Genomic DNA, 288,358 nt, shown 5'->3' with positions numbered 1-288,358 from the left:
AATCGTGCAGCTCTATAAATTGCCTTACTTTACCTTATCAGATCCATGTAAAGATTCATTTCAGTTTTGTCTTAGGTACACTGTAAAGCCTGTATTTTTAGGTAACACACAATGTATAATAGGCAGCAGATCAACACTCATTTTTATTTGGCTCTTTAAACACTTTGTGAATTATTGGGAAGTGATTGACAGCAGCATTTTCCTGTATTTAATACTTTTACAACAGCACTATGAATATACAGTTTGTGTCAATGGCTTGTTCTGGGGAGCGCTCCATTAGCACCCCCAGAACTATGACCAAACTGTCACAGACAACTCACTGTCAACAATTGACAGTCAGGAGCTGGTAGGGTTCCCTATGACATCAGCACTATGCAGCCAATCACAGTGCACAAGATAGTGGGCTTTGCCTACTGGCTCCAGGCATCATAGCCTATTTTTTTTTCCTTCAAGTATTTATTTTCAATAGTTTTAACAGGCAGTTTTCAAAGTAGCATTGAATATACATTGAGTTTATAGAACGTACAACTTCCCTAAACTACAAACCTTGCTAAAAGGCATAAACTGGGATAAAATATTAGGAACAAAGAATACGGAGGAGAGATGGGTTTGCTTTAAGAGCATATTAAATAAGGGCATTAGCCAGTGCATCCCATTGGGTAATAAATTTAAAAGAGCGAACAAAAGTCCTGGATGGCTTAACTCCAATGTAAAAATGCATATAAAAGCAAAGCAGAAGGCCTTCAAAAAATACAAGGTTGAGGGATCATCCTCAGCATTCAGACTTTATAAAGAATGCAACAGGAAATGTAAGGGTGCAATTAGGACGGCTAAGATAGAACATGAAAGACACATAGCGGAGAAGAGCAAAAAAATCCCAAGAAATTCTTTAAGTATGTAAACAGTAAAAAAGGGAGGACAGACCATATTGGCCCCATAAAGAATGAGGAAGGACATCTGGTTACAAAGGATGGGGAGATGGCAAAGGTATTGAATTTATTCTTCTCCTCAGTCTTCACGAGTGAATCAGGGGCCTTCAGTAACCAAAACTGCAGTGTTTATCCTCATGACACAACACAGGAAGCACCTCCATGGTTAACAGAGGACGGAATTAAAATTAGACTTGAGAAACTTAACATTAATAAATCACCGGGACCAGATGGCTTGCATCCAAGGGTACTTAGGGAACTCAGTCAAGTGATTGCCAGACCGTTGTTCCTAATTTTTACAGATAGTCTACTGACTGGAATGGTACCAGCTGATTGGAGAAAAGCCAATGTAGCACCAATATTTAAAAAGGGCCCAAAATACATCCCTGGGAATTACAGACCAGTTAGCCTAACATCAATAGTATGTAAACTCTTGGAGGGGATGATAAGGGACTATATACAAGATTTTAGTAATAAGAACGTATCATTAGCAGTAATCAGCATGGATTCATGAAGAATCATTCTTGCCAAACCAATCTATTAACCTTCTATGAGGAGGTGAGTTGCCATCTAGATAAAGGAGGGCCCGTAGACGTGGTGTATCTGGATTTTGCAAAAGCATTTGACACAGTTCCCCATAAACGTTTACTGTACAAGATAAGGTCCATTGGCATGGACCATAGGGTGAGTACATGGATTGAAAACTGGCTACAAGGGCGAGTTCAGAGGGTGGTGATAAATGGGGAGTACTCAGAATGGTCAGGGGTGGGTAGTGGGGTTCCCCAGGGTTCTGTGCTGGGACCAATCCTATTTAATTTGTTCATAAACGATCTAGAGGATGGGATAAACAGTTCAATCTCTGTATTTGCAGACGATACTAAGCTAAGCAGGGCAATAACTTCTCCGCAGGACGTGGAAACCTTGCAAAAAGACCTGAACAAATTAATGGGGTGGGCGACTACATGCCAAATGAGGTTCAATGTAGAAAAATGTAAAATAATGCATTTGGGTGGCAAAAATATGAATGCAATCTATACACTGGGGGGAGAACCTCTGGGGGAATCTAGGATGGAAAAGGACCTGGGGGTCCTAGTAGATGATCGGCTCAGCAATGGCATGCAATGCCAAGCTGCTGCTAACAAAGCAAACAGAATATTGGCATGCATTAAAAGGGGATCAACTCCAGAGATAAAACGATAATTCTCCCGCTCTACAAGACTCTGGTCCGGCCGCACCTAGAGTATGCGGTCCAGTTCTGGGCACCAGTCCTCAGGAAGGATGTACTGGAAATGGAGCGAGTACAAAGAAGGGCAACAAAGCTAATAAAGGGTCTGGAGGATCTTAGTTACGAGGAAAGGTTGCAAGCACTGAACTTATTCTCTCTGGAGAAGAGACGCTTGAGAGGGGATATGATTTCAATTTACAAATACCGGACTGGTGACCCCACAATAGGGTTAAAACTTTTTCGCAGAAGAGAGTTTAACAAGACTCGTGGCCACTCATTAAAATTAGAAGAAAAGAGGTTTAACCTTAAACTACGTAGAGGGTTCTTTACTGTAAGAGTGGCAAGGATGTGGAATTCCCTTCCACAGGCGGTGGTCTCAGCGGGGAGCATTGATAGCTTCAAGAAACTATTAGATAAGCACCTGAATGACCGCAACATACAGGGATATACAATGTAATACTGACACATAATCACACACATAGGTTGGACTTGATGGACTTGTGTCTTTTTTCAACCTCACCTACTATGTAACTATATGTAACTATATGTAACTTTGGCCAACATAGTAGTAAAACAGTAACTTGTCCCACAGACCCCCAAATGGAGGAGAATGTCACCACACTGGGCCCAAACTATTTACTTTTCAATCTTAAAAAACAGAGCAAACATCCAACAGCCTTACAAACCCAAACACACACATACACACTCATTGACCACTCAAACCACACCACTACCCGCTCCCTCACCATTAAACAGGAGAATCAGGAAGCCTACAACATGGCATTTAGCCAACCACAGACACAGTGGTATGGATAGATAGATAGCTAGATAGATCACTAACTAGAGGGTGCTACACTTTATTTCTTTATTTTGAATTGGAGTAAGGGAGGGTTATAACCCCTGTATTTTTTTTGCCATCTGTGTCCCATTGGGGGGGTATATCTTCACTTCCTCTGTCATAACTCAAAAACAGGAAGTGAGAAGAAATCCATCCAGAGTAAGAGAATCCCTGGTTGTCACCAGAACTAGTGTCCCCATTGGAAGATTTTCCCTTTATTCCTGTTTTTGGATCAACACAAAATTTAGGTTTTTCTTTCACTTTCTCTCTCTCTGATAATGGCAAACAGGACAAATACAGAGGGTGAATCACTCTAACAGGGGCAGACAGCAATGAAAAAAATGACAGGTGTTCTATCCAAAACTAAGAAAAAAGTAAATAAATCTAATTGGTGGGGTCTCCCAATGATGTCAGCATTGTGCAGTCAATCACAGTGCAACAAGATGGTGAGCTACAGTATATGCGTTCTTGGCTCCAGAAGCAATTTAAAACAACTGGTGTAAAAGGGTTAAAAGATAACTAAACCCAATAACAAAAATTGAATATATTACAGATTGCAGTCCTTAGATGTGTTGGCTGCATTGGTTTTCTTTTTTTCAAGCTAAAAATATTTTCAGAAAATACAGAAAATACCTGTTTATTGATCTTGCCAGAAATGTTGTTTAATTGTCACTTCCTGTGAGCTGTACAGAAGAATATTTTCTTCCTGGCTATCTTCTGTAAACTACCAATCCCCCTGATCAAAAGATATGAACATAATTGTCACCCATATCAGGAGAGCTGCCTAAGGTGACCATCATGACTCCCTCCATAGATATAGTTGGTGGAGTGATGTAGCCACTCAGTTAAAGGAAGTGTGTTATTTGCAGGATTAACAGGTAAAAATAAAGCAAAAAACAAACTTGAAAAAAGAAAATGAATGCAGTCACCACACCAAGAACTAGTGAGCTGCAACATATTACATTTTTAGTTTTGGGTTTGGATAAACTTTATCCTATGGGGTGCTGTAATTCTGCTCAGGGTGAGTTTTTAGAGAGTCCTTTAGGATGTCGGTCACTGACAGTGGTGGTGGAGCCGGGAGGAAATGTACTCAAACACAGCATGGACCTGAGTGGGATGATTGTGGGATTGTTTGACACAGTCCTTACCTCCTACCTCTAACTCCCATCATCTGCTTACCAAGCTTTACTTTTCTTTTTATGAAACTTTCTTGTAAAATAATATAAACTAATAACATAGAATGGTCTCTTTATTATTAAAACTTTGATATTAATTGGAAGAAATACATAATTGAATTGATCTGGAGTGCAAGGTTTTATTCTGCTGGGCTTCACTGAGCTGAAAAAAAATAATTTGTATCTCCCGTCTCTGGCAGGTGACAGCCGACCACAGAATTTGTATGTTTCCATCTCCCCGGTATTTGCATACACAGTGTGTGGGGGGAACACCTCCCCTGTCACTCTCTCTATATATCTCATTGTACAGGAGACGTCTTCTAGTTTGGATCTGACCCTCCAGAAACATCAAGATGCTTTCTCCCAGTTATCTGCTGGCTGTCATCTTCATTTCTATTCAGGGTGAGAGATGAGGCTCCTTCCATCATCCTCTGCACATACATCTATACATTGTACAATAAATACACACATCAGGATTGATAGGAAATCAATAATCAATATGTCTCTTCCATCCTCAGGATCCTGTGGACAGATTGTGATGACTCAGACTCCGGATTCTATCTCTGTGTCCCCGAGACAGACAACCTCCATCACATGTACATCCAGTACTGATATTTATAGCAGCCTAGCCTGGTACCAACAGAAGACCCATCAGGCACAGTGGTGTAGTGGTTAGCACTTTCACCTGGCAGCAAAAGGGTCACTAGTGCAAATCCCAACCATGACACTACCTCAGTGGCGTAACTAAAACCTTCAGGGCCCCGATGCAAGAAATCATGAAGGGCCCTCCTGCCCCCTGGACAGCGCTTTACCTAGGGGGATGTCTGATAAGAGGAGGAGCCGCGAGGGACCCCAGAAGTCGGTGTTCGGGGCCACTCTGTGCAAAACTAACTGCACAATGAAGGTGTGACATGTTTGTTATTTTTTTTAAAAAAACCTTTACAATCACTTTAAGGGGTTAAAACAGGTGGTCAGGAGGCAACATATTGCCTCTTTACCGGTGGTCAAATGCCTCTAAAAAGTGATCTGAGCATGGATCGCTTTTCAGAGGAACAGCATTTTGTTGCTGGTACTTTGAACGAGCAAGAAAAAAAAAGATCAGTCCTGATTGTACACACTATGCCCATCAAACGCAGCCACTGTGCCCATCAAACGCTGCCAGTGTGCCCATCAAATGCTGCCAGTGTGCCCATTAAATGCTGCCACTGTGCCATCAAACGCTGCCACTGTGCCCATTAAATGCTGCCAGTGTTCCATCAAACGCAGCCACTGTGCCATCAATTGCAGCCACTGTGCCAAATGCTGCCACTGTGCCCATGAAACGCAGCCAGTGTGCCCATCTAATGCTGCCCGTGTGCCCATCAAATGCTGCCCGTGTGCCCATCAAATGCTGCCAGTGTGCCCATCAAATGCTGCCAGTGTGCCCATCAAATGCTGCCCATGTGCCCATCAAATTCTGCCCATGTGCCCATCAAATGCTGCCCGTGTGCACATCAAATGCTGTCCGTGTGCCCTTGAATGCCCCCAGTGTGACCCCCGACCGCTCACCGGCACTTACCCTGTCTTGGTGGGGCAGCGGGTGACTGCGATGAGTGGGGTCCTCCATGCGTCTCCTGCTGTCCTCATCTCTCGTCCTCTCCTCCTGATAGGCGTCCAATAGCGGTGCCTGTTGTTTCAGCCAATCAGGTGATGGGTAACAGACTCGAGCACCTGATTGGCGGAGAGGCAGTTTAGTGTTAGTAGAGCGAATAGTCATTCGCTTTTCTAACACAGCTGAGTGACCTGTGAAGTCACCTTTTTTGATGCCTATTAGAGCCTATGGCTCTAATCCGGTGCTTCAAAAACACCCCCCGCCGCTGTAATTCAGGTTCCCTGTGCCCAAAAAGGGGCTGGGCGCCTGAATAGGGGGTGGCAGCGGCGGCCATAGATAGATTCATGCAATGCATGAATCTATCTATTGGTGATAGAGGGGTGGCAGGAGAGGGGGGGGGGGTGGCGCCCGTGCGCCCTTAATGCACGGGCCATCACAGCATCTAAAACACACACATAATATACACACACATATACTGTATATACACACACAAACACATATACATATATAAATACACACATAAACACATGCAAACACATACATGAACACACATATAAGAACACACACATATAAGAACACACACATACATGAACACACATACATGAACACACACATACACGAACACACACATACACGAACACACACATACATGAACACACTTACAGAAAGCCTTTTCAAAAACGGCAGTACTTTACCTTACCTCTTCCTGCCGGGTACTGCACTGTAGGGGGAGACAAAGAGCACAGCACACACACTGCTTTCACTGATCAGTGTGACAAGCTCCCCGCACAGTGCCGACTACAGTTCGGCTGACGATGGGGAGATCGATCTCAGCCGCTCATCCTTACAGGATAAACAGGGGGGCCCTCAAGGGCCCCCTGCAGCATGGGGCCCAGTCGCCATGGCGACCTCAGCGACCCCTATACTTCCGCCACTGCACTACCTGCCTGGAGTTTGCATGTTCTCCCTGTGCCTGCATGGGTTTCCTCTGGGTACGCTGGTTTCCTCCCACACTCCAAAAGACATGCTGGTAGGTTAGTTGGATCCTGTCTAAATTGGCCCTAGTAGGTGAATGTATGTATGTGAGTTAGGGACCTTAGATTGTAAGCTCCTTAAGGGTAGGGACTGATGTGAATGTACAATGTATATGTAAAGTGCTGCATAAATTGACGATGCTATATAAGTACCTGAAAATAAAATAAATAATAGTTGCATTCTCTGTAATAAATGAAATTAAGGAGAGTGGGACCCCCTTATTATGACAATGTAAGGTGTGTAAACTTGGGGATGCAAAAAATCTCCCTACTGAAGTCTCCTAAAGTGTGAAGACACTGCTGAGTTTAACCACTTGCCTACTGGGTGATTTTACTCCCTTCCTGCCCAGGCCAATTATCAGCTTTCAGCACTGTCACACTTTGAATGACAATTGCGCGATTAGAACATAGTATGTTCTCATATAAGCTTTTCCTTTTTTTTCCTCTACTTCATCACTTTCTGTTCTAGAGACAGTGGTCACCATGTCCAATATAGAAGGTGAATCTCCTCAGCAGGAGCTCCAACAGCAATAAAAACCTGACGGAGAATCTAATCCTTCCACATTCTACCTAAAGCCAAAATTCTTGGTTTATATGCACTTTAGGTAAAGACAGAGATACTGCTGTGGCCAAAGCAAAAATTGTTTGTGTTCAAAAGGAGTGCAAAAGTGTGAGTATAGCAAAAACTTTTTAGGGGAGTAGGGAAGGGTTAGAACCCCTGGCAAGGTATGTTTTTACCCTGGGTCTATGCCCCACTGGGTTGATTTCCCTTTACTTCCTGTTCTGGAGACCCAACATCAAATAAGAGGAAATCTTACCAAAGTGAAGGGAGTTCCCATCTTGAACAATTGTCACTGGAACATTTCCCTCCATTGGAAGATTGACCCTCAACTGTTCCTCTAGTGACACAATTTTGGATTGGTCACAGTACAAATAGAGAGGGTGAATCTCCCCAGAGAAGACACATAAAGAGGGTCTAACCCTCTCCCACCATATCTAAACTGAAAAAAATGTGTTACCTTTACATACATACTTTGCAGGTGAATCATCCTGGTGCATGAGTTTAACCCCTTCCCGCCGACCGAACGCATATATGCGTCCTCGGCTTTCCGGGGTTATACCGGGATGATGCCCGCAGCTGCAGGCATCATCCCGGTACCGTTGTTTTCAGCGGGCGATCGGCTACCCGTATATAACAACCGATGCGGCTAAAAGCCGCTCGGTTGTTATACCGGAGGAGCGGGAGGGGACATCCCCCCCCTCCCGCCGCCTTCCGCCGCTGTTACCGGGCCTCCCGTGCGATCGGGAGGCCCGGTGTCCGTTCCGCTGCCTTCGGCGGCTGGGGGCGGACTGGAACGAAGCTGCGAGCGGCTTCGTTCCAGCCTTCTTCTTGTAAATGCGGAAGCGACGTCATGATGTCACTTCCCGTTTACTCGGCTGCCAATGGCGCCGAATTTAAAAAAGTACACAGTATTCAGAATCGCCGTTTTCGGCGATCTGAATACTTTGAAGTGTAAAGGAGGGATGGGGGGTCTTTTAGACCCCCGATCCCTCCATAAAGAGTACCTGTCACCACATATTACTGTCACAAGGGATGTTTACATTGCTTGTGACAGCAATAAAAGTAAAAAAAAAAAAAAAAAAATTTAAACACAATTTATAAAGTACAAAAATAAATAAATTAAATAAAAAAAAAAAAAAAAAAAATTTTTAAAGTGCCCCTGTCCCCGCGAGCTCGCGCAGCGAAGAAAACGCATACGGAAGTCGCGCCCGCATATGTAAACGGTGTTCAAACCACACATGTGAGGTATCGTCAGAGCGAGAGCAATAATTCTAGCCCTAGACCTCCTCTGTAGTTCAAACCTGGTAACCGTAAAATTTTTTTAAAGCGTCGCCTATGGAAATTCAAAGGTACCGTAGTTCGTCGCCATTCCACGAGTGCGTGCAATTATAAAGCATGACATGTTTGGTATCTATTTACTCGGCATAACATCATCTTTCACATTATACAAAAAAATTGGGGTAACTTTACTGTTTGGATTTTTTAAAATTCATGAAAGTGTCACTTTTCCAAAAATTTGCGTTTAAAACACCGCTGCACAAATACCGTGTGATAAAAAATATTGCAACAATCGTTATTTTATTCTCTAGATTCTTTGCTAAAAAAATATATATAATGTTTGGGGGTTCTAAGTAATTTTCTAGCAAAAAATATGGATTTTAACTTGTAAACACCAAATTTCAAAAATAGGCTTAGTCATGAAAGGGTTAAAATAACAGTGAATGATTTACCACCAGTGAATTTGTTGTAAATATGCCCCTTTATTTTACTAAAGGCATAACTCCTGTCATTTTTTGCCATCTGTGTCCCATTGGGGAGATTTTCCATCACTTCCTGTGCCATAACCAAAACAGGAAGTAAGAGGAAATCCCTTCATAGTGAGGGAATTCCTGGTTGTCACCAGAATTAGTATCCACAATTGAAGGTTTTCCCTTTATTACTGTTATGTTAACCTAAAATTTGGGATTTTTTTTTTTTACTTTCACTCTCGTTGTTAGCAGTAAACAGAACAAATAGAGAGGGTGAATCTCCCTAACGGGGACATAGACAACAATAAAAACTTGACAGGTGATCTAATCCCTCTCCACTCTGCACAAAACGAAGCAATAAGTTGCTAGAGCTGCACGATTCTGGATAAAATGAGAATCACATTTTTTTGTTTAAAATAAAGATCACACGATCCTGACGAACATTTTATTTTAAAGATTTATAACCCCTGAACATTATGTCATCAAATAAGATGGCAATAAAATAAGACTTAATACTCTTTGCTTCAATCAAATTTAAAGAAATGTAATGAAAAATAATGTAATGTGTAAAGAAAAAAAAAATTACCATTAAGTTATATTAGGGTCTTTTTTTTTGAGTACTCGCCGATACCAATTACTATCTTTGCACCGATACCACTTTTTTAAGACCGAGTACAAGTATTTGCCGATACCAATTACCAATACTTTTTTAATGTCATGTGACAGTGGCACTAATATGCAACACTGATGGGCACTGATGGGGTGGCACTGATGAGGAGGCACTAAAATATAGCACTGATAGACACTGATGGGTGGCCCTGATGAGACGGCACTGAAGGGCACTGATGCACTTATGAGGAAGCTCTAAACTTTTTTTTTTATTTTTATTTTTTTTTACAATTTCTTTTTTTACAATTTTTTTTTACAATTTATATTGTTTTGTTATTTTTACAATGCTTTTTTGGGGGGTAAATATTTATTATAATTCGTTATAATAAATTAGGATGTTTTACGATTCTTAGTTATGAATGGACAGAGGCAGTGATCACTGACTCTGTGCATTTGGAAAAGGAAGGAGCCGGTAAATGCGTTATTTACCGTCTCCTTCCTCTGCTTTCCATCCTGACAGATCTGGGGGGGCCGGAGCAGGACCTGGAGTGAGGACCATACGGGGGAGCCGGAGAGAGCGAGGACCATACGGGCAAGCTGGAGGGGAACCTGGAAAGAGCGAGGACCATACGGGGAAGCCGGAGGGAGTGAGGAGATCATGGGGGAGCCATAGGGGATTTCGGAGAGCCAGGGAAGGAGGACACAGGGGACGATTGGTGCGGTGGTGGGGGGAGGTACAAGCACCGATCTCCCTGTGTGGCTTTCAATAAAGCATTTGACAGCTGCGGGAGGGAGAGGAGGAGAAGCGGCTGTCAAATGCTTTATTGAAAGCCACACAGGGAGATCGGTGCTTGTATCTCCCCACCACCACCGCACCAATCGTCCCCTGTGTCCTCCCCACCACCACCGCACCGATCACCTGTGAGGCTGCCCCCCCGCCCTTCCTGCTATGCTGAGGATGCCTGGCCTGATACAACATGTATCGGATGAAGCATCGGAGCATTTGCATGAGTACTGATACTAATGTAAATGCTTGGTATCGGCACCAATACCAATACTAGTTTTGGTATCGGTGCAACCCTACCAATTATGATACCTATCGCAGCTTCTTGTTTACACCTCAGCTGTAAGCAATGGCACAAAGCATTGAAAAGTTATTTTACAAATGAAATAAATAGATATTTTTTATTTTCTGCACTTTTTTCAATGAATGAATGAATGGAGTGACTTGTATAGCGCTACCTATGCAAACTGAATCGCCTCAGGGCGCTTTTTGCTGCCAGTGTCCATCTGCAGTCCTTTGCCCCATGGGGTCCTGACACGCTTACAAACACATACACATACACATATTTGGCCAATTTTTCGACAGGATCTAATTAACCTACCAGCATGTCTTTGGAGTGTGGGAGGAAACCGGAGTACCCGGAGGAAACCCACGCAGACACAGGGAGAACATGCAAACTCCAGGCAGATGGTGTCGTGATCAGGATTTGAACCAGCGACCCTATTGCTACTAGGTGAAAGTGCTAACCACTACACCACTGTGCTGCCCAGTCAATGCGAAACGTGTAAATATATGTTAAAGGTGTAAAAATATTAATGAACAAAGCAAACAAAAACGTTTTAATTATTAATACTTTATAAAATAGAAGTAAATAGAAAAAAAATCATCAGAAAAATAATAATTAAATGAAGAAGGAGAATAAGGAGTTAATAAGAATGATTATAGTAAATTAAGGGTTAAACAGAGAAACAAAAACAAAAAATAAAATACATTTTTTTACTTGACAAGGTTGCTTTAAACTGACTTAATTTGCAGACCGAAGTTCATCCCTTTGATCTGTAAATGAATAAACAGAAATATACACTGTTTCTTTTTATCAGTCTCTTTCAGCGCTGAGCAATGTTGTTGATAAACATTGCCGGCTGCTTTTTTTTGACAGCTGTGAGCAGAGAAAGGCTCTGCACTTTTTACATGACTCATGCTGGATTAAGATCGAGTGGGGGGGTCGAATCGAGATCGCAATATTTTAACAATTAATTGTGCAGCTCTATAAGATGCCTTACTTTCCATCATCAGATCCCTGTAAGGATTCATTTCAGTTTTGTCTTAGGTACACTGTAAAGCCTGTATTTTTAGGTAACGCATAATGTATGATAGACAGCAGATCAATACTCATTTTTATTTGGTGCTTTAAACATTTTGTGAATTATTGGGCAGTGATTAACAGCAGCATTTTCCTGTATTTAAAACTTTTACAACTGCACTATGAATATACAGTATGTGTCAATGGCTTGTTCTGGGGAGCGCTCCATTAGCACCCCCAGAACTATGACCAAATGGTCACAGACAACTCACTGTCAAGAACTGACAATCAGGAGCTGGTAGGTGGGGTTCCCTATGACATCAGCACTGTGCAGCCAATCACAGTGCACAAGATGGTGAGCTTTGCCCTACTGGCTCCTGGCATCATAGCCTATTTTTTTTTTTAAGTATGTATATATTAATTTCCAATATATAGTTTTAGGGGCACTTTACAAAGTATCATTAAATATACACTGAGTTTATAGGCCATACGGCCAAACTTTGGCCAACATAGTAGCAAAACAGTAACTTGTCCCACAGACCCCCAAATGGACGAGAAAGTCATAAAATAACATAGCAAAATTGCCTTAGGTGGACCACACCGGGCCCAAACTATTTACTTATCAATCTTAAAAAACAGAGCAAACATCCAACAGCCTTACAAACCCAAACACACACATACACACTCATTGACCACTCATTCACCACTCAAACCACACCACCCACCCGCTCCCTCACCATTAAACAGGAGAATGAGGAAGCCTACAACATGGCATTTAGCCAACCACAGACACAGTGGTATGGATAGATAGATAGCTAGATAGATTACTAACTAGAGGGTGCTACACTTTATTTCTTCATTTTAAATTGGAGTATGGGAAGGTTATAACCCCTGTAATTTTTTGTCATCTGTTTCCCATTGGGGAGATATATCTTCACTTCCTCTGTCATAATTCAAAAACAGGAAGTGAGAAAAACTTGGTTGTCACCGGAACTAGTGTCCCCATTGGAAGGTTTTCCCTCTATTCCTGTTCTTGGATCAACCCAAAATTTAGGTTTTTCTTTCACTTTCTCTCTCTCTGATAATGGCAAACAGGACAAATACAGAGGGTGAATCACTCTAACAGGGGCACAGACAGCAATAAAAAATGACAGGTGTTCTAATCCCTCTCCATTCTTTCCAAAACTAAGAAAGACAGTAAATAAATCTAATTGGTGGGGGCTCCCAATGATGTCAGCATTGTGCAGCCAATCACAGTGCAACAAGATGGTGAGCTACAGTATATGCGTTCTTGGCTCCAGAAGCAATTTAAAACAAATGGTGTAAAAGAGTTAAAGGATAACTAAACCCCATAACAAACATCAAATATATTACAGATTGCAGTCCTTAGATGTGTTGGCTGCATTGGTTTTCTTTTTTTTTTCAGGCTAAAAACATTTTCAGAAAATACAGAAAATACCCGTTTGTTGATCTTGCCAGAAATGTTGTTTAGTTGTCACTTCCTGTGAGCTGTACAGAAGAATATTTTCTTCCCAGCTATCATCTGTAAACTACCAATCGCCCTGATCAAGGGATATGAACATAATTGTCATCTATATCAGGAGAGCTGCCTAAGGTGACCACCATGACTCCCTCCATAGATATAGTTGGTGGAGTGATGTAGCCACCCAGTGACAGGAAGTGTGTTATTTGCAGGATTAACAGGTAAAAATAAAGCAAAAAACAAACTTGAAAAAAGAAAATGAATGCAGTCACCACGCCAAGAACTAGTGAGCTCCAACATATTACATTTTTAGTTTTGGGTTTAGATAAACTTTATCCTATGGGGTGCTGTAATTCTGCTCAGGGTGAGTTTTTAGAGAGTCCTTTAGGATGTCGGTCACTGACAGTGGTGGTGGAGCCGGGAGGAAATGTACTCAAACACAGCATGGACCTGAGTGGGATGATTGTGGGATTGTTTGACACAGTCCTTACCTCCTACCTCTAACTCCCATCATCTGCTTACCAAGCTTTACTTTTCTTTTTATGAAACTTTCTTGTAAAATAATATAAACTAATAACATAGAATGGTCTCTTTATTATTAAAACTTTGATATTAATTGGAAGAAATACATAATTGAATTGATCTGGAGTGCAAGGTTTTATTCTGCTGGGCTTCACTGAGCTGAAAAAAAATAATTTGTATCTCCCGTCTCTGGCAGGTGACAGCCGACCACAGAATTTGTTTGGATCTGACCCTCCAGAAACATCAAGATGTTTTCTCCCAGTTATTTGCTGGCTGTCATCTTCATTTCTATTCAGGGTGAGAGATGAGGCTCCTTCCATCATCCTCTGCACATACATCTATACATTGTACAATAAATACACACGTCAGGATTGATAGGAAATCAATAATCAATATGTCTCTTCCCATCCTCAGGATCCTGTGGACAGATTGTGATGACTCAGACTCCGGATTCTATCTCTGTGTCTCCGGGACAGACAGTCACCATCACATGTACATCCAGTAGCAGCTTAACTAGTGGAGGCTACAACTATCTATCCTGGTACCAACAGAAAACCAGCCAACCTCTAAAGCTTCTTATCTATGGTGCCAGCACTCGGCAATCTGGGATCCCCAACAGGTTCAGTGGTTCTGGATCTGGAACTGAATACAAATTAACTATCAATGGAGCAACTGCAGAAGATGAAGGAAGATATTACTGTCAGCAGGGTTGGACTCCTTTCACACAGTGATACAGAGCCGTACAAAAACCTCCTTCCTCTTTTCTGAGGTGATATGAAGATAGCTGTGAAGAAACCTTATTGAGAAGTAAAATGTTTTTATTGATAACAAGCAAAATGACATGTGAAAAGTGTTTCTGCCAGTAGATATCTATGATGACTTTATAACCTCCAGGCTCCTGCTATAGAGGACACAGAAACCATCCACCACCATTTTTAGGATCTACAAATTATATTAACCACTTAAGGACCGCCTCACGCCGATGTACGTCGGCAGAATGGCACGGGCAGGCAGAATCACGTACATATACGTGATCTGCCTCCCGCGGGCGGGGGTCCAATCGGACCCCCCCCAGTGCCGAGGCGGTCCGCTTCTGACCAGCGACGATCAGAGATGAGGGGGAGACCATCCGTTCGTGGCCCCCCCCTCGCGATCGCCGCCGGCCAATCAAATCATTCCTTTGCTGCTGTATGCTAAAAAGGAAATGATGTCATCTCTCCTCGGCTCTGTATTTTCCGTTCCGGCGCCGAGGAGAGAAGACATCCGAGTGAGTGAAAACACACTACACACTCAGTAGAACATGCCAGGCATACAAAACACCCCCCTTTACCCCCGATCACTCCCTAATCCCCCCTCCCCCCCCCCGTCACACTGACACCAAGCAGTTTTTTTATTTATTTTTTATTTTTTTCTGATTACTGCATGGTGTCAGTTTGTGACAGTTACTATGTTAGGGCAGTTAGTGTTAGCCCCCTTTAGGTCTAGGATACCCCCCTAACCCCCCCTAATAAAGTTTTAACCCCTTGATCACCCCCCATCACCAGTGTCACTAAGCAATCATTTCTCTGATCGCTGTATTAGTGTCACTGGTGACGCTAGTTAGGGAGGTAAATCTGTAACTGTAGTATCTGTAGAGATCAATATCTGATCCGATCAGATCTATACTAGCGTCCCCAGCAGTTTAGGGTTCCCAAAAACACAGTGTTAGCGGGATCAGCCCAGATACCTGCTAGCACCTGCGTTTTGCCCCTCCGCGCGGCCCAGCCCAGCCCAGCCCACCCAAGTGCAGTATCGATCGATCACTGTCACTTACAAAACATTAAACACATAACTGCAGCATTCGCAGAGTCAGGCCTGATCTCTGCGATCGCTAACAGTTTTTTTGGTAGCATTTTGGTGAACTGGCAAGCACCAGTCCCAGGCAGTGTCAGGTTAGCGCCAGTACCGCTAACACCTACGCACGCACGCACCGTACACCTCCCTTAGTGGTATAGTATCTGATCGGATCAGATCTATACTAGCGTCCCCAGCAGTTTAGGGTTCCCAAAAACGCAGTGTTAGCGGGATCAGCCCAGATACCTGCTAGCACCTGCGTTTTGCCCCTCCGCCCAGCCCACCCAAGTGCAGTATTGATCGATCACTGTCACTTACAAAACACTAAATACATAACTGCAGCGTTCGCAGAGTCAGGCCTGATCCCTGCGATCGATAACAGTTTTTTTGGTAGCATTTTGGTGAACTGGCAAGCACCAGCCCCAGGCAGCGTCAGGTTAGCGCCAGTACCGCTAACACCCACGCACGCACCGTACACCTCCCTTAGTGGTATAGTATCTGAACGGATCAATATCTGTTCCGATCAGATCTATACTAGCGCTCCCAGTAGTTTAGGGTTCCCAAAAACACAGTGTTAGCGGGATCAGCCCAGATACCTGCTAGCACCTGCGTTTTGCCCCTCCGCCCGGCCCAGCCCACCCAAGTGCAGTATTGATCGATCACTGTCACTTACAAAACACTAAACGCATAACTGCAGCGTTCGCAGAGTCAGGCCTGATCCCTGCGATCGCTAACAGTTTTTTTGGTAGCATTTTGGTGAACTGGCAAGCACCAGCCCCAGGCAGCGTCAGGTTAGCGCCAGTACCGCTAACACCCACGCACGCACCGTACACCTCCCTTAGTGGTATAGTATCTGAACGGATCAATATCTGATCCGATCAGATCTATACTAGCGTCCCCAGCAGTTTAGGGCTCCCAAAAACGCAGTGTTAGTGGGATCAGCCCAGATACCTGCTAGCACCTGCGTTTTGCCCCTCCGCCCGGCCCAGCCCACCCAAGTGCCGTATCGATCGATCACTGTCATTTACAAAACACTAAATACATAACTGCAGCGTTCGCAGAGTCAGGCTTGATCCCTGCGATCGATAACAGTTTTTTTGGTAGCGTTTTGGTGAACTGGCAAGCACCAGCGGCCAAGCACACCCCGGTCGTAGTCAAACCAGCACTGCAGTAACACTTGGTGACGTGGCGAGTCCCATAAGTGCAGTTCAAGCTGGTGAGGTGGCAAGCACAAGTAGTGTCCCGCTGCCACCAAGAAGAAGACAAACACAGGCCCGTCGTGCCCATAGTGCCCTTCCTGCTGCATTCGCCAATCCTAATTGGGAACCCACCACTTCTGCAGCGCCTGTACTTCCCCCATTCACATCCCCAACCAAATGCAGTCGGCTGCATGAGAGGCATTTTTATGTCCTCCCGAGTACCCCTACCCAACGAACCCCCCAAAAAAGATGTTGTGTCTGCAGCAAGCGCGGATATAGGCGTGACACCCCCTATTATTGTCCCTCCTGTCCTGACAATCCTGGTCTTTGCATTGGTGAATGTTTTGAACCCTACCATTCGCTAGTTGCGTATTAGCGTAGGGTACAGCATTGCACATACTAGGCACACTTTCACAGGGTCTCCCAAGATGCCATCACATTTTGAGAGACCAGAACCTGGAACTGGTTACAGTTATAAAAGTTAGTTACAAAAAAAAGTGTAAAAAAAAATATATATATAAAATAAAAAAAAATAGTTGTTGTTTTATTGTTCTCTCTCTCTATTCTCTCTCTATTGTTCTGCTCTTTTTTACTGTATTCTATTCTGCAATGTTTTATTGTTATTATGTTTTATCATGTTTGCTTTTCAGTTATGCAATTTTTTTATACTTTACCGTTTACTGTGTTTTATTGTTAACCATTTTTTTGTCTTCAGGTACGCCATTCACGACTTTGAGTGGTTATACCAGAATGATGCCTGCAGGTTTAGGTATCATCTTGGTATCATTCTTTTCAGCCAGCAGTCGGCTTTCATGTAAAAGCAATCCCAGCGGCTAATTAACCTCTAGACTGCTTTTACAAGCAGTGGGAGGGAATGCCCCCCCACCGTCTTCCGTGTTTTTCTCTGGCTCTCCTGTCTCAACAGGGAACCTGAGAATGCAGCCGGTAATTCAGCCAGCTGACCATAGAGCTGATCAGAGACCAGAGTGGCTTCAAACATCTCTATGGCCTAAGAAACCAGAAGCTACGAGCATTTCATGACTTAGATTTTGCCGGATGTAAACAGCGCCATTGGGAAATTGGGAAAGCATTTTATCACACCGATCTTGGTGTGGTCAGATGCTTTGAGGGCAGAGGAGAGACCCCAATTTTTTCAAAAAAGAGTGCCTGTCACTACCTATTGCTATCATAGGGGATATTTACATTCCCTGAGATAACAATAAAAATGATTAAAAAAAAATATGAAAGGAACAGTTTAAAAATAATATAAAAAAGCAAAAAAATAATAAAGAAAAAAAAAAAAAAAAAAAAAAGCACCCCTGTCCCCCCCTGCTCTCGCGCAAAGGCGAACGCAAGCGTTGGTCTGGCATCAAATGTAAACAGCAATTGCACTATGCATGTGAGGTGTCACCGCGAACGTCAGATCGAGGGCAGTAATTTTAGCAGTAGACCTCCTCTGTAAATCTAAAGTGGTAACCTGTAAAGGCTTTTAAAAGCTTTTAAAAATGTATTTAGTTTGTCGCCACTACACGTTTGTGCGCAATTTTAAAGCATGTCATGTTTGGTATCCATGTACTCGGCCTAAGATCATCTTTTTTATTTCATCAAACATTTGGGCAATATAGTGTGTTTTAGTGCATTAAAATTTAAAAAAGTGTGTTTTTTCCCCAAAAAATGGGTTTGAAAAATCGCTGCGCAAATACTGTGTGAAAAAAAAATGAAACACCCACCATTTTAATCTGTAGGGCATTTGCTTTAAAAATATATATAATGTTTGGGGGTTCAAAGTAATTTTCTTGCAAAAAAAAAAAATCTTTTCAAACAAAAAGTGTCAGAAAGGGCTTTGTCTTCAAGTGGTTAGAAGAGTGGGTGATGTGTGACATAAGCTTCTAAATGTTGTGCATAAAATGCCAGGACAGTTCAAAACCCCCCCAAATGACCCCATTTTGGAAAGTAGACACCCCAAGCTATTTGCTGAGAGTCATGTCGAGTCCATGGAATATTTTATATTGTGACACAAGTTGCGGGAAAGAGACAAATTTTTTTGTTTTTGTTTTTTTGCACAAAGTTGTCACCAAATGATATATTGCTCAAACATGCCATGGGAATATGTGAAATTACACCCCAAAATACATTCTGTTGCTTCTCCTGAGTACGGGGATACCACATGTGTGAGACTTTTTTGGAGCCTAGCCACGTACGGGACCCCGAAAACCAAGCACTGCCTTCAGGCTTTCTAAGGGCGTAAATTTTTTATTTCACTCTTCACTGCCTTTCACAGTTTTGGAGGCCATGGAATGCCCAGGTGGCACAACCCCCCCCCCCAAATGACCCCATTTTGGAAAGTAGACACCCCAAGCTATTTGCTGAGAGGTATAGTGAGTATTTTGCAGACCTCACTTTTTGTCACAAAGTTTTGAAAATTGAAAAAAGAAAAAAAAAAAGTTTTTTCTTGTCTTTCTTCATTTTCAAAAACAAATGGGAGCTGCAAAATACCCACCATGCCTCTCAGCAAATAGCATGGGGTGTCTACTTTCCAAAATGGGGTCATTTGAGGGGGGTTGTGCCACCTGGGCATTCCATGGCCTTCGAAAATGCGATAGGCAGTGAAGAGTGAAATCAAAAATTTACACCCTTAGAAATCCTGAAGGCGGTGATTGGTTTTCGGGGCCATGTACACGGCTAGGCTCCCAAAAAGTCCCACACATGTGGTATCCCCATACTCAGGAAAAGCAGCTAAATGTATTTTGGGGTGATTTAGTGACAACTTTGTGCAAAAAAAAAAAAATTGTCACTTTCCCGCAACTTGTGTCTAGGGATGAGCTTCGAGTTCGAGTAGAACTCATGTTCGACTCGAACATTGGCTGTTCGCAAGTTCGCCGAACAGCGAACAATTTGGGGTGTTCGCGGCAAATTCGAATGCCGCGGAACACCCTTTAAAAGTCTATGGGAGAAATCAAAAGTGCTAATTTTAAAGGCTTTTATGCAAGTTATTGTCATAAAAAGTGTTTGGGGACCTGGGTCCTGCCCCAGGGGACATGGATCAATGCAAAAAAAAGTTTTAAAAACGGCCGTTTTTTCAGGAGCAGTGATTTTAATAATGCTTAAAGTCAAACAATAAAAGTGTAATATCCCTTTAAATTTCGTACCTGGGGGGGTGTCTATAGTATGCCTGTAAAGGGGCGCATGTTTCCCGTGTTTAGAACAGCCTGACAGCAAAATGACATTTCGAAGGAAAAACTCATTTAAAACTACCCGCGGCTATTGCATTGCCGACAATACACATAGAAGTTCATTGATAAAAACGGCATGGGAATTCCCCACAGGGAAACCCCGAACCAAAATTAAAAAAAAAAAAATGAAGTGGGAGTCCCCCTAAATTCCCTACCAGGCCCTTCAGGTCTGGTATGGATATTAAGGGGAACCCCGGCCAAAATTAAAAAAAAAAAATGACGTGGAGTTCCCCCTAAATTCCATACCAGACCCTTCAGGTCTGGTATGGATTTTAAGGGGAACCCCGCGCCAAAAAAAAACAAAAAAAACGGCGTGGGGTTCCCCCAAGAATCCATACCAGACCCTTATCCGAGCACGCAACCTGGCAGGCCCCAGGAAAAGAGGGGGGGACGAGAGTGCGGCCCCCCCCCCTCCTGAACCGTACCAGGCCACATGCCCTCAACATTGGGAGGGTGCTTTGGGGTAGCCCCCCAAAACACCTTGTCCCCATGTTGATGAGGACAAGGGCCTCATCCCCACAACCGTGGCCGGTGGTTGTGGGGGTCTGCGGGCGGGGGGCTTATCGGAATCTGGAAGCCCCCTTTAACAAGGGGACCCCCAGATCCCGGCCCCCCCCCTGTGTGAAATGGTAAGGGGGTACTTACCCCTACCATTTCACTAAAAAAGTGTCAAAATAGTTAAAAATGACAAGAGACAGTTTTTGACAATTCCTTTATTTAAATGCTTCTTCTTTCTTCCTTCATCTTCTTCTGGTTCTTCTGGCTCTTCTGGTTCTTCCTCCGGCGTTCTCGTCCAGCATCTCCTCCGCGGCGTCTTCTATCTTCTTCTCCTCGGGCCGCTCCGCACCCATGGCATTGGGGGGGAGGCTCCCGCTCTTCTCTTCATCTTCTTCTTCATCCTCTTCTCTTCTTCCTTCTTCTCTTCTTCTCTTCTTCTCTTCTTCTCCGGGCCGCTTCGCATCCATGCATGGAGGGAGGCTCCCGCTGTGTGACGGCGTCTCCTCATCTGACGGTTCTTAAATAACGGGGGGCGGGGCCACCCGGTGACCCCGCCCCCTCTGACGCACGGGACATGACGGGACTTCCCTGTGGCATTCCCCGTGACGTCACAGGGAAGTCCCGTCAAGTCACCGTGCGTCAGAGGGGGGCGGGGTCACCGGGTGGCCCCGCCCCCGTTATTTAAGAACCGTCAGATGAGGAGACGCCGTCACACAGCGGGAGCCTCCCTCCATGCATGGATGCGGAGCGGCCCGGAGAAGAAGAGAAGAAGAGAAGAAGAGAAGAAGGAAGAAGAGAAGAGGATGAAGAAGAAGATGAAGAGAAGAGCGGGAGCCTCCCCCCCAATGCCATGGGTGCGGAGCGGCCCGAGGAGAAGAAGATAGAAGACGCCGCGGAGGAGATGCTGGACGAGAACGCCAGAGGAAGAACCAGAAGAGCCAGAAGAACCAGAAGAAGAAGAAGATGAAGGAAGAAAGAAGAAGCATTTAAATAAAGGAATTGTCAAAAACTGTCTCTTGTCATTTTTAACTATTTTGACACTTTTTTAGTGAAATGGTAGGGGTAAGTACCCCCTTACCATTTCACACAGGGGGGGGGGCCGGGATCTGGGGGTCCCCTTGTTAAAGGGGTCTTTCAGATTCCGATAAGCCCCCCGCCCGCAGACCCCCACAACCACCGGCCACGGTTGTGGGGATGAGGCCCTTGTCCTCATCAACATGGGGACAAGGTGTTTTGGGGGGCTACCCCAAAGCACCCTCCCAATGTTGAGGGCATGTGGCCTGGTACGGTTCAGGAGGGGGGGGGCGCACTCTCGTCCCCCCCTCTTTTCCTGCGGCCTGCCAGGTTGCGTGCTCGGATAAGGGTCTGGTATGGATTTTTGGGGGAACCCCACGCCGTTTTTTTTTTTTTTTTTGGCGCGGGGTTCCCCTTAAAATCCATACCAGACCTGAAGGGTCTGGTATGGAATTTAGGGGGAACCCCACGTCATTTTTTTTTTTTAATTTTGGCCGGGGTTCCCCTTAATATCCATACCAGACCTGAAGGGCCTGGTATGGAATTTAGGGGGACTCCCACTTCATTTTTTTTTTTTTAATTTTGGTTCGGGGTTTCCCTGTGGGGAATTCCCCTGCCGTTTTTATCAATGAACTTCTATGTGTATTGTCGGCAATGCAATAGCCGCGGGTAGTTTTAAATGAGTTTTTCCTTCGAAATGTCATTTTGCTGTCAGGCTGTTCTAAACACGGGAAACATGCGCCCCTTTACAGGCATACTATAGACACCCCCCAGGTACGAAATTTAAAGGGATATTACACTTTTATTGTTTGATTTTAAGCATTATTAAAATCACTGCTCCTGAAAAAACGGCCGTTTTTAAAACTTTTTTTTGCATTGATCCATGTCCCCTGGGGCAGGACCCAGGTCCCCAAACACTTTTTATGACAATAGCTTGCATATAAGCCTTTAAAATTAGCACTTTTGATTATTCATGTTCGTGTCCCATAGACTTTAACGGTGTTCGCGTGTTCGAGCGAACTTTTTTCCTGTTCGCATGTTCTGGTGCGAACCGAACAGGGGGGTGTTCGGCTCATCCCTACTTGTGTCAAAATATAAAATATTCCAAGGACTCAACATGCCTCTCAGCAAATAGCTTAGGGTGTCTACTTTCCAAAATGGGGTCATTTGGGGGGGTTTTGTGCCATCTTGGCATTTTATGGCCTTCAAAACTGTGATAGGTAGTGAGGAGTGAAATCAAAAATTTACGCCCTTAAAAATCATGAAGGAGGTGCTTGGTTTGCGGGGCCCCGTACGCGGCTAGGCTCCCAAAAAGTCCCACACATGTATCACCATACTCAGTAGAAGAAGTTAAATGTATTTTGGGGTGCAATTCCACATATGCCCATGGCCTGTGTGAGCAATATATCATTTAGTGACAACTTTTTGTAATTTTTTTTTTTTTTTGTCATTATTCAATCACTTGGGACAAAAAAAATAAATATTCAATGGGTTCAAAATGCCTCTCAGCAATTTCCTTGGGGTGTCTACTTTCCAAAATGGGATCATTTGGGGGGGGGTTTGTACTGCCCTGCCATTTTAGCACCTCAAGAAATGACATAGGCAGTCATAAACTAAAAGCTGTGTAAATTTCAGAAAATGTACCCTAGTTTGTAGACGCTATAACTTTTGCGCAAACCAATAAATATACGCTTATTGACTTTTTTTTTACCAAAGACATGTGGCCAAATACATTTTGGCCTAAATGTATGACTAAAATTGAGTTTATTGGATTTTTTTTATAACAAAAAGTAGAAAATATCATTTTTTTTCAAAATTTTCGGTCTTTTTCCGTTTATAGCGCAAAAAATAAAAACGGCAGAGGTGATCAAATACCATGAAAAGGAAGCTCTATTTGTGGGAAGAAAAGGATGCAAATTTCGTTTGGGTACAGCATTGCATGACCGCGCAATTAGCAGTTAAAGCGACGCAGTGCCAAATTGGAAAAAGTCCTCTGGTCCTTATGCAGCATAATGTTCCGGGGCTAAAGTGGTTAATGTACAGTCTACTAAAATGTGTTGTTCAAAGGGTAACTCTACTTTTGTGGGAAAAAAAAATAGCAACTAGAAAAAGTGTATATCCACTTCAGCTCCAAAAGGTTTACCCCCCCCTTGACCAGGCCATTTTTTGTGATACAGCACTATGTTACTTTAACTGACAATTGCGCAGACATGCAACACTATACCCAAATAAAATGTTTGTCCTTTTTTTCCCACAAATAGAGCTTTCTTTTGGTGGTTTTTGTGCTATAAAAAAAAAGCTGACAATTTTGAAAAAAAAAACAATATGCTTTCTCCTATAAAATACATCCAATAAAAAAAATCCCAGTAAGCGTTCATTGATTGGTTTATGCAAAAGTTATAGAAATTGTGGGATTCTTTTACTATTATTATTTTTTTTTATTCATAGTGGGACTGTGATATTGCGACAGACAAATCGGACACCTAACTGCACTTTTGGAACTTTTTGGGGACCAGTGACACCAATACAGTGATCAGTGCTAAAAAATATGCACTGTAACTTTACTAATGACACTGGCAGGGAAGGGGTTAACATCAGGGGCGATCAAAGGGTTAAATGTGTTCCCTGGGAGTGCTTTATAACTGTGTGGGGGTGCTGGTACTGTGGACCCCAATGTGATGAGTTGCCTGCTGGTTTCATATATCTCCTGGACACAAGGTGAGATCTGCCTGCAAAAGATCAGGCACAGTGGTGTAGTGGATAGCACTTTCACCTGGCATCAAAAGGGTCGCTGGTGCAAATCCCAACCATGACACTACCTGCCTGGAGTTTACATGTTCTCCCTGTGCCTGCATAGGTTTCCTCTGGGTATGCTGGTTTCCTCCCCCACTCCAAAAGACATGCTGGTAGGTTAACTGGATCCTGTCTAAATTGGCCCCAGTAGGTGAATGTATGAATGTGAGTTAGGGACCTTAGATTGTAAGCTCCTTAAGGGCAGGGACTGATGTGAATATACAATGTATATGTAAAGCGCTGCATAAATTGACGATGCTATATAAGTACCTGAAAATAAAATAAATAATAGTTACATTCTCTGTAATAAATGCAATTAAAGCGGGGTTCCACTGTCTACAACATTTTATTTTTTTGCCAAAATGACAAAGATTATGAGATTGAAATATTTAACTCACTTGTTCCGTTTTTCTTGATTTCAGATGTCCGTTTTTTCCCAAACAGTAAACTTATACATTTTTATACTGACGGTTCTCATCTTGCCTTTGGGCATGTGAAGTCCACTGGCATCCTCTTCCGGGATACTGTGCTGCTGATCGACCAGCATGCACCGCTCGTTCTATCCACGATCTTGTGCATGCGTAGTAATGCGCCGTATCGGCGCTGTAAAGAATACAGGTTGCCGTAACAACGGGCGTCATCGTCAAAAGTGCCTGCTCCGTTGTTATGGTAACCTAGCCCTCGCCGCAGCCCACTGACTCCTGGGAAATGATGACACACATCTCCCAGGAGCAGTAGCGAGCGGAGGCGCCGAGGGAAGTGACGTCATGAGCCCAGGCACTGGAAGAGGCAGATTTCGAGGGACCGCATAGCAACAGGGAAAAAAGGTAAGTAAAAAAAATGTTATCCAATTTATTTTTTTCTATTCATTTCATGAACAGTAAAGAATTTACTTTTTTTTGGGTGGAACACCACTTTAAGGAGAGTGAGACCCCCTTATTATGACAATATAAGGTGTGTAAACTTGGGGATGCATATGCACAAAATCTCCCTACTGAAGTCTCCTAAAGTTTGAAGACACAGTTGAGTTTAACCACTTGCCTACTGGGTGATTTTACTCCCTTCCTGCCCAGGCCAATTTTCAGCTTTCAGCGCTGTCACACTTTGAATGACAATTGCGCGATTAGAACATAGTATGTTTTCATATAAGCGTTTCCTTTTTTTCCTCTTCTTCATCACTTTCTGTTCTAGAGACAGTGGTCACCATGTCCAATATAGAAGGTGAATCTCCTCAGCAGGAGCTCCAACAGCAATAAAAACCTGACGGAGAATCTAATCCTTCCACATTCTGCCTAAAACCAAAAGTCTTGGTTTATATGCACTTTAGGTAAAGACAGAGATACTGCTGTGGCCAAAGCAAAAATTGTTTGAGTCCAAAAGGAGTGCACAAGCGTGAGTATAGCAAAAAGTTTTTAGGGGAGTAGGAAGGGTTAGAACCCCTAGCAAGGTATATTTTTACCCTGGGTCTATGCCCCACTGGGTTGAAATCCCTTCAATTCCTGTTTTGCAGACCCAACATAAAATAAGAGGAATTCTCCCCGAAGTGAAGGGAATTCCCATCTTGAACAATTGTCACTGGAACATTTCCCTCCATTGGAAGATTGACCCTCAACTATTCCTCTAGTGACACAATTTTGGATTTCCCCTCACTGTCTCTCTCTGTGACAATGGTCACAGTACAAATAGAGAGGGTGAATCTCCCCAGAGAAGACACATAAAGAGGGTCTAACCCTCTCCCACCATATCTAAACTGAAAAAAAATTGTTACCTTTACATACATATTTTGCAGGTGAATCATCCTGGTGCATGAGTTTAAAATGACAGTGAATGATTTACCACCAGTGAATTTGTGGTAAATATGACCCTTTATAGTACTAAAGTCATAACTCCTGGCATTTTTTGCCATCTGTGTCCCATTGGGGAGATTTCCCATCACTTCCTGTGCCATAACCAAAACAGGACGTAAGAGGAAATCCCTTTATAGTGAGGGAATCCATGGTTGTCACCAGAATTAGTATCCACAATTGAAGGTTTTCCCTCTATTACTGTTATGAGGTCAACCCAAAATTTGGGATTTTTTTTTTACTTTCACTCTCATTGATAATAGTAAACAGGACAAATAGAGAGGGCGAATCTCCCTAACAGGGACACAGACAATAAAAACTTGACAGGTGATCTAATCCCTCTACACTCTGTACAAAACGAAACAATAAGTTGCTAGAGCTGCACGATTCTGGATAAAATGAGAATCACATTTTTTAGTTTAAAATAAAGATCACACGATCCTGAAGAACTTTTTTTATTTTAAAGATTTACAAACCATGAACATTAGGTCATCAAATAAGATGGCAATAAAATAAAACTTAATACTCTTTGCTTCAATCAAATTTAAAGAAATGTAATGAAAAATAATGTAATGTGTAAAGAAAAAAAAAATTACCATTAAGTTATATTAGGGTCTTTTTTTGAGTACTCGCCGATACCTATTACTACGGTTGCACCACTTTTTTAAGACCGAGTACAAGTACTCGCCAATACCGATTACCAATACTTTTTTAATGTCATGTGACAGCGGCACTAATATGCAGCACTGATGGGCACTGATGGGGTGGCACTGATGAGGAGGCACTAATATGTAGCACTGATAGACACTGATAGGTGGCCCTGATGATACGGCACTGAAGGGCACTGATGAGGAAGCTCTAACAGGCACTGATAGGTGGCACTGATGGGGTAGCACTGATGAGGAAGCTCTAATGGGCACTGATGAGGCGGCACTGATGGGGTAGCACTGATGAGGAGCCACTAATATGTAGCACTGATAGACACTGATAGGTGGCCCTGATGAGACGGCACTGAAGGGCACTAATGTGGAAGCTCTAATGGCCATTGATAGGTGGCACTGATGGGCACTGTTGAAGTGTGGACTGTGTCAGTAGTTTTTTTATTTTTATTTTTTTTACAATTTCTTTTTTACAATTTTTTTCTTACAATTTATATATTTTTTTGTTATTTTTATTTTTACAATGCTTTTTTGGGGGGTAAATATTTATTATAATTCTTTATAATAAATTAGGATGCTTTACGATGCTTGGTTATGAATGTACAGAGGCAGTGATCACTGACTCTGTGCATTTGGAAAAGTAAGGAGCTGGTAAATACGTTATTTACTGACTCCTTCCTCCGCTCTCCATCCTGACAGATCTGGGGCAGGCGGGACCGGAGGAGGACCCAGAGAGAGTGAGGACCATACGGGGGAGCCAGAGAGAGCGAGGACCATACGGGGGAGCCGGAGAGAGCGAGGACCATACGGGGGAGCCAGAGAGCATGAAGACCATACGAGGAAGCTGTAGGGGGACATGGAGAGAGCGAGGACCATACAGGGGAGCCGGAGGGTGGAGGAGAACACGGGGGAGCCGGAGGGGGACTCAGAGAGCCAGGGAAGGAGGACACAAGGGATGATTGGTGAGATGGTGGGGGGAGGTACAAGCACCGATCTCTCTGTGTGGCTTTAAATAAAGCATTTGACAGCTGCGGGAGCGAGGGGAGGAGAAGCGGCTGTCAAATGCTTTATTGAAAGCCACACAGGGAGATTGGTGCTTGTATCTCCCCCCACCACCACACCAATCACCTGTGAGGCTGCCCCCCCCGCCCTCCCTGCTACACTGAGGATGCCTGGCCTGATACAACATGTATCGGATCAAGCATTGGAGCATTTGCATGAGTACCCATACTAATGTAAATGCTTGGTATCGGTGCAACCCTACCAATTACCGATACCTACCGCAACTTTTTGTTTACACCTCAGCTGTAAGCAATAGTACAAAGCTTTGAAACGTTATTTTACAAATGAAATAAATAGATTTTTTTTATCAGATATTTCACCTTTTTCAATGTGAAACGTGTAAATATATGTTAAAGGTGTAAAAATATTAATGAACAAAGCAAACAAAAAACAGTTTTAATTATTAATAGTTTATAAAATAGAAGTAAATAGAAAAAATAATTAGCAGGAAAATAAAAATTAAATGAAGAAGGAGAATAAGGAGTTAATAAAAATGATTATCGTTAATAAAGGGTTAAACAGGGAAACAAAAAAATAAAATTAAAAAATGTTGTTTTTTACTTGACAAGGTTGCTTTAAACTGACTTAATTTGAAGACCAAAGTTCATCCCTTTGATCTGTAAATGAATAAACAGAAAGATGCAATGGGGGTCATTTACTAAGATCAATGCACTGCGCTGGTTCAGACCTTAATTGGTGCGCTGGATAGATCCTTAATCCAGCGTGTGAACCAGCGCACACACAGGAGTACCTGCACGTGAGAATGTTTCCAGCGTGATGGGATCGCGCTGGTTCTCGGCGAGGTACATCTCTTGCTCGCTGCAATAGGAAAAATACATCTTCCTGTTAAAGCAGTGCGAGAAAAACCGGCATAGGTCCCCCTTCGGGTGCATGCCAGGCCCTTCGGTCTAGGTATGAATATTAAGGGGAACCCCCTACGCCAAAAAAAACAGCGTGGGGGTCCCCCCAAATCCATACCAGACCCTTATCCGAGCACGTATCCCGGCCGGTCAGGAAAAGGGGTGGGGACGAGCGAGCGCCCCCCCTCCTTAACCGTACCAGGCCACATGCCCGCAGCGCCCCCCCACCCCAAAGCACCTTGTCCCAATGTTGATGAGGACAAGGGCCTCTTCCTGACAACCCTGGCCATTGGTTGTCGGGGTCTGCAGGTGGGGGGCGTATCAGAGATCCGGGAGCCCCCTTTAATAAGGGGGCCCCCAGATCCCGGCCCCCCACCCTATGTGAATGAGTATGGGGGAAAAAAGTGTCAAGAAAATAACACACTAGACAGGTTTTTAAAGTAATTTATTAGGCAGCTCTTGGGGTCTTCTTCTGACTTCGGGGGTCTCTTCCGTGCTCTCTGGATCTTCTCCCGGTCTCTGGCTCTTCTCCGTGCTCTCCGGCTCTTCTGCCGGGCTCCTCCGCTATCTTCTGCTTTTTTGCTGCTCTTTTGCTAGCGGAGGAGCCCGGTCTTCTTCCGCTGTCCGATTCTTCCATCACTGTCCGGTTCTTTTCTGCTCTGGTTCTTCTGGCAGGCTCCCCGCTATCTTCTTCCAGCTCTTTTGCTAGTGGTGGCCCAGTCGTCTTGTTCTTCTTCTTATTCTTCGTCGCCACCGCCGCTGCCTTCTCCCCTCTTCTCTTCTTCCGATGTTGACACGACGCTCTCTCCCGCTGTACTGCCATCTGCGAGGTGTGTGGCGACTTATATAGGCATGGGGCGTGGTCACTGTGTGATGTCACCGGGTGACCCCACCCATTATGACGGCACAGTCCCAGGGCATGCTGGGACTGTGACGACATAAGGGGCGAATCACCGGGTGACATCACCCGGTGGCCACGCCCCATGCCTATATAATTGGTTACAGACTTTGCTCACAGCATTACAGCGAGAGGGAGCATCATGTCAACATCTCAGGAGGAGAAGAGGAAAGAAGACGTATCAGAGTACCGGGCTCCTCCGCTAGCAAAAGAGTGGCAAAAGAGCAGAAGATAGCGGAGGAGCCCAGCAGAAGAGCCGGAGAGTGCGGAGAAGAGCCGGAGAAGAAGATACAGAGAGCGTGGAAGAGACCCCCGAAGTTGGAAGAAGACCCCCAGAGCTGCCTAATAAATTACTTTAAAAACCTGTCTAGTGTGTTTTTTTTAATTCACACTTTTTTACTAGGTGAATGGGTAGGGGTATGATGTACCCCATACTCATTCACATAGGGTGGGGGGCTGGGATCTGGGGGCCCCCTTACTAAAGGGGGCTCCTGGATTCCAATAAGCCCCCCACCCACAGACCCCGACAACCACGGCCAGGGTTGTTGGGAAGAGGCCCTTGTCCTTATCAACATGGGGACGAGGTGTTTTGGGGTGGGGGGCCCACAGGGCACCCCCCTTGCCCCAAAGCACCAACCCCCCATGTTGAAGGCATGCGGCCTGGTACGGTTCAGGAGTGGGGGGGCGCTCGCTCGTCCCCACCCCCTCTCCTGACCGACCGGTCTTCGTGCTCGGATAAGGGTCTTGTATGGATTTTGAGGGGGACCCCACGCCGTTTTTTCGGTGTAGGGGGTTCCCCTTAAAATCCATACCAGACCGAAAGGCCTGGTATGCCCCTGGGGGGAAACCATGATGGTTTTTTATTTAAAATTTGGCGTGGAGTTCCCCCTCAAGATTCATACCAAACAGTGCCGGGCATTGGCGGGGATCCAAGTCCGGTTGTTATGGAAATGCAAACCGCAGCTAAATGCAACCGCAGCTAATCGCACTGTACCAATGCAGTTGATCGCAGTGCCTGGAGTCTTAAATTTCACAGAAAAAAAACATGCTTTTAACTGCGGCAGCATAGCCGTCCGTGCGAAAGGCGCCTAAGACCCCTTTCACACTGGGGCATTTTTCAGGCGCTATAGCGCTAAAAATAGCGCCTGAAAAATGCCCCAAAGAAGTGGCTTTATTCACTCCAGTGTGAATCGTGCTTTCACACTGGAGCGGTGCGCTAGCAGGACAGTAAGGCTTGATTCACATCTATGCATGTTGCTTTTGAGTGTTTCTGCAGTGCTTTTTGCGGTGCTTGCTGCGTTTTTGGACCGGCGTTTTTACCGTTTTTACCTTAGTTGCTAAGAAGGGGGCCAGGAAGCCGGCTGCCACGTCCTTAACAACCGATGAGTCATCAGCTGACTTCCCGCTCAATGTAATAATTTAAAGAAATGCCTGGTCTTTGTCGTCTTCTCCCCTCTTCTCTTCTTCCAATGGTGACTTGTCGCTGTCTCCCGCTGTAATGCCGTGTGCGCCATGCCCAATGACTTATATAGGCATGGGGCAGGGTCACTGGGTGATGTTATCCAGTGACCCCGCCCCCTTATGACGTTACAGCCCGGGGCATGATGAGTTTGTGACATCACAAGGGGGCGTGGCATTCTGAGGATGTAATCCGCTTGCCACGCCCACATCGTTATTTAAGAAATGCAGGACATCGGCGCCTACAGATCAGCGGGACGCAGCATCGGAGGAAGGTCGTCGGCGGGAGCGGAGGAAGAAGAACACCGGACAAAGAAGACAGAAGAAGAGCAGAAGGAGAAGCAGGGGGAGAAGGAAGAGTGGAGGATGAAAATGTGGGAGAAGATGGAGGAAGTCCGGAGGAAGAAGCGGAGAAGATTTGTAATAAAAGACTTGTCAAAAACTGTCTACTGTATTTTTTAACACTACACTACTTTTTTTACAGGTGAATGGGTAGGGGTACAATGTACCCCATACTCATTCACATGGGGGGGCCGGGATCTGGGGGCCCCCTTGTTAGAGGGGGCTTCCAGATTCCTATTAGACCCCCGCCCACAGACTCTGACAACCACCGGGCAAGGGTTGTCAGGAAGAGGCCCTTGTCCCCATCAACATGGGGCAAGGTGCTTTGGGGCAGGGGCAGAGCACCCCCTGCCCCAAAGCACCCATCCCCCATGTTGAGGGCATGCGGCCTGGTATGGTTCAGGAGGGGGGGCGCTCACTCGTCCCCTCCCTTTCCTGACCTGCCAGGCTGTGTGCTCGAATAAGGGTCTGGTATGGATTTTGGGTGATCCCACACCATTTTTTTTTTAAATTTTGGCATGGGGGATCCCTCCGAATCCATACTAGACCCAAGGGCCTGGCATGGACCTGGGGGGGACCCCACGCTGTTTTTCCTTCACGATTTTTTTTTTTGCCAGCTTTTTTTTACATTGAGAGGGAAGTCAGCTGACAGCTGATGACTCATAGGTTGTTAAGGATGCGGCGGCCAGCTTCCCGGCCCCCTTCTTAGCAACCAGCTATATACCGTGTAAAAAAAAGAAATTAAAAAATGCAAATTGCGGTAAAAACGCGGTAATTGCTTTTTAGACGCAGGTCCATTGAAATCTATTACAAGCAAAAAGCTGCATTTTGCAGGGAAAAAAGTTCCCGACCCTTTCCAAAAACGCAGAGGCACAAAAATGGATTGATGTGAACATGTTCCAGAGGAACCCATGTTAAAAAATTCCCATGCATTTCTGCAAAATGCAAAATGCATCAAAAAGCACATTAGTGTGAATAGAGCCTAAGGCCCTTTTCACACTGGGGCGGGGGGCATCTGCAGTAAAGCGTCGCTATTTTTAGCGCCAATATTCGGCTGCTAGCGGGGTGGTTTTAACCCCCCACAGGGCGGTTTTGACCCCTCTGTTAGCGGCCAAAAAGGGGTTAAATCCACCCACAAAACGCCACTGGATCAGCATTTTGCCAGCGGTATCACAGCGCTGCCCCATTGATTTTTATGGGGAGGAGCAGTGAGTTCACCGCTGCAAAGAAGCTGCTGGCAGGACTTTTTGTGACACCCTGCCAGCGCACCGCTCCAGTGTGAAAGCACTCACTGGAGTGAATGGAGCCGCTTCTTTAGGGCGTTTTTCAGGCACTATTTTTAGTGCCGTAGCGCCTAAAAACACCCCACTGTGAAAGGGGCCTTAAAAAAAGTCCTGCTAGCAGCATCTTTGGAGTGGTGTATAAACTGCTCCTGCCCATTGAAATCAATGGGACAGCGCTGCTATACAGCTAGAAAAAACGCCGCTGCGGTGGCGTTCTGCGTGCGGATTTAACCCCTTTTCGGCCGCTAGCGGGGGGTTAAAACCGCTAGCGGCCGAATACTGCCGGTAAAGCAGCGCAAAAAATAGCGCAGTTTTAATGCTGCCGCCCGCACCACCCCAGTGTGAAAGGGGCCTAAGTCTCCCCTCACACAGACGGACCTTTCAGGTCCGCCTCGGACCTGAACAGACACTCCATAGACCTCTATGGAGCTTTAGATGTCAGTGGTGACATGTCCGCTGACATCCGACCCACTCCAATCCTAAAAAGTGTAACGGAGGAAAAACCTATTTTTCCATCCATCTGCGGATCGGATCGGGTGACGACGGACTCTACGGTCCATCATCATCCGATCCCCATAGAGGAGAGTGGCACTCTGACATGTCCGTCCCTGCACAGTGTGCAGAGACAAACCTGTCATCTGCCTGCCCAGCGGGGATCGACGGAGTTGCGTGATTTACAATGTGCTTTTTCGGCTTATTTTCCACTATTACAACTTGTCATGCTACTAGGGACTGAAAAGTTGCATCACAAGTTCTACCCCATGATTTACAATGAGTACCGTTCATATGTGTGCGTTTTCAAGTCGCAGCAACTTCAAAGTAGTCCCTGCACTATTTTGGTCCCACTTTGATGCGACTTGAGGTCCATAGACCTCAAAAATACACAGGCATTGCTTCAAGTTTTGGCAAAAAGTTGCGGGAAACTCGTGGCAAAAAACACGCAACTTTGGGCTTGCAATAGTGGAAACCGAGCCTTAATGCCCTGTCATGTGACTAATTTAAAACATCTGAGAAAAAGTCGCACTGAAGTTGGAACAAAGTAGTGCAAGAACTTTTTTTGGAGTTGCACCAATTAGAACGGGGGAACATTGAAATACATGTGTTTTGACTTGTCCTGCGACTGCACGTGTCAAGTCACACAACAACTCGCAGTAGTGGAAAGAGAGCCTAATGCCGCGTACACACGGTCGGATTTTTCGTCTACAAAAGTCCAACGGACGCTGACGGACTAAAGCTGGCTGGTAATCCGATCGTGTGTGGGCTTCTCCGGACTTTCAACGGACTTTTTTAGCCTCAAATCCGACGGACTTTAGATTTGAAGCATGCTTCAAATCTTTACGTCATAACTACGACGGACCCCGAAGTCCGCTCGTCTGTATGCTAGTCCGACGGACAAAAAAACGACGCATGCTCATAAGCAAAAACTAAACGGAAGCACTCGGTCTAGTAAAACTAGTGTTCGTATTGTAGGTAGCACATTCATCACGCTGCAAAATCTGTGATCGTTGAATGCAGCGCATTTTATTTCTTCTTTACGAATGCTCTAAAGAACGAAGGTGTTTTGCTGTTCATAATCAGAGTTCTCCCAAACTGATTTCTGGATTCTTTTTCTCTTTGATCTCATGAATGATATAGTATGCATTTTAAAAACAATGTTTCCATACTAATAATACTTTTTCCCCTTTTTTTTTTTTTTTTTTTTAGGTTTGTAAAGTTACCACAAAGAACCCATTATTCTGTTTTTTTTTTATAGTGATTATTTTTTAGTTTTTAGATAAAGTTAACCCAAAGCACCGTTTTTGGTTATGTAAATTTTTTTATTTTCAAGACTTACCACTTGAACATTATTAACATTAGTAATGTATTTTTGGTGTGTTTTTTCCAAACTCAATGAGATTGTTGTCCCTTGTTAATTTAACATTGTGTGTAAAATCAATGATTTCAAAGAAAACACATAGTCTTTTGCTAAACTCAAAAAAGATCCATTTATTCATGGTCAAAATAAAATAAAGAGGAAGTCAACGCTGGAAAAAGTAGGTGTACCAGAAAATTGGGATCTTGCGGAGTCCATATAAGAGGGAGCACAATCTGGTCCAAGAATCCCAGAGATCAACAGCACCAGCAGATGATCTAGATGTCCCCAGACTGTGGTCCTACAACAGCCTGCGTCTTCTGTCAGACCAGACTGAACCCAGGTCATCACTTTCTTCTCTTCCCTGCAGCCTTTCCTCCATGCTGCCCTGCAGCCTTCCCTGTAGCCTTCTTTTGAGGCTGTGGCTCTGGTGTTTCAGTTGTGGCAGGAGGAGGAGGAGGAGGAGGAGGAGGAGGAGGAGGAGGGGGGCTGCCTCATGTAGTTGGGTGTTTTGTGTTAGCGTGCCCTGCAGCCCCTTATGGATTGTTTCCCCAAATAGGCGCTCACAAATGAGGCGCTGCTCCCAATCCATCTGAAGAAGCCTGCTGGCTAAGTAGCAGCCATAGGATTCTTCCGCTTCGGGGGGGCTCCTTAAAAAACGGGTGGCCTCTTGCATGAGGCGCAGGGATGCGTCCTGTGTGACCATCCCCTTCCTGGCCCTTTTTTTGGGAAGGTGGAGGGGAGGCACTTGGGATTCGGTCAGGCTCCTACTGGGCCCAGCCACCTCACTTGGCCCAGCCACCTCACTGGGAGCAGCCACCTCACTGGGAGCAGCCACCTCACTGGGAGCAGCCACCTCACTGGGAGCAGCCACCTCCTGCCTGACACTGGGCCCAGCCTCCTCCAGGATGATGGTGAATCCGGCCTCCTCCAGGCTGTCCATGGGCCCGGTCTCCTCCTGCCTGCCACTTTCCCCACATTCCTCCTGGATGGACTCATCCTGTGTATAAAAAAAGGACAATAGTTTGAGTATATTTTTTTGGGTTCATCAATGACACACAGTTTGCTTCTCATGAATAGCAAATTCAATGTGAATACATCTCTTTAATAAAAGAGTCTAATCAGACACCCTAATTATTTCAAGCAGGTGCCAAACATATTTAGCCACTACTGTCAATTGATATGTATACACAATTTTGAGTGCCAAATTATTTTAGACAATTATAACATCCAGTTAACATCATTAATATTAGTACAGTAAATATTTGTTAAAATAATTTACCTGACTCCAGATGGTCATATCTGGTTCACCCAGGATGGAAGACCCAGCTTGCTCCTCATCAGCCTCTGCTGGGGTGGAGGGAAGGGTGGAGGGAAGGGTGGAGGGAAGGGTTGAAAGTGATGGCCTGGCTTCATTCTGGTCATCCAGAAAACGGAGTTGATTGTAGTACCACAGCCTGGGTACATAAACATCATCTGCTGATGCTCCTGATCTCCTTGATTCCTGGATCTTCTTATGCTCCCTCTTATACATGTTCCTCAAGACCCCAATTTTCTTGAGCAATGTCTCCATTGTTGCTTCCGGGATGGTCGCCTGGACAAAGGCCAGAAGTCTCTCCAGCGTTGACTTCCTCACATGCTTTGCATAATACTGAGGGTGTTTCACCTCCCACAAATTCCTCATCTCTCGATATTTCGAAATAAAAGCTGTAAGGAACTCTGGATCCTTAAATAGGGGATTCATTATATCTGGAAAAGATGAAGTCACAAGACAAAAAACACTTTTATTATAGGTTTCTGCTAACCCCTCATCATCTTCTCCCTATGTAGGCCTCATCAATCTATCAAGCCATATAGGCCGCTTGCTACAAAGTCATGACCATAAAACCCAAAAAATATATATCTAAAATTACCTTCGTTTTGTAACGTCCTGGTCCACTATCACCTACCACAGAACGTACGTACGACACGTGCGCAAGGGCCCTCTTTATACACTACGCATGTGTGAAACTCCGCCTGCGTCGCCCGCCCCTGACGTTCGAAATTAACTCATGTTCTCCGCCCCCTAATTCGACGCACAGAACGTACGTACGACACGTGCGCAAGGCTCTTTATACACTACGCATGTGTGAAACTCCGCCTGCGTCGCCCGCCCCTGACGTTTGAAATTAACTCATGTTCTCCGCCCCCTAATTCGACGCACAGAACCTACGTACGACACGTGCGCAAGGCCCCTCTTTATACACTACGCATGTGTGAAACTCCGCCTGCGTCGCCCGCCCCTGACGTTCGATTTTAACTCATGTTCTCCGCCCATTTTTTGTTACGGCGCGTAGTGGAGTTAAAGAATGGCGGAGACACCTGAAATGTTGACGACCTCAGGTAGTGGAGACAGCCCGGAGGCTGGAACGTCAACGAAATCTATGAGGCCTAGATTTAAGGCCTCTAATATGAGTTTTAAAGAGATGGTGGAGATGGTGGCCATTCTTCACAAAGACGACTATGATGGCAATTATGGGCCGTACGCACGGCCAAATTTGCGCAAGGCCAAAATAATGGCGAAGGTCGTGGAGACTTTGAAGGCATCTTTTGGGGTCCAGCGCTCCAAAGATCAATTGAGAAAAAGATGGTCTGACCTGAAACTCAGGGAGCCGGATCAATACCGACGTATCCGGAAAGTTCTTAAAAAAAGTAAGTATTTGTCGTGTTTTTCTCTTGTGTTTATTACCTTGTATACTGCTCCATGTGCTTTTCCTTCCTATACGATTTTTTGTTCATCGTTTTAAACGATCTTTTAATAAACCTCGTTACATATCTATAGATAGATATCTATATCTAGATATATATATATATATCTCTATATATATATATATATATATATATATATATATATATATATGTATATATATATATATATATATATATAGAGATATATATATAGAGATATATATATATATATATATAGAGAGATATATATATATATATATATATAGAGATATATATATATATATATATATATCTATATATATATATATCTCTCTATATATATATATCTCTATATATATATATATATATATCTCTCTCTATATATATATATATATATATATATATATATATATATATATATATATATATATATATATATATATATATATATATATATATATAGAGAGAGAGAGAGAGAGAGAGATATATAGAGATATATATATAGAGATATATATATATATAGAGAGAGATATATATAGAGAGAGATATATATAGAGATATATATATAGAGATATATATATAGAGATATATATAGATATAGATATATATAGATATAGATATAGAGATATATATAGAGAGAGAGAGAAATATATAGAGAGAGAGAAATAGAGATAGGTAGATAGATAGATATAGAAATGTAAAACATTCTTTTTGAATATTTGAAGTTATCTTAATTTTTTTGCTTTACATTTAGTTAGATATTTAGAGATTTTGTTCCAGATATAGAGAGAGATCAAAAGATTATTAACTATATTTTGAGATATTGATATCTATCTATCCGATATGTCTTTATAATTTTAAATATTGAGGTAAAATAGGAACTCTACACAAACCACTTCACTACAAATGTTGGAAAATTACTATGTACTAAAATATCTGTGTGCTAATTAGATTAATAATTTTTTGTTTCACATAGGGGAAAAATCACTCAGCCAACAACAAGAAGACAGTCCACCCCAAGCAAAACATGATTGGGCAATCAGCCCAAGTCCCATTGAGGATGTGGAGGAAGGAGAGGTGGGCGACATGGGCACCCCACCAGGTGAGTGTCTGACACACCAGCTTACGTTAATCTATGCATGGCTGCCTTTTGTTTAATGTAATTTGTCTACTCTATTTTAGGGGATCTGGTTGTGCTTCATTCAAGCAACAGTGCCACCCCCGAGGATGTGGAGGAATTAGGCTACATGGGCACCCCACCAGGTCAGTGTCTGAGACAACAGCTTTATTTATGGTAAGGTAAACTATGTATGTGTGCATATTTCTAAAGACATTTTTTGGTTTCATTCCACTTTAGGTACAACAACAAGAAGTGACTATTTCACCTCTGAAAGTGCCCAACGGCTAATTGGTCAAATAATGGCCTGGAATAAAGACATTGATGAAATGCGTAATCGGCTGGATCGTATGCAGCAGGAAATGAAGGACATGATTGATGTTTTGGGTCGAATCTAAATGCCCTTTTTTAAACCCCAAAACATCAATCATGTCCTTCATTTCCTGTTTTGCTGACCCCATTCTGGGCCTTCTCTTTTTTTTTTTGGCAGAACATAAATGGCTGTTTAACCTAATGTAAAAAAGGAGGGCTGTTTCTCGTAAATACCTCAAAAATCCACAAAAAAATAAAACTTGATTTTCTAAAAAACACACAAAAAAAAAAAGTGATTTTAAAAAACCAAAAAAATCAAAAAATTGATTTTAAAAAACCAAAAAAATCAAAAAATTGATTTTCAAAAACCAAAAAAAAAATAAAAAAAAATGATTTGCAAAAACCAAAAAAAAAAATCAAAAAATTGATTTTAAAAAACCAAAAAAATAAAAAAATTGATTTTCAAAAACCAAAAAAAACTAAAAAACTTGATTTTAAAAAACCAAAAAATACTAAAAAAACTTGATTTGCAAAAACCAAAAAAAAAAAAAAAAACTTGATTTTAAAAAACCAAAAAAAAAAAAAAACTTGATTAAAAAAAAATAAATAAATAAAAAAAATTGATTTTCCAAAAAAAAAAAAAAAAAAAAGCCTGTTTGCGAAAATCAAAAAGCCAAAAATATTTTTTTGTGGATTAGGTAGAAATATTTTAATATAATTATATTTTGCTACATTATTAAGATATCATTATATTTTTGTCTATGTGCATTTTATACTAAATGCAGAACTGAATGCATAACAACCATTAATAAAAACATCTCCTTATAGGAATTAAATAAATGTGTGGTTTGTTATTTCAAGGCTCAGTATCAGTTTGGTTATAATTGTAAAAAAGTTGTTTACAGTGGCAATGGAGCTTATTTAGACATTTTTAAAATTCAAATACAGTTGGCACTACAACTGCTCGACCATAACCTAGGAGACAGCCCAAAAGAAAGGCAAGCAATAAATATAATGCCAGATTTCAGCAATATTTTTTTTATTGTAAAAAATTATATATCCTGGCCCATTGCAATGGCCCCCCTACCCATAAAATAATTAACATATTGCTGTCTAACTTGACGGGCACTTTGGGGGGCCAAGCCAGTACGGACAGTATCCAGGCCTGTAAGGTTGGCTTCTATTTGTCCGGCCTCAGGCCCAACTGTGCCTATATAATTGGTAGAATGCTTGTTTAAAAAGTTGTGCAGAATGCAGCACGATAAAATGATAAAATTAAGTTTGTATTCCGCCAAATTAATGGCTGTTTGAAACAGGCGGAACCGGCTGGCCAGAATTCCAAACGCATTCTCAACCACTCTTCTAGCTCTGGCCAGCCGGTAATTAAAAACCCTCCTCTCCGGGGTGAGGGTTCTTTGGGGGAATGGCCTCATGAGGTGCTTGCTGAGAGCGAAGGCTTCATCGGCAATGAAGACAAAGGGGAGTCCTTCCACGTTATCCTCATCAGGTGGCAATCCCAGGCCACCACTCTGGAGACGCTGGCAGAACTCCGTCTGGGCAAATACTCCTCCATCCGACATCCAGCCATTCTTCCCCACGTCCACATATAAAAAAATCATAGTGTGCCGACACCACCGCCATTAAAACAATACTGTGGAACCCCTTATAATTAAAATAATATGACCCCGAATGGGGTGGTGGCACAATGTGGACATGTTTCCCATCTATAGCCCCTCCACAATTGGGAAAGTCCCAACGGCTGGCAAAATGGGATGCCACAGTCTGCCATTCCTGTGGCGTTGAAGGAAACTGGGGAATCAAACAAGAAAACCAAAATCAATTAATTTGGAAGCTAACATTGCAAGAAAATTAGACAATTAAAAACATTATTCCCCAGCATCAGTATAACATTCAATAATTTAATTCTTCTGGAATAACTAATATGGAAAGGCACACTTATCAGATTGCTCACCCCCTCTGATGGAACATTGATTACATTTTAGGGGGTTGTGAAATCCCTAAAAAAAATTACTTTTAGGACACGCAGGAATTTAGGGACTAAAAAGGCTACAAGACTGCAGTTGTCGCACTCTGCAGGTGCAGTTGCTAACCAGCTTACAGTAAATGAGGTAATGTAAAAAGGCATTCATGTTGCAAGGAGTACACAATCACATGCAAGGGCAATTAATGAAAACACTTTGAGGCTTGCATATGATTTGATGATGGAAATCAGCAGAGCTTCTGCTCATTTACTAAAGCACTGGAACAAATGCACTTGTAGAGTGCACATGCATTTTGCAAACTGCAACATATATTTGCTTTAGACAAATCAACACCATAGAACATTCAAGCAAATTTGAACGAGGGTGGGGTGGGGGGGTTGTGAAATCTAGATAATTGCTCATTAGCAGCACACTATTTGGAGTGAGTTTAGGTGGGGGGGGGGTGGGGGGGTTGTGAAATCTAGATAATTGCTCATTAGCAGCACACTATTTGGAGTGAGTTTAGGTGGGGGGGGGGGTGGGGGAGTTGTGAAATCTAGATAATTGCTAATTATAAGCACACTAAATACACTCAAACAAAATACATTCAAAATGAGTAGACTAGGTGGATATGTTCCCATCACTTCATGCTGGGAAGGTTATTGAAGGAAAATATACATGCATGACAAAAAATAACAGGAAAAAATTCCAGCATGTGTGAGGATAAAAAGGGGACATTCACACTATATTGCAATGATGGTAAGTAGTGTTTGAAGCAAGAAATACATCACATTATCAAAGATTACATAAAAGAACATGTGATGCTAATAAAAGAAAAATATCTTACCTTAATATAGTCCTTCTGCAGGACCTGTATGATGGCAGAACAGGTCTCTGGGATAATGATCCCCAGAGCCTGGGGGGAGATGCCTGTCGAGAACTTAAGGTCCTGCAGGCTTCTCCCTGTGGCCAAATACCGCAAGGTAGCGACCAGCCTCTGCTCCGGAGTGATGGCTTGCCTGATGCAGGTATCCTGCCTGCTGATATAGGGGGTCAGCAAAGCCAACAAACGGTCAAAAACGGGGTCCGTCATCCGGAGAAAGTTCCTGAAATCCTCAGGATTATTCTCACGGATCTCACGGAGCAAAGGCATGTGACAGAACTGGTCACGCTGAAGCAACCAATTCTTGGTCCATGAACTCCTCCTCGCCCTGTTCATGGACTGGTCTTGGGCTGAAGAATAAACTACAGCACCAAGCACATACAATGCACGAGCTCTACGACGAGTACGTACAGGTAACATGGCTTCAAAACGGTCGGCTGGTCAGAACGCACTAAACAGAACGCACTGAAGAACAGCAAGGCCTGTGAAGAAGGACCTGAAAATCAGGAACGAGCGGCCAATAAAACAAAGATTTCTCAATGCCAACTGACCAAACGCACTGAAAAGCAGATACAAACCTCACAAGCACAGACTGAACAACAGTTAAAACGAACTGAAAAATACGAGTCTCACAAGCGCGAATCGTCTCTCACCAAACTTCTACTAACACGAGATAAACACGAGATTAGCAGAAGGAGCCCAAAGGGTGTCGTACGGGCTATTGAACTTCCGTTTTATAGTCTCGTCGGACTTGGTGTACGTCACCGCGTACTAGGCTGTCGTACTTTTGTGTGGTCGTGTGTGTGCAAGTCCGTTCGTAAGAAAGTCTGCCGCAAGTCCGCCGAAGGTACGTCGGAAGTATGTCGGACAGGCTGTCGGACTTTTGTAGGTGAAAAGTCCTACCGTGTGTACGCGGCATAAGGCCACTTGGGACTGAAACGTTGCATCACAATTTGTACCCCATACAATGAGTACCGTTCATATGTGTGCGACTTGCTTTTGCACATGCCGTATACACAGCGTGCACACATCTTTATTACAGAAATCCATAGTTGGCATGGAAATTAACCACTTGCTGGGCACTTACACTGATAGGCAGCACTGCTTGGGATAACTGGTGGGCATTGATAGGTGGCACTGGAAGGTGGTACTGGTGGGCACAGATGTGGCAGAATTGCCTCTTCGGGACCAATGTCCCTTGCACCTAAGCCGGTGATCAGCTTTTATTTTTATCCTCATGCTGTCAGCATGAGGAGAAAAAAATAAATAGATCGGCCCTTACTTTGATCTGTGATCACCCGAGTCTCAGTGCGCATGCAGCAGGGAGCATACAGGGAGCCCGTCCTATGACAGCCTCCCAGAAATTCAGGTCCACGCTATGGCTGTCGTTTGGCTATAGCACAGACACCAAGTGGTTAATAGAAAAACAGATGAAGATTTCTAGGACTGGCCAAAAATAATGTTTAGAGTCAGAGACAACTGATGACTTTCTATTAAAGGTCTAAATGGGCCATTAACATGCATCACAATTAAACTTAGGAATGTGTCTTTGCAAAGTTAAACTCATTAAAATCCTTTCTTATTTTTGCTTGGGGATAGACTGCAGAGGGATTATAAGTTGAGGGAGATATCTACACCCCTGATAGGGTGAAGACACCTCCCAAATTTTGCCAATTTCTCATTCAAAATTATTCACGTCCTGTCACATAGCCAAACAGGAAGTGAGGGTAAAACCCTACCAATGTGTGTCCTTAGGGACACACAGGTCAATCTAAATAGTTTCCCCATTCGAGAAATTGCACTCTAGCATTTTGCCATGTACATCCCAAATTATTATGTATCTTGGGGTTTATTTACTAAAAGGTAAATCCACTTTGCACTACAAGTGCACTCAGAAGTGCAGTTGCTGGAGATCCGAGGGGGACATGCAAGGAAAAGAAAAAAACAGCATCTTTGCTTCTATATGATTGGATGATAAAATCACCAATGCTACCCTTATGCTTTTCATCAACTACACTTGTACTGCAGAAAGGATTTGCCTTTAATAAACACCCAAAATACCTAATAATTTGGGGTGTACACGACAAAGTGCTAGAGTGCAATTTGCATAATGGGAGCATTAGTTAGATTGACCTGTGTGTCCCCAAGGAAAAATATTATTAGGGTTTTACTCTCACTTCCTGTTTGGCTATGTGACAGGAAGTGAAGCCAATTTTAAGAAAAGGGACACAAAGCCCAACCTTTAAAAAAATAAAAATCTTGATTTCCCTCAAATGTCCACAATTAGAATAGGATTGTCTTCAGTTTGATTTTAGTTCAGTGCTCTAAATCAGTGCTTCTCAACTCTGTCTTCAAGTACCCCCCAACAGGCCATGTTAACAGGTTTTCCTTCATCTTGCACAGGTGCTTTAAATCAAAGTCAATGGTTTTGTATCTTGGACAGCTATTTTAGATAAGATAAAATTTCCTAAACATGTCCTGTCAGGGGGTACTTGAGGACTGAGGCTAAAAACCACTGCTCAAAAAGAGAATTGAATACTTACCACTCTGAAATGTTACTTTCCTGGCCACTATCCATGGCAGCATAAGCACACTCCATGCATGTGCTACCATGAAGGCACCAGGAAAGTAACTTAAAACTAAAAAGAAAAAAAAAATTGAAAAAGGGATTGGTCTAATGCCCTGTACACACGGTCAGATTTTCCGATGGAAAATGTGCGATAGGACCATGTTGTCGGAAATTCCGACCATGTGTGGGCTTCATCACACATTTTCCATCAGAATTTCCGACACACAAAGTTTAAGAGCAGGCTATAGAATTTTCCAACAACAAAATCCGTTGTCGGAAATTCCGATCGTGTGTACACAAATCCGACGCACAAAGTGCCACGGATGCTCAGAATGAATTAAGAGAAGAAAGCTATTGGATACTGCCCTGTTTTATAGTCCCGACGTACGTGTTTTATGTCACCGCGTTCAGAACAATCGGATTTTCCGACAACTTTGTGTGACCGAGTGTATGCAAGACAAATTTGAGCCAACATCCGTCGGAAAAAATCCATGGCTTTTGTTGGCGGAATGTCCGATCAATGTCAGACTGTGTATACAGGGCATAAGACATGCCAATCAGCCTAGTTAAGCTGCAGCTGGGAAATCCATTGCATGAAAAGAACACACATAAAACATAACAAATTTGAAACAATTGTATTGGTCCAAAAAAAAAAAAAAAAAAAAAAAAAAACACCACACCAGACTAGGACTTGGAAAAGAAGCAAGGAAAGCAAAATACACCCATGTATGTTAATTTGAGAGACTAAAAGAATAGTTTTGACCCTTTTGCAGTGTAAATTAACAGGAGTTAAAAGGAGTGCACCCACAAATGGACATCTATTAAGGATTAAAACAACATTAGGCACAATATCTTGAGAAAGAATTGTAAAAATAAGGCAGCACAGACAGTTAAATCAACGTGAACAACGTAAAAACAAAAATTGCCAACATAAAAAAGATTTCACGGTAAAATAACCACCACCCAAAAAAAAAACAACAAACCAAAGTAACAAATAAATTGCATAAAACACATCTGTTTTGCAACAACATAACAAACAAAATACAAATAGAAAATACATGTGTTAGAAACTCGATAAGGACACCCAAATGTACTCTCTTGCCGGCCCCACACACAATCTTGGCTCTTTTCAGGGCAAAGTAAAGAATGCTATCTGCAAGCTTTATATAACATAGGTTTGTGTGCTAATGAGGCAATTGCAAACACATGGACAGTCCATGAAACACACAAAATGCAAGTTCACCCAACGTAGAGACAGAACTTCAAAGTGGATACACCTGTTAAGGATGTCCTTAAATTACTAACCCAAAAAACACACTCTGAGCATGCCCAGAAACATCCAAGTGCTGTTCACACACAAAAAGCACCACCGAAAAAAAACAAAAAAAGTCCCTGAGCATGCCCAAAACAACCCAAATGCAGCTAGCAAAAAAATAAGCCACCCCCTGTCCAGAATTAAGCACATCATCCAGCATGCACCAAAATTACAGATGGGACAAAACACCCCCCAGTCCAGGGGGGCAACTATAGAGCCTAACATGTGCAAAAGTTTTACAACAAATACCATTGCAGTCTAAGGGAACTGACTTGGCAATTTTACTAGTCCCCACTTGGCTGGCTTATCTTCTAGTTATTGGCTTTAAAATTAGTATGGGGCCCAGGTCCCACCCTAAGGGACATATATCAATGTCACCAATTGGACAACCCCAAAAACGAAACAAGGAGAAATGTCTTTAAATATGCCAAATTGCTTAAGGGCCAGTTCACACCAATGCAGTCCACTGCATATTGTATGCATCAAAAATGCATGTAAATTTGGTTATATAGTTTGCAATGGCATAGTTCACACCAGTGCTTGCCGTTCCAGTGCGTTCCAGTTCCAGAAAAAAAAGTAGAACATGCTGCATTTTTTCTGCACTGGACTGTATTGGAAAGCTGTAAAACGCATCAAAAAAGCACTGGAACGCACTTGTCCTTATTTAAGGTTAAGAAAAAAGAAGGGGGGAAAAAGCACTGGACTGCATCAAAAACGCACCAAAAACACACTAGAACGCATCAAAAACGTGCATGTAGAAAAGCACCTGGAACGCGTCCGGACTGCGTTTCTGTGGTGTGAACTGGCCCTAAGGGCTCTAAGGGCCAGATCACACCATAGAAACGCAGTCCGGATGCGTTCTAGGTGCTTTTCTGCATGCACATATTTATGCGTTTTAGTGCGTTTTTGGTGCATTTTTGATGCAGTCCAGTGCTTTCCCCCCCCTCTTTTTTCTTAACCTTAAATAAGGACAAGTGTGTTGCAGTGCATTTTTGGTGCATTTAGGTGCGTTCCAGTGCATTTTTGATGCATTTTACAGTGTTCCAGTACAGTCCAGTGCATAAAAAATGCAGCATGTTCTACTTTTTTTTGGGAACTGGTGTAAACTATGCCATTGAAAACCATGTAACCTACTTTCCGTGCGTTTTTGATGCAGAAAAAAAACACACTGGACTGGATGTGGTGTGAACTGGCCCTTAAGGAATAAAAGTTATTTAAAACTACTCGTGGCTATAATGAAATGTCATCCGGCAATTAGGGATGAGCTGAACACCCCCCTGTTCGGTTGGCACCAGAACTTGCGAACAGGCAAAAAATTTGTTCGAACACGCGAACACCATTAAAATCTATGGGACACGAACATGAATAATCAAAAGTGCTCATTTTAAAGGCTTATATGCAAGTTATTGTCATAAAAAGTGTTTGAGGATCTGGGTCCTGCCCCAGGGGACATGGATCAATGCAAAAAAAGTTTTAAAAACGGCCGTTTTTTTGGGAGCAATGATTTTAATAATGCTTAAAGTGAAACAATAAAAGTGTAATATTCCTTTAAATTTCGGATCTAGGGGGTGTCTATAGTATGCCTGTAAAGGGGCGCATGTTTCCTGTGTTTAGAACAATCTGACAGCAAATTGACATTTCAAAGGAAAAGAAGTCATTTAAAACTACTCGCGGCTGTTAATGAATTGCCGGTCCAACAATACACATAAAAGTTCATTGATAAAAAAGACATGGGAATTCCCCACAGGGGAACCCCGAACCAAAATGAAAAAAAAAAATGACGTCTGGTATGGATATTAAGGGGAACCCCGGCCAAAAATTTTTTAAAAAATGGCGTGGGGTCCCCCTCAAAATCTATACCAAACCCTCCAGGTCTGGTAAGGATTTTAAGGGGAACCCCGCGTCAAAATTATAAAAAAAATTGGCCTGGGGTCCCCCCAAAAATCCATACCAGACCCTTATCCGAGCACACAACCTGGCAGGCCACAGGAAAAGAGGGGGGGATGAGAGAACGCCCCCCTCCTGAACTGTACCAGGTCACATGCCCTCAACATTGGGAGGGTGCTTTGGGGTAGCCCCCCAAAACACCTTGTCCCCATGTTGATGGGGACAAGGGCCTCATCCCCACAACCCTTGCCCAGTAGTTGTGGGGGTCTGCGGGCAGGGGGCTTATCAGAATCTGGAAGCCCCCTTTAACAAGGGGACCCCCAGATCCCGCCCCCCCATGTGAAATGGTAAGGGGTAACAAAAGTACCATTTCACAAAAAAACTGTCAAAAATGTTAAAAATGACAACAGACAGTTTTTGACAATTCCTTTATTTAAATGCTTCTTCTTTCTTCTATCTTATATCTTCTATCTTCCTTCGGTTTCTTCCTCCATCTTCTTCTTCTTCTTCTTCTTTTGGTTCTTCTAGTTCTTCTGGTTCTTGCGGTGTCTTTTTATCTTCTTATCCTCGGGCCGCTCCGCATCTATGATGGCATGGAGGGAGGCTCCCGCTGTGTGACGCTTCCTCTTCTGACGGTTCTCAAATAACGGGGGGCGGAGCCCCCCGGTGACCCTGTCCCCCTCTGACGCACAGGGACTTGACGGGGACTTCCCTGTGGTATTCCCTGTGACATCAGAAGGGGGTGGGGTTACGTAACGGGGGACCCCGCCCCCCATATCAAGGGATATTAACATAATTGTCACCCATATCAGGAGAGCTGCCTAAGGTGACCACCATGGCTCCTTCCATAGATATAGTTGGTGGAGTGATGTAGCCACCCAGTAACAGGAAGTGTGTTATTTGGAGGATTAACAGGTAAAAGCAAAAAACAAACTTGAAAAAGGAAAATGAATGCAGTCACCACACCAAGAACTAGTGAGCTGCAACATGTTACATTTTTAGTTTTGGGTTTGGATAAACTTTATTCTATGGGGGTGCTGTTATTCTGCTCAGGACAGTGGTGGTGGAGCCGGGAGGAAATGTTCTCAAACACAGCATGGACCTGAGTGGGATGATTGTGGGATTGTTTGACACAGTCCTTACCTCCTACCTCTAACTCCCATCAACTTTCTTGTAAAATAATATATATATATATATATATATATATATATATACTAATAACAACATAGAATGGTCACTTTATTATTAAAACGTTGATATTAATTGTAAGAAGTACATAACTGAATGGATCTGGAGTGCAAGGTTTTGTTCTGCTGGGCTTCACTGAGCTGAAAAAAAATAATCTGTATATCCCGTCTCTGGCAGGTGACAGCTGACCACAGAATTTGTATGTTTCCATCTCCCCGGTATTTGCATATACAGTGTGTGGGGGGAACACCTCCCCTGTCACTCTCTCTATATATCTCATTGTACAGGAGACGTCTTCTAGTTTGGATCTGACCCTCCAGAAACATCAAGATGCTTTCTCCCAGTTATCTGCTGGCTGTCATCTTCATTTCTATTCAGGGTGAGATATGAGGCTCCTTCCATCATCCTCTGCACATACATCTATACATTGTACAATAAATATACACATCAGGATAGATAGGAAATCAATAATCAATATGTCTCTTCCCATCCTCAGGATCCTGTGGACAGTATGTGATGACTCAGACTCCGGATTCTATCTCTGTGTCCCCGGGACAGACAGTCACCATCACATGTACATCCAGTAGCAGCTTAAATAGTGGAGGCTACAACTATCTAGCCTGGTACCAACAGACACTCCACCAACCTCCAAGGCTTCTTATAAATTGGGCCAGCACTCGGCAATCTGGGATCCCGGACAGGTTCAGTGGTTCTGGATCTGGAACTGAATACAAATTAACTATCAATGGAGCAACTGCAGAAGATGAAGGAAGATATTACTGTCAGCAGACAGGGTGGACTCCTCTCACACAGTGATACAGAGCCGTACAAAAACCTCCTTCCTCTTTTCTGAGGTGATATGAAGATAGCTGTGAGGAAACCTAATTGAGAAGTAAAATGTTTTTATTAATAACAAGCAAAATGACATGTGAAAAGTGTTTCTGCCAGTAGATATCTATGATAACTTTATAACCTCCAGGCTCCTGCTATAGAGGACACAGAGACCATCCACCACCATTTTTAGGATCTACAAATTATATTAATGTATGGTCTACTAAGAGGTGTTGTTTAAAGGGTAGCTCTATTTTTGTGGGCAAAGAGAAAAAAAATAGCAAATAAAAAAAAGTGTATATCCACTTCACCTCTGGAAGGTTTACCCCCCCCCCAACCAGGCCATTTTTTGCGATACAGCAATATGTTACTTTAATTGACAATTGCGCAGACATGCAACACTATACCCAAATAAAATGTTTGTCCTTTTTTTCCCCACAAATTGAGCTTTCTTTTGGTGGTTTTTGCGCTATAAAAAAAGGCTGACAACTTTGAAAAAAAAAACAATATTTTATGCTTTCTCCTATGAAACACATCCAATAAAAAAATGCAAAAATCTAATTTCTTCATCAATTTAGGCCAATATGTATTCTGCTACATATGTTTTTAGTTAAAAAATCCCAACAAGCGTTCATTGATTGGTTTACGCAAAAGTTATACAAACTGTGGGATTATTTTATTATCATTTTTTATTTTTTCACTAGTAATGGTGGCAGTCAGCAACTTATAGTGGGACTGCGATATTGCAACAGACAAATTGAACACCTAACTGACACTTTTGGCACTTTTTGGGGACCAGTGACACCAATACAGTGATCAGTGCTAAAAAATATGCACTGTAACTTTACTAATGACACTGGCAGGGAAGGGGTTAACATCGGGGACGATCAAAGGATTAAATGTGTTCCCTGGGAGTGCTTTATAACTGTGTGGGGGTGCTGGTACTGGGGACCCCAATGTGATGAGTTGCCTGCTGGTTTCATATATCTCCTGGACACAAGGTGATATCTGCCTGCAAAAGATCAGGCACAGTGGTGTAGTGGTTAGCACTTTCACCTGGCAGCAAAAGGGTCGCTGGTGCAAATCCCAACCATGACACTACCTGTCTGGAGTTTGCATGTTCTCCCAGTGCCTGCATGGGTTTCCTCCGGGTACGCTGGTTTCCTCCCACAATCCAAAAGACATGCTGGTAGGTTAGTTGGATCCTGTCTAAATTGGCCCTAGTAGGTGAATGTATGAATGTGAGTTGGGGACCTTAGATTGTAAGCTCCTTAAGGGCATGGACTGATGTGAATGTACAATGTATATGTAAAGCGCTGCATAAATTGACAATGCTATATAAGTACCTGAAAATAAAATAAATAATAGTTGCATTCTCTGTAATAAAAGATATTAAGGAGATTGGGACCCCCTTATTATGACAATGTAAAGTGTGTAAACTTGGGGATGCAAATCTCCCTATTGAAGTCTCCTAAAGTTTGAAGACACTGCTGAGTTTAACCACTTGCCTACTGGGTGATTTTACTCCCTTCCTGCACAGGCCAATTTTCAGCTTTCAGCACTGTCACACTTTGAATGACAATTGTGCGATTAGAATATTGTATGTTCTCATATAAGCGTTTCCTTTTTTTTCTCTTCTTCATCACTTTCTGTTCTAGAGACAGTGGTCACCATGTCCAATATAGAAGGTACAGCAAGTAAATGGCGCAAAAGAGACAAACAAATCCTAATTTAAAATGATGCGCATAAACAATAAGGAAAAGAAATTCCATAACAATTAAATTAAACATGAAAATTATGAGTCCATGTAATAACACTGCAGATGAAGGAAGCAGGAATAGGGTGTAAAATCCACATTCAGGGCAGCCTTCTAGTGGGAGTGAAAGCCATGTCCCAGTAGCACTATAAAACAAGGAGAAAGAGGCGCCTCTGGGTGCAGACGTTTAAAACAATTTATTAAAAAGATATAGCAACAGCTGGTGATGCACTCACATTTAGTAGAAAAAAGTAGGCAAAGGACTGTCCCAAAACAATCAAGGGGATCCGTGGGGTCATCTAATCCTGGCTGATGGATGACAGAGATACTGGGCAGTCTGTAAACGCTGGATGTTTTTCGGCCGAACAGCAAAGACAGGCTCCAGAGAGAGGCTTGAATGGCATCCGATCAGGCGAGGGATGATGACGTCACTCGATATGCGACGCGTTTCCTGAGCTGGCTCACCGTGAATGGTGTGACGGCGGCGCTCCTTTGTCAAGCTGATTGGCTGGGAGCTGAAGAGGAATTTAAGTAGAAAATGCTGAAGGGGAAGGGGGCGGAGTGGGGGCGGAAAGGGGGATGGACCTGGAATCTGATGTGTGGAAGTGTCAGCAGAGGAGGAAATCAAGGAGAAGGACGATATGAGGGGATGTGGTGTGCTGATTTGAAAAAAAGGGGGAAAATAAATAGAAACTAAAAACTATTGGTTACAATGGGAAGGACATAGAAGATACATAGAGGGTGGCACAGACCCCCACAGTGTATCGAAACATTTTGCTGCAGTGCATAAGGGCTCTACCCTTGGGCTCTCAGTTTGGGTTATAGAACAGATCCCTAGGTCTCTCCCGCCTGCCGAGAGGTTCAAAAAATTGTGTGCAAGAGAGACCTATTGGATCTACCGTTTAGATGCCCTTTCGCCCGGGGGAATCAATGAATGTATTGAAACCTCTACCATTTTGTAAGGCGGATATGAATATTAACTTACATGGTACCCACACTCTTCTGGTTTACTTATCTTTTTTATCCCATTGATTGTTATATTCCTTTACTCATAGGTTTATTGATTTTAACTTTATTGATTTTAATTCTATTCCTTTCTGTTGCATTGTATAATGGACGTATATATTGGTAAATGCATATATACTACCAATTTTTTAGCTAGATTTTGTATGTCACGATACGCTAGGTCTCACTTTCTCCTTTCCCCGCCCCCCCCCCCCCATACACACAATTTTTTTCCCCCATTTCCCCCCCCCCCTCCCCCATTTTCCTCCTTTTTCCCAATTACCTTCCCCCCCCCCCTTTTCTTTCTTTCCCGTTTACCTCCCCTTTCCCCCTCCCCACACATACACGTATGTATATGTATACATCAATATCAACACTATATATGGATGCACAATAATGCATGCATGTATTGTACATATTATATATACATATACTCCTACATGTTATCCAATTCATGTAGCGACCATGTTATTTGTATTTTTTGTATATTTATTTTTATTATATATATTTTTCCTTTATAATATACCATCCATATCCTTTTGTCACTTATGGGGGTTCGAGCTCATCGATCCATATGCAGCGTGTGTCATGTTGTGGTGGCGCACATACGTGTGCGCACACATGTGCCTGCTTGCACGCTTGCTTTTATGCCCAATAGGTGACACATGTGGTCACCATCTATCTGTACATATATATATGGGTGTATATGCAATTGACTTTTTGTATATGCACACAGGTGCATGCTACCGTTTATATGTGTACACACACATACACATGATTTTTCCTTTTTTATTTTAATTTATTTTTCCTCCCATAGTTGTGTTGCAGCCCTCTGCCCCCGTCCATTCCATTCATTACACTTGTGCATATTATGATAAATTTTCCCTTCCTTTTTTACATTGTCCCCCTCCTACCTTCCCATTGTAACCAATAGTTTTTAGTTTCTATTTATTTTCCCCCTTTTTTTCAAATCAGCACACCACATCCCCTCATATCGTCCTTCTCCTTGATTTCCTCCTCTGCTGACACTTCCACACATCAGATTCCAGGTCCATCCCCCTTTCCGCCCCCACTCCGCCCCCTTCCCCTTCAGCATTTTCTACTTAAATTCCTCTTCAGCTCCCAGCCAATCAGCTTGACAAAGGAGCGCCGCCGTCACACCATTCACGGTGAGCCAGCTCAGGAAACGCGTCGCATATCGAGTGACGTCATCATCCCTCGCCTGATCGGATGCCATTCAAGCCTCTCTCTGGAGCCTGTCTTTGCTGTTCGGCCGAAAAACATCCAGCGTTTACAGACTGCCCAGTATCTCTGTCATCCATCAGCCAGGATTAGATGACCCCACGGATCCCCTTGATTGTTTTGGGACAGTCCTTTGCCTACTTTTTCTACTAAATGTGAGTGCATCACCAGCTGTTGCTATATCTTTTTAATAAATTGTTTTAAACGTCTGCACCCAGAGGCGCCTCTTTCTCCTTGTTTTTCCAATATAGAAGGTGAATCTCCTCAGCAGGAGCTCCAACAGCAATAAAAACCTGACAGAGAATCTAATCCTTCCACATTCTGCCTAAAACCAAAAGTCTTGGTTTATATGCTTTTTAGATAAAAACAGAGATACTGCTGTGGCCAAAGCAAACATTGTTCGGGTTCAAAAGGAGTGCACAAGTGTGAATATAGCAAAAACTTTTTAGGGGAGTAGGGAAGGGTTAGACCTCCTAGCAGGGTATATTTTTACCTTGGGTCTATGCCCCACTGGGTTGATTTCCCTTCACTTCCTGTTCTGGAGACCCAACATCAAATAAGAGGAAATCTTACCAAAGTGAAGGGAATTCCCATCTTGAACAATTGTCACTGGAACATTTCCCTCCATTGGAAGATTGACCCTCAACTGTTCCTCTAGTGACACAATGTTGGATTTCCCCTCACTGTCTCTCTCTGTGACAATGGTCACAGTACAAATAGAGAGGGTGAATCTCCCCAGAGAAGACACAGAAAGAGGGTCTAACCCTCTCCTACCATATCCAAACTGAAAAAAAAAATGTGTTACCTTTACATACATACTTTGCAGGTGAATCAACCTGGTGCATGAGTTTAAAATGACAGTGAATGATTTACCACCAGTGAATTTGTGGTAAATATGACCCTTTATAGTACTAAAGGCATAACTCCTGGCATTTTTTGCCATCTGTGTCCCATTGGGGAGATTTCCCATCACTTCCTGTGCCATATCCAAACAGGAAGTAAGAGGAAATCCCTTTATAGTGAGGGAATCCCTGGTTGTCACCAAAATTAGTATCCACAATTGAAGGTTTTCCCTCTATTACAATCATGAGGTCAACCCAAAATTTGGGATTTTTTTTTTACTTTCACTCTCACTGATAGCAGTAAACAGAACAAATAGAGAGGGTGAATCTCCCTAACGGGGACATAGACAACAATAAAAACTTGACAGGTGATCTAATCCCTCTCCACTCTGTACAAAACTAAAAAATAATTTGCTAGAGCTGCACGATTCTGGAAAAAATGAGAATCACATTTTTTTGTTTACAATAAAGATCACACGATCCTGACGAACATTTTATTTTAAAGATTTACAACCCCTGAACATTAGGTCATCAAACAAGATGGCAATAAAATAAGACTTAATACTCTTTGCTTCAATCAAATTTAAAGAAATGTAATGAAAAATAATGTAATGTGTAAAGAAATAAAAAAATTTACCATTAAGTTATATTAGGGTCTTTTTTTTGAGTACTCGCCGATACCAATTATTAGGGTTGCACCGATACCACTTTTTAAGACCGAGTACAAGTACTCACCGATACCAATTACCAATACTTTTGTTAATGTCATGTGACAGTGGCACTAATATGCAGCATTGATGAGCACTGATAAGGCGGCACTGACAAGGAGTCAGTCACTAATATGTAGCACTGATAGACACTGATAGGTGGCCCTGATGAGACGGCACTGAAGGGCACTGATGAGGAGGCACTAATGGGCACTGATAGGTGGCACTGATGAGGTGTAGACTGTGTCAGTAGTTTTTTTTATTTTTCATTTTTTTTACAATTTCTTTTTTTACAATTTCTATTTTTTTTCTTTTTTTTTTTGCTTTTTTTGAATGTGGGGGAGGGGGAGAGTGGATGGTTTCAGTGTTTTTTTTTTATCTTTAAATATTTATAATTCTTTTTTTTATCAGCCCTGTTGGGGGAGAGGCTTTGGTGAGATATCAGGGGTCTAAACAGACCCCTGACATCTTCCCTTTGAGACTGAGAAAAGGACTGAAGACACGGATTCTCCAGTCACTTTCTCAGCAGCCTCAGCTGCACTGAAGATGAATGGACAGGAGACAGCGGCTCCTGTTCATTCATAAACTGAAGCATCATAAACACAGTTTACGATGCTTAGTTATTAATGGACAGAGGCAGTGATCACTGACTCTGTGCATTTGGAAAAGGAAGGAGCCGGTAAATACGTTATTTACCAGCTCCTTCCTCTGCTTTCTATCCTGACAGGTCTGGGGCAGGGGGGACCGGAGGATGAACCGAAGAGAGCGAGGACCATACGGGGGAGCCAGAGAGAGCGAGGACCATATGGGGGAGCTGGAGGGGGACGCGGAGAGAGTGAGGACCATACGGGGGAGCCGGAGGAAGTGAGGTGAACATGGGGGAGACAGAGGGGGACTCAGAGAGCCAGGGAAGGAGGACAAGGGATGATTGGTGCGGTGGTGGGGGGAGGTACAAGCACCGATCGCCCTGTGTGGCTTTCAGTAAAGCATTTGACAGCTGTGGGAGGGAGAGGAGGAGAAGCGGCTGTCAAATGCTTTATTGAAAGCCACACAGGGAGATTGGTGCTTGTATCTCCCCCCACCACCACACCGATCACCTGTGAGGCTTCCCCCGCCCCCCCGCTACGCTGAGGATGCCTGGCCCAATACAATACATCATCGGATGAAGCATCGGAGCATTTGCATGAGTACCGAATGTAAATGCTTGGTATCTGCCAGAGGCGTAACTAGAACCTTCTGGGCCCCGATGCAAGAAACCATGGAGGGTCCCCTGACTCCCAGACAGGGCTCTTTTCTCCGAGCCCGATGGCGGAACACTAGGGCCCAGTCACAAGTGGGTGGCTGCATATGAAGGAATTGATTTCTCCATCCCCCCGCTTCTCCTCCTCTCCCTCCCACAGGCATTCAGCGACTGCAAGAGGAAAATGGAGAGATGGGTTCCTCTATGTCGGTCTTTCTCAATCTTTTTCCAGTCAGGGCACCCGTGAAGTATACCTCTAGGTGAATGGGGCTGCACTGCAACCACCCTGCAACTGTGTGCATTGCATGAAGTTGCAGCATAGTGATGATGCATTTAAGGGGTTAAAACAGGCAGTCAGTAGGCAACATATTGCCTCTTTACCAGCTGTTAAATGCCTCTGAAAAGTGATCTGAGCATGGATCACTTTTCAGAGGAACAGCATTTTTTTGCTGGTACTATGAACAAGCAAAAAAAAAAAAAAAAAAAACGGTTCTAATGGGACACATATAGGGGGTCAGGATTAAAAGCGCATACATAAAATGTGCATATGTAAACACACATACATACACATATATAAATACACACACACACACAGATATATATATAAATACACACACACACACACACATATATATATATATATATATATATATATATAAATGCACATATGCACACACATAAACCAGTGGCAGCTGATGCTCAAAATTTTTTGGGGGGGCGCAAGCAAACTGAAAAATTCTTTAAAAAAAAAAACGCATCAATTGCAGCCTCACTGTGCTCATCAAACGCAGCCACTGTGCCCATCAATTGCCACCACTGTGCCCTCAAATGCAGTCACTGTGCCTATCAAATGCAGCCACTGTGCCAATCAATTGCCACCCCTGTGCCCTCAAATGCAGTCACTGTAGTGCCCATCAATTGCCACCACTGTGCCCTCAAACGCAGTCACTGTGCCTATCAAATGCAGCCACTGTGCCCATCAATTGCCACCACTGTACAGAACAAAATAGAATAGAAAATAAAAGAATATAATTAAATATATTAGAAAATAGAGGAATCGAATAGAACATAAAATATAATAGATTAGAAAAGAATAGAATAGAAAATAAAGAAATAGAATATAATTGAGTAAAACAGAACAGAATAGAATAGAAAGTAAAAGAATCAAATCAAATATACTATAAAATAAAGGAATATAATAGAAAAGAAAAGAATAGAAAATAAAAAAGAATAAATTAGAAAAAGAATAGAGTAAAACAGAATAGAATAGAAAATAAAAAAAAATAATATAATAGAGAAAAATAGAACAGAATAGAATATAAAATAAAGAATATAATCAAATATATTAGAAAATAAAGGACTATCATAGAAAAGAATAGAATAGAAAATAAAATATATTAAAAAAGAATGGAGTAAAACAGAACAGAATAGAATAGAAAATAAAAAAATAGAATATAAAAGAAATTAAAGGAATAGATTAGAAAATAATAGAATAGATTAGAATAGAACAGAAAAGAATAGCATAGAACAAAATAGAAGAGAATAGAATAGACTATAAAATAAAAGAATAGAATACAAAAAAAATAGAATAGAATAAATACAATAGCCTCTGCTATGACTTTCCCTGAATGGACAGCCCAGAGTTCTGGGAAGACGTCACCCTGTGTGGAGCCGCACAGTACTGTTACTGAGACTTTACCGAAAGTTGCTAGTTCACTACAGACACCGGCTAGGTCTATGGTGAGCAAATCATTGGATTCCTGTGTGCCTCCTGGTATAGGGAAAGACAGATCTTTGCCCATACTTGCACGTTTGCAGAGAATGTTAAACAAGCGTGTGGCTGCAGAGTATGGTTTGGAATTCCCCTATGTGCCCCAGGACATAATGCAAGTGATTGAACTTAATCGGGAACTTTGGTACAGTGAAGCTGTTTGGGACTATTTGTCTGTGCCTAAGCCTTTCCAAAAGACTGGATATTCTGTCAAAATGGATGAACGCTTTAGTGGATGTTTTATGCACTGGAACTTCGGTCGGCACATCTATGCTGACAAAGTGGTCATCTGCAGGCCCGGAAAAGATGACGTTGTCTATTTCATTACCACAGTGGATAAAACGGGAAAGACACTGACCTTGCCAGATTCCCGGTTTTATTGGTGATTATGGACAAAAGAACTTTGAAGTTAGATAGTTAGTTAGTGTCAGTATAAAGAGATCTTCGTGGTCAAGATCTGCATATTCTGTTCAGTGTTTCAAATCCAAGGACTTCTTTTTTGCTAGCCGGATTTCCTTTAAAGAAATTATTATACAGGGATGGACTCCTTAAGATTATTTTGATATAGGTAAAAAGGAAGAGAAACTCATTTAAAAAAAAAAAAAGAGATGAGGCTTTGCTCCTGATATTTTACAGTATATGTGTGTTTAATACATTTTCCTTTTCAGGAACTATTGGATCTCCTATCAAGCTGGGAGGCTTTTCAGCTAGATAGATAGTGAGGTTATGTACAGTCATAGGATGGTTTTGTTCACGGACGTGAACATAATGTTTTGTAGATGTAAGTCTTATAATGTCTTTCCACTGTCTTTCTTTCTTCTCTGACTATCCAAGTTATTTTAAAGCTCAAATACCCACTCCCAGGCTTGGGAGTTACTGTCATTGTTTTTGGACAGACGTTGGGGACAACGTCTACGGTAGTGGGAGGAGTATGTAGAGCTGGTAGATTTGCGATCTACCATCTGATAGGTAAATTTAGTAAATTGCTAGTTGGGGGAAGTTAGATTTGCCTCTGTTCCAGCTGGGCTGGCGTGGCATGTGTTTCCATACTGGGCCAGTGGGTGTCGTTGTTACTATCGGCTAGTGTTGGAAAGGCAACGTGTCAAAGCATATGGATGCTCTTCTGTCCCGGAGACAACTCGGTGGAGGTGGTCCTCCGAGTGGGATTCTGGGAGAGGGTATTTATGGGACAGACGCCATGTTTTAGGGTCATTTTACAGCCACCTGCTGGCCCTCCTGGCCGACATTTGTCAAGAATCCTACAGAAAGGTATTTGAGCTTTCCCTGCAGTTTCCCTTCTGCCTCTTTCCTGCTACTTCCTTCGTTAATTGTTCAATAAAGCATTGAAAATGTACTCAAGTGTTGGTGCTTGTATTATCCAGAGGTAAACTCAAGGGAACCCTAGACCCCGTGCCGGTGAAACAGAGGGAAGGAGAGTGAAGGTGGCAAGCCCGCTTAAACCAGCAGCTCCACCAAGAGTTATTGCTACATACCCTACATGTAAAACCTTAAAATTGGATTCACTCATGAAATAGCGACAAACGGGCAATGTAGTGGAAAGGATTACTGTGGGTACATGGAAGGAATTGGGTGGATGTACAGCCGGCTGTTCACTTCCACCTGACAGTTGACAGTAAGCTTGTCAGATATACACACATTCCCAATTGCTGTAGCAGCTAGGCGTGTGTGTGTGAAAATCTGCCTGCTGCTGACAAACTATGACATACAACAGTGGCAGCAAAAGGGGTAAACCCTCACCTTGAAAAACAACCCATATAGTTTACAATAGAAAGGAAAGGAAAAATATTTGTGTTTACAGTAGGTAAAAAACTTTCTTATAAGTCATGATATTCCCTCTGTTCTTAGCTACATAAGAGCTGCGGGAGCAGAAACAGTAGTACACTGGTCGTCCCAGTGAAAGGCTGTACAGGGGGTGTGTCAGGACAAATCTGATCATTGGAGAATAGCAGGCTTCCCAGCATAGCTAGAGAACTGATCATGCTGTGTTCTCTTGCCTAGTGTGGTCAGTTTTTAATAGGAAAGCAGAGGGACTGGCAAAGGAAGCAATACAAAGAGAACAGGATACTTTTCCATGCAAGTACATGGTACAGCAGGCACAGATCAGGAATATGAAATTTGGGTTTACATATTCTTTAATAGAAGTATAACATATAACTATGGTACAGAATTCCTATATTTTACTCCGGGAATGTGTCTACAAGTTATATAACATTTCTATAAGATACAATATATTTACATGAAGCACTTGGAGAAGAACGCAAGCAAAGCTCTCTGGCAGGAGACTATTCATATAAATAGTTCTACCAGTCACATGGCAATATGCCCTTCACACATCATAACTATGTCTGGGACAATCACAGCTAAAACAACATTGGCATAGTATACTAGTACATTTTCATTAATCAGAGATTTGGATGTATCCAAATTTCTGAATTACAATAGTAATAAATCTGAAATAACAAAACAGAATTTCATCCGAAATAACTTTTGCATAAAATAAATTTCCGTCCAAAATCTTAATTCTAATCAAATTCAAAAGCAAAATCGAATTCGAAAACGATTTTTAAATTTAAAAATATTGTTGACTTTTGCTGATTTCCTTCAAACGCTGTGTATATTAGAATATAGCTGTCTTCCAAAATTAGAAAAGAATAAAAAAGAATAAAACAGAATCAAGTTAGTATAGAAAATAAAAGAAAGGAATAGAATAGAAAATAAAGGAATAGATTAGAATATAATTCAAGATGTGGACGTGAGGTGTGTGCACGTCTGAGGGGAGTGGCCTGACGCGGAGTCTGTGCGAGCTCATGGAGGAGCGTCCGGTGAACAGCCGAGAGCCGAGTGGGGTGTGAGACCGTGGAGCCCTGGCGGATGAAGGCTGCTGGGAGCGCTCGCATCGGCCTCCGTTGGCACAGCGTTCCACATAGAGGGGGTGAGGATCGGAGGCAGTCTGGCGGGATGAGCGGCGGACGGGCATAGCTTACGGCGATGCCCTCCGGAGCTGTTGGCTGCTGCTGACATGTCTCCCCACCTCCTACCTTCCCCTCCCTCATTCCACCCGCCTCTCAACCCGCCTTTCCCTGCTTCTCTGCCCAGAGTGACAAGAATCTGCAAGTAAGAAAAAGAGCAACAAAGTGAGCTGACCAGCGAGCCACTCAACTACGCCAGAAAGTGATGGAACTTCAAGCTGGAAGGAGATCTTAAAGGGGGGTCAGGTAATATTGTCTGATACTGTGACGAGAAGAAAGAACACATCTCTCAGGTAATAGACCCCCGAATTGTATGGAATCTATATGTGCGGTGCAGATGGAAATTGAAATATATACACATGGTTAGATGAAGGATACAAGCCGGTCTGTTATTGACCAATACTATATAAGGAACTAACTTGTAAATGTTAATTCTTAAAAGCGCTTCCTGCTTTGTTGGCTGCATCTCAGCTGGGGAAAATAAGTACTTGGGTTTGAATAATTAAACTGACAAGTGCATCCATCTACCCTTCCTGTCCTTTGTTTGTGCCCCTTAGTGGACAGTAGACAAACAGTTATCTAAGAGACTTTTTCTGGAGGTAAGGGGATTACTACGCTACAGAGCCTGAGGTAAAGATAATATCCCCCTTTGAGCTATACCAGGGAAATCATACTCTGGGGAATTGAAACAAGAAGTATGAGAGGGAGGGGTTTCTGGATGGAAGGTGACACGGGAGGGCCCCTCTGGTATTTTGCAAATAAGTATGTTTACCCCTGAGAAAGTCAAGTAAAGAGTCCCCTTACCCCTTTTGGAGTGCACGTTGGTGAACATATATGCCCCGAACAGGAACCCAATTAAGTATTTAATGGATATTCTAGGAAAGTTGATGGAATTTAAGAGCGGGTATGTGATCCTGATGGGAGATATGAACTTCTGTATGGATCCAAGCCTAGATAGTACGTCCCGGGTACAGGAGACAAACAGCGTACAAATAAAAAGGATAAAACAAAAACTGCATGCGTGTCGACTAGTAGATATCTGGAGGATCCTTAACCCTAAAAAAACAAGATTTTACGTTTTCTTTCCTGTACATGGGACCTACTCAAGGATAGACTATATTTTGGTCGAACATAGATTGATTGAGTGGGTGAAAGATTCTGGTGTAGAAATATCAACACTATTGGATCACTCCCCAGTAAAAATGAAGATGGTTGTCCCGGGTATCCGTAGACAGTCATATGCTTGGCGCCTAAATGAAGATCTTATTCAGGATGTGGAGACCTCAGAAGTTGTGAGAAAGGAATTAGAACAATATTTTAAAATTAACAATACAGGAGAGGTTTCGGGGTCCACTCTGTGGGGGGTGCATAAGGCCTATATAAGGGGGATTCTGATAAAAGTAGGATCAAGGAGAAAAAAGAGAGATCAGAGAAAATAAAAAAACTAACGGAAGAGATTTTTAGAGTAGAGCAGGATCATAAGAAACATCAGGGTAATCATACAGAAATATATCAAAAGTTAGTAAGGAAAAGGGAGGAACTGAAGGATCTTATGGAACAGGAAACAACAAGAGTATTTAACAGAATATCCAAAGAAAGATATCAGTGGGGAAATAAGGCAAGTAAAAATCTTGCCCGAATGCTGCAAAAGAAAAAATCCTCAAACTATATAGATAAAATTCAAACAAAAGGAGGGGAAATGGCACACTTTACCAAGAGTATAGCGGAGACTTTCAAAAATTATTATCAGGATTTGTACTCAGTAGCCTCTGATGGGGGCCAGGACAGGAGATAAAATAAATAAAATAAAAGATTTCCTTGAAAAGGCTGGACTACCCAAAATTCCAGAGAATCTGAGAGAAATACTAGAGTCCCCAATAACAGAGGAGGAAATAAGTAAAGCTCTTGTGGATTCGGCTCAAGGAAAAAGTCCGGATCTGGACGGGTTCACAACGTACTATTATAAAAAATATAAAGAGATTCTTATTCCAAGGTTATGCCAATATATGAATGGCTTGGGGGTAGAATATGAAATGGGCAGAGAGGCTCTGTCTGCTACTATTACAGTAATTTTGAAGGAGGGGAAAGACAGGACGATGTGCTCCAGCTACAGAACAATCTCGCTGTTGAACGCAAATACAAAATTGTACGCTAAAGTACTGGCAAGTAGGATTAAAGGAGTGATGACTCTTCTGGTACATCTGGACCAGGTGGGCTTCACACCAGGAAGGGAGGGAGGAGACAATGGGGTGAGAACACTCCTTCTCCTCCAGAGGATAAAAGAAAGTGGGCCCCCAGGTCTACTTCTGTCAATAGATGCCGAAAAGGCCTTTGACAGGGTAGACTGGGGGCTCATGATACAGACTCTGGAAATCATGGGAATTGGCCCAAGAATGATCCAGTGGATCAAAACCTTATACCATCACCCAACAGCAACTATAAGAATAAATGGTTCACTGTCCTTACCCTTTGAGATGAAAAATGGGACAAGGCAGGGATGTCCTCTATCCCCGCTCTTGTTTGTACTATCTCTGGAACATTACTGGCTATGGTACGAACGAACCCTGACATAAGCGGATTTAAGATTGGAGAGGAGGAGCACAAACTTGCAGCATTTGCGGATGACGTATTGTTCTATGTCTCCAATCCGCGGATCACAATGTCCAACTTTAGAATAAACCTAGCAAAGTCAGAAATCCTTAATATAAGTATACGCAAGCCAGAAGAACTAACATTGAAAATGGAATTCAAGTTTGTCTGCAGGAAGGAACTGAATTATTTGGGAATCAAGCTAGCAAACACTATGAATAAGATATATAAAATAAATTTTAGAACATTGTTATATGAAATTAGAACTGAATGTAACAGAATAATTGGGAGACCTATATCATGGATAGGCCGTGTAAATATTATAAAGATGGTCCTTCTACCAAAGATTTCTTATAAGTTTCAGATGTTGCCGCTGGCTCTGCCCCTATCTTACTTCAGAAAACTAAAATCAATAATTATGAACTCAATATGGAAATATAGAAAACCGAGAGTCTCTTTTGCAACCCTAAGACAGGAAAAGGAAAGAGGAGGTCTAGCGGTTCCAGACACCCACAGTTATTATAATGCAATTGTGTTGTCGAGAGTGGTGGAAAAAAGATGGGTCAAGATACGAAAAAACACTTAGTAGGGCCCAACTAGGAAACATAATCTGGAATCCACCACAGTATAGAACGATTGATGTAAATACACCCCCACTTACACGGAATGTATTAAAAATTTGGGATAAATTGTATAAACAATTAAATGGGAACTATAATTCTCCACTAATTGGGTTAAAGGATAACAAATTTTTTGCACCAGGGGAAAAGGTAATAGGGGGGAATTGGATAAAAAAAGACACAATACAGTTAAGAGATATCATTAAAAAAGGAAAAATTCATTCACTTTTAGAGTTAAAACACAATAACAATTTTTGGTTGATTGATGAGTGGCGGTATCTCCAGCTGTATCACTTTATTCAGAGTCTTCCTCACCCTATTAGATCAGGGGAAGAGTTTCATGGAGCTGAAGGAGACGTGAAGCAATACAAGGAGTCACTGATACCACATCTGTTAAATGCGGCCAAAAAACGTATCCCTAAGAAATGGCAAGAGGAGGAAAGCCTGTCAATATGGGATTGGATCGACTCTGTTGAGGAAACATTTAAAATGGAGCGCTTGAGAATAAATTTTGAAGATAATAATGAAGGGTTTAGAGCGAAGTGGGCTTGCTGGAGGGAGTTTAAAAGATCGTGGAGTTATGCCAAGGAACTGAGACTATAGCTTTTTTATGGAGGTAGAAGAATTAAAGTTTTCTTTTAGGGCGAATACGCAGAGGTGGGGGAGGTGGGAGGGTGGGGGGGTAGATTGGGCTCGAGATTGGGTATTATGGACGGTTATCCTTGGGGAATACTTGTTTGTATAAAATTCATTAGCGCATACACTAAGCTACAATGATGTGACAAAGAATTGGGACAATAATGAGCTGGAATGGTGATTCAAGTTTCCCAATTAGAGCTTGCTGAGGTGGCTAAAAAAAAAAAAAAGAATATAATTCAAAATAAAAGAATAGAATAGGATAGAAAAAAATTAGAATAGGATTGAATAGAATAAAATAGAAAGTTTATAGCCATCTTTCGAAACTCAAATTTTGAAATTTGAATTTCAAATAGAATAGAATAAAATAGAAAAAATATGGCCATCTTACGAAATTCTAATTTATAAAAATATTGAATAGAATAAAAAAAAGAATAGAAATTAAAGGAATAGATTAGGAAAAAAAAGAATACATTAGAATAGAATAAAATAGAAAGAATGTAGCAGTCTTTTGAAATTCAAACTTTGAAAAGAATAGAATAGAATAAAACAGAATTGAATAGAACACAATAGAAAAGAATAGTGTAAAACAGAAAAGTATAGAATAGAATGGAATAAGAAACTAGAATATAATAGACTATAGCCATCTTCTGAAATTCGAATTTCTAATAAAATAGAACCAGCTATTCTTCACAATGAATTTGGATCGATTCAATATTTTCGATTTGCATTTGATTAGATTAGAATACAATACAATACAATACAATAGAAAAGAATAGAGTATAACAGAAAAGAATAGAATAAAATAGAATGGAATAGAATAGAATAGAATAGAAAATTATAAAAAAAACTAGAGGAGAATAAAATAGAATAAAACATCCTCTGAAATTGGCTGACAGCTGATCACGTGGTAAGGGTTCGGGATCAACTCCTTATTCCGATCTGTGATCACCTTAGTCTCATTGTTGGTCCATATCTTAAAGTTTTTAAGATATGGACCAACAGAAAGGTAAGTATATGTGGGTGGGTGCATCGTGGCGTTGTGGCAATAACACACACAGTCCCGGGTGCAATGTAAAGCACTTGCATTGAAGTAAAGCACAGACAGTTCACATAAACTCAGTTGCAAGATAACCAAGCTGGGAACACTCACGAATTCCAACAGTGTTTGGTTAAGCAGGTTCCAGTCAAACTTACAGCGCCTGTTAGGAGGGGCAGAGTGCAGCCTGGCTGTCTTGTGCCCAAGCAGGAAGAAGTACTGAACCCCACACTTTCCCTCCTCATCTGGAACCTTTCCTTGCTGCTAGTACTGACCCTGAAAAATGGGGAACCTGTCCCTACACTACAAACTCGCCAATGCCTGCCAAAACCTGGGGAGCGGGGACTTAAAAAGACTGTGCCAACCTATGATGGCTGCCAAGGGTCACCTGGCTGCGGCGCAGCCAACTGGGACGCTGTCTCCAGGGACCAGAAAACCACACAGAACCAAGCTTCCTCTCCAGGCTCCACCTACAGTGGAGGAAGCAGTCTGCACCTACCTACATATAGATGTGTGTCTTTACAGGGCTGGGATTTTTTAACAGTGACAGGGTCTCTTTAAACTCTGGAATTTTGTAAGAAAGGGAACTTATACTGTCATCTACATGTGTGCAATGCTAATACTATTTCCGCCCACTTATGTACATACAAATATGTTGAGTATATACACACAAGCTGAAATGAAAAATAAGACTTATGCCCTGTACACACGGTCGGACATTCAGACGGAATATGTGCAATCGGAGCTTGTTGTCGGAAATTCCGACCGTGTGTGGGCTCCATCGGACTTTTTTCCATCGGAATTTCCGACACACAAAGTTTGAGAGCAGGAGATAAAATTTTCTGACAACAAAATCCGATCCTTTAAATTCCAAACGTGTGTAGACAAATCCGACGGAAAAGTGCCACGCATGCTCAGAATAAATTAAGAGATGAAAGCTATTGGCTATTGCCCCATTTATAGTCCCGACATACGTGTTTTATGTCAACGCGTTCAGAACAATCGGATTTTCCGACAACTTTGTGTGACCGTGTGTATGCAAGACAAGTCTGAGCCAATGGAAAAAATCCTAGGATTTTGTTGTCGGAATGTCCAATCAATGTCCGACCGTGTGTACAGGGCATTACAGTGGTAGTTTCTGTACTGGCCCCTAAAACTAAAGCCCAACTCATGCTCCCTCTTCTTAAACCTCCCCCTTACTCCTAACCTTTTGAGAGTGCAAACTTCCGTAGATGTGGACTCTGCCATTCAGATAAGCTAAAGTATAAGTCTTTAGTATTAGACCCCTTTTACATGGGGCACGTCCATTTTGACACACTCCGCTTGCTCAGTGGTGGATCGATCTGCTGATCTCTGCTGAGAGATGAGAGATGACAGGTCCGTCTCCGCTCACTGTGTAGAGACGGACCTGTCAGAGGCCCACTCTCCTCTATGGGGAGATTGCATAAAAACCGATCCGCCTATCCATTTTCATCCGATTGCATCCGATCCACCAGAAGGATGGGAAATAGGGTCTCCATCCATTTGGATTTGGCAGACCGGATCAGATTGAATAGCAGCGGATGTCAGTGGACATGTCACAGCTGACATCAGTCATTCCATAGAGCTAAACAAGCATCTTATCAGGTCTGCCTGAAAAATGGACAGGCGGACCCGATCAGACAGCATGTGTGTTGTGTGTGTGTTGTTTTTACTTCTAGAATTTGGTTCCTACCAGATCGCTAGCAGCACAGAACTTTTTTTTTTAACTTTAATGCATTAGACCCTCTTGAGCTATATGATATCTATCTATCTATCTATCTATCTATCTATCTATCTATCTATCTATCTATCTATCTATCTATCTATCTATCTATCTATCTATCTATCTATCTATCTATCTATCTATCTATCCATTGATCTATCTATCCATACATAGTTATCTGTGGATGCTTTTGGTTATTGCTTTGCATGCTTTGTGCATACATTTGTTTCACATTTAGTTGTAGTTTTCAGGCCTTTAATTAGTTCATCTTTGTAATGTAGTAAATGTGACATACATTTATTATAAGGAGATTACATCATTGACCATAACCATTAATTACGTTTCCATAAGTGTGCCATGCCTCTCACTGCTTTATCACTTTCATACACACCACTCATCCCGGCAAGAGTTGGTGGACCCCCCACCATGTTTACCGGACTCTGCACTTCCATCAGCAGACCTGGGATCGGCATGGCGGGTGACTTCAGATAGAAGGGAGGGAGATCAACGAACGTCCATTTGCTGATTTCCCCTTCCGTCTATGAACCTGGGAACAACATGAAAAACATGACTTCTGGGTTCAAATGGCACTTTTCCCAAAATTGTTCACCTAAACCATTTAGAATATACCAGAGGAAAATGTTACACCCCGGAACCTGTGTATGGAAATTGTAGGGAGAAGGAAGCATGTAAATTATGTTACTGATTGTATGTTAGAACCTTAAACAGTAATTTCACATCCCATTATTACAAAGAATAATCCCACCTATATATACTCAAGTGGAACAAGTACAGGACATTGATAAATAGACCCCTATGTCATCTCTGATGTTGTATTTGTAATAAACGTGTACATTATATCATTGCAGTATTATTCCGATAAACCTGTCAAAGCATATCCAACATTTCCTATCCATAACATTTTTTTCCTTTTCTGTGAAGTCAATCCTTAGTCGTGTATACTGTAGGTAGGTGATTGGTGTGCTAAAAATATACACAAAAAGAGAAATTTATATGTAGCTGAGTTCTACTGGAGTGTTTCTAGCACAGATCACTGAGATCACCCATGAGACATTGCAAGACCCTGACAATCACAGACATGACTCCTAGAGGCAGAGGCATGATGGGATTTGTAGTTTCCCCACAGCTTGAGGGCCGAGGTTGCCTACCCCTGAGCTACAAGATTGTTGCCATAGGAGACAGCGGACCTACCTATACAGAAGTGGCATCTGGCTGGAGGCCTTCACCAGTATAGCTGTCTACCTATAGAAGTCTCGGAGTCTGCCAATTAACATTGCATCTACCTAAGGGTGTCCTGGCCCTAATCCTCTCTCCCACAGTTCTGTTTAAGAGACAATAAATCTCTTTGCATTCAAAAAGTGTCTGGCGCCCACCTGTTCATCTTGCATTACACCCACCATGCCTTATAACCCACTCTACACAGAAGGATGTCAGCTCTCCCTAACTCTGGAGGTAACTATTAGGCCTAAAGAGGCCCAGGATTTTGATACCTACATATATAGGTAGGTGATTGGAGTGTAATAAAAATATACACAAAAAGAGAAATGATTTATTATGTAGCTGAGTCCCATTGGAGTGTTTCTAGCACAGATCACTGATCTGAGAATTCTAATTTCCATCTCCCCGGTATTTGCATACACAGTGTGTGGGGGGAACACCTCCCCTGTCACTCTCTCTATATATCTCATTGTACAGGAGACGTCTTCTAGTTTGGATCTGACCCTCCAGAAACATCAAGATGTTTTCTCCCAGTTATCTGCTGGCTGTTATCTTCATTTCTATTCAGGGTGAGAGATGAGGCTCCTTCCATCATCCTCTGCACATACATCTATACATTGTACAATAAATACACACATCAGGATTGATAGGAAATCAATAATCAATATGTCTCTTCCCATCCTCAGGATCCTGTGGACAGATTGTGATGACTCAGACTCTGGATTCTATCTCTATGTGTTTCATTCTTCATCATACCCGGGATATCTACTAGACTCTTGGTGGACAGATCTAAGTGTGTTATTGCTAAGACTTACAGACCTACAATATAAAACGCTCAATTCTGCAAGTGTTATAATTTACTATCGCTGTTTTCTAGCTGGTCTAAAACCACTTTTGACATAAAGGGACACTTTTTGGTTGCTATGGACAATCTCAAGTTTCCAGGCAGAAAGAACAATCTATATAATATAAAACTGCATGCAGGGCATGGGCCAAAGCACTGGGGACAAAAGGGATGAGTACTGTAATCTTGAGTACTGTAATCTGTAAGATTACAGTACTGTATGTGTTATGATTTTTACATTTTTTGAATTTGCCGCCAGGCTCCGCCCCCGTGCGTCACAACGCTCGCAGGGAACGGAGCCTGGCACAGAGAGGGCAGAGGATGGAGCCCACAGACAGCACAGGGAGAAATCGCAGGATCCTGGGGACAATGTAAGTATACCGCACCAGGATCCCGAGATGTAATCCCGAGTGTGGCTCGGGGTTACCGCTAATGGTGCTGAAATTTAACCCCGAGCCACACTCGGGAATACCGTCAGGGGGGCTACGAGGAAAAAAATTCTATTCCTTCTGGAGTGTACTATCCGTGGGTCGCTACACCGTCACCTCATCACTGCGTGACTAGCCCCCCTTTGGATATAAGCTTACCAGAGGTAAGATTTAGACAAGCCTATCTTATCCTTCCTCCCTTGGATGCGCTCCTCCACCGCCAGAAAACCTCCGTTCTCCTCAGTCAGGATAGTACAATATCATGGTTGTGTCATGTAGGAAATAGAAGGGGAGGCTAACCATAGTGTAAAATCATTTATTACAAAAGCCCCAAAACCCCCCTTATACAAAAGTGCTTACAAGGTAGATAATAAAAAGCAGCATAACAGATTCAGTGTCGGCTCACCGCTGGTCGGATTTCCGAATGCCCCGCCTAAGGCGATGAGTCCTGGGATGACGCTGTCTGGCTCTAGCTAGTAGGTCGCGTAGTCACACCCTGACGCGTTTCCTAGAGGGCGTTGCCACGCAACTCGACTCTACTTTAAATAGCACGGGAGCCGGGCTCCTTAAGCAACGTCACCACCAGTATCATCGGATTCGTTCCCGCCCCTTTGTGGAGGGTAAACAGCTGACATACAGCGTCCAATCCATCCACAATAGGACACTCTCTGTTAGCACTAATTACTAGGCTAGTTATATCCATGCGTATCAAATACATAATGTATTGTTTAAAATCATTAACATTAAAACTAAATAACATTAAAAAGAAACCCTTATATTAAAACATTAATAATGACATCCAATCATTACTCCGTCTAGATAAAAGAGGTTAAATTAAACAAGTACTACTAAAGTGCCTGGATAGTCGTAACTGTTACGTTATATAGTGTCAGTCTAAGATAAAAAAATTATCAATATGTTAGTACCCAAATCTAATCGGGTTATAGTAACTAATTCGCTGGCACTGCAGAACTATATACTACACTTTTTTTCAAAAGTTGGCATGTAATCTTGTGTATGCAGTTTGGAAGGAAAAATCTTCCAGCATACTGGAAAATTTACATAAATTATCCCCGATGACCTGTAGCTCCATAATATATGCATCGGGTAGACAAGGTGACTGTAACTGTAGTATTATTCATAAGTCCTATACATATCATAGTAATTATATGAACACAATAGGAACTGATTTGTTGGTTGTTATGACACTTTGCCTTATACATCTAATACAATTACTTTATTGCTAATTACTATACACAATGGTATTGATTTATGATTTTGTTTGGTACTCGCTAAAATTTGTAGTATGCATCTCTGATTTTTTGGTCCTTTATTTCTAATGGGACATGTGTTGCCCTCATGCATGATTCAGGGATGATACATACCATATACAGGTTACTCTGTTTGGGTTTACATTATGTTTCTAATTACCCTCACTAGATTAAAAAAGCTGTTACCAGTATATCACCATACTGCAGGGGCTGTTTTTTGCATTTATCGAATAATGATTTTTATTTAATGTTTATTTATTTCATTTACACAGATCATCCCTGCAGGTCTGTGTGCACTGGATGAGGGCTCTGTCTGCTATACTGGTCAGCTTTATATGTGCTGTGGTACGTGCGGCGTGTGATTTTCCGCTGGTCTTCCTTCGCTGTATTTGACTGTCTTTGTTTTTCAAAGCTAGGGTGTCTGGTGCGCGTGCGCGCCTCGTCTGCTGCGATGTCTATACGGACATTCCTGCATGTTCCCCTCGGGTTTGTTGTGCTGTTTGCACATGCTCACAAACGTATAAGGCATCACCCTTGTCCTACATTGCCCATAAGCCTTTGCTGGGATTGTGTCACATGACTCTCATGACGCTCAGCTGTTATATTGTTCACCATATAAACAGCCCTCAGACTTAGCTAAGTTTTGAGTGCAGGATTTGTTTGTCTCCCAGGGGCATGCTTTTCATATGAACTGCTGACGTAAGTACTTTATTACCCAGATTTAGACACATACTTCTCCCTACCTTATTAGTTTGTTTGATAATTTTATATTTATTTATATATTCGATTTTATATTTATAGACACAGCGACCAGCTGTCAAGCTTTATTTGGCTACTAGCACTGCTGAAGCCTAATTAAGCACATATGCCTCATGTATTGCAGATGCCACTCTTGTTGGCCTCTTTCTGACCAGGAATACAAGCTTTCTCTGCCCCTGTGCACAGACTTAGCCAATTAAACCGTTTTTGAGTAAGTTTTTTTGCCCTTACAAAATATATAACCCTGCCATATTATATTATAAATGGTTGTTTATTGGCTGTACTTGTTTGTCTTTAGCTAGTACTTTAAAAAAACTCATCGCCCATCTAACGCTGGGTACATTTTAGAATATATTCCAAACTAAGGTACCTGTTTGTTGTTCGTCCATGCTTTCAATATCTGCATGCGCTCAACACATGTTCTTTTTAAATTTGTCTTTGTATCAGCTGTGATTTTAATGGCATTGTATTTCATTTCAGATAGAGATATATTCCTCCTGAAGAAGCCTAACGGTGAAACGCGTAGACATACAAGGGCTCACTGCACCTAAACACAGATGCATATATGCAATGCTTTTTATCTCATTTTGATTCAATTGTATTATTTTCCCTCTCCATTGCTTTCATAGCCTATAAAGTCTGCCTTTTTGGGTAATACTCAGTACTACCCCTATTTTTGTCCCCAGAATATTTTGGATGTGGCTATTTTAGTGCACTCTTCCTTCATTTTATATTCTCATAATGAATCTCTCCCTTTTGTCTTGCCTTCCGCAGGATCATATCTCTGTCTCTGCAATTCAACAGTTGCGCCAGCAGGGGTCTAGGGGGGAGCCCTGGTTTTTGTAACACTGCAGGCACCCTGTGTGCCCTTTCAACTGCAAATGCTGCTGATACCTCCATATCTGGGAATAAATTCTTCAACCATTTCTCTATAAAGTCCCCAGGGTTAAACCCCTCCACTCTCTCTGGTAGACCAACTATTCTTAAGTTATTGCGGCGCATGCGATTCTCAAAATCATCTGTTTTTTGTTGCCATGTAACTATCTATTTTTCTGCTAATAATATCCTTTTGGGCATAGGGGTAACTGCATCCTCCTATATCTCATACTCTGCATATCCTGCCTGATCAGTCCTATGTCAGTTTTAATCTTGTCCATTTTACCTGTCAGAGCTGCCTTGCTTAATTGGATGGCCTCCATTAGCTGCGAGTTCATCTGCTCCAGTGTCAGCTCGGACTGCTTCTCCCACTTTTCAGACTTTTCAGGCTGGGGCGTTCTAAGCTTCTGTGTATCCAGAGCTGATGGTCTGCCGCTTCGTGTCTGTGGAGGGCTTCGCCCGACATCTTGTCTGTCTGCCCTTGCAAATTCCTTGAGGTGGTCTGCTGCCATCTGTTTGTTGCTCATCGCGCCATTGGGGGTGTTCGTTCGATCGTTTGTTTGTCCATCCATTTTGCAGGTTATGGGTCTCAGTAGAAGATACTACACAGGATGCTGACGGAGACTCAGGCTGATCTCAGAGCTCCCGCTAATCACATCCGGCCGTGTCTGCTTAAGGACCAGCAAGCTGAAAGAATCAAATGAAAAAGTGGGCATTGATTAAAGTGCCCACCGCATGGGATTGTGGCAGGCAAAAGAAATTAAAAAAAAAAAATTTTGGTTACTGTCCCTTTAAATGGACGAATCTGAAAGGCATGTGGCTTCCAAGCGGGAAAAACGTGATTCCAGGCGGGAAAAACACATGTATTGTGGAAAAATACACGTGTTTTTAGGGCTATATAAGACCCTTGCATCCAGGCTCCTGTCGCAGTTGACCCCACAGCAGCTTGACGAGCTCCATAGGCTATAATACAGAGCTTTAATACAGGAGCTCATCTGCCGCATAAGGTCATGAAGACGCTAGTCAGAAGGGTCCTCGAGAAGGCGGCGTCTGAGGGAGGAGAAGAGTGACTGAAGAAATGCCTGGCGGAGTTTGAAGAGGAGCCAGCATTGGAAGTGGGCTTGGAAGATCCCGCGGAACATTCGTCGGCCCCGGATGTGGATGAATCACAGATCCCACCGCCGCCAGTTACTCACCCAGTGACTCACCTCAGTCAAGCCTGCAGGCAACAGCGAAGCCGCCTGCTGGAGCGTCCTTCTACGTCAGCTTCTATGAAGAGAGATGAGTCCTGCCCATGTGAGGATGTCGTCACAGATGACGTCATTGCGCATCAGTGCAGTGGACGTCATATTAGTCAGAAGAAGAGGGCGTTCTCTCCGTCCCCTCTTCGTGTCGGAGAGGGTGGGGAAGCTCTCAACCATCCCCGCCTGCCGGAAAAAATCTCTCTTTCTCTTCACAGGCACCCGCGTCATCCGTTGCCATGCCGAGGCATTGCGTGTGTCCAGGCTTTTACAGCTGGGCAATAGGTTGGATCCTCTGATTCTGGAATCTCCTACAAGAACAGCTGCTTTGCATACGGACGATCAACACCAAAATTGATCTGATATTCAGTCTTCTACAGGAACCACCCCTGCTGGTGAGTCAGTTGCTAACACAATTGCTTGATTCCTTGTCAAAATTTACAGATGCTTTAGGTCATAGACAATTATCTACACCTGTCCCTTCACCTGCTAATGTTTGATGACAAAATCTTTCCTTGCCATTTGATTCACATGCTTCGCTTAATGCAACTTCTGTTGAGCATGCACAAGACTCTACTGTTATGGCACATATGTTATCTCCTGTGCCTGAAACTTGTTTTAAAGAAGTATTGCCATGTGAGATCTCACCGTTAGGTTTTCATTTAGCTTCAAACATAAAAGAGAAAATATGGAAAGGTGAGTTCATTGATCTTTTGACGTTGCTGCCTAGTTCTAAGGAGTTATCTATTCAAAATTATAAAAGAAATGATGATGAGGATAGACGTCGTACAGCCCCGAGGTCTTTTCATAATTGGCTACAAGCCTTTTGTATATTTTCAGCAATTATGGGTGAGAAGTTCCCTGAAAAATGTAGTGGTTTATTTCAGCACTTTGAACATATTCTCGAAGCTTATAAAAATGTTGGCAGTTTTGGTTGGTACAATTATGATGAATCATTCCGTCAAAAAATGGCTGTTTACCCTACTCTCAAATGGGGAATGAAAGATGTTGGTTTATGGTTAAACCTAATCCTTCCCCAAAAACAAGTGGTTGCAAAACAACCTCTTGGGAATCAAAACACATTATCTGTATATAAAAAAGGTATTTGCTACGCTTTTAATGAGTCCCAGTGCAAATGGTCCACTTCATGCCGTTATAAGCACGAGTGTTCATTTTGTTTTGGGACTCACCCTTTAGTGAAATGTTTTAAAAGGAACTATTCCCATGTGCAATCCCGGGATAATTCAAAAAGCTCACACACCAGTGAAGCTGGAAAGAATGTACCCGTGGCTGCTCCTCTATCCAGACAAGGAGAAAGCAGTAATTTTAATTGATGGTTTTTCTTTCGGTTTCAAGCTCCCTGTTTTTTCTGGATCCGGGTGCCATATGGTTGATAATCTTAAATCAGTTTTTCTTCATAGTCAGGTGGTTAGAAAAAAGTTGATTAAAGAAATCGCAGCTGGACGAGTGGCTGGTCCTTTTGTATCTCCTCCTTTTGAAAATTTTCGCATATCTCCATTAGGTTTAGTGCCAAAAAAGGAACCTAACTCTTATCGTCTTATTCATCATCTTTCTTTCCCTAAAGGTAGTTCATTGAATGATGAAATTGACAATTCTTTATCTTCAGTTAAATATGCCAGTTTTGACGACGCTGTCTCTCTGATAAGGAGATTTGGTGTCGGCGCTCTGATGGTTAAAGAGGAGTTTCACAAAAAAAAAAAAAATTTAGATGTCAGCAGCTGCAAATACTGCAGCTGCTGACTTTTAAAATAAGGACACTTACCTGTCCCGGGGTCCAGCGATGTTGGCACCCGAGACCGAGCCGTCCCTCGATCCTCGGGTGCTGCCGCCGCCATTCACACTGAGGGAATCAGGACGTGAAGCGTTGCCGCTTCACTGCCCGGTTCCCTACTGCGCATGCGCGAGTCGCGCTGCGCTTTCTCAATGGTCCCCGTTGTGTTGTGGGAACTGTGTATTTCCCACAACACAACGGGGGTGGGCGGGGAGTCTGCGGCTAGCTGCGGCTAGCTATACCTGGAAGTGGGTGCAGATACCTGTATTATACAGGTATCTGCACCCCCCTCCCCCCTGAAAGGTGCCAATTGTGACACCGGAGGGGGGGAGGAATCCGATGAGCGGAAGTTCCACTTTAGGGTGGAACTCCGCTTTAAATCGGATATTCAGGCTGCTTTTCGATTGTTGCCTATTGCACCCGAATCTTTTAATTCTTTAGGTTTTTGTTTCGAAGGTAAATTTTTCTATGACATTTGTTTACCAATGGGTTGCTCTTTATCGTGTCAGTATTTTGAAACTTTTGCTACCTTTTTGCAATGGGTTCTTTTGCATGAATCAGGCTGTGAAGGAATAATCCATTATTTGGGTGATTTCCTTTTTATAGGACCTCCTGATTCACCTTTATTGTTGAAATTATTCTTAGCCATTTCTCACAATTTTGGCATTCCTATTGCATATGAAAAAACGGTTCTTCCTTCTCCAGTCATCGAATTTCTAGGTATCAGAATTGATACTATCTTATTTCAGTTTCAACTTCCTTTATTGAAAATTAATCGGATTCAAGAGTTAATCTGCCTCTTTTTGCGGAGAAAAAAGGTTTTATTAAAAGAACTTCAGTCATTTTTGGGTTTGTTAGCATTTGCTTCTCGAGTTATGCCGGTAGGCAGAATTTTTTCTAGGAGACTGTCTATGGCAATGTCGGGGTTTAAATCTCCTCTTTCCCATATTCGTCTTACTGAGGATCTCAAAGATGATCTTTTGGTATGGTCGCAATTCCTTTTGAATTATAACAGTCGTACCTTTTTTCAGGAAGAACTGTTTTTTTCGGCTGATATGGAATTGTTTACAGATTCTGCAGGTTCATTGGGTTTTGCAGCAATATGGCGCACTCATTGGTGCTGTGGTGCTTGGCCTCCTTTTTGGGTTTCTAGAAAAGCTACAAAAAACATTGTTTTATTGGAATTGTTCCCTATCATAGTGGCTTTTGAATTATGGGGTGAATTTTTTGCTAACAAACGGATTTTAATTCATTCTGACAACAAAGGGGTGATTTTTGCGATAAATTGTCTTTCTTCTAAATCTATATCTGTCATAAAACTGCTGCATCATTTTGTATTTTTATGCTTAAAATGTAATATTTGGGTTAAAGCAAAATATGTTCCTGGTAAACAGAATGAGATAGCTGATGCATTATCTCGTTTCCAGATGGCTCGTTTCAGGCAGCTTTTTTTTTTCCCGAAGCGGACCTAGTTGGTTACACATGCCCAAGTCATCTATGGGATTTGATTTAACCCCTGTATTTTCAGCTATTCAGAATTCTTTAGCTCCTCGAACATGGACCGAATATTTGGTTGCATGGAAAAATTGGCTATTGTTTAATGATGAATTGGGTTTCTCCGGTTTTTCACCGTCAGAACAAACAGTTTTAGCATATTTTTGTTTTCTTATGCAACAAAATTTTTCTTATAATCATATTAACAAAAGCTTGGCTGGAGTTTCATTTTTCTTTAAATTCCATAACATACCAGTTTGTACTAGCTTCTTTACCGTGCGTCAATCGCTTAAAGGTTATAAGAAAAAAACGTTTACACCAGACATGCGTAGGCCCATTTCTCTGGATCTCTTGCGGAATATTTATTTAACTACTCTAAAGGTGTGCTGTTCAGAATACGAAGCATTGTTACTTCATTCAGCTTTTGTTTTAATTTTCTTTGCTGCGCTTTGTATTTCTGAGATGGTACCGGCTAATAAAAAAGGTAATTCAGGTCTACTTTTTAATGAAGTATTGATTTCCCAAGGTAAGGTACAAGTTTTTATCAGTCACTCAAAGACAGACGTTAATGGTATGGGGAATTGGCTGAATCTATATACTTGTGGCGACTCTATTATTTGTCCTTATGAAGTTCTTTCTACGTATCTTTCTGTTCAGCCTTCGTGTTTCGGTAATTTTTTGGTTCATCTAGATCATTCCCCACTTACTAAATTTCAATTTTCAGTTTTATTACGGCGTTGTTTATCCCATTTAGGCCTTTCTCACCTTAAATTTTCATCACACTCTTTTCGCATTGGAGCCGCCACTGAAGCAGCTAGATTGGGCCTTGATGATGCAGTTATTATGAGGCTGGGAAGGTGGGAGTCCAAGAGGTTTAATCTTTATGTTCGTCCTAATTTATTTGTTTACTTTCATAGGTGGCAAGTCTTACATTTGGATTATTGGACAGTTGTTTATTTATTGGGCTCAAAAGAGAGCGTGCCAACGCTGCTATACTTCCAATTTATCTTATCTCCCGCTTCCTTTAAAGTTCTTTGGAGGGGCATTCGTGGGCTTCAATGGAATAACCTTTTCTTTCATCTTTCTGCTTTGTCTCAGCTCTGGCCCTCTTCTCCGGAGACAAAACCTTTGGAGAAGATTAGAAGGCGTGTGAACTATTCTATTGAAAAATTCATGCCTTTCTTGGACAGTTTTTCTTTCTGACATGTTGATTTGGAAGGAGGTTTTTCCGGCCTTTATCGACAAGACGGTGTTCACTTGTCGGATGTAGGCCTGGATATTTTTAATTTAGGTTTACAAAGCATGATAGAGATGAAGAGCATTGATTAAAGTGCCCACAGCATGGGATTGTGGCAGGCAAAAGAAATAAAAAAAAAATATTTTGGTTACTGTCCCTTTAAATGGACGATTCTGAAGGCATGTGGCTTCCAAGCGGGAAAAACGTGATTCCAGGCGGGAAAAACATGTGTATTGTGGAAAAATACACATGTTTTTAGGGCTATATAAGACCGTCGCATCCAGGCTCCTGTCACAGTTGACCCCACAGCGGCTTGACGAGCTCCCCATCCCTCCCACCCTGTCGCAGCACCTGTTATGTGGTTTGTCACCCTTGGATCAAGGGGGAACATTGATGAATGTTTTTATTTATGGTACTCGCTCAAGTTCTATAACTGAGCAAGATATTGATATATGTTTTTATATATAATAAAAAATAATAAAATAAAAAAAAAAAAAAGAAAATTTAAAATAATTTAATTTATTGATGAATTATTTATAAAGTTTATGTTTTATACCAATAAAAGTGCCGCGGCCATTTTATCACCATTTAAAAAAAATTGAGTCTGAGTGTGAATTATTTCTTTGTTTAATATTCTTTTGTACGGCCTACATTCCCATGGCCCATGGGACTTATTGTAAAGAGCTTTCCTAGTGATGACGGTAAGGTACATAAGATAGAGGTGAAGGTTGCAAGACAAGGGACTGTAAAGACTTTCATCAGACCTATCACGGAACTTATTCTGCTCTTACCCTGTGGAGAATGAACTTGTTTGCTTATGCTGCTGGATCCCACCTGTGACTTCAAGAAGAAAGTGTCTTGGACTTTAGTTGACATAACTTGAAGCCTTATATTAAGAGTTATTGTTATTGCATTATATGCATGTTCTTTTTATGTCTTTCAGGTCTTCAAGACATCCAGCAAATTTCACTGTTGTTATTTGCAGTTGCATCATTACCGTTCTGTTGCATATACTGACATTTACCATGCCAGACGGGGACAGTGTTGCCAACCGCCCGTTAATTTAGGGGCAGCCCGTAAAAATCACCCCATTTTTGGGGAGCCCGTGAATGCCTGCTATGGGCAGCCGGTGCCCGTAAAAAAGATGGCTGTGGGCCGGCCATGCAACTGCGCATGCGCCGTTCAGAAGCCTGCAGGACTCTGGAAAGATCGTACAAGCTCGGCAGGCTGGCGCATGCGCAGTAATGTAATGATGCCGCCTGGCGCCATTTTTAAACAGAAGCCACCGGCCGCTGCTCGTTCTTCAGTTCTCGGCGGTTCAGCGGGGGGAGCAGGAGGAGCCATGTTACTGGGCCCGGACACGGCAGGACATTACGGGGGGGTGAAGCCGGCCCGGTGGAGAGATGAAAGGGTCACAGTGAGTGACAGAAGTGACAGCCTCTGACCATCTCCTGCCCGCAGCCTCTGACCATCCCCTGCCCACAGCCTCTGACCATCTCCTGCCCAGTGCCCACAGCCTCTGACCATCTCCTGTCCACAGCCTCTGACCATCTCCTGCCCACAGCCTCTGACCATCTTCTGCCCGCAGCCTCTGACCATCTCCTGCCCGCAGCCTCTGACCATCTCCTGCCCGCAGCCTCTGACCATCTCCTGCCCACAGCCTCTGACCATCTCCTGCCCAGTGCCCACAGCCTCTGACCATCTCCTGCCCACAGCCTCTGACCATCTCCTGTGCCCACAGCCTCTGACCATCTCCTGCCCAGTGCCCGCAGCCTCTGACCATCTCCTGTCCGCAGCCTCTGACCATCTCCTGTCCGCAGCCTCTGACCATCTCCTGCCTGCAGCCTCTGACCATCTCCTGCCCAGTGCCCACAGCCTCTGACCATCTCCTGCCCACAGCCTCTGACCATTTCCTGCCCACAGCCTCTGACCATCTCCTGCCCACAGCCTCTGACCATCTCCTGCCCGCAGCCTCTGACCATCTCCTGCCCACAGCCTCTGACCATCTCCTGCCCAGTGCCCACAGCCTCTGACCATCTCCTGCCCACAGCCTCTGACCATCTCCTGTGCCCACAGCCTCTGACCATCTCCTGCCCAGTGCCCGCAGCCTCTGACCATCTCCTGTCCGCAGCCTCTGACCATCTCCTGTCCGCAGCCTCTGACCATCTCCTGCCTGCAGCCTCTGACCATCTCCTGCCCAGTGCCCACAGCCTCTGACCATCTCCTGCCCACAGCCTCTGACCATTTCCTGCCCACAGCCTCTGACCATCTCCTGCCCACAGCCTCTGACCATCTCCTGTCTGCAGCCTCTGACCATCTCCTGTCCGCAGCCTCTGACCATCTCCTGCCCAGTGCCCGCAGCCTCTGACCGTCTCCTGCCCGCAGCCTCTGACCATCTCCTACCCACAGCCTCTGACCATCTCCTGCCTGCAGCCTCTGACCATCTCCTGCCCAGTGCCCACAGCCTCTGACCATCTCCTGCCCACAGCCTCTGACCATCTCCTGTGCCCACAGCCTCTGACCATCTCCTGCCCAGTGCCCGCAGCCTCTGACCATCTCCTGTCCCCAGCCTCTGACCATCTCCTGCCCACAGCCTCTGACCATCTCCTGTGCCCACAGCCTCTGACCATCTCCTGCCCAGTGCCCGCAGCCTCTGACCATCTCCTGCCCATCTCCTGCCCACAGCCTCTGACCATCTCCTGCCCACAGCCTCTGACCATCTCCTGCCCGCAGACTCTGACCATCTCCTGCCCGCAGCCTCTGACCATCTCCTGCCCACAGCCTCTGACCATCTCCTGCCCGCAGCCTCTGACCATCTCCTGCCCAGTGCCTGCAGCCTCTGACCATCTCCTGCCCACAGCCTCTGACCATCTCCTGCCCACAGCCTCTGACCATCTCCTGCCCACAGCCTCTGACCATCTCCTGTCTGCAGCCTCTGACCATCTCCTGTCTGCAGCCTCTGACCATCTCCTGTCCGCAGCCTCTGACCATCTCCTGCCCAGTGCCCGCAGCCTCTGACCGTCTCCTGCCCGCAGCCTCTGACCATCTCCTACCCACAGCCTCTGACCATCTCCTGCCTGCAGCCTCTGACCATCTCCTGCCCAGTGCCCACAGCCTCTGACCATCTCCTGCCCACAGCCTCTGACCATCTCCTGTGCCCACAGCCTCTGACCATCTCCTGCCCAGTGCCCACAGCCTCTGACCATCTCCTGTCCACAGACTCTGACCATCTCCTGCCCACAGCCTCTGACCATCTTCTGCCCGCAGCCTCTGACCATCTCCTGCCCACAGCCTCTGACCATCTCCTGCCCGCAGCCTCTGACCATCTCCTGCCCAGTGCCCACAGCCTCTGACCATCTCCTGCCCACAGCCTCTGACCATCTCCTGTGCCCACAGCCTCTGACCATCTCCTGCCCAGTGCCCGCAGCCTCTGACCATCTCCTGTCCGCAGCCTCTGACCATCTCCTGTCCGCAGCCTCTGACCATCTCCTGCCTGCAGCCTCTGACCATCTCCTGCCCAGTGCCCACAGCCTCTGACCATCTCCTGCCCACAGCCTCTGACCATCTCCTGCCCACAGCCTCTGACCATCTCCTGCCCACAGCCTCTGACCATCTCCTGTCTGCAGCCTCTGACCATCTCCTGTCCGCAGCCTCTGACCATCTCCTGCCCAGTGCCCGCAGCCTCTGACCGTCTCCTGCCCGCAGCCTCTGACCATCTCCTACCCACAGCCTCTGACCATCTCCTGCCTGCAGCCTCTGACCATCTCCTGCCCAGTGCCCACAGCCTCTGACCATCTCCTGCCCACAGCCTCTGACCATCTCCTGTGCCCACAGCCTCTGACCATCTCCTGCCCAGTGCCCGCAGCCTCTGACCATCTCCTGTCCCCAGCCTCTGACCATCTCCTACCCACAGCCTCTGACCATCTCCTGTGCCCACAGCCTCTGACCATCTCCTGCCCAGTGCCCGCAGCCTCTGACCATCTCCTGCCCACAGCCTCTGACCATCTCCTGCCCGCAGCCTCTGACCATCTCCTGCCCGCAGCCTCTGACCATCTCCTGCCCACAGCCTCTGACCATCTCCTGCCCGCAGCCTCTGACCATCTCCTGCCCAGTGCCTGCAGCCTCTGACCATCTCCTGCCCACAGCCTCTGACCATCTCCTGCCCACAGCCTCTGACCATCTCCTGCCCACAGCCTCTGACCATCTCCTGCCCACAGTCTCTGACCATCTCCTGTCTGCAGCCTCTGACCATCTCCTGTCCACAGCCTCTGACCATCTCCTGCCCAGTGCCCGCAGCCTCTGACCGTCTCCTGCCCGCAGCCTCTGACCATCTCCTACCCACAGCCTCTGACCATCTCCTGCCTGCAGCCTCTGGCCATCTCCTGCCCAGTGCCCACAGCCTCTGACCATCTCCTGCCCACAGCCTCTGACCATCTCCTGTGCCCACAGCCTCTGACCATCTCCTGCCCAGTGCCCGCAGCCTCTGACCATCTCCTGTCCCCAGCCTCTGACCATCTCCTGCCCACAGCCTCTGACCATCTCCTGTGCCCACAGCCTCTGACCATCTCCTGCCCAGTGCCCGCAGCCTCTGACCATCTCCTGCCCACAGCCTCTGACCATCTCCTGCCCACAGCCTCTGACCATCTCCTGCCCGCAGCCTCTGACCATCTCCTGCCCGCAGCCTCTGACCATCTCCTGCCCACAGCCTCTGACCATCTCCTGCCCGCAGCCTCTGACCATCTCCTGCCCAGTGCCCGCAGCCTCTTACCATCTCCTGCCCGCAGCCTCTGACCATCTCCTGCCCGCAGCCTCTGACCATCTCCTGCCCGCAGCCTCTGACCATCTCCTGTCCGCAGCCTCTGACCATCTCCTGCCCAGTGCCCACAGCCTCTGACCATCCCCTGCCCCCAGCCTCTGACCATCTCCTGCCTGCAGCCTCTGTCCATCTCCTGTCCGCAGCCTCTGACCTATTCCTACATAATGTCTGCAGTCTCTGAGGGGGAGTCGGGAAAGGAGTCAAGAGTGGGAGCACCGCCGGGATCATGGGGTCACGGGAGAAGTCAGACTTGTGTGGACTGTGGAGAGGAGACCATAGGAAAACCAGAACCACCAAGCTGGAGCCATCTGACTAAGCCCTGCACGATGCACCTGAGAGGAGGTCAGTGACAGCACCGCCAAGTCAGTCTAGGGGGGTTGCTGATGTAAGGGGGAGTGAATACAATAATGTAAGGGGCACTGATATAAAGGTTCCCCCTAAATTAGTAACTCCCCTTACCTTAGTGTATTCACTCTGCGGAAGGTGGTCTCTGGTCACCACATCAGAGTTCCTGGCATTCCCCCCTTTACATCAAAGTCTCCAGGATTGCCCCTTACAGTGCAAAGGGGAACTCAATCTGCAGACCCTGATGTAATTGGGAACTCTGATGTAAAGGGAACACAGTGGACTCTGATATAAGATGGTCTCTGGTCACCAGAGCCTCCCCTTACATCAGAGTTCCCCCTTAGATCATGATCTGCAGCGTTCCCCTTTACATAAGAGTTCCCTTTCACTGTAAGGGGGATCCCTGCAGACTCTGATGTAAGGAGGGAACCTAGTGCTAGCCGGGTTATAGTAACCTGACCTTCATGTCAATGGAGAAATATGTTTTTTGACTTTTGTTTAGCTTAAACACATTGCTAATAGCACTAGCTATATGTTTATAGTTCAAATATGTATCCTTGCACTGTTTAGCACTGAAAAAGGTAATTTTAGGTACTTTTTTGCAGCGCCAGTAAAAAATGCGGATCTGCCAGTAATTTTCATGATTTTTGCCAGTAAAAAAGTGGTGCAGTTTGTAAATTTTGTCATCCTGCCAGTAAATTTCACTTCAGGGGGTTGGCAACACTGGACGGGGAGTGTGCTGCCCCAACAGGGCATAGAATTTATATATCCTAACCATTTTCTATGGGCGTTTAGATTTAGTTCACATGCTGCCATCTAGTGATCTTTTGTGGTAATGCACTTGTTTATCAAGTTTATTTTCCTTTATGTTATGACACACTTCCTTTGTATGTAATGCTCCACCCTTCTTCCTGTGTTTTGTACTTCCTGTGTCATCAATGAATCTACAAGGCACATGTAGCAGGGCACATGTATTCTGCATAGTAAGCTACAGACAATATCATCTTTTGACTGCATACATTCTACAACCTATTCATCTGTTTGTATCCTTTCATCTGCTGTAACCCGATGTTCAGAACAAAAGCATCTTGTGGATGGAATCTGTATTTGGTGATTTCAAACTATCTGATGAGGATTGTGCTCAGTGATTAAATCTTATACAGGCCAGACATAGAGGTCTCACAAGGGATAGTCGCTTTACAACAATCGGAGTCAGAATAGTTATAGCGTCTTCAAAATAGGGGATAGTTTTATGGCATTTTTATTATCAAATTTTTTTTTATTAGTAATGGCGATTTTTTTTATCGTGACTGTGACATTATGGCGGACACATCGGATACTTTTGACACTGTTTTGGGACCATTGTCATTTATACAGCTATCAGTGCTAAAAAAAATGCACTGATTACTGTGTAAATGACACTGGCAGGGAAGGGGTTAAACATTAGGGGGCGATCAAGGGGTTAAGTGTGTACTAGGGAGTGATTCTAACTCTGGGGGTATGGGCTACAACTCACATGACAGCGATCACTGCTCCCAATGACAGGGAGTAGTGATCTCTGTCATGTCACAAGGCAGAACGGGGAAATGCCTTGTTTACATAGGCACTTCACCGTTCTGTGGCTCCGTGACACGATCACCGGGAGACCGGTGGACATAGAGTCCGCCAGTCCCGCGGGCACCGTCACGCTGTACGCGGTGCATGCGTGACCGCTAGCCCCACCAATTAAAGGGGATGTACAGGTACGCCCATTTGCTCACCGCTGCCATTGTGCCGACGTATATCAGCATGCAGCAGTCGGCAAGTGGTTAAGGTGCTTATATATATTCATCAACAGGATTTGCATTCACCCTTCTGCTTAATTTATATATACAGCTTCTGGGGAATAACATCTCCTGTGTCACTTAGGTTAGGGGTCTATTTATAAAACATTTGTTGTATGTATCTTTGATTAATTCTGGATGTATGTTTTTTTTTTCAAATACAGGGATTTCCTAAAAATGCCATAATGTGACTTTTTTTTTTCCGATTGAGGTGTTTGAGTATTAACCACTTGCCGACCATCCACCACAGTTGTACTGCGGCAGAATGGCACGCTGGGTGAAACAATGTTGTGTAACATCGCTTCACCCTGTGGCCACTAGGGGCACACGGAGAACCGGGATCTGTGTGTGTAAACACACTGTTTCTGGTTCTCTGAGGGGAGAACAGAGAGATCATCTGTTCATACAGGATATGAACAGCGATCTGTCTTCTCCCCTGCACATTCCCATCCCCCTTCAGTTAGAACACACACTAGGGAACATATTAACCCCTTGATTGCCCCCTAGTGGTTAACCCCTTAACTGCCAGTGACATTTTTACAGTAATCAATGCATTTTCATAGCACTGATCGCTGGTGCCAAAAATGTGTCAAAATGGTCCAACGCGTCCGCCATAATGTCGCAGTCCCGATAAAAATCGCAGATCACCACCATTACTAGTAAAAAAAAAAAATTAAAAATAAAAGTGCCATAAAACTATGGCCTATTTTGTAGATGCTATAACATTTGTGAAAAACAATCAATATACGCTTATTGCAATTTTATTACCGAAAATATGTAGAAGAATACATATCGGCCTAAACTGAGGAAAAAAATTGTTTTTTCATATATTTTTGGGGGATATTTATTATAGCAAAAAGTAAAAAAATTGCTTTTTTTTCAAAATTGTCGCTCTTTTTTTATTTATAGCGCAAAAAATAAGAACCACAGAGGCGATCAAATACCACCAAAAGAAAGCTCTATTTGTGGGGAAAAAAGGACGTCAGTTTTGTTTGGGTGCAACGTCGCAACCCCGCCCAATTGTCAGTTAAATTGACGCAGTGCCGAATCGCAAAAAGTGCTCTGGTCAGGAAGGGAGTAAAATCTTCCGGGGCTGAAGCGGTTAAAAATACTGAATGATGGCCACTAGATAGAGCTGACAATAGGAAATCATTGTGTAATGATAAATTTATCCAGAATTTGTCAAGGATGGGCTAATGTTTGTTCCACTCTTTTATTGATGTTTTTTTTTTCTGAGACCCCTCAGTTTAGGTCAGCCTTTTTCAATCAGGGTGCCTTCTCAAAATTTCCAAAAAAGTGTATACAACTCAGCAGTTGAATCAAGCCTGTCTTTTAGTTCACAGAGCCACAGGTCTTCATTGTTCACCATTACAACCTTCTAGCCACCAGCATCCTAACAACCATTGATTCAAATAGAGGATGTTGGAAGCCTACAAAGAATCCTTGTTTGCCCCTCACCTGCCCATCAGCACTGGAGTCACATTAGCTGAGTGCCGGAGAGAAACTGAGGGAGAAAAGAAACATTGGAATACTAGTCAATACCAGTGTTAAAAAGGTGTATTTGTTTTGGAAGAATAAATCACCTCTATCACTGGGTGTCTTACGTGTGTGGATGTTGCTGCATTATGTAAAATTATCAGTTTAGTTTTCCACATTTTAGAATGGAGTGCCTCAAGATTGTGTGGAATTTTGAAGGGTGTCTTGGTTGAAAAAAGGTTTGCTTTAGATGAACAGTGGTGAGTATAATGTTTTCGTGTGATCAGATGTAGCTCCACTGGAGTGTTTCTAGCACAGATCACTGATCTGAGAATTCTAATTTCCATCTCCCCGGTATTTGCATACACAGTATGTGGGGGGAACACCTCCCCTGTCACTCTCTCTATATATCTCATTGTACAGGAGACGTCTTCTAGTTTGGATCTGACCCTCCAGAAACATCAAGATGCTTTCTCCCAGTTATCTGCTGGCTGTCATCTTCATTTCTATTCAGGGTGAGAGATGAGGCTCCTTCCATCATCCTCTGCACATACATCTATACATTGTACAATAAATACACATATCATGTCAGAGTTAAGGTATATAGAAAATCCACTCCTATACCCCAAACGCTGCGCTAATGGAAATGAAGCCTAAATCTGAGCTGCTGCTTAAAATATATAAACCATAAATGCAAAAATTTGATTCACCCCATACACACATCAGGATTGATAGGAAATCAATAATCAATATGTCTCTTCCCATCCTCAGGATCCTGTGGACAGATTGTGATGTATCAGACTCCGGATTCTATCTCTGTGTCTCCGGGACAGACAGTCACCCTCACATGTACATCCAGTACTTGGACTGGGAATTCTATAGACTGGTACCAACAGAAATCAGGAAAGTCTCCAACTCCTCTCATCTATAGTGCAACCGTCCGACACACAGGAGTCCCAGACCGGTTCTCTGGTAGTAGTGGTGGAACTTCTTACACTCTGACAATTACTGCTGTGACTGAAGATGATGAAGGAAGTTATTACTGTCAGCACTATTATAAGCTCCCTCTCACACAGTGATACAGAGCCGTACAAAAACTTCCTTCCTCTTTTATGAAGAAACACAATCACAGATGTCATAACTAGAACATTCATTCACACACTAATAATAAACTTCTATGTTAGCTTTGATTGTTAGTGAGATGATTATTATTCATGTTGGAGATGTGCAGAGAATTCTGATCCTGTTAGTAAATAGGGATTCTGGGATTCGGGGAAGTGAACTGTCCCAATCTGGCCATAATGTTCACCCATTCACCAGACCCCGGACAGACTTTGCTCAGATATAACTCTAATTCTACCTGAACCCGAAGTATATCCCCACCCTGGAGCCAATACCTGCAAAATCCATAGCTGTGTGTGCATGACTCTACTTACATATATTCCCTACCTTATCCCTATAGTACATAAAAAATGAACTGATACTGCCATCTACTGGTGTTCTTTGGATTTTTTTCCCACGCTTAACCACTTCAGCCCTGGAATGTTTTACCCCCTTAATGACCAGACCATTTTTTGCAATACAGTGCTGCGTTGCTTTAACTGACAATTGTGCGGTCGTGCGACACTGTACCCACATAAAATTGATGTCCTTTTTTAACCATAAATAGAACTTTCTTTTGGTGGTATTTGATCACCTCTGCGTTTTTTATCTTTTGCGCTATAAACAAAAAAAAGCATCCATTTTGAAAAAAACAATATTCTCTACTTTCTACTACAAAACATTCCTAATAATTATTTTTTAAAAATCTAATTTCTTCATCAGTTTAAGCCTATATGTATTCTACTACATATTTTTGGTAAAAAAATCCCAATAAGTGTTGATTGTATGGTTTGCACAAAAGTTATCGCGTCATCAAACTATGGGTTAGATTTATGGCATTTTTTTTACTAGTAATGGCAGTGATCTGCGATTTTTAGCAGGACTGCGACATTGTGGTGGACAAATCTGACCCTAAGTGACACTTTTTGGGGACCAGTGACAATACAGTGATCAGTGATCACTGTGAGATCAGGCACAGCACTGCTCTGTGTCTTCTGTGAACAACTGGCAGGTCGCGATGGCCGCCAGACCCGCAGTGCTCCCCCTACACCGCGTGCACAAATACACGTATAGGTACATGATTTTTCACAGCCGGGCCCGCCCTGCCGCAGTATATGTATGGTGGGTGGTCTGGAAGCAGTTAAAGTTACAGGAATATAGTCAGGATTAGGGATGAGCCGAACACCCCCCTGTTCGGTTCGCACCAGAACTTGCGAACAGGCAAAAAATGTGTTCGAACACGCGAACACCATTAAAGTCTATGGAATACGAACATGAATAATCAAAAGTGCTAATTTTAAAGACTTGCATGCAAGTTATTGTCATAAAAAGTGTTTGGGGACCTGGGCCCTGCCCCAGGGGACATGGATCAATGCAAAAAAGTTTTTTTCGGGAACAGTGATTTTAATAATGCTTAAAGTGAAATAATAAAAGTGTAATATCCCTTTAAATTTTGTACCTGGAGAGTGTCTATAGTATGCCTGTAAAGGGGCGCATGTTTCTCATGTTTAGAACAGTCTGACAGCAAAATGACATTTCAAAGGAAAAAAAGTCATTTAAAACTACTTGCGGCTATTAATGAATTGCCGGTCCGACAATACACATAAAAGTTCACTGATAATGAACACAGGGGAACCCCGAACCAAAATTTTTAAAAAATGACGTGGGGGTCCCCCTAAATTCCATACCAGGCCCTTCAGGTCTGGTATGGATATTAAGGGGAACCCCGGCCAAAATTGTTTTTAGAAATGGCGTGGAGTCCCCCCTTAAAATCCATACCAGACCTGAAGGGTCTGGTATGGATTTTAAGGGGAACCCCGCGCCAAAATTTAAAAAAAAAATGGCGTGGGGTCCCTCCAAAAATCCATACCAGACCCTTATCCGAGCACGCAACCCGGCAGGTCGCAGGAAAAGAGGGGGGGCGAGAGAACGCCCCCCTCCTGAACCATACCAGGCCACATGCCGTCAACATTGGGAGGGTGCTTTGGGGTAGCCCCCCAAAACACCTTGTCACCATGTTGATGGGGACAAGGGCCTCATCCCCACAACCCTTGCCTGGTGGTTGTGGGGGTCTGCAGGCGGGGGCTTATCAGAATCAGGAAGCCCCCTTTAACAAGAGGACCCCCAGATCTGGGCCCTCCGCCCTGTGTGAAATGGTAAGGGGGTACAAAAGTACCCCTACCATTTCACAAAAAAACTGTTAAAAATGACAAGAGACAGTTTTTGACAATTCCTTTATTTAAATGCTTCTTCCTTCTATCTTCTTTCTTCTATCTTCCTTCGGTTTCTTCCTCCATCTTCTTCTTCTTCTGGTTCTTATAAGTCTTCTGGTTCTTCCTCCGGTGTTCTCGTCCGGCATTTTCCTACGCTGCGCCGGCGTCTTCTTCCCTTCGTCTTCTGAGCCGATCTGCATCCAGCATGATGGGATGTGAGGCTCCCGCTGTGTGACGCTTCTCCTCTTCTGACGGTTCTTGAATAACAGAGGGTGGGGCCACCTGGTGACCCCGCCCCCTCTGACGCATGGGGCCTTCCCTGTGGCATTCCCCGTAACGTCAGAGAGGGCAGACAGGGAAGTCACCGTGTGTTATTTAAGAACCGTCAGAAGAGGAGAAGCGTCACACAGCGGGAGCCTCCCATCCCATCATGCTGGATGCAGAGCGGCCCAGAAGACGAAGGGAAGAAGACGCCGGCGCCACGGATGAAGATGCCGGACGAGAACACCGGAGGAAGAACCAGAAGAACCAGAAGGAGATAGAGGAAGAAACCGAAGGAAGATAGAAGATAGAAGAGAGAAGAAGCATTTAAATAAAGGAATTGTCAAAAACTGTCTCTTGTCATTTTTAACATTTTTGACACTTTTTTTGTGAAATGGTAGGGGTACTTTTGTACCCCCTTACCATTTCACACGGGGCGGAGGGCCCAGATCTGGGGGTCCCTTGTTAAAGGGGGCTTCCAGATTCCAAAAAGCCCCCCGCCCGCAGACCCCCACAACCACCGGGCAAGGGTTGTGGGGATGAGGCCCTTGTTCCCATCAACATGGGGACAAGGTGTTTTGGGGGGCTACCCCAAAACACCCTCCCAATGTTGAGGGCATGTGGCCTGGTACGGTTCAGGAGGGGGGAGCGCTCTCTCATCCCCCCCTCTTTTCCTGTGGCCTTCCAGGTTGCATGCTCGGATAAGGGCCTGGTATGGATTTTTGGGGGGACCCCACGCCATTTTTTAAAAAAATTTTGGTGCGGGGTTCCCCTTAAAATCCATACCAGACCTTAAGGGGGGACCCCACGCCATTTAAAAAAAAAATTTTGGCCAGGGTTCCCTTTAATATCCATACCAGACCTGAAAGGCCTGGTATGGAATTTAGGGGGACCCCCACGTCACTTTTTTTTAAATTTTGGTTCGGGGTTCCCCTGTGGGGGAATTCCCATGCCGTTTTTATCAATGAACTTTTTTGTGTATTGTCGGACCGGCAATTCATTAATAGCCGCGAGTAGTTTTAAATGACTTTTTTTCCTTTGAAATGTAATTTTGCTGTCAGACTGTTCTAAACACAGGAAACATGCGCCCCTTTACAGGCATACTATAGACACCCCCCAGGTATGAAATTTAAAGGGATATTACACTTTTATTGTTTCACTTTAAGCATTATTAACCTCCCTGGCGGTATGATTATTAGGGATTTTAGGTGCTGAAAGCGGTACAATTATTTTGCATGAAAATTTGGCGTTTTATATTGTAGGCCTGTAATTCTTAACAATAACACACTTAAATCTGTCCACCAAGAGTCTAGTAGATATCCTGGGTATGATGAAGTTTGAAACACAAAAACATAAATTATAATATAATAAATAAATATAAATAATTAAAAAAAAAATAATATAATAATAATAAAATAAATTTCCCCACGATTCACTATCGCTCAATTCTGCAAGTGTTCTAATTTACTATCGCTGTTTTCTAGCTGGTCTAAAGCCACTTTTGATGTAAAGGGACACTTTTTGGTTGCTATGAACAATCTCAAGTTTCCAGGCAGAAAGAATAGTATATATAATATAAAACTGCATGCAGGGCATGGGCCAAAGCACTGGGGACAAAAGGGATGTGAAATAATTTCATACTGTACTGTAATCTGTAAAATTACAGTACTGTATGTGTTATGATTTTTACTTTTTTTTTTAATTTGCTGCTAGGCTCCGCCCCTGTGCGTAGCGACGCTCGCAGGGAAAGGAGCCTGGCACACAGAGGCTTCGGAGGAGACAGAGCCCGCAGACACAGCGGGGGACATCGCAGGATCCTGGGGACAAGGTAAGTAACACCCCACCAGGATCCTGCAATGTAATCCCGAGTGTGGCTTGGGGTTACCGCTAATGGTGCTGAAATTTAACCCAGAGCCACACTCGGGAAAACCGTCAGGGAGGTTAAAATAACGGCTCCTGAAAAAACGTCCATTTTTAAAACTTTTTTTTGCATTGATCCATGTCCCCTGGGGCAGGACCCAGGTCCCCAAACACTTTTTATGTCTATAACTTGCATATAAGCCTTTAAAATTAGCACTTTTTATTATTCATGTTCGTGTCCCATAGACATTAACGATGTTCGCGTGAACACATTTTTTGCCTGTTCGCATGTTCTGGTGGTGTTCAGCTCATCCCTACTGGCCATTATGTTCACCCATTCACCAGACCCCGGACAGACTTTGCTCAGATCTAACTCTAATTTGACCTGAACCCGAAGTACATCCCCACCCTGAAGCCTATACCTGCAAAATCCATATCTGTGTGTGCATGTCTCTACTTACATGTATTTCCTACCTTATCCCTATAGTATATTAAAATTAACTGATACTGCCATCTACTGGTGTTCTTTGGATTTTTTCCCCTGCTTAACCACTTCAGCCCCGGAAGGTTTTACCCCTTAATGACCAGGCCATTTTTTGCAATATGGTGCTGTGTTGCTTTAACTGACAACTGCGCGGTCTTGCGACACTGTACCCAAATAAAATTGATGTCCTTTTTTCCCACAAATAGAACTTTCTTTTGGTGGTATTTGATCACCTCTGCGGTTTTTATCTTTTGCGCTATAAACAAAAAAAAGCATCCATTTTGAATAAAAAGCAATATTCCCTACTTTCTGCTATAAAACATTCCCAATACATTTTTTTTTTAAATCTAACTTCTTCATCAGTTTAGGTCAATATGTATTCTACTACATATTTTTGGTTAAAAAAATCCCAATAAGCGTTTATTGTATGGTTTTATCGCATCTTCAAACTATGGGTTCGATTTATGGCATTTTTTTTTTTTACTGGTAATAGCGGCGATCGGCGATTTTTAGCGGGACTGCAACATTGTGGTGGGAAAATCTGACCCCAAGTGACACTTTTTGGGGACCAGTGACAACAATACAGTGATCAGTTCTAAAAATATGCAAAAATATGCACTGTATAAATTACACTGGCAGGGAAGGGGTTGACACTAGGGGGGCGACCAAGGGGTTAAGTGTGTCCTAGGGAGGTGCTTTCTAACTGTGGGGGGGTGTTACACTGGAGGAAAACAGATGGTGTTTGAGCTTAGCTGCAACAGAAGATCTCTCTTTTCCGCACTAACAGATCAGCGGTGTGCCTTGTTTACATAGGCACACCACTGCGCCATGTCTCCTGTGAACAGTTGGTGGGTCTCAACTGCAGGACCCGCTGTGCGCCCCGCGTGTGCCCACTACACAGCGTGCACAAATATACATACAGGTAAGTGATTTTGCACAGCCAGGCCGCCCTGTCGCAGTATATGTATGGTGGGCGGTCTGGAAGCGGTTAAAGTTACAGGAATATAGTCAGGATGTATTTTTCCCTGTTTGGTGCTGTAATTACCTGCAATGACTGCTTAGAGTAAATGCACATCAGACTCACAGTGGGAGTTTTTGCACTGACTCCAGAAATGAAGTTAAAATGTAAAAGAGAAGTAAATGCTTCATTCACCACACATTTCTTGGGTTCATAAAAGCTCAAAGAAAAAGCTCTGACAGTACCATGTCTCAAGCTCTGGGGGGTGGAGAGAAAAGTGTTTTACATCCCTGACTGCCCACCTAAAGTTTACCATTAGAGCCAGTTGGGGTTATACACATGGCGTAGCCCTGCTACATTGCTTTGTGGCCGTGGCAATTTGAACTTGACTAGCAGAGTTTAATAGGAAACATTACCTGTCAAACATGACCATTAAATTCAATGGGAGCATACCACAACCTATAGCTGCTGCTATACTACCCAATGAAAATCAATCCCTTGCAGACCCCTTTTCAGAGGGTGGTGGGTGCTGCTACCCCTGTAAAAGAGCCCTAAACAAGGATGAATTTTGTTTTTTGTGAAGGACACAAAGACCATTGATAAGGGAGACAAAAATTTCTGGAGGAGAAAATATCTTGTTTCATAATTTTCTATTTCAAAACAAAATATTGGAAGATAACAATGTGTGTGTATGTGTATATATACTGACGGCGTTAGTAGAGCATTTGATGGTGTCATAAGGGCAGAGATTGGTGTCAGTAGTTTTTATTTTTATAATTTTATTTTTTATTATTTTTTATAGTTACATTTTTTTTAGGAGAAAAAAAATGTATTTGGTGAAATATCAGGGGTCCAAATAGGGTGAAAATGCACCACACATAATCGCCCAATTAGAATGTGCCCAGGCACACCTGGCTCACCCTGTGCACACGCCTATGTGAAGAGTACTGAATGGCTACCAAGATGTGTGATCATGGGGGAGGACCAATAATAATGACGTAGGCCACTTTCACACTGAAAGCCCCTGTCTTTTTAGCAATGCTTTTCAGCCCCAAGCGGGGTGCTCTTAACCCCCGCTAGCGGCCAAAGAAAGGGTTAAAAGCACCCATTTTGCAGCACTTTCAAAGCACATTTTAGGCACTTTGGAAGCGCTGCCCATTCATTTCAATGAGCAGGATGTTTTGGGAGTGCTGTATACACTGCTACCAAATTGCCCCAAAGATGCTGCTTGCAGGACTTTTCAAGCTCACCGCCCCGTGTGAAAAGTCACATTGAAATGAATGGGGAGCAGGTTTTCAGGCGTTAGTTAGAGGCTATTTCTAGGCTATTGTGGGCTGTGACCACACAGAGAAATAATACAGGAACAAGAACAGAACAGGAACAAAAAATGTGATCATATACAGAATATTATTCAGACTAAAGCTGACAATTATCACATGTGAATACACCTCTAGAACACCATACTACTAGATTGCAAAAAAATGTTCTGATAGTAGTCATTATGAAGTCTTTTTAATAGATGTTTCTCTTTATGGTGACATCATTAATCAAAATGATCCAACAAACATTCCCATTGCAGAATATAGAAACTATAACAGCAAATGTAATAATTGGATATAAAATCATTGACCAGTCATTTAAAAATATATATATATTAATGAGCTCATATATACTGTATATAAGTGAAGGTTTCCTTGGAAATATTGTTATCTCCCAATATTTTGTTTCCAAACAGAAAATTATGAAACAAGATATTTCCTCCACAAGAAATTTTTGTCTCCCTTATCAATAAAACCACCCTCTGAAAAAGTGGTCTGCAATAGATTGATTTTCATTGGGTAGTATAGCAGCAGCTGCCTGGCATTCAGGAGAGAACCCTGCCACCTCCTAAATGTATGTTTTTTTTTTATCCAGTGGGGAGTTTGTATTAAAATACTGCATAGCAAATGCTTGGCTTGAGGTTGTGGTACGCTCCCATTGAATTTAATGGTCATGTTTGACAGGCGGTGTCACCTATTAAATTCTGCTAGCCAAGTTCAAATTGCCACGGCTGCAAAGCAATGCAGCAGGGCTACGCCATATTTATAATACAGTGATTTTCTTTGATCGTTAGCTTTATCTAGTGGCCATAGTGCTGTGTTTTCTCTGGTTGAGGTGTTTCAGAAAAAGCACCATATAATGGCCACTAGATGGAGCTGAAGATCGTAGGAAAGCACTGTATTAAGAAAAATATGGCCAGAATATATCAAGGATTGGCAAATGTATGTCACATTCATCCATTCAATTTTTTATTAGGTGAACAGTGGTGAGTATAATGTTTTAGTGTGATCAGATGTAGCTGAGTTCCACTGGAGTGTTTCTAGCACAGATCACTGATCTGAGAATTCTAATTTCCATCTCCCTGGTATTTGCATACTCAGTGTGTGGGGGGAACACCTCCCCTGTCACTCTCTCTATATATCTCATTGTACAGGAGACGTCTTCTAGTTTGGATCTGACCCTCCAGAAACATCAAGATGTTTTCTCCCAGTTATCTGCTGGCTGTCATCTTCATTTCTATTCAGGGTGAGATATGAGGCTCCTTCCATCATGCTCTGCACATACATCTATACATTGTACAATAAATACACACATCAGGATTGATAGGAAATCAATAATCAATACGTCTCTTACCATCCTCAGGATCCTGTGGACAGACTGTGATGACTCAGACTCCGGATTCTATCTCTGTGTCCCCGGGACAGACAATCACCATCACATGTACATCCAGTACTGGTGGAAGTGGCTGGGTATCCTGGTACCAACAGAAGACCCAACAACCTCCAAAGCTTCTTATCTATCTGGCCAGCACTCTGCACTCTGGGATCCCGGACAGGTTCAGTGGTTCCAGATCTGGAAATGTATACACACTAACCATCACTGGAGGGACTGAAGATGATGAAGGAAGATATTACTGTCAGCAGAGTTATGAGTCCCCTCTCACACAGTGATACAGAGCCGTACAAAAACCTCCTTCCTCTTTATAAAGAAACACAATCACAGATGTCATAACTGGAACATTCATTCACACACTAATAATAAACTTCTAAGTCCTTTTTGATTGTTGGGGAGATAATTAAAGTTGCCAACAAGATAAATAATTATCAAAAATGTGCAGAGAATTCTGCAGACCGGAGCTCCAATGACACGTGTCCATCTGTCCATTATGTCTGTGTGTCTTCCATCTGCACCAGGAACACTGACAAGGTAAATGTCCCCTTACCTGCAATAGAGATAATTATTGTGAAGTGATCCAGAGCTGACGCCATCATTTTGTATGGAAGTTTAGCTACTTCTGTCACCATGGAACAATAGTTCATTGGGTTTCACGAAGCTTTTCTATAAAGTCACCAATTAACCCTGTAACTGACAGTCAAGTTAGAAATCCTGATGAGAAACTTTAAAAGGTTAGTTCACATTTAAAAGGGTTGTAAAGGTAAACATTTTTTCACCTTAATGCATTCTATGCATTAAGGTGAAAAAATTTCAGACAATACCGCCACCCCCAGCCCCCCCGTTTTACTTACCTGACCCCTCGAAAGTCCCGCGCTCGCTCCCGACACCATCTTCGCCGCTCAGCCTGGCTGCTGATTGGCTACAGTGGATGGATTGAAAGCAGCGCAGCCATTGGCTTGCGCTGCTGTCAAACACATCCAATGATGCGTCGCGCCGGGGGGCGGGGCCGAGTGATACAGAGAGCGGCTATAGCCGCCGGCTGTATCATGGGAGCGCGCCCGCAAGAATTAACCACCATGCGAGGGAGCTCGCATTAAGGTGGTGAGTCCTTGCGGGGAGGAGCTGAAACAGCCTCCGAGGGACCCCAGAAGACCAGGTTCGGGGCCACTCTGTGCAAAACGCGCTGCACAGTGAAGGTAAGTATAACATGTTTGTTATTTAAAAAAAAAAAATACCTTTACAACCCCTTTAGCCCTTTTGCTGTCCGAGCTGTTTTAGTGTTTTTTTGTAAACATGTTTAACCACTTCAGCCCCAGAAGATTTGGCTTTTCAATGAGCCGGCCATTTTTTGCGATACAGCACTGTGTCGATTTAATTGACAATTGCACGGTCGTGCGACCCTGTACCCAAACAAAATTGACGTCCTTTTTTTCCCACAAATAGAGCTTTCATTTGGTGGTATTTGAGCATCTCTGCAGTTTTTATTTTTTGCGCTATGAACAAAAAAAGAGTGACAATTTAGAAAAAAAAACAATATTTTGTACTTTTTGCTAAAATAAATATCCCCAATTTTTTTTTTTTTAAAAAAGCTAATTTTTTCCTCAGTTTAGGCTGATATGCATTCTTCTACATATTTTTGGCAATAAAAATCGCAATAAGCGTATATTGATTGGTTTGCACAAAATTTATAGTGTCTACAAAATAGGGGATATATTTATGGCATTTTTATAATAATTATTTTTTTTTACTAATAATGGCGGCGATCTGCGATTTCTATCAGGACTGCGACATTATGGCGGACACATCGGACACATTTGCCACATTTTTGGGACGATTGACAATTATACAGCGATCAGTGCTATAAAAATGCACTGATTACTGTGTAAATGTCACTGGCAGGGAAGGGGTTAACACTAGGAGGCGATCAAGGGGTTAACTGTGTTCCCTAGTGTGTGTTCTAACTGTGGGGGGAGGGGACTGACTATAGGAGATGAGAGAGTGGTTCCTAGCTATTAGTTTACACACATGTCCCTGTTCTGCCTCTCGTGCCCGTGATCACACGTGGTCGGCGGTCATCGTGACTGCCGGTCATGAGCATCGGCACCCCCCACAGTGCAGCGCGCCCACACCTGCTATTCCACTTAAAGGAGCCGACGTATAGCTGCGACGGTTTGCGGGATCATGCCAACCTGCCGCAGCAAAATGAGGGCAGCTGGTCGGCAAGTGGTTAAAAAAAATAATTTTATGCCTGGAGATTACTTTTAAAACTCCCAAAAATGTTTATATTATATATATATATATATATATATATATATATATATATATATATGTACAACAGTTCATCCAATGCAACATTTCAGTAAAAATTCCACCATCTGCAGCCCATTACATGCCACTCCTCTACTGTGCAAATAGTTGCTCCCCTCCTCCTCCATACATGCAGGCAGATGGACCAGACGTGGAAAGGTCACCACCAGTGGCTGCTCTGGCTGACTCAAACACTGTACATGGGTAGTGCTTTCTCCAGGGCTTATTCCTAATATATAGGTGACAGTCAGGACTGGGGCTAGACTATTTTGTGCCCTAGGCAAGACTAGCTTTTTGCACCCCCCATATGATACCATTATATTAAAAAAACAGATGATTTGCAGTCCAACTACTGATACATTTCTTAACATATTGGCAAATGCAGCCTGTGCAGGGATGCTTTCTCACCTTGCTTGCACATTGCCCTTAATATATAATCCCAACCGTAATCTTTCTCAGACAGCATTAGTGAGGTTGGGAAGAAGACCACAGACACTGTGACCAGTGCAAACAGTTATGCAGAATATCACAAAGCAACCAATCAGATGTCATATTCTAAATCCCCTGTGTTAGATTAAGTTATGTGCCCCATGTATGTGCTTTATAAAAAATATGAAGCTTCATACCTTATTTCGGAGTGCTGCTCAGTGCTCACGTGACCGCCCACCGCTCTCCTCCCCAGATCTGAGAACTAGAGTGGGAGGGGCTGAGAATCCCCTGCTGATGTCAGCTGAGAGGAGAGCGGCGGGCGGTCATGTGGGCGCTCTGAAATAAGGTATGAAGCTGTATATTTTTTGTAAAGCACATCCACTGGGGCACATGACTTCATTCAGCAAAGGGGATTCTAGGAAGAAAACAAAGTTATTTTAGCAGGATTTAGTATTACAGCAGCAAGAGGGGAGGAGCAGGGAGCAGATCAGCACTGAGACTAGCTGACAAGCAGGGAGGGAGAGAGAGGAAAGACAGTGGGCTGGTGGACGCACCTAAACTGACCACAGTATCATTGATAAACATGGTCAGTTTACATATGGGAGGGCAGCTCCTGGAAGGATCAAGCAGGTATTTTAGATTATAGATTATAGAAAGGGACAGTACAATTACATGCTTTAAAGGAACAGGATCAATTTTTTTTTTTTAGGGTTACAACCGCTTTAAGTGCAGTAAAGGCAATGAAAGACAATCGCTGATTGGTCGCTATGCATTGCTTGCACATTGCACCTATTAAATAATCCCAATCGTCTAGATCCTTTCTCAAACAGCATTAGTGAGACTGATAGAATGAAAGTGGGACATTGAAAAATCTTTATCACTTAGCTAAATTTAATATAGTTCACATTGGTGGAAATAATAGTCACATCCAGATCGCAATAAACGCTATTCTAATTTGTATTCTCTGTTTAAACCACATGTAATATCTCGATGATTAGACTTCAGGTAAGTGCAATGACAATATAAAAAGTCCCTTGCGGGTGGAAGGAGTGTGTTTGTCTGCACCTTGACTTGCATTGCCTGGTGTTCAGCACCAGCAGAATGGGCAGCGCCTGGCCCTGAACATGGAGCTGTGGTCATCCGTTAGCTCTGCAAAAGTCCTTTCTTCAGGTCCACCGCTCGTCCTATTCTCTGTATTCTGAGGGAAATAAAGTTACCTCTTTGCCCATTACTTGAATGCAGCTCTTGGAAGCACAAGTAATTCAGCATTTGTAAATGACTCTTTCCCTGCAGAGTCCCTTTGTGGCTGATACCACAAAATGCTTTACTACACTGTGTAGGGAAACCAGCTCCTGTGGCTGTGCCCTAGGTGGCTGCCTCGTTCACCTAGCGGTAGCACCAGCCCTGATCACAGTGCTTACTTGTAAAACTCAAAAAAAGTGCACTAAATCTTTTTGCTTCCTAGCCAGAGGGAAATGAAAAAAAATGAAATATATGTACAGTACCTGACCGCGAGATTGTGTTTCCAGCGCGATACCATCGCGCTGGTTCTCGGCAACAGGGTACTGTGCATGTCGCGCTGGCTCACTCATCAGGAAAGGAAAACTTTGTTTTCCTTCCGCGATGAGTAACAGGCAGTGCTGACAGCTGTCTGGTATGAATCCTGAGGCGGGAACACCGCGCCAAATTTTAAATGAAAAAACGGCGTGGGTTCCCCCCAGGGGCATACCAGGCCCTTAGGTCTGGTATGGATTGTAAGGTAACCCCCTACTCCGAAAAATCGGCGTGGGGGTCCCCCCAAAATCCATACCAGACCCTTATCCGAGCATGCAGCCTGGCCGGCTAGGAAAGGGGGTGGGGACGAGTGAGCACCCCCCTCCTAAACCGTACCAGGCCGCATGCCCTCAACCATGTTGATGAGGACAAGGGCCTCTTCCCGACAACCCTGGCCGTTGGTTGTCGGGGTATGCGGGCGGGGGGCTTATCGGAATCCGGGAGCCCCCTTTAATAAGGGGGCCCCCAGATCCCAGCCCCCCACCCTGTGTGAATGAGTATGGGGTACATGGTACCCTTACCCATTCACCTAGGGAAAAGTGTCAATAAAAAAAAAAACACAGTACACAGGTTTAAGTTTTAAGAGTAATTTATTAGTCAGCTCCGGGATCTTCTTCCGACTTCGGGGGGTCTCCTTCCGACTTCTCCCGGTGTTCCGCCTCTTCTCCCGGGCCCCGCCGCTATCTTCTTCCAGCTCTATTGCCAGCGAGGGGCCTGGTCTGCTGCCACTGTCTCGCCGCCGCTGTCTTGCTGTTTTCCTTTCCCGATGAGTGAGCCATCTCGGCGCTGGCTCCTGAGACGGGGCTCGCAGGTGTCAAATCTCGCCGAGAAATGCGGCGAGATTGACACAATATCGCGGTCACCTACTGTAGCACTTACCCCGAAGGAGCTGCTGATTTAAATCGGGCTGTTACCGTCCCCTCTTTACCTGTAGTTTCACCAATACCAGAACTTAGAGTCCACGTTGTGCTTCGTATCTAACAATGTAGGCACCAGTCACTTTAGTACTTTTCAATTCTTTAGATGGAGATAACTTGAAGAAGTAGCAGGAAAGAGGTAGAAGAAGAGTTGCAGGGAAAATCAAATACCTTTTTCACATGTAGCACCAGGGAATTGAAATCTCGGGGATGAATGCACCTTCAGTCCAAGAATTAAAACTTTGCCCACCCAGGTAGATCTCTCTCACTGACCTAGCAGCCGGAACGTAGCACGAACAAAAAGTCTCTGCCACACACTTTAGAAGAACAATTTACCTGTACGATCCTCTGCCACAGGACGTAGTAGTTTTAGATGAACAGCAACACAGTACCAGAACCTTTAAGCCGACCCGGCAGTACTTGTGCAGTAGAATAACTTAAGATGCGTCCTCCAATCGAGTCACCAGGCCCCTCTTAAGACCAGCCTTCCGCATGGTCCCTTCCAAGAGGGGTCCTCCCCTGGGTCTTCTCATTTGTTCGGCTTCTTCCCGCAGGACAGACAGCACAGGACCATCTTAGCAGCAGTAGAACCCCAGACAGGCTTCTGGGCCTACTTACACGGCTGCATAGTCGCAGCCCTCCAGCCTGGAGGGCCAAGAGGTAGCACATGGCATCTGTCCCTTAAATACTCTCTCCCAGAATGCATAGCAGTGGACCACCTCTGCCGAGTTACCTCTGGGAAAGAAGAGCACTCAATATACTTCAGCTTGTTGCTTTCCAACACTGACCTATGGTGACAACGACACCTACAGGCAACAGTGTGGAACTGCATGCAACACAGCCAATGCTGGAACAGAGGCTAATTTAGCCCTAGATTAAATTTGAACTATGTACAGAACAGATTTACATTTAAGCTGTAGATCAAAAAATCTACCAGCGATACATATATATATAAAGCCAAAGGTAAAGGTCAATAGTCAAGGTCAGTATGTTTTATGTAGAACACAAAAGAAAAATGCAAATTATTATTTGGGGGCCCTACTTTAGGTACAAACAACATAGATGTGGTATATGTGTGGTGATATATATATGTGGTATCGCTGCGAATGCAAGAAGTAGGAGGATTTTTCTTGGGATTTTTTGGTGGTGAGCCATGGTAGTGGTAAGAAACATTCCGCTAATTATTATTATTTTTCTTACGATGTTAGTCCAGTTTTCCTTTGATAATAAACATTTAGGAGATATTCATTACCATTTACCATCAAATGGAAGCCCAATGTATCCTAAAAAAATACACCCAGATACACTAAGTAATTGTGATGATATGTGCAGTGTTACTAACACATGCCAACATTGAAAAACTGCATTTGGGCATTAAGGGGTTAAAACAATCCGTCACTGACCTCTGTAGCTGCTTCTATTGTGAAGGAATTCACTCTAAAAGATCCTCAAAAATCCCAACAATGATTCTAAAGTCAAATTCAGTTTGTCTCTTGCAGCTTAGAAATGCCTGTTATGGTATTTCCCATGGTTAAATTACAGATCCCCCACCTGTTACTGTTAGTGAACAAAGTCACCAGGTATTCTGGGGTTGGAGGGACTGAACTGCCCAAATCTGGCCATTGTGTTCACCTATCCGCCAGACCCCGGACAGGCTGTGTTCTGGTCCAACTCAACCAAAACCTGAACATGAAGCATATAGTATCCCTACCCTGTAGCATAAACTGTACCTGCAAAATCCATATCTGTGTGTACATGTCTCTACTTACTGATATTCCATACCTTATGCCTATAGTACATAAAACATTTACTGATACTGCCATCTACTGGTGGTCTTTAAATTTTCTTCCCAACTCGCAGTTACAAGAATACAGTCAGGATGTATTTCTCCCTGTTTGGTGTTATAATTACCTGCAATGATTGCTTAGAGTAAATGCACATCAGACTCACAGTGGGAGTTTTTGCACCGACTCCAGAAATGAAGTTAAAATGTAAAAACAGAAGTAAATGCTTCATTCACCACACATTTCCTGGGTTCATAAAAGTTCAAAGAAAAATCTCTGACAGTACCATGTCTCAAGCTCTGGGGGTGGAGAGAAAAGTGTTTTACATCCCTGACTGCCCACCTAAATTCTACCATTACAGCCAGTTGGCGTTGTACACATGGCGTAGCCCTGCTGCATTGCTTTGTGCCTGTGGCAATTTTAACTTAGCTAGCAGATCATGACATGTGACAACGCCTGTCAAACATGCCAATCAAATTCAATGGGAGTGTGCTAAGACCTCAAGCCAAGCATTTGCAGTGCAATATTTTAATACAAAATCCCCATTAGATTAACAAACATGTATTCAGAATGTGGCAGGATTGTCTTCTGAACTCCTGGCAGCTGCTGCTATACTGCCCTCTGAAAAGCAATCTGGGCTGCTTTTCAGAGGCTAAAATAATAGCGCTGTTTTACCGCAGACGCCCCCTACCGCCCCAGTGTGAAAGGGGCCTAAGAGACAACATGTAGGTAATGAACAATACTTCAGAGGAAACATTCACTTAATAATACTGAAGAGTACTGAATGTCCACCAAGATGTGTGATCATAGGGGAGGAGCAATAATAATGACTTGGACTCTGGACCTGCTCAGGGGGCGGGGCTGAGACCACACAGAGAAATGAATACAGGAACATGAAATGTGGTCATATACAGAATATTATTCAGACTAAAGCTGACACATATCACCTGGGAATATATAACTAGAACACACTAGGCCCTGCAAAAAAAAAAAGTGATAGAAATAAGTCATGAAGTCTTTTTACCAGGGGTTCTTTAAGGTTACATAATTCATCTGAATGACACAGCAAACATTTCTATTGCAGAATATGAGATCGTATAGCAAATACTGAATTACCTATCAGTCCCTTACATGGACATAGAAATTGGAAGTGGAATTATGATAATAAATGTAATAATTGGACATGAAATAATTGACCAGTCAGTATATATATATTAACCGCTTCAGCTCCGGAAGATTTTACCCCCTTCCTGACCAGAGCACTTTTTGCGATTCTGTACTGTGTTGTTTTAACTGACAATTGCGTAGTCGTGCGACTTTACACCCAAGCAAAATTGGCGTCCTTTTCTTCCCACAAATAGAGCTTTCCTTTGGTGGTATTTGATCACCTCTGCGGTTTATATTTTTTGTGCTATAGACAAAAAATAGCGACAATTTTGAAAAAAAAAGCAATATTTTTTACTTTTTGCTATAATAAATCTCCCCCAAAATTATATAAAAAAACAAATTTTTTCCTCAGTTATAGCGTCTACAAAATAGGGGATAGTTTTATGGCATTTTTATTATCAATGTTTTTATTAGTAATGGCGGCGATCTGCGATTTTTATCATGACTACGACATTATGGCAGACTCATCAGACACTTTTGACACTATTTTGGGACCATTATCATATATACAGCGATCAGTGTTATAAAAATGCACTGATTACTGTGTAAATGACACTGGCAGGGAAGGGGTTAAACACTAGGGAGCGATGAAGGGGTTAAGTGTGTCCTAGGGAGTGATTCTAACTGTGGGAGGATGGGCTACAACTCACATGACAGTGATCACAGCTGCCGATGACAGGGAGCAGTGATCTCTGTCATGTCACAAGGCAGAACGGGGAAATGCCTTGTTTACATAGACACTTCCCCGTTCTGCGAGTCCATGACACGATCACCGGGAGACCGGCGGACATCGAGTCCTCTAGTCCCGCAGGGCATGGTCACGCTGTACACGGCGTGTGCGTGCCCGCTAGCCCCACCAATTAAAGGGGATGTATAGGGTACGCCCATTTGCCCACCGCTGCCACTGTGCCGACATAGATCAGCGTGCTGCGGTCAGCAAGTGGTTAAGGTGCTTATATATATTCATCAACAGGATTTGCATTCACCCTTCTGCTTAATTTATATATACAGCTTCTGGGGTATAACATCTCCTGTGTCACTTAGGGGTCAATCTATAAAACATTTGTTGTATGTATCCTTGATTAATTCTGGACATATGTTTTTTTTTTTCAAATACAGGGATTTCCTAATAATGCCATAATGTGACTTTTTTTTCCCGATTGAGATGTTTGAGTATTAACCACTTCTTGTACTGCGGCAGAATGGCACGGCTGGGCGAAACGACGTTATGTAATGTCGCTTCGCCCTGTGGCCACTAGGGGCACACAGAGAACCGGGATCTGTGTGTGTAAATTCAGTTTCTGGTTCTCTGAGGGAAGAACAGACAGATCGTCTGTTCATACAGAGTATGAACAGCGATCTGTCATCTCCCCTGCACAGTCCCCTCCCCCCTTCAGTTAGAACACACACTAGGGGAACATATTAACCCCTAGATTGCCCCCTAGTGGTTAACCCCTTCACTGCCAGTGACATTTTTACTGTAATCAATGAATTTTTATAGCACTGATCACTGTAAAAATGCCAATGGTACCAAAAATGTGTCAAAATTGTCCAACGTGTCCTCCATAATGCAGCAGTCCCGATAAAAATCGCAGATCGTGGCCATTACTAGTAAAAAAAATAATAATAAAAATGCCATAAAACTATGCCCTATTTTGTAGGCGCTATAACTTTTGCGCAAACCAATCAATCTACGCTTATTGGATTTATTTTTTACCAAAAATATGTAGAAGAATACATATTGGCCTAAACTGAGGAAAAAAATAGTTTTTTTAATATATTTTTGGGGGATATTTATTATAGCAAAAAGTAAAAAATATTACTTTTTTATTCATAATTGTCGCTCTTTTTTTTATTTATAGCGCAAAAAATAAAAACCGCAGAGGCGATCAAATACCAACAAAAAAAGCTCCATTTCTGGGGAACAAAGGACATTAATTTTGTTTGGGTGCAATGTCGCACGACCGCGCAATTGTCAGTTAAATCGACGCAGTGCCAAATCACAAAAAGTGCTCTGGTCAGGAAGGGGGTAAAATCTTCCGGGGCTGAAGCATTTAAAAATACTGAATTATGGCCACTAGAGCTGACAATAGGAAATCATTGTGTAATGATACATTTATCCAGAGTTTGATCAAGGATGGGCTAATGTTTGTTCCACTCTTTTATTGATGGTTTTTTTCTGAGACCCCTCAGTTTAGGTCAGCCTTTTTCAATCAGGGTGCCTTCTCAAAATTTCCAAAAAAGTGTATACAACTCAGCAGTTGAATCAAGCCCGCCTTTTAGACACAAAGCCACAGGTCTTCATTGTTCACCATTACAACCTTCTAGCCACCAGCATCCTAACAACCATTGATGCCATTGGTTCAAATAGAGGATGTTGGAAGCCTACAAAGCATCCTTGTTTGCCCCTCCCCTTCCCATCAGCACTGGAGTCACATTAGCTGAGAGCGGGAGAGAAACTGAGGGAGAAAAGAAACATTGGAATACTAGTCAATACCAGTGTTAAAAAGGTGTATTTGTTTTGGAAGAATAAATCACCTCTATCACTGGGTGTCTTACGTGTGCGGATGTCGCTGCGCTATGTAAAATTATCAGTTTAGTTTTCCACATTTTAGAATGGAGTGCCTCAAGATTGTGTAGAATTTTAAAGGGTGTCTTGGTTGAAAAAAGGTTTGCTTTAGATGAACAGTGGTGAGTATAATGTTTTCGTGTGATCAGATGTAGCTGAGTTCCACTGGAGTGTTTCTAGCACAGATCACTGATCTGAGAATTCTAATTTCCATCTCCCCGGTATTTGCATACACAGTGTGTGGGGGGAACACCTCCCCTGTCACTCTCTCTATATATCTCATTGTACAGGAGACGTCTTCTAGTTTGGATCTGACCCTCCAGAAACATCAAGATGATTTCTCCCAGTTATCTGCTGGCTGTCATCTTCATTTCTATTCAGGGTGAGAGATGAGGCTCCTTCCATCATTCTCTGCACATACATCTATACATTGTACAATAAATACACACATCAGGATTGATAGGAAATCAATAATCAATATGTCTCTTCCCATCCTCAGGATCCTGTGGACAGATTGTGATGACTCAGATTCCGGATTCTATCTCTGTGTCCCCGGGACAGACAATCACCATCACATGTACATCCAGTGCTTGGACTGGGAGTGCTATAGACTGGTACCAACAGAAATCAGGAAAGTCTCCAACACTTCTCATCTATTATGCAACCGCCCGACACACAGGAGTCCCAGACCGGTTCTCTGGTAGTAGTGGTGGATCTCCTTACACTAGTTACACTCTGACAATTACTGCTGTGACTGAAGATGATGAAGGAAGTTATTACTGTCTGCAGCATGCTCAGTACCCTTTCACACAGTGATACAGAGCCGTACAAAAACCTCCTTCCTCTTTTTAAAGAAACACAATCACAGATGTCATAACTGGAACATTCATTCACACACTAATAATAAACTTCTATGTTAGCTTTGATTGTTAGTGAGATGATTATTAATCATGTTGGAGATGTGCAGAGAATTCTGATCCTATTAGTAAATAGGGATTCTGGGATTCGGGGAAGTGAACTGTCCCAATCTGGCCATAATGTTCACCCATTCACCAGACCCCGGACAGACTTTGCTCAGATCTAACTCTAATTCCACCTGAACCCGAAGTATATCCCCACCCTGGAGCCAATACCTGCAAAATCCATATCTGTGTGTGCATGTCTCTACTTATATGTACTCCCTACCTTATCCCTATAGTACATAAAAAATGAACTGATACTGCCATCTACTGGTGTTCTTTGGAATTTTTTGCCCTGCTTAACCACTTCAGCCCCGGAAGGTTTTACCCCCTTAATGACCAGGCCATTTTTTGTGATTCGGCGCTGCCTCGTTTAACTGACAATTGTGCAGTCGTGCGACCCTGCACCCACATAAAGTTGATGTCCTTTTTTCCCACAAATAGAACTTTCTTTTGGTGGTATTTGATTTGTGGTTTTTATCTTTTGCGCTAGAAAACAAAAAATTTTGAATAAAATACAATATTCCCTACTTTCTGTTATAAAACATTCCCAATACATTTTTAAAAAAAAAATCTAACTTCATCAGTTTAGGCCAATATGTATTCTACTACATATTTTTGGTAAAAAGAATCCCAATAAGTGTTTATTGTATGGTTTTATCGCATCTTCAAACTATGGGTTAAATTTATGGCATTTTTTTTACTAGTAATGGCGGCGATCAGCGATTTTTAGCGGGACTGCAACATTATGGTGGGAAAATCTGACCCTAAGTGACTTTTTTTTGGGGACCAGTGACACCAATACAGTGATCAGTGCTAAAAATATGCACTGATCCCTGTATAAATGGCACTGGCAGGGAAAGGGTTGACACTAGGGGGACGGCCAAGGGGTTAAGTGTGTCCTAGGGAGGTGCTTTCTAACTGTGGGGGGGACTGTTACACTGGAGGAAAACAGAGATGGTGTTTGAGCTTAGCTAAAACAGAAGATCTCTCTTTTCCGCACTGACAGATCAGCGGTGCTTTGTTTACATAGGTACACAACTGCTCCATGTCTCCTGCGAACAGTTGGTGGGTCGCGGCCGCCACCGGACCTGCTGTGCGCCCCCTACACAGCGTGCACAAATACATGTATAGGTACGATATTTTGCGCAGACGAGCCGCCCTGCTGCAGTATATGTATGGTGGGTGGTCTGGAAGCGGTTAAAGTTACAAGAATATAGTCAGGATGTATTTTTCCCTGTTTGGTGCTGTAATTACCTGCAATGATTGCTTAGATTAATAATGCACATCAGACTCACAGTGGGAGTTTTTGCACGGACTCCAGAAATTAAGTTAAAATGTAAAAACAGAAGTAAATGCTTCATTCACCACACATTTCCTGGGTTCATAAAAGCTCAAAGAAAAAGCTCTGACAGTACCATGTTTCAAGCTCTGGGGGGTGGAGAGAAAAGTGTTTTACCTCCCTGACTGCCCACATAAATTCTACCATTACAGTCAGTTGGGGTTATACACATGGCGTAGCCCTGCTGCATTGCTTTGCAGCCGTGGCAATTTGAACTTGGCTAGCAGAGTTTAATAGGCGACATTACCTGTCAAACATGACCATTAAATTCAATGGGAGCGTACCCCAACCTCAAGCCAAGCATTTGCTATGCAGTTTTTTAATACAAACTCCCCATTGGATTTAAAAAAAAAACAACATACATTTAGGAGGTGGCAGGGTTGTCTCCGGAATGCCAGGCAGCTGCTGCTATACTACCCAATGAAAATCAATCCACTGCAGACCTCTTTTTCAGATGGTGGTGGGTGGGTGCTGCTACCCCTGTAAAAGAGCCCTAAACAAGGATGAATTTTGTTTTTTGTGAAGGCCACAAAGACCATTGATAAGGGAGACAAAAATTTCTTGAGGAGGAAATATCTTGTTTCACCATTTTCTATTTAGAAACAAAATATTGGAAGATAACAATATTTCCAAGGAAACCTTCACTTATTTATACTGAGGAGTCAAATATGTGCACAGCCTATTGGATTAGGGTGTGCACCCCAAAGCTCAACCGCATATGCGTGTGAGTACATGTGTATATATACTGACAGTGTTAGTAGAGCATTTGATGGTGTCATAAGGGCAGAGATTGGTGTCAGTAGGACAGTGGATGGTGTCAGTAGTTTTTATTTTATTTTTTATTACTTTTTGCACTAGTATCTTTTTTACAATTTTTTTAGGAGAAAAAAAATTATTTGGTGAAATATCATGGGTCTAAATAGGGTGAAAATGCACCACATATAATCACCCCGATTAGGATGTGCCCAGGTACACCTGGCTCACCCTGTGCGCACGCCTATGTGAGGAGTACTGAATCAGTACCAAGAAGTGTGATCATGGGGGAGGACCAATAATAACGACGTAGGCCACTTTCACACTGAAAGCGCTTGTGGCACTTTTTTTTTTTTTTTTATCTGAAAAAAACAACTTTATGTGAATGAAAAACATTTTACATTGTAGTTACTTATGCAAAATAATAAACATTACATTTTTACAGGCATTTTGTGTGAGATTCTTCCTACGTACAAACATGTTAAGGTACAAGGTTATAATGGTGAATACAGCCAGTATATAAGAGACTTCATATCATTTCACTACCATTACATTTTTACTTGAAATTTACCTATTTTAGACCTGCAGTAGAACATAAAAAATAAAACAAAAAGTCCCATGTCCATTCTTTTTATCTGCAGTAGAACAGTCATCTTTTATTTTTATCTAAGTAGGTCTGTCTGCGAGGCATTAGGGAGTTTTAAGCACATGTTTCTCCATCCTCCAACCATCTATCCCACACCTTTGAGTACTTATGTGCACATTTTCTATTGGCATAGACTAACTTTTTAAATGGCAGTGCATCATTAACATCCCTCTTCCATTGGCGTATGGAGGGAGGCTGAGCCTGCGTCCATACTTTAGCTATGGCTTTTACGTGCCATAAACAAAGTTTCCCTTAGAAATGTAGCATGGTATTTGTCGATTTCTAGATCTGGCAGAAGTCCCAAAAGACATAGTTTGGGGTCCAATACCATGGGGGATCCCATGTTATCATGTAAGAATCGGACAATCTGCGTCCAAAATGTCTGTATGTTTGGGCAGCTCCATATGAGATGGAAAAACGTACCTGGTGCTGCGTGACACAAAAGGCATGACGGTCGTATGTACGGAGAAATTATGCCTTTTTAAGGGGAGTCAAGTATGCTTTATGTATAATGTATATTTGTGTCAGTCTGTCTGATAGCTTAGGGGATGTCAATCTGGTCCCTTCCATTATTTCATCCCAGTATTCTTCCCCTATGGGGCCTATATCTTTTTCCCATTCCATTTTTGCCTTCTGTGCAGTAGCATTTGATCTACTGTTACTAATCTGTAGGTACAGTGTTGAGATGAGTTTGGAGGGTTCCTCCCCCAGTATTACATCCAGGACTGGGGGAGAATCCGACACCACCCCCATATTTGGTATTTGTGTTTTTAGTGCATGGCAAAGTTGCAAGTACTTAAAAGCCATCTGGTTAGGGAGGGTATACTCTTCCTTAAGCACCTGAAACTGCTTAAGTCTAGAGTCAGATAGCACCTGATGAATGTATATTATGCCATATGTAGCCCATACTGTTGAGTCTGACAGGTATTCTAACTCCGGGAGGTGTTTGTTAAACCATAGTGGGGTGTGAATATGAATTTTCCCAATGTTTTGCTTTTTCAACGTGATTTCCCATATTCTTTGATGATGGAGCAACATTCCCATATTATACCTTGGGTGTTTTTTAGTAATTTGTTTCCCTCTAAGAATAGCTTGTATCGGGGTAAATGCTGGGTGTCCTGGTTTGTTGCATACTAGGGATCTATAACGTTGCATTTCCTCTTTATTAAAGTGGTACATATGGGAGAGTTGAGCTGCTAAGTAGTAATCTTGTAGATCGGGGAGGGACACTCCTACCCTATCTGTGGGGTTCTTTAAAACATGCCAAGCCAGTTTGTGTCTGCCATCACCCCATACAAATGAGTTTAATATGGCTTCCATTTGTTTAAAGACTTTTAAAGGGATATAAAGAGGGGCATGCCAAATCATATATAGTATTTTGGGTAGTAAAATCATTTTAATTATATTTATACGGCCCATCACCCCCAGTGGCAGCCTTGACCATGTCTGGGTTTTGGACTTTATTAGGTCAAATAGGGGTGTAACATTTAAGTGTGTGTAGTCTGTCAAAGTCCTAGTGACCTCTACCCCTAGGTACTTAACTTTAGATACTCTGGGTAATGGAAGAGATGGGATTGTTTTAGGAGGGGGAAAAATGTCCAGTGGGAGAATTTGAGATTTGTCCCAATTAATACGCAATCCCGAGTAGCTACCCATTTTTTTAATAATTTCGAGTGCAGCCTGCAGCGAAGGTCCTTGGTCCGCCAGATACAGAATTGTGTCATCAGCATATAGCCCTATTTTATCTACTGTATGACCTTTTCTCAGTCCCTTTATATTAGAGTCTGCTCTAATGGCAATTACCAGTGGTTCCTCCGCCAGGGCATACAGTAGGGGGGACAGGGGGCATCCCTGTCTTGTTCCCCTCTCCAGAGGGAATTGCTCCGAAAGCCAGCCATTAACAAACATCCTTGCTTTAGGTGTCTGGTAGAGAAGCTTAACCCACTGCATGAATTGTGGACCAAAGCCATAATTACACAGACACTCCCACAGATACGGCCATTCTATGGAATCAAAGGCTTTGGCAGTGTCAAGTGCTACCACCACCCTGGTTCCAGAATTGTCATGCTGAGCCTGTATGTTCATATATAATCTCCTAATGTTCATGGCAGTGTTTTTCCCTGGCATAAATCCTGTTTGGTCAGGATGTATTAACGTGAGTATAGCTGTGTTCAATCTATTGGCCAGTATTTTAGCTAGTATCTTTATATCCACCTGTAGGAGTGATATAGGCCTATATGACTCAGGGTAATGGGGATCCTTGCCCGGCTTAGGGAGTACAATTATCTGGGCCTCCTGCATAGATAAAGGGAGTGAATTTGTGTCAAATATGGATTGATAAAGATCCTTGAGTTTAGGTATGAGCGTTTCTGAATATGTTGCATAGAACTCCAGGGGTAGACCATCTAGCCCAGGAGCTTTAGACTTGGCCAGTTGGGCAATCGCATCGGAAATATCCTGTGTAGTTATGGGTGCATCTAGTAATTTCACTTGCTCTGGTTTTAATCTAGGGAATTGGATAGTATTTAAGTATGCCTGAAGTTCTGGTTGTGTGTGCGTTGTACAGGATTTATATAGGTTTTTATAGAATTGTAAAAACTGGGATGCTACCTGGAAGGGGTCTGTAATACTATTTCCCTCAGTCACTATTAGGGAGACTACTACCGGGGGCCTGTCGTCCATATGTGCTAGATAGGCCAATATAGTGGCACTTTTTTGCCGCAAGCGGGGATCTTTTAACCTCGGCTAGCGACCAAAGAAATGATTAAAAACACCCGTTTTGCAGTGCATTCAAAGTGCTTTTTTAGGCACTTTGGAAGTGCTGTCCATTCATTTCAATGAGCAGGATGTTTTGGGAGCGCTGTATACACTACTACCAGACCGCCCCAAAGATGCTGCTTGCAGGACTTTTCAAAATGTACCGCAAGCTCACCGCCCCAGTGTGAAAAGTCACACTGAAATGAATGGGGAGGAGGTTTTCAGGCGATAGTTAGAGGCTATTTCTAGCACTAAAATGCCTGAAAACCGCCTCAGTGTGAAAGTGGCCTTAGGAGGATAGAAATCTGGACCTGTTAAGGGGGTGGGGCTGTGACCACACAGAGAAATAATACAGGAACAAAAAATGTGATCATATATAGAATATTATTCAGACTAAAGCTGACAATTATCACATGTGAATACATCACTAGAACACCATACCACTAGATTGCAAAAAAATATTCTGATAGTAATCATTATGAAGTCTTTTTAATAGATGTTCCTCTTTATGGTGACATCATTAATCAAAATGACCCAACAAACATTTCCACTGCAGAATATAGAAACTATAACAGAAAATATAATAATTGGATATAAAATCATTGACCAGTCATTTAAATATATATATATTAACCACTTGCCGACTGCCTAACGCACATATACGGCGGCAGAATGGCACGGGCAGGCAGAATCACGTACCTGTACGTGATCTGCCTCCCGCGGGCGGGGGGTCCGATCGGACCCCCCCCCAGTGCCAGCGGCGGTCGGCATTTGACTGGGAGCGTCGGGAGGCGAGGGGGAGACCATCCGATCGTGGCCCCCCCCTCGCGATCGCTCCCAGCCAATCGGAATCCTCCCCTGCCTGTGTGTAGTTTCACACAGGCAGAGGATGTGATGTCATCTCTCCTCGGCTTTGGCAGTTTCCGTCCCAGCGCCGAGGAGAGAAGACATGTAAGTGCACCAACACACACACACACAGTAGAACATGCCAGGCATACTTTACACCCCCGATCCCCCCCCCCCCCGATCGCCCCCCCGATCCCCCCCAATCACCCCCCCCCCCGTCACAAACTGACAGCAAGCAGTATTTTTTTTTTTTTTTTCTGATTACTGCATTGGTGTCAGTTTGTGACAGTTACAGTGTTAGGGCAGTTAGTATTACCCCCCTGTAGGTCTAGGGTACCCCCCTAACCCCCCCTAATAAAGTTTTAACCCCTTGATCACCCCCTGTCACCAGTGTCACTAAGCGATCATTTTTCTGATCGCTGTATTAGTGTCGCTGGTGACGCTAGTTAGGGACCTAAATATTTAGGTTCGCCGTCAGCGTTTTATAGCGACAGGGACCCCCACATACTACCTAATAAATGTTTTAACCCCTTGATTGCCCCCTAGTTAACCCTTTCACCACTGATCACCATATAACCGTTACGGGTGACGCTGGTTAGTTTGTTTATTTTTTATAGTGTCAGGGAACCCGCCGTTTATTACCGAATAAAGGTTTAGCCCCCTGATCGCCCGGCGGTGATATGCGTCGCCCCAGGTAGCGTCAGATTAGCGCCAGTACCGCTAACACCCACACACGCAGCATACGCCTCCCTTAGTGGTATAGTATCTGTACGGATCAATATCTGATCCGATCAGATCTATACTAGTGTCCCCAGCAGTTTAGGGTTCCCAAAAACGCAGTGTTAGCGGGATCAGCCCAGATACCCACTAGCACCTGCGTTTTTCCCCTCTGCCCGGCCCAGCCCACCCAAGTGCAGTATCGATCGATCACTGTCACTTACAAAACACTAAACGCATAACTGCAGCGTTCACAGAGTCAGGCCTGATCCCTGCATTCGCTAACAGTTTTCTTGGTAGCGTTTTGGTGAACTGGCAAGCGCCAGCCCCAGGCAGCGTCAGGTTAGCACCAGTACCGCTAACACCCACGCACGCAGCGTACACCTCCCTTAGTGGTATAGTATCTGAACGGATCAATATCTGATCCGATCAGATCTATACTAGCGTCCCCAGCAGTTTAGGGTTCCCAAAAACGCAGTGTTAGCGGGATCAGCCCAGATACCTGCTAGCACCTGCGTTTTGCCCCTCCGCCCGGCCCGGCCCAGCCCACCCAAGTGCAGTATCGATCGATCACTGTCACTTACGAAACACTAAACGCATAACTGCAGCGTTCGCAGAGTCAGGCCTGATCCCTGCGATCGCTAACAGTTTTTTTGGTAGCGTTTTGGTGAACTGGCAAGCACCAGCCCCAGGCAGCGTCAGGTTAGCGCCAGTACCGCTAACACCCACGCACGCACCGTACGCCTCCCTTAGTGGTATAGTATCTGAACGGATCAATATCTGATCCGATCAGATCTATACTAGCGTCCCCAGCAGTTTAGGGTTCCCACAAACGCAGTGTTAGCGGGATCAGCCCAGATACCTGCTAGCACCTGCGTTTTGCCCCTCCGCCCGGCCCAGCCCAGCCCACCCAAGTGCAGTATCGATCGATCACTGACACTTACAAAACACTAAACGCATAACTGCAGCGTTCGCAGAGTCAGGCCTGATCCCTGCGATCGCTAACAGTTTTTTTGGTAGCGTTTTGGTGAACTGGTAAGCACCAGCGGCCTAGTACACCCCGGTCGTAGTCAAACCAGCACTGCAGTAACACTTGGTGACGTGGCGAGTCCCATAAGTGCAGTTCAAGCTGGTGAGGTGGCAAGCACAAGTAGTGTCCCGCTGCCACCAAAAAGACAAACACAGGCCCGTCGTGCCCATAGTGCCCTTCCTGCTGCATTCGCCAATCCTAATTGGGAACCCACCGCTTCTGCAGCGCCCGTACTTCCCCCATTCACATCCCCAACCAAATGCAGTCGGCTGCATGAGAGGCATTTTCTTTATGTCCTCCCGAGTACCCCTACCCAACGAACCCCCCCAAAAAAGATGTCGTGTCTGCAGCAAGCGCGGATATAGGCGTGACACCCGCTATTATTGTCCCTCCTGTCCTGACAATCCTGGTCTTTGCATTGGTGAATGTTTTGAACGCTACCATACACTAGTTGAGTATTAGTGTAGGGTACAGCATTGCACAGACTAGGCACACTTTCACAGGGTCTCCCAAGATGCCATTTTGAGAGACCCGAACCTGGAACCGGTTACCGTTATAAAAGTTAGTTACAAAAAAAAGTGTAAAAAAAAAAAAAAAAAAAAAACACATACAAAAATATAAAATAAAAAAAAATAGTTGTCGTTTTATTGTTCTCTCTCTTTCTCTATTCTCTCTCTATTGTTCTGCTCTTTTTTACTGTATTCTATTCTGCAATGTTTTATTGTTGTTATGTTTTATCATGTTTGCTTTTCAGATATGCAATTTTTTATACCTTACCATTTACTGTGCTTTATTGTTAACCATTTTTTTGTCTTCAGGTACGCCATTCACAACTTTGAGTGGTTATACCAGAATCATGCCTGCAGGTTTAGGTATCATCTTGGTATCATTCTTTTCAGCCAGCGATCGGCTTTCATGTAAAAGCAATCCTAGCAGCTAATTAGCCTCTAGACTGCTTTTACAAGCAGTGGGAGGGAATGCCCCCCCCCCAACGTCTTCCGTGTTTTTCTCTGGCTCTCCTGTCTCGACAGGGAACCTGAGAGTGCAGCCGGTGATTCAGCCAGCTGACCATAGAGCTAATCAGAGACCAGAGTGGCTCCAAACATCTCTATGGCCTAAGAAACCGGAAGCTACAAGCATTTTATGACTTAGATTTCGCCGGATGTAAACAGCGCCATTGGGAAATTGGGAAAGCATTTTATCACACCGATCTTGGTGTGGTCAGATGCTTTGAGGAGAAATCTAGGGTCTAATAGACCCCAATTTTTGCAAAAAAGAGTACCTGTCACTACCTATTGCTATGATAGGGGATATTTACATTCCCTGAGATAACAATAAAAATGATTTAAAAATAAAAATGAAAGGAACAGTTCTCGCGCTAAGGCGAACGCAAGCGTCGGTCTGGCGTCAAATGTAAACAGCAATTGCACCATGCATGTGAGGTATCACCGCGAACGTCAGATCGAGGGCAGTAATTTTAGCAGTAGACCTCCTCTGTAAATCTAAAGTGGTAACCTGTAAAGGCTTTTAAAGGCTTTTAAAAATGTATTTAGTTTGTCGCCACTGCACGTTTGTGCGCAATTTTAAAGCATGTCATGTTTGGAATCCATGTACTCGGCCTAAGATCATCTTTTTTATTTCATCAAACATTTGGGCAATATAGTGTGTTTTAGTGCATTAAAATTTAAAAAAGTGTGTTTTTTCCCCAAAAAAATGTGTTTGAAAAATCGCTGCGCAAATACTGTGTGAAAAAAAAAAATGAAACACCCACCATTTTAATCTGTAGGGCATTTGCTTTAAAAAAATATATAATGTTTGGGGGTTCAAAGTAATTTTCTTGCAAAAAAAAATTATTTTTTTATGTAATCAAAAAGTGTCAGAAAGGGCTTTGTCTTCAAGTGGTTAGAAGAGTGGGTGATGTGTGACATACGCTTCTAGATGTTGTGCATAAAATGCCAGGACAGTTCAAAACCCCCCCAAATGACCCCATTTTGGAAAGTAGACACCCCAAGCTATTTGCTGAGAGGCATGTCGAGTCCATGGAATATTTTATATTGTGACACAAGTTGCGGGAAAGAGACAATTTTTTATTTTTTTTATTTTTTTTTTGCGCAAAGTTGTCACTAAATGATATAATGCTCAAACATGCCATGGGAATATGTGAAATTACACCCCAAAATACATTCTGCTGCTTCTCCTGAGTACGGGGATACCACATGTGTGAGACTTTTTGGGAGCCTAGCCGCGTACGGGACCCCGAAAACCAAGCACCGCCTTCAGGCTTTCTAAGGCCGTAAATTTTTGATTTCACTCTTCACTGCCTATCACAGTTTCGGAGGCCATGGAATGCCCAGGTGGCAAAAACCCCCCCCAAATGACCCCATTTTGGAAAGTAGACACCCCAAGCTATTTGATGAGAGGTATAGTGAGTATTTTGCAGACCTCACTTTTTGTCACAAAGTTTTGAAAATTGAAAAAAGAAAAAAAATTTTTTTTTTCTCGTCTTTCTTTATTTTCAAAAACAAATGAGAGCTGCAAAATACTCACCATGCCTCTCAGCAAATAGCTTGGGGTGTCTATTTTCCAAAATGGGGTCATTTGGGGGGGGGTTGTGCCACCTGGGCATTCCATGGCCTCCGAAACTGTGATAGGTAGTGAGGAGTAAAATCAAAAATGTACGCCCTTAGAAATCCTGAAGGCAGTGATTGGTTTTCGGGGTCCCGTAAGCGGCTAGGCTCCCAAAAAGTCCCACACATGTGGTATCCCCGTACTCAGGAGAAGCAGCTAAATGTATTTTGGGGTGCAATTCCACATATGCCCATGGCCTGTGTGAGCAATATATCATTTAGTGACAACTTTGTGCAAAAAAAAAAAAAAAAAAATTTGTCACTTTCCCGCAACTTGTGTCAAAATATAAAACATTCCATGGACTCAACATGCCTCAAAGCAAATAGCTTGGGGTGTCTACTTTCCAAAATGGGGTCATTTGGGGGGGGGTTTATGCCATCTTGGCATTTTATGGCCTTCAAAACTGTGATAGGTAGTGAGGAGTAAAATCAAAAATGTACGCCCTTAGAAATCCTGAAGGCAGTGATTGGTTTTCGGGGTCCCGTACGCGGCTAGGCTCCCAAAAAGTCCCACACATGTGGTATCCCCATACTCAGGAGAAACAGCTAAATGTATTTTGGGGTGCAATTCCACATATGCCCATGGCCTGTGTGAGCAATATATCATTTAGTGACAACTTTTTGTAATTTTTTTTTTTTTTTGTCATTATTCAATCACTTGGGACAAAAAAAATAAATATTCAATGGGTTCAACATGCCTCTCAGAAAATTCCTTGGGGTGTCTACTTTCCAAAATGGGGTCATTTGTGGGGGTTTTGTACTTCCCTGCCATTTTAGCACCTCAAGAAACGACATAGGCAGTCATAAATTAAAGGCTGTGTAAATTCCAGAAAATGTACCCTAGTTTGTAGGCGCTATAACTTTTGCGCAAACCAATAAATATACACTTATTGACATTTTTTCTACCAAAGACATGTGGCCGAATACATTTTGGCCTAAATGTATGACTAAAATTGAGTTTATTGGATTTTTTTTAGAACAAAAAGTAGAAAATATCATTTTTTTTCAAAATTTTCGATCTTTTTCCGTGTATAGCGCAAAAAATAAAAACGGCAGAGGTGATCAAATACCATCAAAAGAAAGCTCTATTTGTGGGAAGAAAAAGACGCAAATTTCGTTTGGGTACAGCATTGCATGACCGCGCAATTAGCAGTTAAAGCGACGCAGTGCCGAATTGTAAAAAGTGCTTTGGTCAGGAAGGGGGTAAAACCTTCCGGGGCTGAAGTGGTTAAGGAGCTCATATATACTGTATATAAGTGAAGGTTTCCTTGGAAATATTGTTATCTTCCAATATTTTGTTTCTAAATAGAAAATGATGAAACAAGATATTTCCTCCTCAAGAAATTTTTGTCTCCCTTATCAATGGTCTTTGTGGCCTTCACAAAAAAACTTCATCCTTGTTTAGGGCTCTTTTACAGGGGCAGCAGCACCCACCACCCTCTGAAAAAGAGGTCTGCAATGGATTGATTTTCATTGGGTAGTATAGCAGCAGCTGCCTGGCATTCAGGAGACAACCCTGCCACCTCCTAAATGTATGTTGTTTTTTTTTATCCAATAAGGAGTTTGTATTAAAATACTGAATAGCAAATGCTTGGCTTGAGGTTGGGGCAGTGGTGTATTTAGGTTTTGTGCTGCCCTAGGTCTGACTAAGCTTGCGCACCCCCTAATTTAACTATGACCCACCCCTTCCTGTCAAGGCCACACCCCTTCCTTTTTAAGATCCTCCCTGTCATCTTCATGGGAGGACAGAGGGACGCCACAGGAAGAGGACAAAGGGACGCTGTGGGAGGAGGACAGTGAGCGATACAGCATCTTTTCATTTGGGGGTAAGGGGATATGTGCTGGGTGCTTTAGGAGGCTCTTGCACTGAAGTCGTATCCCTCCTCTGTGGCTCCTCCTCCTCCTGGCAGTGTACGGAGTGTGTGGCTGACAGTGGGCAGAGGTGCCCACGCTGGCGCATCCCTGTCTGGCCAGTTACCGAAACTCAGTGCCGTAACTTGTTGTGGGCTCTGGGACAGTGGCGTCACTAGGGTTGGCCTAGAGGATATCAGGTTAGGTACTTCCTAATTGCTCAGTTCCTGGGAACAGTAATGGATAATGGCCAACAGGCTCTCTTACCAGATCCGGTGAAACTGCAACAGTGATCCCTCCGGCTGGATGTTCACTCACTCTGAGTTGCCCAGGCCAACTCTAGTCAGTAGTGTAGCATCTCTACCCTGGCAGTGGCTTCATCTTTCTCCCCCTCTGGTGGTGGTGTGGGTACAGCGTGGCTCTCTGGTGGTGCGGGTACAGCATGGCTCTCTGGTGGTGCGGGTACAGCGTGGTTCTGGTGTTGCGGGAACAACGTGGCTCTCTGGTGGTGCGGGAACAGCGTGGCTCTCTCTCTGGTGGTGCGTGGCTCCCTCTCTGGTGGTGCGGGTACAGCGTGGCTCTCTAGTGGTGCTGGTACAGCGTGGCTCTCTGGTGGTGCGGGTACAGCGTGGCTCTGGTGGTGCGTGTACAGCGTGGCTCTGGTGGTGCGGGTACAGCGTGGCTTTCTAGTGGTGCGGGTACAGCGTGGCTTTGGTGGTGCGGGTACAGCATGGCTCTGGTGGTGCGGGTACAGCGTGGCGCTCTGGTGGTGCGGGTACAGTGTGGCTCTGGTGGTGCGGGTACAGCGTGGCTTTCTGGTGGTGCGGGTACAGCGTGGCTTTCTGGTGGTGCGGGTACAGTGTGGCTCTGGTGGTGCGGGTACAGCGTGGCTCTGGTGGTACGGGTACAGTGTGGCTCTCTGGTGGTGCGGGTATAGCATGGCTCTCTGGTGGTGCGGGTACAGCGTGGCTCCCTATCTGGCTTCCCCCAGCACAGTACTCTCTTTTTCTCCTCCTGTATCCCCCCCAGCAGAGTGCATGCATGCTGGGGGCTGTAGCATGATGTCTGTGGACACACACAGGGCTGCCATTCTTCAGGGATTACTCTTCCCATGATGCCCCCAGAGTCTTCTGATTGGCCCTCTGCTGTGGCCAATTATGGGGTGAGAAACAGCGGGGAGGAAGCTGGGCAGCGGCATGGCAAAACCAATTAGAGCCGCTCTCTCTCTCTTCTCTCTTCGGCTGACAGAAAGGGGAGGGGGCGAGCGGGGGAGATACCCAGACATCCCGCATCTCTCCTCTCCCTGTCACAGCTGCTCCATTTACCAGAGAACTTCCCCGCTCGCCCCCCCCCCTTTCTGTCAGCTGAACGGAGAAGAGAGAAGAAAGAGAGAGAGCGGCTCTAATTGATTTTGCCGTGCCGCCACCCAGCTTCCTCCCTGCTGTTTCTCTCCCCATGATTGGCCACATCAGAGAGAGAGAATCACAGCTTTACGGGGGCGGCTTGACAGCTCCTGATTTACTGTAACTGCTTCCTGGCCTCATCTGCAGCCGCGAGGCCACTGCACTCCCAAGCTGTACTCTCTTGATGTGCCCTGCTGTGCGGGATGGAGCGGGTGCCGTTTTTGTGTGTGGGGGGGCGGCCTTTTTGCCGCCCCCCACAAAGTGCCGCCCTAGGCCTGGGCCTTGTTGGCCTAGGCCAAAACACAGCACTGGGTTGGGGTACGCTCCCATTGAATTTAATGGTCATGTTTGACAGGTAATGTCGCCTATTAAACTCTGCTAGTCAAGTTCAAATTGCCACGGCTGCAAAGCAATGCAGCAGGGCTACGCCATGTGTATAACCCCAACTGGCTGTAATGGTAGATTTTAGGTGGGCAGTCAGGGAGGTAAAACACTTTTCTCTCCACCCCACATTTCCTGGGGTTCATGAAAGCTCTGACATGTTTTAAGTACTGGGATGGAGAGAAAAGTGTTTTACCTCCCCGATTACCCACCTAAATTCTACCATTACACCCAGTTGGGGCTGTACACATGGCATGGCCCTACTGCATTATATTACGACCGTGACAATTTTACCTTAGCTAGCAGAGTTTGACAGGTGACAACGCCTGTCAAACATGCCCATTAAATTCAATGGGAGTGTGCTACAACCGCAAGCCAAGCATTTGCAGTGCAGTATTTTAATACAAAATCCCTGTTGGATTAAAAAATATATATATTCAGCCGGTGACAGGATTATCACCTGAACAACTGGCAGTTGCTGCTCTACTACCTCTGAAAAGCAATCCAATGTGGACCATTGTGCATGATTCCTTCTCCCTTCAGTTTTCATGCTCTCACTCAGAGGTCTATTTATAAAAGATTCGTTAAACGTGACAAGCACTCACTCCTTGTTAACTAATTCAGGACATCTTTTTTATAATACAGTGATTTTCTTTGATCGTTAGCTCTATCTAGTGGCCATAGTGCTGTGTTTTCTCTGGTTGAGGTGTTTCAGAAAAAGCACCATATAATGGCCACTAGATGGAGCTGACGATCGTAGGAAAGCACTGTATTAAGAAAAATATGGGCAGAATATATCAAGGATTGGCTAATGTATGTCACATTCATCCACTGAATTTTTTATTACTAGGTGAACAGTGGTGAGTATAATGTTTTAGTGTGATCAGACGTAGCTGAGTTCCACTGGAGTGTTTCTAGCACAGATCACTGATCTGAGAATTCTAATTTCCATCTCCCCGGTATTTGCATACTCAGTGTGTGGGGGGAACACCTCCCCTGTCACTCTCTCTATATATCTCATTGTACAGGAGACGTCTTCTAGTTTGGATCTGACCCTCCAGAAACATCAAGATGTTTTCTCCCAGTTATCTGCTGGCTGTCATCTTCATTTCTATTCAGGGTGAGAGATGAGGCGAGAGATGAGGCTCCTTCCATCATCCTCTGCACATACATCTATACATTGTACAATAAATACACACATCAGGATTGATAGGAAATCAATAACCAATATGTCTCTTCCATCCTCAGGATCCTGTGGACAGATTGTGATGACTCAGACTCCGGATTCTATCTCTGTGTCCCCGGGACAGACAGCCACCATCACATGTACATCCAGTACTGGTATTTATGACAGCCTAGCCTGGTACCAACAGAAATCAGGAAAGTCTCCAACACTTCTCATCTATAGTGCAACCACCCAACACACAGGAGTCCCAGACCGGTTCTCTGGTAGTAGTGATGGATCTTCTTACACTCGTTACACTCTGAAAATTACTGCTGTGACTGAAGATGATGAAGGAAAATATTACTGTCTGCAGGCTGCTCAGTTCCCTCTCACACAGTGATACAGAGCCGTACAAAAACCTCCTTCCTCTATTATAAAGAAACACAATCACAGATGTCATAACTGGAACATTCATTCACACACTAATAATAAACTTCTATGTTAGATTTGATTGTTAGTGAGATGATTATTATTCATGTTGGAGATGTAAAAAATAAATAAAGTGCGCTAATTATATGAAAATACACACATAGATGTGAATACATGTGGGTAGTAGTAAAAACCACAATCTACTGAGAGCAAGTAAATGACTCCATGAGTGGTAAAAATATATAAGTGCAAAACATAAAAACTCAAATAAAAAGAAGAAACAAAAAATGTGTACATGTGAAATACAATGATATTAATGAAAATCTGAAAATCAAACAAACTCAGTCCATGGGTTCAAATATAAAAAGTTCATCAGTGAAAAAAAGCTTCCATCCACTATACAGCTCAGCAGCAACTAATCCCCCTATAAGTGGATTGACAAGGGAGAGAGATGTGCAGGATGGTGCAAATCCACTGGCGGTGACTCCAATAAGTAAGAAAGTGATAAAGGTGGACTCTTACCCTCCGTGTTGGACCCCCTCCTTGGCAGGGTCTATCAGGCATGCAGATTTTTGCCCTCTGCAGGGACCATGTAATGAGACCTCATTACATGGTCCCTGCAGAGGGCAAAAATCTGCATGCCTGATAGACCCTGCCAAGGAGGGGGTCCAACACGGAGGGTAAGAGTCCACCTTTATCACTTTCTTACTTATTGGAGTCACCGCCAGTGGATTTGCACCATCCTGCACATCTCTCTCCCTTGTCAATCCACTTATAGGGGGATTAGTTGCTGCTGAGCTGTATAGTGGATGGAAGCTTTTTTTCACTGATGAACTTTTTATATTTGAACCCATGGACTGAGTTTGTTTGATTTTCAGATTTTCATTAATATCATTGTATTTCACATGTACACATTTTTTGTTTCTTCTTTTTATTTGAGTTTTTATGTTTTGCACTTATATATTTTTACCACTCATGGAGTCATTTACTTGCTCTCAGTAGATTGTGGTTTTTACTACTACCCACATGTATTCACATCTATGTGTGTATTTTCATATAATTAGCGCACTTTATTTATTTTTTATTTTTCATGGTATACACAGATATTGGTGTATTTTGTGTGCAGCTTTTACCTTTGACCTTTTTTGCTCTGCAGCGCAGTTTTTATTTTTATTTATGTTGGAGATGTGCAGAGAATTCTGATCCTGTTAGTAAACAGGGATTCTGGGATTCGGGGAAGTGAACTGTCCCAATCTGGCCATTCTGTTCTCCCATTCACCAGACCCCGGACAGACTTTGCTCAGATCTAACTCTAATTCCACCTGAACCCGAAGTATATCCCCACCCTGGAGCCAATACCTGCAAAATCCATATCTGTGTGTGCATGTCTCTACTTACATATATTCCCTACCTTATCCCTATAGTACATAAAAAATGAACTGATACTGCCATCTACTGGTGTTCTTTGAATTTTTTCCCTGCTTAACCACTTCAGACCCGGAAGGTTTTACCCCCTTAATGATCAGGCCATATTTTGCAATATGGTGCTGCATTGCTTTAACTGACAATTGCGCGGTTGTGCGACACTGTACCCACATGAAACTGATGTCCATTTTTTCCCACAAATAGAACTTTCATTTGGTGGTATTTGATCACCTCTGCAGTTTTTATCTTTTGCGCTATAAACAAAAAAAGCATCAATTTTAAATAAAAAACAATATTCCCTACTTTCTGCTATAAAACATTCCCAATAAATACAAATTTAAAAAAATCTAATTTCTTCATCAGTTTAGGAAACTTTAGGCCAATATGTATTCTACTACATATTTTTTGTATAAAAAAAATCCCAATAAGCGTTAATTGTATGGTTTGCACAAAAGTTATCACGTCTTCAAACTATGGGTTAGATTTATGGCATTTTTTTTACTAGTAATGGCGGAGATCAACGATTTTTAGCGGGACTGTGACATTGTGGTGGACAAATCTGACCCTAAGTGACACTTTTTGGGGACCAGTGTCACCAATACAGTGATCAGTGCTAAAAATATGCACTGATCCCTGTATAAATGGCACTGGCAGGGATAAGGTTAACACTAGGGGGGCAATCAAGGGGTTAAGTGTGTCCTAGGGAGGTGATTTCTAACTGTGGGGGGGAGTGTTACACTGGAGGAAAACAGAGATCGTGTTTAAGCTTAGCTCACTGACAGATCAGCGGTGTGCCTTGTTTACATAGACACACCACTGCTCTGTGTCTCCTGTGAATGATTGGCTGGTCGAGGTGGCCACCGGACCCGCTGTGCGCCCTCTACACCGCATGCACAAATATACATCCAGGTACGTGATTTGAATGTAAAAAGAGAAGTAAATGCTTCATTCACCACACATTTCCTGGGTTCATAAAGGCTCAAAGAAAAAGCTCTGACAGTATCATGTTTCAAGCACTGGGGGGTGGAGAGAAAAGTGTTTTTCCTCCCCTGACTGCCCACATAAATTCTACCATTACAGTCAGTTGGGGTTATACACATGGCGTAGCCCTGCTGCATTGCTTTGTGGCCGTGGCAATTTGAACTTGGCTAGCAGAGTTTAATAGGTGACATTACCTGTCAAACATGACCATTAAATTCAATGGGAGCGTACCACAACCTCAAGCCAAACATTTGCTATGCAGTATTTTAATACAAACTCCCCATTGGATTAACCCCTTCCCACCGAACGTATGCAGATGTGCGTACTCAGCTTTCCGGGGTTATACCGGGATGATGCCCGCAGCTGCAGGCATCATCCCGGTACCGTTGTTTACAGTGGGCGATCGGCTATCTGAGTATAAAAAATGATGCGGCTAATAGCCGCTCGGCTGTTATACTGGGGGACGTCCCCCCCTCCCGCCGCCTCCTGACACGCTTACCGGGCCTCCCGTGCCATCGGGAGGCCCCATTGACCAATCGACTGCCTCCGGCGGCTGGGGGCGGGCTGGAACGAAGCCGTGGGTGGCTTCGTTCCAGCCTTCTAATTGTAAACGCGGAAGCGACGTCATGATGTCACTTCCCATTTACTCGGCTGCCAATGGTGCCGGTTTTAAAAAAATACACAGTATTCAGAATTGCCGTTTTCGGCGATCTGAATACTTTGAAGTGCAAAGGAGGGATCAGGGGTCTAGAAGACCCCCGATCCCTCCATAAAGAGTACCTGTCACCACCTATTATGCCCCATACACACGGTCAGATTTTCCAACGGAAAATGTGCGATAGGACCTTGTTGTCGGAAATTCCGACCGTGTGTGGGCTCCATCACACATTTTCCATCGGATTTTCCGACACACAAAGTTTGAGAGCAGGATATAAAATTTTCCGACAACAAAATCCGTTGTTGGAATTTCCGATCGTGTGTACACAAATCCGACACACAAAGTGCCACGCATGCTCAGAATAAATAAAGAGATGAAAGCTATTGGCTACTGCCCCGTTTATAATCCCGACATACGTGTTTTACCTCACCGCGTTCAGAATGATCGGATTTTCCGACAACTTTGTGTGACCGTGTGTATGCAAGACAAGTTTGAGCCAACATCCGTCGAAAAAAATCCAAGGATTTTGTTGTCGGAATGTCCGATCAATGTCCGACCGTGTGTACCGGGCATTACTGTCACAAGGGATGTTTACATTCCTTGTGACAGCAATAAAAGTCTTAAAAAAAAAATGTTGTTTTAAACACAATTTATAAAAATAAATAAAATAAATAAGTAAAAAAAAAATGTTTTAAGCGCCTCCGTCCCCGCGAGTTCGCACAGCAAAGAAAACTCATACAGAAGTCCTGCCCGCATATGTAAACATTGTTCAAATCACACATGTGAGGTATCGCCGCGATCGTCAGAGCGAGTGCAATAATTCTAGCACTAGACCTCCTCTGTAACTCTAACCTGGTAACCGTAAAAAAATTTAAATCGTCACCTATGGAAATTCTTAGGTACTGTAGTTTGTCGCCATTCCATGAGTGCGTGCAATTATAAAGCGTGACATGTTTGGTATCTATTTACTCGGCGTAACATCATCTTTCACATTATACAAAAAAATTGGGGTAACTTTACTGTTTGGATTTTTTAAAATTCATGAAAGTGTCCCTTTTTCCAAAAATTTGCATTTAAAACACAGCTGCACAAATACCGTGTGATATAAAATATTGCAACAATCTCCATTTTATTCTCTAGATTCTCTGCTAAAAAAATATATATATATAATGTTTGGGGGCTCTAAGTAATTTTCTAGCATAAAATAAGGATTTTAACTTGTAAACACCAAATTTCAAAAATAGGCTTAGTTATGAAAGGGTTAAAAAAAACATACATTTAGGAGGTGGCAGGGTTGTCTCCTGAATGCCAGGCAGCTGCTGCTATATTACCCAATGAAAATTGATCCATTGCAGACCCCTTTTTCAGAGGGTGGTGGGTGCTGCTACCCCTGTAAAAGAGCCCTAAACAAGAATGATTTTTTTTTTGTGAAGGCCACAAAGACCATTGATAAGGGAGACAAACATTTCTTGATGAGGAAATATCTTGTTTCATTATTTTCTATTTAGAAACAAAATATTGGAAGATAACAATATTTCCAAGGAAACCTTCACTTATTTATACTAAGGAGTCAAATATGTGCACAGCCTATTGTATTGGGGTGTGCACCCCAAAGCTCAACCACATATGCATGTGAGTGCATGTGTATACAGTGGGGGCAGAAAGTATTCAGACCCCCTTAAATTTTTCACTCTTTGTTTTATTGCAGCCATTTGCTAAAATAATTTAAGTTCATTTTTTTCCTCATTAATGTACACACAGCACCCCATATTGACAGAAAAACATAGAATTGTTGACATTTTTGCAGATTTATTAAAAAAGAAAAACTGAAATATCACATGGTCCTAAGTATTCAGACCCTTTGCTGTGACACTCATATATTTAACTCAGGTGCTGTCCATTTCTTCTGATCATCTTTGAGATGGTTCTACACCTTCATTTGAGACTAGCTGTGTTTGATTATAGTGATTGGACTTGATTAAGAAAGCCACATACCTGTCTATATAAGACCTTACAGCTCACAGTGCATGTCAGAGCAAATGAGAATCATGAGGTCAAAGGAACTGCCTGAAGAGCTCAGAGACAGAATTGTGGCAAGGCACAGACCTGGCCAAGGTTACAAAAAAATTTCTGTTGTACTTAAGGTTCCTAAGAGCACAGTCGCCTCCATAATCCTTAAATGGAAGACGTTTGGGACCACCAGAACCCTTCCTAGAGCTGGCCATCCGGCCAAACTGAGCTATCGGGGGAGAAGAACTTTGGTGAGAGAGGTAAAGAAGAACCCAGAGGGGGGGCGTGGCCTAGCTTCGGACCAAGATGGACGTGTGACTCCCTATCTCCGGCACACAGGAGCAGCTAAATTAAGCCAGAGGAAGAAGGACACTAACTACAAACATGGGGAAGGGAGATCAGAGCTCCTCAGCATCCCACGGGCCACAGGACACAAGCCAGCAGCAGATAAGTAACATCCCTGCGATGTTCCAGACATCGCAGGAAGAAGGCCCCAAAGCCGTGGCCTTGCCTAACCCGCACATCCCGCTCGGCGGTTCCTGCCCCATCATGGAAGGCATGCAGGGAACATCTAACGGCGCACAGGGGACATTTAATCAAGCACCTCAGGCAAAACAGCCCACACAGCCCCTATGTCTGGCTGATCTTAGTAGCACATGAGATAAAAACTGCTATTTCAGACCTCAAGACAGACATCCAGAACATAGCAGGAAGGATGGGGTCAGTGGAGCAGGCCACAGCACGCCATGAGGACGCCATTAAACAAGTTCAGAAAACCACAGACATGCATCTCTCTCACTTAAACGACATTAATCGTCATTTGGAAGACCTTGACAACCACAATATAAGAATCAGAGGTGTCCCAGAAAACACTGATGAAAATCCAGTAGAGCAAACTGCTGCACTAATGTTCAATGACTTACTGGACAGACCCCCTGATTCTCCCATTGAATTTGAGAGAATACATAGAGCACTCAGGCCTAGAGGAAGAGATAATGACCCACCTAGAGACATAATATGCTGTCTGGTTAACTTTCCCTTAAAGGAAGCCATCCTTAAGAAAGCAAGGGAAAAAACAGAATTATCTTTAATGGGAATGAAATAAAACTCTACCAGGACCTATCAAACATTACGCTACAGCAACGCAGAGCATTACGCCCAATCCTAGATCAGCTACGCTCCAGAGGCATTCCATACAGATGGAAATTTCCATTCTGTCTCTCAGCCACCTGGAGAGGCCAGACAGCACTACTCTGCACACTTGAGTATCGTCGATCCTTCTGTGAAACATTAAACATCCCTCCAGTTGAAGTTCCAGAATGGTACAACTCCTTCATGATAAATGACTCATGGATCAAAGTGACCAACAACTATACACCAAGGGCCCAGAGAACCCGAGACCGACATCGCAGATCTCCATCTGCCCAACGCAATAGAAGAGGAGCTGCCCAAGGAAGTCCAGGATTTTCTCCACCCAGACTTAGAGATCGCATGGATCGCCCCGACCAAATGGACACCTGAAGGCTCATATCACATTCCATTACAGGTTGTCATCTGGCTAACCTGACCTGTCAACCCACTATTGAACAGCAATTTTCCTGATCATCTGCATAACTTCTGTCGTCCACCTTCATTTTATACCTGGATTAAGGACAAATTGCCTGTAAGTACCTCTTTTGAGCTTCATGATCAGACACGTGATTGGCTATGAGGCCTGTTGCACATTTCTCATACCCACACCCAACCAGAAGTGACTACATCCTATGTACAAGGCATAAATGTTTCTTAGAAGTTCGTAATCTTCTGTACCCACGTATACTGGACTCATGATTGCAGTGATAGGAGATCACATGACTTTATCTCTGAGTAGCAAAAACTTAAACGAAAAACAAAAAAAAACGATAACACAGGTCATAGACCTATACTTTAGTTCTTTATAGCTCGTATAACAATGTTGAGAGTGTTTATAGGTAAAACTTGTAGTTCCAAATAATGGTTATATTGATATTGCGGAATCATAACTTAAGGGGAAAAAAAAAAAATATATATATATATATATATATATATTTTATTGATAAAAATAATATATAACAACTATAGAAAGTTCTCAGTTGCTGCTTTTACTGTTACTGCAGGATTTATATGGAGTAAATCTAAATACAAGGCATGACAGTGGTCCTCACTTTAGATCTAGTAAAAACCGATCAACGTATACAATGATACACTATAACTCTACACGTTCCCACTTCCATATAGTTCAAAAAGTAGGAAAAATACATTAACAGCTAAATTACGTGGCTCCAATCGGACCTACTTTATTACATCATTATTCATTTTGATACACCATACCCACCATGATGCCTTAATTTATCTCCACTAGTTCCAACTGGAAATGAAAAACCATGTAATTTTATATAAGCACTTAGTAGGTTTATAACATGTTCAAAAAAAGAGTTGCACTAAGAATATAGTAAGGTTCATTACAGTATAAATCTACTTATAAGGTTATGAACCAAGTTCTCGACTATCATAAACAGTTTGTCTTTTTCTTATACAATAGCTCCCTCTAGTGGCCTATCTTCATATCTTCAATAAAAATTGCAACAAACTTATAGGTTAACATTGTCTGGAAGACAGAAATTACCCATGCATGGCACAGCCAAAGATATTAAATCATTAGAGTAAAGACCCCCATCTTTCTTAATTTCACAACATATGCCAATTTATATCCCAAAAATTCAATTTGCTGCCTCTCGCTAAATTTATCTTACATACCTGAATCCTGAATCATTTAAATCTTATTAAGATAGCTGCTCCGCAGTGCTAATAAAAACAGAACAAAGAAAGAGTAAAGGATTGTGGTTAAATCTACCAGTAACAAACTTTCTCGTCCTTTTTATGTGCTGTAGATACTTCTACAATATGATTCCATCTTGGCTCACTTAGACCTCGGACCCAAACAAGGGGTGGAACTTGTCCCACCCTTTGAACATACCGGACCCTTTTTATTAGGATCGACTAGCAGGTCTAAACCTACCTCCGGAATACCTCAACCCCTTTCTTTCCCTCCCTGGTGTTCCCTTACTTTATTTTATTTTTTTATTTCCCCTACCCTTCCTCCAAATCTAAGTTTGAAATAGAGCAATCTAAGCACAGTAAGACCTCATATTCCGAACACATTAGATACAACCAGTAGAAACTCTCAGTGTAAAGTTTAAATTTTAACACACTTCTGTAGAACGACCAACAACCAACATGCCCATGAACAACCATCATTCTACTCCATTATCTTTAAAACTACTCTCTATTAACGCAAAAGGCCTAAACATCCCTGAAAAAAGAACCAAATTTCTTAATGAATTCCATAAGCAAAAAGCCAACATCATTTGCATTCAGGAATCCCACTTTAAAACAGACAAGATTCCAAAACTTAATGACAAGAGATTTCCACTATCGTTTCATGCAACCAACCCAGAAGAAAAAACAAAAGGAGTTTCAATATTAATAGCAAAACAGACCCCATTCCAAGTACTTGACACTTTGCTGGATCCAGAAGGGAGATACATATTTCTCAAAGGGAAACTGAGATCACACCCTATCACCATAGCAAACATATACGCCCCTAATACAAAACAAGTAGCGTTCTTTCGTAAGATAAAAGATCTATTAACCACCTTCGCTTCAGGCATACTCATTTTGGGAGGGGATTTTAATATCCCCTTAAATCCTTTTTTAGACACTTCAAGTGGTACATCGAGCCTTCCTTATAGAGCACTGAAACGAATTAAACTACAAGACCTGATGTTGCATGACGCATGGAGAACTCTAAACTCACAAACTAAAGACTATACATTCTTTTCCTCTGTCCTTTAAAAATACTCTAGGATTGACTACTTCTTCTTGTCCCAATCAGACCTCACACTACTAGAAAAATCAACAATTGAAGCCATGACCTTATCTGACCATCACCCAATCTCTATGACATTATCTTTAGCAGAAAAAAAAATCACTAAAACTAAATTATGGAGACTCAACACATCCATTTTGAAAGACCAAGTAAATGTTCAACATTTTAATGACACACTAAATGACTATTTCACACATAATGAAAATGACGAAACCTCACTACTCACACAGTGGGAAGCACATAAATGTGTCATTAGGGGAGAATTTATTGCCAAACTGGCCAGACAGAAGAAGGAACAACAATCCAAGATAAAGTCCTTGATTGTTCAAATCCACAAACTAGAAGCAACACACAAATGCACTATTGCGGCGGCAACTCTGGAAGAACTGACAAATGCTAGAACAACACTATCTGAAAAATTAAGCTAAAAAATGAAAAGACAATACATCTTACGCCACAAAATATACTATGAACAAGGTAACAAAAGCAGAAAATTATTAGCAAAAGCAGTTCAAGATAAAAAAGTTGCGTCCACAATACAATAAATTAGATATAAAAAAGGCACACTGCATTCATCTAATAAAGAGATAGCAAAACATTTTGAACGTTACTACCAAACCCTGTATAACACCCCATCTAATCCTAAATGCCCCCGTAACACAGAAAAAAAATCACAACTTATTCAGGAGTTTTTACAGAAATATAGCCCATCAAAAATATCAGTGAACATTGCACAAGATCTTGAAGCTCCTATTTCAGACCCTGAGTTTGATAAAGCCAATAAAGACATAAAAATAGGCAAAGCCCCAGGGCCTGATGTTTTACCCCTGCTCTTTTACAAGACATTCACTCACATATTAAAGCCCAGATTCTTGAAAGCCTTTCATACCCTTCAATCTGAACAAAACCCACCAAACCAACTATTAGAAGCTCACATATCTGTAACTCCCAAAGAAGGTAAAGATCCCAATCAGGTTACGAATTATAGGCCAATCTCCCTGATCAACGTCGATGTAAAGATATACGCCAAAATACTAGCAAAGAGACTTGTACTCACACTTGAACCACTATTAAATAGAATTAGATCTAATCCTCACATAAAGGGAATACAGATTAACGAAAAAACGTATAAAGTCGCCGCCTTCGCGGATGACATGCTCCTCTTTCTCTCAGCCCCTCACATATCCATACCTAATCTTATACAAGATTTAGAGCATCTCCATTTAATATCTAACTTAAAAATGAATCATTCAAAATCCAATGCCCTTAATATCACATTACCCCCAGAATCAGTAGAACTTTGCAAGAAAAACTTCCCCTTCACGTGGGCAGCCGAGTCCATTACATAACTAGGAATAGAAATCCCTAAAAACCTAAAGATTTGTTCAAGCTTAATTACACCCCAATTCTAAAGGAATCAAAAGATGACATAAAAAGATGGAACTCATTAAATGTTTCTTGGTTTGGTAGAGCTTCATTAATAAAGATGACAATTTTACCCCGTTTTCTCTATGTCATGCAAACAATACCAATTAGACTACCGTTATCCTTTTTTGTTTCTTTTCGTCAGGTCCTGCTCTTCCTTCATCTGGAGAGGTAAACCCCCTAGAATGAAATTCACTAGACAAAACCTACCTAAAAGTAAAGGAGGAATAGCACTGCCTGATCTATGTAAATACCACCAGGCAGCCTTACTGGCGAGAATAGTGGACTGGAATATTCATCACTCAGTTAAAGACTGGGTCTTCTTAGAACATTCACAACTTACCCAACCTGTTAGATCCCTCCCATGGATACACCCAAAACACCATCCATCAGTTGCCAAGTCACATCCTCTCTTAGGTTCCACCTTAGAGATCTTCCGAAACACTTTTAAATCAAGCTATTTATCGCCATGGCTTGGCCCACTCACCCCACTAAAAAACAATCCAGACTTTCTTCCAGGAATAGAACAAAATTTCCTTGCAACTCCCTGGCCTCATAGAAACATACTGTCCTCTCACTTCTTTAAAACAGGTAAACTTCTCTCCAAGCACAATTACACATTGGAGATACTTACAAATCAATCACATTCTGACCGCAAGAGAAACTGCTCAAAATTGGTCAAGACCTCCCACAATGCTAGAAGCCCTTTACTTAACCACTTAAGGACTAGTCTCGTTTTGGATTTTAGGTGTTTACATGTTTAAAACAGGTTTTTCTGCTAGAAAATTACTTAGAACCCCCAAACATTATATATGGTTTTTCTTCTAACACCCTAGAGAATAAAATGGCGGTCATTGCAATACTTTTTTTTGCACCGTATTTGCGCAGCGGTCTTAAAAGCGCACTTTTTTTGGAAAAAATTCACTTTTTTGAATTAAAAAATAAGACAACAGTAAAGTTAGCCCATTTTTTTTTATATTGTGAAATATAATGTTACACCAAGTAAATTGATACCCAACATGTCACGCTTGAAAATTGCGCCCGCTCGTGGAATGGCGTCAAACTTTTACCCTCAAAAATCTCCATAGGCGACGTTTAAAAAATTCTACAGGTTGCATATTTTGCGGTACAGAGGAGGTCTAAGGCTAGAATTATTGCTCTCGCTCTACTGGTCGCTGTGATACCTCACATGTGTGGTTTGACCACTGTTTTCATATGCGGGCGCTACTCGCGTATGCGTTCGCTTCTGCGCGCTAGCTCGTCAGGACAGGGGGGTTTTAAAATTTTTTTTTTCTTTTTTATTATTTATTTTACAATATTTTATTTATTTTTACATCCCTTGTAATAGAAAAAAGCATGGCAGGACCTCTTAAATATGAGATCTGGGGTCAAAAATACCTCAGATCTCATATTTACACTAAAATGCAATAAAAAAAAAGAAGTCATTTAGAAAAATGACATTTGAAAAAATATGCCTTTAAGAGGCGTGGACGGAAGTGACGTTTTGACTTCGCTTCCTCCCAGCAGTGTCATGCCATCTTAGCCTCACTCGTCTCCAGACACACCACAGAGCAGGACGCGATCGCCTCCGCCGCTACCGATGGCTCTGGTAAGCGGCGGAGGGCACCGGATCGCGGCGGGAGGGGGGGCCCTCTCCCGCCACCGATAAAAGTGATCTCGCAGCGAATCCGCCGCAGGGACCACTTTTATCTTAAAGCCAACCGCCGCACAAAAACGGGGATACCGGGGTTATGGCAGCTAGCTGCTGCCATAACAACGATATCCCCGTTCAAAGTTTGGACGTATATAGTCACGCGGCGGTCTTGAAGTGGTTTAAAAAAAAAACCCCACAAAGACATATTATCTCCACCCTGTACAACTATTTGAGGGTAAAACAGACTTCTCCAATACGGCATGCCAAGCATGGGAAAAAGACCTAGACATAAATTTATCACAAACAGACTGGGAGACAATCTATATGCATGCCCATAAGGGTTCTCTCAATGTAGCCACCCAAGAATGTGGTTTCAAAATCATTACTAGATGAAACAGAACTCCCACATTACTTCATAAATTTTCACCTCAAATATCTAATAAATTCTGGAGATGCAAACAAGAGGAAGGCTCGATGATACATATATGGTGGTCCTGCCCACGAATCCAGACCTTCTGGAAAATGGTTCATGATACTACTATCTCAATCACTTTAGAAAACCTTAGACTTGATCCAGCACAGTATTTATTACATCATAGCTCGATCCCTAAAAAACATTATCTAAAATCTCTGGCAATGTTCATGACAAATGCAGCTAGACATTGTGTTCCCTGCCACCGGAGGTCGAATGTTACACCAACAAAAAAGGAGTGGTTCCGTAGAATAAACAATATTGAAAAAATCGAAGAACTAATTAGTATAGCTCAGGAAAAAATAACTAAATTTACAGAGAGGTGGTACAACTGGTTAGAGTTCAAAAACACTGCAGACTATAAAGCACTCAACATTCAATAGTTTAAACTATCATATAGAAGTTTAGAATAATTTCATGACTGCTTATCTTACTGCTCCCCCTTAGGATTTTTTTTTCTTTTTCTTTCCCTTCCCTCCCTCCTTCCCATACCCCACTCACATTTTTAATACTAAAATAATACTAAAATATCACAATATTAACTCAGTTAAAAATGAATGTATACTTTTGTGAAAACTATGCACATTTTCCTTCTATTCAAGTTTTGTTCTTACATACAACATATAAAAGTCGTGCCAATAGCAATATCTGAAAGTAAAATGTACAACATTGTTAATGTGCCACTGTTACATACAGAAGACTGTATACTCCCAACATTAACTGTACAAGATATTGATTCTCTTTTTTATGTGTATTCATTCAATAAAAACTTTATGGAAAAAAAAAAGAAGAACCCAAAGATCACTGTGGCTGAGCTCCAGAGATGCAGTCGGGAGATGGGAGAAAGTCAGGGCTTTATGGCAGAGTGGCCCGACGGAAGCCTCTCCTCAGTGCAAGACACATGAAAGCCTGCATGGAGTTTGCTAAAAAAAACACACCTGAAGGACTCCAAGATGGTGAGAAATAAGATTCTCTGGTCTGATGAGACCAAGATAGAACTTTTTGGCATTAATTCTAAGCGGTATGTGTGGAGAAAACTAGGCACTGCTCATCACCTGTCCAATACAGTCCCAACAGTGAAGCATGGTGGTGGCAGCATCATGCTGTGGGGGTGTTTTTCAGCTGCAGGGACAGGACGACTGGTTGCAATTGAGGGAAAGATGAATGCGGCCAAGTACAGGGATATCCTGGATGAAAACCTTCCCCAGAGTGCTCAGGACCTCAGACTGGGCCGAAGGTTTACCTTCCAATAAGACAATGACCCTAAGTACACAGCTAAAATAACGAAGGAGTGGCTTCACAACAACTCTGTGACTGTTCTTGAATGGCCCAGCCGGAGCCCTGACTTAAACCCAATTGAGCATCTCTGGAGAGACCTAAAAATGGCTGTCCACCAACGTTTACCATCCAATCTGACAGAACTGGAGAGGATCTGCAAGGAGGAATGGCAGAGGATCCCCAAATCCAGGTGTGAAAAACTTTTTGCATCTTTCCCAAAAAGACTCATGGCTGTATTAGATCAAAAGGGCGCTTCTACTAAATACTGAGCAAAGGGTCTGAATACTTAGGACCATGTGATATTTCAGTTTTTCTTTTTTTAATAAATCTGCAAAAATGACAACAATTCTGTGTTTTTCTGTCAATATGGGGTGCTGTGTGTACATTAATGAGGGAAAAAATGAACTTAAATAATTTTAGCAAATGGCTGCAATATAACAAAGAGTGAAAAATTTAAGGGGGTCTGAATACTTTCCGTCCCCACTGTATATACTGACGGCGTTAGCAGAGCATTTGATGGTGTCATAAGGGCAGAGATTGGTGTCAGTAGGACAGTGGATGGTGTCAGTAGTTTTTATAATTTTATTTTTTATTACTTTTTATAATTAAATGTTTTTACTTTTTTTAGGAGGAAAAAGAATGTATTTGGTGAAATATCAGGAGTCTAAATAGGGTGAAAATGCACCACACATAATCATCCCGCTTAGAATGTGCCCAGGCACACCTGGCTCACCCCGTGCGCACGCCTATGTGAGGAGTACTGAATGGCTACCAAGATGTGTGATCATGGGGGAGGACCAATAATAATGACGTAGGCCACTTTCACACTGAAAGTGCTCATCTTTTTAGCAGAAAGGGTTAAAAGCGCCCGTTTTGCAGTGCTCTCAAAGCACTTTTAGGTGCTTTGGAAGCGCTGTCCATTCATTTCAATGGGCAGGATATTTTGGGAGCCCTGTATACACTGCTACCAAACCGCCACAAAGATGCTGCTTGCAGGACTTTTCAGAATGTCCCACAAGCTCACCGCCCCAGTGTGAAAAGTCACACTGAAATGAATGGGGAGGAGGTTTTCAGGCGTTAGTTAGAGGCTATTTCTAGCACTAAAACACCTGAAAACCACCTCAGTGTGAAAGTGGCCTTAGGAGGATAGAAATCTGGACCTGCTCAGGGGGTGGGGCTGTGACCACACAGAGAAATAATACAGGAACAAAAAATGTGGTCATTTAAAGAATATTATTCAGACTACTGCCCCGTACACACGATCCAAATATCGTACGACCGTTCTCGCTAATAGTCGCAAGTAGAAATTGAATAGCTAAAATAAAGTCACGAAAATTCTCGTACGACAGACAAAAAAATCGGAAGTGATGTCACGTGTTGTAATGTATTTAAATTGTATTTTTGGATGACAACTATACTGACTAAAGGAAAATCGTATGATCAGGAATCGTACGAGGAAAATTTCCGGGTATGTCCGATCTAATAATATCGGATGAACGGTCGTGATTGGCTGTCGAAAGTAGTGTACACATGATCCGAATATTGTACGATGCTTCCTCGGATGACCGTTTTCGTACGATATATATACGATCGTACGATTGTGTGTATGAGCCATAAAGCTGACAATTATCACATGTGAATACATCACTAGAACACCATACTACTAGATTGCAAAAAAATATTCTGATAGTAATCATTATGAAGCCTTTTTAATAGATGTTCCTCTTTATGGTGACATCATTAATCAAAATGACCCAACAAATATTCCCATTGCAGAATATAGAAACTATAACAGTAAATAATTGGATATAAAATCATTGACCAGTCATTTAAAAATATATATATTAAGGTGCTCATATATACTGTATATAAGTGAAAGTTTCCTTGGAAATATTGTTATCTTCCAATATTTTGTTTCTAAATAAAAAAATGATGAAACAAGATATTTCCTCCTCAAGACATTTTTGTCTCCCTTATCAATGGTCTTTGTGGCCTTCACAAAAAAAATCATCCTTGTTTAGGGCTCTTTTACAGGGGTAGCAGCACCCACCCACCACCCTCTGAAAAAGGGGTCTGCAATGGATTGATTTTCATTGGGTAGTATAGCAGCAGCTGCCTGGCATTCAGGAGACAACCCTGCCACCTCCTAAATGTATGTTTTTTTAATCCAATGGGGAGTTTGTATTAAAATACTGCATAGCAAATGCTTGGCTTGAGGTTGTGGTACGCTCCCATTGAAGTGAATGGTCATGTTTGACAGGCAACATGTGTCCCCTTTTAAGCTCTGCTAGCCAAGTTCAAATTGCCACGGCTACAAAGCAATGCAGCAGGGCTACGCCATGTGTATAACCCCAACTGGCTGTAATGGTAGATTTTAGGTGGGGAATCAGGGAGGTAAAACACTTTTCTCTCCACCCCACATTTCCTGGCGTTCATGAAAGCTCTGACAGTACCATGTTTTAAGTACCCGATTACCCACCTAAATTCTACCATTACAACCAGTTGGGGCTGTACACATGGGATGGCCCTGCTGTATTTTATTACGGCCGTGACAATTTTACCTTAGCTAGCAGAGTTTGACAGGTGACAACGCCTGTCAAACATGCCCATTAAATTCAATGGGAGTGTGCCACAACCTCAAGCCAAGTATTTGCAGTGCAATATTTTAATACAAAATCCCTGTTGGATTAAAAAATATATATATTCAGGCGGTGACAGGATTATCACCTGAACAACTGGCAGTTGCTGCTCTACTGCCCTCTGAAAAGCAATCCAATGTGGACCATTGTGCATGCTTCCTTCTTCCTACAGTTTTCATGTTCTCACTCAGCGGTCTATTTATAAAAGATTAGTTAAACGTGACAAGCACTCACTCCTTGTTAACTAATTCAGGACATCATTTTTATAATACAGTGATTTTCTTTGATAGTTAGCTCTATCTAGTGGCCATAGTGCTGTGTTTTCTCTGGTTGAGGTGTTTCAGAAAAAGCACCATATAATGGCCACTAGATGGAGCTGACGATCGTAGGAAAGCACTGTATTAAGAAAAATATGTCCAGAATATATCAAGGATTGGCAAATGTATATCACATTCATCCATTGAATTTTTTATTACTAGGTGAACAGTGGTGAGTGTAATGTTTTAGTGTGATCAGATGTAGCTGAGTTCCACAGGAGTGTTTCTAGCACAGATCACTGATCTGAGAATTCTAATTTCCATCTCCCCGGTATTTGCATACACAGTGTGTGGGGGGAACACCTCCCCTGTCACTCTCTCTATATATCTCATTGTACAGGAGACGTCTTCTAGTTTGGATCTGACCCTCCAGAAACATCAAGATGTTTTCTCCCAGTTATCTGCTGGCTGTCATCTTCATTTCTATTCAGGGTGAGAGATGAGGCTCCTTCCATCATCCTCTGCACATACATCTATACATTGTACAATAAATACACACATCAGTATTGATAGGAAATCAATAATCAATATGTCTCTTCCCATCCTCAGGATCCTGTGGACAGATTGTGATGACTCAGACTCCGGATTCTATCTCTGTGTCTCCGGGACAGACAGCCACCATCACATGTACATCCAGTACTAATGTAAATCCCTATGTAGCCTGGTACCAACAGAAGACCCAACAACCTCCAAAGCTTCTTATCTATGGTGCCACCACTCGGCAATCTGGGATCCCGGACAGGTTCAGTGGTTCCATCTCTGGAAATGTATACACACTAACCATCACTGGAGGGACTGAAGATGATGAAGGAATATATTACTGTCAGCAGTATGATAAGTTCCCTCTCACACAGTGATACAAAGCCGTACAAAAACCTCCTTCCTCTTTTATAAAGAAACACAATCACAGATGTCATAGCTGGAACATTCATAATAATAATAATAAACTTCTAAGTCCTTTTTGATTGTTGGGGAGATAATTAAAGTTGCCAACATGATTAATAATTATCAAAAATGTGCAGAGAATTCTGCAGACCGGAGCTCCAATGACACGTGTCCATCTGTCCATTATGTCTGTGTGTCTTCCATCTGCACCAGGAACACTGACAAGGTAAATGTCCCCTTACCTGCAATAAAGATAATCAGGGGCATTGCTAGGTCTGCAAAAGATCTGGGGCTAGAGCCCATAGCAGTGATCACCAACCTTTTTGCAGGCCCGGGGGGGGGGGGGGGACAAGCCAGTGGTAAGCCATATTTTGCGGGCAATGGCTGGTGTTGACGCTTCAATCATCATGGCACCATGGTTTATATGGTGTCGGGGTGATTGAAGCGCTGGTTAAGTAGGGACCCTGCGGCAAGAGACTCGGGGCTATGGGCCCCAGATTCGGGGCAATAGCCACCCCCTAGCAACTCCCCTGGAGATAATTATTGTGAAGTGATCCAGAGCTGACGCCATCATTTTGTATGGAAGTTTAGCGACTTCTGTCACCATAGAACAATAGTTCATTGGGTTTCAAGGAGCTCTTCTATAAAGTCACCCATTCACCCTGTAACTGACAGTCAGGTTAGAAATCCCGATGAGTAATTTTAAAAGGTTAGTTCACATTTAAACCTTTTGCTGTCACAGCTGTTTTAGTGTTTTTTTTGTAAACATGTTTAACCACTTTAGCCCCAGAAGATTTGGCTGCTCAATCACCGGGCCATTTTTTGTGATATGGCACTGTCGATTTAACTGACAATTGCACAGTCGTACGACGCTGTACCCAAACAAAATTGACGTCCTTTTTTTCCCAAAAATAGAGCTTTCTTTTGGTGGTATTTGAGCATCTTTTTTGCGCTACGAACAAAAAAATAGAGACAATTTAGAAAAAAACACAATATTTTGTACTTTGCTAAAATAAATATCCCCAATTTTTTTTTAAAAAAGCAATTTTTTTCCTCAGTTTAAGCCGATAAGTATTCTTCTACATATTTTTGGTAATAAAAATTGCAATAAGCGTATATTGATTGGTTTTGCGCAAAAGTTATAGTGTCTACAAAATAGAGGATAGATTTATGGCATTTTTATTATTATTATTTTTTTTTACTAGTAATGGTGGCGATCTGCGATTTTTATTGGGACTGCGACATTATGGCAGACACATCAGACACTTTTGACACATTTTTTGGGACGACTGACAATTATACAGCGATCAGTGCTATAAAAATGCACCGATTACTGTGTAAATGTCACTGGCAGGGAAGGGGTTAACACTGGGGGCAATCAAGGGGTTAACTGTGTTCCCTAGTATTGTGTTCTAATGGTGGAGGGAGGGGACTGACTGTAGGAGATGAGAGATTGTGGTTATTAGCTATTAGAAACTCACAATCTGCCTCTCCTTTCCTCACAGAACAGGAATTTGTGTGTCTACACACACACACACACATCCCAGTTCTGCCACTCGTGCCTGTGTTTGTGCGTAGCCGGCGGTCATCGCGACCGCCCATCATGAGCATCGGTACCCCCATAGTGCAGTGCGTGCACCTACAACGGTGCACGGTGCAGCTACAACGGTTCGCGGGATCGTGCCAACCTGCCGCAGTATAATGACTGTGACTGGTCGGCAAGTGGTTAAAAAAAATAATATTATGCCTGGAGATTACATTTAAAACTCCCAAAAAATGATATATATATTTGTACAACAGTTGAAACAATGCAAAATTTCAGTAAAAATTCCACCATCTGCAGCCCATTACATGCCACTCCTCTACTGTGCAAATAGTTGCTCCCCTCCTCCTCCATACATGCAGGTAGATGGACCAGACATTGAAAGGTCACCACCAGTGGCTGCTCTGGCTGACTCAACCACTGTACATGGGTAGTGCTTTCTCCAGGGCTTATTCCTAGTATATAGGTGACAGTCAGGAAGGGGGATAGACTATTTTGTGCCCTAGGCAAGACAAGCTATTTGCACCCCTCATATGATACCATTATATTACAAAAGCAGATGATTTGCAGTCCAACTACTGATACATTTCTTAACATATTGGCAAATGCAGCCTGTGCAGTAATGCTTTCTCCCCTTGCTTGCACATTGCTCTTAATACATAATCCCAACCGTAATCTTTCTCAGACAGCATTAGTTAGGTTGGAAAAAGACCACAGACACTGTGACCAGTGCAAACAGTTATGCAGAATATCACAAAGCAACCAATCAGATGTCATATTCTGAATCCCCTGTGTTAGATTAAGTTATGTACCCCATGTATGTGCTTTATAAAAAATATGCAGCTTTATACCTTATTTCAGAGTTCTGCTCAGTGCTCACGTGACCGCCCGTCACTCTCCTCTTCAGATCTGAGAACTAGAGTGGGAGGGGCTGAGAATCCCCTGCTGATGTAAGCTAGGAGGAGAGGAGGAGAGCGGCGGGCAGTCATGTGGGCGCTCTGAAATAAGGTATGAAGCTGCATATTTTTTATAAAGCACATCCACTAGGGCACATGACTTCATTTAACACAGGAGATTCTAGGAAGAAAACAAAGTTATTTTAGCAGAATTTAGTATTACAGCAGCAAGAGGGGAGCGGCGGGGAGCAGATTGACACTGAGACTAGCTGATAAAAAGGGAGGGAGAGAGAGGAAAGACAGTGAGCTGATGGACGCACCTAAACTGACCACAGTATCATGGATCAGCAGCCATGATAAACATGGTCAGTTTACCTGGGGGGGGGCAGCTCCTGGCAGGATCAAGCAGGTATTTTAGATTATAGAAAGGGACAGTACAATCACTGTGCTGTTATTCATGCTTCAAAGGAACAGGATCAATTTTTTTTTTTTAGGGTTACAACCGCTTTAAGCGCAGTAAAGGCAATGAAAGACAATCGCTGATTGGTCGCTATGCATTGCTTGCACATTGCCCCTATTAAATAATCCCAGTCGTCTAGATCCTTTCTCAAACAGCATTAGTGAGACTGATAGAATGAAAGTGGGACATTGAAAAATCTTTATCACTTAGCTTCATTTAATATAGTTCACATTGGTGGAAATAATACTCACATCCAGATCGCAATACACGCTACTCCAATTTGTATTCTCTGTTTAAACCACATATAATATCTTGATGATTAGACAGGTATGAGCAATGACAATATAAAAAGTCCCTTGCGGGTGGAAGGAGTGTGTTTGTCTGCACCTTGACTTGCATTGCCTGGCGTTCAGCACCAGCAGAGTGGACAGCGCCTGGCCCTGAACATGGAGCTGTGGCCATCTGTTAGCTCTGCAAAAACGGAAAATTGTATACTCACCTTTCCGTAATTTTCCTTTCCTGTCGCATCTTCATGGCAGCATACACGTTGGGTTGTGACTCCGCCTCCACAACCTGATAGGACCACATAGCTATAAATTAGAGAGCAGGCACCTGCCCCAGTATTCTCCGTAAATATACACACATGTCACCTCAGAGGGTGGGTGATTGTATGCTGCCATGAAGATGCGACAGGAAAGGAAAATTACGGAAAGGTGAGTATACAATTTTCCGTTTTCCTGTCGCATCATGGCAGCATACACGTTGGGGAGTAACTCGCCAAACTGGGTGGGAGTGCAAAAAAAATCAAATTTATTGACAAGGAACAGAAGAATTGGCCTGTATGACGGCCCTCCCAAATTCCACTGCTGTTAAGCGTGCAGCGTCTATTTTGTAATGGGAAATGAAGGTGTTTCTTGAAGACCAAGTGGCCGCTCTACAAATGGTTTCCGCCGAAACTTTACAGTAAGCTGCCCATGAAGTAGCCATTGCCCTGGTGGAATGCGCTCTAAGGTCTTCCGGGATTTGCAAGGTGCTTAAAGAGTAGGTCTTCTTGATGGTTTTCACGAGCCATGAGGCGATGGTACGGGCAGAGGCTGCCTGGCCCTTCCTGAACCCATGTGGGATGACTAAGAGGTTCTCGCATCTCCTGAACGACTTGGTCACCGAGAGGTAATGCAGAACGTTGCCCCTAACATCCAGGGGATGAGGAACGCCCTGATCTGTGTTCAAAGCCGGAAGATCAATCTCCTGGTTAAAGTGAAATGCAGAAGAGACCTTCGGGATAAACTTGTCTGAAGGTTTTAGGGTTAACCTGTCTGGGTAAATCATCAGGTATGGTTCCTTGATAAGTAAGGCTTGCATTTCCGAGACCCTCTTCGCTGAAGTGATGGCAATCAGGAATGAGACTTTTAGAGTCAGGTCCCAGAGGGAGGTATTTTCCAGAGGGGAGAATGGTTCTCCGGATAGAATTTGCAGGACAGTTGATAGGTCCCATGTTGGAAATGAAGGCTTTCTGGGAGGCCTTAGCTTCAGGCATGCTTTCTGGAACTGAACTACAAGAGGGTTGAGTGCCCATCTAACCCCCGTCAGAGCAGAGATGGCAGAGACTTGGACCTTTAGGGTGCTAGATCTAAGGCCTTTGTCTAGGCCTGACTGTAGAAACTCAAGCACTTGAATTGCTGATGGGGAAGACGGATCCCAACCTTGTTCCTGAGCAAAGGAAGAGAACTTCCCCCAGACTCGCTCATAGGTGTAATTCGTGGAAGATTTCCTGGCTAAAAGCAGGGTTTCGACTACCTTCTGTGAACAGCCCTGATCTAGGAACCTAGACCTTTCAGTCTCCAGGCCGCTAGGTGCAATCTCTGTGGATTCGGATGCAACAGCTGGCCCTGGGTTAGTAGATCCGCTGTCACCGGAAGAGGAATTGGATCCGCTGTGCTCAGTTGTAGGAGGGTGGTGAACCAAGGCCTCCGTGGCCAGAAGGGAATCACAGCCAGTACTAGAGCTGCTGAGTGTTTGAGCCTCAGAAGGAACTTGGCAATCAGTGGCGTTGGTGGAAAGATATAACCTAGACGAAAGTTCCAGGTATGCTGGAGACAGTCTGTTCCCTCCGCTGAGGGGAAGGGGTTCCTCGACAGAAACCTTTGACATTTCCTGTTTTCTGGTGTTGCTGCGAGGTCTATGTCTGGATGACCCCATGTCTGGCATATGAGGGCGAAGGCCTGCGGGCTTAGACACCACTCGTTGTTGGAAACGAATGTTCTGCTGAGAGAGTCCGCCAGTTCGTTCTGAATTCCCGGAATATACGTCGCCTTCAGGTCCTGCAGATTCAGTTGAGCCCACTGTATCACCGGACCAACTTCCCGCATCATGGAGATGCTCTTGGTACCCCCCTGCCTGTTGATGTAGGCCACAGCCACTCGGTTGTCCATTTGGATCAGGACCTGTTTCCCTCTCAGAAGAGAGCTGAACGCCAAGAGGGCTTGGAAGGCTGCCTTCATCTCTAGGACGTTTGACACAACATCTCTGGTTCTGAAGTGCCAGCGGCCCTGAGCTGCATAATGTAGGTAGTGTGCCCCCCATCCCTCCAGACTGGCGTCCGAGGTCACTACCTCCTGATGGAGAGTGACTATCTGTTTGCATCTGCTGAGGTTGCCGGAGTGGATCCACCACCGTAGAGATAGTCTGGCTTCTTCCGAGATGCGAATCGGTTGGGACATGGACCATCCGTCCCACTGGCGCAGGAAGGAGGCTTGCAGAGGTCTGGTATTCCATTGCGCCCACCTGACCATTGGAATGGTTGCTGATAAGGACCCCAGCAGGCTGAGGTATGCTCTGGCCGGTAAGTAAGATGCTGGAACCACATCTTTCACCTTCTGAACTAGTAGGGACAACTTCTCCCTCGGTAGCTCTACCGTGTTGGCCCGGGTATCCAGCTCGGCTCCCAGGAAGACCATCCTTTGGGTAGGCTGAATGTTGCTCTTCTGCCAGTTGATTATCCAACCCAGCCTCGTTAGGGTGGAAACTAAGATCTCGCGATGTTGCACGAGTGATTCCTGGCTGTTTGAGAGGAGAAGAATGTCGTCCAGGTAATGGTGGACCCTTAGACCCTTTTCCCTCAAAAAGGCTATTACTGGCAGCAGAACCTTTGTAAATGTCCTGGGTGCCGTAGAGATCCCGAAAGGGAGGCTTCGAAATTGAAAGTGTTCCTGGCCCACCGAGAACCGTAGGAACTTCTGGAATGCCGTGTGAATTGGAATGTGTAGGTAGGCGTCCTGGAGATCTATGGAGAGCATCCAGTCTCCCAAGTTTATGGCCTGGAGGATAGACTGCAGGCTCTCCATCCTGAACGACTCCACTTTGATGGACCTGTTGAGTTTCTTCAGGTCTAGAACCGGCCGAAAGTCCCCTGACTTCTTCTTGACGAGGAATAGTGGAGAATAGAATCCTCTGCCTCGTTGTGTTGGCGGAACCTCTGTTATCGCTTGCTTTTGAAGCAGTTCTAGGATATAGGTTAGAAGGGATAACCTCTTCTCTCCGGGAGGAGGAATACGGGTTGGGTAGAAATGATCTCTTGGAGGTCGATTTTTGAAGGCCCATCTGTGGCCGAAACTGACGGTGGCCAGGGTCCAGGTATCGTGAATGGTCTCCGTCCAAACCAGCCTGAAACTGAAGAGCCTTGCTCCCACTACTGCTGGCCGGACGGGCGCACCTTCAAAAAGGCTTCTGGTCACTGGGAGCGGAGGTCTTAGGTTTTTGGAACTTCATAAAGGAGGTTTGAGGGTTCTTCCAGTTCCTTCTATACTCCTTCCCTGGTCTGTACGCTTTCGCGTCTCTATACCTTTCTGGGAGGTTCCGCTTAAAGGGAGGAGGTCTCTGTTTGGGCCTCCTATCTGAGGGAATGAGCCCGGATTTTCCACCAGTTACTTTGGAGATGGCCGTATCTAATTTTGTCCCGAAAAGGTGCTCACCGTCAAACGGAATACGGCACCAGTTGGACTTGGATGCCGGATCCGCCGTCCAGGGCTTCAGCCACAAGGCTCTTCTGGCCATCACTGAGGCCAACATAGACTTTGAGGCAGTCCTGATAGTGTCAACTGAGGCCTCAGCCACGTAGGAAAAATAAGAGAATACTGGGGCAGGTGCCTGCTCTCTAATTTATAGCTATGTGGTCCTATCAGGTTGTGGAGGCGGAGTCACAACCCAACGTGTATGCTGCCATGATGCGACAGGAAAGTCCTTTCTTCAGGTCCACCGCTCGTCCTATTCTCTGTACACTGAGGGAGACAAAATGACCTCTTTGCCCATTACTTGAATGCAGCTCTTGGAAGCACAAGTAATTCAGCATTTGTAAATGACTCTTTGCCTGGAGAATCCCTTTGTGGCTGACACCGCAAAATGCTTTACTACACTGTGTAGGGAAACCAGCTCCTGTGGCTGTGCCCTAGTCGGCTGCCTAGTTCACCTAGCGGTAGCACCAGCCCTGATCACAGTGCTTACTTGTAAAACTCAGCTCTGTACTTTCTTTCTGCTCTGAATAGCAAAAAAAAGTGCAATAAATCTCTTTCCTTCATAGCCAGAGGGTAAAATAAAAAAAAAACAAAGTATATATATATATATATATATATATATATATATATTTACATACAGCTTTTTTTCTGCCGGAACTCAGTGGAATGCAGTTCCGGTGTTCTGCCGAGAAAGTTCCGCTCGGCGGATTAGTTCCCCCCTCTACTGCGCATGCGCAGTAGAATCGGGCGAAAATAGCCGAAGCGGAACAGCTGAAAATCAGCTGTACACGGCGCCTGTAAGAGGGCCCCTCGCCACGCTTCGGGCATGGCCTCGCTGCGCTCGGCACTTTTAGATTCCCCCTCTAGGTCCACTTGGATAGTGGGGAAGGAACCTGGACCCAGAGCGCAGGCGCCGTGTACAGCTGATTGAAGCGTTTGAGCTTCGGCTATCTCCGGCGGCCGACAGTGGTACGTACAGGGGGGGAACCTATCCGCCGAAGGAACTTATTCGGCAAGACACCGGCACCTCTGACATGCAGCCCCCTCTGCTCTGCCCTGTCATGTATCTCACACTAGCGCTGAGATCTTCGGGTCCCAGCACAGTGACATACAGCTGCCTGTGTTTATTCAAGCAGCAGCTTCCCTTCCCTCTTCTCACACTGGAGCAGAGAGCAGAGGAGCCCTGAAACTCCACCCCAGCTACAGTTCTCAATTGTCTGAGACATAACACATGGACTGGACAGTGGAAGAGGAGAGGGAGTTCACAGTGAGAGGATAACTGTGAAAGAAGAGAAGGGGGTGATTGTGCAGTGAGGAGGGGGGTGGAAATTTGTCCAGAGAGGAGAACTGGGAAGGGAGCTTTGAACAGAGGTAAGAGCTGCAGAGGGCAGAGCTGTGGAGGGTGGGGGAGGTTGTGTAGAGGTGAGAGCTGTAGGGGAAGCTGGGGGTGTAGAGGTGGGTGGCAAAGGTGAGAGCTGTGGATTGGGTTGAGCTTTAGATGGGGGTGCAGAAGGGGAGCCGAGATAATATGGATGGAGGTGCAGAGGTGAGTTGTGGACTGGGGGTGTAAGCTGTAGTTAGAGGGGTGCAGACATGAGACGTGTGATGGGGGGGTGAGTTGCTGATAAGGGTGCAGAGTAGAGCTGTGGACAGAGGAAAGAAGAGGTGGGCTGTGGATGAGGGTTGCAGAGGTTAGGTGTGGATGAGGGTTGCAGAGGTTAGGTGTGGATGAGGGTTGCAGAGGTTAGGTGTGGATGAGGGTTGCAGAGGTTAGGTGTGGATGAGGGTTGCAGAGGTTAGGTGTGGATGAGGGTTGCAGAGGTTAGGTGTGGATGGGGACACAGAGATAAGCAGAAGTGAGGATTTGATGGTTACTTTTGGGGAGATACTTGAGGGAGAAGACCAGGGAAATTTTCTGGGGAACAGTAAGACCCCTTTCACACTGGGGCGGTGCGGGCGTTAGTGGTAAAGTGCTAAAACTAGGGACGCTTTACTGCTGTTATAGCAGCACTTTGGCACCACTAGCGGGGCGCTTTTAACCCCCAAGAAGGGGTTAAAAGCGACCACTTAACGCTGCTTTCAAACCGCTTTGAAAGCAGTGCCCATTCATTTCAATGGCAGGGGTGGTGGAGGAGGGGTGTATACACCCCTCCCCCACCGTGCCAAAGATGCTGCTTGCAGGACTTTTTTTTTTCCTGTCCTGCAAGTGCACCGCCCCAGTGTGAGAGCACTCGGACTTTCACATTGGGGCTGCAGAAGAGGGCGTTTACAGGCGCTATTTTTAGCGCAAAAATGCATGTAAAGCACCTCAGTGTGAAAGGGGTCTAAAGCATACAGAGTTAGTGACCAAGAGTACGTAATGTATGGCACAGCATGCAGGGTCCAGTGGTGTGAATTTTGTAACACCTTGTACATTACATACTCAGAACTGCTATACTCTGTGTGCTGTGCTGTATGTTACATATCTAAGGCATCGGTATGGTACTCCTGAATGCTGTACACTGTACAATGGGTTTTGCATTACATACCCCTGAGCCCTGCACTCTGTATGCTGGACTGCATATTATACACTTTACCACTGTTCTCTGTGTGCTGGGCTCTATTTTACATATTCCTGACCCTTGCACTCTGACACAGGGCTATATGCTCCATATTTCTGAGAACAAGGGACGCTTCACATTGAATGGAAGTACTATCCTGTTTTCTGTTTTTTTTTTCTGCACCCTGTGTGATATGAACTGCTCACAATTGCACAATACACACTCCTGAGCCCTGTGTGTTATAAAGTCCTGTACTTTGTGTGTTACACATTCCTGAACCATGTGTGATAAGCAGTTCTAAGGCCTCACTTATTATAGTTATTTGACGCCACTGTACTTCTCTCCTCTAAAGAAGGTGTGTCTGGGGGTGGAGTTTAGGTGTGGTTTGGGGTGGGGTTTGGGCGTGGTTGTGGGTGGGGATTTGGGCTGGTAGGGTGAGTTCCTGCACCTATTTTCTGAGAAAAAAAGCCCTGTGTATGTATGTGTATGTATGTATGTATGTATGTGTGTGTGTATGTGTGTGTATAGATATAGATATATATCTCCATCACACACAGTGGGGACGGAAAGTATTCAAACCCCCTTACATTTTTCACTCTTTGTTATATTGCAGCCATTTGCTAAACTCATTTACCGTATATACTTGAGTATAAGTCAAAATTTTCAGCCCTTTTTTTTGGGCTGAAAGTGTCCCCTTCGACTTATACTCCGTCGTCGGTCTGCATGATCAGCGTGTCATGCAGGCAGACGGCGGCCGGCGTGTGATGATAATGTTTGGAGGCTATTCCAGCTTTCAAAAGCCGCGCCTCCTGCTCGTCTGTGATAGGCTGTACACTGACAGCTGTTCAGCCTATCACGGGCATTCTCTCATCCTCGTCCGTGGTATGAGAATGAGAGAATGTCCGTGATAGGCAGTCAGCGGTCAGCCTATCACAGACGAGGAGGAGGCGCGGCTTTTGAACTGTGGAATGGCCGCCGAACAGTATCATCACACGCCGGCCGCCATCTGAGGATGGAGATCGCCACAGGGAGGATGGAGATCGCCACAGGGAGGCTGCACAGGACACATGCACACAGGACATGTACAGGACACATGGACAGGACACATGCACATGTACAGTACACAGGACACATGCACAGGGTACAGGTAGGCTGCACAGGACACAGGGAGGCATGCAGCTGCAGATGGGCATTGTTGACCCTCTGCATTTCTCACCCTCGTCTTATACTCGGGTCAATAAGTTTTTCCCAGTTCTTTTGTGGTAAATTAGGGGCCTCGACTTATACTCGGAACGACTTATACTCGAGTATATACGGTAAGTTCATTTTTTTTTCCTCATTAATGTACACACAGCACCCCATATTGACAGAAAAACATCTGCTTTAGGTACAAACAACATATGTGTGGTGATATATATATATAAGTGTGTATATATATGTGGTATCGCTGCGAATGCAAGAAGCAGGAGGATTTCTATTGAGATTTTTCGGTGGAGAAACATTCCGCTAAATGTTATTATTTTTCTTACTATTTTAGTCCAGTTTTCCTTTGATAATAAACATTTAGAAGATATTTATTACTATTTACCATCAAATGGAAGCCCAATTTATCCTAAAAAAATACACCCAGATACACTAAGTAATTGTGATGATATGTGCAGTGTTACTAACGCATGCCAACATTTCAAAACTGCATTTGGGCATTAAGGGGTTAAAACAACCCATCACTGACCTCTGTAGCTGGTTCTATTGTGAAGGAATTCACTCTAAAAGATCCTCAAAAATTCCAACAATGACTCTAAAGTCATATTCAGTTTGTCTCTTACAGCTTAGAAACGCCTGTTATGGTATTTCCCATGGTTAAATTACAGATCCCCCACCTGCTACTGTTAGTGAACAAAGTTGCCAGGGATTCTGGGGTTGGAGGGACTGAACTGCCCAAATCTGGACAGGTTGTGTTCTGGTCCAACTCAACCTGAACATGAAGCATATAGTATCCCTACCCTGTAGCATAAACTGTACCTGCAAAATCTATATCTGTATGTACATGTCTCTACTTACTGATATTCCATACCTTATGCTTATAGTACATAAAAAAATGTACTGATACTACCATCTACTGGTGGTTTTTAAATTTTCTTCCCAACTTTTGTTTACAAACTTTTTTATTTGGTACAAAGAAATAGTACAAAAAGCTTATTGACATATGCCATAAAATGTACAATCAAAGTAATTTCTACAAAAAGGAATAACAAAATATATTAAGTGGTTCTTGAATAGAGTATAAATTTATATATAAATATTCCTATTATACATTAAACTCTATATTAATATAATACTCTTCTGTGAACTTCAGTATTTAGTAGAATTATTCAGGGTTAAAGAAGAGATTAGCATGGTTAAACCATGGGTCTTATTTCTTTGTGTAGAATTGGTTAGTGTTTTGTATTGTGTGGAATATTTTTTCCATTAAATTAATTTTGTTAATTCTGGTTTTCAAATGTGAAAGAGGAACTGTGGGGGGATTTCCAATGGTATGCTATCAACCAGTGTACAGCAACACATATTGTGTGGATCAATCTCATATTATGAATGGAAAGACCGATGATAGGGGAAAATAGGAGACAGTTATATTTAGTGAGGTTTATGTTGCTATTTGAAATTTTGGAGGCAAATTTTTTCAGTTGTTTCCATATCTGAGTAACTCTATCACAATCCCAGAAGATATGAGAAAAGGATCCTGCTGAATTGCAACCTCTGAAACATGTATGAGGGGTGTCAGGGAAAATAGCATGAATTTTAACTGGAGTATAATACCACCTTGTAAAAAGTTTGATTGCAGTTTCTTTGATCGTGATTGATCTTGTGCATTTGTGTAAATTAATGATACATTTGTCCCAGTTTTCCATTGTAAATGAGAAATCACATTCTTGTTCCCACTTGAGCATATAGGGAAGTTTGGATTGTTCTGTGTTATTGACTAGATTAGAGTAGATTTCAGATATCAGGCCTGCTCTCCTAGGTGTTTTTAGACAAATGTTTTCAAAAAATGATGGTGGGAGTGAGTTTACTGTTTGGAAATATGTACTGAAAAAATGTCTAATTTGGAGAAATTTATTAAACTCAGTATTGGGGATCTGATGTCTAGATTTCAATGAAGAGAATGAAGTGAAGTTGTTGTTTTCTAAAAAATTATAGAGGGATATTAGGTTATTATTTGTCCACCATGAAAAGTCTCCTCTCTCATTTGAGGTAAGGGGAAATTTTGGGTCACTGATAAAAGATGCAAGTGGAGGTGTGTTAGAGGTTAAGTTATATTTTTTGTTATGTAGTTTCCATAATTGATATGAATGTGAGACTAATTGATTAAGGTTGTCTACGATGTGAGTTGATACTTTATTACCTCATAATATACTTGAGATAGAATATGGTTGGATGGAGTCTTTTTCAAATCTAACCCATGGGACTTTGGGGTTGGGAATGTGCCATTGTGCTATTTGTGACCATCTGGCGGCTAGGTAATAAAGCCAGAAGTCTGGGAGACCCAGACCGCCGTTTTTCTGTGGATTGTGTAATACTGATCTAGATAGACATGGACGGGAGTCTGACCAGATACATTTATTGATTTCTGTTTGGAATTTAGTAATAGTTACTTTATTTAATCTGATTGGGAGGGCTCTAAATAGGTGTAAAATTTTTGGTAAGATTGTCTTCTTAATCGCTGTAATTCGGCCAAGAAACAATATTTTAAAAGATTTCCATAATTTGAGCATCAATCTCATTTTTTGTATTAATGGGGTGTAGTTTTTTAGGGAAAGGTCATTAATATTTGGTGTAAGAAATATACCAAGATAAGGGAGAGAATCCATTGACCATGAGAAATTGAATGAAGAACGTAAGGAGTCTAATTGGGATGATGGGATGTTAATTGGCATTCCTATAGATTTGGTGACATTCACTGTTAGGCCAGATAGTGAGGCAAATGTTTTAAGAGTATGTAGCAAATTTGGTAAAGCAATATTGGGTTGTGTGAGGAATAATACCATGTCGTCCGCATACATACTCAATTTATAGGTATTATTGTTAGAATTATAACCTTTTATATCTGGGTTGTGCAGTATTGCTGTAGCTAAGGGTTCAAGCGCTAATGCGAATAAGAAGGGAGATAGGGGACAACCCTGTCTTGTTCCTCTGCCTAGTCTGAAAAAGTCTGAATTACAGCCTGGTAATCTAATCCTAGTAGATGGGTTATGATAAAGAGCGTGAAAGGCGTGGAGAAATTCACCTAAGAAGCCGTATCTTTTCAGAACTAAGTCAAGGAAATCCCAGGATACACTATCGAATGCTTTATTGATATCAAGACTAAGAAGTAAAACAGATTTGGAGTTGATATTTGCGTCTTGTATTATGTTAGTGACTAATCTAATGTTGTCTGTAATTTGTCTACCAGGTATGAACCCTGATTGGTAGGGGGAGATTAGTGAGGGAATTATTAATGCAAGTCTATTGGATAATAATCTACAGAATATCTTAAGGTCATTGTTTATTACAGAAATTGGTCTGTAGTTTTGTGGCAATGTGTGGTCTTTGTTTGGTTTTAATTTTCTTCCCAACTTGCAGTTACAGGAATATAGTCAGGATGTATTTCTCCCTGTTTGGTGCTGTAATTACCTGCATTGATTGCTTAGGGTAAATGCACATTAGACTCACAGTGGGAGTTTTTTCACTGACTCCAGAAATGAAGTTAAAATGTAAAAAGAGAAGTAAATGCTTCATTCACCACATATTTCCCGGGTTCATAAAAGCTCAAAGAAAAATCTCTGACAATACCATGTTTCAAGCTCTGGGGGTGGAGAGAAAAGTGTTTTACCTCCCCTGACTGCCCACCTAAATTCTACCATTACAGTCAGTTGGCGTTGTACACATGGCGTTGCCCTGCTGCATTGCTTTGTGCCTGTGGTGATTTTAACTTGTCTAGCAGAGCATGACATGTGACAACGCCTGTCAAACATGCCCATCAAATTCAATGGGAGTGTGCTACGACCGCAAGCCAAGCATTTGCAGTGCAATATTTTAAGACAAAGTCCCCATTAGATTAATAAACATGCATTCAGAATGTGGCAGGATTGTCTTCTGAACTCCTGGCAGCTGCTGCTATACTGCCCTCTGAAAAGCAATCTGGGCTGCTTTTCGGAGGGTGTTTGACACTGCCACCCATGTAAAAGTGTCCTAAACAAGGCTGATTTTTGTTTTTTGAAGGCCAGAAAAGGGCATTGATTAAGGAGATAAACATTTTTTGAGGAAGAAATATCCCTTGATTTATCCTGTTTTTATTTAGAAACAACATGTAGGTAATTAACAATACTTCAGAGGAAACATTCACTTATTTATACTGAAGAGTACTGAATGTCCACCAAGATGTGTGATCATAGGGGAGGAGCAATAATAATGACTTAGGAGGATAGAAATCTGGACCTGCTCAGGGGGCGGGGCTGTGACCACACATAGAAATGAATACAGGAACATGAAATGTGGTCATATACAGAATATTATTCAGACTAAAGCTGACACATATCACCTGGGAATGTATCACTAGAACACAATACCCTGCAAAAAAAAAGTGATAGAAAGTAGTCATGCAGTATTTTTACCAGGGGTTCTTTAAGGTTACATAATTTCCTTGATGACGCCCTGTGGGAGGGTGAAACGCGTAGATGTAATTTCCGGTTCCTATTGACGTCACTTCCGGTATCGTGGAAGGCACGCAATGAACGGCGTTTCCTGTATTCACAACACCATGTTTTTATGCCTGATTTTATCTTGCTTCTTGTAAGTATCCATTTCTATGTGCAATAAATCCTTTTCATAGCGGTACTTCACTATTAGTCTATTGCTTTTCATTCTGGGTACCTGTTATTCTGGCCGAGTATCTTTAACAAGGAAGTTTTGTTTGATGATCTGATGCCAAAGCTGCCATTTCTGGCCATCACTATTGAGCCTGAAGTGACCCCTAGCCTGAAAGGCTGGGGGGTCCATTTGATCCGGTGAGTGGGGATACAGGAGGGGGTGTTGTGGCACTCCTGGAAAATTTTGGAGCACTTTTGGATTCGAGCACATCAGTCATTTTATTTGGACTTTCACGTTTATTATCAATGCATTGTGTGCAATTTCACCTATACTGTGTTTGCTAGCGCTGTATTGTATTTATTTGTATCAGTGTAGTTTTTCACATTTTAGAATGGGGTGCCTCAAGATTGTGTGGTATTTTAAAGGGTGCCTTGGCTGAAAAAAGGTTTGTTTTAGATGAACAGTGGTGGGTATAATGTTTTAGTGTGATCTAGCACAGATCACTGATCTGAGAATTCTAATTTCCATCTCCCTGGTATTTGCATACACAGTGTGTGGGGGGAACACCTCCCCTGTCACTCTCTCTATATATCTCATTGTACAGGAGACGTCTTCTAGTTTGGATCTGACCCTCCAGAGACATCAAGATGTTTTCTCCCAGTTATCTGCTGGCTGTCATCTTCATTTCTATTCAGGGTGAGAGATGAGGCTCCTTCCATCATCCTCTGCACATACATCTATACATTGTACAATAAATACACACATCAGGATTGATAGGAAATCAATAATCAATATGTCTCTTCCCATCCTCAGGATCCTGTGGACAGATTGTGATGACTCAGACTCCGGATTCTATCTCTGTGTCCCCGGGACAGACAGTCACCATCACATGTACATCTAGTACTTGGACTGGGAGTTCTATAGCCTGGTACCAACAGAAATCAGGAAAGTCTCCAACACGTCTCATCTATAGTGCAGACACCCGACACACAGGAGTCCCAGACCGGTTCTCTGGTAGTAGAGATGGATCTTCTTACACTCTGACAATTACTGCTGTGACTGAAGATGATGAAGGAAAATATTACTGTCTGCAGGCTGCTCAGCTCCCTCTCACACAGTGATACAGAGCTGTGCAAAAACCTCCTTCCTCTTTTATAAAGAAACATAATCACATAACTGGAACATTCATTCACACACTAATAATAAACTTCTATGTTAGCTTTGATTGTTAGTGAGATGATTATTAATCATGTTGGAGATGTGCAGAGAATTCTGATCCTGTTAGTAAACAGGGATTCTGGGATTTGGGCAACTGAACTGTCCCAATCTGGCCATTAAGAGAGAATGATGTTACTCCCCATTTGTGGTGGATGGAGGTGGTGGTTTGGGCGGGTGCTCCCTACCACATCAGTGCCACATTATCGCTCTGTGTGGGACACCTTTTGATGTCGCACCACATGAGCAGGTTTTTCTTTCCATCTTGGCTAACATTGGGGAGGTACCTGAGCCTGTGTGGGCAGATTTTTTTGCTCTGGCACGGAGGCCTCCCCTTTCTTGCCACACCACCACGTGACGCTGGGCGAGACACGCTGTGCGAGACACGCTGTATCAGCTGGGAGCATTTAAATTCGCCTCACTTGGTGTCTATGTGTCTCTTTGGCAACACCTCATATGCAAACATTCACTTGTGATTTTGGTTCCCAATTTCCATGTGAACCAACAAGGTAAATCACCATAGGTTTCACCTATACTTTTAGCACTTTGTCCATCTCTCTCTCTTTGGTCCCTTCACTATCTCACCCAGGATATCATTTTCTTTTCTTTTTTTTTCCTTTATTTTCTTTCTTCCTCTTTCATATTTGGTGTTTTTTTGAGTATCTGTTTTTTGATCTATGCTCAGTTCTTCCCTTCATCTGACCTGGTGTATAGGCTTTTCACACTTCTCATCAATAATAATATTATACATTCAATATATACTACTAATCTCAATCCACAGAAGTGTTGGCTCACTGTCACCTACATTTGCACATTGTCCTTGGGGAATCCACAGTGCTCCCTGCTTGTCCATGTGTCTCTACCACAGCTCCCATACCAGACCTTTCTAACAGCTCTGATCCTCTGTTTACATCTATGCAGCTGACGTGAGTATTTATAGGGATGTCCATCCTGTTCCTTACACACCCATTACTTATTCCTATTATTCAGCTACAATATTATACCATATGGTTATGTTTCTTTATAGATCACCATTGCATTCACCCCTGAAGAGTTGGTATACCCCAACGAAATGCATCGGGCTTACATAAATGCATGATGTCCATACAGATGATTTTATGCCTCTTATATTGTTTAACTCTAAATTTTCAAACACCATCCAGCCCTTCCAGTGGCCCATGTTGTGCAGGACTTGTCTTTACCCCATGTTATGCCAAGTACCATGGCGTCAATATCTATATGTGGTTTTTAGCATACCCTGCGTTTTTGTGATTCTGTGTGCCCTTTTTTGTGTCATTCAGTATGCTGTACATGATTTCACAAGGTATAATAAAATGTTCTTTGCCAAGACTGCTCTTTGCTATCTCTCATGCAAAGTCCCCAAAAAACTCCCCCCTTTTTTCTTGGAACCCATAAAAGCAAATACTGTGTTTTATATCCCGCATGCTTACCCTATATAGTGAGTGGCCTCATTCAAAGTACCAAACTTTCTCTCAATCTGGCCATTATGTTCACCCATTCGCCAGACCCCGGACAGACTTTGCTCAGATCTAACTCTAATTCGACTTGAACCCGAAGTATATCCCCACCCTGGAGCCTATACCTGCAAAATCCATATCTGTGTGTGCATGTCTCTACTTACGTGTATTCCCTACCTTATCCCTATAGTACACTTACACATATTCCCTACCTTATCCCTATAGTACATAGAAAATGAACTGATACGGCCATCTACTGGTGAAATTTTTCCCCTGCTTAACCACTTCAGCCCCGGAAGGTTTTACCCGCTTAATGATCAGACCATTTTTTGCAATACAGTGCTGCGTTGCTTTAACTGTGCGTGGTCGTGCGACACTGTACCCAAATAAAATTGATGTCTTTTTTTCCTACAAATAGAACTTTCTTTTGGTGGTATTTTATCACCTCTGCGGTTTTAATTTTTTTGCGCTATAAACAAAAAAGCATCAATTTTGAATAAAAAACAATATTCCATACTTTCTGCTATAAAACATTCCCAATAAATTTAAAAAAAATCTAATTTCTTCATCAGTTTAGGAAACTTTAGGCCAATATGTATTCTACTACATATTTCTGGTATTAAAAAAAATCCCAGTAAGCGTTTATTGTATGATTTGTGCAAAAGTTATCGCGTCTTCAAACTATGGGTTCGATTCGTGGAATTTTTTTTTTACTAGTAATGGCGGCGATCGGCAATTTTTAGCAGGACTGCGACATTCTGGCGGACAAATCTGACCCTAAGTGACAATTTTTGGGGACTAGTGACACCAATACAGTGATCAGTGCTAAAAATATGCACTGATCCCTGTATACCTGACACTGGCAGGGAAGGGATTAACACTAGGGGGGTGATCAAAGGGTTAAGTGTGTCCTAGGGAGGTGCTTTCTAACTGTGGGGGGAGTGTTACACTGGAGGAAAAATGTTTAAGCTTAGCTGAAACAGAAGATCTCTCTTTTCCTCACTGACAATCAGCAGTGTGCCCTGTTTACATATGCACACCACTGCTCCATGTCTCCTATGAATGAGTGGCATGTCGCAGCTCCCCCGGATGAGCTGTGAGCCTCGCGTTCACCCCCTATACTGCGTGCACAAATGCACGTACAGGTACGTGATTTTGCGCAGCCAGGACGCCCTGCCGCAGTATATGTATGGTGGGCGGTCCGGAAGCGGTTAAAGTTACAGGAATATATTCAGCATGTATTTTTCCCTGTTTGGTGCTGTAATTACCTGCAATGATTGCTTAGATTAACAATGCACATCAGACTCACAGTGGGAGTTTTTGCACGGACTCCAAAAATTAATTTTAAATTTAGTTAAAATGTAAAAAGAGAAGTAAATGCTTCATTCACCACACATTTCCTGGGATCATAAAAGCTCAAAGAAAAAGCTCTGACAGTACCATGTTTCAAGCACTGGGGGGTGGAGAGAAAGGTGTTTTACCTCCCCTGACTGCCCACCTACATTTTACCATTACCATAGTTGCCAACATTGTAAAAAAAATGTGGTTTATGTGAAATAGTGGGCGTGGCTTAAATTGGCATGGCTCAAAGGGGGTGTGGTTAGATTCTGAGATGAATGAGGGATGGAGAGGGAAAGGGGGAAAGGGGGAGAGAGGGATGGAGGGACAGCAGCCCCAGATCCTATACAACAATAGAAATATGTGTATTCTAGAAAGTTTATCAGTAGATAAAGATACTCCAAACACCTGGTGTTAGCACTTCAATCATCCCAGCACCATGGTTGTTATGGTGTCAGGATGATTGAAGTGCATTATTTCTATTATTACATTGTAATATAGAATGAAATCATTCAACTCACCATAATGCCGAATCAGTGGGAGCCCTGAGCATGTCCCCTGCCACATTGCCTGCCACCAGCAGTGTCTGTCCTTCCATCAGGTGCCCCAAACAGAGCCCATCCTTGCATCAGGTGTCCCCAGCAGAGTCCATCCTTGCATCAAGTGCCCCCAGCAGAGTCCGTCCTTGCATCAGTTGCCCCCAGCAGAGTCTGTCCTTGCATCAGGTGCCCCCAGCAGAGTCCATCCTTGCATCAGGTGCCCCCAGCAGAGTCAGTCCTTACACCAGTGTTCCCAGCCTCAGTCCTTACACAGTGTTCCAGGCAGAGCCATACCCCCCTGTACATAGTAACCCCCTGTGCATTGTTACCCCCTGTACATAGTATCCCCCTGTGCATAGTGCATAGTTTCCCCCTGTGCATAGTAACCCTACCTGTGCATAGTAACCCCCCCTCCTGTACATAGTTAACCCCCTCCTGTACATAGTTAACCCCCCTCCAGTATATAGTTAACTCCTCCCTCCTGTATATAGTTAACTCCCCCCTCCTGTACATAGTTAACTCCCCCCCTCCTGTACATAGTTAACCCCCCTCCTGTACATTACAGTTACATAGCTGCCTGGGAGCCTTTACACTGAGTGGGATGAGTGAGTAGAAGAAACTCCACGAGCGGCCAGTGCTGTGTGTTCAGTGGAGAGGGGATGGGCTGATCGAGCCCCCTCCCCTCTCCACTGAACACAAGGGGAATGATCTAGTGGCGGCGCCGGCAGCCATTTTGTTTGAGCCAGCTGCTGCAAAAGCAAACATTCACAATTTCCCTGGACAAAAAAGGCAAAATCCCAAATCTGGACGGCCTCCGATCGGGACGAGGGTCCCAAAATCGGGATTGTCCCAGGAAAATCGGGACTATGCATTACAGCCAGTTGGGGTTATACACATGGCGCAGGCTTGCTGCATTGCTTTGCAGCCGTGGCAATTTGAACTTGGCTAGCAGAGTTTAATAGGTGACATTACCTGTCAAACATGTCCATTAAATTCAATAGGAGCGTACCACAACCTCAAGCCAAGCATTTGCTACAGTACCTGACCGCGAGAATGTGTTTCCAGCGCTATCCCATCGCGCTGGTTCTTGGCGACAGGGTACTGTACATCTCGCTCTGGCTCGCTCATCGGGAAAGGAAAACAGTTTTTTCCTTTCGTGATGAGCGACAGGCATTCCTGACAGCTGTCTGGTATGAATCATGAGGGGGAACGCCGCGCCAAATTTTAAATAAAAAAACGGCATGGGTTCCCCCCAGGGGAATACCAGGCCCTTAGGTCTGGTATGGATTTTAAGCGGAACCCCCTACCCCGAAAAAACAGCATGGGGGACCCCCAAAATCCATACCAGACCCTTATCCGAGCACGCAGCCCGGCCAGTCAGGAAAGGGGGTGGGGAAGAGCGAACACCCCCCTCCTGAACTGTACCAGGCTGCTTGCCCTCAACATGGAGGGTGGGCGCTTTGGTGCAGGGGGATGCCCTGCGGCCCTCCCACCCCAAAGCACCTTGTCACCATGTTGATGAGGACAAGGGCCTCTTCCTGACAACCCTGGCCGTTGGTTGTCGAGTTCTGTGGGCGGAAGGCTTATCGGAATCCGGGAGCCCCCTTTTATAAGGGGGCCCCAGATGCCAGCCCCCATCCTATGTGAATGGGTATGGGGTACAACATACCCCTACCAATTCATCTGGGGGAAAAAGTGTCAATAAAAAAAAAAACTACACAGGTTTTTAAAGTAATTTATTAGGCAGCTCCGGGGGTCTTCTTCTGACTTTGGGGGTCTTCTTCCATCTTCTCCACTCTCTCTGGCCTCTTCTTCTGGCCGGTTCTTCTCCTGCTCTCCGGTTCTTCTGCTGGGCTCCTCTGCTATCTTCTTCACTTTTGCTAGCGGTGGCCCGGTCTTCTCCGTCGTCTTGTTACCTCTTCTCCATAATGCCCCGGGACTGTGACATCATAAGGGGCGGGGTCACCGGGTAACATCACCCGGGGACCACGCCCCATGCCTATATAAGTCATCGCGCACCGCTCACACAGCATTACAGCGGGAGAGAGTGTCATGTAAACATCAGAAGAATAGCAAAAGAGCAGCAAAAGAGCAGGAGATAGCGGAGGACCCCGGCAGAAGAACCGGAGAGCGGGAGAAGAACCGGACACCGGGAGAAGAAGCCAGAGAGCGGGAGAAGAACCGGACACCAGGAGAAGAGGCCGGAGAGAGAGTAGAAGTCCCAAAAAGACCCCCTGAGTTACCATGTGTAAAACCACAACTGGCTATAATGGTAGATTTTAGGTGGGCAGTCAGGGGAGGTAAAACACTTTTCTCTCCACCCAGGGGCATAACTAGAAATCACAGGGCCCCATAGCAAAATGTTGTATGAGTCCCCCCCTGCAAACAGCCCCCCACAGAAAAAACTAATTCCATTGAACAACAGATTATCACACTCATGTGGCACAGTACTTCTAATTCATCAGTGTCTGTGACCAGTAAATTCATTCATCAGTGACCGTGACCAGTAAAATCATTCATCAGTGACTGTGACCAGTAAAATCATTCATCAGTGACCGTGACCAGTAAATTCACTCATCATTGACCGTGACCAGTAAATTAATTCATCAGTGACCAGTAAATTCATTCATCAGTGACCGTGACCAGTAAATTCATTCATCAGTGACCGTGACCAGTAAATTCATTCATCTATGACCGTGACCAGTAAATTCATTCATCAGTGACCAGTAAATTCATTCATCAGTGACCGCGACCAGTACATTCATTCATCTATGACCGTGACCAGTAAATTCATTCATCAGTGACTGCGACCAGTAAATTCATTCATCTATGACCGTGACCAGTAAATTCATTCATCAGTGACTGTGACCAGTAAATTTATGACCGTAACCAGTAAATTCATTCCTCAGTGACCAGTAAATTCATTCCTCAGTGACCGTGACCAGTAAATTCATTCATCAGTGACCAGTAAATTAATTCCTCAGTGACCAGTAAATTCATTCCTCAGTGACCAGTAAATTCATTCATTAGTGACTGTGACCAGTGCAGCCTGCAGGACATTAATACAGCAGTCAGTTACAGTGCAGGACATTTACCCCCCTCCCCCCACCATGCTGCATATTACAAAAATCAAAGTCACAGTCTAAAGACAGTTCGTATTCTTCAGACTGCATGGCATCACTGGGTGGCTGCCTCAGCTTAATTTAGTTGGGCTGCTTGCTTCCCTACCTGGAAATGTGAATGATCGCTTTGCTGACTCTGTCTCTGGCTCTCTGCAATAGTGGGTCACAGACCGGTGTATTGAGGTTCCTCCTCGGCGGTGCTGCCTGGCTTCTCGTGCTTGCAGGCTGCAGTAGTTCTTACCTCTCCTCCCATCGCGGCTCCGGCTGAGTGACGTCACGCTGCTGGGATGGGGATGGCACTGGTTATTCTGTCCCTGCACAGGAGCTTGCCGATGCCGAGGGCCCGGCTGAGGGCCCCACTCGGCAGCGGGCCGGGGCCCCATAGCGATCATGGGCCCCATAGTGACCGCGTGGGTTGCTATGGCGGTAGTTTCACCACTGCCTCCACCCCACATTTCCTGGGGTTCATGAAAGCTCTGACAGTACCATGTTTTAAGTACTGGGATGGAGAAAGAAAAGTGTTTTACCTCCCCTGACTGCCCACCAAAATTCTACCATTACAGCCAGTTGGGGCTGTACACATGGCATGGCCCTGCTGCATTACATTATTGCCATGACAATTTTAACTTAGCTAGCAGAGTTTGACAGGTGACAACGCCTGTCAAACATGCCAATTAAATTCAATGGGAGTGTGCTACAACCGCAAGCCAAGCATTTGCAGTGCAGTATTTTAATACAAAATCCCTGAGGGATTAAAAAATATATATATTCAGGCAGTAACAGGATTATCGCCTGAACAACTGGCAGTTGCTGCTCTACTGCCCTCTGAAAAGCAATCCAATGTGGGCCATTGTGCATGCTTCCTTCTCCCTACAGTTTTCATGCTCTCACTCAGTGGTCTATTTATAAAAGATTCGTTAAACGTGACAAGTACTCACTCCTTGTTAACTAATTCAGGACATCATTTTAGCTCTATCTAGTGGCCATAGTGCTGTGTTTTCTCTGGTTAAGGTGTTTCAGAAAAAGCCTCACATAATGGCCACTAGATGGAGCTGATGATCGTAGGAAAGCACTGTATTAAGAAAAATATGGCCAGAATATATCAGGGATAGTCTAATGTATGTAACATTCATCCATTGAATTTTTTATTATTAGGTGAACAGTGGTGAGTATAATGTTTTAGTGTGATCAGATGTAGCTGAGTCCCACAGGAGTGTTTCTAGCACAGATCACTGATCTGAGAATTCTAATTTCCATCTCCCCGGTATTTGCATACACAGTGTGTGGGGGGAACACCTCCCCTGTCACTCTCTCTATATATCTCATTGTACAGGAGACGTCTTCTAGTTTGGATCTGACCCTCCAGAAACATCAAGATGCTTTCTCCCAGTTATCTGCTGGCTGTCATCTTCATTTCTATTCAGGGTGAGAGATAAGGCTCCTTCCATCATCCTCTGCACATACATCTATACATTGTACAATAAATACACACATCAGGATTGATAAGAAATCAATAATCAATATGTCTCTTCCCATCCTCAGGATCCTGTGGACAGATTGTGATGACTCAGACTCTGGATTATATCTCTGTGTCCCCGGGACAGACAGTCACCTTCACATGTACATCCAGTGTTGATATAGGTGGCTGGTTAGCCTGGTACCAACAGAAGCCCCAACAACCTCCAAAGCCGTACAAAAACCTCCTTCCTCTTTTATAAAGAAACACAATCACAGATGTCATAATGAAAACATTCATTCACACACTAATAATAAACTTCTAAGTTCTTTTTGATTGTTAGGAAGATAATTAAAGTTGCCAACATGATTAATAATTATCAAAAATGTGCAGAGAATTCTGCAGACCGGAGCTCCAATGACACGTGTCCATCTGTCCATTATGTCTGTGTGTCTTCCATCTGCACCAGGAACACTGACAAGGTAAATGTCCCCTTACCTGCAATAGAGATAATTATTGTGAAGTGATCCAGAGCTGACGCCATCATTTAGTATGGAAGTTTTTGCTACTTCTGTCACCATAGAACAATAGTTCATTGGGTTTCAAGGAGCTTTTCTATAAAATCACCCATTCACCCTGTAACTGACAGTCAAGTTAGAAATCCCGATGAGAAACTTTAAAAGGTTAGTTCACATTTAACCCTTTTGCTGCCAGAGCTGTTTTAGTGTTTTTTTGTAAACATGTTTAACCACGGATGAATTCGCCTGACCAGGCCATTTTTTGCGATACGGCACTGCGTCGTTTTAGCTGACAATTGCGCAGTCGTGCGGCGTTGTACCCAAACAAAATTGACATTCTTTTTCCTCACAAATAGAGCTTTCTTTTAGTGGTATTTGAGCATCTCTGCGGTTTTTATTTTTTGCGCTATAAACAAAAAAAGAGTGACAATTTTGAAAAAAAACACAATATTTTGTACTTTTTGCTATAATAAATACCCCCAATTTTTTAAAAAAAAAAGCCATTTTTTTTCCTGAGTTCAGGCCGATATGTGTTGAACATATTTTTGGTAATAAAAATCGCAATAAGCGTTTATTGATTGGTTTGCGGAAAAGTTATAGCGTCTACAAAATAGGGGATAGATTTATGGCATTTTTATTATTATTTATATTTTTTACTAGTAATGGCGGCAATCTGCAATTTTTACTAGGACTGCAATATTATGGCGCACACATCGGACACTTTTGACACATTTTTGGGACGATTGACAATTATACACTATAAAAATGCACTGATTACAGTGTAAATGTCACTGGCAGGGAAGGGGCTAACACTAGGGAGTGATCAAGGAGTGAACTGTGTTCCCTAGTGTGTGTTCTAACTGTAGGGGGAGGGGACTGACTGTAGGAGATGAAAGATCATGGTTTCTAACTATTAGTTTACACACACACATCCCTGTTCTGCCTCTCCTGCCCACAATTGCGCAAGACCGGCAGTCGCGACCGCCAGTCATGAGCATCGGCACCCCCACAGTGCAGTGCATGCGCGCCTGCTATCCCGCTTAAAGGAGCCAACGTACAGCTACGACGGTTAGTGGGATCGTGCCAACCTGCTGCAGTATAATGATGCCAGCTGGTCGGCAAGTGGTTAAAAAAAATATTTTATGCCTGGAGATTACTTTTAAAACTTCCAAAAAATATATATATATATTGGTATAACAGTTCATCTAATACAAAATTTCAGTAAAAATTCCATCTGCAGCCAATTACATAGCACTCCTCTACTGTTCAAATAGTTGCTCCCCTCCTCCTCCATACATGCAGGCAGATGGACCAGACGTTGAAAGGTCACCACTAGGAATGAGCTTCGTGTTCGAGTCGAACCCATGTTCGACTCGAACATTGGCTGTTCGATCGTTCCCCGAATTGTGAACAATATGGGCCGTTCACGCCAAATTCGTGTGGCGCTTCACGGCCCATAATTCACTGCGGCATCGCAGTGCATTGCTGGCTGATTGGCCAAGCATGCACTATGATCCGCATGCTTGGCCAATCACAGCGCCATCGGTAGAGAGAGCTGTAATTGGCCAAAGCCAGGGTGGCTTTGGCCAATTATGTCTCAGGGGGTTTAGAACATGCCCCACACTATATAAGGCCGCCTGCACGACGGCCCTGTGTAGTGTGTTCCGGCGTGCTGAGAGATAGAGAGAGAGAGACAGTGTCATTTCATTTGAGTTAGCTAGATTAGGCAGGACAGTCAGTGAGTTAGCTGCACTTACAGTGTATTGTGTATATATATGCATCCCTCTGCACAGTGTTCAGCTAAAGCTACAAGTTAGTGTATTGCGTCCTGCTCACAGTGTTCAGCTAAAACTACAAGTTAGTGTAGTGACTTGAGACCTCTGCACAGTGTTCAGCTAAAGCTACAAGTTAGTGTAGTGCGTCCTGCTCACAGTGTTCACCTAAAACTACAAGTTAGTGTAGTAAGACCTCTGCACAGTGTTCAGCTAAAGCTACAAGTTAGTGTAGTGAGACCTCTGCACAGTGTTCAGCTAAAGCTACAAATTAGTGTAGTGCATCCTGCTCACAGTGTTCAGCTAAAACTACAAGTTAGTGTAGTGAGACCTCTGCACAGTGTTCAGCTAAAGCTACAAGTTAGTGTAGTGTGTCCTGCTCACAGTGTTCAGCTAAAACTACAAGTTAGTGTAGTGAGACCTCTGCACAGTGTTCAGCTAAAGCTACAAGTTAGTGTAGTGAGACCTCTGCAGTGTTCAGCTAAAGCTAAAAGTTAGTGTAGTGCGTACTGCTCACAGTGTTCAGCTAAAACTACAAGTTAGTGTAGTGTGACCTCTGCACAGTGTTCAGCTCAAGCTACAAGTTAGTGTAGTGAGACCTCTGCACAGTGTTCAGCTAAAGCTACAAGTTAGTGTAGTGCGTCCTCCTCACAGTGTTCATCTAAAACTACAAGTTAGTGTAGTGCGACCTCTGCACAGTGTTCAGCTAAAGCTACAAGTTAGTGTAGTGCGTCCTGCTCACAGTGTTCAGCTAAACCTACAAGTTATTATTTTGCAAGCTCTGCACAGTGTTCAGCTAAAGCTACCTGTAGAAGGTTGGTGGTGTTTTCCTGATCCTATCACTACCGCAGGCAGCTAAATAAGCTACAAGTTCGTTTTTGGCGAGCTCTGCACATTGTTCACCTAAAGCTACCTGTAGAAGGTTGGTGGTCTCTTACTACAGGCAGGCAGTTGATTTTGCTAGCTGCAGTATCAATACATATATATATATATATATATCCCAGCTTAGTGCAGCTACAGGCCATTAGTATGTCTGGAAGGCCAACAAGGAGAGGCAAACAGTCACAAGCCAATAAAAATGGGCAAGCAGGCTCTGTGTCTAGTGCTGGTCGTGGAGGCAGTGCATCCTCATCAGCACGCTTGGCCTTTTTTTCGGCAGCTGGCCGTGTTGAGCCGCAACATGCGGAAGACCTGGTCAAGTGGATGACCAAGCCATCCTCCTCCTCCTCATCCTCTCTCACCCATGCTCAGGGTACTTTGTCTGGCAAAGCAGCGGCCTCTTCCCTCAGCTCAATGTCATCAGTGACTCCTTCCCTAGCCCCACCATGTCCTCCTGAGGAGTTCCTCGAACTGTTTGACCACAGTGTTGGGTACATGCTCCAGGAGGATGCCCAGCGTTTGGAAGGCTCTGATGATGATACTGAGCTAGATGAAGGCAGTAACGTGAGCACGGACAGAGGGGGTGCCCAAGAAAGACAGCAATCTGACAGTCATGCTCCCCCTGCTGCAGCATACTGCCAGGTTTGCTCCAGTGATGAGGAGGGAGGGGAAGATGAGGTCACTGACTCAACGTGGGTGCCTGATATGAGAGAGGAGGAGGAGGAGGAGGAGGCGGCACATCACCAACAAGGCAGGATGCCCTCCAGGGGCCAGCCTAAGGGCAGCACACTGACTGTATCACACCCCAAAGCTCCACATGTGTAGGGCGCTGCAGTCTCTGCGCGTTATTCAAAAAGTTCATTGGTGTGGGCCTTTTTTGAGACGAGTGCATCAGATCGCACCGCTGCTATTTGCAACATATGTTTCAAGCGTATCTCACGTGGCCAAAACATCTCTCGCTTGGGTACCACATGCTTGACCAGACATATGTTGACCTGCCATGCAGTTCGTTGGCAAGCGTATCTAAAGGACCCACACCAAAGAACAAATAGGATCTCTCCTTGCTCCTCATCAGCTGAGATCTCCAACCCCACTATACCTTCAATCCTCTCTGAGACCTGCACTGAGAGGAATGAAGGTGTAGAATTAGGTGTGTCACAGCCAAGTACTTGTGGGCAATCTGCTTTCGGTACACCGACATCAGATTGTACCAGGCAAATTTCCCTGCCCCAGCTGCTGCACCACCAAAAGAAGTTTGCTCCCAGCCATCCACATGCCCAGCGGTTGAACGCTAGCTTGGCAAAATTGCTAGCACTTCCACTGCTGCCTTTTCAGTTGGTAGACTCTGCCCCCTTCCGTGAGTTTGTGGAATGTGCGGTTCCTCAGTGGCAGGTACCCAAACACCACTTTTTCTCACGGAAGGCGATTCCGGTTCTCTACTGGCATGTGGAAGGCAATGTCCATGCCTCGCTGGACAGGGCGGTCAGTGGTAAGGTGCATATTACCGCTGACTCATGGTCCAGCAGGCATGGACAGGGACGTTACCTAAGTTTGACGGTGCATTGGATGACTCTGCTGGCAGCTGGGAAGGATGCAGGACAAGGTGCAGTAGTGTTGGAGGTTGTTCCGCCACCATGCCTCATGCCACTACTAATGATTGTGACACACCTCTCTCCTCCACCCCCTCCTCTTCTTCTTCCTCCATGGCCTCTTCCTGTGCTTTGTCCTCGGAACCAGCGGTGCTCCGTAGGCGTTCAAGGGGCTACGCATGTACGCAGGCCAAAAAATGCCATGCTGTGCTTGAGCTGGTGTGCTTGGGGGACAGGAGCCACACTGGGGCAGAGGTTCTGTTAGCTCTGCAGGGGCAGGTTCAGAGGTGGTTGATGCCACGCCAACTTAAGGCAGGAATGGTGGTTTACGACAATGGCACCAACCTCCTCTCTGCCCTCCGACAGGGACAAATGACCCATGTGCTCTGTTTGGCTCATGTCCTTAACTTGGTGGTTCAGCGGTTCTTGGGCAGGTACCCAGGCTTACCGGATGTCCTGAGGCAGGCCAGGAAAGTCTGTGTGCATTTCCGCCGGTCATATAATGCCAGTGCCCGGCTGGCGGACCTCCAAAAGGAGTTTAACCTGCCCAAGAACCGACTAATCTGTGACATGTCCACCAGGTGGAACTCAACGTTGGCCATGCTGCAGCAGCTGCACACACAGCAGAGGGCCATCAATGAGTACCTGTGCAACTATGGCACCAGGACAGGGTCAGGGGAGCTTGTTTTTTTTTCCCCACGCCAGTGGGCCATGATCAGGGATGCATGCACTGTCCTGTCACCATTTGAGGAGGCCACAAGGATGGTGAGCAGTGACAGTGCATGCATCAGTGACACTGTCCCCCTTGTTCACCTGTTGGAATAATGGACAGGGCACTTGAGGCAGAACAGAGGCAAGAAGAGGAGGACTTCCTTAGCTCTCAAGGCCCCCTTTATCCAGACAGTGTTCCTGCGTGAGCGCCGATCACACAGGAAGAGGAGGAGGAGGATTGTGTCAGTATGGAGGTGGAGCCTGGCACTCAGCATCAGCAGCAGTCTTTAAGGGATCAGTCCCAAGAAACACATGGACTTGTATGTGGCTGGGAGGAGGTGGCTGTGGACCATGTCATCCTTAGTGACCCAGAGGACTCCGGACTGAATGCCTCAGCAAACCTACGCTGCATGGCCTCCCTGATCCTGCAAAGCCTGCGTAAGGATCCTCGTATTCGTGGTATCAAGGAGAAGGACCAATACTGGCTGGCAACCCTCCTTGATCCACGTTACAAGGGTAAGGTTGTGGACCTTATCTTGCCATCGCAGAGGGAGCAGAGGATGAAACATCTTTGGGAGGCCTTGCAGAAAGATTTGTGCAATGCGTTTCCAGAGACTGGGAGGTTACAAACTCCTGTTTCTGGACAACGTGTTGCTGAGGCTTCAGTCAGTCAAAGAAGGAGCGGTGGAGAAGGTGGCCGCAGCCCCAAGGTATGATCGGTTCCAGCAGCCATCGCCAGCATCTGTTTTATATGGCGCAGGAATACCTAGGGGCAAGATCTGACTTGGACACCTTTCCCACTGAAAATCCTCTGGGTTACTGGGTCTTGAGGATGGATCACTGGCCAGAGCTTGCACAGTATGCAATTGAGCTACTGGCCTGTCTTGCATCCAGCGTTCTTTCGGAACGCACATTCAGTGCTGCTGGAGGCTTTGTAACCGATCACAGGGTGCGTCTGTCCACCGACTCGGTCGATCGACTGACCTTCATAAAAATGAATCAGTCTTGGATCACCACCAGCTACCAAGCACCTGATGCTGATGTAACCGAATAATTTTTTTTTTAAATCTCAGATCCCTTCAAAGACTGCCTATGCTGATGCTGAGTGACTATCCTGAGTAATTATCCTCTTCCTCCTCAATGATCATGCTGATAGCTTGTAAGAACATTTTTGGTTCTGGGCGCCGTCACCAGTGCCTAAGGCCCAATTTTTCAGCCCCCGTTTAACAGGGGCATGTAATTACAATTTTTGATGCAATACTTTGCAGCAGGGCTTGTTCCTGCGTTCCAACTAGAGTATCTGTGAGGGGTTGCAGTGTTGTGGCACCAGCACCAGTGCCTAAGGCCTAATTTTTCAGCCCTTGTTTAAAAGGGGCATGTAATTACAATTTTTGATGCAATACTTTGCAGCAGGGCTTGTTCCTGCATTCCAACTACAGTATCTGTGAGGGGTTGCAGTGTTGTGGCACCAGCACCAGTGCCTAAGGCCCAATTTTTCAGCCCCTTTTCAACAGGGCCATGTAATTACAATTCTTGATCTAATATTTCACAGCAGGGCCCGTTTCTGCACCCCCAAGAGAGAGTGAGGACTTACAGTGTTGTGGCACCAGCACCACCACCACCACCAAAGGCCCAATTTTTCTGCCCCTGTTCAACAGGGGCATGTAATTACAATTCTTGATCTAATATTTCACAGCAGGACCCTGTGAGGGCTTACAGTGTTGTGGCCACAACAACACCTAAGGCCCAAATTTCTGCTGAGTATATAGGGCAGGCCCCTACTTTCAAACGACTCCTACTTGCAAACGGAAGGAGACAACAGGAAGTGAGATGAAATCTACCCCTAGGAAGGGAAATTCTCTCCTGTAAGAGTTAATATAGGAAAAACATTTCTCCTTTTCACTGATGCTTTATCACCAATCCTTGTTTCACAAAAAAACCCAAATTTTCAAAAAACATTTGTCATTGGGACAAAAAGTGAGGTGAAATCTTCTGAAGAGGAGCACAGACAGCAAAACAAATGTCACAGGGGTGATAACCCTTCCCTATGTTTTCCAAAAAGCTTAAAAAAGATTTTTTGGCGGAGCTAAACACGTTAAAAATGTACCCGTTCAAAATTACAAACAGATTCTACTTAACAACAAACCTACAATCCCTGTCTTGTTTGCACCGCCTGTATACTGCTGTTCAGAGTATATAGGGCCTGGTGGCCCCACACCTTTCCTTTTTTTAATTTGGGTGCGGGGTCCCCCTTAATATCCATACAAGACCCAAAGGGCCTCGTAATGGACTGGGGGGTACCCATGCCGTTTGTCTCACTGATTTTCATCCATATTGCTAGGACCCGACATTACATTAAACCCGCAAGCAGTTTTAAATGACTTTTTTTCCTTTAAAAATGACATTTTGTGCAGGGACTGTTCTAAGCACGGGAAACACACGCCACTTTACAGGCATACTATAGACACCCCCCAGGTATGATATTTAAAGGAATATTTCACTTTTTTTTACTTTAAGCATCATTAAAATCACTGCTCCCTAAAAAATCGGCTATTTTTAAAAGTTTTTTTTGCATTGATACATGTCCCCTGGGGCAGGACCCAGGTCCCCAAACCCTTTTTAGGACAATACCATGCAAATTAGCCTTTAAAATGAGCACTTTTGATTTCGAACATTCGAGTCCCATAGACGTCAATGGGGTTCTAACGTTCGTGCGAATTTTCGGTCCATTCGCAGGTTCTGGTGCGAACCGAACTGTGGGGTGTTCGGCTCATCCCTAGTCACCACCAGTGGCTGCTCTGGCTGACTCAAACACTGTACATGGGTAGTTCTTTCTCCAGGGCTTATTCCTAGTATATAGGTGACAGTCAGGACGGGGGCTAGACTATTTTGTGCTCTAGGCAAGACAAGCTATTTGCACCCCCCATATGATACCATTATATTAAAAAAGCAGATGATTTGCAGTCCAACTACTAATACATTTCTTAACATATTGGCAAATGCAGCCTGTGCAGGGATGCTTTCTCACCTTGCTTGCACATTGCCCTTGATACAAAATCCCAACCGTAATCTTTCTCAGACAGCATTAGTTAGATTGGAAAGAAGACCACAGACACTGTGATCAGTGCAAACAGTTATGCAGAATATCACAAAGCAACCAATCAGATGTCATATTCTGATTTCCCTGTGTTAGATTAGGTTATGTGCCCCTTGTATGTGCTCTATAAAAAATATGCTTCTTCATACCTTATTTCAGAGCTCAGTGCTCACGTGACCACCTGCCGCTCTCCTCCCCAGATCTGAGAACTAGAGTGGGAGGAGCTGAGAATCCCCTGCTGATGTCAGCTGGGAGGAGAGCGGTGAGCGGTCATGTGGGCGCTCTGAAATAAGGTATGAAGCTGCATATTTTTATAAAGCACATCCACTGGGGCACATGACTTCATTTAACACAGGGGATTCTAGGAAGAAAACAAAGTTATTTTAGCAGGATTTAGTATTACAGCAATAAGAGGGGAGGGGCAGGGAGCAGATCGGCACTGAGACTAGCTGACAAGAAGGGAGGGAGAGAGAGGAAAGACAGTGGGCTGATGGACGCACCTAAACTGACCACGGTATCATGAATCAGCAGCCATGATAAACATGGTCAGTTTACATAGGGGAGGGCAGCTCCTGGAAGGATCAAGCAGGTATTTTATATTATAGAAAGGGGCAGTACAATCACTGTGCTGTTATTCATGCTTTAAAGGAACAGGATCAATTGTTTTTTTTTTTTTGTTTTTTTTAGGGTTACAACCGCTTCAAGCACAGTAAAGTCAATGAAAGACAATCACTGTCACTGTGGTCATCTGTTAGCTCTGCAAAAGTCCTTTCTTCAGGTCCACACTGAAGGAGAAAAAATGACAAAAATTCATGTTATCCTGTTTATTCTTGAATCACAGACAGGGGCATTGCTAGGTCTGCAAAATATCTGGGGCTAGAGCCCATAGCAGCAGTCACCACCCTTTTTGCAGGCCTGGGGTCACACCGCTGGTAAGCAATTTTTTGTGGACAAAGGCTGGTGTTGGTGTTTAAATCATCATGGCACCATGGTTGATATGGTGTCAGGGTGATCGAAGTGCGTTGTTCCTATTGTTACATTCTAATACATAATGAAGTTGTTCAACTCAACATAATGCAGAATCAGTGGGAGCCCTGGGCGTGTCACTTGCCACATCTCCTGCCACCAGATGCAGCTTGTTACTTGCCACCGTCACCTGTCACCAGATGCAGCTTTTTAACTTGCCATCGTCACCTGCCACTATATGTGGATTGTCACTTGTCATGTCGTCAGCCACCAGATGTGGATTGTCACTTGTCACATCACCTGCCACCATTTGCAGATTGCCACATCACCTGCCACCATTTGCAGATTGTCACTTGTCACATCACTTGCCACCATTTGCTTATTGTCACTTGCCACCTCACCTGCCACCATTTGCAGATTGTCACTTGCCATGTCACCTGCCACCATTTGCAGATTGTCACTTGCCACACCACTTGTCACGTCACCTGCCACCATTTGGAAATTGTCACTTGCCACATCACTTGCCACCATTTGCAGATTGTCACTTGCCACATCACCTGCCACTTGATGTGGATTGTCACTTGCCACGTCACCTGCCACCATTTGCAGACTGTCACTTGCCTCATCACCTGCCACCATTAGCAGAATGTCACTTGCCACGTCACTTGACAACTGATGTGGATTGTCACTTGCCATGCCATGCCAGCCAGTGCCACCAAATGTGCATTGTCGCTGCAGGCTGGCAGCACTGGTCCATTTAGTAAAGGCAGGAGAGCAGAGAGGGCAGTGAGAGATGATGTAATCTTACTGCTCCGCGCCACAACTCCGATATTGAAGAGGGCCACGCTGTGAGGGCAGAAGAGCGCTGATGTGTGGTGCGCAGTGAGAGATGTCATCTCTCTGCTCCCCGCCGCACATCGCTCCCACATTGAAGTAGCCCGGCTGTGAGGGCGGAAGACTGGTGATGTGGAGAGGGTGGAGAGAGATGATGTCATCTCTGCTCATCCGCCCGCTCATCTCTCCTCTCATCCACCTCTAATGCAGCCCGCCCACTGCAGCCACGACCTGCTGGTTGGCAGGGACCCTGCGGCAAGAGACTTGAGGCTATGGGCTCCAGATTCGGGGCTACAGCCTCAATAGCCACCCCCTGGCGATGCCTATGATCACAGGTATGTCTTCAATTAGGCTGCTGCCTTTATCCCTGTGGGGCAACACATGAATATGTAGCTTGTGGCCTTGCATGCAATGTTCTGAAATCTTACCTATGGACTGATCCTGCTGTGAATATGGCAATGGCATGTTATGCAAAACCATGAAGGATGTAGCTGGCTTACAGCTAACTTGATTATTCTAAAAGAACTTCTGATTTACTGTTGATGTTACCGCTCTGCAGCATTGCTCCTGATTACTGACTGCACAGATGAACTCTGCCCTCTACTGGTAGAAAGGGAGGTCTGCAGGATACATACAGTACATGTGAAATCGACAATATTTTTGTTGCAGGATAAACTTCTGACTGCAGATGGCCATTCAGCTGCCTATATGTAGCTCTGTTTAGAATCATACTTTTAAACCTGTAATTATATAAGACACATATCTGACAACATTTATCTGTGACACACGAAAATAAGAATATATTGTAAACTACTATGTGCATAATAAAGGCTTTTCCAAGTACATCTGATGGTTTTATTCCTGACTTCCACATTTAGAAGATTCAGCCCCCCTTTGTCTCTCATTCTTTATCCTCCCTACATTAATACTGTATTTCCTTTTTTTTCCCCTCCCAACCACTAATCTTTCCTATTTCCTCTGCTTTTTCCTTAGAGGGTTTGTTCACCTGTTCAGAAAAGATGAAATAACACCATACACCATCCCCACCCCTTGGTCCCCACTGTACTTACTTCCATGGGTAATGAGCTGTCAGTGTCTATACAGATGGTGCAGCCTTCCAGGGATTTGAAATTCCCACTCTTCTCCCTCTTCTTTCTGCAGTACTTCCAGGATGGATCAAAGCCGTGTTCCGTGTCGTGCTGACCAATCGTACATTCTCTCATCTGACTGTAAAACTCTGCAGAAAGAAGAGGAAAAGATTGGGGATCTCAGATTCCCAGACCACTACAACAGTTCCGTGGGCACTGAGAGTGGAAAGGAGGTACGGCATTAGTTCACCTTTTTAATTATTTTTCTTTAAATAGAAGGAAAGCAGAGGTTAATACAAGCCAAAATACCTTTATTAAAAAAGCAGCACAATTACATGTTAAGATAATACCAATCTTTGGCCTAAATTTATGGAAAAAATGATTTTTTTTCATATTGTCTTATTATCTTTTTAGCGCAAAAAAATAAAAAAATGCAGAGGTGATCAAGTACCACCAAAAGAAATACTGTATTTGTGGGAAAAAAAGAACATAAATTTCATTTGTGTACAGCATTGCATGACCGCGCAATTGTCAGTTAAAGTTATGCAGTGCCATATCACAAAAAGTAGCCTGGTCATGAATGGAGGGTAAATCTTCTGAAGGTCAAATGGGATCATAATGCACATCAGACTCAAAGTTTGGAGTTTTTGCACTGACTCAGAAATTAAGTTAAATTGTAAAAAGAGAAGAAAATTCTTCATTCATCACACATTTCCTGGGGTTCATGAAAGCTCTGACAGTACCATGTTTTAAGTACTGGGATGGAGAGAAAAGTGTTTTACCTCCCCGATTATCCACCTAAATTCTACCATTACAGCCAGTTGGGGCTGTACACATGGCATGGCCCTGCTGCATTACATTACGGCCGTTACAATTCTAACTTAGCCAGCAGAGTTTGACAGGTGGCAACGCCTGTCAAACATGCCATTAAATTCAATGGGAGTGTGCCACAACCGCAAGCCAAGCATTTGCAGTGCAGTATTTTAATACAGAATCCCTGTTGGATTAAAAAATTTATATATTCAGGCGGTGACAGGATTATTGCCTGAACAACTGGCAGTTGCTGCTCTACTGCCCTCTGAAAAGCAATCCAATGTGGACCATTGTGCATGCTTCCTTCTCCCTACAGTTTTCATGCTCTCACTCAGCGGTTTATTTATAAAAGATTTGTTAAACGTGACAAGCACTCACTCCTTGTTAACTAATTCAGGACATCATTTTTATAATCCAGTGATTTTCTTTGAACCTTAGCTCTATCTAGTGGCCATAGTGCTGTGTTTTCTCTGGTTGAGGCGTTTCAAAAAAAGCCCCATATAATGGCCACTAGATGGAGCTGACGATCTTAGGGAAGCACTGTACTAAGAAAAATATGGCCAGAATATATCAAGGATTGGCTAATGTATGTCATATTCATCCATTGAATTTTTTTATTATTAGGTGAATAATTAGGCTCACCCTGTGCGCACGCCTATGTGAGGAGTACTGAATGGCTACCAAGATGTGTGATCATGGGGGAGGTCCAATAATAATAACATAGGCCACTTTCACACAGAAAGCGCCTGTCTTTTTAGCGGTGCTTTCAGCAGCAAGCGGGGCGTTCTTAACCCCTGCTAGCGGCCAATGAAAGGGTTAAAAGTGCCCATTTTGCAGTGCTTTCAAATCACTTTTTAGGTGCTTTGGAAGCGCTGTCCATTCATTTCAATGAACAGGACGTTTTGGGAGCGCTGTATACACTGCTACCAAACCGCCCCAAAGATGCTGCTTGCAGGACTTTATAAAACATCCCACAAGCTCACCGAAGTCACACTGAAATGAATGGGGAGGCAGTTTTCAGGCGTTAGTTAGAGGCTATTTCTAGTGCTAAAATGCCTGAAAACTGCCTCAGTGTGAAAGTGGCCTGTGTTAAGAAAAAAATGGCCAGAATATATCAAGGATTGGCTAATGTATGTCACATTCATCCATTGAATTTTATTATTAGGTGAACAGTGGTGAGTATAATGTTTTAGTGTGATCTGATGTAGTTGAGTTCCACTGGAGTGTTTCTTTTTTTTTTTTTCAATCAAGTTTTTATTGGAATTTTCAAACAAGAGTCAACATGTTACAGAAGAGTTGTAAGAAATTGCTTGTAAATGCAGTAATGCGGACGCAGCCACTTTGGTAGTAAGATTTAAACAGTAACTTTACAGAAAGTTTATGCTTTGAGGAATAGAAAAAAAAAGGGGTAAAACTTTTGTTACAATAAACCTGGGGATGCTAATGTGTGTTCTTATTGGCAACAGATATATTACTGTGTATAGATAAAAGTATAAGTAAATCATTATATCTCAGTGGGTACTGTATTGGGGTTAGTTCGGGGTAAATTCAGCATTGTCAATAGTGTATGTAGATATAGCGTCCGATGCCGGGGTACCATCTAGGGTTGGGACGGGTTATGTAAGAGGTCTAAGAGGTATGTAGGTGGGGGAATTTGGTATAAGTCAACAGAGTGGTGTAGTATTTAATAGTCTAGATTATGGTTACGGGTGGATATTGAGTGTTATTGGGGTGGGGGGTGGGAAGAGAGGAAAAAAGGAAGAGAGCAAGGAGTTCGTAGTGAGGGGGGGAGGTGGAAGTATGGAGAGAGAAGTCTAGGGATACAGTGGGATGAGGGGACAGGGAAGTACCTAGTTTCTGCCACAGCCCAGTGAAAGTAATCATGTTATGTATTGTTGGTATACATCTGTTGTGGTGAAGTGTATCCAAGATGTCCATGTTTTGGTGAACTTTGCTTGAGTGTCATTGGATTGGTGGATGAGGTTTTCCATTATGATGTATACGATGGAACCACTCCTTTATGGTAGGTGGTTCAGGTGAGCGCCATTTAGGGGGTATGCACATTCTTGCACTGTTCACCAAATGCATGGCCAGAGAACGATGATAAGCTGGTATGTGAAAAGAAGAATGATGTAGTAGGAACATTGCAGGGTCGAACTCTAGGGTGTAAGTAGTGATTCGTGTGATGAGGGTGTGTACTTCTTTCCAGAAAGGTTGGATTTTGGAGAAAGACCACCAAATATGTATGAGTGAACCTGTGTCTGCGTTACATCTCCAACACGTTTGGGGAATTGTTGGATTAAAGCGATGCAACAGGAGTGGAGTTCTGTACCATCTGGAGAATAGTTTATATGCAGATTCTTGGACTTGCACGTTCATCGAACCTTTGTGGATTAAAGTGTGGATGTTAGCCCATTCTTGATCACTTAGTTGTATTGAGAGGTCTCGTTCCCATTGTCTATTAGTCCAATGTGTTGTCAAGTTGTGCTCATTGAAGAGGAGGGTGTATATTTGTGAGATCAGGTGCGTTTGGGTGCAGTTGCTTAGACATAAGTTTTCAATTCGGGTCGTGGTTTTGGACCAGTTCGGTTTGGGTTTTGGTTTGTTGAAGAAATTACGTAGTTGGACGTATGTCCAAAAAGGGAAGGAGTCTATTTTTATTTTTGAGGCTAAAGCGGTTTGCGATAGGAGGCGGCCTCCCTCAAAGAAGTGTTCGGCTCTGACATTCTGGTGGGGCCATATGGATGTCAGGAATGAAGCATGCATTCCAGAGGAGAAGTCAGGGTTTTGTCTAATAGATGTCATCGGTCCGTTTACTGAGGAGATTTTGTGTTTGTTACAGGTGTTCCTGAAAGAAATCAGTGTAGGGTTGATGAGTGGGTGTTGGGAGTATTCAAAGAGCGATGAGTGGGATTTAATCCATGGTAAGTTTTGAATGGGCACTGTTGAGAACGCTTGTTCTAAGTGAACCCAATCTTTATGTTCGGAGTGTATGTTCCAATCAATGATTCTAGCCAGGTGACATGCTTGTTGGTACTTGCGTATGTCTGGGGTACCTATGCCTCCTAATAGTTTGGGTTCGGTTAGTCTTGAGAAGCTCAATCGTGGGCGCATTGTACCCCATATAAACGTTGTGCAAGCTTTTCGGTAGGTAGTAAAGAATTTGGGTGGTATTTTGATCGGGATAGTTTGTAGGAGGTATAGAATTCTGGGTAATGTGTTCATTTTGACAATAGCTGCCCTGCCGAACCAGGAGAAGTAACTGGAGGACCATTTCTTTAAGTCAGCTTGTATTTTTTGGAGGAGTGGGGCATGGTTCAGGGTGTATAGATTGGTTAGAGAGGTCGGCACCTGAATGCCTAAGTACGGAAGTGCATGTTTCTTTCAGGTGAACGGGAAGTTGAGTTGGCATTGTTGACAAATATCTGGGGGTAGGGTGATGTTCAGGGCATTGGATTTTGAGAAATTGATTTGGAGATTTGAGAGGGCATGGAAGGTTTGGAAGTCTTTAAGCAGGTTTGGGATCGTGGTAAGCGGGTCTGGGAGGAATAGGAGGATGTCATCCGCGAATGCTGCTAGTTTATATGTGCGGTGTTTAATTTGTATTCCTTAGATGTCAGGGTTGGAATTAAGACGTCGAAGTAGAGGTTCAAGAGAAAGAATAAAGATTAAAGGGGAAAGTGGCCAGCCTTGACGTGTTCCATTCGACACGGAGAAGGCATCCGACAGGTGACCATTAACTTTAACTTTTGCAGTGGGACTGGAGTACAGAGCTGATATGTAATTTAGCATCATTTGGGGAAGGCCTATAGTTTTAAGAGTTTCTTGCATGTAGTCCCAAGCCACCGTGTCGAACGCCTTATCCGCGTCAAGGGAAAGCATAAAACCTTTGTTTTTGGTGGATGTAAGCCAATGGTGGATATTGAGCGTTTTGAGAGTGTTATCTCTCGCTTCTCTTCCGGGGACAAAACCTACTTGTTCAAGGCCAACTAGTTGGGGGATCAAAGGTAGGAGTCGGTTTGCTAATGTTTTTGCATACCATTTGAGGTCAACATTGAGAAGCGAGATAGGTCTGTAGTTGGTGACTAAGGAATGGTCTTTGTCAGGTTTGGGAATTACAGCTATGTGGGCTGAAAGGAGGTCTCTTGGAGGTTCGGTTGGTTGTGCGAAAGAGTTGAATGCTTTTAAGAAGGCGGGTATAAGCAGTTCTGCGTATGTTTTGTAGTAGCCTGCAGTGAGGCCGTCTGGGCCAGGGCTTTTGCCCGTTTTCATCTGTTTTAGAGCCAGTTCTACTTCAGTGCGGGAAAGTGGGGTGTTTAATTCCTGGGCTATGGATTCCGATATAGGGGTTGGGCTGTATCTTTTTAAAAATTCGGATATCATTTGAGCGCGGGTGGAGTCGCCAGGGGGGGTGGGTTTGTCTAGGTTATATAGTTTACTGTAATATTTTACAAATTGTCGGGCAATGTCTGGGGTTTTGTTTAGTTTATTGCCTGCGGGGTCTGTGATATGGTGGATTGTCGTGCTGCATTTAGATATTTGTAGGGCTCTGGCTAGCATTTTGCTTGCTTTGTTGCCAAATTCATAGAATTTTCTCTTAGATAGGATATATTTGCGTTGTATTTGTTTGTCTAGTAGTTCTAGAAGATCTTTTCTAGCTTGCATCAGGTCATTGAAAGTGGTGTGTGCTTGAGATTGTTTGTGTACCCTTTCAAGTTTGCGAATCTTGTCTATCAGATCTGAGTGTTGTTTTCTTCTTTCTTTGTTTCGTTTTGCTGCTGCTGCGAGAAAGGTGCCCCTAATTACGCTTTTGTGTGCTTCCCAGTTTATTATTGGGGATGTGTCTTCTGGGTTATTTTCTTTGAAGAAGTTTTGTAAGGTGGAGTCTATTGCCACTGTGACGGAGGGATCGGTGAGTAAAGAGGGGTCTAACCTCCAAATTCTCCAGTTCTGTGTTGTTTCGGGGAACTGGAGCGATAAAGAGACAGGATGATGATCCGAAATGGTCATGGGTTCAATGGATGTTTGATGAATCAGATGTAGGTCATTTTGTGATAGAAAAATGTAGTCTAATCTGGAATATCTGGCGTGGGGCGTGGAATAGAAGGTGTAATCCTTAGTGTCTGGGTTTACCGTACGCCATGCGTCATGAAGTAGTAGTCTTGTAAGTAGGGATTTGATTTCTTTGAGGGCCTTATAGGAAAGTGTTGAGGATCCTGATGATGTGTCTTGGATGGGATTTAGTGGGACATTGAAGTCGCCGCCTAATACAAGAGTGCCTTCTTTGAAGGTTGTGAGAGCATTTGTTACAGACCTAAAGAAAGGGACTTGGTGCTTGTTCGGTGCGTATATGTTCGCTAGTGTTATTGTTTTGTTATGTAGAGAGCCTTTTAGGAAGAGATATCTGCCATCTGTGTCTAGAAGCGAGTCCTGGATCTGGAAGGGGCAGTTTTTTGCAATGAGAATCGAGACCCCTTTCGTTTTGTGTAGAGGGTTTGTGGCATGTAACACTGTTGGGTACTGAGCATTACATAATTTTTGGAATATTATTGGAACGGAAGTGTGTTTCCTGTAAAAATACGATATTAGCTTTTAGTCTGTGCATGGTAAGGAGGAGTTTGGAACGTTTTTCTGGTGTATTAAGTCCCTGAATGTTAAGGGATACTATTTTGAGTACTGGTTTATCGTTTGTTATGGTTTTTGGTAACATGGTAACGGTAATTTTTATGTATGCTTACAGCGTGGTGTGGGCTGTGGCAGGAGGATGGATGTGGGGCGGGGTAGGATCTGGGTAGTAAGGCAAGGGAAAGCTTACAGAGGGGACAGGTAAAAGGGGCCGGCACTGTGTGGCGTTCTGGTCACCTAAACGGTGTTCCAAGCCACAAATATGTATTCACCGGTAAAATTCAGTGGTTTCAATAGTATAGTAATGTGTGTAGGGGTTAGGTGAAATATGTTTGTCCACTGTGTGGGGGTTGGTTTGTCAAATGAGAGATATGGAGTCTGACGAGAATAGAGAAAGAAAAAAAAAGGGGGTATATAGATTTGACCATAGTGGTCCATCTCACCAGCAGCCCTATGTCATGGGACTGGGGGTACATGTGTGACGATGGGTATTAGTAGGTGGATTGTGTATGGAAGAATCACAAGGATGTGTTGGCTCATGTGTAGAGAACTGGTGTGATAACTGCAGTAGGTTGAAGTTTTTAGGTATTTAGGTATGGTAGTGGTAGTATAGGGTGTGACCCTGCATGGGATACCTGTGAGCAAGCAAGTTGGTGTGTGGGGTTGAGATAGGGGTACATGCATAGAAAGTAGCAGGTAACATTTGTTATTATTGATCTAAACAGAGACAACGGATGGCCGTTTTGTCTGCGACATTTAAGCATTTCTGACAAAGCGCACAAGAAGGTCGTGCGTATTCAGTCAGTTATAACAATTTTTTGTAACCAGTAAAATACATTCAAAGCATAGTAAAATAAAAGCGGCTTAACTGAAAATAACATATTCAGCGTGGCTTCCGTGGCTTGGTTTTCATCTGTTTGTGAAGAGTATTAGAGTGGGTGTTTAATGTGTGTACAACATTGTCTCTATGTGCTTGGTATATGGTGATTGATGGGGGTGGTACGGTGAACGCCAGTTATATAGAGAGCATACAATCTATAACCATGAATACAATCAATCACAGAAAATGTGTTGGCATGGGTAATGAATAAATGTATGCGTGTCTACATGCTTCCATTTCTATTAGTCTGTAATGGGTGTTGTATCTTTGGCAGTAAGAGGAGTGCAATATAGTATAGAAGCAACTAATGTGTCTCCCAAGGGGGATAGTGGAGAAAGCAGCGTGTGTACATGGTAAAACTTTCATGTCGCTAACTCCAGCTGTGATTGGTGTGGTTTGCTGCGTGTGCCGTGTGGTAGGGTATTAGATCCGTTAACCTCACGGTTTTTGGTAGGTATGGGGAGCAATGTGTAGCGAGGGGATGTGTGTCTCTACAGGGTTACCGTGTGTTTAGCCTTATCTGTCTGTGTAGGATGTGACGGTGGTGTTAGTATAGGTGCATTGTAAAACGATGTATTGTTGGTGTTATAGGTTCTGAAAGGGTGAAATGGGAGAATAATGTGGTAGACCGGGAAAGGCATTGAGTGTGTATTCCCCCGTACCATCAGGGGGATATCCTGAGCAGAAGATGTCTGCGTGTATGGTGCTACCTAATTATTAACCCTTTATGTGAAGTGAAGCATTCTATAGAACAATAAAGTTCATGCAGGCAGAGCAGATGATACATACGTCTCTGTAGATAGGTTTCGGTTGGTAGATAATCAGTGATTCGTCTGTCGGATGAGATGAGAGGGGTGAAGCTGGTATTTGAAGTGTTGGATAGATGGCCGTCGGTGTTCAAGTGAAGAGAAATGTCTTGGTGCAGTGTCTATTTCTGTGGTCGGGACTTGTCCGTTCTTCCTTCGTTGATGTCATCTGTATGGGTGTCGAGGGTCCGGTATATGTTGTTCGGTAAAGCAGGGTAGCCAGTTTTCGTAGCGGTGTATAGCGCAGGTGGGTAATGCAGTAAGGGTCTCTTTCCTGTAGAGGTGAGGATCCTTAGCGGTCTTGGCGGGCTCGGCGAGGCAGGGGTGCCGTCATGGGGCTGGATGGTGGGAGACGGGAGCCTGAAGAGGAGTCGGTTCTGACGGCTGAAGGTGAACGTCTCCTGCGGAAGCTGGTGTTGAGCGCGTCCGTCGGTTCTTCTGTCTGAGGGAGTCGATTGGAATGTTGTAGGTCGAATTCAGAGTACCAGTTGGGGACTGGGGTGTATGGTATATCCAGCGTACGGCAGAAAGCATCCAATTCCTCTGGAACTCTGAGGAGTGCTGTGCGGCCTTGGTGTGAGGCGGAAAGGCCGAAAGGGAACTTCCAATGATAGCGGATGCTTTTCGCTCTCAAGACATCCAGTAGAGGGCGCAGATCCTTGCGGTGTCGCAACGTAATGGCAGAAAGGTCCTGATAGATATGGATGGGGTAGCCATCATATTCCAGCGTTGTTTTTTCGTGGGCTTTTTGTAGTATTTCTTCCTTGACAGAAAAATCATTCACATGGCAGATAATGTCCCTTGGAGGGTCAATGTCTCTCCCTTTTGGGCGAAGCGCTCTATGTATGCGTTCCATAGTGATTGGTGTGAGCTCCGGGCGGTCTAGAAGGTGATTAAAAAGTCCTGTCACCACCGGGATAATTCTATCTTGGTCAACCGATTCGGGTATACCTCTTACCCGCAGGTTGTGTCTTCGGCCCCTGTTATCGAGATCTTCAACATGGCGTTGAAGATCTCTTAATTGCATTGTGTGGAAGTCTACTTTATTGTGAATGATCTTTACTGGGAATTGTTGGTGTGCTGTTTTGTCTTCCACACCCTGTATGCGGCCTGTGATGGCCTGCAGCTCATGACGCAGGTCTGTGATCGCAGAGAACAGGGTGTCCTTTATGTCAGCCACCACTGCCTGCAGGTCCAGGAGGCTTGGTTGTCGGTGAGATAGCGGAGACGGTTCCTGTAGAGAATGGCTATGATCGGTGGGGGTTAGAATGATGTCGGCAGAAGGTAGAGGCGAAGTTGTGGCGGGTGGATGAGACGCCATTGTAGTCCGCTGTGTCCGGAAGATCTCCGGTATTGTTTGATTTGCGCGGTTAGCAAGTTCTCTCGGGGACCGGGATCTGCTGTGTGATGTTCCGCGGGAAGATGTTCCCATTATTGAGGGGCGGATGTTGTCCGGGAACCCCGTTAACAGCGAATTGTAGGCTGTGGTGAGAGGGAGCCAGAGGATCAAGCAGCCATCTTCTCTCGAGGCAAACCACGCCCCCCTCCACAGGAGTGTTTCTAGCACAGATCACTGATCTGAGAATTCTAATTTCCATCTCCCCGGTATTTGCATTCACAGTGTGTGGGGGGAACACCTCCCCTGTCACTCTCTCTATATATCTCATTGTACAGGAGACGTCTTCTAGTTTGGATCTGACCCTCCAGAAACATCAAGATGTTTTCTCCCAGTTATCTGCTGGCTGTCATCTTCATTTCTATTCAGGGTGAGAGATGAGGCTCCTTCCATCATCCTCTGCACATACATCTATACATTGTACAATAAATACACACATCAGGATTGATAGGAAATCAATAATCAATATGTCTCTTCCCATCCTCAGGATCCTGTGGACAGATTGTGATGACTCAGACTCCGGATTCTATCTCTGTGTCCCCGGGACAGTGTTGGTGTAGGTGGCTGGTTAGCCTGGTACCAACAGAAGCCCCAACAACCTCCAAAGCTTCTTATCTATGATGGCAGCACTCGGCAATCTGGGATCCCGGACAGGTTCAGTGGTTCCAGATCTGGAAATGTACACACACTAACCATCACTGGAGGGACTGAAGATGATGAAGGAAAATATTACTGTCAGCAGGGTGCTCAGTTCCCTCTCACACAGTGATACAGAGCCATACAAAAACCTCCTTCCTCTTTTATAAAGAAACACAATCACAGATGTCATAACTGGAACATTCATTCACACACTAATAATAAACTTCTAAGTTCTTTTTGATTATTGGGGAGATAATTAAAGTTGCCAACAAGATTAATAATTATCAAAAATGTGCAGAGAATTCTGCAGACAGGAGCTCTAATGACACGTGTCCATCTGTCCATTATGTCTGTGTGTCTTCCATCTGCACCAGGAACACTGACAAGGTAAATGTCCCCTTACCTGCAATAGAGATAATTATTGTGAAGTGATCCAGAGCTGACGCCATCATTTTGTATGCAAGTTTAGCTACTTCTGTCACCATGGAACAATAGTTCATTGGGTTTCAAGGAGCTCTTCTATAAAGTCACCCATTCACCCTGTAACTGACAGTCAAGGTAGAAATCCTGATGAGAAACTTTAAAAGGTTAGTTCACATTTAAAGGGGTTGTAAAGGTAAACGTTTTTTCACCTTAATGTATTCTATGCATTACGGTGAAGAAACTTCCGACAATACCGCCGCCCCCAGCCCCCCGTTTTACTTACCTGACCCCTCGAAAGTCCCGCGCTCACTCCCGACATCCTCTTTGCCGCTCAGCCTGACCGCTGATTGGCTACAGTGGATGGATTGAAAGCAGCGCAGCCATTGGCTCGCGCTGCTGTCAATCACATCCAATGATGCGGTGCGCCGGGGCCAAGTGATACAGTGAGTGGCTATAGCCACCGGCTGTATCACGGGAGCATGCCTGCAAGAATTAACAACCATGTGAGGGAGCTCGCATTAAGGTGGTGAGTCCTTGCGGGGAGGAGCTGAAACAGCCACGGAGGGACCCCAGAAGACCAGGTTCGGGGCCACTCTGTGCAAAACGAGCTGCACAGTGAAGGTAAGTATAACATGTTTGTTAATTTAAAAAAAAAAAAACCTTTACAACCCCTTTAACCCTTTTGCTGTCAGAGCTGTTTTAGTGTTTTTTTTGTAAACATGTTTAACCACTTCAGCCCCGGAAGATTTGGCTGCTCAATGAGCGGGCCATTTTTTGTGATACAGCACTGTGTCGATTTAACTGACAATTGCGCGGTCGTGCGACGCCTTAACCAAACAAAATTGACGTCCTTTTTTTCCCACAAATAGAGCTTTCATTTGATGGTATTTGAGGTTCTCTGCAGTTTTTATTTTTTGCGCTATAAACAAAAAAATAGCGACAATTTAGAAAAAAACACAATATTTTGTACTTTTAGCTAAAATAAATATCCCCAATTTTTTTTAAAAAAAGCTAATTTTTTCCTCAGTTTAGGCTGACATGTATTCTTCTACATATTTTTGGCAATAAAAATCACAATAAGCGTATATTGATTGGTTTGCGCAAAAGTTATAGTGTCTACAAAATAGGGGATATATTTATGGCATTTTTATTATTATTATTTTTTTTACTAATAATGGCGGCGATCTGCGATTTTTATCAGGACTGCGACATTATGGCGGACACATTGGACACTTTTGCTACATTTTTGGGATGATTGACAATACAGCGATCAGTGCTATAAATATGCACTGATTACTGTGTAAATGTCACTGGCAGGGAAGGGGTTAACACTAGGGGGCGATCAAGGGGTTAACTGTGTTCCCTAGTGTGTGTTCTAACAGTGGGGGAGGGGACTGACTATAGAAGATGAGAGATTGTGGTTCCTAGCTATTAGTTTACACACACGTCCCTGTTCTGACTCTCGTGCCCGTGATCGCACCTGCTATTCCACTTAAAGGAGCCGACGTATAGCTACGACGGTTTGCGGGATTGTGCCAACCTGCCGCAGCAAAATGACGGCAGCTGGTCGGCAAGTGGTTATATATATATATATATATATATATATATATATATATATATATATATATATATATATATATATGTATGTATATATTGGTACAACAGTTCATCCAATGCAAAATTTCAGTAAAAATTCCACCATCTGCAGCCCATTACATACCACTCCTCTACTGTGCAAATAGTTGCTCCCCTCCTCCTCCATACATGCAGGCAGATGGACCAGACGTGGAAAGGTCACCACCAGTGGCTGCTCTGGCTGACTCAAACACTGTACATGGGTAGTGCTTTCTCCAGGGCCTTTTCCTAGTATATAGGTGACAGTCAGGACTGGGGATAGACTATTTTGTGCCCTAGGCAAGACTAGCTTTTTGCACCCCCCATATGATACCATTATAATAAAAAAGCAGATGATTTGCAGTCCAACTACTGATACATTTCTTAACATATTGGCAAATGCAGCCTGTGCAGGGATTCTTTCTCACCTTGCTTGCACATTGCCCTTAATACATAATCCCAACCGTAATCTTTCTCAGACAGCATTAGTGAGATTGGAAAGAAGACCACAGATACTGTGACTAGTGCAAACAGTTATGCAGAATATCACAAAGCAACCAATCAGATGTCATATTCTGAATCCCCCGTGTTAGATTAAGTTATGTAAATAGTGTATGTGTATGTATATAAAAAATATGCAGCTTCATACCTTATTTCGGAGTGCTGCTCAGTGCTCACGTGACCGCCCGTCACTCTCCTCCCCAGATCTGAGAACTAAAGTGGGAGGGGCTGAGAATCCCCTGCTGATGTCAGCTGGGAGGAGAGCGGCAGGCAGTCATGTGGGCGCTCTGAAATAAGGTATGAAGCTGTATATTTTTTGTAAAGCACATCCACTGGGGCACATGACTTCATTTAGCAAAGGGGATTCTAGGAAGAAAACAAAGTTATTTCAGCAGGATTTAGTATTACAGCAGCAAGAGAGGAGGGGCAGGGAGCAGATCAGCACTGAGACTAGCTGACAAGCAGGGAGGAAGAGAGAGGAAAGACAGTGAGCTGATGAACGCACCTAAACTGACCACAGTATCATGGATCAGCAGCCATGATAAACATGGTCGGTTTACATAGGGGAGGGCAGCTCCTGGAAGGATCAAGCAGGTATTTTAGATTATAGAAAGGGACAGTACAATTACTGCACTGTTATTCATGCTTTAAAGGAACAGGATCAATTTTTTTTTTTAGGGTTACAACCGCTTTAAGTGCAGTAAAGGCAATGAAAGACAATCGCTGATTGGTCGCTATGCATTGCTTGCACATTGTCCCTATTAAATAATCCCAATCGTCTAGATCCTTTCTCAAACAGTATTAGTGAGACTGATAGAATAAAAGTGGGACATTGAAAAATCTTTATCACTTAGCTAAATTTAATATAGTTCACATTGGTGGAAATAATAGTCACATCCAGATCGCAATACACACTACTCCAATTTGTATTCTCTGTTTAAACCACATATAATATCTTTGATGATTAGACTTCAGGTAAGTGCAATGACAATATAAAAAGTCCCTTGCGGGTGGAAGGAGTGTGTTTGTCTGCACCTTGACTTGCATTGCCTGGCGTTCAGCACCAGCAGAGTGGACAGCGCCTGGCCCTGAACATGGAGCTGTGGTCATCTGTCATCTGTCAAAATGACCTCTTTGCCAATTACTTGAATGCAGCTCTTGGAAGCACAAGTAATTCAGCATTTGTAAATGACTCTTTGCCTGCAGAATCCCTTTGTGGCTGATACCACAAAATGCTTTACTACACTGTGTATGGAAAGCAGCTCCTGTGGCTGTGCCCTAGTCGGCTGCCTAGTTCACCTAGCGGTAGCACCAGCCCTGATCACAGTGCTTACTTGTAAAACTCAGCTCTGTACTTTCTTTCTGCTCTGAATAGCAAAAAAAAGTGCAATAAATCTCTGTCCTTCATAGCCAGAGGGTAAAATAAAAAAAAACAAAGTACATATATATATATATATATATATATATATATATATATATATATATATATATATATACACATATATATATATATATACACACATACAGCTTTTTTTCTGCCAGAACTCGGTGGAATGCAGTTCCGGCACCTCTGACATGCAGCCCTCTCTGCTCTGACCTGTCATGTAGCACAGGAACATACAGCTGCCTGTGTTTATTCAAGCAGCAGCTTCCCTTCCCTCTTCTCACACTGGAGCAGAGAGCAGAGGAGCCCTGAAACTCCACCCCAGCTACAGTTCTCAATTGTCTGAGACTTAACACAAGTTCTGGAGCACTGGATCAGCAGTGGAAGAGGTGAGGGAGTTCACAGTGAGAGGATAACTGTGAAAGAAGAGAAGGGGGGTGATTATGCAGTGAGGAGGGGGGGTGGAAATTTGTCCAGAGAGGAGAACTGGGAAGGGAGCTTTGTACAGAGGTAAGAGCTGCAGAGGGCAGAGCTGTGGAGGGTGGGGGAGGTTGTGTAGAGGTGAGAGCTGTAGGGGAAGCTGGGGGTGTAGAGGTGGGTGGCAAAGGTGAGAGCTGTGGATTGGGTTGAGCTTTAGATGGGGGTGCAGAAGGGGAGCAGAGATAATATGGATGGAGGTGCAGAGGTGAGTTGTGGACTGGGGGTGTAAGCTGTAGTTAGAGGGGTGCAGACATGAGACGTGTGATGGGGGGAGGTGAGTTGCGGATAAGGGTGCAGAGTGGAGCTGTGGACAGGAAAAGAAGAGGTGAGCTGTGGATGAGGGTTGCAGAGGTTAGGTGTGGATGAGGGTTGCAGAGGTTAGGTGTGGATGAGGGTTGCAGAGGTTAGGTGTGGATGAGGTTGCAGAGGTTAGGTGTGGATGAGGGTTGCAGAGGTTAGGTGTGGATGAGGGTTGCAGAGGTTAGGTGTGGATGAGGGTTGCAGAGGTTAGGTGTGGATGAGGGTTGCAGAGGTGAGCTGTGGATGAGGGTTGTAGAGGTTAGGTGTGGATGAGGGTTGCAGAGGTTAGGTGTGGATGAGGGTTGCAGAGGTTAGGTGTGGATGGGGACACAGAGATAAGCAGAAGTGAGGATTTGATGGTTACTTTTGGGGAGATACTTGAGCGGGAAGACCAGGGAAATTTTCTGGGGAACAGTAAGACCCCTTTCACACTGGGGCGGTGCGGGCGTTAGTGGTAAAGTGCTAAAACTAGCGACGCTTTACTGCTGTTATAGCAGCGCTTTGGCACACTAGCGGGGCGCTTTTAACCCCCAAGAAGGGCTTAAAAGCGACCACTTAGTGCTGCTTTCAAACCGCTTTGAAAGCAGTGCCCATTCATTTCAATGGCAGGGGCGGTGGAGAAGGGGTGTATACAACCCTCCCCCACCGCGCCAAAGATGCTGCTTGCAGGACTTTTTTTTTTCCTGTCCTGCAAGTGCACCGCCCCAGTGTGAGAGCACTCGGACTTTCACACTGGGGCTGCAGAAGAGGGCGTTTACAGGTGCTATTTTTAGTGCAAAAATGCATGTAAAGCGCCTCAGTGTGAAAGGGGTCTAAAGCATACAGAGGTAGTGACCAAGAGTACGTAATGTATGGAACAGCATGCAGGGTCCAGTGGTGTGAATTTTGTAACACCTTGTACATTACATACTCAGAACTGCTATACTCTGTGTGCTGTGCTGTATGTTACATATCTAAGGCCTCGGTATGGTACTCCTGAATGCTGTACACTGTACAATGGGTTTTGCATTACATACCCCTGAGCCCTGCACTCTGTATGCTGGACTGCATATTATACACTTTACCACTGTTCTCTGTGTGCTGGGCTCTATTTTACATATTCCTGACCCCTGCACTCTGTACACAGGGCTATATGCTCCATATTTCTGAGAACAAGGGACGCTTCACATTGAATGGAAGTACTATCCTGTTTTCTGTTTTTTTTTTTTCTGCACCCTGTGTGATATGCACTGCTCACAATTGCACAATACACACTCCTGAGCCCTGTGTGTTATAAAGTCCTGTACTTTGTGTGTTACACATTCCTGAACCATGTGTGATAAGCAGTTCTAAGGCCTCACTTATAGTTATTTGACGCCACTGTACTTTTCTCCTCTAAGGAAGCTGTGTCTGGGGTGGATTTTGGGTGTGGTTTGGGGTGGGGTTTGGGCATGGTTGTGGGCGGGGATTTCGGCTGGGAGGGTGAGTTCCTGCACCTATTTTCTGAGAAAAAAAGCCCTGTGTATGTATGTGTATATATGTGTGTATGTGTGTGTATAGATATAGATATAAATCTCTATCACACACAGTGGGGACAGAATTAGAAGTATTCAGCCCCCCTAAATTTCTCACTCTTTGTTATGTTGCAGCCATTTGCTAAACTCATTTAAGTTCATTTTTTTCCTCATTAATTTACACACAGCACCCCATATTGACAGAAAAACACAGAATTGTTGACATTTTTGCAGATTTATTAAAAAAGAAAAACTGAAATATCACATGGTCCTAAGTATTCAGACCCTTTGCTGTGACACTCATATATTTAACTCAGGTGCTGTCCATTTCTTCTGATCATCCTTGAGATGGTTCTACACCTTCATTTGAGTCCAGCTGTATTTGATTATACTGATTGGACTTGATTAGGAAAGCCACACACCTGTCTATATAAGACCTTACAGCTCACAGTGCATGTCAGAGCAAATGAGAATCATGAGGTCAAAGAAACTGCCTGAAGAGCTCAGAGACAGAATTGTGCCAAGGCACAGATCTGGCCAAGGTTACGAAAAAATTCTTCTGCACTTAAGGTTCCTAAGAGCACAGTGGCCTACATAATCCTTAAATGGAAGACATTTTGGATGACCAGAACCCTTCCTAGAGCTGGCTATCCAGCCAAACTGAGCTATCGGGGGAGAAGAGCCTTGGTGAGAGAGGTAAAGAAGAACACAAAGATCACTGTGGCTGAGCTCCAGAGATGCAGTCAGGAGATGGGAGAAAGTTGTAGAAAGTCAACCATCACTGCAGCCCTCCACCAGTCGGAGCTTTATGGCAGAGTGGCCCGACGGAAGCCTCTCCTCAGTGCAAGACACAGGAAAGCCACTGCTCATCACCTGTCCAATACAGTCCCAACAGTGAAGCATGGTGGTGGCAGCATCATGCTGTGTGGGGTGTTTTTCAGCTGCAGGGACAGTTCGACTGGTTGCAATCGAGGGAAAGATGAATGCGGATAAAATAACGAAGGAGTAGTTTCATAACAACTCTGTGACTGTTCTTGAATGGCCCAGCCAGAGCCCTGACTTAAACCCAATTGAGCATCTCTGGAGAGACCTAAAAAAGGCTGTCCACCAACGTTTACCATCCAACCTGACAGAACTGGAGAGGATCTGCAAGGAGGAATGGCAGAGGATCCCCAAATCCAGGTGTGAAAAACTTGTTTCATCTTTCCCAAAAAGACTCATGACTGTATTAGATCAAAAGGGTACATTAATAAGGGAAAAAAATGAACTTAAATGATTTTAGCAAATGGCTGCAATATAACAAAGAGTGAAAAATTTAAGGGGGTCTGAATACTTTCCGTCCCCACTGTAATATCTATCTATCTATCTATCTATCTATCTATCTATCTATCTATCTATCTATCTATCTATCTATCTATCTACTTTAGATACAAACAACATATGTGTGGTGATATATATATATGTATGTATATATATATGTGGTATCGCTGCGAATGCAAGAAGTAGGAGGATTTCTCTTAGGATTTTTTGGTGGTGAAACATTCCGCTAAATGTTATTATTTTTCTTACTATGTTAGTCCAGTTTTCCTTTGATAATAAACCTTTAGGAGATATTCATTACTATTTACCATCAAATAGAAGCCCAATTTATCCTAAAAAAATACACCCAGATACACAAGTAATTGTGATGATATGTGCAGTGTTACTAACGCATTCCAACATTGCAAAACTGCATTTGGGCATTAACCCCTTCCCGCCGAGCGTACGCATATGTGCATACATCATCCCGGTACTGTTTTGTAGAGCGGGTGATCAGCTTTCCTGGTATAACAACCAATGCGGCTTAAAGCCGCTTAACTGTTATAGCGGAGGAGCAGGAGGGGACATCCCCCCTCCCGCCGCCTCCCGCTGCTTTTACCGCCGATGACCAATCGGCTGCCTCCCGCGGCTGGGGACGGGCTGGAACGAAGCCGTGAATGGCTTTGTTCCAGCCTCCTAATTGTAAACGCGGAAGCGACGTCATGACTTCACTTCCCGTTTACTCGGCTGCCAATGGCGCTGGTTTTGAAAAAATACACAGTATTCAGAATCACCGAAAACGGCAATTTGAATACTTTGAAGTGCAAAGAGTACCTGTCACCACCTATTACTGTCACAAGGGATGTTTACATTCCTTGTGACAGCAATAAAAGTCATCATTTTTTTCTTTTAACACAATTTATAAATATAAAAATAAATAAAATAAATAAGAAAAAAAAATTTTTTAAAGCGCCCCCGTCCCCGTGAGCTTGCGCAGCAAAGAAAACGCGTACGAAAGTCGCACCCGCATATGTAAACGGTGTTCAAATCACACATGTGAGGTATCGCCACTATCGTCAGAGTGAGAGCAATAATTCTAGCACTAGACCTCCTCTGTAACTCTAACCTGGTAACCGTAAAAAAAATTTAAAGCATCGCCTATGGAGATTTTTAGGTACCGTAGTTTGTCGTCATTCCACGAGTGCGTGCAATTATAAACCGTGACATGTTTGGTATCTATTTACTCGGCGTAACATAATCTTTCATATTATACAAAAAAATTGGGGTAACTTTACTGTTTTAAAACACCGCTGCACAAATACCATGTGATATAAAATATTGCAACAATCGCCATTTTATTCTCTAGATTCTTTGCTAAAAATATATATATATAAAAAAAAAAAATATATATATATATATATATATATATATATATATATATATATATATATATAATGTTTGGGGCTCTAAGTAATTTTGTAGCAAAAAATACGGACTTTAACTTGTAAACACCAAATTTCAAAAATAGGCTTAGTCATGAAAGGGTTAAGGGGTTAAAACAACCCATCACTGACCTCTGTAGCTGCTTCTATTGTGAATGAATTCACTCTCAAAGATCCTCAAAAATTCCAACAATGACTCTAAGGTCATATTCAGTTTGTCTCTTACAGCTTAGAAATGCCTGTTATGGTATTTCCCATGGCTAAATTACAGATCCACCACCTGCTACTGTTAGTGAACAAAGTCACCAGGTATTCTGGGGTTGGAGGGACTGAACTGCCCAAATCTGGCCATTGTGTTCACCTATCCGCCAGACCACGGACAGGCTGTGTTCTGGTCCAACTCAACCAAAACCTGAACATGAAGCATATAGTATCCCTACCCTGTAGCATATACTGTATCTGCAAAATCCATATCTGTGTGTACATGTCTCTACTTACTGATATTCCATACCTTATGTTTATAGTATATAAAAAATGTACATGTACTAATACTGCCATCTACTGGTGGTCTTTAAATTTTCTTCCCAACTCGCAGTTACAAGAATACAGTCAGGATGTATTTCTCCCTGTTTGGTGTTGTAATTAGTTGCAATGATTGCTTAGAGTAAATGCACATCAGACTCACAGTGGGAGTTTTTGCACTGACTCCAGAAATGAAGTTAAAATGTAAAAAGAGAAGTAAATGCTTCATTCACCACACATTTCCTGGGTTCATAAAAGCTCAAAGAAAAAGCTCTGACAGTACCATGTTTCAAGCTCTGGGGGTGGAGAGAAAAGTGTTTTACCTCCCCTGACTGACCACCTAAATTCTACCATTACAGTCAGTTGGCGTTGTACACATGGCGTAGCCCTGCTGCATTGCTTTGTGCCTGTGACAATTTTAACTTGGCTAGCAGAGCATGACATGTGACAACGCCTGTCAAACATGCCAATCAAATTCAATGGGAGTGTGCTACGACTGCAAGCCAAGCATTTGCAGTGCAATATTTTAAGACAAAGTCCCCATTAGATTAATAAACATGCATTCAGAATGTGGCAGGATTGTCTTCTGAACTCCTGGCAGCTTCTGCTATATTGCCCTCTGAAAATTAAGGAGATAAAAATTTGTTGAGGAAGAAATATTCCTTGATTTATCCTGTTTTTATTTAGAAACAACATGTAGTTAATGAACAATACTTCAGAGGAAACATTCACTTATTTCTACTGAAGAGTACAGAATGTCCACCAAGATGTGTGATCATAGGGGAGGAGCAATAATAATGACTTAGGAGGATAGAAATCTGGACCTGCTCAGGGGGCGGGGCTGTGACCACACAGAGAAATGAATACAGGAACATGAAATGTGGTCATATACAGAATATTATTCAGACTAAAGCTGACACATATCACCTGGGAATATATCACTAGAACACCATTCCCCTAAGCCCTGCAAAAAAAAAGCGATAAAAAGACTTCTTGACTACTTTCTACCAGGAGTTCTTTAAGGTTACATAATTCATCTGAATGACACAGCAAACATTTTTATTGCAGAATATGCGATCGTATAGCAATTATAGAATTACCTATCAGTCCCTTACATGGACATAGAGAGTTCTGACTGTGTATGGAATTATGATAATACATTTAATAATTGGATATGAAATAATTAAGCAGTCATTAAAAAAATAAAAAAAATAAATTATATATATATATATATATATATATATATATATATATATATATATATATATATATATATATATATATATATATATATATAGTGCTTATATTTATATATTCATCAACAGGATTTGCATTCACCCTCCTGCTTAATTTATATATACAGCTTCTGGGGTATAACATCTCCTGTGTCACTTAAAGCGGGGGTCCACCCACACCGGCAAAAAAAAAATATTAAAAGCCAGCAGCTACAAATACTGCAGCTGCTGACTTTTAATACATTGCCACTTACCTGTTCCAGGGTCCAGCGATGTCGGCAGGGGACGCCGAGAACCCGCTCGGTTCTCGGCAGTTGCCGCTGCCATCCTAGGTGCGGGAATCAGGAAGTGAAGCGTTGCGGCTTCACTTCCCAGTTCCCTACTGCGCATGCGCGGGTTGCGCTGCGCATCCCAAGTGGTCCCCGCTCTCTCCTGGGAGCTGTGTGTTCCCAGCAGACAGCGCGGTCGGGACGGGAAGTGGCGTAGACTCCCATGGGAGTCTATGCCGGAAGTGGGTGCAAATACCTGTCTTAGACAGGTATCTGCACCCCCCTCCCCCCTGAAAGGTGCCAAATGTGACACCGGAGGGGGGGAGGGTTCAGAAAAGCGGAAGTTCCATTTTTGTGTGGAACTCCGCTTTAAGGGTCTACTTATAAAACATTTGTTGTACGTATCCTTGATTAATTCTGGACATATGTTTTTTTTCCAAATACAGGGATTTCCTAATAATGCCATAATGTGACTTTTTTTTCCCCAATTGAGGTGTTTGAGTATTAAAAAATACAGAATTGTGGCCACTAGATAGAGCTGACAATAGGAAATCATTGTGTTATGGTAAATATGTACAGAATTTGTCAATGATGGGGAAATGTTTGTTCCACTCTTTTATTGATGTTTTTTTCTGAGACCCTTCAGTTTAGGTCAGCCTTTTTCAATCAGGGTGCCAGGTTCAGGTTCAGGTTTTTTCAAGGGTGCTTGGCAAAATTTCCAAAAGAATCCAAAATAGTATATACAGTACAACTCAGCAGTTCACAAAGCCACATGTCTTCATTGTTCTCCATTACAACCTTCTAGCCACCAGCATCCTAACAACCATTGATGCCATTGGTTCATATAGAGGATGTTGGAAGCCTACAAAGCATCCTTGTTTGCCCCTCCCCTTCCCATCAGCACTGGAGTCACATTAGCTGAGTGCGGGAGAGAAACTGAGGGAGAAAAGAAACATTGGAATACTAGTCAATACCAGTGTTAAAAAGGTGTATTTGTATTGGAAGAATAAATCACCTCTATCACTGGGTGTCCTACATGTGAGGATGTTGCTGTGTTATGTAAAACTATCAGTTTGGTTTTCTACATTTTAGAAAAGGGTGCCTCAAGATTGTGTGGAATTTTAAAGGGTGCCTTGGCTGAAAAAAGGTTTGCTATAGATCAGGGATATGCAATTTGCGGACCTCCAGCTGTTGCAAAACTACAAGTCCCATCATGCCTCTGCCTCTGGGTGTCATGCTTGTGGCTGTCAGAGCCTTGCTATGCCTCATGGGACTTGTAGTTCTGCAACAGCTGGAGGTCCGCTGATTGCATATCTCTGCTTTAGGTGAATAGTGGTGGGTATAATATTTTAGTGTGATCAGATGTAGCTGAGTTCCCTGGAGTGTTTCTAGCACAGATCACTGATCTGAGAATTCTAATTTCCATCTCCCCGGTATTTGCATACACAGTGTGTGGGGGGAACACCTCCCCTGTCACTCTCCCTATATATCTCATTGTACAGGAGACGTCTTCTAGTTTGGATCTGACCCTCCAGAAACATCAAGATGTTTTCTCCCAGTTATCTGCTGGCTGTCATCTTCATTTCTATTCAGGGTGAGAGATGAGGCTCCTTCCATCATCCTCTGCACATACATCTATACATTGTACAATAAATACACACATCAGGATTGATAGGAAATCAATAATCAATATGTCTCTTCCCATCCTCAGGATCCTGTGGACAGATTGTGATGACTCAGACTCCGGATTCTATCTCTGTGTCTCCGGGACAGACAATCACCATCACATGTACATCCAGTGCTGATAGTTATAGCTACGTAGCCTGGTACCAACAGAAACCCCAACAACCTCCAAAGCTTCTTATCTATGATGGCAGCACTCGGCAATCTGGGATCCCGGACAGGTTCAGTGGTTCCAGATCTGGAAATGAATACAAACTAACCATCACTGGAGGGACTGAAGATGATGAAGGAAGATATTACTGTCAGCAGGGTTACTCAGGGTCACACAGTGATACAGAGCCGTACAAAAACCTCCTTCCTTTTATAGAGAAACACAATCACAGATGTCATAACTGGAACATTCATTCATACACTAATAATAAACTTCTAAGTTCTTTTTGATTGTTAGGGAGATAATTAAAGTTGCCAACATGATTAATAATTATCAAAAATGTGCAGAGAATTCTGCAGACCGGAGCTCCAATGACACGTGTCCATCTGTCCATTATGTCTGTGTGTCTTCCATCTGCACCAGGAACACTGACAAGGTAAATGTCCCCTTACCTGCAATAGAGATAATTATTGTGAAGTGATCCAGAGCTGACGCCATCATTTTGTATGTAAGTTTAGCGAGTTCTGTCACCATAGAACAATAGTTCATTGGGTTTCAAGGAGCTTTTCTATAAAATCACTAATTCACCATGTAACTGACAGTCAGGTTAGAAATCCTGATGAGAAACTTTAAAAGGTTAGTTCACATTTAACCTTTTTGCTGTCGGTGCTGTTTTAGTGGGTTTTTTTTTGTAAACATGTTAAACCACTTCAGCTCCGGAAGATTTGGCTGCTCAATGACCGGGCCATTTTTTGAGATACGGCACTGCGACGCTTCAACTGACAATTGCGCAGTTGTGCGACGTTGTACCCAAACAAAATTGACGTCCTTTTTCCCCACAAATAGAGCTTTCATTTGGTGTTATTTGAGCATCTCTGCAGTTTTTCTTTTTTGCGCTATGAACAAAAAAAGAGTGACAACTTAGAAAAAAACACAATATTTTGTACTTTTTGCTAAAATAAATATCCCCAATTTTTTTTTTTTTTTTTTTAAAAGCTAATTTTTTCCTCAGTTTAGGCCGATAAGTATTCTTCTACATATTTTTGGCAATAAAAATTGCAATAAGCGTATGTTGATTGGTTTGCGCAAAAGTTATAGCGTCTACAAAATAGGGGATATATTTATGGCATTTTTATTATTATTATTTTTTTTACTAATAATGACAGCAATCTGTGATTTTTATCAGGACTGCAACATTATGGCGGACACATTGGACACTTTTGCCACATTTTTGGGACGATTGACAACTATACAGCGATCAGTGCTATAAAAATGCACTGATTACTGTGTAAATGTCACTGGCAGGGTAGGGGTTAACACTAGGGGGGCAATCAAGGGGAGATTACAGATCATGGTTTCTAGCTATTAGTTTACACAAACGTCCCTGTTCTGCCTCTTGTGCCTGTGATCACGCTTGGTCGGCGGTCATCGCAACTGCCGGTCATGATCATCGGCACCCCTGCAGTGCAGCGTGCGCACAACTGCTCACCCACTTAATGGAGCTGATGTATAGCTACGACCGTTTGCGGCACCGATTTTGCGGGATCGTGCCAACCTGCCGCAGCATAATGACGGCAGCTGGTCGGCAAGTGGTTAAAAAAAATAATTTTATGCCTGGAGATTACTTTTATAACTCCCAAAAAATATGATATATATGTACATATATATTGGTACAACAGTTCATCCAATGCAAAATTTTGGTAAAAATTCCACCATCTGCAGCCCATTACATACCACTCCTCTACTGTGCAAATAGTTGCTCCCCTCCTCCTCCATACATGCAGGCAGATGGACCAGACGTGGAAAGGTCACCACCAGTGGCTGCTCTGGCTGACTCAAACACTGTACATGGGTAGTGCTTTCTTCAGGGCTTATTCCTAGTATATAGGTGACAGTCAGGACTGGGGATAGACTATTTTGTGCTCTAGGCAAGACTAGCTATTTGCACCCCCCATATGATACCATTATATTAAAAAAGCAGATGATTTGCAGTCCAACTACTGATACATTTCTTAACATATTGGCAAATGCAGCCTGTGCAGGGATGCTTTCTCACCTTGCTTGCACATTGCCCTTAATACATAATCCCAACCGTAATCTTTCTCAGACAGCATTAGTGAGATTGGAAAGAAGACCACTGGTACTGTGACTAGTGCAAACAGTTATGCAGAATATCACAAAGCAACCAATCAGATGTCATATTCTGAATCCCCTGTGTTAGATTAAGTTATGTACCCCTTGTATGTGCTTTATAAAAAATATGCAGCTTTATACCTTATTTCAGAGTTCTGCTCAGTGCTCACGTGACCGCCCGTCACTCTCCCCCTGAGAATCCCCTGCTGATGTCAGCTGGGAGGAGAGCAGCGGGTGGTCATGTGGGCGCTCTGAAAAAAGGTATAAAGCTGCATATTTTTTTATAAAGCACATCCACTGGGGCACATGACTTTAATTAACACAGGGGATTCTAGGAAGAAAACAAAGTTATTTTACCAGGATTTAGTATTACAGCAGCAAGAGGGGAGGGGCGGGGAGCAGATTGGCACTGAGACTAGCTGACAAGAAGGGAGGGAGAGAGAGGAAAGAGAGTGAGCTGATGGATGCATCCAAGCTGACCAAGGTATCATGGATCAGCAGCCATGATAAACATGGTCAGTTTACATAGGGGAAGGCAGCTCCTGGCAGGATCAAGTAGGTATTTTATATTATAGAAGCGACTGTACAATCACTGTGCTGTTATTCATGCTTTAAAGGAACAGGATCTTTTTTTTTTTTTTTTTTTTTAGGGTTACAACAGCTTCAAGCACAGTAAAGGCAATGAAAGACAATCGCTGATTGGTCGCTATGCATTGCTTGCACATTGTCCCTATTAAATAATCCCAGTCGTCTAGATCAGCCTTTCTCAACCAGTGTGCCGCGGCACACTGGTGTGCCGTCAGAGGTTCTCAGGTGTGCCGCGGGATCAGGGGAGAGAAGGGCTGTCAGATGAGCCCGATCTCCCGATCCCCTGCCGAACTGTACATGGGCACTGTGAGAAGCTCCGTCAACCTCAGCAAAGTGAAAGTAAAGTGCAGGGGAGTGTGCTCTGCTCTCTGCTTCCCCCTACAGTGCAGTACCTGGCTGAATGAGGAAACTGGAAAGGTACTGTGCTAGAAGCTAGATTCGTTTTAAAAGGGCTTTATACATGTGTCTGTGTGTGTGTGTGCATGTGAGTGTCTGACTGTCTGTGTGTCTGTGTGTGTGCATGTGAGTGTCTGACTGTCTGTGTGTGTGTGTGCATGTGTGTACATGTGTCTGTATGTGTGTTTGTACGTGTGTGTGTGCATGTGTCTGTATGTGCGTGAGCATGTGAGTGTCTGTCTGTGTGTGTGTGTGTGTGTGTACGTCTGTATGTGTGTGTGTGTACGTCTGTCTGTGTGTGTGTGTGTGTGTGTGTGTACGTCTGTATGTGTGTGTGTGTGTGTGTACGTCTGTATGTGTGTGTGTACGTCTGTATGTGTGTGTGTACGTCTGTATGTGTGTTTGTACATGTGTGTGTGCATGTGTCTGTGTGTATGTGTACATGTGAGTATCTGTCTGTATGTGTGTGTGTACGTCTGTATGTGTGTTTGTTCATATGTGTGTGTGCGCATGTGTCTGTATGTGTGTGTGTGCATGTGAGTGTCTGTCTGTATGTGTGTGTGTGCATGTGTCTGTATGTGTGTTTGTACATGTGTGTGTGTAGCGCTATGAGTTATGGGATTATAAAAATTAAAGATGATATAAGACAAAGGTAAAAAATATCTGTATCAAACCCCAACATTTGCAATATAAGATAGCTTGACAGATATATAAAAAAATAAACAAAAACAATAATAAAGTCTCTGGTATTTCTTCAGATGTTTTTAAATGCTTAAAAAGCTGAGGAGGACTGATGTTAATCAAGAGGTATATAAAGTCCCTTATTCACCACGTGGATAACACATGCAAAAATGTGATGGACCCTCCACACACGGACAAAATGAAGGCTTACCAGAGGGATTGAACTCATAAGAACATACGTTCAATGAGTCAATCAAGCTTGTGACCCCAATGGGTATTCAAAGAAAGGGAACTTCACAACTGGACGGTGGTAAAGCTTCAATACATATCCATACTTCTGACGGTGCTCAAAATGAATAGCAAACCTTCCCGCGGGTCATCTCAGATAGACAATCCATATAGAAATGAAGAAGGGGAGCCACATAGCATAATACCGTTTAAGGAAACAGATTTATTAAAATAAGTATTCAACTTACATTCCAGTAATAAGAAAAGCGCTTCAAGTTAAAATTATGGCAGGCAGTGGAGTCTCCCGACGCGTTTCGTCTTAAAAGACTTCTTCTGGGGTGCTCACTCACTGCTGCCATACCCCTTAATATAGGAAACTAAGCCCCCTTAATGAGGATACAGCTCGTGTCCAAATTTCAAAAGTACTTCCGGGTTTAGCCAAAATGGCGGACCCGCGTGCGTTCCACGCCTCAGTTAAATGTGTGTACATGCGTTCCAACATGTATACTGAGAGATTCCTGTAAAATGTAATCAGATTGTGAGTGTAGGGACAAAGTAAGAGTATAATAGAAACGGAAAACATTTCATAGTGAGAATATTTCCAATATATGGCTGTTATTTCTCACTATATCGTGGTGGGGAAAACAGACGAGATACCGGACATGCGTCACCCATTCCGGTGGGGTGAAACCACGTCACTTCCCTTTACACAGACCGCAATAGATAGATAGCGGTTCAAGCCTCGTTTTGAAGCTTAGCCACCCATCCGTGGGGATAGGAAGAACGGGATGCCGGATGTGCGTCACCCATTCGAATACGGAGAACACACATCACTTCCCTTCATGTGTAACGCTACAGATAGACAGCGGTTCAAGCCTCATTTTAATGTTACAGTAGGGCATATATTGCCACCTCAGAGCAAGGCGGAAGTATGTACCGCCCTATCACATAAACAATTAAAGGAATATATAAACCTGAAGCCAGGCCTAATTTTAGTGGCGGACAACATAGTGACATCAGTGAAGGACCCTATGTGAACAACAGTGGAGAAAGACAATGTGCAGTGGCATAAAATCTAAGCCACAGATATGTTAGTGAATAAATGAATAAAAATTGGATATACTGACTGTTGATATAGATAATGACATAGTGATAGAAAAAGCTGAAATTAAAAGTAAAATAAAAATTAAATAAAATTAAAAATAAAAAATTAAATAAAATTAAAAATAAAAATAAATTTAAAAATAAAAAATAACCTTAAAGTGAAAATAAAAAATAAAAAATAAAAATAAAATTAAAAATGAAAATAAGAATAAAAAAATTAATTAATAATAAAGAAATATTGAAAAAATTAAATAAAAAATAAAAAGTAAATAAAAAATAGAAAATAATAAAAAATAAAAAATAAAACTAAAATAGAATGAAAAAATGAAAAAAATATAAATATAAATAATAAAAAAAATAATAAAAATAAAAATAAAAATAAAATAAAAATAAAAATAAAAATAAATAAAAAAATGAAAATAAAAATAAAAATAAAAATAAGAATAAAAATGGTAAAAAAAGGGGAAAAGGAAGAAAAAAGAGAGAAAAAAGAAGAAAAAGGAAAAGGAACAAATAAAAGTGAATAAGAGTGGATGTGCAGTGGTAAAGAAAGATTTGTATAAAAATCTTCAAATATTATGATGTGAATCAAAATTCAATCTAAAATGTGGAAAGTCCTAAATGGTGACATATCAGTGAAGCCTTTGTATATATGTGTACAAAAGATTTTTCTTGTGCACAAAAAATTTTTTTGATCTCAATGGACCCGAGATATATTCTCAAAAGAAGTTCATTACAGTTAAACACCAATATACAAAACTCATGCTTACTCCAAAAAGAAACTAGGAATCATTGATAAATGCATTGATGTCAATTTCCATATTCATACCCCTTGGGGAGAGGGACTGTAGCTCATGTATCCAGAAAGTCTCTAAACGGGAGACACCCCTGGTCTTAGCACCGCCTCTCCAGGGTGGAGTATATTGGTCAATGACTAAAAATTGTGAACCTAGTGGGTTACCGTTATGGAATTCTTTGAAATGTCTAGGTACACTATGTTTGGACTTCCTCCCTTTAATTAGGGCAATATGTTCACCCACTCTTCTAGTAAAAGTTCTCGTTGTGCGGCCAACATATTGTTGGCCGCATGGACATGTAATCAAATATACCACATATCTAGAGTTACATGTGCAAAAAGGCTTGATGGTGTACCTTTTCCCTGTAACTGTCGACATAAAGTGTGTGGTTTTACGCCCCATTAATGTATTGTGCTGGCATACAACACATTTCTTGCATGGAAAAAATCCAGTTAGATTATGAAAAAAAGAGGGACGAACTGGAGGGTTCGTAACATTAGGTGCTACTAAGCCACGTAGGGATGGTGCTCCTTTAAAAATTAGTTTGGCTTGTTCCGGTAGCATTTTAGCTAGAATATTATCTTGCTTCAACACCCCCCAGTGCTTTTTTACAATATTTTTAATTTGTTTGTGTTGCACTGAATATGAAGTTAACATTGCCCACTTGTAAGTGGAATCTGGTTCTCTGTCGGTTTTAACTTCAAACAGGGTATTTCTATCGATACTCATAACCCTCTGAAGGTCCAATTCCAAAGTGGTATTGTCATACCCCTTGTCTAGAAACCGTTGTTTTAGAATGTTTGCTTGTTCTATGAATACTTCCACATTTGTACAGTTCCTACGGAGACGTAGAAACTGGCTACGGGGAACTGCGTTAAGCCAAGATCTGTGGTGACAGCTGTCTGTGGGGATGAAACTGTTTCGATCTGTTGGCTTAAAATAGGTGTTGAATTCGAATTGATTGTTAACAATCCTGATTTCTAGGTCTAAGAAGTGGATTACCTCTTCACTCGCTTCATATGATAAGGAAATACCTATATCATTATTGTTAAGATGTTCAAAGAATTGTTTCAATGATTCTGGAGTACCACTCCATAGGAGGAGGATGTCGTCTATATATCTAGCCCACAAGACTAATGAAGTAGTCCCGTAGGTGTAGACGACATCCTCCTCCCACTTGGCCATGAAGAGGTTCGCAAGGCTCGGAGCGAATTTCGCTCCCATGGCCACTCCACGTTGTTGCAAATAGTACTTTTGATCAAACCAAAAGTAGTTGTGTTTGGTCGCGAATTCGAGCAACTCTATTAAATAATCGCACTGAAAAGAAGCCAGGGATTCTTCCCGGTATAAGAAGTGTCTAACAGCCTCTATGCCTCTTTCGTGCGGTATGCACGTGTATAACGAGGCCACATCCGCTGTGGCCATAATAAAACCTTGCTGCAACTGAATCCCCTCCAAACGTTTAATGGTAGAGCTGGTATCTTTCAAAAAAGAAGGTGTCTTTGAAACAATAGGTTGCAAATAAAAATCAATGTATTTGCCTATTCTAGATGTAATAGAATTAATACCACTCACGATGGGTCTCCCTGGAGGGCACGGAAAGGTACAATGAAGACTTTTACAAATCTCAACCAAGAGTCCGTCACTACAGCCCACATACTCCCAATAACTTCTCAAGGGGTAGGGGCAATCATAGAGGTAAGCGTGGAGGTAGGAGAAACCCTAGAGGGGATACACACCACTCTGCCACACGTCCCCAGTGGGAGTATGATAATCAGTCACAACGCCCCTCTTCTTCAAGACACGAGACACATCCCAATTTTCCTTATTATGACGAAAGTCCCTATTATCGGTACCCTTCCTCCCCAATTCGCACCTATAATAGATACTCACCCCTCGGGGACACCAGGAGAGACAGCTATGTCGACCCTCCATATATTCAAAACCCTACGACCTACCATAATCAGGTTTTTCACGAGGACCGACACACCACAAAACGGGGTCCAGATCCAAGAGAGGGTGCCGAGGGGGGAGGAGAATACAGAAAAGAAAAGAGAAAAAGAGTGTAGTAGGACAAGGGGTATTTAATTTGAGCACCCAGACACTTACCCAGGCTGAAATATCAGTGCTCGATAAGGGTCTCAAATATGCCCCCCCCAAGAAACTGAATAAATTTCATACATTTATTGATGTTCATAAATTCATACGCAAAATCAACATCCAAAGGTATTTGATTTCCAATCCCACACGAACTGAATACCCAGCAGCTACCTCAGGTACTGTACACTCGGGACTATCTAACCCTTCTTTATTCGTACCTCCGGTCCCTATCACCCCTGCAGTGAAAATCTTTAGAGATCTCGTTCTTGATGATCTCGCAAGACTGCCAGAGAAACATATTCGAAATTCATCCTTGCAAAAAAAAGGATTACAATCCTTATGCGCACGGAAGGATTTAGTTGTCCGCCCTGCGGATAAGGGAGGTGGTATAGTTGTGTTGGATAAAAGCCAATACGTGAAGGAGATGTATCGAATACTGAGAGAACCTGATACTTATGTAGAACTCTCTAATAACCCCACGAGTATTTATAAGAAGCAACTACAGACCCTTATAACCAAAGGCTATGATTCCAAGATCTTAAACAAAAAAGAGAAAGCCTTTCTGGTACCTTCTGCACCAAGAATCCCCACCACCAACTACTATTTGCCAAAAATCCACAAACATCCAACGTGCCCTCCAGGGAGACCCATCGTGAGTGGTATTAATTCTATTACATCTAGAATAGGCAAATACATTGATTTTTATTTGCAACCTATTGTTTCAAAGACACCTTCTTTTTTGAAAGATACCAGCTCTACCATTAAACGTTTGGAGGGGATTCAGTTGCAGCAAGGTTTTATTATGGCCACAGCGGATGTGGCCTCGTTATACACGTGCATACCGCACGAAAGAGGCATAGAGGCTGTTAGACACTTCTTATACCGGGAAGAATCCCTGGCTTCTTTTCAGTGCGATTATTTAATAGAGTTGCTCGAATTCGCGACCAAACACAACTACTTTTGGTTTGATCAAAAGTACTATTTGCAACAACGTGGAGTGGCCATGGGAGCGAAATTCGCTCCGAGCCTTGCGAACCTCTTCATGGCCAAGTGGGAGGAGGATGTCGTCTACACCTACGGGACTACTTCATTAGTCTTGTGGGCTAGATATATAGACGACATCCTCCTCCTATGGAGTGGTACTCCAGAATCATTGAAACAATTCTTTGAACATCTTAACAATAATGATATAGGTATTTCCTTATCATATGAAGCGAGTGAAGAGGTAATCCACTTCTTAGACCTAGAAATCAGGATTGTTAACAATCAATTCGAATTCAACACCTATTTTAAGCCAACAGATCGAAACAGTTTCATCCCCACAGACAGCTGTCACCACAGATCTTGGCTTAACGCAGTTCCCCGTAGCCAGTTTCTACGTCTCCGTAGGAACTGTACAAATGTGGAAGTATTCATAGAACAAGCAAACATTCTAAAACAACGGTTTCTAGACAAGGGGTATGACAATACCACTTTGGAATTGGACCTTCAGAGGGTTATGAGTATCGATAGAAATACCCTGTTTGAAGTTAAAACCGACAGAGAACCAGATTCCACTTACAAGTGGGCAATGTTAACTTCATATTCAGTGCAACACAAACAAATTAAAAATATTGTAAAAAAGCACTGGGGGGTGTTGAAGCAAGATAATATTCTAGCTAAAATGCTACCGGAACAAGCCAAACTAATTTTTAAAGGAGCACCATCCCTACGTGGCTTAGTAGCACCTAATGTTACGAACCCTCCAGTTCGTCCCTCTTTTTTTCATAATCTAACTGGATTTTTTCCATGCAAGAAATGTGTTGTATGCCAGCACAATACATTAATGGGGCGTAAAACCACACACTTTATGTCGACAGTTACAGGGAAAAGGTACACCATCAAGCCTTTTTGCACATGTAACTCTAGATATGTGGTATATTTGATTACATGTCCATGCGGCCAACAATATGTTGGCCGCACAACGAGAACTTTTACTAGAAGAGTGGGTGAACATATTGCCCTAATTAAAGGGAGGAAGTCCAAACATAGTGTACCTAGACATTTCAAAGAATTCCATAACGGTAACCCACTAGGTTCACAATTTTTAGTCATTGACCAATATACTCCACCCTGGAGAGGCGGTGCTAAGACCAGGGGTGTCTCCCGTTTAGAGACTTTCTGGATACATGAGCTACAGTCCCTCTCCCCAAGGGGTATGAATATGGAAATTGACATCAATGCATTTATCAATGATTCCTAGTTTCTTTTTGGAGTAAGCATGAGTTTTGTATATTGGTGTTTAACTGTAATGAACTTCTTTTGAGAATATATCTCGGGTCCATTGAGATCAAAAAAATTTTTTGTGCACAAGAAAAATCTTTTGTACACATATATACAAAGGCTTCACTGATATATCACCATTTAGGACTTTCCACATTTTAGATTGAATTTTGATTCACATCATAATATTTGAAGATTTTTTATACAAATCTTTCTTTACCACTGCACATCCACTCTTATTCACTTTTATTTGTTCCTTTTCCTTTTTCTTCTTTTTTCTCTCTTTTTTCTTGTTTTTCCTTTTCCCCTTTTTTTACCATTTTTATTCTTATTTTTATTTTTATTTTTATTTTCATTTTTTTATTTATTTTTATTTTTATTTTTATTTTATTTTTATTTTTATTTTTATTATTTTTTTTATTATTTATATTTATATTTTTTTCATTTTTTCATTCTATTTTAGTTTTATTTTTTATTTTTTATTATTTTCTATTTTTTATTTACTTTTTATTTTTTATTTAATTTTTTCAATATTTCTTTATTATTAATTAATTTTTTTATTCTTATTTTCATTTTTAATTTTATTTTTATTTTTTATTTTTTATTTTCACTTTAAGGTTATTTTTTATTTTTAAATTTATTTTTATTTTTAATTTTATTTAATTTTTTATTTTTAATTTTATTTAATTTTTATTTTACTTTTAATTTCAGCTTTTTCTATCACTATGTCATTATCTATATCAACAGTCAGTATATCCAATTTTTATTCATTTATTCACTAACATATCTGTGGCTTAGATTTTATGCCACTGCACATTGTCTTTCTCCACTGTTGTTCACATAGGGTCCTTCACTGATGTCACTATGTTGTCCGCCACTAAAATTAGGCCTGGCTTCAGGTTTATATATTCCTTTAATTGTTTATGTGATAGGGCGGTACATACTTCCGCCTTGCTCTGAGGTGGCAATATATGCCCTACTGTAACATTAAAATGAGGCTTGAACCGCTGTCTATCTGTAGCGTTACACATGAAGGGAAGTGATGTGTGTTCTCCGTATTCGAATGGGTGACGCACATCCGGCATCCCGTTCTTCCTATCCCCACGGATGGGTGGCTAAGCTTCAAAACGAGGCTTGAACCGCTATCTATCTATTGCGGTCTGTGTAAAGGGAAGTGACGTGGTTTCACCCCACCGGAATGGGTGACGCATGTCCGGTATCTCGTCTGTTTTCCCCACCACGATATAGTGAGAAATAACAGCCATATATTGGAAATATTCTCACTATGAAATGTTTTCCGTTTCTATTATACTCTTACTTTGTCCCTACACTCACAATCTGATTACATTTTACAGGAATCTCTCAGTATACATGTTGGAACGCATGTACACACATTTAACTGAGGCGTGGAACGCACGCGGGTCCGCCATTTTGGCTAAACCCGGAAGTACTTTTGAAATTTGGACACGAGCTGTATCCTCATTAAGGGGGCTTAGTTTCCTATATTAAGGGGTATGGCAGCAGTGAGTGAGCACCCCAGAAGAAGTCTTTTAAGACGAAACGCGTCGGGAGACTCCACTGCCTGCCATAATTTTAACTTGAAGCGCTTTTCTTATTACTGGAATGTAAGTTGAATACTTATTTTAATAAATCTGTTTCCTTAAACGGTATTATGCTATGTGGCTCCCCTTCTTCATTTCTATATGGATTGTCTATCTGAGATGACCCGCGGGAAGGTTTGCTATTCATTTTGAGTACCGTCAGAAGTATGGATATGTATTGAAGCTTTACCACCGTCCAGTTGTGAAGTTCCCTTTCTTTGAATACCCATTGGGGTCACAAGCTTGATTGACTCATTGAACGTATGTTCTTATGAGTTCAATCCCTCTGGTAAGCCTTCATTTTGTCCGTGTGTGGAGGGTCCATCACATTTTTGCATGTGTTATCCACGTGGTGAATAAGGGACTTTATATACCTCTTGATTAACATCAGTCCTCCTCAGCTTTTTAAGCATTTAAAAACATCTGAAGAAATACCAGAGACTTTATTATTGTTTTTGTTTATTTTTTTATATATCTGTCAAGCTATCTTATATTGCAAATGTTGGGGTTTGATACAGATATTTTTTACCTTTGTCTTATATCATCTTTAATTTTTATAATCCCATAACTCATAGCGCTACACTTGTATTTGCATTTGTAATCTGACAAAAATCCTAATTTGTTGTGTGAGCTGCTTCCACATTGGGTAAGCGCAGGGTTATATTTATATTTTTTCTGGTTTACATGTGTGTGTGTGCATGCGTCTGTATGTGTGTGTGTGTACGTCTGTGTGTGTGTGTGTGTGTGTGTGTGTGTGTGTGTACGTCTGTATGTGTGTGTGTGTGTGTGTACGTCTGTATGTGTGTGTGTGTACGTCTGTATGTGTGTGTGTACGTCTGTATGTGTGTTTGTACATGTGTGTGTGCATGTGTCTGTGTGTATGTGTACATGTGAGTATCTGTCTGTATGTGTGTGTGTACGTCTGTATGTGTGTTTGTTCATATGTGTGTGTGCGCATGTGTCTGTATGTGTGTGTGTGCATGTGTCTGTATGTGTGTTTGTACATGTGTGTGTGTGCATGTGTCTGTGTGTGTGTGTGCATGTGTCTGTATGTGTGTGTGTCTGTATGTGTGTTTGTACATGTGTGTGTGTGTCTGTATGTGTGTGCATGTGTCTGCATGTCTGTGTGCACGTGTCTGCATGTGCGTATGTATGTGTCTGTATGCGTGTGTGCACGTGTATGTGTCTGTATATGTGTGTGTGTATGTTACTTTTAATCCTGACACCCCCCCCATTCCTGTACCATCAGAACTGCTTTTGTAGGTCTTGTTTGTGATAGCAGCTAGGACTGCTTCTCCTCTGAAAAGCAACCTATGCACAGATCGCTTTTCAGAGGCATTTGACAGGCGGTAAAGAGGCATTATGTTGCCTCCTCACCACCTGTTTTAATGCAGTATCACTACACCGCAACCGTGCAATGTACACAGTTGCAGGATAGTTGCAGTTCAGCCCCATTCACCCTGGGTATACCTCCAGCTGCAGCCACAACATGTGTACACCCCCAGCTGTTGTCTCTGCAGCTAAAGGGGAAGAATTTGGGGGTGGTAAAAACAGCTTAACCATGTGCTTTTACCACCCCTCCAACCCGACATGTGAACAAGCCCTTGGTTCACATCTGTGTTGCTGTGTGTAGTGCAGCCCATTCATTTCAATGGGCTTCCCTAACCACAAAAATTCAGGGAAGGAAATCCGACCTTTTTTTTTTTTAAATTGCACTGCACCAAAAGCACCCCACATTTTCCAATGTGTAAGGTACCATTAAGAATTAATGGCACCCCTAAAGAGCAGAGCATTTGTCTGTGTGTCAGGAACGAGTGCGATTTTGCGCATGTTCCGCGGCACACAGTAACGTGAACTAAACCTTGGACTGGGGTGCCTCAAGACTGAAAATACTTTTTAAGGGTGCCCCGACTGGAAAAAGGTTGAGAAACACTGGTCTAGATCCTTTCTCAAACAGCATTAGTGAGACTGATAGAATGAAAGTGGGACATTGAAAAATCTTTATCACTTAGCTTCATTTAATATAGTTCACATTGGTGGAAATAATAGTCACATCCAGATCGCAATACAGGCTACTCCAATTGGTATTCTCTGTTTAAACCCCATATAATATCTTGATGATTAGACTTCAGGTATGTGCAATGACAATATAAAAAGTCCCTTGCGGGTGGAAGGAGTGTGTTTGTCTGCACCTTGACTTGCATTGCCTGGCGTTCAGCACCAGCAGAGTGGGCCGCGCCTGGCCCTGAACATGGAGCTGTGGTCATCTGTTAGCTCTGCAAAAGTCCTTTCTTCAGGTCCACCGCTCGTCCTATTCTCTGTACACTGAGGGAGACAAAATGACCTCTTTGCCAATTACTTGAATGCAGCTCTTGGAAGCACAAGTAATTCAGCATTTGTAAATGACTCTTTGCCTGCAGAATCCCTTTGTGGCTGACACAGCAAAATGCTTTACTACACTGTGTAGGGAAACCAGCTCCTCCTAGGCGGCTGCCTAATTCACCTAGCGGTAGCACCAGCCCTGATCACAGTGCTTACTTGTAAAACTCAAAAAAAAGTGCACTAAACCGTTTTGCTTCCTAGAGGGAAATGAAAAAAAAACAAATTATATATATAAAGCCAAAGGTAAAGGTCAATAGTCAAGGTCAGTATGTTTTATGTAGAACACAAAAGAAAAATGCAAATTATTATTTTGGGGCCCTATTTTAGGTACAAACAACATAGACGTGGTATATGTGTGGTGATATATATATGTGGTATCGCTGCGAATGCAAGAAGTAGGAGGATTTCTCTTGGGATTTTTTGGTGGTGAGCCATGGTAGTGGTAAGAAACATCCGCTAAATGTTATTATTTGTCTTACTATGTTAGTCCAGTTTTCCTTTGATAATAAACATTTAGGGGATATTCATTACTATTCATTACATCAAACGGAAGCTCAATTTATCCTAAAAAAAATACACCCAGATACACAAAGTAATTGTGATGGTATGTGCAGTGTTACTAACGCATGCCAACATTGCAAAACTGCATTTGGGCATTAAGGGGTTAAAACAACCCATCACTGACCTCTGTAGCTGCTTCTATTGTGAAGGAATTCACTGAAAAAGATCCTCAAAAATTCCAACAATGACTCTAAAGTCATATTCAGTTTGTCTCTTACAGCTTAGAAACAACTATTATGGTATTTCCCATGGCTAAGTTACAGATCCCCCACCTGCTACTGTTAGTGAACAAAGTCACCAGGGATTCTGGGGTTGGAGGGACTGAACTGCCCAAATCTGGCCATTGTGTTCACCTATCCGCCAGACCCCGGACAGGCTGTGTTCTGGTCCAACTCAACCAAAACCTGAACATGAAGCATATAGTATCCCTACCCTGTAGCATGTACTGTACCTGCAAAATCCATATCTGTGTGTACATGTCTCTACTTACTGATATTCCATACCTTATGCCTATAGTACATAAAAAAAATGAACTGATACTGCCATCTACTGGTGGTCTTCGAATTTTTTCCCAACTTGCAGTTACAGGAATACAGTCAGCATGTATTTCTCCCTGTTTGGTGTTGTAATTACCTGCAATGATTGCTTAGAGTAAATGCACATCAGACTCACAGTGGGAGTTTTGGCACTGACTCCAGAAATGAAGTTAAAATGTAAAAAGAGAAGTAAATGCTTCATTCACCACACATTTCCTGGGTTCATAAAAGCTCAAAGAAAAATCTCTGACAGTATCATGTTTCAAGCTCTGGGGGTGGAGAGAAAAGTGTTTTACCTCCCCTGACTGTCCACCTAAATTCTACCATTACAGCCAGTTGGCGTTATACACATGGCTTAGCCCTGCTGCATTGCTTTGTGCCTGTGGCAATTTTAATTTGTCTAGCAGAGCATGACATGTGACAACGCCTGTCAAACATGCCAATCAAATTCAATGGGAGTGTGCTACGACCGCAAGCCAAGCATTTGCAGTGCAATATTTTAATACAAAATCCCCATTAGATTAACAAACATGCATTCAGAATGTGGCAGGATTGTCTTCTGAACTCCTGGCAACTGCTGCTATACTGCCCTCTGAAAAGCAATCTGGGCTGCTTTTTAAAGGGTGCTTGGCACTGCCACTCATGTCCTAACAAGGCTGATTTTTGTATTTATGAAGGCCAGAAAAGGCCATTGATTAAGGAGATAAAAATTTGTTGAGGAGGAAATATCCCTTGATTCATCCTGTTTTATTTAGAAACAACATGTAGGTAATGAACAATACTTCAGAGGAAACATTCACTTATTTATACTGAAGAGTATTGAATGTCCACCAAGATGTGTGATCATAGGGGAGGACCTATAATAATGACTTAGGAGGATAGAAATCTGGAGCTGCTCAGGGGGCGGGGCTGTGACCACACAGAGAAATGAATACAGGAACATGAAATGTGGTCATATACAGAATATTATTCAGACTAAAGCTGACACATATCACCTGGGAATATATCACTAGAACACAACACCACTAGGTCCTGCAAAAAAAAGTGATAAAAAGACTTCTTGACTACTTTCTACCAGGAGTTCTTTAAGGTTACATAATTCATCTGAATGACACAGCAAACATTTCTATTGCAGAATATGAGATCGTATAGCAATTATAGAATTACCTATCAGTCCCTTACATGGACATAGAGAGTTCTGACTGTGTATGGAATTATGATAATACATAATATAATATCATAATACATTAATAATTGGATATGAAATAATTAAGCAGTCATTAAAAAAAAAAAAAAAAAAAAAAAATATATATATATATATAGGATTTGCATTCACCCTCTTGCTTAATTTATATATACAGCTTCTCCTGTGTCACTTAAGGGTCTACTTATAAAACATTTGTTGTACGTATCCTTGATTAATTCTGGACATATGTTTTTTTTCCAAATACAGGGATTTCCTAATAATGCCATAATGTGACTTTTTTTTTCCCCAAATGAGGTGTTTGAGTATTAAAAAATACAGAATTGTGGCCACTAGATAGAGCTGACAATAGGAAATCATTGTGTTATGGTAAATATGTACAGAATTTGTCAATGATGGGGAAATGTTTGTTCCACTCTTTTATTGATGTTTTTTTCTGAGACCCTTCAGTTTAGGTCAGCCTTTTTCAATCAGGGTGCCAGGTTCAGGTTCAGGTTTTTTCAAGGGTGCTTGGCAAAATTTCCAAAAAAATCCAAAATAGTATATACAGTACAACTCAGCAGTTCACAAAGCCACATGTCTTCATTGTTCTCCATTACAACCTTCTAGCCACCAGCATCCTAACAACCATTGATGCTATTGGTTCAAATAGAGGATGTTGGAAGCCTACAAAGCATCCTTGTTTGCCCCTCTCCTTCCCATCAGCACTGGAGTCACATTAGCTGAGTGCGGGAGAGAAACTGAGGGAGAAAAGAAACATTGGAATACTAGTCAATACCAGTGTTAAAAAGGTGTATTTGTATTGGAAGAATAAATCACCTCTATCACTGGGTGTCTTACATGTGAGGATGTTGCTGTGTTATGTAAAACTATCAGTTTGGTTTTCTACATTTTAGAAAAGGGTGCCTCAAGATTGTGTGGAATTTTAAAGGGTGCCTTGGCTGAAAAAAGGTTTGCTTTAGATCAGGGATATGCAATTTGCGGACCTCCAGCTGTTGCAAAACTACAAGTCCCATCATGCCTCTGCCTCTGGCTTGTGGCTGTCAGAACCTTGCTATGCCTCATGGGACTTGTAGTTCTGCAACAGCTGGAGGTCCACTGATTGCATATCCCTGCTTTAGATGAACAGTGGTGGGTACAATATTTTAGTGTGATCAGATGTAGCTGAGTTCCCTGGTGTGTTTCTAGCACAGATCACTGATCTGAGAATTCTAATTTCCATCTCCCCGGTATTTGCATACACAGTGTGTGGGGGGAACACCTCCCCTGTCACTCTCTCTATATATCTCATTGTACAGGAGACGTCTACTAGTTTGGATCTGACCCTCCAGAAACATCAAGATGTTTTCTCCCAGTTATCTGCTGGCTGTCATCTTCATTTCTATTCAGGGTGAGAGATGAGGCTCCTTCCATCATCCTCTGCACATACATCTATACATTGTACAATAAATACACACATCAGGATTGATAGGAAATCAATAATCAATATGTCTCTTCCCATCCTCAGGATCCTGTGGACAGATTGTGATGACTCAGACTCCGGATTCTATCTCTGTGTCCCCGGGACAGACAGTCACCATCACATGTACATCCAGTGCTGATAGTTATAGCTACGTAGCCTGGTACCAACAGAAACCCCAACAACCTCCAAAGCTTCTTATCTATGATGGCAGCAATCGGCAATCTGGGATCCCGGACAGGTTCAGTGGTTCCAGATCTGGAAATGTATACAAACTAACCATCACTGGAGGGACTGAAGATGATGAAGGAAGATATTACTGTCAGCACTTCTATTATGGTTCCCCTCTCACACAGTGATACAGAGCTGTACAAAAACCTCCTTCCTCTTTTATAAAGAAACACAATCACAGATGTCATAACTGGAACATTCATTCACACACTAATAATAAACTTCTTAAAAGTTCTTTTTGATTGTTAGGGAGATAATTAAAATTGCCAACATGATTATTAATTATCAAAAATGTGCAGAGAATTCTGCAGACCGGAGCTCCAATGACACGTGTCCATCTGTCCATTATGTCTGTGTGTCTTCCATCTGCACCAGGAACACTGACAAGGTAAATGTCCCCTTACCTGCAATAGAGATAATTATTGTGAAGTGATCCAGAGCTGACGCCATCATTTTGTATGGAAGTTTAGCTACTTCTGTCACCATGGAACAATAGTTCATTGGGTTTCAAGGAGCTTTTCTATAAAATCACTAATTCACCATGTAACTGACAGTCAAGGTAGAAATCCTGATGAGAAACTTTAAAAGGTTAGTTCACATTTAACCCTTTTGCTGTCTGAGCTGTTTCAATGTTCTTTTTGTAAACATGTTTAACCACTTCAGCCCAGGAAGATTTGGCTCAATGAGCGGGCCATTTTTTGCGATACGGCACTGTGTCGATTTAACTGACAATTGCGCAGTCATGCGACGCTGTACCCAAACAAAATTGACGTCCTTTTTTTTCCCCACAAAGAGAGCTTTCATTTGGTGGTATTTGAGCATCTCTGCAGTTTTTCTTTTTTCCCCAATTTTTTTTTTATTTAAAAAGCTAATTTTTTCCTCAGTTTAGGCCGATAGGTATTCTTCTATATATTTTTGGCAATAAAAATCACAATAAGCATATATTGATTGGTTTGCGCAAAAGTTATAGTGTCTACAAAATAGGGGATATATTTATAGCATTTTTATTATTAATATTTTTTTTTACTAATAATGGCGGCGATCTGCGGTTTTTATCAGGACTGCGACATTATGGCGGACACATCGGACACTTTTGCCACATTTTTGGGACGATTGACAATTATACAGCGATCAGTGCTATAAAAATGCACTGATTACTTTGTAAATGTCACTGGCAGGGAAGGGGTTAACACCGGGGGGCGATCAAGGGGTTAACTGTGTTCCCTAGTGTGTTCTAACTGTGGGGGGAGGGGACTGACTGTAGGAGATGACAGATCATGGTTTCTAGCTATTAGTTTACACACACGTCCCTGTTCTGCCTCTCGTGCCCGTGATCGCGCATGGTCGGCGGTCATCGCGACTGCCGGTCATGAGCATCGGCATCCCCGCAGTGCAGCGCGCGCACACCTGCTGTCCCGCTTAAAGGAGCCGACGTATAGCTACGACGGTTTGTGGGATCGTGCCAACCTGCAGCAGCATAATGACGGCAGCTGGTCGGCAAGTGGTTAAAAATAATAATTTTATGCCTGGAGATTACTTTTAAAGCTCCCAAAAAAATTATAGATATATATATATATTTTTAACAGTGAATTTTTATTTGAACATTTAAGACAGTACAAACATTGTCAGCATTATATATGGATCCAATATCAGACAGTTGACTACAAATGTGCGACATTACATGTATGAAAAGTGTTCCATTCTATCCCATACTATAGGAGTACACAAAATAAATACAGTTTATGGGGTTATGACATCCTTTATGTAGTGTTCCGTTGTTGGGTTGTCCTAAGGGAGTATATAAAGTTACATCTAGGTGAAAGCACCCGAGCTACCCTACTCCATCCCAGAGGGGGGGGAGGTAGCCACCTGGGGCAACCCCCCTCCATCAGGGGTCAACCGCATGCGTCCACCCAGCTTGACCACACTTTATCAAACTTTTGAGGGCAGTTCCTGCTCTCGTAGGTCAAACGATATAACGGCAGTACATTGTTTACCGCCGCTTCCCATGCTTCCTTGGTGGGTGCCTCTTTTTTCTTCCATTTGAGGAGTATTTCTCTCCTTGCATAAAATAAGGAATATGTTAAACACTGTTTAATATAGCGGTCTCCTTCTATTTCTTCTAAGTGACTGAGCAATAGAGTTAAAGGATCCAGTGGTATATCAACACCACATACCACTCCCAACTTATCCGCCACTGCACTCCAAAACGTGTGCAGTTTGGGACAGGACCAGAACATATGAAAGAAAGTGCCTATTTCTAGTTCACATCTGGTGCAGTTGGAACTCTTTCCCGGGTAGATTTTCGCTATTCTTTGGGGCGTATAGTAAGCTCTATAAATAAATTTTAATTGTATAAATCTATCCTTAGCTGCAATCATGGATGGGATAAACGTAGTTAAACACTCCTCCCATTCCTCCTCCCCCAAGGAGGGGATATCTGTCTGCAATTTAATTCCGGTTCTATCGATTTTAACGTCATGAGCAACTGTTAAATATAGGTACAGGGAAGATAAAGGCTTCTTCAACATCCCAGAGATCAGGAGGCGCTCAATTGAATCAGGCTCGAGCGTCACCTGAGAGGGAAACTGGGCCCTGAGGGCATGTTGTAGCTGCCAGTATCTGAAGAGGAAGGAATTTGGCAAGTTATGAGCCTGCTGCAACTCTCTAAATGACTGTACGACTCCCCTCGACATAACCTGTTTTAGTTTGGTAATGCCTCTTCTAGCCCATACCGCCGGGTCTGGGATGTTGGAAAGATGTGGGAGCATGGGATTGGCCCAGAGTGGGGTGTGCGGGGATACGCATGACAGTTGTAATAAAGCTGACCTAGAGGATCTCCACACTTGGATTGTGGTCTTCATGGGGCCTGTAACAGCAGGAGTAGCTTTCACTCCCCTATACAGGAGATTGGACAGCGCTGCATAAGAACCCATGATTGCCGCTTCTAGGGTAACTGCTGGATTTTGCCGAGGTTGCGAAAACCACCACCTCACCGTCACTAAGACGGCCGCCCAGTAATATACTAAGAAGTTTGGCAAGGCCAGTCCACCTCCAGACAGTGGAAGGTATAAAATGGCCTTAGCCACTCGTGGGGGTCTTCCTGCCCAAATAAAGGAAATCACCACACTTTCTAGCCTGCGAAAGAAGGATTTAGGTATCAGGGCTGGGGTGTGGCTAAAGTAATATAAGAATTTCGGTAGGTATATCATTTTTAACAAATTCCCCCTACCCACTGGGGTTAGGGGGAGGGATTTCCAGGTGGAACACTTCTGTTGAAGCTGAGGCAGTAGGAATACTAGTCAATACCAGTGTTAAAAAGGTGTATTTGTTTTGGAAGAATAAATCACCTCTATCACTGGGTGTCTTACATGTGAGGATGTCGATGCGTTATGTAAAACTATCAGTTTGGTTTTCCACATTTTAGAAAAGGGTGCCTCAAGATTGTGTGGAATTTTAAAGGGTGCCTTGGCTGAAAAAAGGTTTGCTATAGATCAGGGATATGCAATTAGCGGACCTCCAGCTGTTGCAAAACTACAAGTCCCATCATGCCTCTGCCTCTGGGTGTCATGCTTGTGGCTGACAGAGCCTTGCTATGCCTCATGGGACTTGTAGTTCTGCAACAGCTGGAGGTCCACTGATTGCATATCCCTGCTTTAGATGAACAGTGGTGGGTATAATATTTTAGTGTGATCAGATGTAGCTGAGTTCCCTGGTGTGTTTCTAGCACAGATCACTGATCTGAGAATTCTAATTTCCATCTCCCCGTTATTTGCATACACAGTGTGTGGGGGGAACACCTCCCCTGTCACTCTCTCTATATATCTCATTGTACAGGAGACGTCTTCTAGTTTGGATCTGACCCTCCAGAAAAATCAAGATGTTTTCTCCCAGTTATCTGCTGGCTGTCATCTTCATTTCTATTCAGGGTGAGAGATGAAGCTCCTTCCATCATCCTCTGCACATACATCTATACATTGTACAATAAATACACACATCAGGATTGATAGGAAATCAATAATCAATATGTCTCTTCCCATCCTCAGGATCTTGTGGACAGATTGTGATGACTCAGACTCCGGATTCTATCTCTGTCTCTCCGGGACAGACAGTCACCATCACATGTACATCCAGTGGTGATAGTTATAGCTACCTAGCCTGGTACCAACAGAAGCCCCAACAACCTCCAAGGCTTCTTATCTATCTGGCCAGCACTCGGCAATCTGGGATCCCGGACAGGTTCAGTGGTTCCAGATCTGGAAATGTATACAAACTAACCATCACTGGAGGGACTGAAGATGATGAAGGAAGATATTACTGTCAGCAGTATAGCTCCTACCCTCTCACACAGTGATACAGAGCCGTACAAAAACCTCCTTCCTCTTTTATAGAGAAACACAATCACAGATGTCAAAACTGGAACATTCATTCACACACTAATAATAAACTTCTAAGTTCTTTTTGATTGTTAGGAAGATAATTAAAGTTGCCAACATGATTAATAATTATCAAAAATGTGCAGAGAATTCTGCAGACCGGAGCTCCAATGACACGTGTCCATCTGTCCATTATGTCTGTGTGTCTTCCATCTGCACCAGGAACACTGACAAGGTAAATGTCCCCTTACCTGCAATAGAGATAATTATTGTGAAGTGATCCAGAGCTGACGCCATCATTTTGTATGGAAGTTTAGCTACTTCTGTCACCATGGAACAATAGTTCATTGGGTTTCAAGGAGCTTTTCTATAAAATCACTAATTCACCCTGTAACTGACAATCAAGGTAGAAATCCTGATGAGAAACTTTAAAAGGTTAGTTCACATTTAACCCTTTTGCTGTCCGAGCTGTCTGTTTCAGTGTTCTTTTTGTAAACATGTTTAACCACTTCAGCCCAGGAAGATTTGGCTCAATGAGCGGGCCATTTTTTGCGATACGGCACTGTGTCGATTTAACTGACAATTGCGCAGTCATGTCATATGCAAATAGAGCTTTCATTTGGTGGTATTTGAGCATCTCTGCAGTTATTATTTTTTGCGCTATGAACAAAAAAAGAGCGACAATTTAGAAAAAAAATACAATATTTTGTACTTTTTGCTAAAATAAATAAGACGGCCGCCCAGTAATATACTAAGAAGTTCGGCAAGGCCAGTCCACCTCCAGACAGTGGAAGGTATAAAATGGCCCTAGCCACTCGTGGGGGGTCTTCCTGCCCAAATAAAGGAAATCACCACACTTTCTAGCCTGCGAAAGAAGGATTTAGGTATCAGGGCTGGGGTGTGCCTAAAGTAAAATAAGAGTTTCGATAGGTATATCATTTTTAACAAATTCCCCCTACCCACTGGGGTCACGGGGAGGGATTTCCAGGTGGAACACTTCTGTTGAAGCTGAGGCAGTAGTGGATAAACATTCTTGTCCAAATACCCCTTTAACTCACCCCCTAACCTGACTCCCAAGTATATGAACTCGTCCATCCACTTCAGAGGAGTGCTCGTGTCCGTGAGAGGTATTGACCTGCAGAGAGGGAAGAGTATCGACTTATTCCAATTGATACGAATACCCGAAAAATGACCGAATGTGTCAAATAGGGCTAAAGATGCATGTAGGGAATCAGAGACATCCGCCAGATACAGGAGTGAGTCATCAGCGTATAGAGAAATTTTTTCTGTGATCGCGCCCACCCGTATACCCCTGACCGCTTCGTCTGCTCTAAGTAAAATGGCAAGCGGCTCCAGTGCCATAGCAAATAGAGCCGCGGAGAGCACGTGCCTCATGCCCCTCCCCAGGGAAAATCTGTCCGACAGGGTCCCATTGGTGCGGATGCGAGCCATAGGACTGGCATACAGCAGTCGCAGCCAAGTCAAAAATTTAGGCCCAAACCTAGAGAGGACTGCCCAGAGGTAGCCCCACTCGACCGAATCAAATGCTTTTTCTGCATTTTCTTTCTGAGTGAGGCCACCACCTCCGGATCTCCGGACAAAGCCAGTGCAATATGCGTATGTAGCCATCGGATATTAATGTCTGTTCCCCTGCCAGGCTTAAAACCGTCTGATCCGGATGTATTAGGGCTGTAATCACCGTATTTATTCTATTGGCCAGAATTTTTGAAAGAATTTTAGTATCTACATTGAGTAGGGAAATGGGACGATAGGACGAGCACAAAGTCGGGTCCTTTCCTGACTTGGGGATGACCACAATCACCGCCTCATACATTGAATCGGGAATGGAGCCATCAGCCATGGACTTGGCCAATAAGGATTGAAATTTGGGGGCCAGCTGTTCTGCATACATTTTATAAAATTCAACTGGGATGCCATCTGGGCCTGGCGTTTTGCCCGTCTGCATCATCTTTAATGATGTTAATGGGGGCATCTAATTTATTAGCATATGTAGGAGTAAGGGTCGGTATATCAATATTGTCTAGATAAGACGTCAGTTCCGTAGGGTCATAATCAACTCTAGAACGATACAAGTTCTGATAGTAAGAGGCAAATTCCTTTTTGATATCCGTCGGGGAGGTGAGGGCAGATCCCCCAGCATCTCGAATTTGTCCTATCGACATCCCCACCGTCTGTTCCCTGGAGAGCCATGCCAACAGATGACCCGTCCTCTCCCCCTGTTCAAATATTCTCTGTTTTTGGTGCAACAGCTTCTTTTGGGTTAGTGAAGTCCTCAACATGAGGACATCTCTTAGGAGTGTTTGCAGTCGTTCATATGTCTGGGGCTCAGGGGATCTAATGTATAAAGCCTCCTGCCTCTCCGCCTCAGCTTCAAGATTTGTAAGTTCCCTTCTCCTATCTCGGCGAACCCCTGTGATAATGGTCTGGTACTGTCCCCTGGTATACCCTTTAAAAGCATCCCAGACAGAGGCAGCCGAAGCAGATTCTTCATTTATCTCCCAATATGTTTCCAGCTCCTGTCTATATTTCGGCTCTACGTCCACATCTGAGACCCAATACCTAGACAATCGCCAGAGTTTATCTGATGAAACAGTCGAGACATCTAAATCTAGGAGAAGCGGGGCATGATCCGAGATTCCTCGGGGAAGGATTGTAATGTCACGAACTCTGGGTAGGACAGAACCCCCTGCGTAGACTAAGTCTATTCGAGAGAAGGTTTTGTGTGACGCAGAGTGACTGGTATATGCCCTCTCCCGAGGATGTTTCCATCTCCAGAGATCATGCATGCCTTAAATATCCGCCCACTCCGCGAGCCCTTGAGAGGTCGCACCAGTGGGGGTCAGTCTATCTAGGCCTGCATCCGGTACCAAGTTAAAATCTCTCATAATTACTACGTTTTCAGTAGAGAATTCCGCTTTTTTTCGCAGTTATCTGATTTAGTATTTGGAGGGTGGCCGGGGGCGGCAGATATAAGCCCACAATTACCCACGGTACATTATGAAGCAGGGCATGTAACACCACATACCTACCTCCCGGGTCCAGAGCCAGATCAAGAAGTTTAAATGGAAGTGTCATAAGGATTAGTATGCTTACTCCTCTTGAAAAAGTGGAGTGGGCCAAATGGTAGTGATACCCCACCCACGGTTTTTTAAGACTGAAGGTCTTCTTTCCCACCAGATGTGTCTCCTGGAACACACACATATGAGGCTGATATGTTTTAACGAACTGGAATACCAACGAGCGTTTCACAGGAGAATTTAGGCCTCTCTCAAGTTCCAGGAGAGCAATCTAAGAGAAGACATCAAGAAAACCCAAGATTACTGTAGGATATATGGGAGTTACATGCTCCTTGTCTGGAGGTCCGGGCCCGGGCAGGCCAAAACAATACACTAAGCGGCATGAAATGTTGAGCAGGTAGTCAACCTGTAGTACTGTCATATACAATAAGCATATGAACATTGAAAACAAAACTGTAACTGCAGTCCAACTAAACCAAACACCCCCGCTCAACTCAGTAAGAGGGGCCTCATTCCCGACAAACAAAAAGGGGTCGTCTCAAAGCCTAACGTGAGGGCAATGTGCAATCGGCATTTAGCCGTTCACTTTAGAACATGCTTCTTTTTATCCAGCATGGATATTCAGTGTGGATCACCCGGGTCCCCGGGGGCGCGTACTTAAAACTGCTGGGGTACTAACTTATGCAACAACCCCTGTTAGCATTAAATTGTCCCTTAGATTACTGGTATGTATATCAACCATAACAACATATAAAGCAGGAAGTCCAGGTCAGATGGCACTAAAAGCAGGATCTGGGATCTCTACCCACTTCATCTCTCCTATTGCGACAGGAGAGGGGGGTCTTCGGAAGAAAGGGCGAGTGCTGGAGAAAAAGAAGGATAGGGGGGAGGGGGAAGAGGGAGGGGGGGAGAGTAGAAAGGAGGGAGCAGGGGAGGAAGAGGAGAGGAAAAGTAAGGGGGGGGGGAGGGAGGGGGGAGAAGGGGGGGTGTGGGAAAAGTGGGGGAGGGGGAGAGTAGAAACTGGCGGAGGATAGGCTCACACTACTCCGATTCCAATTCTTCACCACGGGTACAGTACATATGATTTGCCATCATCAGGAGGAGTGGTGAAAGTTAGTGTCTAGGTCCCGCAAATAGGTCTCTGGATCTCAAACAACGAATAAGAGACGTTCAACCCACCTCCAGGCCATTAGTGCAGTTACCAGGATTAGTAGAAGGCTGACGCATTAGTTCCGTGCTATATGTCCAATGTCCTTCGTATATAAAATATTGAAATGAAGGAATCCACAACAACCGCCCGATTCCACTACAGAGCACTGCTGTGTAGGGTTCAGAGTCATCTAACCTTTATTGCACATAGGCACAGTCATGTAGTAAACAACAGGGAGGATAATTCCTGAGATATTGTGGACTTATGAGTACCAAGCATAGAGTCTAGACAGAGGGACCTCATATAAACAGCTCAGCATACCTTAAGTTCAAGGACGGAGGGTTTCAGCCCAAGCTGCAGCTTCTCTGGGAGACGTAAAAAATTGTATCCTCTCCCTATCCTGGACCCTCAGTCTGGCGGGAAAAAGCATGCTATACTTCACTCCCTTCTGTCTCAACATGGCTCGGACCTGATCAAAGGACTTGCAGCGGCGTTGAGTCTCCACTGAATAGTCCAGGAATATAAGTAATGTTGCATTTTCAAATTTCAATTCTCCCTGGAGTCTAGCTGTCCGTAGGATCGTGTACCGATCTCTATAATGCAGTAACTTAAATATGAAAGTGCGCGGTGGTGCGCCTTGAGGGCCCCCAGTCGCTGGCATGTGATGGGCTCTCTCTATAGAAAAGTGAGGAGAGAAGGTAGCCCTGGGAAGCAGTGTAGGTAAAAGCCCCTCCATGAATTTTACCGGATCCTCCCCCTCAGCCCCCTCCGGGAGGCCGAGGATCTGCAGATTACTCCGCCAATTGCGGTTCTTGGCATCCTCTGCCCTACTCTCCAGGTGTTTAACTTTCAGCTTCAGGGCCTGGATATCCGCATGATGATCTCTCTGTATGTTCTCAGCCTCAGAGATTTGTCGCTCAGCTTCGGTCACTCGGTCCCGGAATTTGTCCATATCCCTTCGGATAAGTGCAGTTTCAGTCTGCACAAGATCAATTTTGGTCGTTAATGTTGCTTGGCATGTGGTTATGGCAAGCATTAGGGGATCAAAAGCCGCCGAGCCCGTCTGTATGATCCCGTCAGGTGGGGAATCTGATTGTGACGCCATCTTACACGCTTTGTGTGCAGTAGGTCTCGGCACAGAGCGGGTTCGCACAGGAGTATTATTGTACCTGTTCTGGCTCGATTTTCTGCCCCCGGGCATCGCCCAGTCCTCCCGCTGAAGCTCCGGAGAGCGATAGCGTCCTTTTTAGCAATCCTCCACACTAGGATTATAACAGGATTGATGGCCAGAGACGGGAGCTCAGCTAACACACATCTGCTCCCAGCGCCATCTTGGACACGCCCCATATATATATATATTTAACATCACTCAGACTTGGTTCATAAGCGAAGTCTGCAAAAATTTTACAGTTTATTTTTTTCCATTAGAAAATGAAACACCCTAATATATATATATATATATATATTGGTACAACTGTTCATCCAATGCAAAATTTCAGTAAACATTCCACCATCTGCAGCTCATTACATACCACTCCTCTACTGTGCAAATAGTTGCTCCCCTCCTCCTCCATACATGCAGGCAGATGGACCAGACGTGGAAAGGTCACCACCAGTGGCTGCTCTGACTGACTCAAACACTGTACATGGGTAGTGCTTTCTCCAGGGCTTATTCCTAGTATATAGGTGACAGTCAGGACTGGGGATAGACTATTTTGTGCTCTAGGCAAGACTAGCTATTTGCACCCCCATATGATACCATTATAATAAAAAAGCAGATAATTTGCAGTCCAACTACTGATACATTTCTTAACATATTGGCAAATGCAGCCTGTGCAGGGATGCTTTCTCACCTTGCTTGCACATTGCCCTTAATACATAATCCCAACCGTAATCTTTCTCAGACAGCATTAGTGATGTTGGAAAGAAGACCACTGGTACTGTGACCAGTGCAAACAGTTATACAGAATATCACAAAGCAACCAATCAGATGTCATATTCTGAATCCCCTGTGTTAGATTAAGTTATGTGCCCCTTGTATGTGCTTTATAAAAAATATGCAGTTTCCTACCTTATTTCAGAGTTCTGCTCAGTGCTCACGTGACCGCCCATCACTCTCCTCCCCAGATCTGAGAACTAGAGTGGGAGGGGCTGAGAATCCCCTGCTGATGTAAGCTGGGAGGAGAGGAGGAGAGCGCTGGGCGGTCATGTGGGCGCTCTGAAATAAGCTATGAAGCTGTATATTTTTATAAAGCACATCCACTGGGGCACATGACTTTAATTAACACAGGGGATTCTAGGAAGAAAACAAAGTTATTTTAGCAGGATTTAGTATTACAGCAGCAAGAGGGGAGGGGCAGGGAGCAGATCAGCACTGAGACTAGCTGACAAGCAGGGAGGGAGAGAGAGGAAAGACAGTGAGCTGATGGACGCACCTAAACTGACCACAGTATCATGGATCAGCAGCCATGATAAACATGGTCAGTTTACATAGGGGAGGGCAGCTCCTGGAAGGATCAAGCAGGTATTTTAGATTATAGAAAGTGACAGTACAATCACTGTGCTGTTATTCGTGCTTTAAAGGAACAGGATCAATTTTTTTTTTTTTTTTAGGGTTACAACCGCTTTAAGCGCAGTAAAGGCAACGAAAGACAATCGCTGATTGGTCGCTATGCATTGCTTGCACATTGCCCCTATTAAATAATCCCAATCGTCTAGATCCTTTCTCAAACAGCATTAGTCAGACTGATAGAATGAAAGTGGGACATTGAAAAATCTTTATCACTTAGCTTAATTTAATATAGTTCACATTTGTGGAAATAATAGTCACATCCAGATTGCAATACACGCTACTCCAATTTGTATTCTCTGTTTAAACCACATATAATATCTTGATGATTAGACTTCAGGTATGTGCAATGACAATATAAAAAGTCCCTTGCGGGTGGAAGGAGTGTGTTTGTCTGCACCTTGACTTGCATTGCCTGGCGTTCAGCACCAGCAGAGTGGACAGCGCCTGGCCCTGAACATGGAGCTGTGGTCATCTGTTAGCTCTGCAAAAGTCCTTTCTTCAGGTCCACCGCTCATCCTATTCTCTGTACACTGAGGGAGACAAAATGACCTCTTTGCCAATTACTTGAATGCAGCTCTTGGAAGCACAAGTAATTCAGCATTTGTAAATGACTCTTTGCCTGCAGAATCCCTTTGTGGCTGACACTGCAAAATGCTTTACTACACTGTGTAGGGAAACCAGCTCCTGTGGCTGCGCCCTAGGCGGCTGCCTAGTTCACCTAGCGGTAGCACCAGCCCTGATCACAGTGCTTACTTGTAAAACTCAGCTCTGTACTTTCTTTCTGCTCTAAATAGCAAAAAAGTGGAACACAGTTCCGGCACCTCTGACATGCAGCCCTCTCTGCTCTGACCTGTCATGTAGCACAGGAACATACAGCTGCCTGTGTTTATTCAAGCAGCAGCTTCCCTTCCCTCTTCTCACACTGGAGCAGAGAGCAGAGGAGCCCTGAAACTCTACCCCAGCTACAATTCTCAATTGTCTGAGACATAACACATGGACTGGAGCACTGGATCAGCAGTGGAAGAGGTGAGGGAGTTCACAGTGAGAGGATAACTGTGAAAGAAGAGAAGGGGGGTGATTGTGCAGTAAGAAGGGGGGGTGAAAATTTGTCCAGAGAGGTGAACTGGGAAGGGAGCTTTGTACAGAGGTAAGAGCTGCAGAGGGCAGAGCTGTGGAGGGTGGGGGAGGTTGTGTAGAGGTGAGAGCTGTAGGGGAAGCTGGGGGTGTAGAGGTGGGTGGCAAAGGTGAGAGCTGTGGATTGGGTTGAGCTTTAGATGGGGGTGCAGAAGGGGAGCAGAGATAATATAGATGGAGGTGCAGAGGTGAGTTGTGGACTGGGGGTGTAAGCTGTAATTAGAGGGGTGCAGACATGAGATGTGTGGGGGAGGTGATTTGCAGATAGGGGTGCAGAGTGGAGCTGTGGACAGAGGAAAGAAGAGGTGAGCTGTGGATGGGGGTTGCAGAGGTTAGGTGTGGATGAGGGTTGCAGAGGTTAGGTGTGGATGAGGGTTGCAGAGGTTAGGTGTGGATGAGGGTTGCAGAGGTTAGGTGTGGATGAGATTTGCAGAGGTTAGGTGTGGATGAGGGTTGCAGAGGTTAGGTGTGGATGAGGGTTGCAGAGGTTAGGTGTGGATGAGGGTTGCAGAGGTGAGCTGTGGATGAGGGTTACAGAGGTGAGCTGTGGATGAGGGTTGCAGAGGTGAGCTGTGGATGAGGGTTGCAGAGGTGAGCTGTGGATGAGGGTTGCAGAGGTTAGGTGTGGATGAGGGTTGCAGAGGTTAGGTGTGGATGAGGGTTGCAGAGTTGAGCTGTGGATGAGGGTTGCAGAGGTTAGGTGTGGATGAGGGTTGCAGAGGTTAGGTGTGGATTAGGGTTGCAGAGGTTAGGTGTGGATGAGGGTTGCAGAGGTTAGGTGTGGATGAGGGTTGCAGAGGTTAGGTGTGGATGAGGGTTGCAGAGGTTAGGTGTGGATGAGGGTTGCAGAGGTTAGGTGTGGATGAGGGTTGCAGAGGTTAGGTGTGGATGAGGGTGCAGAGGTTAGGTGTGGATGAGGGTTGCAGAGGTTAGGTGTGGATGAGGGTTGCAGAGGTTAGGTGTGGATGAGGGTTGCAGAGGTGAGCTGTGGATGGGGACACAAAGATAAGCAGAAGTGAGGATTGGATGGTTACTTTTGGGGAGATACTTGAGCGGGAAGACCAGGGAAATTTTCTGGGGAACAGTAAGACCCCTTTCACACTGGGGCGGTGCGGGCGTTAGTGGTAAAGTGCTAAAACTAGCGACGCTTTACTGCTGTTATAGCAGTGCTTTGGCACCACTAGCGGGGCGCTTTTAACCCCCAAGAAGGGCTTAAAAGCGACCACTTAGCGCTGCTTTCAAACCGCTTTGAAAGCAGTCCCCTTTCATTTCAATGGCTGGGTCTGTGGAGAAGGGGTGTATACAACCCTCCCCCACCGCGCCAAAGATGCTGCTTGCAGGACTTTTTTTTTCCTGTCCTGCAAGTGCACCGCCCCAGTGTGAGAGCACTCGGACTTTCACACTGGGGCTGCAGAAGAGGGCGTTTACAGGCGCTATTTTTAGTGCAAAAATGCATGTAAAGCGCCTAAGTGTGAAAGGGGTCTAAAGCATACAGAGTTAGTGACCAAGAGTACGTAATGTATGGCACAGCATGCAGGGTCCAGTGGTGTGAATTTTGTAACACCTTGTACATTACATACTCAGAACCGCTATACTCTGTGTGCTGTGCTGTATGTTACATATCTAAGGCCTCGGTATGGTACTCCTGAATGCTGTACACTCTACAATGGGTTTTGCATTACATACCCCTGAGCCCTGCACTCTGTATGCTGGACTGCATATTATACACTTTACCACTGTTCTCTGTGTGCTGGGCTCTATTTTACATATTCCTGACCCCTGCACTCTGTACACAGGGCTATATGCTCCATTATTCTGAGAACAAGGGACGCTTCACATTGAATGGAAGTACTATCCTGTTTTCTGTTTTTTTTTTTCTGCACCCTGTGTGATATGCACTGCTCACAATTGCACAATACACACTCCTGAGCCCTGTGTGTTATAAAGTCCTGTACTTTGTGTGTTACACATTCCTGAACCATGTGTGATACGCAGTTCTAAGGCCTCACTTATTATAGTTATTTGACGCCACTGTACTTCTCTCCTCTAAGGAAGGTGTGTCCGGGGGTGGAGTTTGGGTGTGGTTTGGGGTGGGGTTTGGGCATGGTTGTGGGCGGGGATTTCGGCTGGGAGGGTGAGTTCCTGCACCTATTTTCTGAGAAAAAAAAGCCCTGTGTATGTATGTATGTATGTATGTATGTATGTATGTATGTGCGTATGTCTGTGTATAGATATAGATATATATCTCTATCACACACAGTGGGGACAGAAAGTATTCAGATCCCCTTAAATTTTTCACTCTTTGTTATATTGCAGCCATTTGCTAAACTCATTTAAGTTCATTTTTTTCCTCATTAATGTACACAGCACCCCATATTGACAGAAAAACACAGAATTGTTGACATTTTTGCAGATTTATTAAAAAAGAAAAACTGAAATATCACATGGTCCTAAGTATTCAGACCCTTTGCTGTGACACTCATATATTTAACTCAGGTGCTGTCCATTTCTTCTGATCATCCTTGAGATGGTTCTACACTTTCATTTGAGTCCAGCTGTATTTGATTATACTGATTGGACTTGATTAGGAAAGCCACACACCTGTCTATATAAGACCTTACAGCTCACAGTGCATGTCAGAGCAAATGAGAATCATGAGGTCAAAGGAACTTCCTGAAGAGCTCAGAGACACAATTGTGGCAAGGCACAGATCTCTCTTCCTAAGAGCACAGTGGCCTCCATAATCCTTAAATGGAAGACTTTTGGGACGACCAGAACCCTTCCTAGAGCTGGCCGTCCAGCCAAACTGAGCTATCGGGGGAGAAGAGCCTTGGTGAGAGAGGTAAAGAAGAACACAAAGATCACTGTGGCTGTGCTCGAGAGATGCAGTCAGGAGATGGGAGAAAGTTGTAGAAAGTCAACCGTCACTGCAGCCCTCCACCAGTCGGAGCTTTATGGCAGAGTGGCCCGACGGAAGCCTCTCCTCAGTGCAAGACACAGGAAAGCCATTGCTCATCACCTGTCCAATACAGTTCCAACAGTGAAGCATGGTGGTGGCAGCATCATGCTGTGTGGGGTGTTTTTCAGCTGCAGGGACAGTTCGACTGGTTGCAATCGAGGGAAAGATGAATGCGGATAAAATAATGAAGGAGTAGTTTCACAACAACTCTGTGACTGTTCTTGAATGGCCCAGCCAGGGCCCTGCTTAAACCCAATTGAGCATCTCTGGAGAGACCTAAAAATGGCCGTCCACCAACGTTTACCATCCAACCTGACAGAACTGGAGAGGATCTGCAAGGAGGAATGGCAGAGGATCCCCAAATCCAGGTGTGAAAAACTTGTTGCATCTTTCCCAAAAAGACTCATGACTGTATTAGATCAAAAGGGTGCTTCTACTAAATACTGAGCAAAGGGTCTGAATACTTAGGACCATGTGATATTTCAGTTTTTCTTTTTTAACCAGTTCAATACAGGGCATTTTCACCCCCTTCCTTCCCACTCCAATTTTTAGTTTTCAGCGCTGTCGCACTTTAAATGACAATTGCGCGGTCGTGCGACGTTATACCCAAAAAAAATTGACATCTTTTTTTCCCCACAAATAGAGCTTTCTTTTGGTGGTATTTGATCACCTCTGCGGTTTTTATTTTTTGCGCTATAAACAAAAGAAGGGCGACAATTTTGAAAAAAACACAATATTTTTAACTTTTTGCTATAATAAATATCCCAATTTTTTTTTTAAAAAACTAATTTTTTCCTCAGTTTCGGCCAATACGTATTCTTCTACATATTTTTGGTAAAAAAAAAATCGCAATAAACGTATATTGATTGGTTTGCGCAAAAGTTATAGCGTCTACAAAATACGGTTTAGATTTATGGCATTTAAAAAAATATATATTTATTTATTTTTTTTACTAGTAATACCGGCGATTGCGATTTTTTTTCGTGACTGCGACATTATGGCAGACACATCGGACACTTTTGACACATTTTGGGGACCATTCACATTTATACAGCGATCAATGCTATAAAATTGCATTGATTACTGTGTAAATGTGACAGGCAGTGAAGGGGTTAACCACTAGGAGGCGGGGAGGGGTTAATTATGTTACCTAGGGAATGATTCTAACTGTAGGGGGCGGGGACGTACAAGGGGAGGAGACCGATCAGTGTTCCGCTGTACTGGGAACACAGATCGGTCTCCTCTCAACTGACAGGACATGGATCTGTGTGTTTACACACACAGATCCACGGTCCGGCCCGGCTAACGGGCAATCGCGGGTGCCCGGCGGACATCGCGGCCGCCGGGCACACGCACCGGGACCCGAGCAACGCGGCGCGCGCGCGCACGTGCCCCCTAGGCAGCCAGGAACCCGAGGCCGTCATATGATGTCCACCCAGGATGGGAGATCCCTTCCGTGGACGTCATATTACAATAGCCGGGTATTGAAGTGGTTAATAAATCTGCAAACATGTCAACAATTCTGTGTTTTTCTGTCAATATGGGGTGCTGTGTGTACATTAATGAGGGAAAAAATGAACTTAAATGATTTTAGCAAATGGCTGCAATATAACAAAGAGTGAAAAATTTAAGGGGGTCTGAATACTTTCCATCCCCACTGTAATATCTATCTATCTATGTATCTATCTATCTATGTATCTATCTATCTATCTATCTATCTATCTATCTATCTATCTATCTATCTATCTGTATGTATATATATGTGGTATGGCTGCGAATGCAAGAAATAGGAGGATTTCTCTTGGGATTTTTTGGTGGTGAAACATTCTGCTAAATGTTATTATTTTTCTTACTATGTTAGTCCAGTTTTCCTTTGATAATAAACATTTAGGAGATATTCATTACTATTTACCATCAAATGGAAGCCCAATTTATCCTAAAAAAATACACCCAGATACACAAGTAATTGTGATGATATGTGCAGTGTTACTAACGTATTCCAACATTGCAAAACTGCATTTGGGCATTAACCCCTTCCCGCCGAGCGTACGCAGATGTGCATACTCGGGTTTCCGGTGTTGTACCAGGATGATGCCCACAGCTGTATACATCATCCCGGCACTGTGTTGTAGAGCGGGTGATCAGCTTTCCTGGTATAACAACCAATGCGGTTTAAAGCCGCTCGGCTGTTATAGCGGAGGAGCAGGAGGGGACATCCCCCCCCTCCCACCGCCTCCCGCTGCTCTTACCGCCGATGACCAATCGGCTGCCTCCGGCAGCTGGGGACGGGCTGGAACGAAGCTGTGAATGGCTTGTTCCAGCCTTCTAATTGTAAACGCGGAAGCGACGTCATGACTTCACTTCCCGTTTACTCGGCTGCCAATGGCGCCGGTTTTAAAAAAATACACAGTATTCAGAATCACCGAAAACGGCAATTTGAATACTTTGAAGTGCAAAGAGTACCTGTCACCACCTATTACTGTCACAATGGATGTTTACATTCCTTGTGACAGCAATAAAAGTCATCATTTTAATTTTTTTAACACAATTTATAAATATAAAAATAAATAAAATAAATAAGAAAAAAAATGTTTTTAAAGCGCCCCCGTCCCCGTGAGCTCGCACAGCAAAGAAAACGCATACGGAAGTCGCGCCCGCATATGTAAATGGTGTTCAAATCACACATGTGAGGTATCGCCGCTATCGTCAGAGTGAGAGCAATAATTCTAGCACTAGACCTCCTCTGCAACTCTAACCTGGTAACCGTAAAAAAAATGTAAAGCATCGCCTATGGAGATTTTTAGGTACCGTAGTTTGTCGTCATTCCACGAGTGACTGCAATTATAAACCATGACATGTTTGGTATCTATTTACTCGGCGTAACATAATCTTTCACATTATACAAAAAAATTGGGGTAACTTTACTGTTTGTTTTTTTTTAAAGTCATGAAAGTGTCCCTTTTCCCCAAAATTTGCGTTTAAAACACTGCTGCGCAAATACCGTGTGATATAAAATATTGCAACAATCGCCATTTTATTCTCTAGATTCTTTGCTAAAAATATATATATAAAAAATATATATATATACATATATATATATATATATATATATATATACATATATATATATATATATATATATATATATATATATATATAATGTTTGGGGCTCTAAGTAATTTTGTAGCAAAAAATACGGACTTTAACTTGTAAACACCAAATTTCAAAAATAGGCTTAGTCATGAAAGGGTTAAGGGGTTAAAACAACCCATCACTGACCTCTGTAGCTGCTTCTATTGTGAATGAATTCAGTCTCAAAGATCCTCAAAAATTCCAACAATGACTCTAAAGTCATATTCAGCTTGTCTCTTACAGCTTAGAAACGCCTGTTATGGTATTTCCCATGGCTAAATTACAGATCCCCCACCTGTTACTGTCAGTGAACAAAGTCACCAGGTATTCTGGGGTTGGAGGGACTGAACTGCCCAAATCTGGCCATTGTGTTCACCTAGCCAGACCACGGAGAGGCTGTGTTCTGGTCCAACTCAACCAAAACCTGAACATGAAGCATATAGTATCCCTACCCTGTAGCATATACTGTATCTGCAAAATCCATATCTGTGTGTACATGTCTCTACTCACTGATATTCCATACCTTATGCTTATAGTATATAAAAAATGTACTGATAGTGCCATCTACTGGTGGTCTTTAAATTTTCTTCCCAACTCGCAGTTACAAGAATACAGTCAGGATGTATTTCTCCCTGTTTGGTGTTGTAATTAGTTGCAATGATTGCTTAGAGTAAATGCACATCAGACTCACAGTGGGAGTTTTGGCACTGACTCCAGAAATGAAGATAAAATGTAAAAAGAGAAGTAAATGCTTCATTCACCACACATTTCCTGGGTTCATAAAAGCTCAAAGAAAAATCTCTGACAGTACCATGTTTCAAGCTCTGGGGGTGGAGAGAAAAGTGTTTTACCTCCCCTGACTGACCACCTAAATTCTACCATTACAGTCAGTTGGCGTTGTACACATGGCGTAGCCCTGCTGCATTGCTTTGTGCCTGTGGCAATTTTAATTTGTCTAGCAGAGCATGACATGTGACAACGCCTGTCAAACATGCCAATCAAATTCAATGGGAGTGTGCTACGACCGCAAGCCAAGCATTTGCAGTGCAATATTTTAAGACAAAGTCCCCATTAGATTAACAAACATGCATTCAGAATGTGGCAGGATTGTCTTCTGAACTCCTGGCAGCTGCTGCTATATTGCCCTCTGAAAAGCAATCTGGGCTGCTTTTCAGAGGGTGTTTGACACTGCCACCCATGTGAAAGTGTCCTAAACAAGGCTGATTTTTGTTTTTTGAAGGCCAGAAAAGGGCATTGATTAAGGAGATAAAAATTTGTTGAGGAAGAAATGTCCCTTGATTTATCCTGTTTTTATTTAGAAACAACATGTATGTAATGAACAATACTTCAGAGGAAACATTCACTTATTTCTACTGAAGAGTACTGAATGTCCACCAAGATGTGTGATCATAGGGGAGGAGCTATAATAATGACTTAGGAGGATAGAAATCTGGACCTGCTCAGGGGGCGGGGCTGTGACCAAAAAAATGAATACAGGAACAAAAAAATGTAGTCATATACAGAATATTATTCAGACTAAAGCTGACACATATCACCTGGGAATATATCACTAGAACACAATACCACTAGGCCCTGCAAAAAAAAAGTGATAGAAAGTAGTAATGCAGTATTTTTACCAGGGGTTCTTTAAGGTTACATAATTTCCTTGATGACGCCCTGTGGGAGGGTAAAACGCGTAGATGTAATTTCCGGTTCCTATTGACGTCACTTCCGGTATCGTGGAAGGCACGCAATGAACGGCGTTTCCTGTATTCACAACACCATGTTTTTATGCCTGATTTTATCTTGCTTCTTGTAAGTATCCATTTCTATGCGCAATAAATCCTTTTCACAGCGGTACTTCACTATTAGTCCATTGCTTATGCGCAATAAATCCTTTTCACAGCGGTACTTCACTATTAGTCCATTGCTTTTCATTCTGGGTACCTGTTATTCTGGCCGAGTATCTTTAACAAGGAAGTTTTGTTTGATGATCTGATGTAAAAGCTGCCATTCCTGGCCATCACTATTGAGCCTGAAATGACCCCTAGACTGAAAGGCTGGGGGGTCCATTTGATCCGGTGAGTGGGGGCACAGGAGAGGGTGTTTTGGCACTCCTGGAAAATTTTGGAGCACTTTTGGATTCGAGCACATCAGTCATTTTATTTGGACTTTCACGTTTATTATCAATGTATTGTGTGCAATTTCACCTATACTGTGTTTGCTAGCGCTGTATTGTATTCCCACATTTTAGAATGGGGTGCCTCAGGATTGTGTGGTATTTTAAAGGGTGCCTTGGCTGAAAAAAGGTTTGTTTTAGATGAACAGTGGAGAGTATAATGTTTTAGTGTGATCAGATGTAGCTGAGTTCCACTGGAGTGTTTCTAGCACAGATCACTGATCTGAGAATTCTAGTTTCCATCTCCCCGGTATTTGCATACACAGTGTGTGGGGGGAACACCTCCCCTGTCACTCTCTCTATATATCTCATTGTACAGGAGACGTCTTCTAGTTTGGATCTGACCCTCCAGAAACATCAAGATGTTTTCTCCCAGTTATCTGCTGGCTGTCATCTTCATTTCTATTCAGGGTGAGAGATGAGGCTCCTTCCATCATCCTCTGCACATACATCTATACATTGTACAATAAATACACACATCAGGATTGATAGGAAATCAATAATCAATATGTCTCTTCCCATCCTCAGGATCCTGTGGACAGATTGTGATGACTCAGACTCCGGATTCTATCTCTGTGTCCCCGGGACAGACAGTCACCATCCCATGTACATCCAGTGCTGGTGTAAATGGCTGGGTATCCTGGTACCAACAGAAGCCCCAACAACCTCCAAAACTTCTTATCTATGGTGCCACCACTCGTCAATCTGGGATCCCGGACAGGTTCAGTGGTTCTGTATCGGGAAATGAATACAAACTAATCATCACTGGAGGGACTGAAGATGATGAAGGAAGATATTACTGTCAGCAGGGTTGGAGCTTCCCTCTCACACAGTGATACAGAGCCGTACAAAAACCTCCTTCCTCTTTTATAGAGAAACACAATCACAGATGTCATAACTGGAACATTCATTCACACACTAATAACAAACTTCTAAGTTCTTTTTGATTGTTGGGGAGATAATTAAAGTTGCCAACATGATTAATAATTATCAAAAATGTGCAGAGAATTCTGCAGATTGGAGCTCCAATGACACGTGTCCATCTGTCCATTATGTCTGTGTGTCTTCCATCTGCACCAGGAACACTGACAAGGTAAATGTCCCCTTACCTTAAGGTGACCAGATTTTTAAAATTAAATTCGGGGACATTTTTTTTTATTTGCAAATGATAAACTACACACCTCTGTAACGCCACACAGCACACCTCTGTACACCACACAGCACACCTCTGTAATGCCACACAGCACACCTCTGTACCCCACACAGCACACCTCTGTACCCCACACAGCACACCTCTGTACCCCACACAGCACACCTCTGTACACCACACCTCTGTACACCACACAGCACACCTCTGTACCCCGCACAGCACACCTATGTACCCCACATAGCACCTCTGTAACGCCACACAGCACACCTCTGTACACCACACAGCACACCTCTGTACACCACACAGCACACCTCTGTACACCACACAGCACACCTCTGTACCCCACACAGCACACCTCTGTACATCACACAGCACACCCCTGTACACCACACAGCACACCCCTGTACACCACACAGCACACCTCTGTACCCCAAATAACACCTCTGTACCCCGCACAGCACACCTCTGTACCCCACACACCACACCTCTGTACCCCACACAGCACCTCTGTACCCCACACAGCACACCTCTGTAACGCCACACAGCACACCTCTGTAACACCACACAGCACGCCTCTGTAACACCACACAGCACGCCTCTGTAACACCACACAGCACGCCTCTGTAACACCACACAGCACGCCTCTGTAACACCACACAGCACACCCCTGTAACACCAAACAGCACACCCCTGTAACACCACACAGCATGCCTCTGTACCCCACACAGCACCTCTGTACCCCACACAGCACCTCTGTACCCCACACAGCACACCTCTGTAACACCACACAGCACACCTCTGTAATGCCACACAGCACACCTCTGTAATGCCACACAGCACACCTCTGTACAACACACAGCACACCTCTGTACCCCACACAGCACACCTCTGTTCACCACATAGCACACCTCTGTAAGGCCACACAGCACACCTCTGTACACCACACAGCACACTTCTGTAACGCCACACAGCACACCTCTGTACACCACACAGCACACCTCTGTACATCACACAGCACACCTCTGTAATGCCACACAGTACACCTCTATACACCACACAGCACACCTCTGTAAAGCCACATGGCACACCTCTGTACACAACACAGCACACCTCTGTACCCCACACAGCACACCTCTGTATACCACACAGCACACCTCTGTAATGCCACACAGCACACCTCTGTAACGCCACACAGCACACCTCTGTAACGCCACACAGCACACCTCTGTAACGCCACACAGCACACCTCTGTACCGCCACACAGCACACCTCTGTAACGCCACACAGCACACCTCTGTACCCCACACAGCACACCTCTGTACACCACACAGCACACCTCTGTACACCACACAGCACACCTCTGTACCCCTCACAGCACACCTCTGTACCCCACACACCACACCTCTGTACCGTACACAGCACCTCTGTACCGTACACAGCACCTCTGTAACGCCACACAGCACACCTCTGTAACACCACACAGCACACCTCTGTACACCACACAGCACACCTCTGTACCCCACACAGCACACCTCTGTACACCACACAGCACACCTCTGTACCCCACACAGCACACCTCTGTACCCCGCACAGCACACCTCTGTACCATACACACTACACCTATGTACCCCACACAGCACCTCTGTAACGCCACACAGCACACCTCTGTACACCACACAGCACACCTCTGTACACCACACAGCACACCTCTGTACACCACACAGCACACCTCTGTACCCCACACAGCACACCTCTGTACCCCACACAGCACACCTCTGTACATCACACAGCACACCCCTGCACACCACACAGCACACCTCTGTACCCCAAATAACACCTCTGTACCCCGCACAGCACACCTCTGTACCCCACACACCACACCTCTGTACCCCACACAGCACCTCTGTACCCCACACAGCACACCTCTGTACCGCCACACAGCACACCTCTGTAACACCACACAGCACGCCTCTGTAACACCACACAGCACGCCTCTGTAACACCACACAGCACACCCCTGTAACACCACACAGCATGCCTCTGTACCCCACACAGCACCTCTGTACCCCACACAGCACACCTCTGTAACACCACACAGCACACCTCGGTAATGCCACACAGCACAACTCTGTAATGCCACACAGCACACCTCTGTACACCACACAGCACACCTCTGTACCCCACACAGCACACCTCTGTTCACCACATAGCACACCTCTGTAACGCCACACAGCACACCTCTGTACACCACACAGCACACTTCTGTAACACCACACAGCACACCTCTGTACACCACACAGCACACTTCTGTACCCCACACAGCACACCTCTGTACATCACACAGCACACCTCTGTAATGCCACACAGTACACCTCTGTACACCACACAGCACACCTCTGTAAAGCCACATGGCACACCTCTGTACACAACACAGCACACCTCTGTACCCCACACAGCACACCTCTGTATACCACACAGCACACCTCTGTAATGCCACACAGCACACCTCTGTAACGCCACACAGCACACCTCTGTAACGCCACACAACACACATCTGTACGCCACACAGCACACCTCTGTAACGCCACACAGCACACCTCTGTACCCCACACAGCACACCTCTGTACACCACACAGCACACCTCTGTACACCACACAGCACACCTCTGTACCCCTCACAGCACACCTCTGTACCCCACACACCACACCTCTGTACCCCACACAGCACCTCTGTACCATACACAGCACCTCTGTAACGCCACACAGCACACCTCTGTACACCACACAGCACACCTCTGTACCCCGCACAGCACACCTCTGTACCCCGCACAGCACACCTCTGTACCCCGCACAGCACACCTCTGTACCATACACACTACACCTATGTACCCCACACAGCACCTCTGTAACGCCACACAGCACACCTCTGTACACCACACAGCACACCTCTGTACACCACACAGCACACCTCTGTACACCACACAGCACACCTCTGTACCCCACACAGCACACCTCTGTACCCCACACAGCACACCTCTGTACCCCACACAGCACACCTCTGTACCCCACACAGCACACCCCTGTACACCACACAGCACACCTCTGTACCCCAAATAACACCTCTGTACCCCGCACAGCACACCTCTGTACCCCACACAGCACACCTCTGTAACGCCACACAGCACACCTCTGAAACGCCACACAGCACCCCTCTGTAACACCACACAGCACACCCCTGTAACACCACACAGCACGCCTCTGTAACACCACACAGCACACCCCTGTAACACCACACAGCACACCCCTGTAACACCACACAGCATGCCTCTGTACCCCACACAGCACCTCTGTACCCCACACAGCACCTCTGTACCCCACACAGCACACCTCTGTAACACCACACAGCACACCTCTGTAACACCACACAGCACACCTCTGTAATGCCACACAGCACACCTCTGTAATGCCACACAGCACACCTCTGTACACCACACAGCACACCTCTGTACCCCACACAGCACACCTCTGTTCACCACATAGCACACCTCTGTAACGCCACACAGCACACCTCTGTACACCACACAGCACACCTCTGTACACCACACAGCACACCTCTGTACACCACACAGCACACCTCTGTACACCACACAGCACACCTCTGTACCCCACACAGCACACCTCTGTACCCCACACAGCACACCTCTGTACATCACACAGCACACCCCTGTACACCACACAGCACACCTCTGTACCCCAAATAACACCTCTGTACCCCGCACAGCACACCTCTGTACCCCACACAGCACCTCTGTACCCCACACAGCACACCTCTGTAACGCCACACAGCATACCTCTGAAACGCCACACAGCACCACCCTGTAACACCACACAGCACACCCCTGTAACACCACACAGCACGCCTCTGTAACACCACACAGCACACCCCTGTAACACCACACAGCACACCTCTGTACACCACACAGCACACCTCTGTACCCCACACAGCACACCTCTGTACCCCACACAGCACACCTCTGTACATCACACAGCACACCCCTGTACACCACACAGCACACCTCTGTACCCCAAATAACACCTCTGTACCCCGCACAGCACACCTCTGTACCCCACACAGCACCTATGTACCCCACACAGCACACCTCTGTAACGCCACACAGCACACCTCTGAAACGCCACACAGCACCCCTCTGTAACACCACACAGCACACCCCTGTAACACCACACAGCACGCCTCTGTAACACCACACAGCACACCCCTGTAACACCACACAGCATGCCTCTGTATCCCACACAGCACCTCTGTACCCCACACAGCACCTCTGTACCCCACACAGCACGCCTCTGTAACACCACACAGCACACCTCTGTACACCACACAGCACACCTCTGTACCCCACACAGCACACCTCTGTACCCCACACAGCACACCTCTGTACCCCACACAGCACACCCCTGTACACCACACAGCACACCTCTGTACCCCAAATAACACCTCTGTACCCCGCACAGCACACCTCTGCACCCCACACAGCACCTCTGTACCCCACACAGCACACCTCTGTAACGCCACACAGCACACCTCTGAAACGCCACACAGCACCCCTCTGTAACACCACACAGCACGCCTCTGTAACACCACACAGCACACCCCTGTAACACCACACAGCATGCCTCTGTATCCCACACAGCACCTCTGTACCCCACACAGCACCTCTGTACCCCACACAGCACGCCTCTGTAACACCACACAGCACACCTCTGTACACCACACAGCACACCTCTGTACCCCACACAGCACACCTCTGTACCCCACACAGCACACCTCTGTACCCCACACAGCACACCTCTGTACCCCACACAGCACACCCCTGTACACCACACAGCACACCTCTGTACCCCAAATAACACCTCTGTACCCCGCACAGCACACCTCTGCACCCCACACAGCACCTCTGTACCCCACACAGCACACCTCTGTAACGCCACACAGCACACCTCTGAAACGCCACACAGCACCCCTCTGTAACACCACACAGCACACCCCTGTAACACCACACAGCACACCCCTGTAACACCACACAGCACGCCTCTGTAACACCACACAGCACACCCCTGTAACACCACACAGCACACCCCTGTAACACCACACAGCATGCCTCTGTACCCCACACAGCACCTCTGTACCCCACACAGCACCTCTGTACCCCACACAGCACACCTCTGTAACACCACACAGCACACCTCTGTAATGCCACACAGCACACCTCTGTAATGCCACACAGCACACCTCTGTACAACACACAGCACACCTCTGTACCCCACACAGCACACCTCTGTTCACCACATAGCACACCTCTGTACATCACACAGCACACCTCTGTAATGCCACACAGTACACCTCTATACACCACACAGCACACCTCTGTAAAGCCACATGGCACACCTCTGTACACAACACAGCACACCTCTGTACCCCACACAGCACACCTCTGTATACCACACAGCACACCTCTGTAATGCCACACAGCACACCTCTGTAACGCCACACAGCACACCTCTGTAACGCCACACAGCACACCTCTGTAACGCCACACAGCACACCTCTGTACACCACACAGCACACCTCTGTAACGCCACACAGCACACCTCTGTACCCCACACAGCACACCTCTGTACACCACACAGCACACCTCTGTACACCACACAGCACACCTCTGTACCCCTCACAGCACACCTCTGTACCCCACACACCACACCTCTGTACCGTACACAGCACCTCTGTACCGTACACAGCACCTCTGTAACGCCACACAGCACACCTCTGTAACACCACACAGCACACCTCTGTACACCACACAGCACACCTCTGTACCCCACACAGCTCACCTCTGTACACCACACAGCACACCTCTGTACCCCACACAGCACACCTCTGTACCCCGCACAGCACACCTCTGTACCATACACACTACACCTATGTACCCCACACAGCACCTCTGTAACGCCACACAGCACACCTCTGTACACCACACAGCACACCTCTGTACACCACACAGCACACCTCTGTACACCACACAGCACACCTCTGTACCCCACACAGCACACCTCTGTACCCCACACAGCACACCTCTGTACATCACACAGCACACCCCTGCACACCACACAGCACACCTCTGTACCCCAAATAACACCTCTGTACCCCGCACAGCACACCTCTGTACCCCACACACCACACCTCTGTACCCCACACAGCACCTCTGTACCCCACACAGCACACCTCTGTACCGCCACACAGCACACCTCTGTAACACCACACAGCACGCCTCTGTAACACCACACAGCACGCCTCTGTAACACCACACAGCACACCCCTGTAACACCACACAGCATGCCTCTGTACCCCACACAGCACCTCTGTACCCCACACAGCACACCTCTGTAACACCACACAGCACACCTCGGTAATGCCACACAGCACAACTCTGTAATGCCACACAGCACACCTCTGTACACCACACAGCACACCTCTGTACCCCACACAGCACACCTCTGTAATGCCACACAGTACACCTCTGTACACCACACAGCACACCTCTGTAAAGCCACATGGCACACCTCTGTACACAACACAGCACACCTCTGTACCCCACACAGCACACCTCTGTATACCACACAGCACACCTCTGTAATGCCACACAGCACACCTCTGTAACGCCACACAGCACACCTCTGTAACGCCACACAACACACATCTGTACGCCACACAGCACACCTCTGTAACGCCACACAGCACACCTCTGTACCCCACACAGCACACCTCTGTACACCACACAGCACACCTCTGTACACCACACAGCACACCTCTGTACCCCTCACAGCACACCTCTGTACCCCACACACCACACCTCTGTACCCCACACAGCACCTCTGTACCATACACAGCACCTCTGTAACGCCACACAGCACACCTCTGTACACCACACAGCACACCTCTGTACCCCGCACAGCACACCTCTGTACCCCGCACAGCACACCTCTGTACCCCGCACAGCACACCTCTGTACCATACACACTACACCTATGTACCCCACACAGCACCTCTGTAACGCCACACAGCACACCTCTGTACACCACACAGCACACCTCTGTACACCACACAGCACACCTCTGTACACCACACAGCACACCTCTGTACCCCACACAGCACACCTCTGTACCCCACACAGCACACCTCTGTACCCCACACAGCACACCTCTGTACCCCACACAGCACACCCCTGTACACCACACAGCACACCTCTGTACCCCAAATATCACCTCTGTACCCCGCACAGCACACCTCTGTACCCCACACAGCACCTCTGTACCCCACACAGCACACCTCTGTAACGCCACACAGCACACCTCTGAAACGCCACACAGCACCCCTCTGTAACACCACACAGCACACCCCTGTAACACCACACAGCACGCCTCTGTAACACCACACAGCACACCCCTGTAACACCACACAGCACACCCCTGTAACACCACACAGCATGCCTCTGTACCCCACACAGCACCTCTGTACCCCACACAGCACCTCTGTACCCCACACAGCACACCTCTGTAACACCACACAGCACACCTCTGTAACACCACACAGCACACCTCTGTAATGCCACACAGCACACCTCTGTAATGCCACACAGCACACCTCTGTACACCACACAGCACACCTCTGTACCCCACACAGCACACCTCTGTTCACCACATAGCACACCTCTGTAACGCCACACAGCACACCTCTGTACACCACACAGCACACCTCTGTACACCACACAGCACACCTCTGTACACCACACAGCACACCTCTGTACACCACACAGCACACCTCTGTACCCCACACAGCACACCTCTGTACCCCACACAGCACACCTCTGTACATCACACAGCACACCCCTGTACACCACACAGCACACCTCTGTACCCCAAATAACACCTCTGTACCCCGCACAGCACACCTCTGTACCCCACACAGCACCTCTGTACCCCACACAGCACACCTCTGTAACGCCACACAGCATACCTCTGAAACGCCACACAGCACCACCCTGTAACACCACACAGCACACCCCTGTAACACCACACAGCACGCCTCTGTAACACCACACAGCACACCCCTGTAACACCACACAGCACACCTCTGTACACCACACAGCACACCTCTGTACCCCACACAGCACACCTCTGTACCCCACACAGCACACCTCTGTACATCACACAGCACACCCCTGTACACCACACAGCACACCTCTGTACCCCAAATAACACCTCTGTACCCCGCACAGCACACCTCTGTACCCCACACAGCACCTCTGTACCCCACACAGCACACCTCTGTAACGCCACACAGCACACCTCTGAAACGCCACACAGCACCCCTCTGTAACACCACACAGCACACCCCTGTAACACCACACAGCACGCCTCTGTAACACCACACAGCACACCCCTGTAACACCACACAGCATGCCTCTGTATCCCACACAGCACCTCTGTACCCCACACAGCACCTCTGTACCCCACACAGCACGCCTCTGTAACACCACACAGCACACCTCTGTACACCACACAGCACACCTCTGTACCCCACACAGCACACCCCTGTACACCACACAGCACACCTCTGTACCCCAAATAACACCTCTGTACCCCGCACAGCACACCTCTGTACCCCACACAGCACCTCTGTACCCCACACAGCACACCTCTGTAACGCCACACAGCACACCTCTGAAACGCCACACAGCACCCCTCTGTAACACCACACAGCACACCCCTGTAACACCACACAGCACGCCTCTGTAACACCACACAGCACACCCCTGTAACACCACACAGCACACCCCTGTAACACCACACAGCATGCCTCTGTACCCCACACAGCACCTCTGTACCCCACACAGCACCTCTGTACCCCACACAGCACACCTCTGTAACACCACACAGCACACCTCTGTAACACCACACAGCACACCTCTGTAACACCACACAGCACACCTCTGTAATGCCACACAGCACACCTCTGTAATGCCACACAGCACACCTCTGTAATGCCACACAGCACACCTCTGTACACCACACAGAACACCTCTGTACCCCACACAGCACACCTCTGTTCCCCACATAGCACACCTCTGTAACGCCACACAGCACACCTCTGTACACCACACAGCACACCTCTGTACACCACACAGCACACCTCTGTACACCACACAGCACACCTCTGTACCCCACACAGCACACCTCTGTACCCCACACAGCACACCTCTGTACATCACACAGCACACCCCTGTACACCACACAGCACACCTCTGTACCCCAAATAACACCTCTGTACCCCGCACAGCACACCTCTGTACCCCACACAGCACCTCTGTACCCCACACAGCACACCTCTGTAACGCCACACAGCACACCTCTGAAACGCCACACAGCACCCCTCTGTAACACCACACAGCACACCCCTGTAACACCACACAGCACGCCTCTGTAACACCACACAGCACACCCCTGTAACACCACACAGCACACCCCTGTAACACCACACAGCATGCCTCTGTACCCCACACAGCACCTCTGTACCCCACACAGCACCTCTGTACCCCACACAGCACACCTCTGTAACACCACACAGCACACCTCTGTAATGCCACACAGCACACCTCTGTAATGCCACACAGCACACCTCTGTACAACACACAGCACACCTCTGTACCCCACACAGCACACCTCTGTTCACCACATAGCACACCTCTGTAAGGCCACACAGCACACCTCTGTACACCACACAGCACACTTCTGTAACGCCACACAGCACACCTCTGTACACCACACAGCACACCTCTGTACATCACACAGCACACCTCTGTAATGCCACACAGTACACCTCTATACACCACACAGCACACCTCTGTAAAGCCACATGGCACACCTCTGTACACAACACAGCACACCTCTGTACCCCACACAGCACACCTCTGTATACCACACAGCACACCTCTGTAATGCCACACAGCACACCTCTGTAACGCCACACAGCACACCTCTGTAACGCCACACAGCACACCTCTGTAACGCCACACAGCACACCTCTGTACACCACACAGCACACCTCTGTAACGCCACACAGCACACCTCTGTACCCCACACAGCACACCTCTGTACACCACACAGCACACCTCTGTACACCACACAGCACACCTCTGTACCCCTCACAGCACACCTCTGTACCCCACACACCACACCTCTGTACCGTACACAGCACCTCTGTACCGTACACAGCACCTCTGTAACGCCACACAGCACACCTCTGTAACACCACACAGCACACCTCTGTACACCACACAGCACACCTCTGTACCCCACACAGCACACCTCTGTACCCCGCACAGCACACCTCTGTACCATACACACTACACCTATGTACCCCACACAGCACCTCTGTAACGCCACACAGCACACCTCTGTACACCACACAGCACACCTCTGTACACCACACAGCACACCTCTGTACACCACACAGCACACCTCTGTACCCCACACAGCACACCTCTGTACCCCACACAGCACACCTCTGTACATCACACAGCACACCCCTGCACACCACACAGCACACCTCTGTACCCCAAATAACACCTCTGTACCCCGCACAGCACACCTCTGTACCCCACACACCACACCTCTGTACCCCACACAGCACCTCTGTACCCCACACAGCACACCTCTGTACCGCCACACAGCACACCTCTGTAACACCACACAGCACGCCTCTGTAACACCACACAGCACGCCTCTGTAACACCACACAGCACACCCCTGTAACACCACACAGCATGCCTCTGTACCCCACACAGCTCCTCTGTACCCCACACAGCACCTCTGTACCCCACACAGCACACCTCTGTAACACCACACAGCACACCTCGGTAATGCCACACAGCACAACTCTGTAATGCCACACAGCACACCTCTGTACACCACACAGCACACCTCTGTACCCCACACAGCACACCTCTGTTCACCACATAGCACACCTCTGTAACGCCACACAGCACACCTCTGTACACCACACAGCACACTTCTGTAACACCACACAGCACACCTCTGTACACCACACAGCACACTTCTGTACCCCACACAGCACACCTCTGTACATCACACAGCACACCTCTGTAATGCCACACAGTACACCTCTGTACACCACACAGCACACCTCTGTAAAGCCACATGGCACACCTCTGTACACAACACAGCACACCTCTGTACCCCACACAGCACACCTCTGTATACCACACAGCACACCTCTGTAATGCCACACAGCACACCTCTGTAACGCCACACAGCACACCTCTGTAACGCCACACAACACACATCTGTACACCACACAGCACACCTCTGTAACGCCACACAGCACACCTCTGTACCCCACACAGCACACCTCTGTACACCACACAGCACACCTCTGTACACCACACAGCACACCTCTGTACCCCTCACAGCACACCTCTGTACCCCACACACCACACCTCTGTACCCCACACAGCACCTCTGTACCATACACAGCACCTCTGTAACGCCACACAGCACACCTCTGTACACCACACAGCACACCTCTGTACCCCGCACAGCACACCTCTGTACCCCGCACAGCACACCTCTGTAGCCCGCACAGCACACCTCTGTACCATACACACTACACCTATGTACCCCACACAGCACCTCTGTAACGCCACACAGCACACCTCTGTACACCACACAGCACACCTCTGTACACCACACAGCACACCTCTGTACACCACACAGCACACCTCTGTACACCACACAGCACACCTCTGTACCCCACACAGCACACCTCTGTACACCACACAGCACACCTCTGTACCCCACACAGCACACCCCTGTACACCACACAGCACACCTCTGTACCCCAAATAACACCTCTGTACCCCGCACAGCACACCTCTGTACCCCACACAGCACCTCTGTACCCCACACAGCACACCTCTGTAACGCCACACAGCACACCTCTGAAACGCCACACAGCACCCCTCTGTAACACCACACAGCACCCCTCTGTAACACCACACAGCACACCCCTGTAACACCACACAGCACGCCTCTGTAACACCACACAGCACACCCCTGTAACACCACACAGCACACCCCTGTAACACCACACAGCATGCCTCTGTACCCCACACAGCACCTCTGTACCCCACACAGCACCTCTGTACCCCACACAGCACACCTCTGTAACACCACACAGCACACCTCTGTAACACCACACAGCACGCCTCTGTAACACCACACAGCACACCCCTGTAACACCACACAGCACACCTCTGTACACCACACAGCACACCTCTGTACCCCACACAGCACACCTCTGTACCCCACACAGCACACCTCTGTACATCACACAGCACACCCCTGTACACCACACAGCACACCTCTGTACCCCAAATAACACCTCTGTACCCCGCACAGCACACCTCTGTACCCCACACAGCACCTCTGTACCCCACACAGCATACCTCTGTAACGCCACACAGCACACCTCTGAAACGCCACACAGCACCCCTCTGTAACACCACACAGCACACCCCTGTAACACCACACAGCACGCCTCTGTAACACCACACAGCACACCCCTGTAACACCACACAGCATGCCTCTGTATCCCACACAGCACCTCTGTACCCCACACAGCACCTCTGTACCCCACACAGCACGCCTCTGTAACACCACACAGCACACCTCTGTACACCACACAGCACACCTCTGTACCCCACACAGCACACCTCTGTACCCCACACAGCACACCTCTGTACCCCACACAGCACACCTCTGTACCCCACACAGCACACCCCTGTACACCACACAGCACACCTCTGTACCCCAAATAACACCTCTGTACCCCGCACAGCACACCTCTGCACCCCACACAGCACCTCTGTACCCCACACAGCACACCTCTGTAACGCCACACAGCACACCTCTGAAACGCCACACAGCACCCCTCTGTAACACCACACAGCACACCCCTGTAACACCACACAGCACACCCCTGTAACACCACACAGCACGCCTCTGTAACACCACACAGCACACCCCTGTAACACCACACAGCACACCCCTGTAACACCACACAGCATGCCTCTGTACCCCACACAGCACCTCTGTACCCCACACAGCACCTCTGTACCCCACACAGCACCTCTGTACCCCACACAGCACACCTCTGTAACACCACACAGCACACCTCTGTAATGCCACACAGCACACCTCTGTAATGCCACACAGCACACCTCTGTACAACACACAGCACACCTCTGTACCCCACACAGCACACCTCTGTTCACCACATAGCACACCTCTGTAAGGCCACACAGCACACCTCTGTACACCACACAGCACACTTCTGCAACGCCACACAGCACACCTCTGTACACCACACAGCACACCTCTGTACATCACACAGCACACCTCTGTAATGCCACACAGTACACCTCTATACACCACACAGCACACCTCTGTAAAGCCACATGGCACACCTCTGTACACAACACAGCACACCTCTGTACCCCACACAGCACACCTCTGTATACCACACAGCACACCTCTGTAATGCCACACAGCACACCTCTGTAACGCCACACAGCACACCTCTGTAACGCCACACAGCACACCTCTGTAACGCCACACAGCACACCTCTGTACACCACACAGCACACCTCTGTAACGCCACACAGCACACCTCTGTACCCCACACAGCACACCTCTGTACACCACACAGCACACCTCTGTACACCACACAGCACACCTCTGTACCCCTCACAGCACACCTCTGTACCCCACACACCACACCTCTGTACCGTACACAGCACCTCTGTACCGTACACAGCACCTCTGTAACGCCACACAGCACACCTCTGTAACACCACACAGCACACCTCTGTACACCACACAGCACACCTCTGTACCCCACACAGCTCACCTCTGTACCCCACACAGCACACCTCTGTACCCCGCACAGCACACCTCTGTACCATACACACTACACCTATGTACCCCACACAGCACCTCTGTAACGCCACACAGCACACCTCTGTACACCACACAGCACACCTCTGTACACCACACAGCACACCTCTGTACACCACACAGCACACCTCTGTACCCCACACAGCACACCTCTGTACCCCACACAGCACACCTCTGTACATCACACAGCACACCCCTGCACACCACACAGCACACCTCTGTACCCCAAATAACACCTCTGTACCCCGCACAGCACACCTCTGTACCCCACACACCACACCTCTGTACCCCACACAGCACCTCTGTACCCCACACAGCACACCTCTGTACCGCCACACAGCACACCTCTGTAACACCACACAGCACGCCTCTGTAACACCACACAGCACGCCTCTGTAACACCACACAGCACACCCCTGTAACACCACACAGCATGCCTCTGTACCCCACACAGCACCTCTGTACCCCACACAGCACCTCTGTACCCCACACAGCACACCTCTGTAACACCACACAGCACACCTCGGTAATGCCACACAGCACAACTCTGTAATGCCACACAGCACACCTCTGTACACCACACAGCACACCTCTGTACCCCACACAGCACACCTCTGTTCACCACATAGCACACCTCTGTAACGCCACACAGCACACCTCTGTACACCACACAGCACACTTCTGTAACACCACACAGCACACCTCTGTACACCACACAGCACACTTCTGTACCCCACACAGCACACCTCTGTACATCACACAGCACACCTCTGTAATGCCACACAGTACACCTCTGTACCCCGCACAGCACACCTCTGTACCCCACACAGCACCTCTGTACCCCACACAGCACACCTCTGTAACGCCACACAGCACACCTCTGAAACGCCACACAGCACCCCTCTGTAACACCACACAGCACACCCCTGTAACACCACACAGCACGCCTCTGTAACACCACACAGCACACCCCTGTAACACCACACAGCACACCCCTGTAACACCACACAGCATGCCTCTGTACCCCACACAGCACCTCTGTACCCCACACAGCACCTCTGTACCCCACACAGCACACCTCTGTAACACCACACAGCACACCTCTGTAATGCCACACAGCACACCTCTGTAATGCCACACAGCACACCTCTGTACAACACACAGCACACCTCTGTACCCCACACAGCACACCTCTGTTCACCACATAGCACACCTCTGTAAGGCCACACAGCACAACTCTGTACACCACACAGCACACTTCTGTAACGCCACACAGCACACCTCTGTACACCACACAGCACACCTCTGTACATCACACAGCACACCTCTGTAATGCCACACAGTACACCTCTATACACCACACAGCACACCTCTGTAAAGCCACATGGCACACCTCTGTACACAACACAGCACACCTCTGTACCCCACACAGCACACCTCTGTATACCACACAGCACACCTCTGTAATGCCACACAGCACACCTCTGTAACGCCACACAGCACACCTCTGTATACCACACAGCACACCTCTGTAATGCCACACAGCACACCTCTGTACCCCACACACCACACCTCTGTACCCCACACACCACACCTCTGTACCCCACACAGCACACCTCTGTACCGCCACACAGCACACCTCTGTAACACCACACAGCACGCCTCTGTAACACCACACAGCACGCCTCTGTAACACCACACAGCACACCCCTGTAACACCACACAGCATGCCTCTGTACCCCACACAGCACCTCTGTACCCCACACAGCACCTCTGTACCCCACACAGCACACCTCTGTAACACCACACAGCACACCTCGGTAATGCCACACAGCACAACTCTGTAATGCCACACAGCACACCTCTGTACACCACACAGCACACCTCTGTACCCCACACAGCACACCTCTGTTCACCACATAGCACACCTCTGTAACGCCACACAGCACACCTCTGTACACCACACAGCACACTTCTGTAACACCACACAGCACACCTCTGTACACCACACAGCACACTTCTGTACCCCACACAGCACACCTCTGTACATCACACAGCACACCTCTGTAATGCCACACAGTACACCTCTGTACACCACACAGCACACCTCTGTAAAGCCACATGGCACACCTCTGTACACAACACAGCACACCTCTGTACCCCACACAGCACACCTCTGTATACCACACAGCACACCTCTGTAATGCCACACAGCACACCTCTGTAACGCCACACAGCACACCTCTGTAACGCCACACAACACACATCTGTACACCACACAGCACACCTCTGTAACGCCACACAGCACACCTCTGTACCCCACACAGCACACCTCTGTACACCACACAGCACACCTCTGTACACCACACAGCACACCTCTGTACCTCTCACAGCACACCTCTGTACCCCACACACCACACCTCTGTACCCCACACAGCACCTCTGTACCATACACAGCACCTCTGTAACGCCACACAGCACACCTCTGTACACCACACAGCACACCTCTGTACCCCGCACAGCACACCTCTGTACCCCGCACAGCACACCTCTGTACCCCGCACAGCACACCTCTGTACCATACACACTACACCTATGTACCCCACACAGCACCTCTGTAACGCCACACAGCACACCTCTGTACACCACACAGCACACCTCTGTACACCACACAGCACACCTCTGTACACCACACAGCACACCTCTGTACCCCACACAGCACACCTCTGTACCCCACACAGCACACCTCTGTACCCCACACAGCACACCCCTGTACACCACACAGCACACCTCTGTACCCCAAATAACACCTCTGTACCCCGCACAGCACACCTCTGTACCCCACACAGCACCTCTGTACCCCACACAGCACACCTCTGTAACGCCACACAGCACACCTCTGAAACGCCACACAGCACCCCTCTGTAACACCACACAGCACACCCCTGTAACACCACACAGCACGCCTCTGTAACACCACACAGCACACCCCTGTAACACCACACAGCACACCCCTGTAACACCACACAGCATGCCTCTGTACCCCACACAGCACCTCTGTACCCCACACAGCACCTCTGTACCCCACACAGCACACCTCTGTAACACCACACAGCACACCTCTGTAACACCACACAGCACACCTCTGTAATGCCACACAGCACACCTCTGTAATGCCACACAGCACACCTCTGTACACCACACAGCACACCTCTGTACCCCACACAGCACACCTCTGTTCACCACATAGCACACCTCTGTAACGCCACACAGCACACCTCTGTACACCACACAGCACACCTCTGTACACCACACAGCACACCTCTGTACACCACACAGCACACCTCTGTACACCACACAGCACACCTCTGTACCCCACACAGCACACCTCTGTACATCACACAGCACACCCCTGTACACCACACAGCACACCTCTGTACCCCAAATAACACCTCTGTACCCCGCACAGCACACCTCTGTACCCCACACAGCACCTCTGTACCCCACACAGCACACCTCTGTAACGCCACACAGCATACCTCTGAAACGCCACACAGCACCACCCTGTAACACCACACAGCACGCCTCTGTAACACCACACAGCACACCCCTGTAACACCACACAGCACACCTCTGTACACCACACAGCACACCTCTGTACCCCACACAGCACACCTCTGTACCCCACACAGCACACCTCTGTACATCACACAGCACACCCCTGTACACCACACAGCACACCTCTGTACCCCAAATAACACCTCTGTACCCCGCACAGCACACCTCTGTACCCCACACAGCACCTCTGTACCCCACACAGCACACCTCTGTAACGCCACACAGCACACCTCTGAAACGCCACACAGCACCCCTCTGTAACACCACACAGCACACCCCTGTAACACCACACAGCACGCCTCTGTAACACCACACAGCACACCCCTGTAACACCACACAGCATGCCTCTGTATCCCACACAGCACCTCTGTACCCCACACAGCACCTCTGTACCCCACACAGCACGCCTCTGTAACACCACACAGCACACCTCTGTACACCACACAGCACACCTCTGTACCCCACACAGCACACCTCTGTACCCCACACAGCACACCTCTGTACCCCACACAGCACACCTCTGTACCCCACACAGCACACCCCTGTACACCACACAGCACACCTCTGTACCCCAAATAACACCTCTGTACCCCGCACAGCACACCTCTGTACCCCACACAGCACCTCTGTACCCCACACAGCACACCTCTGAAACGCCACACAGCACACTTCTGAAACGCCACACAGCACCCCTCTGTAACACCACACAGCACACCCCTGTAACACCACACAGCACGCCTCTGTAACACCACACAGCACACCCCTGTAACACCACACAGCACACCCCTGTAACACCACACAGCATGCCTCTGTACCCCACACAGCACCTCTGTACCCCACACAGCACCTCTGTACCCCACACAGCACACCTCTGTAACACCACACAGCACACCTCTGTAACACCACACAGCACACCTCTGTAATGCCACACAGCACACCTCTGTAATGCCACACAGCACACCTCTGTACACCACACAGAACACCTCTGTACCCCACACAGCACACCTCTGTTCACCACATAGCACACCTCTGTAACGCCACACAGCACACCTCTGTACACCACACAGCACACCTCTGTACACCACACAGCACACCTCTGTACCCCACACAGCACACCTCTGTACCCCACACAGCACACCTCTGTACCCCACACAGCACACCTCTGTACATCACACAGCACACCCCTGTACACCACACAGCACACCTCTGTACCCCAAATAACACCTCTGTACCCCGCACAGCACACCTCTGTACCCCACACAGCACCTCTGTACCCCACACAGCACACCTCTGTAACGCCACACAGCACACCTCTGAAACGCCACACAGCACCCCTCTGTAACACCACACAGCACACCCCTGTAACACCACACAGCACGCCTCTGTAACACCACACAGCACACCCCTGTAACACCACACAGCACACCCCTGTAACACCACACAGCATGCCTCTGTACCCCACACAGCACCTCTGTACCCCACACAGCACCTCTGTACCCCACACAGCACATCTCTGTAACACCACACAGCACACCTCTGTAATGCCACACAGCACACCTCTGTAATGCCACACAGCACACCTCTGTACAACACACAGCACACCTCTGTACCCCAAACAGCACACCTCTGTTCACCACATAGCACACCTCTGTAAGGCCACACAGCACACCTCTGTACACCACACAGCACACTTCTGTAACGCCACACAGCACACCTCTGTACACCACACAGCACACCTCTGTACATCACACAGCACACCTCTGTAATGCCACACAGTACACCTCTATACACCACACAGCACACCTCTGTAAAGCCACATGGCACACCTCTGTACACAACACAGCACACCTCTGTACCCCACACAGCACACCTCTGTATACCACACAGCACACCTCTGTAATGCCACACAGCACACCTCTGTAACGCCACACAGCACACCTCTGTAACGCCACACAGCACACCTCTGTAACGCCACACAGCACACCTCTGTACACCACACAGCACACCTCTGTAACGCCACACAGCACACCTCTGTACCCCACACAGCACACCTCTGTACACCACACAGCACACCTCTGTACACCACACAGCACACCTCTGTACCCCTCACAGCACACCTCTGTACCCCACACACCACACCTCTGTACCGTACACAGCACCTCTGTACCGTACACAGCACCTCTGTAACGCCACACAGCACACCTCTGTAACACCACACAGCACACCTCTGTACACCACACAGCACACCTCTGTACCCCACACAGCACACCTCTGTACCCCGCACAGCACACCTCTGTACCATACACACTACACCTATGTACCCCACACAGCACCTCTGTAACGCCACACAGCACACCTCTGTACACCACACAGCACACCTCTGTACACCACACAGCACACCTCTGTACACCACACAGCACACCTCTGTACCCCACACAGCACACCTCTGTACCCCACACAGCACACCTCTGTACATCACACAGCACACCCCTGCACACCACACAGCACACCTCTGTACCCCAAATAACACCTCTCTACCCCGCACAGCACACCTCTGTCTGTACCCCACACACCACACCTCTGTACCCCACACAGCACCTCTGTACCCCACACAGCACACCTCTGTACCGCCACACAGCACACCTCTGTAACACCACACAGCACGCCTCTGTAACACCACACAGCACGCCTCTGTAACACCACACAGCACACCCCTGTAACACCACACAGCATGCCTCTGTACCCCACACAGCTCCTCTGTACCCCACACAGCACCTCTGTACCCCACACAGCACACCTCTGTAACACCACACAGCACACCTCGGTAATGCCACACAGCACAACTCTGTAATGCCACACAGCACACCTCTGTACACCACACAGCACACCTCTGTACCCCACACAGCACACCTCTGTTCACCACATAGCACACCTCTGTAACGCCACACAGCACACCTCTGTACACCACACAGCACACTTCTGTAACACCACACAGCACACCTCTGTACACCACACAGCACACTTCTGTACCCCACACAGCACACCTCTGTACATCACACAGCACACCTCTGTAATGCCACACAGTACACCTCTGTACACCACACAGCACACCTCTGTAAAGCCACATGGCACACCTCTGTACACAACACAGCACACCTCTGTACCCCACACAGCACACCTCTGTATACCACACAGCACACCTCTGTAATGCCACACAGCACACCTCTGTAACGCCACACAGCACACCTCTGTAACGCCACACAACACACATCTGTACACCACACAGCACACCTCTGTAACGCCACACAGCACACCTCTGTACCCCACACAGCACACCTCTGTACACCACACAGCACACCTCTGTACACCACACAGCACACCTCTGTACCCCTCACAGCACACCTCTGTACCCCACACACCACACCTCTGTACCCCACACAGCACCTCTGTACCATACACAGCACCTCTGTAACGCCACACAGCACACCTCTGTACACCACACAGCACACCTCTGTACCCCGCACAGCACACCTCTGTACCCCGCACAGCACACCTCTGTAGCCCGCACAGCAAACCTCTGTACCATACACACTACACCTATGTACCCCACACAGCACCTCTGTAACGCCACACAGCACACCTCTGTACACCACACAGCACACCTCTGTACACCACACAGCACACCTCAGTACCCCACACAGCACACCTCTGTACCCCACACAGCACACCTCTGTACCCCACACAGCACACCTCTGTACCCCACACAGCACACCCCTGTACACCACACAGCACACCTCTGTACCCCAAATAACACCTCTGTACCCCGCACAGCACACCTCTGTACCCCACACAGCACCTCTGTACCCCACACAGCACACCTCTGTAACGCCACACAGCACACCTCTGAAACGCCACACAGCACCCCTCTGTAACACCACACAGCACCCCTCTGTAACACCACACAGCACACCCCTGTAACACCACACAGCACGCCTCTGTAACACCACACAGCACACCCCTGTAACACCACACAGCACACCCCTGTAACACCACACAGCATGCCTCTGTACCCCACACAGCACCTCTGTACCCCACACAGCACCTCTGTACCCCACACAGCACATCTCTGTAACACCACACAGCACACCTCTGTAATGCCACACAGCACACCTCTGTAATGCCACACAGCACACCTCTGTACAACACACAGCACACCTCTGTACCCCAAACAGCACACCTCTGTTCACCACATAGCACACCTCTGTAAGGCCACACAGCACACCTCTGTACACCACACAGCACACTTCTGTAACGCCACACAGCACACCTCTGTACACCACACAGCACACCTCTGTACATCACACAGCACACCTCTGTAATGCCACACAGTACACCTCTATACACCACACAGCACACCTCTGTAAAGCCACATGGCACACCTCTGTACACAACACAGCACACCTCTGTACCCCACACAGCACACCTCTGTATACCACACAGCACACCTCTGTAATGCCACACAGCACACCTCTGTAACGCCACACAGCACACCTCTGTAACGCCACACAGCACACCTCTGTAACGCCACACAGCACACCTCTGTACACCACACAGCACACCTCTGTAACGCCACACAGCACACCTCTGTACCCCACACAGCACACCTCTGTACACCACACAGCACACCTCTGTACACCACACAGCACACCTCTGTACCCCTCACAGCACACCTCTGTACCCCACACACCACACCTCTGTACCGTACACAGCACCTCTGTACCGTACACAGCACCTCTGTAACGCCACACAGCACACCTCTGTAACACCACACAGCACACCTCTGTACACCACACAGCACACCTCTGTACCCCACACAGCACACCTCTGTACCCCGCACAGCACACCTCTGTACCATACACACTACACCTATGTACCCCACACAGCACCTCTGTAACGCCACACAGCACACCTCTGTACACCACACAGCACACCTCTGTACACCACACAGCACACCTCTGTACACCACACAGCACACCTCTGTACCCCACACAGCACACCTCTGTACCCCACACAGCACACCTCTGTACATCACACAGCACACCCCTGCACACCACACAGCACACCTCTGTACCCCAAATAACACCTCTCTACCCCGCACAGCACACCTCTGTCTGTACCCCACACACCACACCTCTGTACCCCACACAGCACCTCTGTACCCCACACAGCACACCTCTGTACCGCCACACAGCACACCTCTGTAACACCACACAGCACGCCTCTGTAACACCACACAGCACGCCTCTGTAACACCACACAGCACACCCCTGTAACACCACACAGCATGCCTCTGTACCCCACACAGCTCCTCTGTACCCCACACAGCACCTCTGTACCCCACACAGCACACCTCTGTAACACCACACAGCACACCTCGGTAATGCCACACAGCACAACTCTGTAATGCCACACAGCACACCTCTGTACACCACACAGCACACCTCTGTACCCCACACAGCACACCTCTGTTCACCACATAGCACACCTCTGTAACGCCACACAGCACACCTCTGTACACCACACAGCACACTTCTGTAACACCACACAGCACACCTCTGTACACCACACAGCACACTTCTGTACCCCACACAGCACACCTCTGTACATCACACAGCACACCTCTGTAATGCCACACAGTACACCTCTGTACACCACACAGCACACCTCTGTAAAGCCACATGGCACACCTCTGTACACAACACAGCACACCTCTGTACCCCACACAGCACACCTCTGTATACCACACAGCACACCTCTGTAATGCCACACAGCACACCTCTGTAACGCCACACAGCACACCTCTGTAACGCCACACAACACACATCTGTACACCACACAGCACACCTCTGTAACGCCACACAGCACACCTCTGTACCCCACACAGCACACCTCTGTACACCACACAGCACACCTCTGTACACCACACAGCACACCTCTGTACCCCTCACAGCACACCTCTGTACCCCACACACCACACCTCTGTACCCCACACAGCACCTCTGTACCATACACAGCACCTCTGTAACGCCACACAGCACACCTCTGTACACCACACAGCACACCTCTGTACCCCGCACAGCACACCTCTGTACCCCGCACAGCACACCTCTGTAGCCCGCACAGCAAACCTCTGTACCATACACACTACACCTATGTACCCCACACAGCACCTCTGTAACGCCACACAGCACACCTCTGTACACCACACAGCACACCTCTGTACACCACACAGCACACCTCAGTACCCCACACAGCACACCTCTGTACCCCACACAGCACACCTCTGTACCCCACACAGCACACCTCTGTACCCCACACAGCACACCCCTGTACACCACACAGCACACCTCTGTACCCCAAATAACACCTCTGTACCCCGCACAGCACACCTCTGTACCCCACACAGCACCTCTGTACCCCACACAGCACACCTCTGTAACGCCACACAGCACACCTCTGAAACGCCACACAGCACCCCTCTGTAACACCACACAGCACCCCTCTGTAACACCACACAGCACACCCCTGTAACACCACACAGCACGCCTCTGTAACACCACACAGCACACCCCTGTAACACCACACAGCACACCCCTGTAACACCACACAGCATGCCTCTGTACCCCACACAGCACCTCTGTACCCCACACAGCACCTCTGTACCCCACACAGCACACCTCTGTAACACCACACAGCACACCTCTGTAACACCACACAGCACACCTCTGTAATGCCACACAGCACACCTCTGTAATGCCACACAGCACACCTCTGTACACCACACAGCACACCTCTGTACCCCACACAGCACACCTCTGTTCACCACATAGCACACCTCTGTAACGCCACACAGCACACCTCTGTACACCACACAGCACACCTCTGTACACCACACAGCACACCTCTGTACACCACACAGCACACCTCTGTACCCCACACAGCACACCTCTGTACCCCACACAGCACACCTCTGTACCCCACACAGCACACCTCTGTACATCACACAGCACACCCCTGTACACCACACAGCACACCTCTGTACCCCAAATAACACCTCTGTACCCCGCACAGCACACCTCTGTACCCCACACAGCACCTCTGTACCCCACACAGCACACCTCTGTAACGCCACACAGCACACCTCTGAAACGCCACACAGCACCACCCTGTAACACCACACAGCACACCCCTGTAACACCACACAGCACGCCTCTGTAACACCACACAGCACACCCCTGTAACACCACACAGCACACCTCTGTACACCACACAGCACACCTCTGTACCCCACACAGCACACCTCTGTACCCCACACAGCACACCTCTGTACATCACACAGCACACCCCTGTACACCACACAGCACACCTCTGTACCCCAAATAACACCTCTGTACCCCGCACAGCACACCTCTGTACCCCACACAGCACCTCTGTACCCCACACAGCACACCTCTGTAACGCCACACAGCACACCTCTGAAACGCCACACAGCACCCCTCTGTAACACCACACAGCACACCCCTGTAACACCACACAGCACGCCTCTGTAACACCACACAGCACACCCCTGTAACACCACACAGCATGCCTCTGTATCCCACACAGCACCTCTGTACCCCACACAGCACCTCTGTACCCCACACAGCACGCCTCTGTAACACCACACAGCACACCTCTGTACACCACACAGCACACCTCTGTACCCCACACAGCACACCTCTGTACCCCACACAGCACACCTCTGTACCCCACACAGCACACCTCTGTACCCCACACAGCACACCCCTGTACACCACACAGCACACCTCTGTACCCCAAATAACACCTCTGTACCCTGCACAGCACACCTCTGTACCCCACACAGCACCTCTGTACCCCACACAGCACACCTCTGTAACGCCACACAGCACACCTCTGAAACGCCACACAGCACCCCTCTGTAACACCACACAGCACACCCCTGTAACACCACACAGCACGCCTCTGTAACACCACACAGCACACCCCTGTAACACCACACAGCACACCCCTGTAACACCACACAGCATGCCTCTGTACCCCACACAGCACCTCTGTACCCCACACAGCACACCTCTGTAACACCACACAGCACACCTCTGTAACACCACACAGCACACCTCTGTAACGCCACACAGCACACCTCTGTAATGCCACACAGCACACCTCTGTAATGCCACACAGCACACCTCTGTATACCACACAGAACACCTCTGTACCCCACACAGCACACCTCTGTTCACCACATAGCACACCTCTGTAACGCCACACAGCACACCTCTGTACACCACACAGCACACCTCTGTACACCACACAGCACACCTCTGTACACCACACAGCACACCTCTGTACCCCACACAGCACACCTCTGTACCCCACACAGCACACCTCTGTACCCCACACAGCACACCTCTGTACCCCACACAGCACACCTCTGTACATCACACAGCACACCCCTGTACACCACACAGCACACCTCTGTACCCCAAATAACACCTCTGTACCCCGCACAGCACACCTCTGTACCCCACACAGCACCTCTGTACCCCACACAGCACACCTCTGTAACGCCACACAGCACACCTCTGAAACGCCACACAGCACCCCTCTGTAACACCACACAGCACACCCCTGTAACACCACACAGCACGCCTCTGTAACACCACACAGCACACCCCTGTAACACCACACAGCACACCCCTGTAACACCACACAGCATGCCTCTGTACCCCACACAGCACCTCTGTACCCCACACAGCACCTCTGTACCCCACACAGCACACCTCTGTAACACCACACAGCAAACCTCTGTAACACCACACAGCACACCTCTGTAATGCCACACAGCACACCTCTGTAACGCCACACAGCACACCTCTGTAACGCCACACAGCACACCTCTGTACACCACACAGCACACCTCTGTAACGCCACACAGCACACCTCTGTACCCTACACAGCACACCTCTGTACACCACACAGCACACCTCTGTACACCACACAGCACACCTCTGTACCCCTCACAGCACACCTCTGTACCCCACACACCACACCTCTGTACCCCACACAGCACCTCTGTACCGTACACAGCACACCTCTGTAACGCCACACAGCACACCTCTGTAACACCACACAGCACACCTCTGTAACACCACACAGCACACCTCTGTAACACCACACAGCACACCTCTGTAACACCACACAGCACACCCCTGTAACACCACACAGCACGCCTCTGTAACACCACACAGCACACCCCTGTAACACCACACAGCATGCCTCTGTAACACCACACAGCACACCCCTGTAGCACCACACAGCACGCCTCTGTAACACCACACAGCACACCCCTGTAACACCACACAGCACACCCCTGTAACACCACACAGCACACCCCTGTAACACCACACAGCACACCAGTGAAACAACACACAGCACACCTCTGTAACACCACACAGCACACCCCTGTAACACCACACAGCATGCCTCTGTAACACCACACAGCGCACCCCTGTAACACCACACAGCATGCCTCTCTAACACCACACAGCACACCCGTGTAACAACACACAGCACACCTCTGTAACAGCACACAGCACACCCCTGTAACACCACACAGCATGCCTCTGTAACACCACACAGCGCACCCCTGTAACACCACACAGCATGCCTCTGTAACACCACACAGCACACCCCTGTAACACCACACAGCATGCCTCTGTAACACCACACAGCACACCCCTGTAACACCACACAGCACGCCTCTGTAACACCACACAGCACACCCCTGTAACACCACACAGCACGCCTCTGTAACACCACACAGCATGCCTCTGTAACACCACACAGCACACCCCTGTAACACCACACAGCATGCCTCTGTAACACCACACAGCACACTCCTGTAACACCACACAGCATGCCTCTGTAACACCACACAGCACACTCCTGTAACACCACACAGCACACCCCTGTAACACCACACAGCACACCCCTGTAACACCACACAACACATTCCTGTAACACTACGCAGCACACCCCTGTAACACCATGTAGCACACCTCTGTAACCCAATGCAGCACACCTCTGTAACCCCACACAGCACACCTCTGTAACCCAACACAGCACACCTCTGTAACCCCGCGCAGCACACCTCTGTAGAGCATACTTCTGCACCCATCTGCACATTTTTGCACCCCCAGCACACTTTTGTCCCCCGAGTATACATGGTACCCCCTAGGACCCTTGCACACCCATCACACCTCTTTACCCCTCAGCACACTTCTATACCTAGTACACTTTTGTACCCTTCCCTCACCACATCTCGCCCAATCGCCACCCACCTCTACAGTCACTGAGCCACTTCCTAGTGTATGTTGCTGCAGTTTCTCGGGTGACAGCGAACCAGGTAGGAATACACAGTGAGGGTGGCCGGATCCCACACAGGTCATCATCCATCCAGGAAAGATGTTCCATCCCTGCCTCACTCCTCTGAGTCTGCACACTGAAGGTTCCGGGCAACACAACTGAAAGCGGGCTGTCAACATCCCCCCATCAGCTGGCAGGAGAGGCAGTGCTGCGGGGAAGAATGCTGGGCATTGATTGGGCAACAGAAGAAAGGAGTACATGAAGCAGAGAGGCAGCAGGATCAGCAGCTGCAGAAGGATTCAGTACAATTAATCAGTTTTAGCAAATGCCGCCTTGCCTCCTCTCCTGTCCAGGTGTGACAGGGAGGCCACACAGCCTCTCAATGCGGCTCTGGTGTAACCTAGGTGCGGTCCGCACCTCCATAGCAACGCCACTGCTGTCCGACCCTACAATCTGGGGTTAAAACCAGGGACACTCTGGCTCTGGGGACTGTCCCGGAAACCGGGGATGTCTGGTCACCCTACCTTACCTGCAATAGAGATAATTATTGTGAAGTGATCCAGAGCTGACGCCATCATTTTGTATGGAAGTTTAGCTACTTCTGTCACCATAGAACAATAGTTCATTGGGTTTCAAGGAGCTCTTCTATAAAGTCACCCATTCACCCTGTAACTGACAGTCAAGTTAGAAATCCTGATGAGAAACTTTAAAAGGTTAGTTCACATTTAACCCATTTGCTGTCAGAGCTGTTTTAGTGTTTTTTTGTGAACATGTTTAATCACTTCAGCCCCGGAAGATTTGGCTGCTCAATGACCAGGCAATTTTTTGAGATACGGCACTGCGTCACTTTAACTGACAATTGCGCAGTTTTGCGACGTTGTACCCTTAACAAGTTTTTTTTCCCCACAGATAGAGCTTTTTTTTTGGTGGTATTTGAGCATCTCTGAGGTTTTTATTTTTTGTGCTATAAACAAAAAAAGAGCGACAATTTTGAAAAAAACACAATATTTTGTACTAATTGCTATAATAAATATCCCCAATTTAAAAAAACAAATCTTTTCCTCAGTTTAGGCCGATATGTATACTTCTACTGTACATATTTTTGGTAATAAAAATTGCAATAAGCGTATATTGATTGGTTTGCACAAAAGTTATAGCGTCTACAAAATAGGAGATAGATTTATGGCTTTTCAATTTTTTTTTACTAGTAATGTCGGCAATCTGCAATTTTTATCAGGACTGCGACATTATGGCGGACACATCAGACACTTTTGATGCATTTTTGGGATGATTGACAATTATACAGTGATCAGTGCATATAAAAATGCACTGATTACTGTGTAAATGTCACTGGCAGGGAAGGGGTTAACACTAGGGAGCGATCAAGGGGTTAACTGTGTTCCCTCTCTGTGTTCTAACTGTGGGGGGAGGGGACTGACTGTAGGAGATGACGAATCGTGGTTCCTAGCTATCAGGAACTCACGATCTGCCTCTCTTCTCCTCACAGAACAGGGATTTGTGTGTTTACACACACACGTCCCTGTTCTGCCCCTCGTGCCGTGATCGCGCGTGGCCGGTGGTCATCGCGTTCGCTGATCATGAGCATCGGCACCTCCCAAAAAATGATATATATATATATTGGTATAACAGTTCATCCAATGTAAAATTTCAGTAAAAATTCCACCATCTGCAGCCCATTACATACCACTCCTCTACTGTGCAAATAGTTGCTCCCCTCCTCCTCCATACATGCAGGCAGATGGACCAGACATTGAAAGGTCACCACCAGTGGCTGCTCTGACTGACTCAAACACTGTACATGGGTAGTGCTTTCTCCAGGGCTTATTCCTAGTATATAGGTGACAGTCAGGACTGGGGCTAGACTATTTTGTGCTCTAGGCAAGACTAGCTATTTGCACCCCTCATATGATACCATTATAATAAAAAAGCAGATGATTTGCAGTCCAACTACTGATACATTTCTTAACATATTGGCAAATGCAGCCTGTGCAGGGATTCTTTCTCACCTTGCTTGCACATTATACATAATACATAATCCCAACCGTAATCTTTCTCAGACAGCATTAGTGATGTTGGAAAGAAGACCACTGGTACTGTGACTAGTGCAAACAGTTATGCAGAATATCACAAAGCAACCAATCAGATGTCATATTCTGAATCCCCTGTGTTAGATTAAGTTATGTGCCCCATGTATGTGCTTTATAAAAAAAATGCAGCTTCATACCAAAGTGCTGCTCAGTGCTCACGTGACCGCCCGTCACTCTCCTCTCCAGATCTGAGAACTAGAGTGGGAGGGGCTGAGAATCCCCTGCTGATGTCAGCTGGGAGGAGAAGAGGAGAGCGGCAGGCAGTCATGTGGACGCTCTGAAATAAGGTATGAAGCTGTATATTTTTATAGAGCACACCCACTGGGGCACATGACTTCATTTAACACAGGAGATTCTAGGAAGAAAACAAAGTTATTTTAGCAGGATTTAGTATTACAACAGCAAGAGAGGAGGGTCAGGGAGCAGATTGACACTGAGACTAGCTGACAATAAGGGAGGGAGAGAGAGGAAAGACAGTGAGCTGATGGACGCACCTAAACTGACCACGGTATCATGAATCAGCAGCCATGATAAACATGGTCAGTTTACATAGGGGAGGGCAGCTCCTGGAAGGATCAAGCAGGTATTTTAGATTATAGAAGCGACAGTACAATCACTGTGCTGTTATTCATGCTTTAAAGGAACAGGATATTTTTTTTTAGGGTTACAACCGCTTCAAGCACAGTAAAGGCAATGAAAGACAATCGCTGATTGGTCGCTATGCATTGCTTGCACATTGTCCCTATTAAATAATCCCAATCGTCTAGATCCTTTCTCAAACAGCATTAGTGAGACTGATAAAATGAAAGTGGGACATTGAAAAATCTTTATCACTTAGCTTCATTTAATATAGTTCACATTTGTGGAAATAATAGTCACATCCAGATCGCAATACACGCTACTCCAATTTGAATTCTCTGTTTAAACCACATATAATATCTTGATGATTAGACTTCAGGTATGTGCAATGACAATATAAAAAGTCCCTTGCAGGTGGAAGGAGTGTGTTTGTCTGCACCTTGACTTGCATTGCCTGGCGTTCAGCACCAGCAGAGTGGACAGTGCCTGGCCCTGAACATGGAGCTGTGGTCATCTGTTAGCTCTGCAAAAGTCCTTTCTTCACGTCCACCGCTCATCCTATTCTCTGTACACTGAGGGAGACAAAATGACCTCTTTGCCAATTACTTAAATGCAGCTCTTGGAAGCACAAGTAATTCAGAATTTGTAAATGGCTCTTTGCCTGCAGAATCCTTTTGTGGCTGACACCGTAAAATGCTTTACTACACTGTGTAGGGAAACCAGCTCCTCCTAGGCGGCTGCCTAGTTCACCTAGCGGTAGCACCAGCCCTGATCACAGTGCTTACCTGTAAAACTCAAAAAAGTGCACTAAATCTCTTTGCTTCCTAGCCAGAGGAAAATGAAAAAAAAATGAATTATATATATATAAAGCCAAAGGTAAAGGTCAATAGTCAAGGTCAGTATGTTTTATGTAGAACACAAAAGAAAAATGCAAATGATTATTTTGGGGCCCTACTTTAGGTACAAAAACATAGACGTGGTATATGTGTGGTGATATATATATGTGGTATCGCTGCAAATGCAAGAAGTAGGAGGATTTCTCTTGGGATTTTTTGGTGGTGAGCCATGGTAGTGGTAAGAAACATTCTGCTAAATGTTATTATTTTTCTTACTATTTGAGTCCAGTTTTCCTTTGATAATAAACATTTAGGAGATATTCATTACCATTTACCATCAAATGGAAGCCCAATTTATCCTAAAAAAATACACCCAGATACACAAGTAATTGTGATGGTATGTGCAGTGTTACTAACGCATGCCAACATTGCAAAACTGCATTTGGGCATTAAGGGGTTAAAACAACCCATCACTGACCTCTGTAGCTGCTTCTATTGTGAAGGAATTCACTCTCAAAGATCCACAAAAATCCCAACAATTACTCTAAAGTCATATTCAGTTTGTCTCTTACAGCTTAGAAATGCCTGTTATGGTATTTCCCATGGCTAAATTACAGATCCCCCACCTGCTACTGTTAGTGAACAAAGTCACCAGGTATTCTGGGGTTGGAGGGACTGAACTGCCCAAATCTGGCCATTGTGTTCACCTATCCGCCAGACCCCGGACAGGCTGTGTTCTGGTCCATCTCAACCAAAACCTGAACATGAAGCATATAGTATCCCTACCCTGTAGCATAAACTGTACCTGCAAAATCCATATCTGTATGTACATGTCTCTACTTACTGATATTCCATACCTTATGCCTATAGTACATAAAACATTTACTGATACTGCCATCTACTGGTGGTCTTTGAATTTTTTCCCAACTTGCAGTTACAGGAGTATAGTTAGGATGTATTTCTCCCTGTTTGGTGTTGTAATTACTTGCAATGATTGCTTAGAGTAAATGCACATCAGACTCACAGTGGGAGTTTTTGCACTGACTCCAGAAATGAAGTTAAAATGTAAAAAGAGAAGTAAATGCTTCATTCACCACACATTTCCTGGTTTCATAAAAGCTCAAAGAAAAATCTCTGACAATACCATGTTTCAAGCTCTGGGGGTGGAGAGAAAAGTGTTTTACCTCCCCGACTGCCCACCTAAAATTCTACCATTACAGCCAGTTGGCGTTGTACACATGGCGTGGCCCTGCTGCATTGCTTTGTGCCTGTGGCAATTTTAACTTGGCTAGCAGAGCATGACATGTGACAACGCCTGTCAAACGTGCCAATCAAATTCAATGGGAGTGTGCTACGACCGCAAGCCAAGCATTTGCAGTGCAATATTTTAAGACAAAATCCCCATTAGATTAATAAACATGCATTCAGAATGTGGCAGGATTGTCTTCTGAACTTCTGGCAGCTGCTGCTATACTGCCCTCTGAAAAGCAATCTGGGCTGCTTTTCAGAGGGTGCTTGGCACTGCCACCCATGTCCTAAACAAGGTTGATTTTTGTTTTTATGAAGGCCAGAAAAGGCCATTGATTAAGGAGACAAAAATTTTTTGAGGAGGAAATATCCCTCGATTCATCGTGTTTTATTTAGAGACAACATGTATGTAATGAACAATACTTCAGAGGAAACATTCACTTAATAATACTGAAGAGTACTGAATGTCCACCAAGATGTGTGATCATAGGGGAGGAGCAATAATAATGACTTGGACTCTGGACCTGCTCAGGGGGCGGGGCTGTGACCAGACAGAGAAATGAATACAGGAACATGAAATGTGGTCATATACAGAATATTATTCAGACTAAAGCTGACACATATCACCTGGGAATATATAACTAGAACACAATACCACTAGGCCCTGCAAAAAAAAAAAAAGTGATAGAAAGTGGTCATGAAGTCTTTTTACCAGGGGTGCTTTAAGGTTACATAATTCATCTGAATGACACAGCAAATATTTCTATTGCAGAATATGAGATCGTATAGCAATTATTGAATTACCTATCAGTCCCTTACATGGACATAGAGAGCTCTGACTGTGTGTGGAATTATGATAATAAATGTAATAATTGGACATGAAATAATTGACCAGTCGGTATATATATATTAACTGCTTCAGCTTAGGAAGATTTTACCCCCTTCCTGACCAGAGTACTTTTTGCGATTCAGCACTGCATCGTTTTAACTGACAATTGCGTAGTTGTGCGACTTTTCACCCAAGCAAAATTGATGTCCTTTTTTTCCCACAAATAGAGCTTTCTTTTGTTGGTATTTGATCACCGCAGCGGTTTCTATTTTTTGTGCTATAGACAAAAAATAGCGACAATTTTGAAAAAAAAGCAATATTTTTTACTTTTTGCTATAATAAATCTCCCCCCAAATTATATAAAAAAACACATTTTTTCCTCAGTTATAGCATCTACAAAATAGGGGATAGTTTTATGGCATTTTTATTATCAATTTTTTTATTAGTAATGGCGGCAATCTGCGATTTTTATCATGACTACGACATTATGGCAGACTCATCAGACACTTTTGACACTATTTTGGGACCATTGTCATATATACAGCGATCAGTGTTATAAAAATGCACTGATTACTGTGTAAATGACACTGGCAGGGAAGGGGTTAAACACTAGGGGGCGATGAAGGGGTTAAGTGTGTCCTTAGGAGTGATTCTAACTGTGGGGGGATGGGCTACAACTCACATGACAGTGATCACAGCTGCCGATGACAGGGAGCAGTGATCTCTGTCATGTCACAAGGCAGAACGGGGAAATGCCTTCTTTACATAGGCACTTCCCCGTTCTGTGAGGCCATGACGCGATCACCGGGAGACCGGCGGACATCGAGTCCTTCAGGGCACGGTCACGCTGTACACGGCGCATGCGTGCCCGCTAGCCCCACCAATTAAAGGGGATGTACAGGTACGCCCATTTGCCCAACCCTGCCATTGTGCCGAAGTATATCAGCATGCAGCGGTTAGCAAGTGGTTAAGGTGCTTATATATATTCATCAACAGGATTTGCATTCACCCTTCTGCTTAATTTATATATACAGCTTCTGGGGTATAACATCGCCTGTGTCACTTAGGGGTCTATTTATAATACATTTGTTGTGCGTATCCTTGATTAATTCTGGACATATGTTTTTTTTTCAAATACAGGGATTTCCTAATAATGCCATAATGTGACTTTTTTTTCCCGATTGAGGTGTTTGAATATTAACCACTTGTTGTACTGCGGCAGAATGGCACGGCTGGGCGAAACGATGTTATGTAACGTCGCTTCACCCTGTGGCCACTAGGGGCACAGAGAGAACCGGGATCTGTGTGTGTAAATTCAGTTTCCTGGTGCATCATGGCAGCATACATATGGGGTTGTGACTACGCCCCCACAACCTGATAGGACTGGTTAACTATAAATCAAAGACAGACCCGGCTCACAGCATTCTCCTTTTTTTCCTCACCTGATCAAGACTGGAGTCGTGAGGTACCCCTTACCGTTTGTTGCCCCAGCCAGGTTCAGCCTCTCCTGGGTGGAAGTCCTTCCTGTACAGCCTCTAAATGAAGCTATATGGTTGGAGCCCCATTCTGGTGGTCTGGGGGGCAAATTTCAGCCTCTCCTGGGTGGAAGTCCTTCCTCTACAGTCTCTAAATAAGCTATATGGTTGAAGCCCCATTCTGGTGGTGCAGGCTTTTCAAAGAAAGCTTTAAACAAGCTTTGATGTAAGTGACAGCGTTTCCTTTTGCTTTCCATATGCTTTTTACTTCTTTTCTCTGTGTTATGGGCGTTTGCCATTCCCAAGATGGCTGCAGCAGTGCAAGTACACTCTCAGCATGGGAGGCAGGAAGTGATGCGGCCTCTGTGTTTCCTGGTTAGAGCTTTTCCAGGATGGTGATCTGAACATGCTCAGGCATTGAGATCATCACTAATGGCAAATGTGAGTTCTAAATGGTTTTATGGCATTTTTAGGCAACAAATGGTGGAGCTCTCTACTCATGCATGCTGGATGCTTATATGGTCATTGTTTGCAGGAATGTTTTCCCTTTTTATGGCATTCACCTGTGTTTTTCCTATCTCCTTCTCAGTGTTGCTCTAGGATCATTGTGCTCTTTATTGCCTTCACCTGGGCTCTTCCTATCCCCTTTTCAATGCTTGCTCTGGGATCACTGTGTTGGGCTCAGTTTCCACTAGTGCGACTTGTCACTGCAAAGTCGCATGACAAGCCGTACCCCATGATTTCCAATGAGTACCATTCATATCTGTATTCATAGACCTTAGGAATACATAGGCATTGCTTCAAGTCGCATCAAATTGCAGCAAAATCTTGCGACTTTCAGGTCGCAATAGTGGAGAATTAGCTTATGCTGTTTTTCATTTCAGTCTGCTGCTTTGCTCTGTTTCTATGGGAAACGCTGTCCAGACAGACCACCCATTGCTTTTAAGGTATAGGGATTAGGTAAGTAGTGAAGATTGAGAAAAAGAGAGCCAACATCTATAGTCCTAAAAGGACTACAAGATGGAGGGAGCCTTCTGACGGTCAAGACAATGTCACCATCTAAGAACAAACATCCAGGCAATGTTGATTAAACTCATAAACTCACCCCTCATTATCATTGCTCCCCGTTTACAAACATCACAAGTTACCAGCCCTAATAGTCGCTGCATTTGTGGTGGAAGGTAATTTTCCTGCCAAGCTAGTATGTCAAATCTGCCTGGAGCAAGCACTATACAGCCCTGCAAGGACCTCAAGGTGAAGAGACCCTGCTAAAAGCCAGAACAGCCACGTTCAAAGCACAGACATACAGGCAACATTGATCAATGTCATCTTCTCACCTCTAATTTTGTTTGCTCCCCATTTACAAACACCACAGATTATCAGCCCTAATGGTTGATGCATTCGTGGTGGAAAGTCATTCCTTGACAAGCTACAGTGCATAAATTGCCTAGCACTTCCAACCAGAACCAGTAGGTGGTGTCCAAATAGGAAAGCTTGCACAAGCTTTGAAGATTTCCCAATAGAGACTTTTTTTGCAAGGACCGCTAAGGACCCAATTGCCTGGGTTGAAGTAGAGGAAACTCTCCAGAAGGTTAGAAAGTACTAATTTCCTTCACTGAACAACTGGATGAGTTAATCCAGGAAGAATTGAGGGGGCCAGAGAAAAATGCCCTTATAACCAGGCTGTCAAAACTGTATACCCTGAAAAAGCTAAAGGTCAACCTGCTGCAGTCTTCTCCGATGATGGATGCATCATGAATGTAGCTGGCAAGACATGGCACATTCAAGGAGGCTCTAGTCTGAAAATTAGATCTAGATCCGAAGTGCTACTTCATACTGTAGCATCTGCAGGTGCTGGCACACCAGCAATAACCAGCTCATGCACTGAATGAGTCTTAATGGGAGTGGTTTCATAATTGTCAACCAGCTGCTGTACCTGCAGGACTCTGAGGAAAGTGGCAGGGTCTGCATTCCTTTAGACGTGATTCCCTTTTGGGAGTATCTTCTCAAAAATTAAATTTTTATTGTGGTGGATGCCAAGGAATCTGACTTTTATCTTGGTGCAGACTTCTGGGAAATTATGTTTAGGGGGTATTTATGTACACATTCTGTGTGCAGAGCACCTCCAGATGGTCATGTTTAATTGCAATTTACAGAAAACTGCAGCCCAAAAAAAAAAAAAGTGGTGTAACCCTTTAAATAAGCCCGTCTTGACGAAGTGAAGAGACAAGGTGGTAACAGCTTTGTAAGAGCTGAAATTGGTGGCATACTCCTGTGGTGGATGTGTCAGACATTAATTGATGTTTTTCAAGAGCTGTGTTCCCCACGGTCACGGCAAGGAGTGCATTATGGCTGAAGCCATGGTTGGTGGATCCCGCCAAAAAAAAATAAAAAAATGGTGCAAGACACCAGAACACAGATCCAATAAATTTGAGAGTAGACAGGATACAGCCACCTCAAGGGTGACCATTAGCAGGTCAGGGCGAATATCATCTGACAAAAAACAGAAAAGGTCCAGCATACAGGTGGCGACTCCCAAGTAGACACCAGGAGGCAAGATCCTACAGACCGGGAAAAAGATTAGTAAACGAACCGGAGAAGTACCCAATCTTAATTATTGAAGCCTTAAAGCTCTAAGGCTCCTGTCTTAGGAGAACAGTGGAAGTCCCTTTAAGGGTGCACTAATCCAGGGGGTGCCTGTGCAAAGCTTTATGCACACACCTGGAGGGAAAATCTTCAGGATCAGTGGGCCATATCAGCTATATTGGCGTGACATTGGTGGAAGTTTAAGGGAGGTCCGCTTTTCTGGTACAATAATTTTTTTATTGAAAAAGTATAACATGACAAACTCACCTGTGCAGGGGCATAATTCAGTGAGCATACCGATCATATAACATTGACAGGTGGGAAGTCCACCTTTCAATCTCTTCCAGTCAGCCAGGCTACCAGAGTTGATGGGAAAGTAAAAAATTCTGTTCCCGTTTGTAGCTGGACAGAAAAAAAAAAAGCAATCCTGAAGGTTCCAGTTACCCATGGGAGATGAGGATTCGGTTCACCTCTGTTCCTAGCAAAAATAAAAAATGAAAACCAGGTAATCTGTGCCCAGTGCTAAAGTTTAAAAAAAAAAATTGACAAGCAGCACAGGAAGTTAGAGTCGTGCAAGATGGAAAACCTCCAATCAATTATAATCTTCATAAATCTGGGAGACTGGATTCTCCTGTAGGTTTATCAGACACCTACTTGTCCCAATTCATCCTCAAGGGAATTTCCTTCCTCTGATAGAGAAATCCAAAGGTACTTTGGGAATGAAGTTTGTTCCAGCAGAACAGTGCCGGAATATCCTTGGCTCTTCGTAACTGACCAATTATTTTCAGATGGAACATTATCACATCAGACCCCAGCTAGAAAGGTTGGGGGACTCATTTCAAAGACCAGGCTGCTTAAGGTCATGGGATGTTAAGCTTATGAGGAATAGTATTGAATTTCTTGCAGCGAGTAGTATTCAAAGCACTTCTGTCATTCACTCCTTTTAGCAAGAGGAGCAAGATTTGTCCTGTGCCTAGGCAGCAGTGGAAGGGTAGAATTCTTAGGCTGTCCGTGGAGCTTCCTGTATCAATAATTGCAAATGTACCATTTTGGCTTAGGAGGTTCTAGTGTCTCTCTCTCTCCTACTCTTAAGCATTGAATCACCACTGCCCCTTCCAGTGATGACAGATTCGCTCTCTCATGGACAGTTTTGCCATCCAGCTCCAAGAGACTACTTTTGACGGCATGGAAGTTGAGAGGCATTGGCTACCAAGTCAAGTATGCTCAGTGCAGGTAGTGCCTACCTTGTGTCAAACCAGGGAGGTCTTCATGAAGATTTACCTAAGAATATGGGCAAATTATGCAGATCTCACACAGCAAAAGCCTGGAGTCCTTTATTACCTAAACCAGCCAAGGTTTCACAGTTCTTACAACTGGGGCTGAACAGGGGCCTAGGTTCAAATATGCTTAAAGTTTGAAGTTGACCTTTGTCTGCACTTGCAGGGGTTTAAGGAGTCCTTAACCCTAAGTGATGCAATTCTTAAAAGGCTTGCATGAAGTTATAGGCCTACCAGGAAACCATTGTTCCCTATGTGGAACTTGCTTATGGTCCCCATTTCTATCAAAGACTCATTTCTATCCTACAGAATTGACTACACTCTGCAAACCCTAAAGGCCGTATTTCTGGTTGCTACAACCTCTGTGAAGGATGTCAGAACTACAGGCTTTGCACTCAAGGAGCCTCACTTAACATTATACCCAGACAGAACAGAATAGTCCTAAAACTCCAGACTGCTTTTATCCATGGGGTGTCTTTCTCCTTCCAATTTAACCAGGAAGTCAATATCCCGTCTTTCTGGGTTGAGTGGGAACCACATCCCCTGTGGGTTGAGCTAACGCTGGTGACCTGCTTGGCAGCTACCCCTTCATTCAGGAAAGCTAAAATATGTACTTGGTTCCAGCATAGCTTAAGGAAGGGTCAGTCAGCATCAACATGTTCAGTCACCTCCTAGATTGTTCAAACAATTAAAAGAGCCTACTCTTCAAAGCCTTCCTGTTTTGGAGGTCTTAAGAGCACATTTAACTAGGGCAGTGCCTGCTCTGTGGACAGCTCAGTGCTGAGTGTCTCCTGAGGTTATTTGCAAGTCAGCAATATGGTCCTCCCAGGACACCTTCATTACACTTTTATAGGTGAACCCGGCTCGCGACAGTAAAATTTGGAAAAATTCATGGTGCATACTTGCGCTACTGATGATTACAAAACTTTTCTTGCACCCTCCCGTATGGCGAGTTAGTCCCCATATGTATGGTGCCATGATGCACCAGGAAAATGGAAAATTGTATACTCCCCTTTCTGTAATTTCCTTTCCTGGTGCATCTTCATGGCAGCATACAGATACCCACCCAAATGGTGAGAGTTACAGAGAATGCTGTGAGCCGGGTCTGTCTTTGATTTATAGTTAACCAGTCCCATCAGGTTGTGGGGGCGGAGTCACAACCCCATAAGTATGCTGCCATGAAGATGCACCAGGAAAGGATAATTACAGAAAGGTGAGTATACAATTTTCAATTTTCTGGTTCTCTGAGGGGAGGACAGACAGATCATCTGTTCATACAGGGTATGAACAGCGATCTGTCTTCTCCCCTGCACAGTCCCATCCCCCTTCAGTTAGAACACACTAGGGAACATATTAACCCCTAGATTGCCCCCTAGTGGTCAGGGGCGTAACTAGAACTAGCAGGGCCCCATAGCAAAATGTTGTATGGGGCCCCCCTGCAAACAGCCCCCCCCCCACAGCTGCCCTAGTGTCAATGCAGTGTGACCTGTGCCACATATAGTGTGACCTGTGCACAATGCTGCATGACCTGTGCCCCATGCAGAGTGACCTGTGCCCCATGCAGAGTGACCTGTGCCCCATGCAGAGTGACCTGTGCCCCATGCAGAGTGACCCGTGCCCCATGCAGCGTGACCCGTGCCCCATGCAGCGTGACCCGTGCCCCATGCAGCGTGACCCGTGGCCAATATAGCATGACCCGTGGCCAATACAGCATGACCCGTGGCCAATACAGCATTGCCTGCCTGTGCCCCATACAGCCTCACCTTTGCAGAGGAAGAGGCAAGCCATCCGGATCAGCAGAGAGCGGGATTGCCCGCTGTAATAGCTTTCATTTGAATTTCCAGTCTTCCCGGGGCTCATCGTCACACAGCCCCACCTCTTGGCCTGACGCCTTTGATGACGTCACACGTCCCGCATTTGATTGGCGTTCTGTCTATCAAAGGCACCTGGCCAAGAGGTGGAGCTATGTGATGTGAGCCCCGGGAACACTGGAAGTTCTAATGAAAGCTATTACATCGGGCAATTCAGCTCTCTGCTGATCCGGGTGGCTTGCCTCTTCCTCTGCACAGGTGGGGCTGTATGGGGCACAGGCAGACCAGGCTGTATTGGGCACAGGTCATGCTGCATTGGGCACAGGTCACAGCTTGCCTCTTCCTCTCCTCTCTTTTCCCCTGGCTGGGAGACTGTGCCGGCGGTGCTCTCATCCTCACTGGGCCCCACTTGGCTGCGGGCCCCATAGCGCTCGCATGGGTCGCTATGGTGGTAGTTACGCCCCTGCTAGTGGTTAACCCCTTCACTGCCAGTGACATTTTACAGTAATCCATGTATTTTTTTAGCACTGATCGCTGTAAAAATGCCAGTGGTACCAAAAATGTGTCAAAATTGTCCGACGTGTCCGCCATAATTTTGCAGTCCCGATAAAAATCGCAGATTGCCGCCATTACTAGTAAAAAAAAAAAAATAATAATAAAAATGCCATAAAACTATGCCCTATTTTGGAGATGCTGTAACTTTTGCGCAAACCAATCAATATACGCTTATTACAATTTTTTTTTTACCAAAGATATGTAGGAGAATACATATCGGCCTAAACTGAGGAAAAAAATAGGTTTTTTTTATATATTTTTGGGGGATATTTATTATAGCAAAAAGTAAAAAAATATTGCATTTTTTTCAAAATTGTCACACTTGTTTTATTTATAGCGCAAAAAATAAAAACCGCAGAGGCGATCAAATATCACCAAAGTAAAGCTCCATTTCTGGGGAACAAAGGACGTCAATTTTGTTTGGGTGCAATGTTGCAAGACCGCGCAATTGTCAGTTAAAGCAACGCAGTGCCAAATCGCAAAAAGTGCTTTGGTCAGGAAGGGGGTAAAATCTTCCAGGGATGAAGCGTTTAAAAGTACTGAATTATGGCCACTAGATAGAGCTGACAATAGGATATCATTGTATAATGATAAATTTATCCAGAATTTGTCAAGGATGGGCTAATGTTTGTTCCACTCTTTTATTGATGTTTTTTTTTCTGAGACCCCTCAGTTTAGGTCAGCCTTTTTCAATCAGGGTGCCTTCTCAAAATTTCCAAAAAAGTGTATACAACTGAGCAGTTGAATCAAGCCTGCCTTTTAGTTCACAAAGCCATGGGTCTTCAATGTTCACCATTACAAGCTTCTAGCCACCAGCATCCTAACAACCATTGATGCCATTGGTTCAAATAGAGGATGTTGGAAGCCTACAAAGCATCCTTGTTTGCCCCTCCCCTTCCCATCAGCACTGTAGTCACATTAGCTGAGTGCGGGAGAGAAACTGAGGGAGAAAAACATTGGAATACTAGTCAATACCCATGTTAAAATGGTGTATTTGTTTTGGAAGAATAAATCACCTCTATCACTGCATGTCTTACATGTGCGGATGTCGCTGCGTTATGTAAAACTATCAGTTTACTTTTCCACATTTTAGAATGGAGTGCCTCAAGATTGTGTGGTATTTTAAAGGTCGTCTTGGCTGAAAAAGGTTTGTTTTAGAAGAACAGTGGTGAGTAGGGATGAGCCGAACACCACCCTGTTCGGTTTGCACCAGAACATACGAACAGGCAAAAAATTTGTTCGAACGCGCGAACATCGTTAAAGTCTATGTTACACGAACATGAATAATCAAAAGTGCTAATTTTAAAGGCTTATATGCAAGTTATTGTCATAAAAAGTGTTTGGGGACCTGGGTCCTGCCCCAGGGGACATGGATCAATGCAAAAAAAAATTTTTAAAACTGAAGTTTTTTCAGGAGCAGTGATTTTAATAATGCTTAAAGTGAAACTATAAAAGTGTAATATCCCTTTAAATTTGGTACCTGGGGGGTGTCTATAGTATGTCTGTAAAGGGGCGCATGTTTCCCGTGCTTAGAACAGTCTGACAGCAAAATTAAATTTCAAAGCAAAAAAAGACATTTAAAACTACTCGCGGCTATTAATGAATTGCTGGTCCGACAATACACATAAAAGTTCATTGATAAAAACGGCATGGAAATTCCCCACAGGGGAACCTCGAGCCAAAATTAAAAAAAAAAAATGTGGGGGTCCCCCTAAATTCCATACCAGGCCCTTCAGGTCTGGTATGGATATTAAGGGGAACCCCGGACAAAATTTAAAAAGAAACGGTGTGTGGTCCCCCTCAAAATCTATACCAGACCCTTCAGATCTGGTATGGATTTTAAGGGGAACCCCACGCCAAAATAAAAAAAAATGGCGTGGGGTCCCCCAAAAATCCATACCAGACCCTTATCCAAGCACGCAACCTGGCAGGCTGCAGGAAAAGAGGGGGGGATGAGAGTGCGCCCCCCCAACTGAACTGTACCAGGCCACATGCCCTCAACATTGGGAGGGTGCTTTGGGGTAGCCCCCAAAACACCTTGTCCCCATGTTGATGGGGACAAGGGCCTCATCCCCACAACCCTTGCCCGGTGGTTGTAGGGGTCTGCGGGCGGGGGGCTTATTGGAATCTGGAAGCCCCCTTTAACAAGGGGACCCCCAGATCCCGGCCCTCCCCCTGAGTGAAATGGTAAGGGGTACCATTTCACAAAAAAAGTATCAAAAATGTTAAAAATGAAAAGAGACAGTTTTTGACAATTTCTTTATTTAAATGCTTCTTCTTTCTTCTATCTTCTATCTTCCTTCGGTTTCTTCCTCCATCTTCTTCTTCTGGTTCTTCCTCCAGTGTTCTCATCTGGCATCTTCCTCTGCGGCATCTTCTTCCCTTCTTCTCCGGCCTCTCCGCATCCACCATGATGGGAGGCTCCCACTGTGTGACGCTTCTCCTCTTCTGATGGTTCTTAAATAATGGAGGGTGGGGCCACCTGGTGACCCCGCCCCTCTCTGACGCACGGGGACTTCCCTGTGGCATTCCCCGTGACGTCAGAGGGGGGAAGGTTACGTAATGGGTGACCCTGCCCCCCCTGACGTCATGGGGAATGCCACAGGGAAGTCCCCGTGCGTCCGCCCTCTGTTATTTAAGAACCGTCAGAAAAGGAGAAGCGTCACACACAGCGGGAGCCTCCCATCATGGTGGATGCGGAGCGGCCCGAGAAGAAGGGAAGAAGATGCCGCGGAGGAAGATGCCGGACGAGAATACCAGAGGAAGAACCATAAGAACCAGAAGAAGAAGATGGAGGAAGAAACCGAAGGAAGATAGAAGAAAGAAGAAGCATTTAAATAAAGGAATTGTCAAACACTGTCTCTTGTCATTTTTAACATTTTTGACAGTTTTTTTGTGAAATGATAGGGGTACCCCTTACCATTTCACACAGGGGGGAGAGCTGGGATCTGGGGGTCCCCTTGTTAAAGGGGGCTTCCAGATTCCGATAAGCCCCCCGCCTGCAGACCTCCACAACCACCGGGCAACTCTCCCAATGTTGAGGGCATGTGGCCTGGTACGGTTCAGGAGGGGGGGGGCGCTCTCTCGTCCCCCCCTCTTTTCCTGCGGCCTGCCAGGTTGCGTGCTCGGATAAGGGTCTGGTATGGATTTTTGGGGGGACTCCACACCATTTTTTTTTTTTTTTTTTACATTTTGGTGTGGGGTTCCCCTTAAAATCCATACCAGACCTGAACAACAGCCGATGTTCGAGTCGAACATGAGTTCAATTCGAACTCGAAGCTCATCCCTAGTGGTGAGTATAATATTTTAGTGTGATCAGATGTAGCTGAGTCCCACTGGAGTGTTTCTAGCACAGATCACTGATCTGAGAATTCTATTTTCCTTCTCCCCGGTATTTGCATACACAGTGTGTGGGGGGAACACCTCCCCTGTCACTCTCTCTATATATCTCATTGTACAGGAGACATCTTCTAGTTTGGATCTGACCCTCCAGAAACATCAAGATGCTTTCTCCCAGTTATCTGCTGGCTGTCATCTTCATTTCTATTCAGGGTGAGAGATGAGGCTCCTTCCATCATCCTCTGCACATACATCTATACATTGTACAATAAATAGACACATCAGGATTGATAGGAAATCAATAATCAATATGTCTCTTCCCATCCTCAGGATCCTGTGGACAGATTGTGATGACTCAGACTCCGGATTCTATCTCTGTGTCCCCGGGACAGACAGCCACCATCACATGTACATCCAGTACTGGTATTTATAGTGCCTTAGCCTGGTACCAACAGAAATCGGGAAAGTCTCCATCGCTTCTCATCCATAGTGCAACCGCCCGACACACAGGAGTCCCAGACCGGTTCTCTGGGAGGAGAAATGGATCTTTTTACACTCTGACAATTCTTGCTGTGACTGAAGATGATGAAGGAAGTTATTACTGTCTGCAGCATGCTCAGTACCCTTTCACACAGTGATACAGAGCCGTACAAAAACCTCCTTCCTCTTTTATGAAGAAACACAATCACAGATGTCATAACTGGAACATTCATTCACACACTAATAATAAACTTCTATGTTATATTTGATTGTTAGTGAGATGATTATTAATCATGTTGGAGATGTGCAGAGAATTCTGATCCTGTTAGTAAACAGGGATTCTGGGATTCGGGGAAGTGAATTGTCCCAATCTGGCCATTCTGTTCACCCATTCACCAGACCCCGGACAGACTTTGCTCAGATCTAACTCTAATTCGACCTGAACCCAAAGTATATCCCCACCCTGGAGCCTATACCTGCAAAATCCATATCTGTGTGTGCATGTCTCTACTTACGTGTATTCCCTACCTTAGCCCTATAGTACATAAAAAATGAACTGATACTGCCATCTACTGGTAGTCTTTGATTTGTTTATTGGATTTTTTTCCCCTGCTTAACCACTTCAGCCCCAGAAGGTTTTACCCCCTTAATGACCAGGCCATTTTTTGCGATTCAGGACTGCGTGGTTTAACTCCATAATTCCATATTTTTTTCCTCAGAGTTGAGTGATTCCATAATTTATTCCCTGTGCTTGTTCTATAAATCTAACTGTTACTGGCCACCACAATTATTTTTCTTGATTTCTTTTAGTGTTTCTTAAAGACAGAAAGATGCCATTTGAAATATTTTTAGTTTTTGGCCATGTCTGTGATCTGCTTTTTTTCTACAACAACAAACAACTGAAGGAACATCCTCAGGGACTGGTGATTCCATCATTTTTGCCAGGGGTTGTAGAAACGATAACAGTAAATGTAATAGTTGGATATAAAATTATATATATAAAGGTGCTCATATATACTGTATATAAGTGAAGGTTTCCTTGGAAATATTGTTATCTCCCAATATTTTGTTTCTAAATAGAAAATTATGAAACAAGATATTTCCTCCTCAAGAAATCTTTGTCTCCCTTATCAATGGTCTTTGTGACCTTCACAAAAAACAAAAATCATCCTTGTTTAGGGCTCTTTTACAGGGGTAGCAGCACCCACCACCCTCTGAAAAAGGGGTCTGCAAGGGATTGATTTTCATTGGGTAATATAGCAGCAGCTGCCTGGCATTCAGGAGAGAACCCTGCCACCTCCTAAATGTATGTTTTTTTTTTATCCAATGGGGAGTTTGTATTAAAATACTGCATAGCAAATGCTTGGCTTGAGGTTGTGGTACGCTCCCATTGAATTTAATGGTCATGTTTGACATGTAATGTCCCCTATTAAACTCTGCTAGCCAAGTTCAAATTGCCACAGCTGCAAAGCAATGCAGCAGGGCTACGCCATGTGTATAACCCCAACTGGCTGTAATGGTAGATTTTAGGTGGGCAATCAGGGATGTAAAACACTTTTCTCTCCACCCCACATTTCCTGGGGTTTATAAAAGCTCTGATGCCACGTACACAGGAGCGGACTTTTCGACCATACTGGCCCAACGGACTGAGTCCGGCAGACAATTCGACCGCGTGTGGGCTTCATCGGACCTGCAGCAGACTTTTTTGGTTGAAAATCTGACGGACTTTAGATTTGGAACATGTTTCAAATCTTTACATCGGAACTCCGTCTGACCCAGTTCCTGACGAAAAGTCCGCTCGTCTGTATGCTAGTCCGATGGACAAAAACCGACGCTAAGTCAGCTATTAGCTACTGGCTATCAACTTCTTTATTTTAGTCCGGTCATACGTCATCACATACGAATCTGTCGGACTTTGGTGTGATTGTGTGTAGGGAAGTCCGTCAAAAGTCCGGTCGAAAAGTCCGCTTATGTGTACGCGGCATAACAGTACCATGTTTTATGTACTGGAATGGAGAGAAAAGTGTTTTACCTCCCCGATTACCCACCTAAATTCTACCATTACAGCCAGTTGGGGCTGTACACATGGCATGACCCTGCTGCATTACATTACGGCCGTGACAATTTTAACTTAGCTA

The 288,358-nt window shown here is 44.5% G+C and overlaps 1 gene segment (V, D, J or C); it reads left to right on the top strand.

Annotated features, from left to right (window-relative positions):
* Positions 1-48,863: 48,863 nt before the first annotated feature.
* LOC141120097 (immunoglobulin kappa variable 4-1-like) lies at positions 48,864-49,848 on the top strand. The segment is given in 2 exon segments: positions 48,864-48,969; positions 49,087-49,848. Coding segments are annotated over 2 exon segments (369 nt in total).
* The last annotated feature ends 238,510 nt before the right edge of the window (positions 49,849-288,358 follow it).

Source organism: Aquarana catesbeiana, linkage group LG01, assembly GCF_042186555.1.
Source record: "Aquarana catesbeiana isolate 2022-GZ linkage group LG01, ASM4218655v1, whole genome shotgun sequence".
In the NCBI taxonomy this organism is placed as follows: Eukaryota; Metazoa; Chordata; class Amphibia; order Anura; family Ranidae; genus Aquarana; species Aquarana catesbeiana.
The sequence above is the reverse complement of the archived record's forward strand: the minus strand, read 5'-3'. Positions and strand labels throughout refer to the sequence as shown.